Raw genomic sequence first — 282,597 nt, 5'->3', positions numbered from 1 at the left:
GAAGCAGCAATGACACACCAATGAAGACTTTTCAAATGGTCCATGTTAAAGAAAACTTCTAAAAGAGGCTAAGTAGTACCAGGGGCTTCAAGGGAGGGAGCCCCCACACCAGGACACGCAGAGGAGATTATGGATCCAGGCTGAGCCTTCCTTCACTAACACGTGTACCCTCGGTGACTGGTCTCTCAAAAGCTTGGGTATATTCTGACTGCTCAGAAGTTGCAGTTTGGGAGCCATTCCTTCCTTTATGCTCCCCTAGACCCTGTGGGAATGCCTTTATCAACATATATTATATGGTACTGCCTGCACTGTGATGACCCTGTGGGTTTCCTCTTTCAAATGCCTTGCCCTGTTTCTCACACAGCCTGGATGTATGAACTCCCTGAAGATAGGTAACAGGCCCGAGTCTTCTGTGTGTCCCTGGGGCCTGGCATCCATGTTCAGTGGGTGAGGGAACAAATGAATAGCTGAGTGAACGCACAGCATCTACATATTCACGTCCGGCCGTCTCTCCTTGTCCTCTCCTCCTCTCACACACACACTCCTGACGACAAGTCCCAGAGTTATGGCCTGCTTCTTTGTTTCATTCACCCATTGGTGATCTATCTCGGGAAGTCCCAGGGCTCTCCTGAGAGTCTGAAGGGGGAGGGGGCCCTTAGCTCCCTGCAGAAAGGGGCTTCCCTGGGAAGAACTTGGCTGGTGGAAGGGTAGGAGCATCCTGTGGTAACCTGAGGGCTGCTGCCCCCACCTGAGAGCACATTCTCCAGCACTGCCGTCCCTACAAGGCTGTCCCAACATGGTTGGTGGGGGGGAGCGGTGTAGTTGTGGCCTCTGTCTTGAGGCTGGCTGGCTGGCAGACAGAGCCAGATTTAGAAGTCATTTTCACAGCAGGGAGCCTCCAGCCTCCCACCCACAGGGCCCTGCAGGGCCAGTCTGAGATATGGCTCACCAAGGGCTGGCCCCCTGGGCCTGTACTAGCTCCTCCTCTTCTCCTCTCTTACCCTTTCTCCCAGATCTTTAGCAGCTGGTGCTGATTTCACCCTTAGGCAAAGATGGAGGAAGTCCTGGGGGAGGGGGTATGGCACTTGACATCCCAACCACCCAAGGGCTCTCAGTACACCATTCACCCATTCAAGGGGCTGTTTGTCTCCACCCCAGGAATCTCTCTCCTCTCAGCCTCTGCTGCCTCTTCCCATCTCCCAACCTAATACTCCCAACACTAAAGAAATAGCCCTAAAGAGAAATAATAGAGTTCAACACGTATATCACTTACTGTGTACCAGAAGATGTTCTAAGTGCTTTACATATTGAATCATTAATCCTCCCAACAAGCTTATGAAAAAAGCACTATTAATAACTTCATTTTATAACAGGCTGCTAAGGCACAGAGAGGTCAAGTAACTTGCCCAAAGTCACACAGCTAGTATGAGGTGGTGGTGGTTTAGTCTCAGTCACGTCTGACTCTTGCGGCCCCATGGATTATAGCCCATCAGGCTTCTCTGTCCATGCCCAGGCAAGTATACTGGAGGGGGTTGCCAATTCTTTCTCCAGGGGAATCTTCCTGACCCAGGAATTGAACCTGGGTCAATTCCTGGGCATTGCAGGTGGATTCTTTACCAACTGAACTACAAGGGAAGGTCCAATATGAGGCAGATGCAAGATTTAAACCCAGGCTGCCAGGTCCAAGAGTCCATGTTCTGGATACAGCACTACCATAGTTCTCGAACAGTGACAGCAGTCTGCGTAAGCTCTTAAAACTAGCCTCCTGTGTGTTCAGCCTCAAAGAAACCTAGGCAGCATTGTGGAACCCCCCTCCCCAGGGGGGGTTCCCCTTTCCCATGCACCTCACCTCTCCTGCCACTCCCAGAGCCTGGGAGCCCCTGAGCAAAATCCAGGCAGATGCTCTCACTACTGCCTTCCTCAGTCTTCCTCCTAGCCTGAAGTCCATCCTATTCTTAGGCCCAGAGGGCAAAGGCACACACCCCTGAGCTGGACCAGGCTCACCCTAGCTTGGCCTCTGTTTTCACTCCTGCCTTTATCTTTCACATCTCCTCTGAATGTATCCTCACATCTCCTCTGAATGTATCCTCAACTCCAGTCAAACCAGACCATTTGACAATTTCCTAAACAAACCATTTCCCTTACATTCACGCCTCTATTTTTGCTGTCCCCTCTGCTTGGAAACCCTTTCCCCAAATGCTATCTCAGATGCCTACCTCCTCCATGGAGCCTTTCATGATCTCATAGAATGTGTACAATCTGCCTTGTTTGATTCCTTATAATACTTAACACCCACTGCTCAATCTATCATTATTTACATGTTTTCTCTTCACTCCATCAGGCAGGTCTTACTCATCTCTTTCTTGGAGTTCAGCTCAGTGCGCAGTTCTTCTCAGATGCTCAGTAAATGTTTAGGAGTTAGAATCAGCAGAAGTTAGAACTGTAGGTGGAAGGAAGACAGAACTCAGAAACCTTTGATCTCTGCCCAAGGTGAACCCCCACTTACTTCACTTCCTCCAGCAAGAGCCAACTTGAAACCTGGCAGTATGGTTTCCAGGCAGGTTCTGAGATGGACCGACCGTCCTGGGTGACGCTGACCAATGTTATCCATTTAGGTTCAAAGCCCCCAAAGCACCCCCCCAAACCCTTTTCATTGAACCAAGGTCAGACGCCCAGTTTAGGGTCCAATCCAGCGGTCTCCCTACCCTGCCCCCTTCCCAGTTCTGCCCAGTCTCTCCGGGTGCGGGTGGGGAATGACACTGAGATAATTGGAGACCAAAACTCTAAGTGGTTTGAGAGCGGGGCTGGGGGTCGGAACGCTGAGCCGGAGCTGCTGTTGGCAGGACTCGGTGCGGGTGGGGGGCAGAGGCGGGGCCGAGGGCCGGGCCAGGACTCGGCGACTGAGTCTGAGCGAAGCCCCCGCGCCTGCCTAGTCGGCGGCTAAATTTACCCAGGCTGACTCAGCCCTTGCCCGGAATGGGGGGTGGGGGGAGTGCATCGAAGCAATGGGAAGAGCCAGCGGGGGTGGGGTGGGGGGCAAGGAAGGGAGAGTCCTCACTGGGGAAGACAGAGGTGGGCCGGAGTTTCCATCAGAGAAAGGGGTCTCCTCCACTACCCACCGAGCAGGAAGGAGTGCAGGAGCCCTGGGGGGAGGGATGCTGTGGGGAATGGCTCGGTGAGAGGAAAAAGATGCCAAGGCTGGACAAAGGGAAGCTTAGATTTATTGAGCGCCTGCTGTGTACCAGGTACTGTGCAAGGCGCTTTACATACATTATCGCATTAAGTCCTCACAACAACCCTGCGAGGTAGGTGTTTATAAACCCCCATTTGACGGATGAGGAGACTGAGGCTCAGGGAGGTGAAGTGATTTGTCCGAGTTCACATGGCTAGTAGAGACAGAGGAGGTGTCAGAGATCGAAGAGAAAAAAATACTTGTGTCTGAATCCCAAGCTGTTTGGTGTGGACGAGTACAGAGAGGGGCTCCGCGCGCTCCAGAGGTCTGCAAGGCCAGAGGCCTACTCTCGATCTCGCATGGCTGGAGACGGCAAGGCAGGGGACCCGCGCGCAGGAACTAGGGAGCAATTGATTAACTGGCAGTGCCGGGGGTTGGCAAGACTCGGGGACTAGCTACGAGGGAAATCCGCGACCTGCGCGCGCCCCGTAGTGGCTACAGCGAGTATCACACCCCACATCTACAGGCTTTTGGGGACTAGCCTCTTCCTTCCCTTGTTGGTTTCTGGAAGAGGCAGAAACATGTAAGACATTCTCAGGATTCTCTCAGATGGGTGATTCCACCTGGGTGGGAAATCGTGATAACTACTTAGAGCATCACCAAGGAACACTGGGGAAGAGGAATAGGGGAAGGCCTAAAGGTCCCAAGCAGCTTCATTGGGTGCCTTCCCTCCCCAGCTCAGACCACCATAAACTAGGGACACTGACAAGGCCACCATCCTGCCCTGCCTCGGGGATCCTACACCTAAACCTGAGAGACTGGAATAGGAGCTCTTGCCCACTTACTTGGCTCTTCTGCAAACCCTGCACAGTCTCTTGAATTGAGAGTGAATGCAGGTGTCACCCAGGGACCCTCAGACTCTGTTCACTTATTCCTGTCTTGGGGAGGGGAGGATTGAAATAAGCGCCTCTCCTAGGACTTCAAAACATCAGGAATGGACCTTAGAACTCCGTCATTTTACATATTATGAGAACTGGAGAGGGGAAATGACTTGCTTAAGGTCACCCAGCAAATCAGTGTCAGAGTTGGGGTTGGAAACCGAGATCTGTGAAACCAAAGTGACTCCTCTTCTACTTTGCTGGTGGCTTCTGCCAAGGGCCTCTCTGTCACCTGATCACCTCAGTCTGAGGCCTCTCCATCACCTTCTTCCTCCTGCCCAGATGCCCTGCCCTGCAGTTGCCCTGACTATCCCATCCCTGCCCTCCAGCCGAATCCCACCTAGGCCTCTCTGCTCAGCTCCATGCTAGTGCACTGGGCCCTGCTGAAGACCTTACCCACAGGCACTAGTGAAGCAGGCATTCAAGTCTACTGCACACCCTCACCTCTCCTGGAAGAAAAAAAAATCTTGAATTGACATGTGCTCCCTCTCATCTGTGTGCCCTCTATGTTGAGTACAGGAATGGGTGGGTATAGGTAAGGGGTACAAGGAAGTCTGTGAGGAAGAAAGGGGACACAAATACAATAAAGGGCCTCTCACTGTTGCTCCCTATTTCCCTATGGCGTCCCTTTAATGTCCCTTGCCCCGAAGAGGACCTCCTCGGTTTTGCTGATGGCACCTACATCTCGGGCATTGCCGCTCAGCTCGGCTGTCTTCCCGCCTTCCGGGGGCCCGGTCCGCTCTTTCCGCCAGGGGGCGCCCGAGGCTTCTGTGTCGCTCGCATCAGAAGAGCTGCTATGGACGCTGAGCTCCGCAGCTTCGTCTGAGTCGGAGTCCGGGGCGGTGTGGCGGCGGATGCGCGACACGGCTTCCCGCAGGGCTCCGGCATAGGGTCCAGGGGCTCGCGCCCAGCTCCGGCCTGCGCGCCGCGGGCCCGACACCACTTTCTCCAATCCCTCGGCACCGCGCGCTCCCCCCGAAGCCGCTGGGCCTAAGGCTGAGTGCTCTGGGCTACCCGGCTGCGTGGGGGGATCCTGTAGGTTTACTTCGCCAACCGGGAGCCCCAAGATGCGGGAGGCGCGCTCCTCCAGTGAGGAGTCCGCGGGCTTCCCGCCCTCAGCTTCGAGCCCACGTCCCTCACTGGGTTGGAGAGAAGGGCGACTGCTCAGTGGCAGCTCTCGGCAAGGGGAGGGAAGAACCGCGGCCCCCTCTCCCTCCTCTTTATTGGGTTTCGGTTGGCTGGCGGCATTCCCCACAAGGCGCGGCACCCCGGCGGGCAAAAGCTGCACATGCTGGGTCCGAGGGGTCGGGACGTACTGGGAGCGTATCACCACGCAAGTGGCGTCAATGACAAAGACGCCTTCCCCACGAGCGGGGCCACGGGAACTTCGGGGCAGGGTGTGGGGGCGTCGGGCCGCCTTCCAACCCTCCAAGGTCTCGGGTCCTGCCTCCCCTGTATGACCCAGGGACTCTCTCCATCCCGTGCCTCCTGGAGCCCAGGGTCTGGGGAGGGTCTGGCTATGCCGGGGCGGCTGCTTTTTAATGGAGGGAACCCAGCGTTTTGGGAGCCAGGTCTGGTCTCTACCTTCCCTCCCTTCCCCGGAGCCCTTGGGATGGGGTCTGGACCTGGGAGTGGGACGCGGGGAACTAGGGGTGGCAGTGCCAGACCCCGCAGGAACTGTGCCTGGGCTCTCAGCGGCTTTAGCTTGGGGATGGCCGTCGCTACCACTCTTCAGGCCAGCAGCAGCCAGCCTCAGGCTTTTCTCCGCGGCCCCCTTACCGGACTCCAGCCTTGGCCTGTCTGTTCCACAGCCTGGGGATCCCCCCAAGAGTCCCCGCCCCTGACGGAGACCCCAGGCCCCTAGGACGTCCCGGTAGATCCGAGGATCTAGCCTCTTCTTTGCGCATCCTCCCTCTGTCCTAGTCGGCGCAGAGGTTGAAGAGGCGCGCGCCTGCGAGGGCTCGGGGCCTCGCTTAGTCCCCAGGGTCCTGTGGGGGCCCTCGTAAGAAGGTGGAGCCACGTAGGGTGGCGGCCGGTCCCAGCGGCGTCGCGGGGCCATCCCGGCAGCGCCTCTCAGCAGCAGGTGAGCCTCGTAGCTGGGGGGCCCTGGCCGCCGGCCCCCCCAGGGCCCGGCCCACGCCGCCCCAGGGTTGCTCTGCGGCTGCGCGGATGGACGGGGCAGTCTCCCCACCGAACCCAGGCGCTCCGGCCTTGGGAGAGCTGGGAGCCCTGCAGAGTGGGCCACCCGAAGGGCGTTCCGAGGCTCCGGGCGGGGCCGACCAGGGGGACTCCTTCGGGCCCCACCAGCCTTGCGCCTTTTTCGCTCGGTCTCCTTGGCCTCCCGCTCCTGCGACGCCGCTTTCCTTTTCTCTTGCTCCCGGGCTCGGGCCTCGGCCGGGGGCCCCGCCCGCCAGTTGGTCGCCTCCTGCAGCACCCTGGAGGCCCAGGGCCGGCGGGGCGGCGGCTCAGGGGATCCCGGGCGCGGCCCACACCTGGGACAATGAGCAGGAACCCAGGTGAGCAGTTTGTGGGGGAAGGGAGCCGAGGTCCGGGGAGCTGGGAGCGCTGGAGGCCACTTGGGGCCACTGGGTGGAGGGGTGTGTGTGAGTGTGTGCGCGTGTGCACGTGCATATATGTTAGGGTTGAAGTCGAAGCGGGACTCCTCACCATCTCTCCATGCACACTTTAACAGTATCTGCCCCATCTCACCTGCCCTTTCTCACGCCCACTCCTGTGCCCCCAAACAAACGGGATGAGTTAGGCCCCAGCCTTCGGGATGGGGTTGGGGGAGGCGTGGGAAAGAGAAGGGGGAACAGCAGCGCTGGCTGGTGCCCACGGGAAGGTCCGGACCCCAGTCCCTGCCCCACCTCTCTCTTCCCCTTACCCCTCCTTCACTCACGTGCGGCTCTGGGGCCCGCGGACCCAGTGGCTGGCCTGGAAGTCCATGAGCTGTCGAGGAGGGGCGCGGCGACTATAATGACAGGAAATAGTCTTCACTTCGATCACCAGCAGCTTGGATTTCTGCACCCAGAGGCAGCTGCCAGACTCCTCATCCTGGAGCTCCCGGGGGCTATCGGGCCCCTCGGAGAAGAGCTGGCCATCCAGCATCCTGCCCCACCCCACCCCGGCCCCCCACCCTCCCACCCGCCCCGAAAGCCCCCTCCCAGCCCAGGGAACCGGCGCCCACTGCAGAGCGGCAGGCCCAGCGACTGGGGACTATATATACCCAGGCACACGTGTGTGCCTGTCTGTGTGTGTGTGCGCGCGCATGTGACACGGCGCGGACGACTCCGCGCTGCTACCTCCCCCACGTGCACGACCGCCCCCTGGGGCCCGGGATTGGGCGCCCCTTCCCACTGCTCTTGTCCCGCAAGCCTGATGGGACCCGCACGAGTGGGCAGGGGATTTCTTATTCTTGCCAAGCTGACAGTGCCCCCGCCCCCGCCCCGGTCTCTTCAACCTTCCCCGCCGTTTTAACCCTTCATTCTCCTGCTTCTTGGGGTGCCTGACCAGCAGCGTTCTGTCCCTGACATCCTGCCCCAGACTTTGATTTCTTCATCAGGGAGGTGATGGGAATGGAACTCAAGGTCTCCGCCTGCCACTCTCTGCTGGTTTCCAGGGGGTTGGGGTGCAGGAAGGGCTGGCCCACGGCTGGGGGGTTTATTTTTAGCGGCAGTGGCGTTCGGGTGCAGAGAGGAGATGAGTAACCAGCTTCCATGCGGTGGAGGGAGGAGGTGATGTCTTGCCCGCAGCCTTTGTGCAACTCTGGGGGAGAGCTGCCTCCAAGCTCAAAAAGGGTCACCCCCACACCCTTAACTCCTTACCCTCTCAGTGTTGTGCCCAGGGCTGCTGGCACAGCAGGACAGGAGTCTGTCCCATCGAAGCTGCCCACACTTTCATCCTTAGATGTTTGTCCTTGGGCACCCATGGAGCCCTCTCTCTGAAGCAGGCTCTCCTAACCCCCAATCCAGAAGCCAGGATTTGGGGGTCCCTACTGTTCTCATCCTGAACTCTGCTCAGACTTGTGGAGGAAAGAGTGCTTATGCACTTGCACCCTTTCAGAGGGAATAGAGGAGGAATGGTGTGCTTCCTCTGCTAAACCAATCCCCTAGCAATTGAAATGATACAACTGGCCCCATCTTCCAGTGCAGCACTCTGTCACCACTACCACAGTGCCTAGCTTGGTCAACCCACCTGGAGTGGGGCTCAAGGTGATCACCTTTTAGGCTCATTCTGTCCTGGGTGGGGGTGGCTGCTTGCATGATCCCTCCCCCCAAGCCTATACCAGGTGTCCCCTGATTCACCATGGTAATGTTAGTGGCAGTACAGCCCACGCCAACCCTTCCATGCAGAGACTTAGCAACCATGCCTGGCAACCATGGCAGCAGCTCCAGTGGAGAGGAGGGGTGCGGGGAGGTGGGAGAAAAGAGTGTGTATGGCAACAGTGCTGAAGAACGGATAATGCCCCTCTCCTGAGGAATAGGTAAGAAAAGAAGGCTATGAGGCTCCCAAACTTTATCCCTTGTCTTTCCTTCTGCTCCATCCTCATACCCTGAGACTGGGTTGGATTTTTTGGGGGGACAGGAGAAGCAGATCCCAATTTGTTTTCCACTAAAGTATACACAGCCCTTGGACACAGACCCTTCCTTTTAAGGTGAGGAGCCAGGAGGGTTGTTTTAGGATGGGCACTGACTTACTGGGAACCATGGAAACAAAACCCAGGCCTCCTGCTCCCTAACATGGACCTTTAGAGAGAACCCAAACATCCTCTATCCCATCCGCTCAGCCCGCTTTACACCTACCAGTTACACCGGTGGGGTGGCTCTTGCTTGAAGATGCTTCCTTCCACCCAGGTCCCACCAGAGCCCCAAGGCTTTAAAAGTCCTTGCCTCCTCCCTAGACACGATGGAATGTGACATAAGGCGACATCTGTCCTTTCCATCATGCACACACCCACACACATATAAACATACCCTAATTCTAATAACTTATAAGCCTCCCTCCCTCAAGAGTGGGAATGTACTGTGAAAGCTTTGAAGGGGTGAATGCAGAAGCAGGGGCTTCTCCAAAGCCCCACAACGCCACACTGAGAGCAGAGCTTGGACAAGTGCCCGGTGCTTTTCCCTGTTCCATGGAGAAGCCTGGTTTGGAGGAACCAGCACAGAATAGCCGGGGTCATGAGTTATCAGGCACGGTCTGGGTAGGGGCAAAGAAGTACTCTGAAACTCCTTCAAATCTGGGATAGGAAATGGAACCATATCTCTAAGGCAGTGGTGAGACAGACCCCAGAATGTAGTTCATACCCAACCATCTAGCAGCCCTTATGGTGCCTGTTGCTTGGACTACTGCTTTGGTCCACGTAGTTTCAGCACAGGGAGAGGGTCTGACAGGGTGACCACAATCCTACTGCTCCCCACCCCTCACTCTCCAGCTCTTATGTACCTTGGAAGAAAGGGATTTATGAGTTCAAAGAGTGTCGGCTCAACAAAATCCAGAGTCCAACCTTCCCTAAGAAAAGTGGATGATAGGGGCAGGTCTCTCTGCCTACCCACAGGAGACCCTCGGTCTTTCTACTCTCTGGAGACCGAGACCTAGCACTGTTATGGGATTTTCCCTGGGTGCCAGCAATGGTCCAGGCAGAGGAGAAAGTGAGGTGATAAGGAGACTGCAGGGAACAGGCTGAGAAAGAGTTATGAACGGAGAACGAGAAAGACAGTGAATCTAGTGTAGTGGTGAGGTGCCTAAGTTCTAAAGCAAGACTGTTTCAGCTCAGCTCCTAGCTCTGCTGTTTATTAACTGTGTGGCCCTAGGCTAGTTACCTGGCCTTTCTGTACCTCAGTTAAAAAAGTCTGTAAACCTGAAATAGTATCTACTATTGCTCTGAGGATTAACTATGTAACGCACTGAGAATGGTGGTTGACACAGTTTAATATGTGTGTGTGTGCTATTATTGCTGTTCTTAATGATGAGCTGAAGAAGCCATATGAAGTAGAAATGTTGCAGCAACTACAAAAATCAAACACCAAAATACCATGAAGAGGCTCCTGTCATTTTAATTAGGTTTGCTAGGAAAAGCAATAACCTCAGCTAACCACCCTGCCCTCCCCCTCCCTGCAACTCTCATCTCCTTTCAAATGCATACAGCACAGGAAGCCAAGGGCCCTCCTCCCCATGATCCTTCCCACTCCCATTAGAGGAACAAATGCCACTACATGGACTCAGCCTCCTCCATACAGCATGAAACATGATGAATAAAAACATCTTTATGCAGAGTTCTGTTGTGCCTATGATCTTAGGGTGGAGTCAGGGACAGAGGCAAAGGCTGGGTGAGGTCTGGGGATCTCTTAGAGATCAGGATTTGCTTGAGGAGCACAGAGTCTATAGGTCACCCAGAAAGGGGGCTATGTCTAAAAGGAAAGGGGCTAGGATGGGCAAGGCTGAAAAGTTTTCCTCAAGGGTGAGGATAAGAAGAGCTAAAAATCCAATTTTCCTTCCTCCCCCACACATTCCCTCCTCCCATGTAGAAGGGTAGGGGGCTCCTGGGCAGGGAACAGAGTCACAGTTCTCTAAAGGTCTCATCGGTGGCTCCCAGAGCTTTGGGCAGGCAGTGGGTGGGGCATATGCCCTGGTGCTGCACGACCCCTTCCCCCGGCTCAGGGCTTCTCTCCACCTGTGAGCACCAGCGCCTGCAGGATGTCAGACAGGGATACAATCCCCTTGACCACGTCATTCTCATCCACCACTACAAGGCGGTGAACCTGCACAGCCACGAGGGAGAAAGGGATGTTTAGTGCCAGCCTCAGTTAAGGTGAGCCCTTCAGTCCCCACCCCATGCCAAACCAGAGCTGCTCCCCCCAGCTCCTTTTGGGTTGCTGGTCCTCTTACCTCTGCTTCTACCAGCCTGTTGATGATTGTTTCCAGAGTCTCATGCAGGTAGCACTTGAGAACACCCTCAAAGTAATGTGATCGATGTTGCAGGGCTTTGGTCACCGACACATCTAGGTTGTTGTAGGTCTTTTCTGCTGCCAGGTTCTGGGAAGAGAGAGGAAGATTCATGCAGGGAAGCACAGGAGCCAGCCCCCAAACCCTGAGCCCACCCCACCTTACAGAGTGATTTAAAGTAGGTGTCAGCCATGCCCACAAACCACGCCCAGCTCATTCAATTCCTTTTCAAACAGAATTTGAAAGCTTGGAAGCTTCTAAAACCCTTTGGTCCCAGAGGAGACTCTTCTCCCTTTCCACATTCAACACCCCACCCCTTTCCCTACCTCCCAACCCCGCCCCCCACAATCACTCACGATAACATCAAACTTGGAGTAGATGTCCACCACACGCCCTAGGGGGACAGAGGCAGCTCAGCAAGGAGGATCTGGCATCGAAGGCTCCCCCTGCCTACAGAACCACCTTCCAGGCTGAGCTGAGGGGACAGCAGATTTTCCCAGCCTCCCTGGAGCCCTCCTCTCCCTGTGCCTGATCCCTTACCTTTCTCATCCACCACTGGCAGGGCTGAGACTCGGTGCTGTACAAAGATGCCCAGAGCCACGTACACAGGGGTGGTGGTGCGGACCATAGCAATGTTGGCATAGGTGCCAATCTGTAGCTCTTCCAGAGACTTAGACATGAACTCTGGCTTGGGGAACTCGGTGATCTGAGGAAATAACCATCACCTTGATTTTTTTTCAAGGCTCCTCAAATTACCCTTTTTCCTCCAACCAGTATACAAGAAGTAAAAACTGGGCTGAGGAGCACTTACAAATAACTTGAGGAACTTGAGGATGCGCTTGTGGGTGAGGATGTACAAGGTGTTGCCTGATTCCGGGTCAATAACTGGCAGCCTGTGGATCTTGTTTCGAATTAATGAAGAGACAGCATCAAACAAGCTGTGGGAAGGTAGGGATTAATGATAAGTTCCACAGTGGTGGGCCTGAGGGTGCTGAAGTAGCTCTTTAGAGTGTGTATACAAACAGGGAAAACAGGTGGTTGAGGGAGAGGAGCAGGGGGTTCAGACCAGACCTAAAGAATGTGCGTGCGTGTGTTTGTTTGGGAGGAGTGTTTTTTTCTCTGCTCTTTGGGTATCTAGGGCCTTAGCTATGCTGATGGCAAGGCTCTTTCCTCTTCCATACAAATGGGTAGGTGGAACTCACCTGGCATTAGGAGAAATGCAGACAAGTGGTTTAAAGGAGTCCTGTAGGTACACCTCTGAAGGGAAAAGGGAGGTTCACAAAATGTTACCATGAAAAACTTTCCCAGGAAACTCTCCATCCCTTTATCTTTTTCCAGCCCTCAGTTCTCCACATACCTCTCCAAGTTTCTATCTTGTGTTCTTCCAGCTCATAGATCTGCACCTGAAAGCAGAGGCAACAGAACTGGAGACTTGATCTCTCTGCTTTATTAACCCCTCGTAGTTTGCGTGGAAGAAAGGAAATGAGAATGAGGGACTCTGGGCAGGGAAAGTGGGTTTGGTCATGGGCTTAGGAGCCTTACCAAGGCTGATTTATAGTAGCGGTGCAGGATATTGATGAAATCAGTGATGGTCAGCATGCCTAGAGGTCAAGATAACAGCCCTCAGCACTGCTCAAAAGCTTCTCTCCATGCCCAGTACAAGATGCCAATAAAACAGTGTTCCAAAAACTTCTTACCCACAAAACTCTGCTTCTTACTATCCCACAAAGGGGCAGCCCGGACACCATTAGTCACCAAAGCAAAGAAAGCTTTCTTCACCTGTAGTGAAAGAGTAATAACCACAAAGGAAAATTCACAGGAGGCAGGGCTGGAAAAGAACAGGGGTTGGGTATGCTGGGGAAAATGGGAGCCTAACCACATAGAAGGACAAGCGTATCACCCTTGGGATGAGGTAGGATGAGAGGTATTGAACCAGAGGCTCCGAGGAAGGGGGAAGGGAAAAGAGGATTTCACCCACCTGAAGGGAAGTATCAAATACAACCAGTTTTGAGCTTGTGGGAATCAGGTCATAGCAGCGATGAGACTTCATGAAGGAAGTATACACACTATTGTTGGATTCCGGAGTCTCTGCATAGGGTGGGATAGTTAGTAGCTTCCTCCCATGCAACAACTCACAATCAAAAGAGGCAGAAAATAAAAGTGTTGTCATTGCTCAGACATTTACAGCATGATTTTATAAGGCCCCCTTATAAAGGACAACAGGAACAGATATTCCGTTTTGCTGCTATTGTTCCCACAAAAACTGGATAAACTCCTTAGAAACCATTTCATCCAACTTCACCCCCAGCTAGAACTGTATCTATTGGCTCCTTAGGCAAAAGATGGCTGACTGAAACAGAAAATCTACAAAACTTTCATTAACCTGTTCTAGTCTAAAAGTTTTTTTTTCTCACCTTTAACTCATTTTCCTTCTCACATATTTAGCACATTTTAACTTGTTCTCTTTCTCAATTAAAATGTAATTAAGCTTCTTAAAATCCAAGAAGTAAACTTCTTAAAATTCTTGTTAGACTCACAGATGAGGAAGTCATGGTCCAAGGTGGGCCATTTTAGAACAGCCCTAAGTTAGAGCCCAGTGCTCAACTGACCTGGCCCCAAACAACCTGAGAGTCCATCTTGGGATGACCCTGTGAACCAGAAATCATCCCACCTACTCCAGACAAATGGCTGTGTTTACCTTTCCATTCCTCTGATTTTAACTGCTTGCTCTACTGGAGCAGCAACCTCCAAAATAACAGCCCAAATGTGCTACATAGTATGCCTGTATATCTAAAAATATTATGTCATTTAATCTGTAAGGCAAATACTGTCATTTTTCAGCTGAGAAAACAGAAAGCCATAAAACAAAAACTGCTCAACGTCATATCATTATTAAGAAAGGCTCAAACACAGATCTACGTGATTCCAAAGTCCAAGCTCTTAAATCCTAATCAGTTGTTTTTTATTTTTAATTTTTTTACCAAAGTTATATAGGTACACAGTTTAGAGAGTCAAATAGTTCTATAATTTTGGTAAGAAAAACTGCAGTTCCTAGCACCCACCTCCCTCCACCCCACCCCAGAGATGAAACCTCTTTTAGCTGATTATTTTGGTAGTTACTTCTATGTCTATAAGTAATATGCTTATATTGCTACCATTTTTCTTTCACTTTTAGGCATTAACTATTGTCATGCAAGGAAGATGACAGGCACTCTCTATTATCATATGGGGAAGATGAAAATTTTCAATTCTATTTCCTACCAGGACCCCATTATAAACCTGTACCTCCCAACTCTCCATTCTCTCAGAAGTTAAATTGCATCAGTATTTAAATAATTTGACTGAATATTCATTATTCTGAGCTATGTCAAGTAGTAAAGTCTGATTTTTTTTCCCTTCACAACTTTGTTTTCCTTGGAGTTAATAACTGTCTTTTTGTTTGCTTAGTTCTCTATGTTTAGTAGTACTTATAAATAATTCAATCCCCAAACTCTTTACCAATTGTTTAAGTCTCCTTTCAAGAAGTTCAGAAGCATAGGATAGTCTATCAGTTTAACTACCTAAAGAAGTCTCTCTGGAGCCTTCTGACCTGCTCAAATCTGGGCTGGTTTACTTGCAGTGTACTTCTGTCATCTTGAGATCTTCCTTCATTGCCATCCTGGGACCCTTTTCACGTCTCTCCTGTATTAGCACTCTTGGGTCCTGTATTCCATGATTTCCTCTTTTTTTGATTATTCCCTTGTTTTGGTGAAGCACATTTTCCAGTAGCTTCCTGAGAAAGGGTGCACGGGAGGTAAATTTTTTGAGACTGTGCACCCTGCAGATATCTTTATGTTACCTTTATCTTTGATTTATAATTTGTCTGGCTACAGAATTCTAGGTTGAACTTTATTTTCCTGCAGAATATTGAGGGCACTGCTTCACTGCCTTCCAAGCTTCCGGTGTTATTGAGAGTTTGGGGTCCTAGGCCCTTCTGATTCTTTGTATATGTCTTGTTATTTTCTCTCTGGAAACTCAGGATCTTCTCTTTGTTTGGTGTTCTGAAATTTTATGATGATTATGCTTTGGGTGGGAGAATTTCACCCGTTGTGCTGAATATTCAACGAGTTCTTTCAGTGTGAAAACTAATGTTCTTCAGTTCTAGGAAATGTTCTTGAATTATTTCCTTGATTGTTTCCTTCCCTCTGTGTTGTCATTTTTCTCTTTCTGTAACTCCTATTATTTGGACTTCCAAAACTAATCCTTAATGTTTGTATTTGTTGTTTTTAAAACACAGTAGTTCCCCCCGCCCTGCTCACCTAATCCAGGGTTTCACTTTCCACTGTTTCAGTTACCCATAAACAAACCTTTTCTGAACATTAAATAGAAAATTCCAGAAACAAGCAATTCACAAGTTTTCAACTGTGTGGCATCCTGAGCAGCGTGTTGAAATCTCTTGCTATTCAGCTCAGTTCCAGCTCTGGGAGGCAATCATCCCTTTGTCCAGCATATCCCATCCACTACTCATTAGCAGCTCTCTCAGTGACCAGATTGTCATGGGTATTATTGCTGTGCTTGTGTGCAAGTAACCCTTATTTCGGAGGACGTCTCTGATGGCCCAGTGGTTAAGATTCCGAGTTTCTTGGAGAAGGAAATGGTAACCCATTCTAGTATTCTTGCCTGGGAAATCTCATGGACAGAGAAGCCTGGCAGGCTACAGTCCACGGGGTCGCAAAGTCTGGCACTACTTTAGTGACTAAACAACAATAACAAACCCTTATTTTATTTACTAATTGGCCATAAAGCATATGTAAAATTGAAGCCCTACTGCTGTGTGTGTGTGATGAGTCGCTCAGTGGTGTCCAATTCTGTGTGTGTCCAACCCAGGGGGGATCGAACCCATTTCCTGCACAGCAGGCGGATTCTTTACCACTGAGCCACTGGGGAAGTCCTAAAACCTAGAATGATTCCTATAAGTGAAAAGGTGAAAGTTCTCAATAAGGGAAAGAAAAACAATCATACGCTGAGGTTGCTAAGATCTATGATAAAAATGAATCTTCTGTGAAACTGAGAAGAAACAGGAAATCAAGCTAGTTTTGCTGCTGCAACTCAACTGCAAAAGTTATAGGGTCAGTGTGTGAAAAGTGCTTAGTCAAGATGTGAAAGATATTATGTTTGTACAGTAAGATATTTAGAGGTAGACAGACTGAGAGACGCAGGTTCGATCCCTGGGTTGGGAAGATCCCCGGGAGTAGGAAATGGCAACCCACTCCAGTATTCTTGCCTGGAAAATTCCCTGGACAGAGGAGCCTGGCAGGCTATAGTCCATGGGGTCACAAAGAGTCAGACACGAATGAGCACACATACATCTTATTCTTATTAGACAGCCCAACCACATTCACATAACTCTTAGTATACTGTTATCATTGTTCTATTTTATTATTGTTGTTGTTAATCTCTTACTGTGCCTAATTTGTAAATTAAACTTTATCATAGGTATGCACGGGGCTTCCCAGGTGGTGCTAGTGGTAAAGAACTCGCCTGTCAATGAAGGAGACACAAAAGATGTGGGCTCAATCCTGGGTAGGAAAGAGCCCCCAGAGGAGGGCATGGGAATCCACTTCAGTATTCTTGCCTGGAGAATCCCTTGGACAGAGAAGTATGGCAGGCTACATAGTCCATATGGTCACACAGAGTCAGACACGACTGAAGCAACTTAGCATGCATACGCTCATAGGTATGTATGTATATAAGTCAGGATATATAGCAAAAAACATTATATATACAGTTTAACACTATCTGTGGTTGCAGGCATTCACTGGGAGTCTTGTAATGTATCCCCCAAGGATAAGAAGGTACTAACCACTGTTTCTTTTTTCTATTTCCTCTTTTTTCCTTTTTCATTATACTTTATCACAAGATACCAAACAGTTCCTTGTGCTATACAGTAGGACCTTGTTGGTTCTCTTAAATATATAGTAGTTTGTATCTGCTAATCCTATACTCCTAATTTATCCCCCTTCTTTCTCCTTTGGTAACCATGAGTTTATTTTCTATGTCTGGGAGTTCAGTTTGATTTTTAATTCGTACTTTATGAGAGATTTCCAAACCTCCTACTTAGTTTAACATTTTTGCTGTTTTATTTTTAATTTCTAAGAGCTCCTTTTTTCTTTTCTAAACATTTCTTTTCTTTAAAAAATTGCCTCCTATACTTGCTTCATGGTGGAAATATGTTCTTTATTTGAGTAAGTATTAATGTTAGTTTTTAAAGTTTTCTTCTTTATGCATTGACTTTTCCCGCTGTTGCTTTTTTTCCTGTTTTTCTTTTTTCTTCTTCATTTGGGGGGACAGTTTGGATCACTCTTTTCACATTAGAGGCTTTCTTTAGATGTCTGGTAATCCTCGGTTTAAAGGAGGATTCAAACCATATTTTAAGAATGGAGTCTTTAAAGCTGATTAGAAGCTCTATGTGTGTAGATGAGCCTTGTTAACTGTGAACCATTTAGATGGGGAACAGTCAGTACTTATATTTTTAGGTTTTTCCTTCAGTGGGATTCTGAAGAAAAGGATTATTCATTTGACTCTATGCTTGAGGATGAAGTCTTCTATCAGCATTCTGAAAACTGAATGGGGGAAAAGGACCAGGGTCTCAGCATCTAGTATAGTTCACCTCACGCTCGTGTTTTCAGCACAGTACCTCAGCCCCTTTCTCTACCTCCGGTCTGTGCCAAAGTTAGGATGGGCAGTTTTCCAGCTGCATGTAGTGGGGTAGGAAGTCTTGGGATGTGACTCCTTCTTAGACCTTTAGCGCTTCTGGGCTTTCCCCTCTGCTATTTACAGTTGAGTTTCCTCAGGTATGCTAAGTCATTTACCACTCTTCTGTCTGCTTTCCAGCTTCCAAAAATTCATTGCTATTGTCTCCTTGCTTGTTCTCCCTATTTTGATGGTTTTTGTACCTTCAAGAATAATTCCTTCATGGTGGCTTTAGTGGCTTTTTGTGAAGGAACAAAAGTAGATACATGTATTAAACCCACCATCTCTAACTGGAAGGCCACCATCATTCTTCAAAGTTGAAAACTCACGGACTCCCAAGAACGTGTCTTTTGACACCAGTTCAAGACATGCTACAATGATAGTTAAATAATATTACAGGCTACAGGCCTGCAAACATATTTGGTTTGGTTCTCACAGTATTTAAATAATTAATTTAAATAATTTAAGTTAGCTGCCCAATTTAAAAATTCTGGAGATTTGTAAGAATCCAAATTCTCAGTTTCTTTTCATAATCAGAAGATCTGACAAAACTAGATCCTGAATTCCTGAACAGCAGCAATTAACCAGACTGGGCTAGTTGCTGCCTCCTTTTAGATGCAACGAGAACCAGAGGTTATTGTAATCATATGCAACCCACGTCACTACTTGATCCATGTAGACAATTTGAGTTTCTTACCCCTGCCTCAGTTGGTGCTAATGCAAATGCACTCAGAAACACAAAATAAGCACTGACATCATGGTACAGTCATCAATTATAAAGAATCAGCCAGGTGATTCAAAATATGACTATATTAACTTTTTTGGATACTAACGACATGAAAATAGAACATGTAAAAATTCTTGTGGAGAACTCACAGACCTTTAATAATATATCCCAGAATCTCATCCCGTATTTTAATTCTCTGAGAAAGTATGTATTCCTAATGCCATAAACATGTCCGAGAAAGACTAAGAGTGTTCCTGGGCAAAACCCTTTACCAGAAATGCCTATAATTTTGCTTCTTTCCAGATGACCAGGGTTAGACCACCCTGCTCTAACCAGGTATTTGGGCAGATGCTGGAATTCCCTTCTCCTGTGCCCTGAATTTTAGGGTTTAGTGCCTCTATTTCTGGATTAGTTCTAAAGGTTTTCAAGGCCTTTCTATAATTTCTTGTGTATACTCAGTGGCTTTAGTGAGATCGCTGGATGATAAAATCCTAGTGGCACTGTTTGGGTTACTCAGAACATACCAGGAACTTCTAAAACATGGTTAGCCAGCCCAGAGTTGCCTATGGAATTTCTCCCTGTACCTCAAAAGTTTCTCTCAAGTGGTTTGATGACTGAAGATATTAATCATCCTCACCCTGCCCAAGATTTATTCTTAGGTGATCTCGCAAAATCACTTGTTCCTGATTTATGTGGTTTGGCACATTATCTGGCCCAGCCTTGATTTTCCCAGGGAAGACTCTGGGAAAAATTCAAAAGCACTGTTGAATACGAATTAGGATCAGGCTATTGTTTTCATACCAGTTTCCTTTCCTCAGTGAACTTACCTTGAAGATGCTCATTTTCCACAGCTGGGTAGCTATCTGAAGAAGGGACCTGGAAAGACAAGAGAAACAAAGATTCAGCCTATCTTAGGCTCCATCCATTTGAGCCTGGCAACATTAGGGGAGGGGCTGGTGAACTAATGACTTCCTTTAAAGCACTACAAGGTCCTTCAGAAATATTATCTCATTTAATCTTTATAATAGCCCTGAGGTGAATACTGTTATCAGCCTTATTCTCACAGATTAGGAAACTGAGGTTCAAGAAATATGAAGCAAACTGCCCATGGCTGGCAAGGGGTGAAATGGGAATCTGAATACAGGACTGTGTGGTTCCAAAGCTCGTGGCCTTATATATACTACATTGCCTAATGAAACATTAGGACTTAAAAGCTGACATTAGAAAATATGATCTTAAAATTGGCCCCACAAGACTTTCACAGACCTATTTATAAAAATATGGAAGCTGGAGAGACAACACTGCTTTCCCTCAAATAAGCGTAGGTGTAGGCACCTGAGGTCCATGAGAGAGGGCCACATCTGGGGAGGATCCCAGCAGCTGACTGTCAGCAAGGATCAAAGTTTGAATGACTGAGCGATAGATGGGAAGGATAAATGTTCTGAAACTAGGGAACTGAGTCCTCTCAGCACCCTTGTGAGTCAAAGGCTGCTACAGCCCAGAGGGGGCTGGTTTTCCAAGTTTCCTTGTTCATGACAGTTTGAGATCAGAAAGTGCTCTGAATACAGAGAAACCTTCAGAGCATCTCGGTGCTCCCTCATGTGGAAACGTTTGGAAATTTCATTGTTATCTAGGAACCCAGGAGAGATCATGATCATTTTTGTCTGCTGGAATCAATAGTTTTGACTCTATTTGCTCTTTTTGGGTAATATTTTCAAAGTAACTTAAAGTCACACTTCAGCTCCACAGCTGCAGTAGTAGTAACATGAATTTAAAGGCCGTGGCTTGAACCTGGGAGGTTGGCTGGTAAACAGGGTCAAGTTGGTTGGATAGCTCTAAATTTCCCTCCTCTAATAGGCCAGGGTGGAGGCAGGGGGGTAATCTCCCTCTCTTCTCTCTAGGCTGCATAAGACTTTCATCATGGCCTGGCATTTTGGCATAGCTATCGGAACAACAGCCTCATCATTTATAAGTGGGAGAGAGGACTGTTTAGCAGTAAAGCAGTCTCACAAAGACCTATACAAAGAAACAGAAACAGTGATTTCTGTAGAAATGATTGTACCCACCATATGATACTTACTTCACTGTGCTACAGTTATTCTGTTCATTATCTATCTGAACAGATTGTAAATTCCTGGAAGCCTGAAACTATCTTACACTTCTTTGTATCTTTCTCTCATATCACCTAGGATGTGGGTTGCATATAATTCTCAAGTGTTTTGCTTTTTAACACTCAAACTGGTAATGATTCACACTGATATGGACAGAGAGATCTAAGACTACATTACAGGGAGAGAAAAGAGACATACAGCTAAACAGAGACATAGATACCTACATAAGAGTCAGACACAATTGAATATGACTTTCTGCCTGTTTCTCCACACAGGAGTGGGGTAGTTATATCTACTCTCTCTACATTTAATAACACAGGGGACTTGAGACTACTGTACTACATAAGTACAAAATATTATTCACAGAGATACACCCTGTATCTGCTACAAGACTCACAATTTCTTCCAAACTCCTGATCCACCTTTCCAGTTGTTTGCTGGACCACCACAGATGTCACAGAGACTCCTCAAATGCTTCAATACAAGACAGAACAGCATCTGTCCCTCCAATCCTATTATTCTTAACTGTGGTTCCCACCTCTGCTTTTGCATTGCTCTCTTCCCAGGTGCCTGAACTGTGGTCTTGATTTCTCCAAGAATGAGCTATCCCAACATGCCTGCTTAGAATGATAGAGCAGGGAGTGACTTAAACTTGTCCTTAATATCTGTCAACTAAGCTGCTATGTTAGAAATAAATGCCTCAAATCCATCTCGCTCCTTTCCACTTTCACAGCTTTAACATAGCCTCTTACATCACATTTCTGCAACATTCTCTAAACTGTTATCCCTGACAGTTTAAGAGAAGAGGAAATCTATTTCCTCTTCAATTCGTCTTTCATGCTGTCACTAAGTTCTCTCCCCAGGCATCTCAGATTTGGAAGGGACTTTCAACTCTAGGAACCAAGAACTCCACTACTTTCTGAAGTAGCTCCTGCATTTACAGAAAGTTATTAGGAATATTCTTAAAGTACATTCACTACCTTGCTCATAAATCTTCTATGTGTGTGTGTATGTGTGCGCATGCACTGTCATGTCTGACTCTTTGCAACCCCATGGACTGTAGCCCGCTAGGCTCCTCCAGGCAAGAATACTGGTATGGCTGTCATTACTATTCCAGGGGATCTTCCTGACCAAGGATTGAACTTGTGTCTCTTGTGTCTCCTGCATTGGCAGGCAAGTTCTTTACCAAGAGCACCACCTGGGAAGCCCCAAATCTTCCATGGGTCCCCTTATTACAAAACAAAGTTCAAACTTAATGTGGTATGCAATATCTTCAACCTGACCTCAACCTACTTTCCCAGTCTTTTCTCCAACTGTGACCAAAATCCAAAGCTCCAGCAACATCAGCCACTGGCTGACCCCCAATTAATCGCTACACACCCCAGTCTCTAGCCCTTGCTCACACTGTTCTCTCAACCTGCAATGCCCTCTCATGGGCTGACAGTAATTTCTCCCTCCCCTATGCTGCCACAGTCCTTTTTTTTTGCATCTTAATGATAGCATTCAGTCTACCTTAAATAACAGCTGTCACTGACTTGCCCTTGCCTCCACTGCAGTTAGGCTAAGCATTTTCAAAGCGGGGTGTTTCTTTTTTCTTCATTTTATTTATTGATCAGCTGCACCACGTGGCCTGTGGTATCTTAATTCCCCCATCAGCAATCGAACCCAGGCTCTAGAAGTGAAAAGGTCAAGTCCTAACCACTGGACTGCCAATGTATGCCCCCCGCCCTTTTTTCTTTTTAGAACAGTTTCTATTCCAAGAAACTTCTAATCCAGTACATAAAATATGATGGCTAAATTAGAAAATCCATATAAAAATGCTTTGTAAGCCACAATAATTTATATGTAAAAAAGAATGTCATTTTGAATTTAATGGAATAAGACCCTTTATTTTTGCTCAAAATTCTCCTAATCTATAAGAACTTACTCCCTTGCCTGGGTGACCAGTTGCAAATCATTTTACTTTGGTTTGATTTCTTCTTTATAACCTGAGAGACATGACCTCTCTGCAGGCAGAGAAAGAGTACAATAAGCGAATTACTCTGGGCATGTAACTGATCGAGAGAAAGGTGAACCTGCGGCAGTCATACAGCTACAGTAGGAGATGATAAAAACCAGGAGAGGAAGAGCTACTCTGTTTGACAAAGAATACATGGAAGGAAGGAAGAGAATGGGAAGGGTTCCAGAGTGCCAGACCAAGGCTCCTGAGAGTGAGGAGAGGTACAAACAGATAGTAGGGGACCTGCAGCAACTCTGGGAGGATGACAGGGACCTGCCACAATCTGTCAATGCCTGCTACCCAAGAAGGAGCTAGTAGGCCAACACACCTGCTTAGAATCGCAGAGCAGGGCATGACCTAAACCAGATCAGGGGCATAGTAGCCTCTAACACTGGAAGATTCCCTCCTTCAGAGAAACCCCACTTTTCAGTCTTATTAAGGCTAAGTTATCTCGCTGAACACCTCAAAGCAGTATTAAAGTCTTTCAGACGTCCCTCCTGCCAAAGATTCTATGGATCACACTCGGGACAACTGGGGATCAGGTGCTACCTGCAAGTGGGGGTCCCTCGGAACCCCCTGCTTCACCTAGGGAATCTGGCTCACGACCCTTCTCTCTCAGGCAAACCTCTGAAGGGCTTGAGGTACTAAATGAGGAGGAGGTCCGAGATCGCCAGGGAGTGCGTGGGTTTCAAGGAGGGAGGCAGGAGTCATTGCTCGGGCTTAAAGTACCGTGGACCGAAGGTAGGCACCGGCGGGGCCCAGTCGTTGAGATGCGCTCAGCGGAAGAGCGGAGGGACAGGGTCACGGTATAGGACAGACACCCTGCTTCTCGCTGACTGGGCACCAGCGCCGGTCCCGGTTCCCCAGTCCCCCGACTAGGGTCTCGGGCTCCACAGCGCACCCCCGCCGCCCGCCGCCTTCCCGCGCTCCTCACCGCCTCCATCGCGAGAGACGCCGGCTAGGTTCTTTCGCTTTAGGAAGCTGGCCCGGGGCAAGGGGGCGGAGAAAGCCCCGCCCCACGTCCGGTACCGCGACGCACTTCCGCCTACGTCAGAGCCTACGCAAGCCAAGGGTGGAAAGCGGGGAGCGCACCCTTCCGGTGTGTCCTGGCCTCAGAAACCGCCCTCCCCGGGTCCTCTCAGACCTCACTGATCCCACCGACGGCGAGGGTGACGGGACGGAGTCGCTTGTATTTAAAATGTTCTTTTTTTTTATTTGTCGTTTAAAAACAAACTTGGAAGAAGCAAAATCCAAAACTTGCCCTTTGCCTCTTGCAACATAAATTATGTACAGTTCAGAATGATCGCTGATACAAAACATGCCAAGGACAGGGGCGCTGGGGGTGGAGGGAGAGAGGGCGCTTTAAAAAAGGGAATCATTTCATCCGTTGTTACGAAGGACCAACCTTGCTGTACAGGATACACACAAACACAAAATAAAGTCTTCACGGGATTCACACTTGTCAGAGATTTATTTTTTAAAAAGGGGGAGGGTCCTGGAGGTGAGGGGAGAAGACCATAAATGGGAAAAAACTGAAAATTGAATATGTGCAAGTGTAAACCAACCCAAAGTACAAACATGGGGGGGCGAGGGGGAGGGAGGGAATTCTGATGCAATTATACAGGCGGGGTACTTAAAAAAAAACCAACAACCAAAATTCCAACCTTGTAGCTTGGGTCTGAGTTAGTTTATATAAAAATTAAAAACTGTATAAGGTTTCTTCACTAAATTCTACAGGACTATCAGATACCTAGCATATGCTTACAAAGTCTGCCCCATCCCCTTTTCCCAATCCCAGGGCCCAAGCCCCAATCAGAGCCTGACTGGCAGGAGCCAATCTCCCCTTCCCTGTAACCTAGGCCTTTTGCTCTTGGAAAAGGAACATCCAATGGCTTTGGGGGCAGAAGCCCAGTCTCCCCACTGTGATTTCATTACAGTGGTTTCTGTGGGGGTGGGGGATGTTATTCTCTTAAACATTTGCAGCTTGAACAGTTGAGGAAGCAGCTTAAAAAAAAAAATTTCCCTACCCCCATCAATCCGCAACCCCCCAAATTCAAAAACAAACAAAAACAAACCTAAAATCACAACAGCGACCGTGCTCCCCCTCCAGCAGGCCCACCCATACACCGCCACCAAGCCCACCCCGACACTCCAGACATTTGATTCTTGAAAATATTAATTACAAAATGCCCTTTGCCCACAGCCCCTAGGAGAGAACTGCATATAAGCTTCATCTTCATCCCCATGGCTCCCTACCAGAGAGGGGTCTGGGGCCTCAACCACCCCCTGACCTACCCCTACCCCCAGGAAGAGGTTCAACTGCAGCACAAGCTTGGGCAGAAAGGTGAAGGAAAGGGAGGCAGGGGAACCCATTACCCTCTGGCTCCCCCTGGGGCCAGCTCACTTTTGTGCGTTATAACATAGTCCAACTATACAAAAGGGGGTGGGAATCGCCCAGCCTCTATACCCCCACCTTACAGCAGTCACAGCCAGGGGGTGGGGAGGAAGGGGTGAGGAAAAGGGCGGTAGGTTGGGTAATGGAGGGGGCTCCCCCACAAGGGGAGCTCCATGTATCCGCCCCACACCCCCCTACCATTTATAAACTGGTTTTGTAAAAAGAAAATAGATATATTTATATAGAATATATAAAGCACAAAAATTAGTAGTTTTACATTTGCTCTCCCCGGGGGTGGGGGGAGAGGGGAGGGTTCTCACCTCCAGCCGGCTCCCCCATGCCCCACAAGACTATGTACAATCCCATGTATAAATAGATAAATACCCCCCACCCTCCCCGCGCTGACACTAAGCTCCCCCACCCCCACGTCACCACCCCTTCTCACCAGACCAGCAGCAGTTTGGTGACTGAGGGAAAGTGGGAGCTCCGGGCCACACCCTGCCTCACTGGGTATGGGCATGCCACTCAGGGATAGCCCTCACCCTACCACCCACCCACCCCATCCAGGGGCTGGAGGGCAAATGGGCTCATGATGGGGTTGGGAAAACAGGAGGGAGATACTCTGGTCCTAAGTTGAGCACACCCCTCCTGCCCCCATGTCCAGATGGAGAAGGAAGTCCTAGAGCAACTAGGGGCCAGTCATCCCCAATCTTCATCATCATTAGCCTCAACCACCATCCCATGCCCGTAATTAAAAACAAAGATGGATTTTTTGTTGTTGTTTTTTCTTCTTCCTCCTACCCCCCTTCCACCCACTCAGAAGAGGGCAGTGAGGTGGGGGAGAGGGTTGGGGCAGTAGGGGGCTTGGAGAGGGTCTCACATTTCAAAACAGCAAAAAATCCAACACTTAAATGAGGTAGGTGTGGGTGCGGGGTCTCCTTGCCCGGCTTGCCTGGCTTGCCCTCCTGGGCAGCTGGGCGCCTCTTTCCCATTCATGTTGCATTTGTCAGAGTGGAAAACAAGGAAACACAACCCATAGAGAGACAGAAACACAGAGGAGAAGAGGGAGACAGAGACAGATCGAGAGGAAAGGGGATGGGGGTGAGGGTGGGGGCAGGACCCGGCAGGCAGGGCCAGGTGTGGGACCCGGCCTTTGGGATTGTCAAGCTTAGTCAAGTCTCTTTGCAGCCTTGAGTTGGGCCAGAGAGGTCGGTGGGAGCAGCAGGGCTGTGAGGCCCGGCCACACATCCTCCTCCCCCCTCCCTGCTGCCTCCCAGATGCTTCTGGGTAGTTCCCGGCCCATATCCCCCTCAAACCTGAGATGCCCAATGGCTGCTTCTGTCTGGCCCCTCCTGGAGCTGGGGGCAGAGATGCCAGCCTGGGGGCCGGTGGCGGGGAAGAGGGTCATCCCTGGTGCCCAGGGTGGGCTTGGCCTAGGGCCCTCTGCCCCAGCCTCCTGCTCCAGGGGCTCCGGTCAGCCGGCAGCCCCAGCCCTGGCTCCTGGCTCTGGCTGCTACCTCTCTTCCCCCTCATCCCTTTCAGGGAAGAGGTTGGGGGTGGTGGGACTCCCCTGCCTGGTAGCCTCAAAGCTTCTTAGTTCATCCATTTCCGACAGTTCCAGGCTCCACAGTGGCAGGGGATCTTGTGCTGATCGTCCTCAAAATCAAACTGATAGTCATATGTCAGCTGGAAAAAGAAGAGGGCATAATCAAGGCCAGTCCACCAGAGGAAGCAGGGGAGGGCGGTGGCCTTGGGATTGGACTTTCAGCAGAGAGGAGGGAGCTGCTCTGTCACTCACTGAGAGACGCTTCCTCTTACCTCCTCTCCTTTGGGGATTCGCCGGCTGGAGATGATGATGATTTTGTCCTCCTTGTCAAATGTCACAACTTCCGCCACACAGTTAGGGGCACAAGAATGGTTAATGTACCTAGGCAGTGGGACAAAGGCAGAAATATCAAGCTGCTGGGTTGGAGGATGCTGGTTCCCTGCTGGCCCGCCCCCAGAGTGCCACCCTGAGGGACTCCTAAATCCCTTCTTGCTCATCCCTCTCTCACCTGGCGGGGCCTCCGGTCAACGTAGCATCAATGACATGTTCGTTGTTTATTCGAAACATGTAGATGCCTCGATTCTAGAAAGGCAGGGGTTGCAGAAGGGGCAAGAATATCAGAGAAGGGCAGCAGTGGCGGTGGTGGGGTCAAGAGGTGGGCTTGGGCAGCATCTTCATTTCTTCCTCTTCCATTCTTCTGCCTCTCCCCTCCTCTTCCCACAGCAGCTTTCCACTGCTCCTCTTGCCCCAGTCCTGCCCCTGCCCCTTGGCTAAGTGCACCGTGATGGCCCCTCTGCCAGCCCATACCTGCTCCTCATAGATTTTCTCCCGCCGGTTGGCCACCTCATTGCGAATGATGGTGCCAATGTACTCAATGACCATTGTGTGCTTTTCTAGGTCCTTGGCTGCATAGAGACCCAGGCCCTGGATACGGGAGCGAGCCAGATAGACATTGTTCTTCCACTCAGTGCGTAGCCGCCGGTACTGAGATGACTTGGAGTGCACAAACTGCTTGCTGTACGGGGTGTTGGTCTCGCCTGTGAAGGTGCTCTGATATGCCTTGGACATGCTGGTGCTGTTCAGAGTATGGGGCCTGGGAGGTGATATAGTCCACAGTCCATGACAAGACAGCTCTAGCCCAGACCAGGCACATACCACCCGCTTCCTCCCTGGGATGTGTAACACTCCAATGAGGGCACGTGCTGCCTTGGGAGTGGAGTAGAGGCATCTGAGTCTTGGCTGTGGTGAGGCAGCAACTAGGGGACCCTTCCAACACCCTGTGTGGTGGAGAGAGCCCAGGATGGTGGGGTGGGGTGTGAAGGGAGGGAAGGGGCACTGATTCCCCTACACTGAGCCTGCTCTCCCATCTCCCCGCCTTCTACCACCCTCCTGCCAAACCAGACTCAAGGCCATGCTCATGACCTCTGGGAGGTCTTTCCCAAGCAGCCCAGGCCTGGACTTTAAGCTCACAGATTTGTTCAAATCTCTGAGTCCTATCTCCTGCTCATGCTGAAAGCTCTGCAAGTGGGGGCCATGTCTACCATACTGGGCTAGATTTGAATTAAAACTGGCCCTGAATTCACAGCCAAATGGTGGTATCCTTTCCTTTCTTTAGACTGTTCCCTTTCTCTGCCGTAACATTGGGCTCTGTGCAAATGGCTCAGTGCAGGGGAATGACTGCTGCCTAGCAGAATGCCTTTTCACCACCCTAGGGCACCAGCCAAGTTCTTGCCCATCCCAGAGCAGTGGTTTTCAAACTGACTCTTTCTCATACAGCAGAAATCTTGTTTTTTTCTTTAACAAAACATTACAGAAATGCCAATACATAAACTAGATGGAAACGGAACTCTTCTGGTTGAATCTAATATGGGGAAGCGGGAGTTATGAGTGGAGAGGGCCAAGTTCTGCCCACTCAGTTTATGTGTTCCAGGGCTTTCTGAAACACAGTTTGAAAACCACTGGTGTAGAGCATCAAGGACCAGGGCTGGCGGGGGTAGAGTTTGACGCTCTACGACAGCCCAAAGAGCAACCGAAGAACTTCAAGAAAGCCCTCCTCTCATGGATTCTGCCTCCCTCTACCCAGGGACCAAGGTCAGGCTACTGTGGTACACGCAAGAACAGTGAACCACAAGTCAAGAGGTAAGGCTCTGGTCCCAGCTGTGACCTTTGTCTAGTCACTTAACCTTTCTGGGTCTCAGTTTTCTCAGCTGTAAATGGGGATAATACCACCTGCCCTACCTACCTCATAAGGTTGTTGTGAGGATCAAATGAGATAATGGATGTGAAAACGCTTTGAAAAAAAAAGTATAAAGTGCTATACAAATGTAAGGTTTTATTATTTTTTCTATTATATTCCTAATTATTTATTTTTGACACCAACTCAGCCTGGGGACGGGAAGTGAATCTAGCACTCATGGGGCATCTGTCTAAGGTTGGGAGAATCACAGGTCCCCTGGAAGCGACACAGGAAAGGAAGGTGGCATCTGGGTCCTTTAACATAAAATCTCACCACCTCTACCCAGAACCTCCCCAAGGGCCATTTTCCCAGGACACCCAAGAGAAGTGTCCCCAGACTGCAGGTCAACCCCAAGCACCTCAGAGGCTGGGGGAAGAAAAGGATACCCCAGTGAAACCTGTACACCCTCTAGTCAGGAGGCTAGAGTGAACCCCCAGTCTTTTCAAGGGAACTCTGATCTGTAACCCCAAACACTTGTAATTAGCCAGAGGGCCCTACCAACCGCATACGCACAACCCTTGGTCCAGCCCCACAAGCTCACCGTTTGTAGTGTGTGAGGATTTTAGGCTCTGACCGAGCACAGCCAGTGGGGTTGATCATGAGCGGTAGCTCCATCAGGGGGTGGCGTCCATAGCGGAATAAATAATTTTGACAGCTTTCTACTCCAGGCAGCTGTGGGCAAAGGTCACACTCACTTCAGCCTGAGCACTGCTGGGGCAAGACCATCATTCCCAGGGCCCGCCTGGCCCGCAGCCGCCAGCCCCTGGCCCTCTCCTTACTGATTCAGCTATGCGCAGCACGGCGTGCACCGTCAGCCCGAAGAGCTCCTCGCCTTTCAGGTATTCGGGGAAGAGCCGCAGCATGTCGGCCTCTTTCCTCATGGCCGCCACAGGCTCAATGATTCGATTCCAAACGGCTAAGAGACAAGGAAAGACAGCAGCCCTCAGAGGCAACTTCTGCTTCCTGACCTCAGCCCTAACCTCCATCCGATGCTAGGGTGGTTCTCTATAGCCTGTCCACCTTGACACCAAGACGGTGTGTGGTTCTTCAGGAACCTCTCTTGGCCTCCCAGTCTCAGTCTCCCGCAACAAGCCAGGAGGTTTCCCACCCTGGAGGGGCGTCAGAGAGCCTTGTGACACAGAAACATGAACCCAGGGCCCAGGACACCCAACACAGTCCATGGACCTTACATGAGAGCCAGAGCAACTCAAGCTCCAGGCATGTTCTGGAGTGAAAAGACTTGGGTTCAGGTTCTAATACTGGCCATGGGGCCCTTAAGGCAAATATTGGTTTGGTAAAAAAGTTTGTTTGGGTTTTTTCTAAAACCTACATGAATTTTTCTGGCTAATCTACTACTTAAATCTCTCCATTACTCAGTTTATGTATAAACTTGGCATAATAATAGTACTTACCTTGAAGGGTTGCATGAACAAAATAACCTACATAAACCATTCAGCTTAGTTTGTGGCACATATACATGCTCACTACAATGTTAATTCTGTTACTTTTACCATTAATACCTAAATCAAGACCAGGGGAAAGCAAACCGTAAGGAACTCAAGCCTAGGATGAGACTGGGTAAACTGGGCGACAGGGTCTCAGACCTGTACCCTTTAGATCCACTGAGATTAAGAAAAGGAACTGGAATATGTGTAGTCAGAGAAGCAAAGTATCTTCAATTTCATAGAGAATTCAAGGTGGCTGAGAAAGGCCAAAACACTTTCTCTGGAGAACTTCAAGAGACCTCTACCTGCCTGAAGTGGGTGAACAAGATCACACAATAAGGAGCCTGAAGGTCTCGTCTCAACATTGGAAAGGTGACTCTGGGAGCAACTTGCCCGCTGTACTATGGCTGCAAGGGTCCCGTGCTCACCCTGGGGAGAGGCGTCCGTGAAGACCATGTCCTCCAGGCCCTGCTCCATGACTTTGATCACGAACTCTGGCCGCCCATTGTTCTCGCCGATGGAGCAGCGGTAGCAGCAGCGGCGGTTGTTAGTGCGGAGGCTCCAGTAGATGCGCGTGGCCTCATAGCCCACAGGATAGAGGGCAGTGGCACTGTGGAAGTCGGCCATCTGGTGGGGCAGCAGCTGTCCGATGGCGTGGAACACAAGGCCCCCCACCCGGAACATGTGCAGCCGCTCTCCCCGCTGGATGATGCTGGCAATCTGCTTCACCTCATCCCGCTCAATGTAGACCCTCCGGAAGACAGCAAAAGAGCTCAGCTCCTGCTCACAGGGCCCCTTGATCTTATGCATCGGACACAGCATGGTCTTGTCCTTGAAGAACATGCACTTGGCGCGGATGGCACAGGCAAAATGGTAGACGTTGGGGCAACGCATTCGATTGCAGCTGCTGGTGGCACCGGTGCGCTGGCACAGGGAGCACTTGGTGAGCAGGCCTCGGTGCAGGGCAACCTCCACGTTCATCAGCGCCCCACCCTGGGTCTCATATACCTCTGTGGACCACAGGGCACAGTTGAGATGCACCCATAAGTCCAAGTCCAGGTTCAGCAGGCGGGCAGGCCCATCCGTGGCCCCATCCCCCTCCTCATGACAGAAGCAGCAGCGCCGCATGTCTCGAGGCACCTTGTCAGGTCGCAAGGCTGTACCGAGCTGTTCCATGAACTCAGCCACTTCCCGCTCATCCTCCTGCCGCACACCACCCTTCTGGATAGTCAGCAGCAGCCGGAGCCGCTTCCAGCGCACCCCTTTCCACTTCTTGAGGCGAGGGGGCCGGCAATCTTCACCTTCCTCAGGAGGCCGGGCTCGGGGCTTGGGCCGGGTAGATTCAGGGGATGAGGCCAGTGGCAGAGGCGAGGGGATCGGTGGCTCAGCTGAGGGTTCAGCTGGAAGTTCAACCAAGGGTTCAGCAGGGGGGCTGGCAGGAGAGGGTGCCAGAGGGGAAGGGGGTGGGGAGGGCTCTTCAGGAGGTGGGGCCGAGAGCTGTCGCACATCCAGGTTGGAGACGTTGTAGGTGTAGCTGTGCTGGGTGGGGGGCTCTGGGGCAGGGCTCTCCTATGGGAAGATAGGAGAGCCCTGTACCGTTAGTGCTGGCTCCTCAATTAACTTAGTCACCTCTCTCCTCCCACCCGGATTCCACTCACCCCAAAGCCCTCTGCCTCCTCGTCCTAGCCAGATACCCACCCTGTCTTCCTCCAACAGACCCACCTGTTTGAGGAGACTCAAGATGTCTAACTGACTCTTGAGTGTGTAGCCGGGCAACACAGCATCAAACTGCTTCAGCCAATCAGGGCCAGCCTCTGGGCTCTTGCCTCCCAGACTCTTTTCTTTCCCACCTGCAGGAAGGAAGGGGTCAGAGACTCCCACCACAATCACTCCCCACGGGCCCCAAGGAGTTTTTCTGCCATACTCACCAGGGCCCTCAGTGTCCCCCTTCTTAGACTCGATGCTGGCCCGGGCAGGGCTCTCTGGGAACAGCACCTCATAGGAATTGGGGATCTTCATGCTCAGCAGCTCTGCCACTGCCACCATCATGCCATTCAGGTTCTGCCAGGGCAGGAAAGGGGATATGACAGCCATGTCGGCAGAGTGAGAACTATCACCAGCTTGGCGGGGACCACGACACCCAGAACGCAGCTTCCTAAGCGGCCCATCAGTCATCTGGCCCCTGTGCCATCTGGCTTCTTCTCATGCACCTCCTTTAAAGGCAGCCTGTCTCAAATCACTGTGGGCATTAACAGGAGCTCACAGAAAGAGACCTGCGGCAACTGGGCTTAGGAAATGTCACACTGCATCCACCCCTTGGAAAGTGCCAGTATACATTAGCAAAGTAAAGGACCTGCAGAGTCTTGTAATAAAGAAACCTGTTTTGCCATTTTAACTGAGATTTCCAATTTCCTTTGATCACAAGACCCTGATAAAATTTTCAAAAAAACAGAATTCCATGCAATGTGACTGGGGGTCATGTTTGGTAGCACTTGTCACATTATACACACTCTATTTGTTGACTTGTGTCTTTACCCCTGAACTGTGAGCTCCTTGAGGGCAGTGCAGCCCCTTGTGCTACATTTTCTCTAATCCCACACTCTGGCTCAGGCTTTCATTCACAGGAGGTCCTCAACAAACAGGTTTAAATGATTGGATTTATCCAGAGAAGCTCCTGGGACTGCCCTCTGACCGGCATCCCCTTCTGGCCCCGAGGCATCCCCAGGACATACCTTGGCGGCAGCAGCAGAAACCGTCAGCATGACTGACACCTCACTTCCTTTGCCCTTTTCCCAAGTTGGGGCAGGCAGCTTCCTGGGGGCCTCCAGATCCAGGACCCCATAAGGTTTGCTCTCTGGGAAGACTGAATGACAAAGAAGGACCTGTATAAGCTCCAGCTGCCTCACTCCCTGACCTCTGACAATGCAGCCTGGCCAGGCCAGGCCAGGTCCAGGCCCAGAGTCACCTCTACCTGGAATGCTGGCCCGAGGAATGATGGGGATGACGGGGGAGAGAGCCCGGTCATCCTGCTCCCACCGGCCTGAGCCCAGCTGAGGGAAACGGGGGGCCTCCTCCCCCAGGATGCTCTCAGGGGATGAAGCTGGCACAATGCTGTCAGGAGAATCGCTGTCCTCATCACTCTCCATCCTGTGGGCCAAAAACAGACACTCACTGCTACAGCCCAGCAGGTGCCCCCTCCTAAATCTAGAAATCTGTGGATGTTATAGCCCTATCTGAAGTCTGCCACTGGTCAAAAGAAAAAAGAAGGAAAAACGAGGAACTGGTCCCCCACCCCAATTCCTCATCCCCTTCTCTGTCCCTTCCGTACCTGACATCCTCAGTCTGATTGTGAGGGGGTGTTGGCAAAGCGGCCAGCAGGTCTAGACTTTTTACTTCTGAAGCATCTGCAGGGTCGGCAGGAGAAGAAAAGTCAGGCTGAGGCCAGGCCAGAGCTGCTGGTGCTCTCTCCCACATGTGTCAGGCCTGACTGGCCCAAGATCTAGCTCAGTTCCACGACCACTATCTACTCATCCACCCAACTACCAGTTTGCGGTACCTGAGCTATACATTTATTGAGCCTTTCTAAAGAGTTTACTCTGCAGTGTACGCTCACTGGTTATACTCTTTCAACAACTCATTATTTTTTTTATTTTAGAGTGAGAAAATCGAGGCTCACACAAGTCAAGCAAGTTACTTGGCTGCAGTAGCACCGCTAAATGAATGAAGGACCCAGAGTTCAAATCCAGATCTGACTGGAGTTCATACCCTGTGGGTAAGGAAACTTGGTCATTCCTCAAAAACAAAAGCTTCATTAATGTTCTCTCTGCCCTGCTGCCTTTGCCCTGGACTCCAGAAGCCCCTCCTTGGCTCCAACAAACCAGTCCCAAAGAGGCCCTTCCTATCTCAAGTACCACCTGCTGTGTATGCACACAGAGCAACACGCAACCCACTCCTACCTCAAACCCTCCCACAGAACCCTAGCCACCAAGACGGGGCTGTAAGGCAGCCCACTCTGCTCTCGACTCACCCCTCAGCACCCCTTCAGTATCCCGGGCAGAGGTGGCATCCTTGGGGTGCTCCCCCAGCTCTTCAGATGGAGTAACGCCATTAACCATCTTCTGCTGCACCGATGGGGGTGGGGTGGGGGGCAGCGACGAGGGTGGTGTCGGCGGGTTACTCAGGTTATTCTGGGGGCGGGGTGGGGTGTTGTGTGCAAGATGGCATAGGGAGACTGACATAATCTCCTGGCCCCACACTCCATCAGCCCTTTGCTAAAGACTGCCACCCCCAACTCCACCTCCCCAAGAACCTCATCATCCCCAAAAGGTACTGCCATTTTTCTGACCTTGGTAAGCAGCTGGGAATAGTAGTCAGGGCCCGTGGGCAGCACCCCACTTCCGAAGGCCCCCCTCAGCTGGCACTGCCCACTGACTGGGCAGCTGCTGCCAAAGGGAGCAAAGAGGCTAAAATTGGCGGTGATGGTAGGCTCCGTGAGTGGCAGCAGGGACAGCTCCTAGAAGGGGCAAGATGACAAGGTTAGAATCCCGCAGCATATACCTTTCTGTTACTGCATGGCTGGGGACCAGGCTGCCCCCTATCCTGGGATGGGACCAGGGGACTGGCTCCTGGGGGTCACCTGTTTCAGCTGTTTCAGCAAGGCCTCGCTGGCCCTGACCCCGTCCTCCTTCCGCAGCTTCTTTCGGGAGCTCACCAACCTGTCGCTTGCCTTCTGCACCCGCTTGGGCTTCGGTGTCAAAGGCTTCCTTGCTGCTGTATCCTAAGCCGGACAAACCCACAGTGAAGACCACTGTGCCCCTTGGAGCCCTCACCTCTGGTTTCACCCAGACCTGCTCGCTCTGCCCCTGGGCTCTAGGCCCCACACTGTCTGCTCCACTCTAACTGGAGTACTCACCTCCTTGGTGCTGGGGGTACCCTGCAGTTTCTGCTCCAGCCCAGCAAGCTTGCTGTCAATGTGCCCGTTGATCTCAGTTCGCAGCCCCTCGGGTCCCCGCCCTGTGCTGAGTTGCACATTCTTTGCTCGTAGAAGCTTCTGCAAGAGCAGATGCCCGGCTTCTGAGCGGGGACCTGCCAGCAAGAGGTGGTTGCTGGTACCTGGTGCCCCTACGGGCTCCCCGTTGGCCTCCCTCTTCACCGCCTGGGATCCCAGGACACACGGCTCTTCCTGAGGCTCCTGCTTGATGCTGAGATGTGGTGGCTCAGGTACCACCTGCCCATTCACCTGGTCCAGATGCCCAGGTACCAGGCTGCTTTGCTCCAGCTTCTGGGCTTCCGCTAGGTGTTCTGGGGGGTCCCAAGGTCCCAATCCCTTGCCAAAGAAGGTATCCGCAAGCTGGGCAGCAGCAGGTGAGACCCTCCCAGGAGGAAGCTCCAAGGGTGGCCCCTGGGGCTTGGGGGTTCCTGGCTGGGTGGTAGGGAGCTGGGCCTCTGAGGGGAGCTGGGAGCTAGGGGAAGGTAATTGGGAGGAAGGTCTCTTTGGCTCTTGAGGGCTGGATGGTGGAGGTGTGGGATGGACAGGGCCAAGAACTGGTCCTGTGGATAAGGCTCCTTGTGGGGCGGGGAGTCGGGGTGGGCCCTGAGGTCGAAGCCCGGCCCCTAGCTCCTGAAGAGGGCCTGTCTGGGATCCAGGGAAGCCCCCAAGTTGGGGCTGGCGGCCCAGGAGGCCTTGGAGGGGAGAGGGCTGGGTTCCAGGCTCCTGGTAGGGTGGGGCCTGGCGTGCTGCCTGACTCTGCTGTAGCTGCCGCTGCATGAGAAGCGCCTGGAGCTGCTGCTGCTGCTGAGGACTCAAATGCCGCAGCTGTGGGTTTTTGGCCAGGACTCCTTGGAGCTGTGCCCGAAGCTGACCCACTGTAGGCATGACCCCAGCCCCTGGCAGGCTCTGCCCAGACTGCGGGACAGATCCTGGCTTGGCAGGCTGTGGCCCTACATTATTTTGCATGGGTCGCTCTAGTCCAAGGGGCTGTTGGGAGCTCAGAAGGTTCTGGGTCACGGATCCAGGCTGTTCCCCTAAGGAAACAGAGGATTGGGCCAGTAGGTGGGGCACAGACGAGGCCTCAGATGATCCACTGCCTGGTTGCCCATGGCTTCCCGTGCCTGCTGTGTGGAGCAAGTTAACCGGCGGCTGCTGTTGTCCTGCAAGCCTCAGAGGTGGCTGCAGCTGCAGAGAGTTGGGCTGAGGCTGGGCCTGGGGCTGGATAAGCAGGAGTTGTGAGTCCCCAGACAGTGAGGGCTTCACCTCTCCTGGTTCAGTGGCCACGGAGTCTGGTACAGTCCCCATTGGTAAGGGCCCTCCCTGATGTGTGGAGGGCCCCTCACTGGCCTCTGAAGGAAGAGCCGTCTCTATGACGCTTTGTTCCTTGCCCGTTAGGATGAGGGTTGGGCCCAGGGCTCCAGGGCTAGAAAAGTGTTGCAGAGGCTTGGCTGGCATGCCAGGGCCAAGTGTCATCTGTTGCTGCTGCTGTTGAGGAGACAGTAAAGTTCGACTCTGGCTCAAGAGGCCCATCTGCTGCTGTTGTTGTTGAAGCTGCTGTTGCTGCTGCTGCTGTTGAAGCTGCTGTTGCTGCTGCTGCTGTTGAAGCTGCTGTTGCTGCTGCTGCTGTTGAAGCTGCTGTTGCTGCTGCTGCTGTTGAAGCTGCTGTTGCTGCTGCTGCTGTTGAAGCTGCTGTTGCTGCTGCTGTTGTTGAAGCTGCTGTTGCTGCTGCTGTTGAAGCTGCTGTTGCTGCTGCTGTTGTTGAAGCTGCTGTTGCTGTTGTAACTGCTGCTGCTGCTGCTGTTGTAGCTGTTGCTGCTGTTGAAGCTGCTGTTGCTGTTGTAGCTGCTGTTGCTGTTGTTGAAGCTGTTGCTGTTGTTGAAGCTGTTGCTGCTGCTGTTGTTGAAGCTGTTGCTGTTGAAGTTGTTGCTGCTGCTGCTGTTGCAACTGCTGCTGCTGCAAGGCGGCCATGGGCTGAGCACCCAGTTTGGGCTGCCCACTGTGTGGCATCAGACCCTGCTGAAGATGGGAAAGCCCGGCCATGGATCCTTGCTGTTGGTGCTGTTGCTGCTGGGATGTGACCAGCCGGTGTCCCATAAGGCCCTGACCCTGCTGTGCCATCTGGGGGGAACTTAGCACCCGTGGCTGGGTCAGGAGCACCTGTCTGTGAGGGCCCTGGGGGCCCAAAGTTCCAGGGTGTGGTTGCTGCTGCTGCAACACTGCCACCTGGGCAGGGCCCAGCATGCCCTGGGGCCCCTGGGGTGGTTGAGGGGACAGCTGCTGGACCAAGAGGCCCTGATGGCTGCTGGGAGGCAGAAGGCCCTGGGGCTTGGGACCCAGAGCCTGGTTTGCCTGTACTCCTGGGCCCTGCTGCTGTTGCTGCTGGATTGCTACCTGTCCTAGGAGATGCTGCTGCTGCTGCTGTTGCAGTTTCTGGGCCAGTTGCATGCGCTGCTGTTGGAGCTGCAGCTGCCTTTCCTGTAAAAGCCTCGAGTCAGGTCCCAGGCCTCGAAGAGCAAGGTTGCCAGGGAAAAAGCCCCCTGAGGGGCCAGCCAGGGCCCCAGCTCCACCAGAATGTTGCTGTTGCTGCTGTTGGGCCAGGGTGGTGTTGAGGAAGGGGCCACCAGGCTGTCCAGGTAGGGCCATGCCCCCGGGGGTCAGGCGAAGACCTGCAGCTTGCCCCCCCGGGGGTCCTTGAGATGGCTGCAGCCCATGGCCTGGGAGCAACTGACCAGGAAGCTTGGTGAGTAGCCGGGGACTCTGGGAAGGGCTAAGGGCAAGTACGGCTGAGTGCTGCTGCTGTTGCTGCTGCTGCTGTTGCTGCTGCTGCTGCTTATTCCGATATTCTGCCATGAGGTTAGTGTGCTCCTTCTGTTGCTTCCGGACCTAACACGGGAGGGGTCAGGGAGGTCAGCCGGGAGGCTACCCACCTGTGCCACCCCTTTTCCCAGGTTCCTGGTTGCTAGGCTGAAGTCTGCCTTCCCTACCTGATCCAGCTGTTTCTGAATCTTGCTCTGTTGTTCCGTAACCAGCTTCAGCTTTTCAGCATCAGCCTCGGGGAACTCCCGGCCAGCCTTCTTGGCAGTGCGCTGCTTGGCACACAGGGCTTTCCGGGACTTGCGGTGCACCCCTATCTGTTCCTCAAGCACCTTCAGTTGCATTTGTAGGAGCTGCTGGGTATGGAACAGCCACTCTTCATACTGCCGCTGGTCAGCCTCATCTGGGAAAGGAAGTGGACGGGTGTCAGGGGATCCAAGCCCCTCTTTCCCCAAGCTACTTCCTTGCACATTCCTCCCCATCACCATACTCACTGATCACTCCCTGGGCAAAAGTGGGTGGATTGGGACGAGGCTGGGAGGGGTCACCGGCACCCCGCTCCTGGGATGAGAAAGACTGTTGAAGGGTCATTGTTCTATACCAGGCCCTAAGAAAGGTGGCCCGAAGGCACAGGACCCAAGTTCCTGCTCCCACCCGACCATTTACCTGGCCACTCCCAGCTGCCACGTGGTTCTGCAGATCACTGCCGGGCCCCCCTGAGAGCCTCTGAGCTAGCAGGGACACTTGCTGCCTGGAGTCCACCAAAGCAAAGAGGATGAGTTAGTGATGGGGAAAGTTGAAGGGCAAAGAGGTGGGACTAGTAGGAAGGAGGATCATGAAGAATAGGGGAAGGACTGGAAAAGGAAAAAGCCAATGCTCCCACCCCATACATCTTACCTGTTCATACCAGGTGCCACTCCAATGCTGCCCTGAGCCATCACCTTCTTGATGCCTTTCAAAGCCACCATTTTGGCCTTTGCAATAGGATCAATGATATCTTCTGCAGCGAATTTGTCCAGGTCTAGAGACGGAAGAGCCAAGTGAGCCTGGCGTTGAGGTCAGTGTCTGACATACCAACACCTTAACTTCCACCAAGCCAAGCAGAACAATGGCATGGCATGGTGGAAAGACCACTGGACTAGTATCCAGGTAGCATAGGTGACTCAATTCTATCATTCACAGGACACATAGCTGTATTTACTTGCATGGTATCAGGAAAAGGTACTTAGTAAATATTTACTGAACCAATGTCATTTCACCTCTATGAGCCTCAGTTTACTCTTCTATTTGACAGCATGATTCCTTATTTTGCTTATCTCACGGAGCTATTGAGAGATCAAATATGACCAGAATACAAGTTTACTTTATGACCTAGAAAGCATTCTTCAAAAGTCATGTTCTTAGGGCAACTAAGTGCAGCCTAAGAACCCAAGATGTGGGCAGAGTGCCAAAGCCCAATGCCAGAGTTGCTTTGGTCACAACACATACCACCTACGAACCACTCTTCTGCCTGTCCAGGACACTGGGTAGAAAAAGAGAAACAAGCAGACACCAAATCATCCTAAAATCTTATACAATGCATATTTCTCCACTACTCAGAAAGCTTGACTGACTCCCTGCTTTTAAGAAGATTAACCAAACACCCTCTCCTGGTTATTCTGAGATGGTAAAATAGTTAAAAGGATATGAGGGCCAGGCTTCCAATTCCAGCTGTTAGTTGTATGATATTGAGCAAGTTAATCTTTCTGCCTCAGTTTCCTTTTCTATAAGATAATAACAGTACCTGTTATGTGTACACTCTGCTATATTTAAAATGGATAACCAACAAGAACCTACTATACAGCACACAGAACTCTGCTCAATGTTACATGGTGGCCTAGATGGGAGGGGGCTTTGGGGGAGAACGGATGCATGTATATGTATGGCTGAGTTCCTTAGCTGTTCACCTGATGCTCTCACATTGTTAATCAACTATACCCCAATACAAAATTAAAAAAAAATAATAATGGTACCTATTTAATGTTTTTGTTGTGATGATTATATTACACAATAAATGCAAAGTGCTCAGCACAGTGTTGAGCAGTCTTTATTCAATAGATAACTATCATAATTTGAGGTCTTCCTCAATCTGGGCCCCCATCTTACCTCTCAAAGTTATGGCAGTGCCCACTCGCTTCCTTCCACAAAGCCTACCCCAGCCTAAGCAGTCCACTCATGGTCTCCAAATACACCTGACTTTCCTGCCACTAAATCTCCCTAAGTCTTTCACCAGCCCAACTACTTCTTGCACCACTTTGCTCTAAGTCCTAAGCTCTGGGTCTCATCACAGCTACAAGGACTCTGCTAATCAGACTTCAGGTGTCCATTCCATTCATTCACTCAAACATCTGAACACCTGCTAGATGCCAGGCACTATTCTCTCTTAAAAGCTAGTGTTTCTGCCTATACCACTCTCTGTGTCCCGTCTCCTTTAACTAGGGAGTAACTAGGTCTGCAGCCTCAGAGAGAATTCAGTTAGTGGTAATAGTGATCACTCCTGAGTTACTAAGCCAGTCCCTCCCCCCCAGCTGAGATTACCTGTATCCGGGAAAAAGCTGTTAGCCAACTGCTGCTGCATTGCCAGCTGCTGTGGTTTCATGCACATGGATGGTGGCATGGTACCCATGGGCTTCTGTGCCAGCACCGGCTGTGGGTTCTGCTGGGGCACCAAGCCTGCCTGTCCCCCATGCTGCCCACTTAGCATATGCCCTTGGTTGGATACCATGGCCATGGACGGGGCCAGGCGCTGCTGGAGGGCATGAGCTGGTGGCTGGGTGGGCATCAACGGTTGGGCCAAGCCTGGCTGTCGGGAGCCTCCAAGTCCCAGGGCAAGCTGCTGTTGAGGGCCGGCCAAACTGGGAGAAGAGCCCTCATGGGGCAAAGACGCAGCCTGGGCAGGGCCTGGGGTGGACAGCAGGGAATGCTGCTGGGGCTGCTGCTGCTGCACAGGCTGCAGCTGTGCTGAAAGCTGCTGCTTCTTTTGTAGCTCTTTCTTCTCATGTTCCAACAGGTCCTCAATGAGCAGGGGTAACTCACTGGCTACCAGTGAGCTCTCCATCTTGTCCAGCTCATCCCCAGACGCATGTCCACCAGGCAAAGTCAGGGCCCCACTCTCTAGCTCAAACTTTTCCAGTAGAGAGGACCCTCCTGGGCCACTCAGTGGGCTGGGCGTCAGCAGGTGAGCTGGTGGTCCTCCTGTGGTCCCAAAGGGGACCTTCTCAGCTGTGTGTCCACTGCTGGAAAAAGGTCCTGAGCCCATTCGAGTGTCCCGGCTGCCCGTCACACTCTGACCTGGCTTCACCCCCAGGCCTAAGGAAGTGCTGACAGGTGCTGGCTCTGCCTTGGGGGTGGTAATGGTAAACTGGCAAGGGGAAGGGTGGCGCCCACCCTCCTCCACCTTAGGCTTCACCTCAGGAAGCCCTGACGCCAGACGGGGTTCAGAGGCATCAGCGGCCAGAGGAGGGCGCTCCTCAGGGCCCAAGGGTCCTGGCTCCACCCCTCGCAACAGAGCCTCTCGTTCAGCCTTTTCATTGGCTGACTCCACCAGCCTCAGATGCTCATTGAAGATGTCCTTCTTGTCCCCCGTGTCCAGCTCAGGGTCAGTATAGGCCAGCAGGTCAAACTCATCCCCATTGAGCAGGTCATCGAGGTGGGGATCATTGGTCTCTAGGTTTTCCAGAGTGCCCAGCTCATCATCTCCCTTGGCCACATCCACACCCAGGCCCAGGTGAGCAAGCTCCTCATCGTCCTCCAAGGCCTTGTGGGCATCAAAGTCATCATCCAGCTCAGGATCCTCACAAGGTAGTTTCCCAGCTTCCAGGGCCAGAGGAGCGGGGCGGCCAAGCTCAGTGCTGGAGGGGGGCCGGCTGACTAGCTCCAAGCCAGTGGGCAGGCTGGGACCCTTGGTGTGGGCCGTTGGATGGAGGCTGTTGTTCAGTTCAGGGGCTGGTGGGGCTGAAGGTTTCTGTGGAGGAAGGCCTGAGACTGCTAGGCCACGAAGCCCTTCAGGGGCCAGTCGGTGGGAATCCTCAGTTACAGGGTAAAAACGGGGTCTCTGTGGAGGGCCCTGACCGGGAAATGGAGGACCCCCCGGTCCAAGTCCTTTTTGTACATTGTGCCGCAACTCAATGAACTGGGCAGGACCAGCTGGGCCAGGCACTGGTTCACCGGGGCCAGGCAGGCGGTTGGAAATTCCAGCCAAAGGGGAACCTAGGGTTTGGCGGCCAAGTTCCGGCCCAGGAGTTGATGGAAAGCGTGCAGACATGGGAAGTCGCATGGAAGTTGCTGCTGTTGCCTGCTGCTGCCACAGTTGCTGCTGCTGTTGCTGCTGTAAGGGCAGGGACCCAGGATACGGCGCTCGCTGATAGAAGGCTTGGGAGCCCCCCACCAATTGCCTGGAAGTACACGCAGTAATAATATAAAATCAGAATGAAAAGAGCTAGAACATGGGCTTCCCTAAAGAAGAAAAGAGTTAATGCAGTGAGGGGGAAGAAATGGGGAAGAAAAGAAAGTGATGCTGAGGATTAGAGACACAGGAAAATCAGGGGCAGCGCACATTGGATACAATACATTCCCTTGATTTTTTCCCCGAGGGAAGCCCAGGAGCCTCACCGGCTGTTAACATCCATTGAGGAAGGGGTGGCTGGTGGAGGCGGCCGGGAGAGTCGGTCATCACTGGGGAAAGCCCCTGGCCCCAGGATGGGGCCACCCAGCTTGCTTGGGGGCAGCCCCACAAGGCTGCTCTTGTCCTAGGAGAGATGAGGGTAGATGAATGTGGGGCCACCTTCAGCATCCTGGATCCACCACCCCTTGCCACTCTGCCTACCTGGGTCCCAGCAAAGGGGGTCTGGCCCCGACCCAGCTGCTCAAATGCGGGGCTACTAGACTCAGCACCCCAGCTGCCTGGGGGTCCCACCGCTCCGGCAGCTGCCGCAGTCTCCTTCTCCTGCCGAAGAGTGTTGCGCTGCATCTGCTGCCGAATCAATAGCTCCCGTAGTCGCTGGCGCTGTGCAGAGTACAGACAAGAAGGTAAGTCCATTGGACGTGCACTAAAGCCCAAAGGGCTGGCCCACAGACAGAGATGTCGACCCACCTGTCGCTGCTTCTCTAGTTCTGTCTGACTGAGGCCAGACATGCCTGGGTCCTGGGTACCTGAAAGCTCAGGTGCCGCCAAGGAGCTGCCCGCGCCAGCCCCTGGGTCTTCTCGCTTTTCAACCGGAGAGGTGATGCTTGCCCGCTGTGTGGCTCCATGGGACGGGTAGGGGAGGGATCCATCGGGTGCAGGTGGTGGTAGGACTGACGGGGGCCGTAGTGGGGACAGCCCATAGCCCTCTCCTGTGGACCCGCTGCTGGGTCCCAGAGGGCTGCCCGATGGATGGAAGTTCCCTGTGGCTACTGCGTAGTTTGTGCTTTGAGGCTTGCCCATGGTAGGGCCGGGCCCAAAATGGCTGTTGATCCCATGGGGTGGAGGGAGACCAGGCTGAGGGACAGGGGGCTTTAGGGGAGGCTCCCCAACCGCCTGAGGGAAAGTGAAACGCATGGGAGAAGGGGTGCCCACAAACGCACTGGTCCCAGGGGACCGGGCAAAATTGGGGGGTTGCACACTTGGGACCTTGGCATGGAGCTCACCTGCTGGCCCTGAGGGCAGGGCTGCTGGGAAACCCCCAGCCCCCAGCGGAGTGTGGGCTAGAGGCCCAGCCTTGAAGGCAACTTCAGAGGGCTGGGGGCGGGGGGGCTTATGCAATGGGGCAAATGGATCCCGGGACTGAGGGCGTGAGGGTGGACGAGAATAAGGGTCAGGGGATTGGAAGCGAGGGGTAACAGGGGATGGGCAGAAAGCCTCAGCAGACAGAGGACGGGGTGTCAATGGGGACTGGGAGCTGGACTGGGACTGGGGACTGGCAGGCACTCGGGAGAAAGGGTCAGAGGGCAGTGAGCGGGGAGGCAGGGCACAGCAGCTCTCAGGTGGTGGGGGTTGGGGCCGAGGGGTCAGAGGGGGTTGGGCGTAGGGGTCAGGGTAGGGGCCAGGGCGAAAGATATCCGAGTGGCTGGGAGGAGAAGGAGCCAAAGCCTGGGCAGGGGGTGGCTCCTGGGGCCTTAGGCCCAAGCCCGGGCTCTGGGGCTCTACCTGAGATGCCCGAGGGGTCAGGGGGGCTTTGAAGACATCAGGTGCCTTTAACTCCAGGCCACCCAGGTGGGGGCCTGAAGAGGGAGAGTCAACAAAGCCCAGGTTTGGGGGCCCATAGCTTGGAGAGGATCCCCCAAGCTCTTCCTTCTTTACCTCCAGGGCCTTCCGAGACTCCCCGAAAGGCAGGGGAGACAGCAGAGGCTCAGTAGCCTTGCCTCCCCCTACCCCTGGGCTCTCAGGCACAGCCAGGTTGTCCAGGGAGGGGCAGCGGGGTTTGAGGAAGGGGTCAGGCGTGGAGGGCTGGTGTCGGGGGGTGCCAGGTGGGGTAGTGTGGAACTCCCCTGGCTGGCCAGTCCCAGGACGAGATGAGGCACCCAGCGTCGGGGGCGGTGCAGGGGCCCCAGTCGGACTAGGATAGGGAGGATAGGTGGGTGGTGCTGTGGGGAAGCGGGGCTCCAGAGCATAGGCAGAGGCCAGTCCAAAGGGGTCCTGCGAAGGCACTTGGGCGGGCACCTGGGGCGGGAGCTTGAGGAAGAGCTCACCAGGCGAGTCGGGGCCGGGCACTGTGCCCGCCGGCGGCTTCAGGAACCCGTCCGCAGAGGTAGACAAGCCGGCGGGGGGAGTGGGGCTGCCAATGAAAATGGTGGGGGCAGCGGCGGGAGGCGGACTGCCCAGGGCCCCTGGCTGGGGGGGAATGCGGAGATGTAGGGCCGGTCGGTCAGTCTTGCGGGCCATGTCGCCCACCTTGGTCTGCTTGTTGATCTGGCTCTCAGCCTGCTACAGGAGGAGACCAGGTACACAACAGTCAGGCTGCTGTGGGCAGGCCCTCTGACCCCCACCCTCAGGGAGGCTGCCCCACGACTAGACTTGAATGCCGCCGCGCAGCCTGAGCCCGCTCACCTTCTGCACCTTGTTGATGCGGTGAGCTGCCCGGTTATCTTTGGCCTTTTGCTGAGGAACAGAGGACACAGCCTGAGGCTGGGACTCAGTCTCAAGCCCAGGCCCGCTCCCTCACCGTGTTCCTCACACTCCCCACCCAGAAGCCGACCCCTAATGGCCCAGCTGCTATGAAAGTGGGGAATAGAAGGAATGAAGGCGACTTTCCCAAAGACATGCCGCCCTGGACTCAGTTCCCACGCCACCCCAGGCTCCTCCTGTCTCACCAGGTAGGGGGCTTTATCAGCAGCTGGAACTTTTCTCCAGAGCTTCATGATTTGTTTGCAGCGGCTTGACCAGTCTGGAGGACAGAGACGATGAGTCAGAGGAGAGCTGGCAGGTGACCCCTGCACTGGTCATGTCGCAGGCTGTCTCCCTTGCTCTGTCCCACAGGTACCTGGGTAATCCTGCTTGAGACTGGGGAAGTTAATATTGGCATACAGCACAGGTGAGATGGTGGAGAGCTGGCCCAACTCCTCGTCCTTCTCCCAGCGCTGAAGACTCCGCTGATTATAGGAGAGCCCGTCGCCCTCACCCTCTGTGGTGGGGGTGGTGGGGGTGGAGGGCGTGGTGCCCCCCGAGCCTGTCCAGGGGCTGTCTGGCTCACCGGGTTCCGGGCTAAAGAAGCCCCCGCGCTCCCTGGGGCGCAGGGGCAGAGAGTCACAGAGGGCAGGGATGCCAAGCCCCACCCCAGACAAACTGCGCAGAGTCCCCAGGCCACTGCCCTGCCCCAGCAGAGGACATCACTAGCAAGGCAGCAGAGGGGGGAGGGGTGGCCACAGCAGCACCCGCGAGCCCAAGGCTCCCGCCCCCGGCGGGGCCCCACTGCAGGGAAGGGACTGCCCACAGAGGTTAAGCACAGACACCAACCTAGAATCCAGGAACGGGGACTGGCAGAGGCCCGGGTAAGAGTCCATTGGGCTGCTGGAGGGGAGATTGCCCAAAGGGAGTCCACCTACAAGAGGCATAGGATCAGAGAGAGGGAATAAGCGGCCCAGTCTGGAGGCAGGCTTGGCGGTACCTGCCCACCCTGTCTTCAAACCACCCCCATCGGCTCACCTTGAAGAAAGGGCCTCTGCAGCGGTGTCCGGCTGCCATCCAGGCCAGGGGTTCCACAACCCAGATGCTGCTCTCGTTCGGAACCCAGAACGTCCTTGAAAAGCTGCTGCAGGTCCTTGGATTCCATCTTAGGCAGTTCTGTGAGGGATCAAGAAACGATGCTGCTGAGGAAGACTAGGGGGCTCAGGGGATATCAGGGAAGGTGCCCATTACTCCCCACCAGAGGAGCTGTATAAATGAGTCCCTCAGGCAAAGGAGAGGACCCTTACACATGAAGAGTGTGGCTCCCAGCCTCACCTTCTGTGGGAATCCTGTCTAAGTCAGAACTAAGCATCCCTTCACCCGGAGTGCCTGGCTTCTCGGGGTCACTGGGCACCGGGGATGCCTTTATGCCGCCATCCTCAGGTCCTGCAGTTGCCAAGAAAAGCCCATCAGCTAAGGTCAGTGTGGAGGCACCACACTGGCCACTCTGGCAAGGACCACAGAAGGCCTGAAACACTTTCCAGCACCAACCTTGATGGTGCTCATGAGCAGAATAGGTTGACAGAAGCAAAACCAAGATGGCACCCAGTCCTCCCAGCAGCCCTCACCTGGTGTATCAGCCTTGCCCTCAGGGCCACGGGATTCTTCATCTGCAACATCCGGACCATCATCTCCTATGAGCAACAGCCCCACTTCAATCAGAGATGCCCAGAACAGGACCCCAGCGCCAAGGCCAGGGCCCTTGGCCAGCCCTCAACTCCTAGAGACCAACCCATTTCCCACCAAAATCTCTTACCAGCTTCCAAGCACAAAGTGAACTTGGACCCCTTCAGACCACCTTACCCCCACATGACTGACCTTTCTGTGAGGTCGGGAGCTCCTTCCTCTCTGAGCCTCCATCGCCCTTGGCTTTGGGGGTTCCCAATCCAAAGCTTGGCCGGCCCACACCAACTGCAAACAGGGCCTTCCGGCTCAGGTCCAGCAGCTCCTTCCCAAAGAAGGCTTCCTGTGGGAAGAGGCGGAAAGAAACAGGCTTCCTCAGGCCCTCCGGGCCAGCAGCCTGGCCCCTGGCCCTCAGAGCCTGAGACCAACCTGCAGGTAAGCAGGGAACATGTCCTCCAGTTTGTTCTTCTTGCGCCCGCGCCGCTGCTGCTTCTTCTTCTCATCCCCATCGGCTAAGCTCTGGTCCACAGAGCCCTCGGCAGGCAGGTCAGCAGGCAACACTGAGGACCCAACAGGAGGGTCAGCTTCTCTGGGGACTGTGGGCACGCTGCTCCCAGGTTGGCCTGGGGACACTTTCTGCCTATTCTCCCCTGACACCAACTACCTCCTTGGCCCTTTGAGAGCACCCCTGCCCTGGCCTCCCCGACAGTGCCCACGGGTCCTGCGAGCCCCACCTTCTCCCAGGCCCCACTGGAGCCCTCACCCGTCTCACCCTCGTCGGGCTGCCCATCCCCACTCAACACCTCCGCCTGTGCAGCAGGCCCTTTTTTCACACGTGTGTGGGATTTCCGCTGTCGCACCATGAAACCACCAATGCCTGTTAAGGAGGCAGAGCGGATGCTGAGAAGCCGCTGGGGACCTGGTACGCTGCCCCTCACCGCCCCACCCACACCCCAGGGCCTCACCAGGCCGATAGGGTTTGCGTTTGCGTTTCTTGCTTTCCTCGGTCTCCTCTTTGCCAGGCTCTCCATCGGGGCTGACAGGACCCTCCAGTTTAATTTCGCACTCCATGTGCTCCACACTACCTGTGTATGGAGACAGAAGAGATGGAGACAGGTCAGAGGCTTGGACCCTTTGAACCCTGTCATCCTGTCAGTTAAGAACAGAGAACTGGGGACTCCCCAGATGGTCTGGTGGTTAAGAATCTGCCTGCCAATGCAGGGGACATGGGTTTGATCCCCGGTCCAGGAAGATTCCACACACCAAGGGGCAACTAAGCCTGTGAGCCACAACTACTAAAACCCATGCTCCCCAGGGCCTATGCTCTGCAACAAGAGAAGCTACCACAATGAGAAGCCTGTCTACTGCAACTAGAGAGTAGCCCCCACTCACAGCAACTAGAGAAAGTTCATGTGCAGCAGCAATGACACAACACAGACAAGAAAAAAAGAATGGAGAGCTGAGTTCCCTGTCACAGAGCCATCGGACAAGACCCAAAGTGGCCCAAGGGTGACAGGGAGTGACAATGTTGCCCTGACCCAACACTCAACTCTCACAGGCATGTTCCCAGAACTCTGGTGCTCCCCGAGATCCCCCAGACTGACCTTCAGCCTTGAGCAGCTCGTCCGTGTCCAGGTCACCATCCTTCTTGTCATCAGGGCCCAGGACCTCTGAAGGCTCGGCCCCCTCCAGCCCCACCTCGCCTGGGAGGCCGGGCCGTCCGCGCCTCTGACGCCGCTTGTGCAGAGGTGACATGGTCAGGTTACGCAGCACTGCCATGCCCGTTTCTGTCAGCCACACGCCCTCGAAGCGAAAGTACTGGGGCTCTGCACAAAGGGGAAAAGCACATGACCCCACTGGAGACCCAGGGAAACTGGAACTCTGAGTTTCGGCCTAAGTCCCTAGCAGTGAGAGACATACAGGCTGAAGTCCAGACTGGGGTCTGAGAGCTATAGAGGTGAGACCACCGATGGGCACCAGCTGAGGCCTGAGTGCTCTCTCAGTGGCCCGAGCGAGTCTGAGAGACAGCTGCTGCTGAAGCTGGACTCTGCTCCTGATTAACCGTCAGGTCACCCAATATATTCTCTGGCTATGTGGACCAAGGAGTGCCCCTCCTTGCCGAATGCCAGCTCACAGTGCCCCAGATGCCAGGAGCAATGCCCACATCATGATGGATGGAGGTGGGAGAGCTCCTTCATCAAGGAAAAAGAGCAGGGTTCAGAAAGAGTTCTGTGCTCTCTGAAGATGAGAGTCTGGCTGTACAAAGGCCATGTTGGCTGGTGAATGGAATTCTGCCTGGAACCTGGAGGCCTTGAGTGTCACCACAACTTCACCACTGACCTCGGGGTGACCGTGGTCACCCTGTACACTCAACATCCCTGGGTCTTAGCCTTTTTTCTGTGAAAAATGAGATAAAATTGGGTAATTGGAGCTGGACTAAGTGTCTAAGGGTCTCCTCTGGCAGAGGCATTCAGGATTACTGTGACTCACCAGGCTCTTTCACCTTCATAGGTACCAACTCTGGAGGCGCGACAGGCGCTGTGGAGAGGACAAACAGCTGGAGGCCCTGGCCCGGAGCAAGGCACCCTGCGCTGAGCCCTCCTCCCCTCTCCTAGCACCCGGGACTCACCAGCAGGCTTGACCACGTAAGGCTGGCAGGAGACACAGTCAAAGCCCTCATCAGCTGCCTGCTCCACATCATCCTCTGTGAAGAGGCTCTCACAGCCGGCATGCATCCACCTAGGAGAAAGGAGATAGGAGGAGGTGAACAGAAACAATGCAAAGCTGAAAACCTAGGGGGGTGCCTATCTGGGGGAGATGGGCAGCCTCACCGTTCACAGTGGCGACACTGGATCAGCAGGTCCTCCTCCACATAGGGGGCATGACAGATAGGGCAGGTCACCAGGCTGGCACAGGGCCCGCAATGTGTGTAACTATTCTGCCATTCACAGTGGAAGCCAGGGGAGGCGGCCCCACACTGCATACAAGACACACACCTGGTGGGGGCAGAAAGACAGACCCTCAACACCTGACCTACCCAGAGCACCCAAACCACCCTGGCCTTCTAAACCCAGCCTCTGCCATGTATTCATCATACCCACTCTTAACATGTCAGGCCCATCTGAAGTTTCCAGTCTCCTTACCACTTGCACTTCCAGCCACCCTTGGGCACGGTGAGCAGTGGGGGGTCCAGGCAGTACGTGTGGTAGCTAATGTCACAGTCATCACAGAGCAGGAGGCGGGAGGGGTCTGAGGCCTGGCCACACACCTCGCACACGATGCACTCCACACAACGCCAGCCCTTCAGCAGCATCACCTTGGTGATCTGGTGCAGGAGACGGCAATTCCTCAGGGGGTGATGCAGAGGGCAGGGCAGACCTCTCCAGGGGTGCTGGGACTTACACAAGTGGGGCTGGAGGACCCCTGTACCCAGGCCAGACCTTCATTTGAGCACAGGGAAGACACATGGAGCACCTTCACCCCTAAAATAGTGGCTCTTAAACTTAAGCTTCCAGGGATCTCCACTGATCAAAGAACAGCCTCACCCAGCCACTGCTCTGTTAAGATCTTTCACTAGCCAGGGTGTGTTTCCCCCAGCTTTTCTTGAACATGTAGAACCTGCTACTGCTGCATGTCAATGAATGTTAGTAGTGGACAAGTTCTAAACGTTAATGAAAACCCCAAAATGACTGATCATGCTGGAGTCAAAAACACTGCTTTCTCTTTGTGGACATGTGTTTGGTTCTGAATTTACATTTTATACCCAGACCACTACTAGAAGAGTTCTCACAATTTATACAATGTATTCAATTATACCAGTAAGTCATGATCTGTAACAAAGAAACTCACAAGACCACAATGGTTTCCAAAAATTTTCCAAGATGAATTTGACAGCCACTGGAAACTGAGGAACAAGTTCCATGACCAATGACCACTTTAAGTAGGGTGGCCAGGAAAGAGACCAAGGATAAGCAATAACTGACCCCATTCCCCAGATCTCTGAGGCCCTGAACTCACCTTGCTGTTGACACAGTAGGGGTGATAGCACTGCGAGCACTGGGAACAGGCCAGGAGGTGGCCCTCTGCCCCCCGGCCAAAGCTGCCACACACCACACACATGTCCTGGGGAGACACACAGAAACCCAGGCGTCCCACCTCACATCCTCAGGCCCGCTCAGTCTCCGTAACTGACCACGATACTAATCTGACAGGAGGGAGTCAGAGAACCAAAAGCATGTCCCTGCATTAGGACTCAGCGAGCCAGCACAGGACCCTGCTCCTTCCTAGCCTGGCTTGCTCGTCTGATCAGGTAATCTGAAATGATACAGCCTACCGTGGACAGAGATAATGAGAAGCAAAGACAAGGTGGGTGAAGCCTGATCAGGATCACAGTAACACACATGACCAATTCCGTAGCTTCACAATTACTCATGTCCCCTAGACTGGGAGCTTCAATAGAGCAGAAATCCTTTCTGCCTTTTTCACTGCTACATTCCCAGCTCCCAGTTCAGTGTCAAGCTCATTTTCCAGTATTCTGAGAAGTAGGTCTCTGGTTTTCCTCATTTACCCTCCCACCAAACCACATATATCCAAATGCCATCCTGGCATTCAGTCTACCAGGTCTTACTGCTTAGATGGGACTACTTGAGTCAAGTACGGTACCTGCATTAGCACAAATTTGTCTGTGTTGGAGAAGAGAACCACAGTATTTTGCATGGTATCATCATCATCGTCTTCTTCCTCCTTGCTGGGAGAGCTATCGATATCAGCAACCTTATAGGCAGAGAGTTGTGCAAAGTGAGGCAGCTAAATCTGCCCCCACTAATCTGCTTTCCTCTTTGGTGTTGGGGGAAGGCAGCATAAACCCCCGGCTAAGATGAAGGCCAGGAGCCAGGACTAAGAAGCAGAAGAACACCCCAGCTCCCAAACTGGGCCTCAGCCCAACATCACATTTCAGAGAAGCCTGGGGGCCAAGAGGATAGAAGGAGCACAGACATAGCTGGACAGGCCCTAGGCTAGCAGGCAGGCAGAGCGTGCAGGGGACTGGCAGGATTTAAAGGGTGTTTAATCTTGAAGGGGCCAGCTGAAGCGTGTTTGGGGGATGGGAGGCCTCTCCTTACTACCAGAGTCTCAATGGAAGAAGTAGTTGATTTTAGCCGGGCCCGTCCTCTCCCACGTCCTCCATGTGCTCCTCCACGTGGACGGCGTCTCCCTGGGAAACTACTGCTGCGACCCTGAGTGAGGGAAACGGTTGATTACAGGAGAAGTACAGGGCTAACAGGTGGGGTCCACAGGCTTAGAGTTAAGAGAAGAGACAAAGCGACAAAGTATGGCAGGTAACAAAGTCCAAGCTTCCCAGTCAGGGCCAGGGAAAAAGCCCAAACTCTACAGTAGCAACAGGTAGGTAGCTCTGGTCCAAACCACTCCTGATCTTCCAAGAAAGAGTGGCCAACATGGTACTGTACAGTAAGAAAAAAGACTGGCTTGAGAGATCTGAGTTTCTAATACTGACTCTATTGACTCAGTAACCAAGAACCTGGGCAAGTTATTTTCCCCTCTGTTACTGGTGTTCTCTTTAATAAAATAACAAGATGAACTCAAGGATCTCTGAGAACCTGCTGCTGCTGCTGCTAAGTCGCTTCAGTCGTGTCCGAATCTGTGCGACCCCATAAACAGCAGCCCACCAGGCTCCGCCGTCCATGGGATTCTCTAGGCAAGAACACTGGAGTGGGTTGCCACTTCCTTTTCCAATGCATGAAAGTGAAAAGTGAAAGCGAAGTCGCTCGGTCGTGTCTGACTCTTAGCGACCCCATGTGGACTGCAGCCCACCAGGCTCCTCCCTCCATGGGATTTTCCAGGCAAGAGTACTGGAGTGGGTTGCCATTGCCTTCTCCCTCTGAGAACCTAGGGTTCAATAAGTCAGGTGGGAAGGTATCAGTGAGTGACAGAATCGTACCTCTGACAGTGATGGGACATCAAACACATCCAGCGGCTGGATAGCTCCTCACCTGTTTGATGCGGGAACGAGCCGGGGAGCTGCGCCGCCTCCCCTTGTCCCCCTCGGCTTTGCCTCCTCCAATAGCTGTCCCAGCATCACACAATAGCGAGTCATCAGTCTCTGGCAGCGAGTCGGTACAAAGCCGCAGGGAGCCCTCATCTCGGGCTGGACTAACGTCTGTAGATACCCCCAACTCCATGGACAGGGAGCCACCCCCCTCGGGGTCTGGAGAGCCCAGCAGGGGCTCTGAGCCAGGAAAACTGGCACTGGCATCGCCCTGGCTCAGATTGGAGATCTCATTAACGATGTCGGATTTGATGAGAGGAGGTGGGGTCGGGGCCACTGGTGCACGTGGCTCCTCTTGCTCTTCACAGGGTGAGCCCTGCCCTGCCTGCTTGCATTCTGGGCCATAGACCTCCATAGGGGTCACAGGGGCCAGCTCCTCAGAGTCCAGGAGCACAGGGGAACCCTTAAGTTCACTAGCCAAACTGCCAGGAGTCTGTCCAGCCTCTGGCTGTGAACCAGGAGTGTCAGTCCCATCCAGAGGGGCTGTATCTTCCCCCAGGCCAGAGAAGTCATCCAGGGCTGGGGCAGGGCTGGGTGCAGGGCAGGAAAGATTCCCCAGAGGAGACGGAAGAGGACTAGTAGGGCTGGGTTCCAAGGCTGGGCACTCAGGTTCTGGCGCTTTCTCAGTCTCCATCTTCTGTGGCTCAGCCTCTTCTGAGACCTCCACTGCCTTGTCCATGGGACTCAGCGGGGAAGGAACCGACAGTGGCAGGGCAGGAGAGCACTGGGAAGGAGGTGAGTCCGAGGGAGGGAGGGAATGCTGCAGGAGTGGGGAACAACGAGGGGGAAGGGGCTCCATCAGGATGGGAGAGGCCAGTCCCACGGGGGAGCCTGGGGATGGGGGGAGGATCATAGGGGGCACAGGCTCAGGGTCAGTGCAGTGAGCTTCTGGTGGAGGACTGATAGGTGTCTCCAGGATGGGGGCAGCCAGTGGCGACTCAGGGTCACTGTCCCCTTTGCCATCAAAGGGGTACTCCAACTGTCCCAACGGAGACAGGGCTGGTGGGGCCACAGCTGTGATGATGGGTGAAAGTGGAGGAGGAAGAGGATCTGGAGGAAAAGAGAGGCTCTTAGATCAGATGTGCCATAAAGGGTTAAGACCGTCCCAGAGTAACAGGGTACTAAGGGCCCCTTACCTGCTGGCATCAGCTGAGGTGACAAAGATGGCTCCCCAGATGGGGACAGCGGCAGCTCCTCAGGCAGAGGGGACAGAAGTGGTTCCCCAGGCTCAGACAGGGCCGGCTCTCCAAGCACGGGGGATAAGGGTGGCTCCCTGGGTGGGAGGAATAAGGGCAATTCCTCAGATGCAGGGCGCAGGCCTGGCTCCGCAGTGGGCTCTTCAGGTTGAGGGGACAGGTGCGGTTCCTCAGGCTGGGGGGACAGGCATGGCTCCTCAGGTCGAGGGGACAGGCGCGGTTCCTCAGGCCGGGGGGACAGGCGCGGTTCCTCAGGCCGGGGGGACAGGCTCGGTTCCTCAGGCCGGGGGGACAGGCGCGGTTCCTCAGGCCGGGGGGACAGGCGTGGTCCCTCAGGCTGGGGGGACAGGCGCGGTTCCTCAGGCTGGGGGGACAGGCGCGGTTCCTCGGATGCAAGGGACAGATGTGACTCCTCAGGCACAGGGCACGGGTGCAGCTCCTGAGGCGCGGGGGACAGGCGGGGCTCCTGGGGTGTAGGGGACAGGCGCAGCTCCTTGGGCGCAGGGGACAGGCGCGGCTCCTCGGGCGCAGGGGACAGGTGTGGCTGTTGGGGCACGGGGGACAGGTGCGGCTGCTGGGGTGCGGGGGACAGGCGTGGCTCCTCGGGCGCAGGGGACAGGCACGGCTGCTCGGGTGCGGGGGACAGGCGTGGCTCCTCAGGTGCGGGGGACAGGCACAGCTCCTGGGGTGCAGGGGACAGACGCGGCTCCTGGGGCGCAGGGGACAGGCGCGGTTTCTCAGGTTGAGGGGACAGGTGTGGTTCCTCGGGCAGGGGGCAGAGTCGCAGTTCCTCAGGCAGTGGCAAGAGCGGTGACTCCTCCAGCGGCAGGGACACGAGCAAGTCCTCCGGAGGCGGGGAAGCAGGCGGGTCTTCAGGTGGCGGGGATGTAGGGGAGTCCTCAGGTGGAGGGGACAGGCGTGAAGCCTCAGGTGGAGGGGATGTGGGAGACTCCTCAGGTGGCGGTGACAGGGGAGACTCCTCAGGCGGGGGGGACAGGCGTGACACCTCAGGTGGGGGGGACATAGGCAAGTCTTCAGGTGGTGGGGACATGGGCGAGTCCTCAGGTGGTGGGGATAGGCGTGACGCCTCAGGTGGCGGGGAGAGAGGAGATTCCTCGGGTGGAGGGGACAGGGGAGATTCCTCAAACGGTGGGAACAGACAAGAGGCCTCAGGCGGTGGAGACATGGGTGACTCTTCAGGTGGCGGAGACATGGGTGACTCTTCCGGTGGTGGAGACAGGCGAGATGCTTCCGGTGGTGGGGAAGTAGGCAATTCCTCAGGGGGAGGTGACAGAGGAGACTCCTCCAGTGGTGGGGACAGGGGTGACGCTTCAGGTGGTGGGGGTAAGGGTGTATCAAGTGGGGGATGTGCGGGGGAGTCCTCTGGGGAAGAGAAGGGTGGTGACTCAGGTGGGGGAGACAGAGGAGACTCCTCAGGCGGTGGAGAGAGGGGTGAGTCCTCAGGCGGTGGGGACAGGCGCGATGCCTCAGGCGGCGGGGACGTGGGTGAGTCCTCAGGTGGTGGGGACAGGGGCGACTCCTCAGGTGGGGGCAGCAGTGGCATCTCCTCATTTAGGGGGGCCTCCAACTGGGGCTCAAGTTGGGCCCCTTCTCTCCCTGCAGACATAACACACTCTGCTCCTACCTAGCTCAGCTGTACCCCCACAGCAAGTACAGGGTCAGGGCAAAGCAGAGATTGGCCCATGCCATAGGATAGAAGGGGACTGCTCTCAGGAACCCTCAAACCTTACTCACCTAGTGGTTTGGCTTCACATTGCAGGGGCCCCAGTTCCTTGGGTTGCATAGAGGTCATGTGTCCACCCTTTGGCTGCCCTTGGCACGCAACGTACAGAGTATTGGGCTCATCAGCGAGGGAAGCGCCAGGCTCTGGGGGTGAGAATCTGCAGAGGGCACGGGAAGCAGACTTGCATCACCTCCTGACCCCTACAGAGCACACAGGGGTGAGGCACGGATGCTCTGGAATGTACTGCTCACCCGAGGGCCCTCCTCTCAAAGGCTGTTTGAACACAACCCCTGCCCATCTCAGTACCTCCCAGGCCCCCTCCCAACCTCTGCCAATCCACACCACTCACCTGCTACAGACCGGGGGGTGCTGCTCAGCAAGAGAACTGACAGGCTGTCCTCCCGGGGCTTTGTGACAGCGGTGACAGAGCGAGTAGTTCTCAAACCACTCAGAGCTGGGAGTCAGCTCGGCTGAGGCTGCCCCACAGGCCCGGCACACCCGGCATGCCTAGTGGAAGGGAACGAGCAAAATGGCCACCAGTCAGCCAACAGAGACGCAGGGAAGGGAGGAGAGCACAGGGCACGTCCCAACAGAGAAACCTGTGGACTGCAGGAGGTGGAACTAGGGACAGTAAGGCAGCACTGGGGCACACTCACCTTGCACTTCCAAGAGTGAGCAGGCAGTTCCTCCATTGGTGGTTTCAGGCAGAAGGTATGGTATCCTTTGTCACACGTCTCACAGACCAACATCTTAGAGTCATTCCCAGGTTTCCTGCGGGGGCACATAACGGTTCTCCCTGCCCTCCTTTTCAACCCTGATCTGTGTTTCACCTAAGGTTCCCTTCTGCCCTCCCACTTTTACCTGCAAGCTTGGCACACTTTGCATTCAGGGCACTGCCAGCCAGCACGCTTGCGGGCAGTCAGAGCAGTGTCCAGACAGGCCCCATGATAGTGATGCCCACAGCTGGTACAGAAGAACAGGTCACACAATTCCCCTGGCCCCTCACACACCGCACAGCGAGCCTCCTCTGCAGTAGGAAGGGAAGGATGTCGCAGGTCAGCTATGGATTCCTTACAGGACTCATGTGCAGTGCTGTCATTCTGTGTCATTCCACAGACACATAACGAACAGCTTCTAAGAGTCTGCCTAACATATGCCAGGCACTGCCCTAGGCACTGCACTGCATTGTGCATGTATGCTCAATCGCTTCAGCCGTGTCCAACTCTTTGAGACCCCAAGTAGCCCACAAAGCTCCTCTGTCCATGGGATTCTCCAGGAAAGGATACTGGAGTGGGTTGCCATGCCCTCCTCCAGGGGATCTCCCCAACTAGGGATCAAATCCACGTCTCTAACTTCTCCTGCACTAGCAGGCGGGTTCTTTACCACTAGTGCCACCTGGAAAACCCAAGCACTGCAGAGACCACGGTAAATGAGACAGGCAAAGCCACTGCACTCATGAGTCCACACCTATTTTCATGGGGCAGACTGACAGCACGTAACTACAGATTTCGGAGCACTCTGCAGAGCATAAAAACCCCAGCAGCCGTGGACCCTCACGTGTCCCCTGTCCAAGGGGCAGGACTCCTCACCCAGATGTGCGGCCCCCTCACTGTGCTCTGGGCATAGCAGCTGCAGTGTTTTCATGGATAAGAAGGAACCGCTGGCAGTTGCACAGGGGAAGTGGTAAAGACGTGAACATCCAGGCGAGCGGCAAGGGATGGAGGCACCAAGTCTGGTGCAGTGGGAGCAGCGCTGCCAGAGTAGAAACAAAGCCTCAGCACTGGTCAGCTCTCTCCAGAGCCACAGGCCAGGCACCAGATCTACCTGGCCTATGGAAGTAGGTAGGCAGTATGCCCTCTGTCCACCCTGCCCTTTGCCTTTGCCATTCCCTGGCCCCCGCCCCACCTGTGAGATCCCTGAGAAGATGGCCTTGTCCACACCACATAGTTCTGGGCCCTCCTGCCCCCATACGCCTGCCGACCACGCAGCGCACCAATGGTGAGCCCAGCAGGACCCTTTAGAGGTGGAAAGAGGGAAAACAGTTAACAAGCACGTGAGCCCTGACTCAGGACCACCTAGCCCCTACCCCATCTCCTCCCCAAGTCAGCTACCTCACTTCCCTTCCCTTACCTCCAGGTTCTCCCAGGTGGGCAGGTGTCAGGCCCTCAGGGAAACCAATCTGTGATAGATCCTCACTGGGCAGTGCTCCCTCATTGGGTCCTGGGGTCCCCCCAGGGGACACCACGGGACACTGGGGCCAGTCAAATGGTAACTCAAAGCGCCGTAGCTCCCGCTGCCCATGTAGACTGGGCTCTCCGCAGTTACAGAGAGCACAACGCCGCACCGGACTCCTGCTGTGAACACACAAGCATCAGCACCACGCCGGTCCTGCCCTAGGGCACCCTCAACAACCCCACGACTTAGCACACCTATGCTTCCCAAACACTCATTTCCTAAATATTCCACTTTGAAAGCCCCAGATGCTCAAATCAAGTCTTCATACATCCTTATATCCTCATTTCCCCAAACTAGTTACCTGCAGTCCTGGGGAGGCTCCTGAAGTCGGGGACCCTCAGAACTGGGCACAGAGACCTCCCCAACATGTGGTTTGGGAAGGTCTGGCTCAGTGGCACCTGACTCCTCAGAGGCTGCAGGTCCATCAGCTGAATGAACAGAGAAGAAACATGTATCAGCCATTATTCTCTGTTTAATACCAGTCCACTCATCAGACCCATGAGATTACCCAAAACCCTTGGTGGATAACAGTGATGGCATTTCAACTTCTGTCCCAAATAAAGTCCTTCAATTATTACCTGTCTATCAGACAGACTTAGCTTCTGTCCCTGTGCTAAGACCAGAAATCTAAGATTTCCTGGGAAGAACAGAAACCCAGTGTTTGTCCTACCCACCTGCTGGTTCCGAATCTTTATCCTCACCAGGCGGCTTCAGGCTGTCCATCCCTCTCTCCGACTGGGCAGAGCCCTCTCGGGGAGACCTGTCAGAGCCAAGAGATATCTATTTGTCTAGGAAGTCTTCCCACTAAACACTTTCCTCCAAATCCTGAGGAGAAGGCAGCTAATGTTATCTAGATCCTATAGAAATCAGAGCAAAATCACACCTACAAACTCCTGTACTAATGACAAGGAAACTCCTTCTCCCCAACCCTTGTCCCACCGTCTACTTCCCCTCCAATAAACACATATTCTCTTCTTCCACTCTGAATTCCCGGGGGATCCACTCCCCATCTCCGGCCTAAGAGTTCCCAGGACAACCAGAAGCACCCACAATCTACATCCAGTACCACTCTGTGCCTCACATCTGAGTTCTTGGCTTCTGGCAGGCCTTATGCCTTGGACTTTTCCCTCAGTTTTCAAGTCAGCTACCATCCTAGAGGTCTTTCGGCACTAACCCAGGAGTAGTCATAAACCAAGAAGTCTGAGTTCAGCTGAAATCCCTCTACTGGAGACCAAATTTGGGGTCTTGCAAGATGTATAACGTGTTACTGGAACAAAAGACCAGCTATGGATGGATCTCCCCCACCTCCACTGGTTTCAACCAGAATATTTCAATCGTAACAGAAGAAACTCCCCATTTCCCATCCACTGCCCATCTAAATCTAGCTCAAGACCACCCCCTGGCCCCTGCCATAACTGAGCTCAAGTTCTCACCCAGCCTGAAGGCCTCAGGTTGTTGCCCTTAGCAACGCCAACTGCCCTCCCTCCTCAGATGTCCCTAGAAGTTAACAGTAAGTGGGCCTTAAGAGTTACTGAGCATGTGTAGCCAGGCCTGACGCTAGGCATGCTGGGAGTTGTAGTCTCAAGAAGCACACAGCCACTTGGAGCTGTTCTAAACGGGGGCAGGACACAGCAAAGCAGCTTCCTTCCTCTTCCGTCAGGGAGGGTTTCCACACACACTATGGGGGTGGGGGGTAACGGTCCCCTCTTCTAAGATATGCCTGCCTATCCCAGAGCCAAATGAAACACACTGAAGTTACACCTAAGAAGGTCAAGATCCACACCTTTGGGCATATTTTCCTAAATGTCAGAGGAAACTAATAAACACAGTATAAAAAAGAGAAAAGTAAAGAATTACAGAGCTGAGGAAGAGGAAAGGGGTCCTATAGAAGAAGGAAGAAAGGGACAGGTGCCAACAGCTCTTAGTGGGAAGGGTAGGGGCTTAAGCAGAGAAACTATAGAAAGTATAATTTTCCCATAGCAGGTGGAGCAGGTTACAGAACTCTAAAAGAAAGTTTGAGAAATTTCTGTCTCCCCTTTTCCACTCCTCTTATTTAACCAGAAGGACCACACCAACCTTTGTAAAGACAAGCCTCTCTCCCCACACCAAATACCCCAGTCAGTCACTTGGGGTTGAGTGCATGGGGCAGATGCGACTGGGGGAATCCTCAAATGTGCCCAGGATCCATAAATCAATTACCTAAGAACCACCCTGGTGGCTCAGATGGTAAAGCGTCTGCCTCCAATGCGGGAGACCCGGGTTCGATCCCTGGGTTGGGAAGATCTCCTGGAGAAGGAAATGGCAACCCACTCCAGTACTCTTGCCTAGAGAATCCCACGGATGGAGGAGCCTGGTAGGCTATAGTCCGTGGGGTTGCAAAGAGTCGGACACAACTGAGTGACTTCACTATTCACTAAGAACCACACTATCAGTGCTCTTTCCCTGAGTTAATACTCCACTTCCACAGACTGGCAATGGGCCTCATGGGACATGCCACAGGAAGGGAAATTTTTACTTTTTTTCCTTTACACTATTAGATTCTACTAGATTGGAAAAGTGAAATATCACCTGATACCTGTTACCTTTATTCCCAAATCATCTCTTTCCCAAACCTGTCATTCACATAATCACACCTAAAAGGAAAGCAGGGTGGTCATCTAGCCAGCCCAGAGAAAAGATGCTCTGGCACTTCACGGGCCCCCCAGAAGCCACCTATGTGAAGTAGGGATTGGAGGTCAGGGCACCAGCTAGGCTCCTCTTCCTTTTCAGCCATTCAAGGCCTGACCACACCCAGAAGGCTTCAAAGTTTCTTAAACATGTGCAACTTTTGTGGTACCTTACCACTAAATGCCCCCAAGAGCTTCCAACTGTTGTGCTCTCAAAGTTGAGGCTAAAGGAGTCACAAACAGCAAGAAATCAAAAGCAACAGTGATAGCGCAGTGGGTGGGAGGACTGCCTCACACAAGGCCAGAGGGACAAATTCCTCCGCCCTCCCCCAAGCGCAGCCCTCTCAAGCTGGTAACACTGGCACTGCTTGGGGAGGTGCAGAAACCACCTTCATCTAGCCTTGGGAAACAGTACCAACATCCTCCAAAGCTTCAGCCTTATTTATGGGATCATGGAAGATGATAAGCCAAGGGTTGAGTGTCCTCCAAGCTGAACCAAAGAGAATCCAGAGGCTCTTCTAAGGAGTCCCATTTCTCTACCCAGCAGTCCAGCACCTGCTCCCCCAATGCCGAGTGCTAGTTGTCAGGCCCCTGAACAGATCTAAACAAATAAAAACCACAGGTTCCCCTGTCTCAGCATTCACAGCCAGAAACACACATATACACCAAGGGTTTTTCCCCGGATCTAAACTGGGCTAAGGCCTGGCCAGGCTTCCTCAAGGGAACAACGGATCCTAGAGAAACACTGATCTAGGGAGTGAAACCATGGTGGGCCCATTTGATTCCAGGCTGAAGAAGCCAAGGACAGCAAGGAAGAAGGCAGGGATGCATCTCAACCCACTCTCCTCCCTGCCTCCATCCCAGACCAAAAGCTTTAGCTCCATTATACCAGCCAAAGGGGAAATGGAGGCTTGGAGAGGTGAAAGGCTGAAGCAGGCCCTTGAGTGAACAGCTCTTCAGTAGAACTCAGGACTTCCTGGTTCCCAGCCTGAGAATCAAACCACACCTCTCCCCACCCCCATTTTGGGCTGGCCCTCCAGGGAAGAACCCAAATGACAACAGGGGCTCCGGAGACCCTCTGAACTATCCCTGGGTCATCCTAAGGTCAGCTACAGCCAAAAAGGAGTGGTGTCTCTTAAGGAAGTTCTTTAGGGACAGACAGCCGGCAAGGCCCTCCACAGGAGGCAAGGGCAGACAGCATGGGTGACAGCTAGCCTCATTTCAGCACCCCTGCGCCACCTCTCACCTCAGGATTACCACCCAAAAACCTTTCAAGGGCAAACCCCTATTCTGTCCTTTCCAAGACCAGGCTCAAAGTGGTCGAGCCTCTGTATGTTGGAGGGGACAGAGTGAGGGAGCAAAATACAGCAGCCAAATCCTGGCTGGGCAGCATGACAGCTGTGAGAGGGGCTGTCCCAGCCCAGGGTCCAGAGGCATTAGGCTCACGCTGCACCCTTCATGCAGTCACACACACACCCCTTCTCCCCAGCACCTCCTGCCAGGGCTGAAAACACTGGCTTCAGAGACATGCTCCTATCAGGTCATTTCTCCTCCAAAGAGGTAAAGGCCAGACTATTCTGAAGGGTTGGGACAGGATCACAGGACTAGTTAACATTCCCTGACTGAAAAAGGTTGGCGAGGTCTGGGAGGGGCCCTGCAGGACTGGCCAGAGACTTATGGGCGACCAGGCCCGGAGAAAGCGGGAGACAAAAGCCATTTTTTGCAGCCCACATTTGCAGCGAGCAAATCTCAACGGCCTCCTCTATAATCCCCTAGAGATTATGTCCATCCCAAGAGGAGGGAAGGCAAAGCAGGCTAAGACAGCACTAGGCCGCGTTGGGGTCACTTTGCCAGGCAGGGGTAGTTTAAAGTTGACCAGCAAGGCCAGAGGTGCCCCCAGCCCCGCCTCCTTCTTGCCCCAGCCACCTCCTTCATCACAATAGTCAGTTTCCACACACTCTGCCCTGTGCACAGTAAAATAAAGCCTAGTGCAGGAATCAGGATTCCTTGAGTCTCCCAGAGACTGCTCTTGGTGCCCGGATGAGCAAGAACAACCTTAAAGTCCAACCTGGCACTAAGTCTGACCTGGCAGTGGCACGCTACCCCTGCTCCCAAGTTGTTCATATTCCCAAGGCCCACAAGGAACCCTGAAGGAGAAGCAGCTGACTAGGATTGGTGCTGGCATCAGGGCTTGGGTCCTAGTTTAGTAGAGCTCCCCCCAACACAAAAATAAACAGGCAGAGAGACTTTCTGGCCAGATTCCCAAACTCCCGTGGTTCCCTGAACCCCCCAGTCTTTAAAGAGGCACACCCCAGGACACCAGGCCTCGGTTCTCCTCTGGCGACTGGCTCAGGTTCCCTTGACAGAACCTGCCAAAGGAACCCTCCTCAGCTCTGGCACCCCTTTCTCCAACCTACAGGCCAGCTCGGGCCAAGATAGTCCATCTGGCTATGCCCCCAGTCCAACCCTTTCTGGGCCCAGGCCGGGCGGACTTCACTCACCTCTTCACAGGGCGATCCAGAAATCCTCATCCGAGAACATGGCCAGAGCCCGGGCCGCTCCCCGACCTCCAACCGCCAGAGCGATCACAGCCGCCCCCCACACGGGGGGGCTTAAGGGGGCCAAGAACGGTAAATCCAGGTCGTAGTGGCCACCCTCCCCCCCCCTCAAAAAAAGCAAGAAGCCGAAGAAGGGTTCTCTGCCTCGGGTTCCAGCAGTTTAGGTTTCCATGGACAGCCCCAGGGCGGCGAATCCCGAGCGGACACAAAGAGAGCACCGGTGGCTTTGATCTTGGGCGAGCAGGCTCCGCATCCGCGTCGCCGGGCGGCCTCTCAGTCCTAGGGCCGGGCCAGCGCCCTGGCCGCCCGCGCCGGGCTCGGGCGGAACGTCGAGGCTCTCCAGATGGAACGTCGAGGCGCCTCCCCAGCAGCCCGGAAGGAATGCCGCGCCGCCGCGCCGGGCCCGGATGGAACGTGAGACCCTCGCAGGAGCGCCGAGCCCCTCTCCGCCTCGGGCCGGCGCCCCGGGGCCGCGCGAGCTACGGCGACACGGAACCGGCGGGGCCGCGGGGCTGAACCTGACACACACCCAGTGCTGGGCTCCTCGACCCCGAGCACTCTCCCTCGGCGGCTTCGAGCCCCCCACCTTCTGCTCCCCCCGGGGAAGGGAGGAGGGTAGGTGGGCGAGGAAGAGGAAGGGGCGGGCGGTGCGAGCCCTCTGCCCGCTCCCCTCCGGCCGCTCCAGGCCCTGCGCTCGCCTCCCTTCCCCTCTGGCCTCGGGAGCTGCCCCGCCCCCGGCCTGGCCGGCTCAGATCGGCGGAACCCCCTCGACCCCCGGCTGGCTGTGATCGCGGGGGGCCTAGAGGTGCATGGCCCAACCCCGGCTCCCGGCGCCGGGGGGTCAGGAAACTGAGCGGAAAGTGGGGAACGAGGCAGCCATTTGCAACCGGAGAGGAAAGTAGTGCAGCGCGGCGCCGCTCCGCCTCCCCCCCCCCTCCGCCTCCTGTTCGGCCGGTAGGGTGGTTCCTGCGAAGGGGCTATTTCCTGGCCCAAGATCTCGTCAGCGGTCGTGGAGATTCAGGAAGCCTCCGGCGCGAGATTCGGGTGGCCCTTCTGCCCGGGGAACCCCACTCCAGAAGGGGAGAAAGGAGAAGACGCGGCCCTATTTTGTGTTGGAGCGGAGCGGCGGAGGGATCCGGTTCTCTCGGAGGAAAGGCTGTGACTCTGCAGTTCTACGCACACGCAGCGGGATCCCTCCGCCATAGGTTAACCCCGACTGCGCCGGGCCGGCCGCTGTGCAGACACGTGGGAATGAAGCCGCCCTCCTCTTTCGCCCCGGCCCTGGAACTGCCTCCCTTACCACCGGGCTAGTAAAACTAGGACTCTGGGCACTTTCTAATTCCGTTTCGCTGGAGTTCTCGGTCCCTGAAACTCTTAACTGCCCTTTGCCTTGGCCAGGAGCGATCTTTCCCGGGAGGGGGATGGAAGAAGAGCCTGGAGATTGGCCGCTGCTCTGCATCCTGGGAACTGGAGTCCGCAAATGGAGAAAGTGAGGCACGGCGCCTGGCGCTGCAAAGGGTGGGTTCCTGCCACGTTCGGGGGCCTAAAGGAAAGCGGAACGAGTCCCTAGTCGTTCCTTCTGGCTCTCAACCCCCCTCGAGAGGAAAGAGGACTGTTAGTGCCTCCACAGTCACCTCCCCTGTCAAAACAGAAATGCAGAGTTTCCCCTCCTTTCCCGGGTGCTCCCAGCCCCAGCCCTTCTTTCCGAATCTTCAGGGCCTGTGCTCCCCAGCCCCCCTTTTCAGTAAACAGAGGGCATGTAACTTGTAGCCTTGCTACCTGGCCAGAATACTGTTATTCTAAGCAAGATCCCAAAACGTCTTGCAGGGACATTCCACCGCCCCCCCCCGCCCCGCCACCAATTAGCCTGGATGAGAAAGGACTGGAATGACTTCTCTGCATTAACTCTACCCACGGGATAGACAGGAGACAAATTAACAAATGCACTGGATACTTAATATATTCTTAGTTATTCCTCACCCTCGTTACGAATTAATGTGGAATTATGTCCATATTACAGATGAAGAGATTGGCACTAAAATACATAAAATTGTTCCACAAACCACATCTAGTGAGTTAAGCCTTGCCGTAATGCAAGCCAATGGCCATGTTTGTCCTAGGATGTGTGTATGTGTATATAAATATATATTTTTTAAATTTTTTATTTTAATATTTGGAGAAAGACACAGGCAAAACAGGTGCAGGGCTGGTTTTGTGGGAAGGCGTTTATAATACTGTTCAATAGAACTTTCTGAGATGATAGAAATGCCCTATATACTCATGTGGCTTAGTCACATGTAGCTATTGGGTACTTTGAAAAGTAAGTGGTGCAACTGAGGAACTTTTAATTTTATAAAATTTTAAAACTAAATAGCAATATATGACTTGTAGCTTTTATATTGGACAGTGCAGGAGACCTAAATGCCTACTGGCCAGAGTCATAGGAGGGATCAGGACTGGGTGTGTCTTGGCTGGCCAGATACTGACATATGCTCTGCACTGACCATTCAGGTCTAATTCAGCAAAAAAAATCCAGCAGTAACTCCTCACCTGTAAATGGAAGGCTTCTCCCTACTTTCTGCACCCAGAGACTGGGAGGCAGACCCTCACCAGAAAAACCTCAAATAATACACAATAGCCATCTTTTAAGGGTTTATTATGTATGAGGACCTAGGCTAAGCATTTCATATATCACCTTAGTTTTATTCTTACCTCAATTCTATGAGGAAGGTTTAACTACACTTAATAAAGGAGAAACTAAGAGATGTTCAGAGGCTCAGAGAGTTTAAGTGTCTTCCCAGCGTCACACAGTTAAGTGGAAGAGTAACTCTTTTAACCCAGCCATTAACCACTGTTCTTTACTACTATCAGGCTTTGAGATTGTTTGATATGCTTCTCAAAAACCTGATATTTGTTATTCCATTTCAAACCTCATGGACATAATAATAGTATAGATACCTGTAATGAGAATTCCAGGTCTGATGTGCGAAAAGACCTAATATTAGTGTAAGGAGAGAAGGTGATGAACCCTAAAGAGACTCCTGAGCCCCTAAGAGTGCTGTTTGGAATATTTTTTCTGCAGCCCTTATTTCTTTTTAGATTCTATATCAGAGATGCAAAAGCTGCTTGCAAGACTTTTAAAAACAAGCATGACAGATCATCACTCCCAATTATAAGCCCAACTAGCCTGGAACCAGGCAATAACAAGGTCATAGCTAAAAATCACACCCGGATTTTGTCCATTTTTCCCAACTAAGTGCGTTGACAGAGTACCTCAGGCTCTCCCAGTTGGCAGAACTCCATGCCTTTCCTGTGAAGGATACCATTCAGGTCACCTTTATAAGTCGTTGTAGGAGCCTAGGGCTGCTGGGGAAGGGGTGGGGGTAAAGACAGTTAGGAACAAACTTTCCTAGCTGAACCCATCCTACTGAGGTGGTGGGTCAATGAGAATGGAAGCAATAGCCTTTGACACCTGGAAAAGGTAACACAACTTTAAAAGTGTGAAAGGTATGAAAAAAGCAAAGAACTTTCATTTTAATGAAAGGCACTTGGGGAGATGAGGGCAGGGAGTAGGGGTTGACCAGGGCATTATTTCTTACTTTATTCAACTCTCTTAAAAAGTTAAAATCTTCGCAACACTTTAGTCCCTGCCTTCACACTACTTCACAGTTCTTACATCATTAGGAACAAGGGTCTTTCTTCCAACCCAAACGTTTCTTCTCCCAGTTCCAACAAATCCCAAGGTTCCAGGAGGGAAGCTAGGGCAGCATGTGGCAGCTGGCCACTAGAGGGCGGTGTTTCTGTAGTTAAGGAGGTTGTGAGAGCCTACAAATTTGGATGGGAGTGGCAGTCAGTTGGTTACCTGTATGGGAGAACAGGGTAGAAAAGAAAGTTGGGAAAGATAAGTAGTAAGTCTTAGGGTGATGGTCCTGAATGAATGAGGGGTAAGGAATAGGAACAAGGTTGAAGGAGTAAAAACCTTGATTCTCTACCAAAGGCCACAGTCATCACTCCTTAGAAAAGAAGATACTGACCCTGAGTGCTCCCCAGACAAAGAGAAGTCAATTACAAAAAGATTTCTCAGTTTATTTGCATATTTACATTGTCACTCCTGGGAGCCAGCTCCGCTTCAGTGGTCCCCAGCTCCCACCACCCAGCCAGCACCCAAAACCTACAGAGGAGACCGGGTCCTGAATAAACAATGCCCAGGACTCATATCCCAACCCCATAGGTTATCACAGTTCATTTATTTAGCAAAAACAGAGCTAGAGGACAGTGCCCATGAGACATCCTTGCCTCTTTGTAAACATGGACAACCAGGCCACTGGAGCCTGGGTAAGTGTGCAAACATGAGGTTACCTCACTGTGTGCCTAGAGGGCCAGGGACACAGCTGGCAACCAGACAAACCCGTGAAGTCCTGAGGGCGCCCCCACAAGCCCCCACTGGAGCTTGGAAAGTACCAGGGGCAGGATCAAGGCAGCTGCCCCTTGCTCAAGGGCTCATCTCCAGGCTCACATGAGATGGCAGCGGCGCTCTTGCCCGTATGAATTCTCCACCCGGGCAATCTCCTGGATGACTTTGGTGAAGATGCCTTGAGTCAGCTGCAAGGGATAAGGATTCAGGGAAAAAAAAAAAAAATTGAGTTCACTGCCAATACCACCCAACTCTCAGGTGAATGCCCCACTCCACCACCATCCCCACCACCAAGCAGTGGCATAAAAAGAGAAACACTGCTACCCCCACCACCTTCCTACTCTTCAGGCCCAGTACCTGATTATTTCGAGCAGATGACTCCATAAATGTTGCACCCCAGGATGCTGCCAGCTTCTTCCCCTCAACAGCCTGGACCTCCCTAGAAGCAAATTCAGGACATGAAAATGAAGAATAGCAATGGGCCCCATGTTCTCTGAAAAATCTTTACAGAAACTAGACTTCCTCTGACTCATTCCAAGGTTTGGAAGAAGGTTTGGGGAAGAAGAAAATACAAGAAAACAAAGGAGCCTAGGGCTGAGGCTTGAAATATGAAATTATAGCTTTTGAGATAGAAGGATCATTTTGTCTTAATCTTCAAGTTAGAAACGAAGAGGTAAAATGACTAGTTCAAATCAGTGGCAGAGCCAGGACAAGAGCCTGACTCATTCCTAGACCAGCTCACTTTCCTTTGCCTTAAGCTACAGAGATTTCCGTACCTGTCTGGAGAGAGATCAGCCTTGTTTCCCACCAGCACCACCGGCAGCCTGGGAGGAAACAGCAGTTACAACAGAATCCCCTCTGTTCCCCATGGACCCCAACCTCCTTCACATCATAGCTGGACAACTTTCCATCAAACCAGATAGGCTCTATTTCCCGGCTTCCTTCTTAATTTGGATAAATACTCCCCTCTGCCCTCCCTCTTCCCTGGTGTCCACACTAGGTCTTTATCCCCTGTGCCACGTACCGTGTTTTCCCATGGCCTTCATGTAGCTTTTGGTACAGACTCTCAATGACTTGGAAGCTTTAAACACAAGAAAGGAATCTTACAATTTTATTCTGGGACAGCCCTCAAGTCCTCCCAAGTCCCCCCCTCTTCAACCTTGGTCACTTACCTATGCAGAGAGGTGACAGAATACACAAGCACATAACCATGGACCCCAATGATGAATGAATAGGGCAGAATGCTGTACTCATCCTGACAAGAAATAGAAACATCAATACCTTGATTCACAAGACTCAGATGGCCAAGTTTGGTGGGCTGCATCCTGGGGACCCTCCCTGTGGCACTCCCTACTCCAGTCACTTCTATCCAACAAGTATTTATAGAGTAGCTCCAAACAGCACTGCACACTGAAATACTGCTAAAATGCTTTTCTTTTAATACTACTTTACAGATGAGCCTCAGAGGCTACCAGACTTCATCTCCCAGGACTGAACTGCCACATTTAGACACCCTACCCCAAACTGGTACCTGCCCTGCTGTGTCCACCAGGTGTAGGTGAAACTCATCTTTGCCAACAGTCACTATCTTGCTGTAAGCTGAAAAGAAAAGAAAACTTGACTGTGAGGTGCCTTGTAGGGCAAGCAATCTGTGCCCCTATATATTAACACAGATGGGCCAGGTTCAAGGAGCTCTCCAGGAAACTTAAGATACAATGTTAGGCTTCTTATTGTCTACACATGCACTATCCTGGACTCAGTATCTTGGAAAATGCACACTCTAGCTCCACTCACAGAACAGGATTGATAGAGAAGAGATTATATTTAATATCTAATTAAATCATCCCTTTGGCACCCGGAAAATCCCAAAGTGTGGCCTTGGGTGGGGCACCCAAGCCCTCCCTACCCCACTCCAAGGGGAGAAATTCACTCACTATTCTCCACAGTAGGATCATAGTCTTCCAGGAACTCGCCCTCCACAAATTGATGTGCTAAAGATGTCTTCCCTGTGGGAAGCAGAGGTAATTGTAGCCAAATCACCAATCCACATTCAATTCCTCTGTCCTTTCGGGCTGTGGCCCTGGACTAAAGGAAACCCCGAATTAGCATCCTAGCGTATGAATGCCCCATGCAATGCTTTCCCTCAGACTCCTTCACCCTCTTTTCGCCCCCAGGTCTCTGCACCTTGGCCACCGGATGCATACAGTAGCGACGCAGGAAGCCTTTCCTGCTGTCTTTCCCCACCCCACTCCTGGGAAGATCCGGATTCCCCAGGATTCAGTCAGCCTTGCATCCGACACCTGAGACTTGCCCCACCCAGACCGCGCCCCCGCCATCACATCCTGCCCCCACCTCCACCCCCCAGAGTAACGAACGCTGAGGACCACTGTGGTGTTCAAGCAGTAAGCCCATGTTAACTCTTCCATGCTCCAGCTTCCTGCCGCCTTGAACACTAGCAGCACCCCAGCCTTTCCCACTCCAACCTTTCAGTCCTCGCTCTACAAGCTGGTTCTAAGGATGCCACCATTTCTCCCTGGGTCGCCTTCCCGCGGCAGTGCGCCTCCTCTGGCCACAAAGCCGCGGTGCATCAGTGCTCTGCCCTAGACGGAGACTCACCTACAGAACGGTATCCGAGGATGACCACCTTCCTGTAGCGAACTAACGGCATGGCAGGAGCCGGCCCCGAGGGGCTTGCCGAACTTGGAGCTGAGATAGCCCCAAGAAGAGAAAGTCGCAGTGCAGGCAGGTGTGGCAACCGGCACAGGAAAGTCGCTCACTCTGAAGCTGCCAGGGGCAAGCTAGAGGGAAACCAAAACAAGCGCCGCGCCCGGAGCTGGCCACGTGATCACAACACAGCAAGACTAAGGCGAGGGAGCCGGGCGACCGGGGAACTGCACTGCCGCGCCGCTCAGGGCTCCGCCCCTCAGGCCGCTCTCCATTGGTCCATTAGAAAGGATAGGGGCGGAGCCGTTAGCAGGAGGGAAGGGCGGGCCTCACGTGGAGCGGGAGAAAAAGGAGTTGCGCATGCGCACACTAGACCCGGTTCATTCATAAAGAAACAGAAAGGAACCCGGGGTCCTAGAGGTGTTTGCGCGTTTGCAATCTAGTAACAGTGGCTGCAAAGAATCGTGGATGGAAAAGCGTTGTGGCTGGGCTGGAATTTATGGTCAAAAGATTCTAGATCTCCCTTTTGCAAGATCTCCGGAATCCTTGGGTAGGGAAAAAAGGCCAAAGTTGTAATATATCCCCCTCCAAACTTTAGCCCCAGATATTTTATTGTCAGGGTTCCGTAGTCTTCCAGGATCTAACTTCGGAACTGCGATTCTTATTCCTTGAAAAATTGTTAGAATTTGTGGCCAAGTCTTCTGAGGTTTAGCTGCTATCGTTATCAGAATCAAAGCATTTATTTATTCAACAAATATTTATTAAACATATACTATATGTTTTAGTTATTGCTCTATCTTTGAAGATAGAACTATTGTGATAACCACAATAGATAAGGTCTCTGAGTTAACAAGCTTAAAATTCAGTTGGGAAGAAACAAACATAAACAAGTAAATGTTAGATAATATTAAGTGCAACAAAAAAGCGGTGTTTCAAGGGACTTCCGGTGGTCCAATGCAGAATACTCTTCGTTCCCAATGCAGTGGGCGGGGGTTCAATCCCTGGTCAGGATACTAAGATCCCACATGCTGCAATTAAGACCCTGCTCAGCCAAATAAATACAAATAAAGGGGGGGGGATTGTGATAAGATATGACTGGATTAGTCATTAGTGACACAAATTAGTGACTTTTCATTTCAAAAGAAGCCCCATTTAAGCTGAAGTTCAAATGACAGTAAGGAGCTAGCTAGGGAAAGATTCAGACAGAAGAATCCACCAGCACTAGGATGGAAAGAAGTTTGTTAAAATCCAGAAAAGAGAGAGAAAGTCAGTTAGCCTAAAGCAGATGAAATCTAAGAGGATCTCAGGTGCTAGCCCATGTAAAGTAGTTTTGGCTAATTCTAAATACCTAGAAAGCCGCTGGTTATGGCTGTTGATGGTGTTATTAAGTAAATTAGGGCATGACATGATCTGAATTGTGTTTCTAAAAGATCTTTCTGACTGTGGAGAATGGATTGGGGTTTGAGAGAAACAGGAGCAAGTGGAACAAACAGGGAGCTCAGCCAGGAGACTGTTATTTGTAGACTGGGTAAGGGGTGAGAGTGACTTGACTAGAGTGATAGTGATGAATGAATTTCATTCAGAGAATTCGGGGTATGTTTTGAGGCTGAGGTTACCAAAGGTGTGGATACAGAACCTGAGGGAGAAAAAAGAGGAAAGAAAATACCTAGATTTAGAGAGAGTTTTACTTTATGCCAGGAGCATTGCACTGTCATCTTATTTAATATTCACCGCAGCCTGAGGTTGTTAATTGGCATTGTTCACGCATTCATCAACAAATATTTATCAAACAACCAAGGTGTCCCAGTCACCCTTCCAGGTGCTTAGAATACAGCGGTAAACAATACAGACAAGGTCTTTGCTTACAAGGATCAAGTATTCTTTTGGGAGAAGACCAACAATCTACAAGTAGACAGTAAATAAGTTACAATTTAGAAAGTAATAACAGCAATGAGAAAAAATAAATAAGACATTAGTGGGCTAGAAAGTAACTTGGAGTGTTATTCCTCTCTTTTTAAAATAATTTTATGTATTTATTTGGCTGTGCTGGGTCATTGTTGCTGATTGGGCATTTCTCTCTTTGCAGAGAGCAGGGGCTACTCTCTAGTTGCATTGCTTGGGCTTCTCATCGCAATGGCTTCTCTTGTTTTGGAGCACAGGCTCTAGGCATGTGGGCTCAATAGTTGTGGTTCCCAGGCTCTAGAGCACAGGCTCAATAATTGTGATTTGCAGGTTTAGTTGCTCTGTGCCATGTGGGATCTACCCAGACCAGGGATAGAACCTGTGTCTCCTGTATTGGCAGGCAGATTCTTTACCACTGAGCCCCAAGGTAAGCCCCATACTCTCTTTTTATATATCCTAGAAAGCCTGAGGAGGTAACATTTGTGCCCATGACTTGAATTGTTGCTGTTGTTTAGTTACTAAGTCATGTCAAAGTCTTTTGAGACCCCATGGACTGCAGTCAGCAAGATTCCTCTGTCCACGAGATTTCCTAGATAAAAATACTGGAGCGGGTTGCCATTTCCTTTTCCAAGGGATCTTCCTGACCCAGGGATCAAACCTGCATCTCCTGCATTGGCAGGTGGATTCTTTACCACTGAGCCACCAGAGAGACTTGAGTAATGGGTAGCTGTTATTACTGTTCTCTTACAGATATAGAAACTGAGACTTAGTCATACAGGTAGCATACAAAAGTTATTTCTTCTGGAAGACCCTGATGAGGTCAGTGTGTAGGAGTTAGATTGTATTAGAGGACAGGCTTTATAAAACTAAAGAACCATCTCATGCTTAAAAATATCCAGATCTACAAAAGTTATTTCAAAGAGCCACTTTTTAATCTGGTCTCAGAAAAGGAACTTTACTGTTGGGTAAAGGAAGTTCCTTGTAGAGCAGCAATTTTATGTTGGATTATTGGGCCTGAATGAGGTTGGCAGTAGTCGCAGATTAGGTTTTAAGCACTGTAGGATAAAATAAAGAACTGGATTCAATTCAATAAAATTTTATTCATATCTTCCTTTGTATCAGGCACTCTTACCATGTCTTGCACCCTAGGTATATAAAGGTAAGTAAGAGATGCCTTTTTTATTGCTTGTCTTTCCAGGTTAACTCTCTACCCCTTTCCACCCAGATTTGTGCCTAAGAGGTAGACCTTGATCCTTGGATTCCAGCGGGGTTCAGCCAAAGAGGAGTACTTACAGAATGGAAGGAAGAGATGGTTTGTTCCCACCATGAAGGTCACAGCACCTCTCAAAGCACTCCCCTTATCCCAACACAGGGAGCTCTCATGTTCTATTTCCAGTAATTGCTTCTCTCATCCTTCAGGCCTACAGTAGTTAAGACCTTCTCTGATACTCACCTGGGGTGCTGCTCTATCCCCTTTGTTTTCCTACCCTGCCTGCACCTTTGTAAACAGTCTCTTTATTTAAACATCCTCAAACTCTCTTCTTTTCAATCAAGAAGAAGGCAAAAGTACTAAAACAAAGGGCTTTCTCTTGTGAGGTGTTTTGTTTTTTTTCTTTTTATGCAGAAAGAAGATCTCATGGAAAATTTTCTCCTACATCTTGAACAGGACTGTATCATATGGCCATCTCTACCTACAAGAGAGCCAGGACATTTTGTTTAGCATTTTGTTTTCCACTCTTTGCAAAGGAAAGCAAAAGAGAATAAGAACGAATGTTTAGTGAGCCATTCTAATAGACCTACGTATCTTGAGACCAAGATATTTGTTAAATATCAATCACCATAAAGGGAGGGCATAAATGGTTACTTCATAAAGATCACAGATATGCAAAGATCACCAATAAAGGATAAAATGAAGGAAGCAAACTACCCTAATGTTCGATAAATGAGCTTAGCATAAAATTTCTAGAGACAGCATCATACGTTACTCTATTTCAAACAGCTGAGATAAAATGAAGACGAATTGCTGCCAGAAAACTGTTTTAAGTATCTCTATGAAAAGTGAAGGGAATTCCCTGCAGTCTAGTGGTTAAGACTCTGCTTTTCATTTCAGGAGGTGCTGGTTTGATCCCTGGTTGGGGAGCTAAGATCCCACATGCCTTGAGGCCAGAAACCAAAACATAAAACAGAAACATTGTAACAAATTCAATAAAGATTTTTAAAAAATGGTCCACATCAAAAAAAGAAAATCTTGAAGAAAATGAAAATGTTTTTACTATTAATATGTTTGCATTGAAATGATGGGTTCCATTTCACAGATCTTCTTGTTTTCTCACAGTATTGGTGGAAGAATAGTTATGGCTTCACCTCTCTACTGATATATCAGTTATCCATTGTTGCATAACAAACTATATCAAAACTTGGTGGTTTAAAACAACACCAATGTATTATTTCTGATGATTTCATGGATTGAATTGGCAGTTCTTCTGTTGGCTCTCCTGGACTCATTCATGGGGCTAACAGAAGCCATAGACCCCGTTGGAAGGCCCTCTCCTTCAACTAGGTATGTTACATCTCTCTTGGGTTCTTGTAACCCTTTCTTCCCTTGCCCTTCAGTTCTAGGGGTTAGCACCTCTGGTGACTCCCCATTGAAGACAGACTCTGAATACTTCAAAACACTTGTAGATACTCCATTATCCTGTCCACACCTTTATGAACATTCCTTTCATTTTATGCTCCTCAGTTCCCCATTTGAGTATGTAATCTGTTTTCTGCAAGGATTCTGAATGATACACTTCCAACTGTCATAGTAGGAAAAATTATCAAACAAAATTATAGCAAGTTTCACATTACAGTAAAACTAGCTAGAACAAGAGAAGAAATTTTTCTTAAAAAAAAAAAAACGAAAAAGAGAAAGGAAAGAAGAAAGGGAGGAAGGAAGAATGAAAATGTGATTGATTCTGTCTGGAAAGATCAAAGAGATTTCACATGATAACTGATAAATGAGCTGAAACTTAAAGCTCAAGAATGCCCTAAGAAAAAAAGCAAAATGCTGGGATGGAGAAGGATAAATTAGGAGTTTGGGATTAACATATGTATACTATGTATCAGTTCAGTTCAGTTCAGTCGCTCAGTCGTGTCTGACTCTTTGCGACCCCGTGAATCGCAGCACGCCAGGCCTCCCTGTCCATCACCAACTCCCGGAGTTCACTCAAACCCATGTCCATCGAGTCGGTGATGCCATCCAGCCATCTCATTCTCTGTCGTCCCCGTCTCCTCCCGCCCCCAATCCCTCCCAGCATCAGAGTCTTTTCCAGTAAGTCAACTCTTCGCATGAGGTGGCCAAAGTATTGGAGTTTCAGCTTTAGCATCAGTCCTTCCAATGAACACCCAGGACTGATCTCCTTATGTATATAAAATGGAGGGGCTTCCCTGTTGGCTCAGTGGTAAAGATTCCACCTGCCAGTGCGGGAGACACCGGTTTGATCCCTTTTGCAGGAAGATTCCACATGCCATGGGGCATCTAAGCCCGTGAACGACAAGTACTGAGCCTGTGCTCTAGAGTCCGGGAACCGCAACTACTGAGCACCGCAACTCCTGAAGCTCCTCGCCCAGTCTGTGCTCTGCGACAAGAGGAGCGCCTGCGGCGAGAAGCCCCCACGCGGCGATGAAGATCCATCGCAGTCAAAAGTAAATCAAATCTTTATTTTTTAAAATGGAGGTACTTCCCTTGTGGTTCAGTGGTTATGACTCCATACTCCCAACTTAGGGGGTACAGATTTCATCCCTGGCTGGGGAACTAAGGTCCTGCATGCCACATAACTGGGCCTAAAAAAATAAATAAAATAGATAACCAACAAGGACCTACTGTATGGCACACGGAACTACTCTCAATATCTTGTAATAACCTAAAATGGAAAAGAGTCTGAAATATATATAATTGAATCACTTTGCCATGAATCACTAAGCTGAAACTAACACAACACTGTAAATCAAATATGTTGCTGTTGTTGTCCAGCCCCTCAGTTGTCTCCAACTCTTTGTGACCCCATGGACTGCAGCACACCAGGCTTCCCTGCCCTTCACCAACTCACGGAGTTTGCTCAAACTCATGTCCACTGAGAAGGTGATCCCCTTCTCCTGCCTTCTATCTTTTCTAGAATCAGGGTCTTTTCCAATAAGTCAGCTCTTCACATCAGGTGGCCAAAGAATTGGGGCTTCAGCTTCAGCATCAGTCCTTCCAATGAATATTCAGGGTTGATTTCCTTTAAGATCAACTGGTTTGATCTCCTTGATGTCCAAGGAACTCTCATTCCACTAAAAAAAAAAATTTAAGGCAAAATGCTAAGAGAAGAGCAAAAGCACAGTGTGTTTGGAAATACAGAGTGGATCCTGTACTTGGAGCATTCTATGTGTGTGGGCTATGTGTGGAAATTAAGGCTGGAAATTTGACTGGGATCAGATCAGGGAGGGTTCTGAATGCCAGATTTAAAAATCTGATCTTTATTCAGTATCCCAAGGGCTTTCAAAATATACCACTAGTGGTACATAAGATGACTTAGTTAATACACAAACTTAAAAATTACATAACAAATTTTTTTGTTATGTAATTTTTAATGTGTGGTAGGAAAAATAAGAGCCTTAATGCCAAAACTATGACTTCACAAATATCCTTGCTTAGACGAGGCTGAAACTGATAGAAAGAAAAGACAGTAAAATACTAAATAATTATATGGGTGGAATGGGACTATAGACATAGTCATTAAAATAGTAAGAGGTTTGGGAAGCTCTGCAACGAGCAGTGGGACCTTTGCTATTTCCCAGGTGGAAGTATCATGGGGAGGGCAGTACCAGGAAGACAGCTGTGCTTTATAAGGATCTCTCTGGTGACCCTGTGGAGAAAGATGTACCAAGAGAGACTGAGGCTGAAGGCAGCAGCACAATTAGGAAGCTGACATCCAGGAGGAAAAAGGTGAGGGCTTGGACCACAACAGCAGCAGAGAGGATGCTGAGGACTCATACAAAGGGCACTCCAGACAGAACTTTAAAAGTTGATGACCTGATTAAAAGAGGCAAAATTCCACTTATAGATGTGGAGGGCATGGGGAGAACAGGAATTGCTTAGTGGGAGAATGGGGAGAGTATTGAATCAATGCACTGATTTTTTACATAGTTGTTTTGTTTGTTTGTGGATTTTTTGTTTTTGCCACATCACACGGCATTTGGGATCTTTGTACTTCAACCAGGAATCAAACCCATGCCTCCTGCAGTGGAAGGGCAGAGTTTTAACCACTGGGCCACCAGGGAAGTCTCTAATGCACTTATTTTTGACCTGTGGATTTTGAGACAACTCTCAGCTGTTCACACATTAATGAACCAATTAAGAATATGTATCTCTAGGCACTCACCATAAAAAATAACCAGAATACATGTGCAGGTATCTTCCCTGCATGTTTCATATGTCTGGTACTTTCCTCATCCTTATACCTCTTCTTAAATTTTGCTATCATAGAGTTTGATAAACACCAACTCATTTCAGAAAAATTAGTAGTACTTAGTTCCTCTAAAGGGACCTTGCTTGATCCAAGGACCACAATCAGCAACTTCCAAAATAACTGAATTATAACATATGAGAGCTGGAGGACCTTGGCGATCATCTGGTACAGTTATTCTGAAGAGGGAGGACACATTAGACTCACTCAGAGTTTATTAATGCACAGATTGTTGGACCCTACACCAGAGTTTTTGATTCAATAGATCTGGGTAGGAACCAAAAATTTGCCTTTTTAGCAGGTTTCCAGGCAATTCTGAGGTTGCTGGTCTACAGACCACACTTTGAGAACCACAGATGGAGCACAGCTTCTCCAAACTACAGCCTGAGAAAATGCAGTCTGGAGAAGTAAATGCATTATACTGGTGAAATATCATGGAAAGAATATGGACTTTGCAGTCAACCAGACCTGGTTTCAGATCCTGGCTGACTCACTCTGTGATCTCTGAGCCTCAGTTTCTCTTCTATGAAATGGTTAGAATAACCAGGTAGTAAACATTTGTCATTCTTTCCAGCTGCCACAGAAAGACTGAGTTGTCAGGTAGTGGCTACGGTGTCAGCGGTGCCTTCCAGCACCTAGTCAGGGCATCAGCCCGCACACTGCACTGTCCAGTGTTTAATGGCAGTTGCCACAATGCCCTTGGCTTGGTTCTGTGATCTGAGGCATTGTTTTTGGCTGTACAACCTTGGAACCAGACCTTTATCCCTCCTTTGACCTGCAGAAATCTTTCTGGAATCAAATACTGGCTTTTGCACAACTCTTGTGAAAAGTAAATGAGATAATCCCTATCACTCAATTGAAAAATATTTGGTACCCATTAAATTGAAGCCATCAAAAGAATAATCATTATTAGTTTGAAAATGAATTAGCAGTTTGGCCAGAGAGGTATGCACAGAAGCAGATGGCCTGACTCCTTCCCTGGACACCACTGAGAAAGGCAATGCCAGGAGGAGCACTCGGTCTAGCCATCTTGGGAACTGGACTTGCTCAGGACATCTCCAAACGGTCATGCACTAGGGAAGCCTCAAATTAATTCATGAACACCAGATCTGGGTTCCCACCATGCTTTCCCTTTCCACTCCTGAGGAAGTCTGCACTCCTCTATCTAAGGCACTCCCTTTTCCAGTGAGGTACCAATTTTTTGCCTGATGAACGGAAAATTAGGATAAAGAAGAAGGCATTTCAGCCAGGTCATGTGGAGACCCAAAGAACCATCCCTGACCCACCAGTGACCACATTCAGCACCTCTCTCCTCAAGATAATTCTAGGCATGGACTTACCTGGTCCATTGGTTAAGAATCTGCCTGCCAACGCAGGGGACACAGGTTCAATTCTCGGTCAATCCCTGGTCTGGAAGGATTCCACATACCACAGGGCAACTGGGCCTGTGCACTGCAGCTACTGAAGCGCATATGCTCTGGAGCCCATGCTTCTCAATAAGAGAAGCCACCACAGTGAGAAGCCCATGCGCCACAACAAGAGAGTGGCCCCCACTTGCGCCATAACTAGAAATCCTGAGTGCAGCCCCCAAAACAATAAATTAATACATAAATAAAAGGTAATTCTAGGCACATGGTAACAAATTGACTGACTGAGTTGTCCATTAGCCACATCCCTTTTTGGATTAATATATTGATACTGGTTGATCAAGGGCTCTCTCTTTCATTTTGCTCTTGTTCAGTCCCTCATTTGTGTCCAACTTTTTACAACCCCATGGACTGCAGCACGCCAGGATTCCCTGTCCTTCACCATCTCCTGGAGCTTGCTCAAACTCAAGTCCAACCATCCCATCGTCTGTCGTCCCCTTCTCTTCCTGCCGTCTATCTTTCCTAGCATCAGGATCTTTTCCAATAAGTCGACTCTTTGAATCAGGTGACCAAAGTAGTGGAGCTTCAGCTTCAGCTTTCCAATTAATTCCAATGAATTCAGTCTTTCCAATGAATATTCAAGCTTGATTTCCTTTAGGATTTACTGGTTGGATCTCCTTGCAGTCCAAGGGACTCTCAAGAGTCTTCTCCAGCACCACAGTTCAAAAGCATAAATTCTTCGGTGCTCCGTCTTCTTTATGTTACAACTCTCACATCCATACATGACCACTGGAAAAACCATAGCTTTGACTAGATGGACCTTTGTTGGCAAAGTAATAGCTCTGCTTTTTAATGCACCATCAAGGATTGTCATAGCTTTTCTTTCAAGGAGCAAGTGTCTTTTAATTTCATGGCTGCAATCACCGTCTGCAGTGATTTTGGAGCCCAAGAAATAAAGTCTCTCACTGTTTCCATTGTTTCCCCATCTACTTACCATGAAGTGATAGGACTAGATGCCATGACCTTAGTTTTTTTGAATGTTTAGTTTTAATATTTACCCTATCTATATGTCGTGAAGTGATGGGACTGGATGTCAGCTTTTCACTCCCCTCTTTCACCTTCATCAAGAGGTTCTTTAGTTCCTTTTTGCTTTCTGCCATAAGGATGGCATCATCTGCATATCTGAGGTTATTGATATTTCTCCTGGCAATCTTGATTCCAGTTTGTGATGCATCCATCTGGCATTTTGCATGATGTACTCTGCATATAAGGTAAATAAACAGAGTGACAATATACAGCCTTGATACACTCCTTTCCTAATTTTGAACCACTCTGTTGTTCCATGTTCAGTTCTAACTGTTGCTTCTTGACCTGCATACAGGTTTCTCAGGAAAAAGGTAAGGTGGTCTGGTATTCCTATCTCCTAAAGAATTTTCCACAGTTTGTTGTGACCCACACAGTTGAAGGCTTTAGCAGAGTCAATGAAGCACAAGTAGATATTTTTCTGGAACTCTCCTGCTTTTTCAATGATCCAACAGATGTTGGCAATTTGATCTCTGGTTCCTCTGCCTTTTCTAAATCCAGCTTGAACATCTAGAAGTTCTCCATTCGTGTCCTATTGAAGCCTAGCTTGGAGGATTTTGAGCATGACCTTGATAGCATGTGAAATGAGTGCAACTGTGCAGTAATTTAAACATTCTTTGGCATTGCCCTTCTTTAGGATTGGAATGAAAACTGACCTTTTTCAGTCCTGTGGCCGCTATTGAGTTTTCCAAATTTGCTGGCATACTGATTGCACACTTTAAAAGTATCATCTTTTAGGATTTGAAATAGCTCAGCTGAAATTCCATCACCTCCCCTAGCTTTGTTCGTAGTGATGCTTCTTAAGGCCCATTTGACGTCACATTCCTGAATGTCTGGCTCTAGGTGAGTGATCACACCATCATGGTTATCCAAGTCATGAAGACCTTTTTTCATAGTTCTGTGTATTCTTGCCACCTCTTCTTAATATCTTCTGCTTCTGTTAGGTCCATACCATTTCTGTCCTTTATTGTGCATGAAATGTTTGCATGAAATATTCCCTTGGTATCTCTAATTTTCTTGAAGAGATCTCTAGTCTTTCCCATTTTATTGCTTTCCTCTATTTTTTTGCATTGTTCACTTAGGAAGGCTTTCTTATCTCTCCTTTCTGTTTTTTGGAACTCTGCATTCAGATGGGTATATCTTTCCAGTTTTACTTTTCTTTCTTTCATTTCAGATACGAAACTGTCCTTTCCAGCTCTACTGGCACCTCTTTAACTCAACTAACACCATCATTCATTATCTCATTATCGATTTTGCTTGCTCCCCTCCCTGGGGCCACTAACTCCTTTCTAATCCATTCTCCACTTAGGACCTAGAATGACCTTTTCAAAATGCAAATTAAATCAGGCCACTCCTTTCAGCTAAAACCTAATTAATTTAATCCACTGCTTATTTCCTAGAAAAATGTCAAAAATCCTTAGTATAGTATTACTACAATGCTTAATAGTATTTGCAGGTTCAGTTCAGTCGCTCAGTGATGTCCAACTCTTTGCAACCCCATGGACTGTAACACACCAGGCCTCCCTCTTCATCACCAACTCCCGAAGTTTACTCAAACTCATGTCCATTGAGTTGGTGATGCCATCCAAATATCTCAGCCTCTGTTGTCCCCTTCTCCTCCCACCTTCAATCTTTCCCAGCATTAGGGTCTTTTCAAATGAGTCAGCTCTTCACATCAGGTGTCCAAAGTATTGGAGTTTCAGCTTCAACATCAGTCCTTCCAATGAACATCCAGGACTGATCTCCTTTAGGATGGACTGCTTGGATTTCCTTGCAGTCCAAGGGACTCTCAAGAGTCTTCTCCAACACCACAGTTCAAAAGCATCAATTCTTCAGCGCTCAGCTTTCTTTATAGTCCAAATCTCATATCCAAACATGACTACTGGAAAAACCATAGCTTTGACTAGATGGACTTTTGTTGGCAAAGTAATGTCTCTGCTTTCTACTATGCTGTCTAGGTTGGTCATAACTTTCCTTCCAAGGAGTAAGCATCTTTTAATTTCATGGCTGCAGTCATCATCTGCAGTGATTTTGGAGCCCCCAAAAATAAAGTCTGACACTGTTTCCACTCTTTCCCCACCTATTTACCATGAAGTGATGGGACCAGATGCCATGATCTCAGTTTTCTAAAGGTTGAGTTTTAAGTCAACTTTTTCACTCTCCTCTTTCACTTTCATCAAGAGGCTCTTTAGTTCTTCTTCGCTTTCTGCCATAAGGGTGGTGTCATCTGCATATCTGAGGTTATTGATATTCCTCCTGGCAATCTTGATTCCAGCTTGTGCTTCATCCAGCCCAATATTTCTCATGATGTACTCTGCATACAAGTTAAATAAGCAGGGTGACAATCTACAGCCTTTCCTGATTTGGAACCAGTCTGTCCAGTTCTAACTGTTGCTTCTTGACCTGCATACAGATGTCTCAAGAGGCAGGTCAGGTGGTCTGGTATTCCCATCTCTTTCAGAATTTTCCACAGTTTGTTGTGATCCACATAGTCAAAGGCTTTGGCATAGTCAATAAAGCAGAAAAAGGTTTTTCTGAAACTTTCTTGCTTTTTCGATGATCCAGCAGATGTTGGCAATTTGATTTCTAGTTCCTCTGCCTTTTCTAAACCAAGCTTGAACATCTGGAAGTTTGAAATTTATGTACTGTTGAAGCCTGACTTGGAGAATTTTGAGCATTACTTTACTAGTGTGTGAGATGAGTGCAATTGTGCAGTAGTTTGAGCATTTTTTGGCATTGCCTTTCTTTGGGATTGGAATGAAAACTGATCTTTACCAGTCCTGTGGCCACTGCTGAGTTTTCCAAATTTGCTGGCATATTGAGTAGAGCACTTTCACAGCATCATCTTTTAGGATTTGAAATAGTATTTGCAGGAGCTTTAATAAATATTTGTTGAAGGGAGGGTGTTTCTGGACATGAGAGGAACTGCCTTGTCCCTTGTGTGTTAATCTGACTTGTTAATCTCAGAGCACCTCCTTATTTCCAACTCCTTGGAAGCACCTCATTGTAGTAGCCTCTGGCATTACACAGTGATTTTCCTCAAGGTCACAGCTGGTGACTAAGCACGAAATAGAATATACAGCCCTATTGTTCTTAACTGGGGAACCACTGTAAAGTGAGAAGCAATCACAGTTCAAAAGTGACAGCCACCAGTAGGATGCTTGACCCTCCTGCTACACTCCCACCAAGTTTCCAGACCTTCATATAGAGTCTTTCAAAGATAAAGGAAATCCACCTTTTTACCCTCTCAAAGAAGTCCTATTCATCTTTAGACAATTCCACCAGTTGTCGAAAATGAGACATTTCAAAGAATAATCTACCCTAGCCAGTTTATCAAGGGATAGAGAGAATGAGGGCAAGGAGGCCATATGAGAGAGAGAGAGAGACCAGTCCTCCCTCCTGTAGTGGCGCTAAGGTGTCTTGACCAGCTGCCTCTAAGAGAAGAGGAAGGTCGGTGACTTTGGCCCCAGCTTAGTTCAGGGAGAGATTCAGGCGCTCTAGCCTCAGAGATTCTACAAGCTCCTATAGACTAGCCAGGGACTAGAACAAGGAAAGGATGTGTGTGGAGGAAATGGGATTAATCCCAGCTCAAATGTTGGGTGGAATCCCAGCTGCTGCAGCTGCTGAGGGCTTAACCAGCTGTTCCCTGGGCAGCTGCAATGTTCAGCCCAGACCCTTCTCTCAGGGTGGCAGCTTTGTATCAGCTTAAGGCCATCAGCTCCAAGTAAAGTCAAGGCTCTGCAGAAAGAATCGCTGGAAAGAAAAAGAGAATAGCAGAAAGAGTCCCCAGTTCCAAGAACTTCTGTTTGGACATCATGTGGTTTGAAATCAGACAACTGTGTTCTTAGGTTATGCGGTCTCAAGGAGGGAAGTTGAGAGACAGTTTGGGTTTAGGTTTCAGAGAGAAGCAAAGCGAGTACTGGAGGTACTGCCTTCAATTCTCCTTTCCTCTCCTGTTCTGCTTCAATTTCCCTACACTTTCCCCACCACCATGGGTTTCCGTAACATGTGCCCCATGGGAATGGATGCATTTCCTACTTGTGATCAGAATTGGTGACACTCACATGCTCCGATGAGGACTAATGTACTTAGGGATTAAGATAACCCCAAAAGCCCATCTAATTGTCAATTTATTTTTTAGACAAATATCTATTTTTGGCTACAGTGGGTGATGGTTGTGGCACTCAGGTTCAGTAGTTGCAACGGACAGGCTTATTAGCCCCATGGCATGTGGGATCTTAGTTCCCCAAACAGCGATCAATCCCGTATCTCCTGCATTGGAAGGTGGATTCTTAGCCACTGGATCACCAGAGAAGTCCCAGCAGTTCTTTTTTTAAATGTAAGTTTGATTTTCCCCCTCACCTGCTTCAAATCCTGCAATTGTTTTCCAAATTTGAGGCAGAATTGAAAATCCTTCAAGTTACCCCATCTCCCTTGCACTGTACTGAACGTGTCAGTGCTCCTCAGATTCACTTACCATCACTCCCCAACTCCAATCCTTGGCACATGCTGTTCCTTTTGCTTGAACAACTCTTATCCATCTTTCAGGTCTCAGCTTAAATGTCATTTCTCATCTCCTCACCACACTCAACCACCTTCTAACCACTTAAGCCTATCTCCCCAGAGGACTGGTAACAACTGTGCTTGACTTTACAGTCCTGTCCCCATGGCACAACACTGTATTTGGCACATAGCAGCTACTCAACAAACCCTGATTAGAGATACCTCTTTCTCATGGGAGATGTTCATCATCAACCAGGTCACATATAGAGACAATAACACAGAGAAGCGGGCTTGAATGTGCTAATTGGCCACAAAATCCCCCATAGGGAAATACCCCAACCAGCCATAGACTGCTTCCCATAGACAGCTGCTTCAGGCTCCCAGACAGAGAAGAAAGCTTCCTCCAATAGAGCAGGAACCACAAAAGCAGTCAGGGATAAACATTGCAAGACTCTAGTCAGAAATGCTAATTTTTCAAACAGAGTGCATTATTTTTCCTAAGGACCCCATCTATTTTTTTTGGCTGTATAGCATCTTCATTGCTGAGTGTGGGCTTTCTCTAGTTGAAGTGATCAAGGGCTCCTCTCCAACTGCAATGCGCAGACTTCTCCTTGTGGTGGCTTCTCATTGCAGAGCACAAGTTCCAGGGTGTGCAGGCTCAGTAGATGTAGTGCACAGGCTTAGTTACCCTGAGGCAGGTGAGATCTTCCCAGACCAAGGATCGAACCCATGTTGCTTGCATTGCAAGGGAGATTCTTAACCACTGAACCACCAGAGAAGTCCTGGCCTCTTATTTCAAACATTTCTAGAAGCTTACTTTATTCTGCTAGAGCTCCCATAACAAAATATCAAAGACTGGGTAGCTTAGACATCAAACATTTATTTTCTCATAGTTTTGGAAGCTAGAAAAATCCAAGATCAAGGTTCCAGCCAAGGCAGTTTCTGGTGAGAGCTCTCTGTGGCCCGTAGATGGCTGCCTTCTCACTACGGCCTTGCATGGCCTTTCGTTGAGTATATGAAGAGAGAAAAAGCAAGCCCTCTCCTGTGTCTTCTTGAAACAACACTAATCCCATCAGATCAGGGCCCACTCTAATGACCTCATTCAACCTTAATTACTTCCTTAGAGGCCCCATTTCCAAATACAGCCACACAGACAGGAGAGCTTCAACAGATGAATTTGGGGATGACACATACCTTCAATCCATAACAAAGCTCAATATTCCCTCTCCTCTAATTCAAAAAGAGCTGAGAGTCTTCTCTTGCTTTCTGGGTTGATGTACCCACCTGCTATGGATTACTGCCAGAAATTTGCACCCACATCTATATTTCCTTAAGCAGTGGCTAGGTAAGGAAGCCAGTCCTCCAGACAGGAGGAAGAAGAGTCCATGAAAATGAGAGAGAACTGTCAGAAAGTGAGACGCACTAGTGACTCAGTGAAAGGAATGAGGAAGCGTTAACGCTGGCTTAAGACCCCATAGGCTGTGGCCCCATCCATGAAGGCAGTCTTAGTTATTCCTGCTCCAGTTTCCTCTTCTGTAACACAATCTCATTGGGTTATGTGAGGACTAAATGAGAACACATGTAAATGCTAAAACAGGGCCTAGCCTTTAGGAAGTTCTTAGGCAGCGTTAGCTATAGTTCCACTTCCCGGTCTCCTGGTGTAACCAGCCTGCACATACGCATTCCAGATTCCAAGCCCTTGCCCATGTCATTACTTCTATCTGGAAATGGCCTTTCCAGTCTCCTCCATCTACACATGCTACAACATCCTATTCAGGCCCTACTTTCTCCACAAGGCCTTCTGGGTACAAATGTGACATTTACCACCCATTCAACTCATCTTAAGTAACACTGTTGCTTAGGTAGTTAACCATCTTAAACTTTTGAGAAACTATTTCTTAATTTTTATGTTTTTTAGTGTCTAATATGATGCTACACTGTGTATGTTCAGCAAATCCTGATGAAGAAAGGAAGGGGAGAAAAATCTGAATTCTGGGCAAGAAAAAGGTCACCTAAACATTTACCATCTGAGCCACCTGGGAAGCCCCAAAGTTCAGCACAGTGCTTCTCAACTCGCTTCCCAAAATGCCAAGAGGTCTTGCCAGGATGATCAACAAAATGCTCTGTAAATTCTCAAAACAAGATTATTTTTAATTATACTTCAGTTCTTAAGCAAACCCACATCTGTCACATAGCACTTTCTGAAGAACGGAATGTTATGAAATCAAACAAGTAAAGGGGCAACACAATCCCCCCAAAGTCTGGGAACCACTGATGATGCTGATTCTGGTAGAGTGGTATGGAGGGAAGCAGACAGTCTACAGGCAGCAGAGCAGCAAAGGCAGTGAGAAATAGGTGCAGAGCATAGAGAACTTGGTAGCATCCATTCTACACTGGGCAAATACACTGCTGTTGTCACCGATCTTGTCACCGAGGGATCACTAACTCCAGGTCTGCCTGACTTCCAAGTCATGTCCTTTCCCTAATCCTCACTGCATATTTTGTTAATGAGAAGGGGTGTTGCACTTAGAGATGTCCTGTGGCCCAGTTGAATATGCTTCCTGGCCATCTTCATAGAGATGGTGTTCTTTGCTGCTTGAGGGAAGGTAATGGATTTTATTTTAGGAAGCTGGGAGAGCCTCAGGTGGAAAAGAATAATGAGGAATGAAAGTGGGGGTGTGAGTCGGGGAGGTCAGAGGTGAGCCTTTGACCTAGGAAGTAGTCTACAGAATGTAGTTTAAGGGAAAACAATTAATTCTCCTTGTCCCCAAATATCTCCTGCCCAACACGTGAAGGTGCTAGGAATCAGCACCATTATGGCTTTATGGTTCAAAGCCTTATTTTCAGCAGGCCTTTAAAATACATGCATTATGTGAAAAGAGTAGTAAAAACAATGAGTCCATCAACAACATAGAAATTTATAAGTTTAGTCATCACCTGAAGTGACATGACAGAAGGGCATCAGGATCTGATAGAATGAGAAAAGGACAGGTTTAGAAAGTAGGAAGGGTCCACAGCTTGGAGTGTGTTTCTGAAATCACTCTGAAAGCGGAAAGGTGGTGGTAATGGACACCTGGTGAGGATAGAGGAAAATGGCTGTGGAAGGATATAAAGGTAAACTTAGTTGTTGTTTAGTCGCTAACATGGGCTGTAGCCTGCCAGTCTCCACTGTCCATGGGGTTTCCCAGGCAAGAATACTAGAGTGGTTGCTATTTCCTTCTCCAGAGGATCTTTCCCACCCAGGGATTGATCTTGCATCTCCTGCTTGGCAAGTGGATTCTTTACCACTGAGCATAGGTACACTTCGCCTGTTTCCAAATGTTGGTTTTATCAAGCACTACCTGGAACCCTAAGTATGCTTTCAGCTCCAAACACTGAACTCAAAGGGGCCCAGAGTGAGGGAGATAAGTAGGCTACTTGGATGCACATGAAAGTCTGGATTACTACAGGTTACAATATACCTCCAGCTTCCAGGAGCCACAGAGCTAAATCAAGAACGAGGGATGCAAAAGTGCCACTTTCCAAATGAGAGGCGGGTAGGCTCCTCATCAGCCCCTGACACCTGTGGCTCAGCCCTGGCAGCTTAACAGGCCCATCCACCCTCTCTCACCTCGGGGGAGAAGGCTCTTTTGCACAAATCCATCCATCTGTACAGCGTAGTTCCTCTTTCCTCGGGCCTAGAAGGGAACCGATCCTGAAGGCCACTAGAGGGCAGTGTATGGCAGGGACCGTGCCCTGGAAGAGCACGGCTGCTACAGGGAAGGGTGGGCTCCTGGTGGTACCACCAACACTTAACCATCCTCCAGGCCCTGACACTCTCCTTCCAGTGCACTGCAACTCCCTCGGAGCTTCCATTCCTAACTCAGAGGCACCTGCCTGCCTAGATTCCAGGGAAAGCAAAGCTAGCAATAATGGGAGAAGGGAGAGGGGAAAGGGGGAGGAAGTCAGTAGAAACAACAACCAGGACAGCCGATCAGAAAGGGGGCTCAGTTTTTAATTCCTACATTCCCTTGCTTGGAGAGCCTATGTTCCCTCTGCTGCCATACCTTTGGGCTGAAGCTGTTCTCTGTGCTCAGCCCACCAGGAAGAACAGGTTCCAGCCCTCTGTGCAGGTTCTTTCTCTTGATCAAGAATGTATGGAGACTACCAGTTATAAATTAGCTATGGTTTTCCCAGGAGTCATGCATGGATGTGAGAGTTGGACTATAAAGAAAGCTGAGCACCGAAGAATTGATGCTTTTGAACTATGGAGTTGGAGAAGACACTTGAGAGTCCCTTGGACAGCAAGGAAATCCAACCAGTCCATCTTAAAGGAAATCAGTCCTGAATATTCATTGGAAGGACTCATGCTGAAGCTGAAACTCTAATACTTTGGCCACTTGATGCGAAGAACTGACTCATTTGAAAAGACCCTGGTGCTGGGAAAGACTGAAGGCAGGAGGAGAAGGGGACAACAGAGGCTGAGATGGTTGGATGGCATCACCGACTCAATGGACATGAGTTTGAGTAAACTCCGGGAGTTGGTGATGGAGAGGGAGGCCTGGCGTGCTGCAGTCCATGGGGTTGCAAAGAGTCGGACATGACTGAGCGACTGAACTGAACTGAGGGATTGCCATGAGTTGTCAGTTGGTCCAGTGACCTCCCAGGGAAAAAAAAAAATCAGTCCCATGTAGACACCACCACCCACCACCACCCTGAACCCCACTGAACACACACACCAGAGTAGAATGCAGGCTATTGTGGTTCTTGAGCAGAGGAGACTGCAGGCTAACAAATGGGAGCTAGAATTCTTTAAGTATCAGTACCTAAAATGGCTTGAACCTCCTTTGGAGCCCCTATGAACAGAGAGAGAATGCATTTGAGTTGTCTTGTTCTTTGGATAACCCTGGTCTCTTCAACGGTCGGGTATGCAGACACGTGGGCAGAATGCTAGTCGTCTCTGTTGGGAAAAAGAACTAGCAGCCTAGGAAAGGGCAGACTCTTCTGGTCTCTGTTGCTGGTCGACTGGGATGCCTCCAGAGAGGAGGAAGAAAGGCAGGACGACCTGCTGGGAAACAAGGGTGGATGGGAAGTAAGGTATGGTCCCCTTTCTCCATACCCCTCCCCCAATCTGGAGGCAAATCACCATCTGAATAGAGATATTTCCCAATAAGCTCCTGGAACCCTTCCTTTTATTAACCCACTTGTAAGAAAATGTTATGACCGTGCCTCAGCCCCTCATCTTGCCAGGCTGGGCAAGCAGATCATTATATTACAATTTATAAATAGAAAATAAAATAAAATAATCGAGTGGGGCTGAGGCACTGGGAATAAGAGGAAAAACAGTCCTCGTCAAGGAGTACCCATCATCAACCCCACCTACCTAGGACCCAACCTCTCAATTAGAGGTTGCCCCGAAACCATCTCATCAGTTTTCTCCCTAACCCTCCCCCCCATCAGCATCTTCTGCTGCGCATATCCCCGGATCTCAGCCCGCACGCTCGTGTTTAGGCGGGTGCCACGAGGTTTCTATGCCTGGAACGCTCAGTCCAGCAGCTCCTCAGCCAAGCGATAGAGGAACCGAGAGTACCAATGCATGCCAGTCGGCTGGACGGCCCCGCCCGGAAGCAGCGCCCCCAGCGCGTGCAGCAGGCGCAGAGGAGCAAAGGCGCGGTGCGCCCACTGGTGACTCTCCAGAACCGCGTAGCATGAGGCCAGGACATCGTTGACCAGCAGCGTCCCGTGAGCTGTGAGCGGTGCGAAAACGCCCACGGCTTCCTCCCGCGCCACGCGGGCCACGCGCGCCGGCCGAAGGGCGTCCCCGCCCGGCGCCAGCACCGAGTCCCCCGCGCGCAACCGGCGCGCGAACACCGGCGCAAAGTCGCCTGGCGCAGGCGCTGGCCCCCGAGCCGCGAACACCAAGTGCCAGGGCGTGAGCAACAGCTTGCGCGGGGGCCGCTCGGTCTCCACTGCTACGAAGGAGGCCCGGCGCTGCAAGTCCCGGTCCAGGAAGAGCAATACGGGCGTGGGCACCACCCGGCCGGCCGCGTCTGCCGCCAGCACCCAGTCCCCGCGATGCAGCTCCCGCAGCCCCTTCCGCTCGCCGCTCCGCAGGCGCACGGTGGCATTTCCCGGAAAGCAGCCGCCAGCCCTGACCGCCAGGGAGTTATCTGCGAGGAACAATCAGAGAGAGAGGACTGAAGACCAGCGGTTCCAGAATGTTAGTAAAGATTCTGAAGGACGTGGGTCAAGCTCAGGACAGACCACCAATCCCGGAACAACAAGCACGTTCCCCCGGATCGGGTCCCAACCGGGTAGAAATGGAAGGCTGGTTTAACAACGCTAACGCCTCTTTGGTCTCCCCTAGGGTCGCAAGCGGGTTGTGCACCCTCAGTTTCCCGAAGGGACCTCACCACCCACCCTCTACTGTACCGGCTTTGACCGACACGTGGACATGGTTGCGGGACTCGTAGTAGACCCAGTCGAAGCCGGCTTCCACAGCCAGGCGCGCCAGCAACCCATACTTGTTGCGGTCGCGGTCGGATGTGGTGATATCCAAGGCACGTCCTTCGTAATGAAGTGAGTCCTGCGCGTGGTGGCCGTCCTCGTCCCAACCCTCGGTCACCCGTAGGCGCACTCCGGGCCACATGTTCATCACGGCTATGGCCAGCGCGTTCACCCGCTCCTTACAACGCTGGCGGGGAATAAAGTCAGTCTGCTCAGTACCACGACCACCACCACGGGGGCAAAAGCGACCTGGACGGGAGAGTTGATTCTTGTTTTCCCGACGCCCCCCCACCCCCGCTTCCACTACCTCCTAGATTTTGAGTGCCCTGGGGAAGTGAGAATCTGAATGGGTGTAGTCGTTAATCGACGCCCTCCAGGGCGGCTTTGCGACCTACGGAGTCACCCTGAGTTTGAAAGGGAGCGTCCAAACCTAGTTCTTTCCCCTACTTTTGATTTCTGCCCTTCATCCCTAGTTGTTCTGGAACCTCAGCTCCACCTGGCAGAGGGCAAGAGAGCGGGTGGGAGCTTGGTGAAGGAAGGGCTGAGCAGCCTAGCTCCGCGAGAGGAGCCCCTGTTTTAGCCTGGCCCCCGCCCCAAGGCCCGGCTGCCCTCCCTCCTCCTGATTCATCTTTTGTTTCGTTGCCTTCCCTGGCACCGGGCACCGCTTCCTTCCTTCCTTCCTCCTCCTCCTTTCAGCCCCTAGCATTAACCCTTTCGTGGTGCGAGTACCCCCCACAGAGGTGCCCAAGCGGAGCCGTGCGGGATCTAGGCTACTGGAAAAAGGGCTGGGGTGGCGGGGGCTGCGCGAAGTACAATGGCCATTCTCCGGGATGACTTAACCGAACGAGAATCCCGGGCCGAGGCCGGGGACGCGCCGGGAGAAGCGGACTCAGCAGCTCCATCCACAAAGGCGCTTTTCAGCCGCCCCGGCTCAGGGAGAGGAAAGGGCAGAAAGCCGCGCCCCCCATCCCAGCTCCGGCCCGCCGGGTCCCCTCCCCCAGCGCAGCCAGCCCTCCCAGTTCCAGCTCAGGCTTTGCCAGCCCTTGAGAGCCCCCCATCGCTCGGTCTCTTGTTCCAGGGGCCGTGCAGAAAGGCGTGGGAGTAGCACCTGAGACTAACGCGAGCTGCCCTTGCGCGGATCTGGGGGGCCCCCTGCAGGGTGGGAGTGGAGAGGAGGAAAAGCAGCCGCGGCTGGGAGCCTGCACCGGGGGAGGGAGACCACGGTTATCTCGCCTGCTCCAGTCTGGGAGCCGAGAGACCTTGGCGCGCACCACAGCACGGACCTCACGGGAGGAGGCGCAGAGGACCGCTTCCTTTTCTTCTCCCCGCTCGGGTCTCTCCTCGGACTTGGATTTTTCCTAACTGGCCAGAGGGACATTTCTTTCCCCACTGCCCTTCTTTCCCGAGTCTTCTACACCTCCGCAGGGTTGGAGAGGAGGGGAGGGGGAAGACAGGAAAAGTGGTAACTCCTTCCAACTTTTTGTCGTCTTGTCCCCTACGGAGGCCCTGAGGCCTTGACCTGCGGGGGCAGCAGCCCAGTGCAGAGCCAACTCAATGAAGGCCTTTTGCAGCCAGGGTGTGGGAGATAAGCAGGACGAAGGGGGTTCCCGGGCCTGTCAGAAATTCTCCTGGTCCTGTCTCTTGTTCTGCCCCCTCTGCTGCAGGTGGAAGCGCGAGGAAAGGGCCAGGATACTCCATGACCAAGGAGGGAAGGCATTTCCCCTTCCCAATCTCTGGGTAGGTAAGGCTTCAGGGAATTCTTTCTCCCCTGGACAGGTTTTCCTAACAAAGTAACCTGGAAAACTATGGCAGTTAATCAGAGGAAATCCGTCCCCTTCCCGCTGCCCCCACCTTCCCACTCCATACACAATTAGGTGGTGTAATGGAAAGTGTATAGGACTTAGAATCAGGAGTCCTGAATTCTAGACTCAGCCACGCCACTAATTAGTTTTAAGACTTTGATTAAATCACTTTTCCTCCTGGGGCCCAGCTCGGAGATGTAAAAATGGGAGGTGGAGGATGGAAGAATGTGACCTCCAAGTTTCCTTCCAGCTCTGACAGTTGAGATCACAGGCCAGAGGTGGTCCCTCTCCTCACACCCTAGGTTGTTGGTTAGGTTCTGGTCTGCAGCAGATGCTCAATACATAGTCGTTGAATTCATTTTAACCCTTTAATTCCAAGGAAAGTCCTTTTGAGGGACACGGGAACCCTTTGGGTCTCAGGTGGGTCCATCTATTCTTCCCATTGGAGATTGCTTTTCCCTCCAGGACAGTCGTTTAGACTCTAGATAGATAGCTTTACCCCAGTTCTGGGATGCCTGCCCATACCAAAGACAACTCCTGCCCAGCCCCTCCTCAGGTAGATGGCCCTGATGATCTGTCCCTTGGTCACCACTTTGCCAGCCCCTTCAGTTTCTTTGGCCCTTGAGCTTTAACATTACCAGGTCAGGAGCCAGGCTAAGGGTAGAGCTCTGTCTGCTGCCTAGCCAGCTCCTGGCCCCCAGCTCACCCCAGCCCTTCCTGCCTGGCTCGGTTGCTGACCCCCGGTCCACGCCTCAGCCATTTCCCGTCTCGCCTGCCGCCATCCTCCTTTCCCCGCCCTCCCTGTCTCTCCCAGCTTCACTCTCACTAGTCCCTCCTCCCCCTCCCCAGCCCAGCCTCTCCTCTCTGGATCCCTCTGGATCACTAAAGCCAGCCAGCAGAGGTGTTCTTTTTTTTGGGGGGGGGGGGCGGGGTAAGAAGTGGAGGTAGGTCCTTGAGATCAAAGTCTCTATAGATGAAACTCAGCTCAACACCCCTCCCCCGCAGCTGCCAGAGGAGAGCAGAGAAATTGACATGCCCTCGAGCAGGTGGGGAGAGGCCCTCCTTACCTCGGTCATCAGGCGGTCTGCACCACTGTTCTCCTCATCCTTGAAGATGATGTCGGGGTTGTAGTTAGGCACCAGGTCCCGGAAGCGCTCAGAACCTCTTGTCACCCTCCCCTCAGCCGGCCCACTGGCGCCCAGGGTCCGCTCGGGCACGCTGGGCACAAACTGCTTGTAGAGCAGCGGCACGAGCTGTTTGCGCACGTAGCGGCGCCGGCCGACAGGTCCCCGGCCCGGCCCGCAGCTCTGAGCCGGCAGCGCCAGAAGTGCCAAGCAGCACAGGGGCACCAGACTGGCCGGCAGCGCCATAGATGCAGCGGACTCGGGCCAAAAGGGAACGTTCTTGTCTTCACCAGCTCGCCCGTCACTTGGGCATCTCCCCAGGCACCACAGAGCGCAGCAGGCAGAGCTGCCCCCAGAGTGCCCTAGAGCTCTGTGGCTCTACGCACCTGGCTGCTGCTAGCTCTGCCTACATACCCTTGGGGGGTCTGGAACCTGCTACTGACGGGCCATCATAGCAGGGAAGGGGGGGTCGTGGGTAAGTGCCAACCCTGCCGGGCTCTGCCGCCTGGCTCCGGAGCTGCCAGAACGCCCCGGCTCCGCCTTAAGTGGCCCCTGGCCCCGCCCCCCGCCCTTCTCCCAGGACTGTCCCGCCCCCTCCCACCGGGGCGGGGGCTCTAGCCCGCCACCGCTAGTCCACTTCATTTCCATCCTGGAACCCAGGCAGGCACCTGCCTCGGAAATTCTAGCAGCTTTAATCTTTGGCTGCCTGGATAAGCATCCTTCTACCTCTAAGCCTATGTGTGGCACCAAACCATCCTCCTCTGATACTTGAATTAGATCTTTGCTCTCCCCAAGCCTACCCTGACAGCGCGTCCCCTACTATCATCTAGGAGGTATGGGATCCAATTTCTGCCCAAGGCCAATAAAGCCCTTTGGGCACACAACTCCTTTCTCTGTGTCCTCCCCCAGCTTCCCCCACTTCCATCTCTCCTCCTTAGCAGAACCAGGACTGGAAGAGATGGGTACCAGAGAACCCTTTTCCCTGGTAGCTTTGTAGTCTTCTGCTAGGAGCTTCCTCAGAATCAGGAACAGACCTTCATAATGATAGTCTGGTTCAGGACTTCAAACTTTTGTCCCCTCTCTTATCCTTGCCAGATACCCAGTTTGTGGATTGGAAACTGCTGGAGGACAGCAGGTACTTAAAGTCATAGTCTCTAAACAGGCTGATGATCACTTCCCTTTACCTTCCATCAGGGCATCTTATTAGGGCTTCCCTGGTGGCTCAGATGGTAAAGAATCTGCCTGCAATGCAAGAGACCCAGGTTCAATTCCTGGGTTGGGAAGATCCCCTGAAGAAGGGAATGGCTACCCACTCTAGCATTCTTGCCTGGAGAATTCCACTGATAGAGGAGCTGGGCAGGCTACAGTCCACGGGGTTGCAAAGAGTCAGAAATGACTGAGCGACTAACATACACACACACAAAGCATCTCTTTATCTTTTTCCTTCTCCAAACCTTCTGGAGCTCTGCTTCTAGCCATTCAGGTCTCTCTCATGTCAAAGGCTTTGAAGTTGCAACACTTTACCCATTAATCTACTGTCATTTAGAAGTCTTTCTCTAAGAAGCCTTCCCTAATGTACTGACACTGGACCTGTTTCCTTGAGAACGAGAAATTAACCACCATTCATTGAAGTATGGTATTAAAATTATGTCACCCTTATCAGGGGGCTTCCCAGGTGGCACTAGTGGTAAAGAACCTGCCTGCCAATGCAGGAGACCTAAGAGACGCAGGTTCAATCCCTGGGTCAAGAAGATCCCCTGGAGAAGGGAATGGCACCCACTCCAGTATATTTGCCTGGAGAATCCCATGGACAGAGGAGCCAGGTAGGCTACAGTCCATACAGTCGCAAAGAGTGACTGAAGCAACTTAGCACGCACGTACATAAACACGCACCCTTACTAGACAAAGTAATTCTTAAATACAAACTTAGCTGAGTGCCTGGCCTATAGTAGGTGTTCAGCGAGTATGTGTGGCAACTACATTCTTTTCCTGTATGCCATACTCATTCAGCTCTATGGCTAGTATTCATAGTAACCTGTGTACCTTAGATAATAGCAGCCCTTCCTCAAGTAACTGGCTTGCCATTTGCAAAAAAAAATAGCTGCAGTAACCATGCACACAGTGACTAAGAGGTGAATGTGCCGCTGGAAGTTGTGCAATGTACAATCTGCATAACCATGAGCAGAAACATTGTCCCTACCCCCAACAGAGCAAGAGGGCTTGCAGAATATCCATGGCACTGATAGCCTCTGGAAATACAGAGTTAGGGTCTTCTCAGAGGTAGGAATCACAAACTTTTGTCAGGCATCTCCTTCTTTTACCTCTTCCTATGCTGATGCCCATTCACCCCCAATAACCAAAGCACCCAAGAAATAAGGCTTGGGTATAAGGAAAAGTCAGGTGACCAGCAAGGTTGTAGCAAGGCCAAGGGAGGAGGAGCTTCCCACTGCCTGACTGTATGGCCTAACACTAGACCCAAGTCCCCAGAGGTCACTGAGAATGCAGGTAGAGGAGAGGCAAAGGATTGTGGGAAGGGCCCCTCTATTTCCCTCTGTAGACTCAGGACTGGTGTGAGCAAAGCTGTTCAAACAGACACAGAGACAGGACCTTTACAAAAACCAAAGAAAACCCTGGTATCAACTTTATTGCTGATGGTTGTGGCCTCTTTCTCCCTATGCCCTCGTCTCTCCGGCGGTCCACAGCCCCTCCAGGATAGCACAGTGCTTAGGCTCTGCTGGGCCAGAGGCAAGGGAAGACAATCTGCCTCCCAAGTTGGCCACTGGCTCTGACCCTCCCCTGCCCCCACCCCACCCTATTGCACATCAAATCATGTAAACATGGCTACGGGCATGGCCCTGAACAGCAGTGAGGCAGATTGACATGTAAACAGATTTGAGACCAGGAGCCAGACCCAGTCCCCAGCCCCACCCCATGCTGGGGCCCACAGTTAAATCTGGAGAAGCAAGGGGGCCTGGTCCCAAACTCTGGCTCAGATTGTGCAGCAGTGCAGAAGGCTCAGCTCCCCTCTGCCACCCGCCCTCTCAGATTCCAGGTCCTGAGGGCCACCCACCCCTGGGCGCCTCTCCAGGCTGGGCAGCAGATGGCAGTGTCCAGTTTTCTCCCACCCACCCCCAGCTGGAGGTCACTGGTGCTGGGTCTTCTTAGACACCCGGGGGAAACCAGAGACAGGCAACGGTAGTCTGTCCAGCCCTGGGGAAGAGGCAGGGGGGTAGTCAGAAGCAGGGTTTAGGCCAGTCCTCAGAAGCCACAGAATGGGTGGTGAGTATGCCATCTCCCCTGCTTAGGATGACCATGGTTCCAGAGAGTTCCACCTTACAACCACCCCACCAGCCTCGCCCTGACTCCCTCTCACCAAAGGCCCGGATCAGCTCTGCCCGCACAGCTGCCGTGAAGGTCTTCACCAGACAGAGAGTGGTGAGGCCCGCAAAGGCTGCATTGTAGAGGAACACGATGTAGAAATTGCCCAGCCAGTTGAAGCGTCCAAAGTCACCCAGCAGGTCAAAGCGAGTGAGCCCTGAAGTACAAAGGCCAGGATGGGAGGTAGGCTCCCAACCCTTCCCTGGCTCAGAGCCGAGCTTTCTGCTGCCTCCTGGTGGCTACATCTCAACACTGCAACTGATAGGTTGGCTTCTACACATTAGTTGTTCCTACATCCCAACTTTTCTCAGGGACAGTTCCGGGCTGTTGAAGCAAGTGTCAGCTGCTAGGCTTGCTCCAACTTCCCTTCCAGAGTCTGGTATCCTCTCCTGCAGTGTGTATGTGTCTGTGTGTGTTGGGGTTGGGGGGATCCCCTCTGGTTCCAGGTGTCCCAAAGAGCTCCCCGTGCCTGCTACTTGTTCCTGGGCCAGAAACCTCAAGCTGGTTACCAAGTGTTCTTTTTTAGTAGACAGATCAGTGTGGCGGCTAAGAAACTGGGCTCTTATTATGGCTGCTTTGGTTCATATCTGAACTCCACCCCATCTAACTGTGATCTGAAGCAACTTCCTTAAACGTCTGTGCCTCAATTTCTTCAACTATAAAGTAGGGAATTAAAAAAAACAAGTAGACAAAATAATGGAACTGTGAGAATTAAATGAGACAACACACATGAGGAACCATATGTGCCAGGCACTATTCCAACACTTACCGAGTCCCTAATAATAATAATAATTATCATAAATTAAAATTCTTGAGCCCCTTTCCCACTTAAAAAAATATTCCTACCAGCTTCCAACCTAAAAGGAACTAACTGCTGGATCCACAGGCCAAGTATCCTAAATCCCAAGGCATAAGTAGAAATGGTAGAGTAGAGAGAATATAAACTTAAAAACCAAATAGAACTGATTTAAATACTAAATAAGGCTTCCCTGGTGGCTCAGACAGTAAGGAATCTGTCTGCAGTGTAGGAGACCTGCGTTTGATTACTGGGTCGGGAAGATCCCTTGGAGAAGGAAAAGGCTACACACTGCAATATTCTTGCCTGGAGAATCCTATGGACAGAGGAGCCTGGCAGAATACAGTCCATAGGGTTGCAGAGAGTCGGACACAACTGATAAACATATAATAGATGGATGATAATGGCGGGGGAGGTGGGGAGCCTATGCAACTCCCCTACTACCTTGGGGTGAACACTTTTACCAGGTAATGCTCAAAAGTGTAACTAGTTTACCCCGAAGTAGTAAGGGAGTGGCATAGGTTCCCCATCTCCCCCACCATCATCTAGATCCTAGCTCTAAAGATAAATCGAGCTTAACATTTGATGCCCAGAGGTTCTGGCCTGACTCGGTCTTGCCTCAAGCTAGCTGTGTAACTCTGGGTAAATCAAGTAGCTCTCCTGTTTCTCATCTCTAAAATGAGAATGTTGGGACTTCCCTGGTGGTCCAGTGGTTAAGACTCAATATTTCCACTGCAGGAGGCATTGACTCAATCCCTGGTTGGGGAACTAAGATCCCACATGCCCTACAGGTGCAGCCAAAAGAAAAAAAAATGTTTATCAGATAATCCCCCAAAGAAAAATTTGGGGGAAAGTGGTGCTTCTTCACTGAAAAAATGGAAGTAAACAGGAGAGGCCATGGGATGTAGCAAATGGAAAAAATATGAACTTTGAAGCAATACTACTCTGAAGTCCAGCACAGCACTTTATAGAGCCTCTGTTACTTCATCTGTATAATGGAGGTAATACCTCCTCATAGGTTTGTTGTGGGAATCAGAGAGAGCAAGAATATAAGGGGTCTGCTTAGTACCTCAAAAGAAGCCAGTTCCCTTACCTCCTTTTGCTACTTACCCAGGGTTCGAGAGAAGACAGGAAGTGCTGAGCTTAGAACCAGGAGACAGACACAGTTCCCAATTATCTGGGTGGCAGTGAGGAAAGGGGAGGTTAGGGTCACAGAGCTGCCAGCACTGAGTGCCCAGGTATGCCCCCAGGATGCTTCCTCCACTTCCGTCTGGCAGGTTCCCAGCTACCTGCATCATGGCCTACCTGCGTCATGGCCGTGTCATGCCATCTGGGCCGCAGTCCCCGGAAGAGTGGAGAGCTGTAGAAGCCCACGACCGAGGAGACCATCAGGTAACTGCCACTGGGTTAGGGAAGAACTGACCCACTCCCAAGGATCAACACCTTGTCTCAGAGGACGGCCCTCTCTTCCCCCAGCCCTCCTTTTGAATCAAGTGTTTTTCTTCTTTCTGAACCTCAGGCTGGCCAAGTCTTGCCCACTTCCCCCTCACTCCCACTGTGGCTCTGCCCAGAGCCCCAGAGGAGACGGGTTTGAAGAAGAGAGGCAATGGTGGATTTCCAGAAGGATACAAGATAAGGATGACCTGAATGACGGCACCAAAGGAGCCCAGCTTGGAGAAGGAGACCTGGCCCAGGGAGGCACCCTGAGGGACAAAGAGGTGTCACTGTGCAGCACTCCCCATCGTCATCACCACCACCAGCGCCTGGCCTCCCCTCTGGCCTCCCCTTCTGCCCCCTCACCCAGCCTTGCTTAGGCCCTCCCCAAAATGATGTGGTGGGTAGGTGGGAGGGCAGCCCGGTACCTGCATGCCCCGGGGCATGGCAGCCTCGTCGATGAGCAGCTCCAGGATGTGGATGGCCACAGTCAGCACAGACAGGCCCTGTGGGAGGTGAGGCCATGGGCTCCCACCCCGGTCCCAGCCCACAGATGTGTCCAGAGTTGAGAATGTTAAGAGCAGCCTGTCTGGTCCATCATTTTCGGTTTTCAGTTAGCTGTGTGGGACCTCCCAAAGGTCCATGCTAGCAACAGAGCACCTTTGAGAGTATCTTATAGCGGACTTACAGGTACAGATGCAAAAAGCCCAAATAGTTTTGTTTGTTTGTTTGGGGTGTTTTTGGACGTGCCACACAGCTCATGGGATATTAGTTCCCCCAACCAGGGATCGAACCCATGCCCTCTTCAGTGGAAGTGCAGAGTCTTAACCACTGGATTGCCAGGGAGGTCCCGTGCATGCGTGTGTGCTAAGTCACTTTAGTCGTGTCTGACTCTTTGTGACCTTATGGGCTGTAGCCCACCAAGCTCCTCTGTCCATGGGGATTCTCCAAGCAAAAATACTGGAGTGGATTGCCATGCCCTCCTCTGGAGATCCTACTAACTCAAGGATCGAACCTGCATCTCTTATGTCTCCTGGATTGGCAAGCAGGTTCTTTACTACTAGCACCCCCTGGGAAGCTCCAAGGGAAGTCCCCAAAAGGCAAAATAGAAAAATATACATCTTTCTCCAAACCAATAAGACTTATTTCTTTCCAAGTCCACAATGTAGCAAGTTGAGGGGATGGACTGGATTTTAACCTTTTTTTCATCCCAGAGCAAACCTGCATAATGGCTTGTGTGGCCTTGGGTAAATTCTTTAACTTCTGTCTCTTCATCTACAAAATGGGGACTGATGTGCTTCGCAAAAGTAGGTACTCGTTGAGAGGTAGCTACTATTATTGAAGGAGGTCCGTGCACCTCCTTCCTCTTTCCTGCGAAGGGCTAAAGTACTCAAGGTGTGCCACTGCCCACCCACCCCACCAAGTCTGGTGTACGTACTGTTAGCACCAGCAAGCACAGCATGGCCAGAGGGTAGCCCAGGTTCCGCTGCCAGGCTGAAGCCTTCTGCCGCTTCTCTGTGCGGGAATAGAAAAGCAGTTTGCAAGGGCCTGGAAGGAGGAGCTTCTCTCCTTGGGGAAAGCCAGACATCCCAATGCCTACCAACCCACATACCCAGCAGGACCCTCTGTGTCTGCAGAGCCAGAACCTGTCTGTGCAGCAGTTCCATGTCCAAGGGCAGCCAGCAGGAGGTGGGATCTGGGGGCAGAGAAGATGGTGCTGTCCCCCAGTCCCGCCACCCCGGCCCAAGCCACGCCCATCGTGCCAGCTGGGAAGGACTGTGTCTCACTACAAATCCTGCGGGTCAAAGCTGCTTCCTCAAAGGCTGAGCAGTGCAGCTGCTCCTCCAGGTCCTCCAGGAGCTGTGGGCGTAGGGAAAGGGAGGGATGGACTATCAGAGGCTCCTTGATCACAAGAGCCCAGGAGAACCCTGCTCACCTTAAGGATCCATTGTCCTTTTCCTGGCCCTTCCCCCTCATTCACCACCCTGTGACCAGTGACCTTATCCAGTCCCTCCCAACTGTCTTGTGTTCAGCTTTGTGTGTTTGGGGACCAGCTCCAGATGTTGGGGGTCAAGGATACAGGAGCCAGCAAAGGTTGTGGCCCTCTGCAAGGTGTGCACAGAACAGCTGGACAGTGGCTTCACAGACGGGCTCCAGCTCTTCAGAAAGCTCCCCAGGCGGGGTCCAAGGACGAGGAGCACTACATACCCGGGGCTTGACCAGCAGCTTCCCAGTGACCGAGAACATGCGGGCGAGACCCAGTGGAGTGCACACTGTGGGGACAGGAGGCAGTCACCACCAGAGCCTGCTCTCTACCGCCTGCCCCACCCGGACCTTCATTCCATCCTCTACCTGGGGTGCTCTGGCCCCAGGACATTCCCCATTCCCTCCCAGGCTCTGGACACTCACCCAGGAGCAGCAGGACCCCAAGGAAGGAGATGCAGGAGTAGAGGTAGGGGAGGTAGTACTCCCAGAATTCTAAAGATTTAAAAAAAAAAAAAGGACTGTCAGCCCATCTCTCTCCTCCTGCTTACTGGGGGCTGACAGGCCCCAGAGACCAGGCAGAGGCACAACACCAAAGTCTATAGGGCCGAGGTAAGTCATGAAGATAAGGAAAACTGGCTGGCAGGAGAGGGAGTGGCAGAGACTACAGCAAACGGCAGATCCTCAGCCCTCTCTAAAGGGCACAGCCACTCTTTGGCCCGAGTCACTGGGGCCTAGTGTGGCCAGATCCTCAACCTGCTTAAGCACAACCAGAAACTTGGATATCAGTGTGAAATCTCCCAATTTCAACGGACTCATGTTTTTATTTTAACTCATTGCATGGGCCCAGTGGAACACTTCCACACGTTAGATGTGGCCTGAAACCCATCAGTTTTGAAACTTCAGTCTAAGGGAGAAGGTCCCAACTTTCGCCACCTTAGAGGGATACATTCGTTCTAGACAGAGGAACATGAGCTGGCTGAGGGATGGGGAGGAAGCTGGTCTTCTCACCATAGAGGGACTCCCTGCTGGCCTTGTTGTTGTCCACAATGGCAGAGGCTACCCACACCATGCCCAGGACCAGCAGCGTGAGGAGCATCAGCATCACCACCGTCTCATAGACCCGGGCCAGGACACCCTATGGGAGGAGGCAGTAGGTTTCGGGGGTGGGGAGGGCAGTGTGGGGAAGGAAGGAGACAGGGCAGATGGCAGCCTGGCTTGGGAACCAGAGAGGACTGGATTCAGGAGGCAGCAGACGGTGTTTCCTTCTTATTCTGCTTAGTTACTCTGTCCTCCTACCTTACAATCTGGGGCCATTCCCTCTACTGGATATTCTTCATTTGCAATCCCCCTACCCAGACCCCTTCTCCATCCTTGTCTTGCCCTGGGAAGCTGACCCCTGAGGTCTGCATCACACAAGCTCTTTGCCCTCTTGGGACTTTCCTGGCAGTCCAGTGGTTATGAGTCTGTACTTCCACTGCAAGGGGCATGGGTTCAATTCCTGGACTGGGAACTAAGATTCCACAAGACACTTGAAAAAAAAAATCAAGCTCTGGTTTTTTGTTCATCTTGCCCAATGGGGAGGGCTGGCAGGAGAGTGTAAGGTAGGAAGACAGAGAGGCCAGGGTGTTTTTTCTGTGTTTCCTCCCACCTTTGGCACCTCTGACACTAACTCCTCTCTTGGGTGGTCACACCTCTTCAGCTTCAACTATCAGTGGGTTCCAGAAATTATTTCTTCCTTCGGCTCCCTCAGGCCTAGGGATAGTAACAACTTCCTGTTGTCACAAGTGCCTCAAGCTCCTCAGTGCTGACTAAACCTCTGCAAATAGTCTCTTCATTAAAACCTCTTCAGTTGAACCATCTCAGTGGAATTCTGTTTCCGGTCTGCATTGATTGATTGATACATTCCCCGACTCACCTTTCTGGAGCCAGCAAAGCCCTCCGACTCAGTGAAGAAATATGCAAAGGGCATGAGGAAGATGAGGGACAAGTTGGAGAAGAGAAAAACAAGGTTCCAGAGGCCTAGTGCAAAAAAAGAAAAGCAGAGATGGTCATTAAGGGGGACGCCCCAACCCACTGAGGACTGACCATGTGACAAGGCAAAGTGGAAGGGATGGGGTGATCTATGACTGACTAGCCCCAGGCTGTCTGTGTCTGCCTGACCTGATCTGCTCCCCGTCCCCACCCTCAGCTGCAACCAGCATCAACGCACCATGGATGAGGGAGCCGTTGAGCCACTGGATGTAGTAGTTCCGAGGCAGGGAGAGCAGCACCTCATTGCTGATGATAGAGAAGGGCAGGAGCAGGACAGCACCCAGGGCGACTGCCAGGGTGAAGGTGCACAGCTCGAGCCTGGACAAAGAAGAGGCAGTGCCCCTGCTTAGCTCAGACATTCACTTCCCTGGACCCAAGAAGCCCCATTCATCCCATGGGCTCCTGTGACTCCTCCTAGAACCAGCTGGAGCAATGACAGACCCAGGGAAAGAGTTGGCACTCAACCTGCTGCCTTGTACCCCAGCCTTCACCTTCAGGAAAGTCTCGGCACGTGGGATGGGCACATGGGAACCTGGACACCAGCCATGTCACTTGCCCAGACTGTCCCCAGGAATGCGGTCTTCCTGCAATGTCTGTAGGGTGTGCCAGGCATGATGCCAAGATAATGGGCCTGACTTCTCTGCTCACCTCAGGGATGTGATTTCTAAGCCTGGAGAGAGTAGGGTCACCCCCTATGCATAAGGGCACTAAGGCAAAGGGAGACAAGGGGAGTTGAAACCCAGCTTCACAGCCAAGACCTGTGTCCTAGATTGCATCAGCTCAAAAGAAGGGACACTTATCTAGTTGGTCCATGAGGGATGAGAGTGGGAGTTGCCTTTTAATTTGTTGTCTGTTGAACCAGAGGAGTCATTTCTATATTTTTCTCTATAGGTGCTAGTGGATAATAATAGCCTACAGTTAGGGCCATCCTCTCAGAACCAAGCAAGCCCCACCCTTGGGGGTTCCACCTTCCCTATCCCCTGGCGTTTCCCTCAGTCTGCATCCCTACCCCACCCCTTCTCCAATGGCTGCTAGGAGGTGGAGCCAAGTTGGAGCTGCTTCCGGTGACTCAGGCCCCCAGCAGACAATTCCTGGCCAAGAGACTCCTTGAAGTTCCCAGCCAAACCAGGCAGACAGGAAGAGCAGCTTCTCCAAGCGTCCCCAGGATGGTGTAAAGCCGGAAAAAGGGAGAAATAGGGCGGAAGCAGAAATTGTTTCTGACGTTTCACTCTCTCCCTGCTCCCAGGGCCTCACTAGATCCCAGCTTCAAAGGCTACCAGTGCCAGGTGTTGGGGCAGCAGCAGTACTTACGCAATCTTGTTGACTGTGGCATCTTCTTCATCTACTACAAAAGACAGGGGCATGGGGAAAAGGCAGGTCATCAGTGGGCAGCTCTGGGAACCATCTGTGTTGCACAGTGCCCTCCTGCTCCCTCCCTGTCCCCTGAAGAGGGGCCTGGGCCCAGCGAGGCAGAGCTGGACAGGAGGCTCAAGAGAGCTCACACTATGAACCCCACGATCCACTCTGCCGGGGTGGCAGCTTAAAGATCAGTGGTCCCAGGAGGTGAGAGCATGAAATTCCCCCACTTCCCTCCTTCCCCAGATCTTCACCATCGGTTCCTCTTTGTAAGCTGAAAATACAATAAATGACCAGTCTGTGAGCTTGGTTACATCAGTGGCAAGGCACAGTGAAGGGAAATGGGGAGGGGGGTTGGAAATCACAGAGAAAGTCCCCAGGGGAATCACACTGAGGAGTAGCTGCCTTCTTGGCTGAGAGTGCATGAAGCCATCTGGAGGGGAGGAAAGAGTCAGGCCAGGACCAGAAGATCTGGAGTTAGGAACTGGGACAAGTGCGTCCCCCTCAGTCACAGAATGCCTACTGAAAGCCTTAATATGAATTCTCTGCAAAGAGAAAGGTCGCCGTCACCACTGGGGGGAGGTCTCTGGTCCTGGGTGTAGGAGCACTAGGAGAGGACATGACAGAGCTTGTGCCCATGACAACATTCACCCTGCAGTTGCCCTGCTGAGGTTCACAGAGAGTTTTCATGTTAGCCATCATATTTGGTCCACACAATAACAATGGACTGGGTAGAAACTGTTAGGCTCATTTCATTCTGTAGAGAATGAAACTGAGGTCATAAAAGTTACATGACTGGCCCTCCTTCTAGACTCTCCACTATACCACCTTGTCCCTGCCTATGGAAGAAGGGAGGCAGAAGCTCAAGAACAGACACCTCTACTTTCCCAGCAAGCAACACAGCCCTCTTCCCCTGAGGCTGGTGCCATAGCAACAGGAACACTGGCAGAGGGCAGGCAGGAGGGAGGGAAGTCACAGGTACCTGTGGTAAACTCAGCAGGCTTCTTGAAGCGGGTCAGGGCGATGTGGCAGAGGATGTAGAGAGTTGCAAACAGCAGTGTTGAGATCTAAGGCAGAAAGTGAGCAAGATGAAAAGCTCTAATCCCCAAACGTTTCACAACTCCAGTGGCCTCTCTGTTAACTCCATGAGGACACTTTCCCCAAACTAGACTCCATACATCCAGGGGTTCCATCTTTCTCCCCAGTACTTCCTTCTAATCAAGGCCTCAGGGGCTGACCCATGCACTTGGGGACAGAGCACCATGTCCAGCTATATGAGGGTTCTTTCCCTGGGAGAAAATATTTTCAGCTGAACCCTGGTTGGTGCATGAGAAGAGAAGACTCCTAGAGATGCACATATCCACACATCTGAAAAAGGCCACAGAACCAGAGGGGATTTCTTCCTAGCACATAATTGGAAAAGCAAATTTGAAGGGAAGAAGGGGATGTCTTCATTGTCCTGGCACTCCACTCCCTCCACTTCCACCTTGATCCAAGCTCCAGGAGAGAATAAGTAGGAATCATATTCCTAGGCAAACTCAGAGCTTCTACTCTGTTTATTCAGGGGCCCTAAAAGATCAGGTCTGCTCTGGGCCAAACCAGAGTCTCTTTCATGCCCTGCCCATAATAGTAGGCTTTAATTGGGGTTCCACATCTATAAAGCTTCTAGAGCTGGGATCAAAACCTTTAAAAGCTATCAATCCATGGTCCCTACCTAAAGTGATTTCCAGCTCCCAGGGTAGGTCTCTCAGGGTCTGTCCCATGCCCTTGATGACTAGTCCTCCAATGGACAGTTATGACAGGACTCGGCCAGGTAATCCTACACACACATACATTCCCACCCTACCTCAAGTAAGCTGCTATTGCCCAGTGGAGGAGCCACTGGTCACCTTGGCTCCACAATCAGGGTCAGAGTATCTTGAGATGTTATTGTGTTTGAAGTGGGCCAAGAAGGCAGGATCAGTCTCAAAGGTGCTCCAGTCCCCAAGAGAAGCTGACCCTATGGGGAATCTGCATACAACTATCTATGCAAAGAGAGAAGACACAGACCCCAGGAGAAATATGGGTCTAGAACAAAACTGTGGCTTTTAACAGTAGGGAAGTAGAGCAGAATGAGCCACTTAGATTTCAACTCCAAGGTTTTTACTGCCTAGTGCTCTGCCCTGGGCGTGCGTAATAATCAGGAAGGCGGGAGGGTTCAAAAGGTCAGGCTGGAGTTCCGTGCAGGTCCAGCAGAGGCTAGGTGATTCTCTAAAGCAGGGGATTGGAGCCAGGTGGGAGAGGTACTAGAAGCCCTCAGGATGCCCTTGAACAGCGCTGACATCCTCAGCTAATGGGACTAAAGGAGGGAACGACATCCAGGAGGCTGCTTCTCTCTCCCCTCCCTGTTCTCTAGGAAAGTGGGCCTCTGGCTCTCCATTGTCTCAAGGCCTGGATATGACTCCAGGAAATGCCCAACCCTGCCGTGTGCAACTCTCCACTAAGAAAAGCACAAGGAAAGCTTTCTGAAAGCAGATCTGGAGTTCCCACACACGGACTGATAAACTCGCTACTTTTCAGTCCTCACAGATAAAGGCAGACCTAGTTATGCCTGGGCTCACTTTAGCCCTCCTCCAATCTGAGGCTGCCCAGGGCAGACTGGAGCCGAGTCTGAGAAAAATGAAGGACGACCCCTGCAGTGGGTCCTCCACTCACTAACTTCTATTCTTCTAAACCTTTCCCTTTAGTATTTGGGGGTGAGGGCTACCCTGGGGAGCTCTCGGGAAGGAGAGGAGAAAGGAAAGATATGAGAGTTTAGAGCAGACACAAGAAAGATGCGATGCCCTAAGCTCCCCTGGGTGCCCCTGGCCCAGAAGTGAGGAGTCCCTCGCTGTGTGACAGTTTCAGCTGTTACTGTAGGTGGCAGTGAGCGAGTAAGGAAAGCAGCCAGGAGCCCTCCTCGGTCGCACCGGGGGCAACCCTTCAGAGGAAATCCCTGAATGGCCGCGAACCTAGGAAACTGGGCTTGCAGGGTCTCTAACAAAACACCAATAAAGGAGAGGAAAAGAAGGGGACACTTTAGTTGTTCTCCATTTCTACACGGTAGAATCTACCCCAGGAAGAGTCCTTTCCTCCAAAGTGAGAAACCCACCAAAGTTCCCTGTTCATCTCCCCTTCATCAAACATCATTTGGGTTTGAGAAGTAGTTGTAAACAAGCCTTCCCCAAGTTAAACCCATCCCTCTGCGACCATCTGACTGAGATCGGAAGACTCACCAGATTCCCAGACACGTGAAGACCCGTACTCGGAACACGGGCGCGGGGGGAGGCGGGGGCAGGAGGGAGGGGCGTGTAGAGGGGAGGAACGGAAACCGATCGGCTTTGTTTATCGCGCAGCAACTCAGCTGGAGCCGATCTAGGGATTCGCCAGCCCGAGCATTAGCCGGACCAGGGCTCTTGGTCGCTCGCCTCTGGACCAAGCAGGGTCTGCCGGCGCTGTGCCCAGGGGGGTCTCACTCCGATCCGGACGTCTCCCTCTCCCGCGACACCCTTGCTTCTCCCCAACTTGGTCCTACCCTTCCAGCCCGGGTCCCGGACTCACAATGCACTCGCGGACCCGCTCGTGGAATAGCTGCTCTCGCACGGATAGCACTTCGTAGTCAGCTCCTTCCATACTCTGCTCAGCATGACTGGGGCTGGGGTGTGTCCGGGCCCGGGGAGGACCAGCGGCGATGAAACCGCCGCCGCCAAGCACCCGGACCCAGCGAAGGAGCCTTACCTTGCAGCCTGTGACGGAAACTCGGGGTAATCTGGGGCTCAGATTCTGTCGTATGAGCGCCCCGCCCTTAAAGGGGCAGGCACCAGCTGGCCTCGTTTTAAAGGGCCCCGGTTCCCCTCTGCTCCCTCCCCTTTAAGGTCAGGCTTTCAGTATAGTTCCAACGCAAACACTCGCCAACTGGCAAGCTAAGGGGAAGCGTAGTCTTAGTTCTATTTTACAAGAGGCCGAGTGACGACACAACGGATGGGCGGGATAATTCTAGGGAGCGGAACTCATTGGCTTCTAGGGAGCTGCCACTCTTCGCTAGAGGAACGCTGATAGGCTGGCCCCGTGGAAAGAGGCGGGATCTTTGGGGCCTACCGATGCTCCTTATAAAACTAAGTAACTGCCTTTTTCACCTCCCTTAGTTGATAAGCGACCAGTGTGACCTTGGCAAAATGAGCCATTTGAATCACGCCAGCCAGGTGGGATGTGAGAGCACCATAGGGGTTCTGAAAGGTACCGCTGCTCAGTAACCCAAGATCCATAGTAGCATTTTCTGAAAGTGTTTTTGTTGGGGCGAGGAACCCTCTGCCGCCAAGAAATGTTCACTCAGTCACTTTTGTGGGAGCCCCTGTGTGTGCTGGAACAAATACCAAAGAAAATGGAATAGAAAGCTACAGAAGTATCCACCTGAAGCTTTGTGAGGAAATGCCCACAGGGGATCAGGGGCTGAGTCAAACATTAACTGACCACCTGCTATGTGCCACTCACTTTCTAGATTTTATCTCATTTTACCTTTACCTAAACAACCCTTAAGGGAAAGGTGTGATGAGCATTTTAGATTTTAGAAAATGGTGAGAGGTTGTCACAAAATTAAGGAATGCAAGTTCCCTTCCTGTGACCTTGATAATGGGTAGTCCCACCTTCATGGACTCAAACCATTCCTCTCAAATAGAGGGAGCATTACAGAGAAACTTCAAAGAAGGCCTGAGTTTTGCAAAGCCCCCAGTTGAAGAATAAGAACACAATTCTAGTGGCCTAGATAGAGTTCCGTTACTATCTGAGCAAGAGTTGGGGCCAGAATGTACAACTGAGTTCTCTACTCTTGAAATTTCTGCAGGGCAAGTTACTTTTATCTCTCTTCTGTTTCCCCAGTGATTTGCAGTAGAACCTTGGAAACATATACTTGTATATTCATACATAGGGCTTCCCAGGCGGTGCAGTGGTAAAGAATCTGCCAGGCAATGCAGGAGAGACAAGAGACGCAGGTTCGATCCCTGTGTTGGGAAGGTCCCCTGGAGTAGGAAATGGCAACCTACTCTCCAGTCTTCTTGCCTGGAGAATCCCATGGACAGAGGAACCTGGTGGGCTACAATCCATGGTGTTGCAAAGAGTCAGGCACAACTGAGCACATACACACAATACACAGATATTAGTGTTTGTGTGTATATATAATATCTATACATATGTGTGTGTGTATATGTAGTAGCAAGATAATGAATGGACCTGAAGAGCTGATTTCCCTTTTAGCAACCAAACTTGGAGTGAACAGAATCCAGTGGGGAGAGTGGGCAAATACAGCTGGCTGGGTCCTTGGCTTTGTTGCATTGAAGGAGAGGAGAGCACAGAGAAGTGGGTTGGGCCTACTGAGTGACCCTGGCACTTAACTCATCTCAAGCAAAATACTTTAACGATCTTGTTAAAACACAAATCTGCCCCTACTTAAAATCCCTCAAAATTAATCTACTTGCACTTAGAAATTCACCTGCCTTCAAGTAAGAATACAAAGCCAGTTGTTAGGACACGGCACTTTCACTACCAAGGGCCTGGGTTAAATCCCTAGTCCAGGAACTAAGATTCCACAAGATGCAGTTCAGTTCAGTTCAGTCGCTCAGTTGTGTCTGACTGCCAAAAAAAAAAGGAACAAACAAAAAAGCCCTCAGGGGTTACAAAATGATGACCTCTGGGCTGCAGTAGACATGCTGTATTTTGTTTGGCTTACAGAATCTTTAACAAATTTGAACAAATGCGCCTTGTCAGCCCAGTTGCGCCTTTGAATTTATGACCTGTGAGGAAGCACTTCTCTACTGCTTCAGCTTGGCCTCATGCTCACCCTGACCTTTCCTCAGTTCCTGGTGGACCCTGCCAATCTCTTTCCCGCTATTTCTTCTCTCTGGAAGAGCTCCCTTCCCCTTCTTCTTCCCAGTTCATTTTTGGTTGGCTCTGGTCTCCTTCAGATTTGAACTTAAATGTTATCCCAGTACCTTATCTAAAGCAATCTAATTTTGTCATTTTATTTATCACATGCATGCTAAGTCACTTCAGTTGTGTCTGTTTCCTACCCTTTGGATTGTAGACAGCCAGGCTTCTCTGTCCATGGGATTCTCCAGGCAAGAATACTGGAGTGGGTTGCCATGTCCTCCTCCAAGGGATCTTCTCAACCCAGGGATCAAACCTGAGTCTCTTAGGTCTCCTGCATTGGGAGGTGGGTTCTTTACCCACTAGCGCCACTGAGAAGCCCTTTATCACAAGCTGCCATAATTTAATTTGTTTGCATTTGTTTGTTTCCCCCATATAGGTTCCTAAAGGGAAATAATCATATATGTCTTGAATACAGTTAGTCTTAAACTCTTATCCCCATGTGTAATTCACATAGGCACTCAAATATTGGCAGAAGTAGTGAGAAAGATGGTAAACATTGCTGAATATCAGAAGAACTGGGTTCTGGTTCTAGCATTGTCATCCTGGGTTACACTTGATCTCACTTGCCAAACTAGAAGACCCTTAAGATTGCTTCCAAATTTATGAATCTAATGTTCACTGCCCTTTACAGTTTACACAGTGCAGTGACATCACCCAAGTCACAAACTGTTACGTATGATTCTTTTAGCAACTGGCTAACATAGGGGTTGCAAAGAGTTGGACAAGACTGAGCGACTGAACTGAACTGAACATAGATTCTGCTTAGAGATTTATCATCATCCAGAATGTACAACTGAAGTAAATTTTTAAGAGGCAAAATATCAATAAACAAACTGGGAAATGCATAGTTTAAGTTTCCGTTCCGTTCCGTTCCGTCGCTCAGTCGTGTCCGACTCTATGCGACCCCGTGGACTGTAGCCTACCAGGCTTCTCCATCCATGGGATTCTCTAGAACTGAGAAAAATAGAAATGAGCTTAGAACTGAGAAAAATAATCTAGAAGACTTCCTTTGAGAAAGTAGTAATCGAATTTATTTGCTTTCAGGTCCTTGAGCCCTTGTTTACAAATTTGTTTGGAAGCACAATAACTTTCTTTCCATTGCCTATGTTTGCTGCTACTGCTGCTGCTGCTAAGTCGCTTCAGTCGTGTCCGACTCTGTGCGACCCGATAGATGGCAGCCCACCAGGCTCCCCCATCCCTGGGATTCTCCAGGCAAGAACACTGGAGTGGGTTGCCATTTCCTTCTCCAATGTGAAAGTGAAAAGTGAAAGTGAAGTCGCTCAGTCATCTGACTTGTAGCCGCCCCATGGACTGCAGCCTACCAGGCTCCTCCGTCCATGGGATTTTCTAGGCAAGAGTACTGGAGTGGCTTGCCATTGCCTTCTCCAATTGCCTATGTTTAGAATTAGCAAAAGTGTCTCTGTTTACTGACTTATCACTCAGAACACTATGCAAAAAGACACTACACATTCTCTTCTTAAACTTACCAAATCTCCCTTTGTCCATATCCTATCTTCTTCCAAGGCTCAACCGAACTATCTTTTCTTCCATCTTTTCTTGAAGGGATTTCCACCTTCTCTAGGCTCCCAAAGTAGCATCCAGTTGTATAGTTCAGTGACCAATTAGACATATATGCCCTGTCTTGGACCATTCATTACCTTGAGCTGTTATTTAAATCTTTTGTATTGTTTAACTTTACCTCCATTTGTGTCTTTTCTCCTTTCCTCTCTCCTTAGAGGGTTGGAAACCTGTATTTGGCTTCTAATTCACCCCTTTCATTTCAACCCCTGTTCTTAACCCAGTGTAGTTCTCACAGTAAACACGCTAGACAATGTTTGTGGATCTGATCTGCCTAGGAGATTATCTACCTATTCTTAGTAGGGGAGGGGCCCTCTGGACTGTGGAGAGTAAATTTCAGTGTCCTCAAGCAACACAGGGAAGGGAACTAATCCAGACTGCTGCTGCTGCTGCTGCTGCTAAGTCACTTCAGTCGTGTCCGACTCTGTGTGACCCCATAGACGGAAGCCCACCAGGCTCCCCCGTCCCTGGGATTCTCCAGGCAAGAACACTGGAGTGGGTTGCCATTTCCTTCTCCAATGTGTGAAAGTGAAAAGTGAAAGTAAAGTCGCTCAGGACTGAGCTTCCACTAAATGCTAGAGATTAACAGATACTTTACAAAGATTAGTTAATTGGGTGTCACAAGGACGTTACAAAATAGACTTTATTTATTTATTTATAGATGAGAAATCAATTCAAAGAGATTAAGTAACTTGTACAAGGACTTAAAATAGTAAGTGGTGTAACTTGGCCTCTCTGACTCCAAAGCCTCCTTTCCCCCCAATATTCTGCAGTTGTCTTTTAGTAGATACATTCTCTTCTGTATCCCCTTCATTACTATATTGCTTAGATACTTAGGGTAATAGACTGCTAAAATTTGAACTTCAATATCCTCAAGAATCTTGGTACCTTCCAGTTTATTTAAAGGGCTCACTGGGAACTTCCCTGGTGATCCAGTGATTAGGAATCCACCTTCCAATGCAGGGGATATGGGTTCAGTCTCTGATCAGGGAACTAACACTCCACATGGCACAGTGCAACTAAGCCCTTGAGTCACAACCAGAACCTGTCTGCTCTAGAGCCCAAACGCAACAACTAAGACCCAACACAACCAAATAACTAACTAAATATAGAAATAAGCATTTAGATGGATAAATAAAGGGCTCACTGTTCCGTTCCTTCTTGTGGGGCTATCTTTGAGCTTCCAAATGATAAAGATGTATTGCTGAATAGCACTTTGAGAGGAGCAGACAGCAGACCCAGGGCCACCAGTCACAGAGGTGACTGGGGTGGGAGAGGGCAGAGAGGGGCTTGAGAAAAAGTTGCTCTTTTCTTTAAATGAAAGTTTCCAAAGCTTTTCATTCAGATTATAGATTATTTTCATTTTCTCATTGCTTATCTACATGTCCTAATTTTCCCACAGAAAACACATATTTAAAAAAAAAAAGAAAACACATATTTACAGAACAATTCCTGTTCACTCTGACTACCATGGGCTGAATATGTACCCCTAAAATGCATGTTAAAACTCTAACCCTCAGCATGATGTGTTAGGAGGTGGGAACTTTGGGAGGTAATTAGGTTCAGATGAGGTCAAGAAGGACAACCCTCCTGATGGGATTTTTTTTTTTTCTTTTGGTAGCTCCATGCCCTATGCAGGATCCCCCACCAGGGTTGAAACCCATGTCCCCTGCATTGGGAGTGTGGAGTCTTAACTACTGCACCACCAGGGAAGTCCCAGGATTATTATCTTTCTAAGAAGAGGAAGGGAATAGTTGTTTTTCTCTTCCCTGCAAGAGGACTCAACAAGAAGATGGCTGCTGCTGCTGCTGCTGCTGTCACTTCAGTCGTGTCCGACTCTGTGTGACCCCATAGACGGAAGCCCACCAGGCTCCCCCGTCCCTGGGATTCTCCAGGCAAGAACACTGGAGTGGGTTGCCATTTCCTTCTCCTGTGTGTGAAAGTGAAAAGTGAAAGTGAAGTCGCTCAGTCATGTCCAACCCTTAGCGACCCCACGGCCTGCAGCCCACCAGGCTCCTCCATCCATGGGATTTTCTGGGCAAGAGTACTGGAGTGGCTTGCCATTGCCTTCTCCGAAGAAGATGGCTAGCCATCTGCAAACCAGTTAAGAAGGCTCTCTTTTGACCCTGAATCTGCTAGGACCTTGCTCTTGGATTTATCAGTCTCCAAATCTTTGAGAAATAAATATTTATTGTTTACACTATCACACTATCTGATCTGTGGTATTTTGTTAGACCAATCCAAATTAAGACAGGCTATAAAACTCCTTCCTTATCTCTGGTGGAATTTGGACCAGTTCCTAGAAATAGACCAGCAACTTTGGAATTGCCCTTTTGTATTGGGCTTCCCTGGTGGCTCAGAGGTTAAAGTGTCTGCCTCCAATGCGTGAGACCTGGGTTCGATCCCTGGGTCGGGAAGACCCCCTGGAGAAGGAAATGGTAACCCACTCCAGTATTCTTGCCTGGAGAATCCCATGGATGGAGAAGCCTGGTAGGCTACAGTCCACGGGGTCGCAAAGAGTCGGACACGACTGAGCGACGGAACGGAACAGATAGGGTGCTAGGGAGGCTATTAAACCAGGGGTTCCCATTAGGCACGGCCTTTCTGGGTCTGAAAACTTTTATTGTTGTTGTTGGCAAGGGTGAGGGAAAAGGTTTAAAAAGCATGTTTTGATAGATTCTGTTCCTTTGTCCCTACCTATCTCTGCCCTCTCCAAAAATATTTGAGAGAATAGTCATAATTAAAGATTGACTTGAGACACCAGGAAAATTTATGAAATCCTAGTCTCTGGGAATGGAGAAGAATATCGGAAGTCTTCAGTTCTACCTGTTTGTCCTTCATGACATGGATGACGCTATGGTCCATTGTTGGTCCTAGCTAATTGTTACAAAGTGAGCTGTGATGTTTTTATTTTGCGGTTGTTTTTGTCTGCTTTTTAAAATATTTATTTGCCTGTGCCAGGACTTAGTTGCAGCATGTGCGATCTTTAGTTGTGGCATGTGGAATCTAGTTCCCTGACCAAGGATCGAACCTGGGACTCCTGCATTGGGACCATGGAGTCTTAGCCACTGAACACTGCCAGAAACCCCTGCAGTGTTTTTCTTCATTCTTTACTGTCCTCTCTGGGTTCCTGCCATTTCTGGACAGCAGCTCTTCATGGGTTTCTCTTGTAATTTAAACACGCTTAGTTCTCCAAGTTGCTTTACCCAGTACCGCATCCCATTCTACTTGCCCCTTGGAGGAAGCTCTCTGTTCTGTCCATATCCTTCTTGAGGTGCCCAGAACTGGGTAGCAATTTGCACAGTAGGGTGCTCAGTGAAGAGGCTGGTGGGAATGCTCCCCTGCCTAGCTTTCCACACTGTTGTATAGAAGGAATGCCTAAGGTGACATCAGCCTGTTATGGTAGCTGGGTCACAGCTTGACTCATGGCACATGTGACTGCATTTGATCAACATGAGCCAGTAGAAGTTCCTACATGCCTGTATCATGAGACATTAGAGCTGGGCCAAAGAGAGCCTGAAAGATCTTATTTATGAAGAATCTTTAGAACAGAACAGCAGCTTTCCCTTCTACCTCCATTTGATGCCACTGTCCACCCTAGAGTGTCTTCCTGAGGCATTTTAGATCTTTGGGTCTGGGGAAAAGAGGAAAGCAGTAGAGGGACAGTTACCTCTAGTTTTCAGAGTTAAAAGTCTGAATCTCCAAGATTAATTCTCAGACTATGAAAATATCTAATGGAGAATCTGACTGGGTCTGACCTAGCCTTCAAGGCCTTGAATAGATGACACTTGGATCTTTATCATCAAAGGAAGACAGAATGAGTTAACAGGGCAAAGGTGGTAGGATCAATTATGGTTGTAAAAGGTCTTTTGGGCTGAGAGAAGAGTGTTTGAAGGCCAAAAGTAGGAATGCAGTGATGAACTTGATCCATCACTGTTGGACACAGTGACATACAGCAGGTTGTCAGTTGGGAGGTGAGCTGGTCAGCTGAGGGATGGATGGATGGGGTAGGGTATTCATTTTGGCAGAGAGGAAGAAGATGGCCCCTTGCAACACAATGATATCTGTATCTACATGATGATGCCCACATCATGTTATTAACTTTGTATCAGTATTGAGTTCAGATTGATCGGGCAGCATGCCTCCTCCATTACTACATGTTGACCGCAAAGCCATATATTTAAACTCATTCCACACTGGGAAGTACCCTAGAGGCTGGAGATGAAGTCAAGAACTCGGAGTGTGGGGTTTTCTGTGGCTAACTGATTCACAGTGGCCTAGAAGGAGGCTCAGCTGTCTCCAGGAATGGACAGAACAAGAAATGACAAGCCCATGAATGCCAGGTATGCCAGGTCAGTCACTTCCTCTTTGTGTTGTATCTTTTAGGCTCAGCTTCAAGGTGACAGGGAGGGCAGAGTTCACAAATCTGAGCTTGACTCTTCTGGGCAGAGAACTCCTTGTCAGTGGTGCCATCTGCAGGGCATTAAGGAATTTGCCAGGAATTTGATGGGATTGGGAGAGGGAAAGGGCAACTCTCTCTTCCCTCCCTCAAACCTCTTAATCTGAGCATGTCCCTAAATCATAGCTCTGGTTCTCCGTAAGGCTAAAAGATTCCTATTTCTCGTGGCTTTTTGGCAGGCAATATTTAAGACATCTGATCCTGCAAGGCAGGACACAGGGCTGTGGTATGACTTCCCTTCTTTCCTGCCATTTAAATCTGTCCTCTGTAAAAAACAAAGAAGTGGGCTCCTCCCATTTTAAGGTCAACTCAGTGAGGTTAATAATACTAAGTTGTGAAGGCACTTCACCTTTAACACTCTTTTAAAGGTGGATATGTATAGGACTTCTTGGTGGTCCAGTGGTTACCTGCCAATGTGGGGAACAGGGGGGTTCGATCCCTGGGCTTGGAAGATTTCGCACACCATGGGGCAACTGCTTCTGTGTGCCTCAACTACTGAACCTTTGCTCTAGAGCCCGCGAGCCACAACTACTGAAGCCCACGTGCCCTGGAGTCGGTGCTCCACAACAAGAGAAACCACTGCAATGAGAAGCCCACATGCCACAACAAAGAGTAGCCCTGCTTGCCACAACTAAGACCCAGCACAGCCAAAAGTAAAGAATTTTTAAAAATAAAATGATGTGTAAAAAAAATTTTTTTTTTAAAGGTGAGTGGGTGTAAATTGAAGGTGTTGTGGTTAATTTTAATAATCATGGTTATCTGTATTATCATCCTCACCATCTCTAAGTAAGCCCTTCTTGTGCTTTATTTATTTCTATTTCTTTTCTAAATGGCTCAGTCTTCCTGGACAGTAGCTCTGGTGTCCTGCTGAGGAGGGCTGTCAAGTCCTGAGGAGAGCTGCTTCACCTGTTCCTCACTTCCCAAGTTCAGACACACAGCTATAAACTTACAAGTCCTTTCAGATTCAAGTGCGTTGTTTGCCACCCTCAGCTCCCCACAGACACCTGGAGAAATAGGATGGAACTCTGTGGTGCAAAAAGGAAATAGGCTGAGAAGATGCAGAGCCCCAGAGTAGTAATAGAACAAGAAGTATCTCCATCAGTCAGTTTCCAAGCCCTCTCTACCCTGAGGTACAGTTTCTTAGGAGGTGCTAAAAGGAGAGTGAATGCATTTTACAAAACCTTAGAGTTTACTGTTTATATGAAAGAGAACCAATAAAGAATCTGGCCTAAGAGGGAAGTAAATAATTATTATTTATTTTTACTTCCATTAAAGCACTGTGTGGGCCATAAACATTACTGTGATTGCTGCTGGGACAGAGATGTAGATAATAAGACCCACAGCGCGCGCGCACCCCCCCCACCCCGCCAAACACACAAAGGAATGCTTGATGGCATTTCCTGGTTGCCTCAGCATTTCATTATAGCCATTTCCCACCTCCCACCCCTATGTCCCACACTTAGTATCTCACATTACCAAAGGCTTTGACTACTAGTACCTACTAGTCATCATCTTGATTTATATGATGATTGGGAACAGGACAGAAGGAAATACTGGATTTGAGCAGCAACCACATAACTAGGGTATAAGGGAGATTGGATAGTTTAGGAGGAATGTAAATAGAAAGTGGGTTATAAAGGCAACCAAGTGTGTTAATTGCTCAGTTGTGTCCAACTCTGCGACCCCATGCGCCTGCCAGGCTCCTTTGTCCATGGGGATTCTCCAGGCAAGAATACTGGAGTGGGTTGCCATGTCCCTCTTCAGGGGATATTCCTAACCCAGGGCTCAAACCCAGGTCTCCTGCATTGCAGAAGGATTCTCTACCATCTGAGCCACCAAAGGATTGCTTAAAAGGCAACCAAAGGCACTGAAATTCGAGTTGGAACTATAGAAAATGGAAAACTCCTTCTCTCTAAACTACAAGTTTACTCCCTTTTAAAAGATGAAATATTCTAAGTATACAGTAGGAAAAGGTAATAAAATTGGTATCCTTCTGGGTTTTGTATATAACTCCCAACAACCCATGTCTCCTACTATTGTGTAGTTTCCTCCCACACTGAATAGGACTGACATGTGTAACCAGTAGGATATTGTAGAAATGAGAGTGCTAGTTTCAAGATGTTGTGGTTTTCAACTTGCCTTGTCCTGGATGTTTTGAGGACACTGAAGCAGTCCTATGGAGAAGTCCCTGTGTTGAAGAACAAAGGCTACCTGCCAACAACCAGCACTAACTTGCCAGGCATGTGAGTGAACCCCCTTGGAAGTGAATCCTCCAGCTAAAATCAAGTATTCTGGGGAGGGAGGTGGAAGGGAAGGTCAGGATGGGGAACACATGTACACCCATAGCTGATTCATGTGAATGTATGGCAAAACCCACCACAATATTGTAATTAGCCTCCAATTAAAATTTTTAAAAAATTTTTTAAAAATTAAAACAAAATCAAGCATTCAGATAACTGCATCCTCAGTCAACATCTTTACTGAAACCTTGAGAAATCCTGATTCAGCTAAGGCGCTCCTGAATTCCTGACCCTCAGAAACTGCATGAGGTCATACATATATATTTTTAAATATACATATATTAAGTTTTCTACATACATATTATTTTTCGGGCAATAGATAATGGCATTGCAAATACTTATGTACCCACCACCCAAACTGCCATAACTCTTTATGACATATCTTTTCTTAAAAATACAAACATCCACCTCCCCCCCAAAACAAACAAAGCATCCTGTCCCTGCTTTGTGCCTCAGGACTCAAAAAGCAACATGGCACACCACAGTGTGTGCTTTCCCCGCCAAAACCTCCCCTGTATTGGTTTGGTTTCCCAGGCTCCAGCATAGTTACCTCTCTCCTTTCAAAGGTTCTTCAGTCAGCTCTAAAGACAGCCTCTCTGAAAATTCAATACTAATGCAAAGTCCTATCTTCATTTGGGGACTAATTGATTAGGGTTCCTGTCAGTGCTATAACGGCCTACATCCACCTTCCCCTGGGACCTGTAGTTTCTGGCTAAATTATGGGTTGCTGCGCTTGGCCTGTAGTGCCTCCCAACAGAGCTCTTTAAAATGTCTGTGGATTTTATCAGGAGTTGAGAACTATTAATATTCTCTAAATTTATAGGATTTATTGACTAGGGAAAAAACTGGCTAAATTTTACTCACCCTCTATTCTCAACTTGTCAGACCTTCATAATCCACGTGCTTCCTGAACTTTTAAATAAATGTATTTTCTCTAGGCAGAGGATTTAACCTCTTCTATAGATGCTAAAGCTGAAACTGCAATACTTTGGCCACCTCATGCAATGAGTTGACTCACTGGAAAAGACTGATGCTGGGAAAGGTTGGGGGCGGGAGGAGAAGTGGACAATGAGACGGCTGGATGGCATCACCAACTCTGTGGACATGAGTTTGAGTGAACTCCGGGAGTTGGTGATGGACAGGGAGGCCTGGTGTGCTGTGATTCATGGGGTCGGAGTCGGACACGACTGAGCGACTGAACTGAACTGATAGTGGGCTTTAGATGTAGCCACACTATATATTGCAAAGAATGTGAACTATGCCCAGTGCTACAAATTTGTCTTAACCTTTGCAAGTGTTGCCATTTCATCACTTGTAAAGCAGCTGCTCTTCCACAGGTGTACCTCTTTCTATTCAATTATTTCATATTAAGAGTTTTGTTGGTAAGCAGGAATTCTGATCTTGCAACTTTCCATCATTACAGAGTGGAAAAGTTTTTACATCTTTCTGCTCAAATATTCCCCCAACCAAATGTTTACCTGTTCTAAAGTCATTAATTCTGATAGGTTACCAGGCTTCTTTACACAGCAGTCGTAGTTGTAGGATATTAAAAACCTTCCCAAACCTAACTTATAACCTCAAGAACTAGTACCACCATCACTCATCTGAAATTTGCCATCTTTCCAAGGCCTGAGTTGGATTTCAACAAATACTGGTTGAAATGATGTTAACAGACCAGTTTTAGAGTACAGCTCTTCTGCTTTGAGTATACCTTCTCCTCAGAGATATCTGGAGCAAAATTCTTGATATTACTTCCAGTAGCAGGTTTTCAGGTGTAGGAGCGAAAAGTACTTCTTGGAAAAACCAATTTAGAAGAAGCACAGAGGTCTATACATTCTTTCTTAAAATCTTTACTTTTGAGACAGGACATAAGTGTTACAGACACACATGAAAAGGCAATACATGATCATAGTTGAAAGCAAAGACAATCTAGTCAGAAAGTTTTTATGCCTGTCAGCTAATGCTGAAGCTGAGTATGACATGCTGCAGGGCTCAAAGGAATGGTAATTAGTATTCCTCTCCTTCTTCCTCTCCCTCTCCTTCCACAGAATCCACACCAACCTCCTCATAATCCTTCTCAAGGGCAGCCATGTCCTCACGGGCCTCAGAAAACTCTCCTTCCTCCATGCCCTCACCCACGTACCAGTGAACAAAGGCACGCTTGGCATACATCAGGTCAAACTTGTGGTCCAGGCGAGCCCAGGCCTCAGCGATGGCTGTGGTGTTGCTCAGCATGCACACAGCTCGCTGTACTTTGGCCAGGTCTCCACCAGGTACCACAGTGGGAGGCTGATAGTTAATGCCAACCTTGAAGCCAGTGGGGCACCAGTCCACAAACTGGATGCTGCGCTTGGTCTTGATGGTGGCAATGGCAGCATTGACATCTTTGGGAACCACGTCACCACGGTACAACAGGCAGCAGGCCATGTATTTACCATGGCGAGGGTCACATTTCACCATCTGGTTGGCTGGCTCAAAGCAAGCATTGGTGATCTCTGCTACAGAAAGCTGTTCATGGTAGGCTTTCTCAGCAGAGATGACAGGGGCGTATGTGGCCAGAGGGAAGTGGATGCGGGGATAGGGCACCAGGTTGGTCTGGAACTCTGTCAGATCCACATTCAGGGCTCCATCAAACCTCAGGGAAGCAGTGATGGAGGACACTATCTGGCTAATAAGGCGGTTAAGATTTGTGTAGGTTGGGCGCTCAATGTCGAGGTTTCTACGACAGATGTCATAGATGGCCTCATTGTCTACCATGAAGGCACAATCAGAGTGCTCCAGGGTGGTGTGGGTGGTGAGGATGGAGTTGTAGGGCTCAACGACCGCTGTGGAAACCTGGGGGGCTGGGTAAATGGAGAACTCCAGCTTGGACTTCTTGCCATAATCGACAGAGAGACGTTCCATCAGCAGGGAGGTGAACCCAGAACCAGTTCCCCCACCAAAGCTGTGGAAAACCAAGAAGCCCTGAAGACCTGTGCACTGGTCAGCCTGTTAAAAAAGATGAATAGAAAAACCATAGTTATTGCTCTTTCTGATGTCATCATAGTAAAGACTTCCACTTTTCATATCAATCCCAAAAATTTAAGATTGTATTTTGACAAGAAACGCTTTTAAAAAAGAGTAGACCTTCCCTAAATTACTCAGTATTTTATTAAAAATACCTTCATTAAATTTTATAAAATGACATCAAATAGTCCATATTTTAATTGAACTTAACAATTAACCTCACTCTATTACATTTTAATTGTGTTTGGGAAAAAAAGGAGTATATTTCAAATATCTCCCCGAGGCTCATCAATTTACTTTATTCTTGAGAATAAACATACCAGTTTCCGAATTCGGTCCAAGACGAGGTCAATGATCTCCTTGCCAATGGTGTAGTGACCTCGGGCATAGTTATTGGCAGCATCTTCTTTACCTGTGATGAGCTGCTCAGGGTGGAAGAGCTGGCGGTAGGTGCCAGTGCGAACCTCATCTGGAAAAGGAAAACGAAGCAGCCACCCATCATTAACAACCCACATAGGTCTGCTCCATCCCAAGGTATCAGTGGAGCCAACAGGACACACCTCCTGTCCCAGACCCCCAGGATTCTCACTGAAGCTACTGAGGTCAACTCACCAATGACTGTGGGTTCCAGGTCTACAAACACTGCCCTGGGCACGTGCTTGCCAGCGCCTGTCTCACTGAAGAAGGTGTTGAAGGAGTCGTCTCCTCCCCCAATAGTCTTGTCACTTGGCATCTGGCCATCGGGCTGAATGCCGTGTTCCAGGCAGTAGAGCTCCCAGCAGGCATTGCCGATCTGGACACCAGCCTGGCCAACGTGGATGGAGATGCACTCACGCTGTGAGAGAGAGAAAAAAAAAAAAACGCATTAAAACACACACACACAAAACCCACAAGACATTTAACAAAAATGCTAAATGTTTACAGAAACCTAATCTTAAATTTCAAAATGGAATGCTTTTAAAAAAAAAAATCTAGGGTTGATGGACTATACTTCTGATGTACATTGCTTTTAGTTAATTTCCTTTCCCTGTCTAAATCGGGAAGGAATCTTTCTAGACCAAGAACAGAGCTTAGTCATTGCTTCCTCCTTTGAGAATCAAGATAAATAGGAGGTCATCCATCTAGCGCCCAGAGCCCAGAATGCCATTTTAGAGTAGGTGGCCAGATTTCCGGGCAGCTCCCAGCACAGGAAGCACGTGGCCAAAGCAGTGCAGAGGAAATGCCTGGCCGCAGGGACGAGGGGTGGGGCTCTGCGGCAAAGGATGAATGAGCAATTCAGGGCGCGCGCGCCCGCGCCCCTCTGCGGTTCGCGGAGTCGCGCAGCTGCAGAAGCTCTTAAAAGCCACGTCTGCAGAGGCGCCGCCATGGCCAACCATCTTCTCTTCGTGCAGGCGTGAAGCTCAATTCAGCAAGTCCACACCTGTCACGACGCAGCAGGGGATTATCGGAGGACCAGATCCGATTTCTATTCCCTCAAAACCCCCCACCGCCACCACCTGCTCCCACACGCATTCCTAACACAGCGGAGGGCAGGGAGAGACAGATGGCCTCTACAGGCTGCTGAGAGCTAGTTGTCTTAAGATATTGGTGCAGTGCAGCACATCGATAAGGAGTCCTTTTCCACATTCACCTTACTCCTTATTTTTAAAAAGAGAACCCGGGGTAACAGGAAACAGGCCCTTCAGTCGTAGACCGGCAGCGCTCCAGCGCGCACGCGCTTACTGCAGTGGCGGGCTCCCGGCCACTCCCAGGCGGGAAGGTAACGGTCGCGCGTGCGCAGTTCCTTCCCGCCTCCGGTTTTCGCGCTGAGGAGGAAGTGAGGGCGGGGAGAGCCCGCGCGCGCGCTCGCTAAAGGCTGGGGAGACTCTAAGGGGGGGATGGGAATGCGCGGGAAAAGACTGCAGGGTCTTGGGGGCGCCGAGCCCAGAAGCTAGGGCTAAATGAGAGCGCTAACCATGGTGAAGGGGAACCAGTGCCCCGCCATCCCGTTCTGCAGTCTCAGAAGAAAAGGCGGTGGCCCCTTCCTCCTGGGCCCCAGCCTTTCTCCATAAATCGAGGTCTATCTACTCTCACCCTCGGCTCCCGCCTCGCTCTTCGCCCTCCAAATAGACAGCGGTGGGGCAGCCCTCTCCAGCTAGAAGCCCTTGGTGATCCCCCGGCTCGTTTTCCCCCGTTTTCCCTAGCGAAGTCGACGGTCCACTCACCATGGTGGCTACGGGTCAGCAGGCGCAGGCAACAGGAGTAGACACGGGTCCCGGTTACTGTCCCCGACAAGCTAAGAGTCGAGGTAAGTAACGCACTGGAGCGGGGGCGGTGCGGGAGCCACTTAAGTAGCGGTCCCGGGTGGGGCGGGCGGGCGAAGGCGGGGCCATGGCCGCAGGCCCCTCCTTCGCCCGAGCGCACCCACTGGGCGCCCGGCTAGGCCGCCGCAGAGGCGGGCTCCTGGCCCCGAGCCGCCTTGCGCGCCGGCGGTGCGGGGCGGGGTCCGCCGCGCCTGCGGACCGCGAGCTCCGGTGCTGCAGTCTCTGGCGCATGGCTGCCGGGGCCTGGGCGGGGGTGAGGATGGGGGTGGGGCGCAGGTTTGGAAGAAACCAACATGGGAATGAGGGCTCGATTGCCGTTATTTTGGGCGAATCCTAAGATTTAAGAAGTCTACACAGTTTTAAAGATGAAGCACCATGAAATGCAGAAACTTCTGGTTTAGATAGCTCAGCTGATTATTTCCACGTTGTCATCATTTGTCAATGAGTTTTGTTTTCTCTTCCTAATTTCTTTAAAATGGCAGTACAGAATGCATTTACCTGATAATGTGGAGGAGCACGGTTTAGAAAAAATTGAATAGTTTTACTTGGTTTATTGTTCTTTAAACTAAAGGCCCCAAATAGTATTTCAGTCATTTAAAGAGTAAACACCTAAGCACTGAACAGCTGAGCTGTTAAAAGGGTAGGGTAGGCCCCATTTTTCGGAGAGGGCAATGGCAAGCCACTCCAGTACTCTTGCCTAGAAAATCGCATGGACAGAGAAGCCTGGTGGGCTGCAGCCCATGGCGTCGCTACTAGTCGGACACGACTGAGCGACTTCACTTTCACTTTTCACTTTCACACATTGGAGAAGGAAATGGCAACCCACTCCAGTGTTCTTGCCTGGAGAATCCCAGGGACGGGGGAGCCTGGTGGGCTTCCGTCTATGGGGTCGCACAGAGTCGGACACGACTGAAGCGACTTAGCAGCAGCAGCAGCAGCAGGCCCCATTTTTAGACGGAAACCAACCATCTTTATGAAATAGCTCTAGGGCCTTTTAGAACGAAAGATTTAAAGACGCATTTGAAATTTGGTAGCCGAATTGAAGAAGTGAGGACAGAAACTTGGGGAAGAGGGAATTGTTTGACTATCAAAGATGTTAGGAGGTAGAGATTCCTTGGGCTAGAGTTTTTTGGGATTTTTTTTGTTTTTTTGCGGGGAGGGTGGGCGAGACGGGTTCCTGCGGTGGGTCATCCTTGCTGTATACGGGTTTTCTCTTGTTGCGGTGATGGGAGGCTACTCTCTAGTTGCGGGCCACAGGCTTCTCATTGCGGTGGCTTCTCTTGGGAACTGCGGGCTCTAAGGCCTGAGGGCTTTAGTAGTTGTGGCTTTCGGGCTCTGGGGAGTTGGGGGACTCAGTAATTACTGGCAATTGGGCTCAGCCACTCTGAGGAATGTGCTATCTTCCCAGACCAGGGATCAAACTCCTGTCCCCTGCATTGGTGGGCAGTTCTTAACCACTGAATCGCCAGGGAAACCCTAGTTTTGTAAAATTCTTTTTTTTTTGTAAATTGACATACAATGTTACATTACTTTGGAGTGTACATTGTTACATTACTTTTAAGTGTACCACATTGTGATTTTACATTTATATACATTGTCACTCTTAAAGCAACCAATTATTTAACTAGAAGAGAATGACAATTTGGGACAGGCAAGTTATGGGGAGTCAGGCAAATCCAGAGAACAAAGGAGAATGTTTTTATTTGATTTTAGGAGGAAACTGTAGAGGGGACTGTTTGAAAAAAACTTCATGGAGAAGAATGAGAGTTCAAGATTGCTGCCATTTCTCACTGGCTGTAAGTGGTGATTAAAGTATAGTTGCTGGGGCAGGAAGGGATCTGCCTTCCTTTTTTTAAAAGCAGGAGATGAAATACCTGTGTTAAAATGTCCTCTGTCATACCTTAAGAAAAGTAAGATTCTTATCTTCCTTCTCCCTGCTGGTTATGCAGACTGCAACTGGTGCTATATGTACTGAGAGTCCCTCCTTCAGGGCTTCCTGACTCCATTTAAAATGAGGTTTCCTTTATTTATGTTCGCATTTACCCCTTTTGATCAAAATCTTTCCTCAAAAGCATTGCTGATCAATGCAGATGTAATGTAAAGAAAGCTTAGTATTATTTCTTATTTGAAAGTGCTTCCCATGTAATTTAACATATCAAATAAACCTAACTACTCTAATATCTTTCTTTTTAATAAGGAGAGAGAACAGATCCTTTGAGATGCTCTAGGGCCTAGCATGGACAGGGGAGCCTGGTGGGCTGCAGTCCATGGGGTCGCTACTAGTCGGACACAACTGAGCGACTTAGCCGCAGCAGCAGCAGCAGCAGCAGGGCACCTCTGGGAAAATGCCAGTTAGTCAAAAAGGTCAAAAAGTCTTCATCTAGAATTTGATTTTGGTAATGTTTGTCAAAAATATCAGAAGGTTCAGACACTTAACTAAATAGGATCACAGGTAATTATGAAATAATATTTAAATATTCATTTTACCCAAGTAATAAAAAGATTTCAAAAGCAATTATAGAAGGTTACATAGCTGCAAGAAGCTTTAGCTCATTTACAAATTAATTTGGCAAGGGATCTTTTACAGCAATCTGTATTTTTAAGAATGTCTTTTTTCCCTCATAAATCCAGTTTTGTTAGTTCAAATATTGTTTTCTCAAAAACTTACAAAGCTTATCTAGAGAAAAAATGATGCAAGGCAGTTGTTACAGAGTAACGTCGGGTTTATTCTTGGAGGAGAACATATTTACCTATATTTGTTTGTGAAGTCGCTTCAGTCATGTCTGACTCTTTGTGACTGTATGGACTTTAGCACCAAGCTCCTCTGTCCAGAGTATTCTCCAAGCCAGAATACTGGAGTGGGTTGCCATACCCTTCTTCCTGACCCAGGGATCTTCCTGACCCAGGGATGGAACACTTGTCTCTTACATCTGCATTGGCAGCCACCTGGGAAGCCCCTAGGTAAATATGCATTATATTAAATGATTATAAACTCTTACATAATATAGTTAAAATAAGTCATATGCTTTTTGGAAATTACAGTGTAGTTTCATTCTGAAATGGCTCTGCTATACTGGGAATGATAGAATGGGGGGGCAACAGGATCCCCATGTTATTGCTGGAAAGGGTTGCTCTAATATGAGTAGACAGAATAAAAGTTTGAAAGGTGGGATAACAACTTCTAAACTGATGGCAGATTTACAAATATCTGGGAGGCTACCAGCAGAGTTCATCAGCCTTGCAAATAGTTGTAAGAAATGGAAGATGTTCTTTTAAAGAAGGACTGCTGCTTGGCTGTAAGTCTGAAAAGACAAGCCAATAAAGTATGAGCCTACCAGAGAGTGACTACAGCCTTGAGTTATCATCTGCCTATGCATAAGGCAGCAAGAGTGGTGGTTCTTGTTTTGGCCTTTTCAGCTGACTACATAGACCCTTTTGTTGCTTAATTTACTGTGGCATAAGAACAGCAACCTTCAAATGAGTTGGATGATTTCACAGTAAGAAATGAAGTGTATTTGTGGCCCAGCACATACTTACATATATAAAGCCATGTAAGTAACTGAAATGAAAGTTTAATAAGCTGATATGTATTTCCTATTTTTAGTATATGCCATGCATGTATTCTAGTTTGTATTTTATGAAATTATTCTCTTCTATTTATAAATAATAAATCTATCTATAAATTATAGATAAATTGAAGACACATAGTGTCCATTTGTCTATACAGATAAATGTAGATAATATATATATTTTATATTTAAATACATGCTAATCTTAATTCCACATTCCCTGGTGGCTCAGAGGTTAAAGCGTCTGCCTCCAGTGTGGGAGACCCGGGTTCGATCCCTGGGTCGGGAAGATCCCCTGGAGAAGGAAACGGTAACCCACTCCAGTATTCTTGCCTGGAGAATCCCATGGACAGAGAAGCCTGGTAGGCTACAGTCCACGGGGTCGCAAAGAGTCGGATACGACTGAGCGACGGAACGGAACGGAATCTTAATTCCGGTGGTCATGTATGGATGTGAGACTTGGACTGTGAAGAAAGCTGATCACCAAAGAATTGATGCTTTTGAACTGTGGTGTTGGAGAAGACTCTTGAGAGTCCCTTGGACTGCAAGGAGATCCAACCAGTCCATTCTAAAGGAGATCAGTCCTGGCTGTTCATTAGAAGGATTGATACTAAAGCTGAAACTCCAATACTTTGGCCACCTCATGCAAAGAGTTGACTCACTGGGAAAGACTCTGATTCTGGGAGGGATTGGGAGTAGGAGGAGAAGGGGACGACAAAGAATGAGATGGCTGGATGGCTTCACCAATTCGATGGACATGAGTTTGAGTGAACTCTGGGAGTTGGTGATGGACAGGGAGGCCTGGTGTGCTGTGATTCATGGGGTTGCAAAGAGTCGGACACGACTGAGTGCCTGAACTGAACTGAAGTGAATCTTAATTCACCAATGTTCCATAATCACAGTTTGAAAAAATAAGGAAATTGCAGTCAATCCTGCCACAGTGGTAGGAGAAAACTTTCATGGGCATTCCACTGTTTCTTAGCTTCCAAAGGGGTGCTTGTTGCTTTGCCTTCATTTTCTCAGTATCGGTCCACATAGTTTGTGCAGTTAATGTATGCTTATTACTTTAAATGTTTGACACTTTCTCTTTGATTAATTTTGTATTCTCAGTTCTTTTTCTGACCTTTTAAACTGTTTGTAATCTTTGCTTCCCAGTGAAAACTAGAAAGCAGACAATTGTGAATCTGTTTATCATATATGAGTATCCTGCAGTAGATTAGCAAACTTACAAACACATTTATAATTTTTATTTATTTATTTGTGGCTGTGCTAGGTCTTCTTTGCTGTGAGAAGGCTTTCTCTCCAGTTGCAGTGCAAGAGCTTCTTACTGTGTTAGCTTCTCTTGTGGAGCACAGGCTCTAGGGAGCATGGACTTCAGTAGTTGCAGCTTGCAGGCTCTAAAATGCAAGCTCAGTGGTTAGTTGCCTTGTGGCAGGTATCCTCAACTGGGGATCATGCCCTCATCCCCTGCATTGGCGGACAGATTCTTAACCACTTGACACCTGAGATGTCCATATATACATTTATAAATGCTTCCTCATAATAGAATTTTTCAGTGTGGCATAAAACAATTGTTAATGGACCTAAATATTTTTTGTCTCTGTAAAAATTAAAAAACCAAAAGTAGATACATTTATGTTTGCCATTTAATATTATTTTAGTTGGAAATGATTTAGATGATTTAGATATTCAGTGGAAATCCATTATTTTGTTTAGCTCAGTATAAACTTTTATTTTCATGTAAAATAAGTTGTTTTTAACAGTGATGCTTGGATTAGATGTTAAACAGCTAAACATCATCTTAGGTTTTTGTTTTGTCTTTTGCTGTTGACAAATTCTGTAACAGAAATAGCATAAGGAGAAGGGGATGACAGAGGATGAGATGGTTGGATCGCCTCACCAACTCGATGGACATGAGTCTGACAAGCTCTGGGAGTTGGTGATGTACAGGGAAGTCTGGCGTTCTACAGTCCATGGGGTTGTGAAGAGTCGAACACAACTGATTGACTGAACTGAACTGAACAAAAATGGTAAACATAGACTGTAAAAATTCATAGTTTATATTGAACGATTTTCTTATTCAGATTTGGTGAAAGCTTTATCAAATCAGAATAAGAAAAAAATATATATATATATTTTGCCACTCCATGAGGCATTTGGGGTCCTAGTTCCCCAACGAGGGATTGAACCTGTGCCCCCTGCAGTGGAAGCACAGAGTCCCAACCACTGGACCACCAGGGAAGTCCCTCTAATAATTATTCTTGTAGTCATAAACCTTTAAAATGGTTTTCAAGTCAAAATCCAAATTTGTACACATGTCCCAAACAGGGTCATAGGAGACAGGAATATATTTGAATATTATCTCACTTTTCTTAAAAGAAGATGGAAAATAATTAGCTTGACTGGAAAGATGAGTGTTAGCGAACCACACTGCTGAACTGCATTTTGCTGTCTGCTCTGGATGAAAGCCATTTGAAAGCAGACACCTCCCTCCTCCTAGCTTTGCAGAACCTTAGAGCATTCTCTGCAGAAAATTTCTCCTGCAGGCCCATATGTTTCCCCAGATACCTTTCTAAAATCATTAGCTTTGCTAACCTTTTAATCTGTGAATTCCCCTGCTGTGAATGAGGAAATATTTGAGTCTTTTTTTTTTTTTTAAGATCCCTGATAATATCTTAGATTTCAGAGAGTAGCAGAGCCATAAGAGACCTTTAATATAATCTAGTCTGGTATCTTTATGCCAGAAAAAATGTTGAATAATGCTAAGGTGGTTTATATGGCTACCCTTTAGTATCTGAGAGGAAAGGCTGACTATTTTTTCTTCTTTTTTACTCATACTAAATTTCAGTTCACTTCCATCGCACTATCGTGTCCACCTCTTTGTGACCTCATGGATTACAGCACGCCAGGCCTTTCTGTCCATCACCAACTCCTGCAGCTTGCTCAAACTCATGTCCATTGAGTCGGAGATGCCATCCAACCATGTCAACCTCTGTCATCCCCTTCTCTTCCTGCCTTCAATCTTTCCCAGCATCAGGGTCTTTTCCAGTGAGTCAGTTATTCACATCAGGACAGAGGAGCCTGGTAGGCTGCAGTCCATGGGGTTGCTAAGAGTCGGACGACTGAGCAACTTTACTTTCACTTTTTACTCTCGCATTGGAGAAGGAAATGGCAACCACTCCAGTGTTCTTGCTTGGAGAATCCCAGGGACGGGGGAGCCTGGTGGGCTGCCATCTCTGGGGTCACACAGAGTCGGACATGACTGAAGTGACTTAGCAGCAGCAGCAGCAGCTTCACCATCAGTCCTTCCAATGAATATTCTGGACTGATTTCCTTTAGGATGGATTGGTTTGATCTCCTTGCAATCCAAGGGACTCTCAAGAGTCTTCTCCAACACCATAGTTCAAAAGCATCAATTCTTCAGCACTCAGCTTTCTTTATGCTCCAACTCTCACATCCATACATGACTACTGGAAAAACCATAGCTTTGACTAGACGAACCTTTGTTGGCAGAGTAATATGCTTTTTAATACGCTGTCTAGGTTGGTCATAGCTTTTCTTCCATGGAGCAAGTGTCTTTTAATTTCATGGCTGCAGTCAGCATCTGCAGAGATTTTAGAGTCCAAGAAAATAAAGTCTGACACTGTTTCCACTGTTTCCCCATCTATTTGCCATGAAGTGATGGGACCGGATGCCATGATCTTAGTTTTGTGAATGCTGAGTTTTTGTTTTTTTTGTTTTTCTTAATTTCTGGCTGTGCTGGATCTTAGCTGCAGTGTGTGGGTTTCTCATTACTGTGGCTTCTCTTGTTATGAAGCATGGTAGAGCCCAGGCCAAAGCTGGGCTCAGTAGTTGTGGCGTATGGGCTTAGTTGCTGTGTGGAACATGGGATCTTCCTGGGCCAGGGATTGAACCTGTGTCCCCTGCATTGGCAGGCAGATTCTCATCTGCTTTACCACCAGGGAAGTCCCTGAATGTTGAGTTTTAAGCCAGCTTTTTCACTGTCCTCTTTCACTTTCATCAAGAGGCTCTTTAGTTCTTCACTTTCTGCTATAAGGGTGGTGTCATCTGCATATTTGAGGTTATTGGTACTTCTCCCAGCAGTCTTGATTCCAGCTTGTGCTTCATCCAGCCTGGCATTTCACATGATATATTCTGCATTGAAGTTAAATATGCGAGGTGACAATATACAGACTTGATGTACTCCTTTCCCAATTTGGAACCAGTCCATTGTTCTATGTCCGGTTCTAACTGTTGCTTCCTGACCTGCATGCAGATTTCTCAGGAGGCAGGTAAGGTGGTCTGGTATTCCCATCTCCTGAAGAATTTTCCACAGTCTGTTGTGATCCACACAAAGACTTTGGTGTAATGGCTCTATTTGTTTATATTATATATAGGTATGTATACTTTGTTTATATTTAAACAACTGAATAGTAGTTATCTATCACTTGAATATAAACACGGTATTATACACTGTCTTAACTTTTTAACTGATTTTGTAGGTCTTTTTGTCAGAGTGTTTCAGGACCTGTAGCTATTTGGTCTGAGTTTGATATAGTGTGAAAACCCTGTGTTGCTATTTGAGTCTCCTATCTTTGCTACTTAATATCATGGCCATTTGCTACTGTTCTAACAGTCAATAATGAGTGTTGTTTTTTTTAAGTCAGTAACATTTTGATAGTTCCATATTTGGTTTAGACACAGAACTTTACAAAGTATTTTGTTCATTTTACCAATCCTATAATGAAAGACAAAAATAATAAATAGAAACAAGTTTCTAAGCATCAACTATTTTCAAACACTTGACTTTTAATTTTTTTTGTTACAATGTTATAAATTTATATATGGCATTTTGTGTAGCTTTCCCCCCACAGATAGGGGAGAGAAAATTGATTTTAGATAGTACTAATTTCAATTCTGACTATCAGTTAATAGTGGTATGACTTTAGACTCATTATTATCTTTCTCAAGCTTCATTTATGAATGGAAATGAGTATTACCTTTGGAGTCATTTTTTCTTTTTGGAGTTGTCTGTTTATTTTGGAAATGTTTAAATCAGTGCAGTGAAACTGAATTTTAGAGACACTCAGTTCCGTTCCGTTGCTCAGTCGTGTCCGACTCTTTGCGACCCTGTGGACTGTAGCCTACCAGACTTCTCTGTCCATGGGATTCTCCAGGCAAGAATATTGGAGTGGGTTTCCGTTTCCTTCTCCAGGGGATCTTCCCGACCCAGGGATTGAACCCGGGTCTCCCGCATTGGAGGCAGATGCTTTAACCTCTGAGCCACCAGGGAAGCCCTTTAGAGACACTAGATGTCATTAATTTGGATATCATTAGTTTATTATAAAAGGAAAACATGGAAATTGTTTACATGAAAGATTTCAAAACATCCCTGGAATTGGCAGCTTCATGTGATGCCATTTCAATAGTAATTTATTTCAGTCTACTTATTTTCCAAGAATGTCATCATCTCTAATAGGAAATGATTCTTACTATCTAGAACTACTTTAATGCCTCCATATTCTGGGGGAAGAATTATCTCTAACTTTATCTCCAACTTTCACAGGGGCTGGTTTTCTTTAGAGCACCCCAACAGCTGCTACTGTTGCTTGCAATACTTTTCCTTGAGATTTTTCTGGAAGCACAATGCCTCCTTTGGTTACAGTTTCAGTTGTGCTCATTTCAACTGAAACTGGCCAAGGAGAGGAAGAAACTTTCTAAATCCCTGTGATGCCTTGACCAGCCCCCACTGTGATTAGTACTCTGTGCCTCTGCTACGAGGAGAGACTCACAGTTGAAATCACCTTTCTATCATGCTGTCATGTTCAGTTCCACTAGTAAATTCTATCAGCTTTACCATCAAAATATGCCCATTACTTTTTATCACATCGCCTGATTTCATAGCATTTATAGAATATGAAATTACCTTGTTTGTATATTTAAATTTAAAATTTCTCCTTAATTAGAATGCAAGCTCCATGTCTGTTTTCATGGAAATCAATTTTGATTGCTGTCTCTGAAACCACTTTTTTTCTCTTATTTGTTGCCAAGATAACTCTTCTCTTTTTTTTTTGAGGGTATGCATGTGCTCAATGCCAGGAATTGAGGGAACCCTGTTTCGGTTTTCCAGATGCTTGCTTTCTTAGTCTCCTTCATAATTGGACCCAGTTCTGGCCAAAGCAACATAAAGGGAAGTCTGCTAGGGTGTTTCTGGGAATGACTTTTCTCCCTGATCAAAAAAGATTTGCAACTTGAGGAAAGCCCTCTTATTTCACTCCTATTCCTTGCTTTCTGCTTTTGGAAATGTTCTGTGAAGGTATGATGCCTGGAGCCAATTTAAGACCTTGAGGGTCTTAATGTAAACAGAATCAGAGATGCCAACTGGTGCTCTAACACTGTGAAGCTGCTTGGCCAATCGTAAAGTCACTTTTCTTCAGATTTATTACTACATATTAGGTGCTTAGTATGAAATTTGTTTTTGAAATGTTGAACTTGGTGATTGGTTGGACGGACACAGGGTGTGAAGAAAACTGAGAAATGAAGGTTAATTTTCAGGTTCTTGGTTTAAGTAACTGGTTGAATGGTGGTATTTTTCAATGAAATCAGAATCCTGAAGGAAGAAGTGGGTGGGAACTGAAGAAGGGACAGAGGAGAAGCTAACAGTTCAGTGTTTGACACATTTTGAGGCTTAAGTATCTGTGGTACATGTATCTGGAGATATTCATCAGTCAGTCATATATGCAGGTATGAAGAGAGAAGAGAGAGATACAGATTTGAAAAGTTTTCAACATAAAGATGATAAATAAGCCATGAAGATGATTGAGACCAGTCGGGAATATATAGAGCTAGGAGAGTCATGGTCTTTTTTTCTTTTCTTTAATATTTATTTACTTGACTATACCAGGCCAAAGAATATTCTAACTACTGCACAATTGCACTCATCTCACATGCTAGCAAAATAATGCTCAAAATTCTCCAAGTGAGGCTTCAACAGTATGTGAACCGAGAACTTCCAGATATTCAAGCTGGATTTAGAAAAGGCAGAGGAACCAGAGATCAAATTCCCAGCATCCATTGGATCATAGAAAAAGTAAGGGAATTCCAGAAAAACATCTGCTTCGTTGACTACACTAAAGCCTTTGACTGTGTGGATCACAACAAACTGTGGAAAATTCTTCAGGAGATGGGAATACCAGACCACCTTACCTGCCTCCTGAGAAATCTGTTTGCAAGTCAAGAAGCAACAGTTAGAACAAGACATGGAACAACACACTGGTTCCAGATTGGGAAAGGAGTATGTCAAGGCTGTATATTGTCACCTTGCTGATTTAACTTATATGCAGAGTACATCATGTGAAATGCCAGGCTGGATGAAGCACAAGCTGGAATCAAGATTGCTGGGAGAAATATCAATAGCCTCAGATATGCAGATGACACCACCCTTACGGCAGAAAGTGAAGAAGAACTAAAGAGCCTCTTGATGAAAATGAAAGAGGAGAGTGGAAAAGGTGGCTTAAAACTCCACATTCAAAAAACAAAAATCATGGCATCTGGTCCCATCACATCATGGCAAACAGATGAGGAAACAATGGAAACAGTGACAGACTTTATTTTTGGGGGGTCTAAAATCACTGCAGATGGTGACTGCAGCCATGAAATTAAAAGACACTTACTCCTTGGAAGAAAAGCTATGACTACCCTAGATAGCAGATTAAAATGTAGAGACATTACTTTGCTGACAAAGGTCCATCTAGTCAAAGCTATGGTTTTTCCAGTGGTCATGTATGGATGTGAGAGTTGGAGCATAAAGAAAGCTGAGTGCTGAATAATTGATGCTTTTGAACTATGGTGTTGGAGAAAACTCTTGAGAGTCCCTTGGACTGCAAGGAGATCCAACCAATCCATCCCAAAGGAAATCAGTCCAGAATATTCATTGGAAGGATTGATGGTGAAGCTGAAGTTCCGATATTTTGGCTACCTGATGTGAAGAACTGACTCATTGGAAAAGACCCTGATGCTGGGAAAGATTGACGGCAAGAAGAGAAGGGGATGACAGAAGATGAGATGGTTGGATGGCATCACCGACTCGATGGACATGAGTTTGAGCAAGCTGCAGGAGTTGGTGATGGACAGGGAGGCCTGGCGTGCTGCAGTCAATGGGGTCGCAAAGAGTTGGACACGACTGAGTGACTGAACTGACTTGGGTCTTAGTTGTGGCACATGAGATCTTTGACCATGCAGGATGCAGTTGTGGCATGCAGGATCTTTAGTAGTGGCTTTCAAACTTTTAGTTGTGATATGTGGGATCTAGTTCCCTGACCAGGGATTGAACCCAGGCCCCCTGCATTTGGAATATAAAGTCTTAGCCACTGGACCAGCAGGGAAGTCCTGAGAGTTGTGGTCTTAATTGAGAACCTAGTTTTAGTAGGGAATCTGAAGAATGATCATATTTGAAGTAGAGAAAAGGTCCTATAAAAGGAGGCTGGGAAGCAATGATGAGAGAGGGGTAACTAGGGGAGTTTCACAATCCAAGGACAGAGTTTCAAGACAGAGAAGTGGCAAAATGTCAAATGCTGCAGAGAAGTTAATTAAAGACTGGAAAGTGTACATTGTGTGATTGTAGAAAACTGTGGTTTCTGTTTTTATTTACTTATGGGACAAATATATATTGAGAGCATATGATGGCGGGTACTCCTTTTAAGCGTTAGGTGGCCACCTCATGTGACGAGTTGACTCACTGGAAAAGACTCTGATGCTGGGAAAGGTTGGGGGCGGGAGGAGAAGGGGACGACGGAGAATGAGATGGCTGGATGGCATCACCGACTCTGTGGACATGAGTTTGAGTGAACTCCGGGAGTTGGTGATGGACAGGGAGGCCTGGCGTGCTGTGATTCATGGGGTCGCGGAGAGTCGGACACGACTGAGCGACTGAACTGAACTGAACTGAACTGAGTTATAACCTGGACTTTCCAGGTGGTTCAGTGGGTAAAAAATCCACCTGCCAATGCAAGAGACACAAGAGACAAAGGTTAGATCCCTGGGTCAGGAAGATCCCCTGGAAAAGGAAATGGCAACCCACTCCAGGGTTCTTGCCTAGAAAATCCCATGGATAGAGGAGCCTATCATGCTACAGTCCAGGGATAGCCCAGGGGGTCACAAAGAGTCAGACACACTAAGGTGACTGAGCACAAAGCACGCAGATAAAACAATGAATAAAATGTCCTCTCTTCATGGAATTTATATTCTAAGAAGGAGAAAGGAAATGAACATATAGCAAAGAGATGAAATATGTTAGGTACTAGTAGGTGCTGTGAAGAAAAGTCTGGAAAAGAGATTGAAGGTACAGAAGGGTGCTATTTTATTTTAGTTTTTCAAGGAGCTCTATTTTAGATAGAGTGATTTGAGAAGGCCTCTCTGAGGAGGTAGTTATTTCAACAAAGACCTGGATGAAATAACAGAGTGGGCATTTCAAGCTAAGGGATCATCAGGTACCTAAGCTCTGATGTTAAGCGTATACCTCTTTTTTAAGCATCTATAAAGTCAATGAGATCAGAGCAGAGTAAATAAGGAGGAGAGTGTTATGAAATGAGGTCAGAGAAGTAGTCCTGTAAATAGCCTAGATCATGTTAGAGTCTTTCATACTAGTCGCAGAAAGACTGTGTTTTATTCTAAAAATCATGGGAAGCCATTACATAGCTTTGAGCAAAGATATGACATATTCTGCCTTATCTTAAAAGGCTTATTCTGGCTGTTGTGAGAATAAACTATAGGGGGTTAAGAGTGGAGTAAGGAATAGGAGCTGGAAAGGGATTGCAATAATGCAGATAAAAGATTGCTTGGACCAGTGGACCAGTCAGTGGGGGAGGTGGTAGAAAGTGGTGGGTTTCTGGATGTATTTTCAAGGTGATGGTGACTGGACTTATTAATGTACTGGATGAGGGTGAGAAGGAAAGAGAGACACCAATCATGACTCCAAAGGTTTGGGCCGGAGCAACACTGGGAAATACTGAAGGAATAGGTATAGGGAAATGGAAGGAATCAAAAGATCAGTTTTGGATGTTAAGTTTGAGATTCAGTATAGAGACAATGATTAAGCAAAAGGCTAAGTGCAGAGAAGTCACATTGGAGATAAATTTAGGAATCATCAGAATAGAAACTGGATGAGGTCACCGAGGAAGAAAGTATAGATTAAAAGAGGTCCCAGGACTAAATCCTGGAGCACTCCAGCTTTTAAAGATTAGAAAGAGGATCCAGTAGTTGAAAGTGAGAAGGACCAGTGTAGAAAGAAAATCATGAAGAATGTGGTGTTCTGGAAATCAAATGAACTAAGTGTTTCAAGCAGGAAAGTGATAACCATGTCAATTTTTTCTGGGAATCTGGGTTAGATGAAGTCTCAGAACCAGCTAGAAGATGTGGCATTGTGGAGGTCACTGGTGACTTGGGCAAGAGTGGCTTCAGTGGAAGGAATGGTAGGGATGAATGTAGGCCTAATTGGGATGGGTTCAAGAGAGAATGCAAGGCGAGGAAGTGGAGAAAATGGAATAAAAATCTTTTTTTTGTTGTTGTTGTTGAGGAATTTGCTTTATGAAACCACAGGGTTATATAGCTGGGATAGCTGGATAGGGATGTCCAATAAGGAGAGATTCCAAAAAAATATTTTAGCATGTTTGTTTGCTAACGAGAATAAACAAAAGAGAGGGAAAACTGATAGTGTGGAGAAAAGAGGGGATAGTTTAAGGAGCAAAGTTTTAAGTAGTGAAATGGGCGCATGACTGAAGGGGTTAGCCCTGGAGAGAAAGGACTTTGATAGTTCATCCACTGACTTGGGGGGAAACCAGAGTATATGAGTTTGGATTCAGGTTGGCAGTTAGATTTGGTGGTGGGAATAAGTGCAATTTCTCTTCTAATTGCTTCTTTTCTCTCCCCCACCCAGTGAAATAAGAGAAGAGGTAATTTGTCCTCATTCTCCCCTCATTTCTTTATAAGAACAGAACCCTGATTTTGTTGAGAGCAGGGTGCTGAGCTTCTGTTCCAACTACTTCATGGACATCCATGTGACTAAATTCTGGTAAGTTATTAGTGGTTAGATGAGGTTTCTGAGAAACAGGATTGACTGAGCTGTTGTATGTCTTGCCCTTTCTCTTTGTCTTCCCTAGAATGTGAACATGATGACTGGAGTTCTAGCGACCATCTATGATAAAATAATCTTAAGCCATTGCTAAGGACAGAGGAAGATAGACTCTAGGTCTCTGATTACGTTGTGGAGCTGCCTCACAAACCCTGGATTGCCTACCTCGGGACTTCTCATTATGCTAGAAAATAAAACAATTTGTTTACACTTCACTGATTTTTTTCCTCCCTCCCCCCTTTTTGGGTTTGTGTGTGTCTGTTATTTGCAGCTGCTTGTAATTCATAACTGATGTGGTGGTTGGACCATGTGGAATTTTCCTTCTTAATTTATTTTCCTTTTCTTTTTTAAAAAATAAAATAAGGGGAGAGGTCATTGGCTAAGTGTGAGGATTGGGAGGGACTGTTGGAAGTTTGAGGGGAGGAAATGTATAAATTAATCATCTGTGAGAGTGGAAGAGTAAATTAACTGGGGAAATAGAATAGAATTTTCAGGTATTGTTGAAGGTGTAGTAGGTTTTTTAGGCTTTTGTAGTTGTAGGTATAAAATGAAGTTAGTCATCCTGCTTATATTTTTCTCTAGTCAGATTCAGCTAGGTAAAGACTTGGATTTATCTAGGAACAGTGCTTTGCTAAAACTACTAGGTCACCACTGTGAAAGAGAAGACAAGGTAGAGTTGAATCACTGGAAAGGTAGCTGAATATCTTAATGGATTTTTAAGTACATGTAATGAAAACATAGACTTGAAAACAAAACTTAAATGCATTTTTAATACATAAAAATTTCCATGATTCAAAAATTGAAGAAATGAAAAGATATATTGAGAAGTTTTGATCCAACCTTGTGATAGTTAATTTTACATGTCAACTTGACTGGGCCACAGGATGCTAAGATAACTGATTAAACATTATTTCTGGGAGTGTCTGTGAGGGTGTTTCTGAAAGAGATAAACATTTGAATTGGTGAACTGAGTAAAAGCAGATCACTCTCCCTGGGTCAGGAAGATCTCCTGGAGACGGAAATGGCAACCCACTCCAGTATTCTTGCCTAGAAAATCCCATAGATGGTGGAACCTGGTAGGCTACAGTCCATGGGGTCGCAGAGTTGGACACGACTGAGCGACTTCACTTTCACTTTTCTCCGTAATATGGGTGGGCACCATACAATCTGTTGAAGGCCTAAATAGAACCAAAAGGCAGAGAATGGTTGAATTCACTCTCTGCCTGACTTCTGACAGAGCTGGGATCTCCTTCTGACCTCTGTGCTCCTGGTTCTCAGGTTTCAGATCTAAACAGGAATCTGTATCTTTGGCTCTCCAACCTTTGAACTACATCCCTGGCTTTTCTGTGTCTTCAGTTTGTAGATGGACAGCAGAGTGAGACTTCTCAGTTTCTGTAACCAATACCTTATAAAATCTCTCTGTTCTCTCCTCAACCTCATTCCCACTTCACCACCAGTTCTGTTTCTCTAGAGAATCCTCACTAAAATACATACTCATGTGCTCAATCATCTTATTCCTCCCCTCTGTCCACTATTGATAAGCTTTTGTATTACTTTGTTGTGAATTCTTTTGGTGTTTCTTTATGAAAGTGCATATTACCAAATGATTCATCTGTTTATTCTTATTTCATTCTGCTCTTGCATACAAAAGGGTAGTAGCAAACTGTTGTGCATGCTGTTCTGTACCTTGCTTTATTTTAGAAAAAATTATTTTATTTGACTGCACCAGGTCTTAGTTGCAGCATGCAGGAGCTTTAGTTGCCGCCTGTGAGATCTAGTTCCTTGACCAAGGATCAAACCCAGGCCACCTGCATTGGGAGCTCAGGGTGTTAGCCACTGGACCACCAGGCAAGTCCCCTCTACCTTGTTTTTTTTCACTTGTCGGTATATGCTAGATATCTTTTCCTATCAACACCTGGTGAATATTCTCATTATTTTTATTTTTCATCTACAGAGTACTCTGTTGTCATAGGTGTATCATGATTTAGTAATATTTTGAAAGCAAGGCCTTTATTGGCAGGAACTAGGTATTGTTAAGGCTTTGTGGATTTGAAGGAACTAGTGTAGCAGGACTTCATATTTAAAGTTCCTGCCAGGATCCACAAAAATGTGAAGAATGCATGATGATCAAAAAATCTCTCCCAAAAGAAGAAAGAATTCAACCAACAGATAGGAAGTGGTGAATCTAAGATAGAATGATTAATGTTTATCTGCTTATGGATTCCTGTGACAAGATCCAGCATTCTTATATCTTACTCCACTGGGCCTTGACCCTGGCCGTTGAGGTGAGAGTAGATTAGCTGGTTGAGGAGATGTTCTAAGTAGATAAAATTTGTGTTTCACTTTCTCGGATATAGCATGGAGAACTGCAAGTCTCTTAAAGAAGTATAACATGGTGCCTGAGCAGGGAAGTAGCCACAGTTGAGGAAGTGCCTGAAAGACTAAAAGCAACCTTACAAATTCCTTCCCCATACCCTACCATGATGGGCAAAGCAGCTGAGAGATCCCAAGTACCCAACGGGATGTGGAAGTTCTGAGATGGTTGGCAATCTGAAAGAGACTTCAAACTTGAGTAAAAAGGACTTAGACTAGAGGCCAAGGCAGGAACCGAAGATATCAGCACAGGAAGTCTAAAGACAGGTGTGGTGAACTACAATTCAGCAAAGGCCAGCAAGGACAGAAGACAGTACAGTGGTCAGATTCCCTCCAATTTAAGAATAATACCCAAGGCCCTCTAGGAACTTAAATCACTTTAGAGAAAATAAGAGAAAGAGAGGATGCTGCTGCTGCTGCTAAGTCACTTCAGTCGTGTCCGACTCTGTGTGACCCCATAGACGGAAGCCCACCAGGCTCCCCCGTCCCTGGGATTCTCCAGGCAAGAACACTGGAGTGGGTTGCCATTTCCTTCTCCAATGTGTGAAAGTGAAGTCTGACCCTTAGCGACCCCACAGACTGCAGCCTACCAGGCTCCTCTATTCATGGGATTTTCTAGGCAATAGTACTGGAGTGGCTTGCCATTGCCTTCTCCGGAAAGAGAGTATAGAAGAGTTTAAGTCTTGATTTTGACCAAAGAGTCACTCAACTGAGACTATTCTAAATAGGAAGTAACTGATTTATCTTAAAAGTAGTATTTAAGTTTTTTTCAGTTGCTGGGGTTTTGTGAGATGATGAATTTCAGTTATAGAGAAGGGAAATCCAGATGAACTAAAAAAAGAAGACTAATGGGCATTTGGCAGAGATGTGGGAGCATTTTGAAAATTTTATATGGAAAATCAACCAAAAAAGGAGGCAGTTATGAAATTCTGCAAAATAAAAATTTGTGTGAGGAAGGAAGCATGATTATAATGCACTATTTGCTTCAGCAATGAGTAATACTTAAATAATCATAGTAACATAAACACCAGCTTGTTTAAATCGAAACTTTGTCAGGAAGTGAAATGTGACAAGTATAAAAGAACTAAGTTCTCAACCAATATGGTGAAAGATAAAAAATGTCTAAAACTGATAAATCAAGACATTCCAGCATAGGCATATTATTTAGAAATCAGTAGGTTAATTCCAAAGGAAATAGTTAGCTGAATTGGGAGTAATTGCCTCTGGTGAAAAGGTAGGTCTAGGATAGAGGAGGAATGAGGAAGGAAAACTTGTTTTAAAATAATAGTACTTGATTTGTGGTTTTCATAAAATTTTTTATTGAAATATACATATAACAACCTAAATACAGAAAATGGTGCAGTTTGTAAAAGTATAACTTGAAAAGTTAATCTAAAGTGAACAAACCTGTGTAAATTAGAGTTGAGATGAAGAATATTTCATTTTTAAACTATGTACATGTATTCTTTGATAAATCTTTAAAGTTAATAATAGTAAAGAACTAAGATATCATAGTAAATATAATAGTAAATAATAAAGAGCTAAGATACCAGCAAAGTAATGCTCAAAATTCTCCAAGGTAGGCTTCAACAGTACATGAACCGAGAACTTTCAGATGTTCAAGCTGGATTTAGAAAAGGCAGAGGAACCAGAGATCAAATTCCCAGCATCCACTGGATCATAGAAAAAGTAAGGGAATTCCAGAAAAAATTCTACTTCTGCTTCATTGACTACACTAAAGCCTTTGACTGTGTGGATCACAACAAACTGTGGAAAATTCTTCAGGAAATGGGAATACCAGACCACCTTACCTGCCTCCTGAGAAATCTATATGCAGGTCAAGAAGCAACAGTTAGAATAAGACATGGAACAATGGACTGGTTTCAAATTGAGAAAGGAGTACATCAAGGCTTTATATTGTTACCTTGCTGATTTAACTTATATGCAGAGTACATCATGTGAAATGCTAGGCTGGATGAAGCACAAGCTGGAATCAAGATTGCTGGGAGAAATATCAGTAACCTCAGATATGCAGATGATACCACCCTTATGGCAGAAAGAGAAGAAGAACTAAAGAGCCTCTTGATGAAAGTGAAAGAGGAGAATGAAAAAGCTAGCTTAAAACTCAAGATTCAGAAAACAAAGATCATGGCATCTGGTCCCAGCACTTCATGGCAAACAGATGAGGAAACAATGGAAACAGTGACAGACTTTATTTTCATGGTCTCCAAAATCACTGCAGATGGTGACTGCTGCCATGAAATTAAAAGGCCTTTGCTTCTTGGAAGAAACCTAGACAGCAGATTAAAAAGCAGAGACATTACTTTCCAACAAATATAAGGTCTGTCTAATCAAAGCTATGGTTTTTCCAGTAGTCATGTATGGATGTGAGAGTTGGACCATAAAGAAAGATAAGCACTGGAGAATTGAGCCTTTGGACTGTGATGTTGAAGAAGACTCTTGAGAGTTCCTTGTATAGCAAGGAGATCAAACCAATCAATCCTAAAGGAAATCAGTCCTGGGTGTTCATTGGAAGGATTGATGCTGAAGCTGAAGCTCCAATACTTTGGCCACCTGATGTGAAGAACTGACTCATTGGAAAAGACCCTGATGCTGGGAAAGACTGAGGGCAGGAGGAGAAGGGGACGACAGAGGTTGAGATGCTTGAATGGCATCACTGACTTGATGGACATGAGTTTGAGCAAGCTCCAGGTGTTGGTGATGGACGGAGAAGCCTGGTATCCTGCAGTCTTTGTGAACTGATCTGAGTATAAAGCTAGTAAGATCATCTTAATAGCTTATTTGATTAATGCAGGTACAACTTATAAACTAACGAAAATCAGTTAATGGACATATTTGTGACTCTCTTTTTTAATTCTCTATATCGTATTATAAAAGTTTTGCTATTATCCCAAGTCTTGAATGGTAAAGATAGACTAGTAGCATAATAGTTTTCAAATACACACATACAAAATCTTTGTCACTTTATGTGATATGTCAAGAAAATTGTTATATCAGAGAAAGTCTGAACACAGAGAACAGAACATAGTCAAATTTAATCTTAACTAAGTCCTTCACCTTATCTGGAGTAACCAGATAAAAAAAATCTGTATCTAGTTTTCTGAGTAGTAAATATTCTTATCCTTCGGCTTTATAACAGAGAAAGGCAATTTATAGCATAGTGTCTAAATAAATATAGTGCCTGCATAAGTCATATTTACTCAAGCCTTGGAAGGATGAAGAGGTTTGCTTTAAAAGAGAACATTCCCTGGAAGTACTTTGTCTCATGACGCCACTGTTCCCTGTGTTGTATAAAATAGTTCACCAAGACTTTTATTCATTCTGTATTAGAAAAAATCTGGTAGGATGCCATCTCTGATATATGCTCTTTTTCTTGTGCATGCTTAGATGACATGCACGTACATACACGGAATTTTTGTGATTTTGATTGGAATTGCATTGAATCTGTAGATTGATTGGACAAGTCTTCTCTGGTGGCTCAGACGGTAAAGAATCCACCTGCAATGCAGGAGACCTGAGTTTGACCCTGAGTCAGGAAGATCCCCTGGAGAAGGGAGTGGCTACCCACTTCAGTATTCTTGCCTGGAGAATTCCATGGACTGTGGCAGGCTGCAGTCCATGGGGTCTTGAAGAGTCAGACAGACGACTGAGTGACTAACACTTTCACTTTTCATATTTTATGATGTGACCCTTCTACTCACAAAGTATATAATGCCATGTATTTAAGTGTGTTTTCAGTTCTGTTCAGTTCAGTCGCTCAGTCGTGTCTGACTCTTTGCGACCCCATGAATCACAGCACACCAGGCCTTCCTGTCCATCACCAACTCCCGGAATTCACTCAAACTCATGTCCATCGAGTTGGTGATGCCATCCAGCCATCTCATCCTCTGTCGTCCCCTTCTCCTCCTGCCCCCAATCCCTCCCAGCATCAGGGTCTTTTCCAATGAGTCAACTCTTGGCATGAGGTGGCCAAAGCATTGGAGTTTCAGCTTTAGTATCAGTCCTTCCAATGAACACCCAGGACTGATCTCCTTTTGGACGGACTAGTTGGATCTCCTTACTGTCCAAGGGACTCTCAAGAGTCTTCTTCAGCACCACAGTTCAAAAGCATCAATTCTTCAGTGCTCAGCTTTCTTCACAGTCCGACTCTCACATCCATACGTGACCATGGGAAAAACCATAGCCTTGACTAGACGGACCTTTGTTGGCAAAGTAATGTCTCTGCTTTTTAATATGCTATCTAGGTTGGTTACTCCTACCAAAGAGTAAGCATCTTTTAATTTCATGGCTGCAATCAGCATCCGCAGTGATTCTGGAGCCCAAAAAAATAAAGTCTGCCACTGTTTCCACTGTTTCCCCATCTATTTGCCATGAAGTGGTGGGACCAGATGCCATGATCTTAGTTTTTTGAGTGTTGAGCTTCAAGCCAACTTTTTCACTCTCCTCTTTCACTTTCATCAAGAGGCTTTTGAGTTCCTCTTCACTTTCTGCAGTAAGGGTGGATCATCTGCATATCTGAGGTTATTGATATTTCTCCCAGCAATCTTGATTCCAGCTTGTGCTTCTTCCAGACCAGCGTTTCTCATGATGTACTCTGCATATAAGTTAAATAAGCAGGGTGACAATATACAGCCTTGACGTACTCCTTTTCCTATTTGGAACCAGTCTGTTGTTCCATGTACAGTTCTAACTGTTGCTTCCTGACCAGCATATAGGTTTCTCAAGAGGCAGGTCAGGTGGTCTGGTATTCCCATCTCTTTCAGAATTTTCCACAGTTTATTGTGTTCCACACAGTCAAAGGCTTTAGCATAGTCAATAAAGCAGAAATAGATATTTTTCTGGAACTCTCTTGCTTTCTCCATGATCCAGCAGATGTTGGCAATTTGCTCTCTGGTTCCTCTGCCTTTTCTAAAACCAGCTTGAACATCTGGAAGTTCACGGTTCACATATTGCTGAAGCCTGGCTTGGAGAATTTTGAGCATGACTTTACTAGCGTGTGAGATGAGTGCAATTGTGCGGTAGTTTGAGCATTCTTTGGCATTGCCTTTCTTTGGGATTGGAATGAAAACTGACCTTTTCCAGTCCTGTGGCCACTGCTGAGTTTTCCAAATTTGCTGGCATATTGAGTGCAGCACTTTCACAGCATCATCTTTCAGGATTTGAAATAGCTCAACTGGAATTCCATCACCTCCACTAACTTTGTTCGTAGTGATGCTTTCTAAGGCCCACTTGACTTTACATTCCAGAATGTCTGGCTTTAGGTGAGTGATCACACCATCGTGATTATCTGGCTTGTGAAGCTCTATTTTGTACAGTTCTTCTGTGTATTCTTGCCACCTCTTCTTAATATCTTCTGCTTCTGTTAGGTCCATACCATTTCTGTCCTAGGCACTTTTATATGTTTTTTGATACTGTTATGAACAATATCCTTTGTAAAATTAAAATCTCTAACTTTTTTTGATATAGAAAAATGTAATTGACTTTTATATCCAGCAAGTTATAGTATTTTTTAAAGTATTGCCATCTGTTCTCTTTTGTCTTCTGGAACTCCATTATTTGCTTATTAGGTTTTCTGGATCTATCCTCTAAATCTTGTATTTTCTATCATGATTTCTGTCTATATTTCAGTTCTTTGCTTTGTGATAGTTCTTCTACTTAATTTTCTAGCCACAATTCAGATCTCAACAGTAAACATTCTATCCTTTAATTCATCTTCAAGTTGTTTTCTTGAACAACCATAGCTTTTCTTTCTATAAATTCTTTACTTTTACCTGTTCTCATATATCCTTAAATGTCAGCTCATTACTCATTAGGATTTACATTCTTATTTACCCTTTTTATTGCTAAATTTCTTCTTGCATATCCGTGCTTTCATTTAGGATTATTTTTCTTTTGCTTGAAGAATTCCCTTTAGTATTCCTTTAATACAAGTCTGCCAAGTGGTGAGTTCTCTTCAGTTTTTGTTTGTCTGAAGAAGTATTTAAATTTAATTTTTCTTTTTACTTTATTTTTAAAAGTTTTTTTTTATTGAGTTTAGAGTTCTAGCTTGGCAGTTATTATCTTGCAACACAGTGTGTCATTTCATTATCTTTGACTTTCATCACTATTGAGAAGCCAACTGTTGTTCCTTTGAAGAATATATCTCACTCGTAACTGTGCCTCTCCACTTTTCAAAGATTTTTTCTTTATCTTTGGTTTCAGCAACTACATTATGATATACCTAAATGTGCTTTTCTTTGTATTTATCCTGTTTGATTTCACAGGATTTCTTATTTGTGGCTTTCATTAGTTTTGAGCATTTTTGGCCCTTCTTTTTCTTCAAATAATATTCCTAGCCCATTGTTTCTCTCTTGTCTTCTGGATCTCTAGTTGTATCTGTGTTAGTTTTGTTTGTTTTCTGTTGTTAGTGTCTCAATGTATTTTATGCTTTTTTCGCTGTATTTTCTTTTCTTTTTTTTTCAGGCCCTGTAGTGTGGCTTGCAGGGTCTTAGTTCCCCAACCAGGGATCGAACTTGGGCCTCCTGCAGTGGAAGCAAGGATTCTTAACCATTGGGCCACCAGGGAATTCTCATTCTTTTTCTTTTATTAATCTCCTAAGCTTCAGTCTGATTTTTCTCACCTGCTTCTAGTTCATTAATTACCTTTCATTTGTGTGCCACTCCAGTATTCTTGGGCTTCCCTGGTGGCTCAGCTGGTAAAGAATCTGCCTGCAGTATGGGAGAACTGGGTTTGATTCCTGGGTTGGGAAGATCCCTTGGAGAAGGGAAAGGCTACCTACTCCAGTATTCTGGCTTGGAGAATTCCATGATCTGTATAGTCCATGGGGGTGCAAAGAGTGGGACAAGACTGAGTGACTTTCACTTTCACTTTTGTGTGCAGCGTGCTGTTATAAGCCCTGTTGAATTCTTAAATGTGATTATTTTTCAGTTCTAGAATTTCCATTTTATATTTCATATAGTTTTCTCTACTGAATTTGTCTGTCTTGTCATTTAATTTATCAAACCTATTTATTGTAGTTGGCACAGTGGTAAAGAATCTGCCTACCAATGCAGGAGATTCACGAGAGATTCAGGTTCGATCCCTGGGTCAAGAAGATCTCCTGGAGTATAAAAAAGCAACCCACTCCAGTATTCTTGCCTGGAGAATCCCATGGACAGAGGAGCCTGGCAGCTATAGTCCATGGGATCGCAAAGAGTTGAACATGACTGAAGTGACTTAGCATCCTCACAAAGAGATAATTTGAGGCTGTGGATGGTGTAGTCTTCTTCTTGCAAGGGTCTGACTATTTTAATGTAATCAGGGATTTCGTGATGCGACGTTGAACTTTAGTATTTATAGGAGCTGGTCTCTCCTTTGGTTTAGGCCTTTGAGGGTTTCAACTAAAAGTAAGGAGTGGTTGCCAGGGTGCCTCTGTCTTATTAGGTCCTGGACTTGCAGGTTTTCCCCCACAAGCTCTGTAAGACAATAGGAAGAACAATTTTGTTTCTCAACCACTTAGCTACTGCTTTCTGTTCACCTTCTCAACCTCTTGTTACTACTTTTGAATCAGTAATTCCTTGAAAGGAAAAGAAGCACTGAATGTTAGGCTTATCTCTTCAAACTCCTTTTCTGTGTGAGATTTTAGCCCCTCAAGTCCTTGCTGCCTTGGTCCCTCTTTGATATCTACAAATAGATTGTTTTAATTTTAAATTTTGTTCATGTTTTCCAGTTGTTTTTTGCTGTAAAATTGGTTTGCAAGAAACTACACCCTTACTGAGAGCAGAACTCCCTACAGAATAACTTTAAAAATAAGACAACTGATGCAGGACAGTGATACTCAGAGCCTTAAGTTATTTGCCTTTATGTAAACACGGCATCAATGTCAGCAAAGTTTATGTTCTGTTTCCCTTTGAGATGCCTTGACTTTTAAGGGCTACAAGTGAATTTTTCCTTAAGAATTTCTTCTCTTGTTGGTCTTATTTCTACCATGTTTACTGTTTTCTTTGTTCTTTCCCCTACTACTTCCCTCATAATTCTGAGTCTCCAGTTTGACTCAGGCAAGATGTGTCTAAATTGTTCCATTAAATTGTATCTGCAGGTGATAAAATGATGGCTCACTGTCTCCCTTTAGCTCTAGAGAATAAGCCGATCATCAATGGGACTGAGTGAAAACATTCCTTAGCTTGATTTCCCAAGACTAAATCTCAAGTAATCTTTTTAGTTTTTATATAGTTGTAATAATAACTTGATAGTGTATCTTTGTAAAAAGCTTTCATTTAACTAACAAGCCTTTAACAATTTCCTATTCTCTAGAAATGTCTAGCAATAATAAAATTTATTACATGATCTTGCCCCATCTAGCCAAGGCTAACTGACCCACAGGAGAAATCCTAACCCAAACTGGTCCAGTCAAATCCTCCCTATCAGAAATTTGACATCTGTGACAATTAAACACAGAGATAGAGTTTTTAGAGCTGCATAATATAATACACAGCTTCTAAGGTGGGTTCCCCATTGTACCCCTCCTTCTAGGAGTCATGTCGTTATGTAATGTTTTCCCCTCTACTGTAGGCTGGATCTATTGATTTACTCCTAACAGACTACAGCAAAAGTAATAAGGTGTTTCTGAGATTAGATTGGGAAAAGACTTTGCTCATTCTCTTTTTTGCTCATTCTCTCTTTTTTTTTTTTTTCTCTTTTGCTCTCTTGCTCACTTACTCTGAGGGAAGTCAGTTGCCATGTTACACTGCCCTTTGAAGAGGTCCATGTGTCAAGAAACTGCATGCAGGAGGTCTCTAACCAAGAGGCAGCAAGGAACTGATACCTTCGATTGAACAGCTGTCCAGATACTAAATTCTGCCAACAACCATGGGAATGAGCTTGGAAAAGAATCCTCCCTCAGGTGAGTCTTCAGATTAGACTGAAGCGCTGGCCAACAGCGTGACTGAAACCTCATGAGAAATCTTTTCTAGTAGAACCCATCTTGGCTGCACTCATATTTCTGACACTCACTTCATCTCCTCATCTGCTTGCTGCTCTAGTCTTTCTAGTATGGCATTACACTTGATCAGCTTCTTTGGTTCTTGTTTTCTGTTGTTTGCTTCATCAGAGTTTTCCCCATGAGTTCCAGTATTAACTCATTTGGTATGTTTTCTTGTATATTGTCACTGGACTGTGTCATTCCTTCTGTGATATGCTGCGGCAAGGATTTCTATGAACGCCACCCAGAATCCTGGGTTTGTCTTTCATCTGTAGGTCAGACCTTGGGTGTCTTGGCCTTCTCAATATCCTGGACACTTGATGAAACATTTAGCTGTTGTTTTCCTAAATAATGCCTACCACGGGAGCCAGATAGTCTGCCTAGCAAGCCTTGCCTGGGTCCCTGATGTATTCTCTTTGAACTCTCTGGGTACCTTGCCTGATCTTTTCAAGTTTCTTTTTCTAGGGTTAGCTTCTCTCCTGGTGGCTCAATGGTAAAGAATCTGCTGGCAATGTGGGAGACCCGGGTTTGATCCCTGGGTTGGGAAGATCCCCTGGAAAAGGAAATAGTAACCCACTCCAGTATTCTTGCCTGGAGAATCCCATGGACAGAGGAGCCTGGTAGGCTAAGGTCCATGGGGTCACGAAGAGTTGGACATGACTGAGCGACTAAGCAGAAACAGCAGCAGCTTCTCTTTGCCATATTATCTTGGACCCTTCTGATGCATTATGCCTGTTATTTGATAGGAACTAGTTGTCTACAATATTACCATTCTCCTTCTAACCCTCTTCTCTATCCCATCTCAGTTATCAGATGGAAACCATGCTCTATGTCTCAGTCAGTTTTTACCCAGATTCTACCCAGGTAGGTTGTGACTCAGTTTCACACTCACTTCCCACCACGGGTACACTAGTTATGACTCCAGTTGAATACATTCAGCTGTTTTATGTATGTAAATATATTTTTACTATACTTTATGATATAGAGTCGGACACGACTGAGCGACTGAACTGAACTGACTGAACTGATGATATAGAACTTTGGTTCATTTGGTTTGCTTTTGTTCATTCCTCTGCATATAATTTTTGTGTGTATTATTCCACACGTTCATATGTATGTTTTTTGGTAAGGAGTTTTGAAGAACTTTAAAGTAGTCCTTGAACTTATTTCAGAATAGAGGAGAGATGGTCCCATAAGTTTTCTCACTTTTCACCTTAGGTTGTCAGTTGCATTAGATTGTAAAGCATATGACCTTTCATTTAATTGCCAAATTCAGTAGTTATCATCTACTAATACAGGGCAAAAGATTATAATCTTAAGCACATTGCTGCTAATATCTATCAAAAACACTGAAAAAAAAAAAAGAAAATTTACCAGGTGTTTCCTAAAGAATATTCACTCTTTCATTCCTCTAGTGGTTTTAACTGTTTTGGAGGATCTGATTAAAAACTATGTTTTCTCTCCAGATGTATGGGTAAGCAGTTTCATATATCTATTGCTGTGTAACAAACTACCCCAAAACTTATCTACTTAAAATAAAAATCACTTATTATTTCTTATGATTAACTGAGTTATGGACAGTTCTGTTCCACATGGTGTATGTCATTTGACTAACTCATGTAATAGTTGCATCCATCTGGGATTTTAGCAGGGGCTGGACTGCCTAGGATGTTCACATTCCCATGTTTGGGGTCTTTGTGTTTGCTCTTGGATGGGGTGTCCTGTTTTTTTTCCACATGACCTCTCTGAACAAAAACAAGCTGCCAGACTTCTTAAGGGCTTGACCTAGATCTGTCATAGCTTCTTTTCTGTCACATTCTATTAGTCAAAGCAGTCATAAGTCCGACTGAGTTATAAGCGGAGAGGAATAGACTCCACCTTTTTTTTTTTTAATTTATAAGTGTATTCATCAGCTCACTGGGCACTTTGTGACTAATCCTTGATATTTTTATTTATTTATTTATTTTTGACTGCAGTGGGTCTTCATTACTTTGCACAGGCTTTCTCTAGTTGCTGCAAGCGAGGGCTACTCTGTTGCAGTGAACGGGCTCTAGAGTGCACGGGCTTCAGTAGTTGCAGCACACAGGCTCAGTAGTTGTGGCTTGTGGGCTTTAAAGTGAGCGAGCTTAGACTCCATCTCTTGATGGGAGCCATAGCATGTACCAACAGGAATGGGATAAATGGTTAGTGACTATCTTTGGTGACAATCTACCATTAGCATATTCACACAGAATTTTGCATATAACATCAGGGAGTTCATCAACCCACGAGAACCACCTATGAAGTATCTATGTCAGAGTCCTAGGTTAAGAATCTCAGCTTTAAAATATAAACCAAGTATAGTGTATCCCAGAAATGCAAGTTTGGTTTCATATTTAAAAGGCAATGAACCCAGCTCACTGTATTATTAATAGTAGGATAAAAGAAAAAAACTCACTCGATCATTTCAGTAGATGCATGCAGAAAAAGATTTGACAAAATCCAATATCCATTTATAAAAAAAAATCATCAGCCAACTAGGAATAGAAAGAAACTTTAATCTGATAAAGGGCATATATGAAAATTATGCCTACTATTGTGAGGTACAGTCTACATTGAAAAGTATGTAATATGACTCAAATGTTTTTTTTTTCTTTCTTTTTAGATTCTACTTTATTTGGCAAAATTCAGAAACTAATAACCAATTCATATCCTCCTATATCTTCTTTGAAGAAGGCAGTTCTCCAGAGACAAAAAGTCTGTGACTTGGGGATCATCTACCACCTTTAGGCTTTACACTCAGGCAGCCGATGGCCTAGTGGTCAGGCCTCCAGATCCAAAGCTCTCAGAGACAATAGAAGAAAGTAAAAGGAAACTCTTATTTCAAAGACAGTGAAGCCTTCCCATCCCTCCTTCTCCCACCCACCACCTTCCACACTCCCAACTTAAATAAAAAGATAATAGAGGACAATGTATGAATGTGAAAGATGCTCATACACAGACCTTCTTTTCAGTTAAGGAGCTGCAAAATCCTCCCCACCACCCGCCCCCTCTGGAAGGAGGACAATGTGAAACACCCCTCAAGGCTTAGTGGCACAGGTGAGACTGGTAAAAACCCAGGAAGAAAATATTTTACCTTCAGCCCATTCTCAGGACTCTAGTGAACTTATACTAAAAATAATATAATGCTGGTAGGAGTGAAAACTCACATCATCAAATAGAATCTGGTATCACATTAGAAAAATGAATAATCACCATGATCAAGTGTTTTGTACTGGAAATGCCGTGATGACTCAGCATTAGAAAAGCTTTTAGAATAATTCATTACAATGTGCTGAAGGAGAAAAATCATGTCAGTCTCCAAATACTACTGGAAACACATTTAATAAAAGTTAATATCCATTCTGACAAAAATTCTTAACATTATGTAAATAATATAGAAATTCTCGCATTGAGATATATCCTTTCCATACATTTGATTTAAAAATTTATAAGACGTGTTGTCTCAAGGCCAAGAGTAACATCCAATTAAAGATAGAGAAAAGGATGAGTATCATAACCACTATTATTATTATTTTACTTTTTAATATGAAGAAATTGTTGCATACAGGGTAATTGTAAAATTTATATGATGTCTCAAATATTCTTTTTGTCATCAATTTTTTAATTTTGATTTTCTCAAGATTGTTGTAACTGCATAGATTAAATAACTAGATAAATGTGTTTTAATATTAACAACCCAATTTAAAAGTGAGCAAAGGACTTTGAATAGACATTTCTCCAAAGAAGATATCCAAATAATCAATAAGTACATTAAAAGATACTGAGCATCAGTAATGTTTTGGGAAATGCAAATCAAAGCCAGAATGAAGTACCACCTAACACCCACTAGAATGACTACTATAAAAAAAGAAAAACAAGGGGAGTTCTCTGGTGATCTAGTAGTTAGGATTCCACACTTTCACTGCTGTGGCCTGGGTTCAATTCCTAGGGGGGAAAAAAAACAAACCAGAAAATAAGTGTTGGCAAGGATATATAGAAATTGGAAATTTTATACACTGTTGGTGGGAAAGTAAAATGGTTTGGTCTCTTTGGAAAATAGTTGGGGACTACTCAAAAAAAAAAGTCATACATAGAATTATCATATATTATGATCCAACAACTCCACTTGTGTATAAAACTAAAAAAATTGAAAGCAGCATCTGAAAGAGATGTTTATATACCCAAGTTCATGACAACATTATTCACAATAGCCAAAAGATATTGAAAACCCTAATGTTCATCAAGGGATGAATGGATAAACAAAATAACATTTGCCTTGTCAGAGGTTTATAGGAAAACTGTGACCAGACCTACGTGGACAGTTGCAAGAACAAAGGATTCTGCCACCAAGAAGTTTGCAGTGACCAAACCACACCCCCTTGCCTTTTAAAAGAAGCTTGAAATATAACTTGGAGAAAGTGGGTCTTTGGGACAGTAGCCCACTATCTTTCAGTCTGCTGGCTTTCTGAATAAAGTCACTATTCCTTGCCCCAACTTGTCTCTTGATTTATTGACCTGGAGTGTGGCAAGCAGCACAAGCTTAGACTCAGTAATACCATTCATGCTACTTTCTGTCTCTGTGTTTTATCAGTAGTTGCGGCTTGTTGGCTCTAGAACTCAGGCTCAGTAGTTGTGGCAATAGACTTAGTTGCCACATGGCATGTGGAATCTTCCCAGACCAGGGACTGAACCCATGGTTCCCTTCATTGGCGGGCAGATTCATTACCACTGGACTATCAGGGAAGTCTCTATTTTTTTATTTTTAATATTTGGCCACACCATGTGGGATCTTAGTTCCCTGACCAGAGATTGAATCTGGGCCCTTGGCATTGAAAGTGCTGAGTCCTAACCACTAGATCACCTGGGAATTCCCTTGTTTTTCTTTCTCTGACTTACGTCACTTAGTATGATAATCTCTAGGTTCATTCATGTTGCTGCTAATGGCACTATATCATTTTGAGGGGATGCTGAGTAGTAGTCCATATATACACTACATTGTCTTTATCCATTCATCTGTTGATGGGCATTTAGCTTGCTTCCATGTCTCGGGCTTCAGAAGCTTGGACCTCCCCGGTGGCTCAGATGGTAAAGAATCCACCTGCAATGCAGGAGACCCAGGTTCAATCCCTGGGTCAGGAAGATCCCTTTGAGAGGGGAATGGGAACCCACTCCAGTATTCTTGCCTAGAGAATTCCATGGACAGAGGAGCCTGGTGGGCTATAGTCCATGGGTCAACACACCATGTCTTGGCTAGCGCAAACAGTGCAGCTTTGAACATTGGGGTGCATGTGTCTTTTCAAATTAGAGTTTTCTCTGGATAGATATATGCTCAGGAGTGGGATTGCTGGATTGTATGCCAACTCTACTTTTAATTTTTTAAGGAATCTCCAGTGCTGTCGTTGTTCAGTAACTATGTCGTGTCTTTGCGACCCCATCAGCTGCAGCATGCTAGGCTTCCTGTCCTTAACTGTCTCCCAGATTTTGCTTAAACTCATGTCCATCCTGCTTTCCATAGTGGCTGCACTATGAAGGTTTCCCTGTCCTTCACTATCTTCTGGATTTTGCTCAAACTCACCTCCATACCTCTTTCCATCATAGCTGAACCAATTTTCATTCCCACCAACAGTGTAGGAGGGTTCCCTTTCTGCCATACTCTCTCCAACATTTGTTATTTGTAGCCTTTTTAATGATGGCCATTCTGACTGGTGTGATGTACCACTTTGTAGGTTGGTTTTTTTTATTTTTTAAAATGTATTTTTGGCTGCAGTGGGTCTTCGTTGCTGTGTGTGGCCTTTCTCTAGTAGCAGCAAGCGGGGACTACTCTCTAACTGTGGTGTTCGGGTTTCTCATTTTGGTGGCTTGTCTTGTTGCAGAGCATGGGCTCTAGAGCACACAGGCTTCAGTAGTTGTGGCACTCAGGCTCAGTTGCCCTGTGTATGTGAAATCATCCTAGACCAGGAATCGAACCCAACCCATGTCCCCTGCATTGTCAGGCAGACTCTTAACCACTGAACCACCGGGGAAGTCCTTTCATTGTAGTTTTGATTTGCATTACTCTAATAGTGATGTTGAGCATCTTTTCAAATGCCTATTGACCATCTATATGTCTTCTTTGGAGAAATGTCTATTTAGGTCCTCTGCTCAGACAGAGGAGCCTGGGCAGGCTACAGTCCATGGGGTTGCAAAGAGTCGGAGACAACTGAGCAACTAACACTTTGGTTTTTTTTAATTAAGAGAAAAGCTTTCATGGGGCCGGGGGGAGGACACTTATTTTATTTAATTCTTAGTAATGGCATCACTAGGGAAAGAGAAGTGGGTCCAGGGAAATCAGCCCCTTTGGGGGATGTGCAAGCTGCCCAGAATCCCTTTTTCCTCCCCATTTTGGGCACTTGGGATGGGTGTGGGTGAGTGAAGGGAAGAAGCAGGGCATGATTGATAAAGCTTGCTAGGAAGCAAAAGGCACTGATGGGTTACATCTTAGGCCTGTGGAGGGAGGGTGTGGGTCGGGGCTCCCAGTAAATCCAGGGGCTCTTTTGCATCCAGGCCTGGCCGCTAACCCTTTTCCTTCACTTTCTTGGCTTTGTCCTTGGCTTTGGTCTTGGGAGTGGAGGACTTGGTCACATGGAAGGTCTAATGCCAATCAGCATTGTACTGTGCCTCCTTCAGGGTGGCGGACTTTAGTGCCCGGGCCCCCATCACATGCCCCGCAAGGTCTCAGACTTGTACTTGCAGTCGACTCCAAACTCCTCCTTCCTTCTTCCAGTGCATCCGGGCACCTGGCACCAGATGCACAGAGTCTGGGCCCTATAGGTGCCCTGGCAGCAACTGACACCACAGTCTTTGCCGCGGAGGGTGCAGGGCCTCCATGCATTCGCTCCCTGGGCCTTCCATCTTCACTTTGTCTTTCTTTTTGGCCACCTCTGAGGTGAGCACCAGCAGAGTCAGGAGGGCAAGGAGGAGGAAGCCTGGGCACTGCATTCTGAGTGGGGAGCATGGGTCAGAGTCCCCACTGGGCGCCACAGGTGTGGACCTCCCACCCTTTGCCCCAGTTTCCAGACCCAAAGGGTTGGACTGCTACTGCAGTAGCAGTGGATTGGGGCGGGGGCTGCCAGCCTTGGGCAGCCTGGGCTGCCTTGCTGCCAACCTGGACACACAGAGGGAAGAATCTCCCCAGGGGCCACCTGGAGTCCAAGAGGCAGCTCCGACTCCCACTTCACTTCCAGACCCCAGGTTGTCAGCAGGAGAGGTGTTCAATCCCTGCAGGCTCATTTGGGCCCTGTAGGCTCAGTTGGGTTAGTTTTTTTTTTGTCATTGAACTGTATGAGCTATTTGTATATTTTGTTCTGAAACTTTTTATCGCTATATGAATAGAAAAGATTTATATCTTTAAAAGTCAGAGCCTCCCATGAGCTATTGTGTCTATTTCAGGATGTAGGCAACATTGTTTATTTGCCACATGGCACAGTTTATGAGATCTTAGTTCCCTGATCAGGTATTGAACCTGTGCCCTCAGCAATGAAAGCAGAGTCCTAATCACTGGACAGCCAGGGAATTCCCATTACATTTTTAACTTATAGCGAAAGAAGTAGAATACAAAGGTTAAAGTAAAAGAAACAGGTCCAATATGGTCCAGATTTGTTCTTTCCTATTACAGTGGTTGCCAGAGGCTGGGGGAGGGTGGAGTGGGAATTGTTTAATGGGTATGGAATTTTAGTTTTGCAAGATGAAAAGAATTCAAGAGATTGGTTGCATAACTTTGAATGCACTTTACACTACTGAACTGTATACTTAAAAAATGGTTCAGATAGTAAATTTTATTCTACGTGTGTTTTACCACAATTAAAAATAAAGTAAAACTGAGAGTTCTCTGGGGGTTCAATGCCTGGTTGAGTCCACAATCCTCATGGCAAAAAAAAAGAAAATTAATTAAATAGTATATAAAAATAAACAAAACAAAATGTTTTAAAGTTATTTAAATTCTAATATTAAAAGCATTTCCTGATAAATTTATAAAATTTATTGTAAATGTATTTATAGCATTGTCGTTTATGTTAAAAGTAGTTTGTAATTGAGAAAATATAAAGGCAAAAGGTTTAAAATCTCATTCTTGACGGTTTACAAGCTGTTTAAAAATGCTGAGTTATCTTCAGTGTACTCTGGGTAATTAACATCCATGTATTTGTTCATTTTTTCCCTGTTTTTGTTGTTCTGTTTCACTTTGGATACTTTTTATTGTTATGTCTTCAATTCACTGACCTTTTCTTCTGTGGTGTCTAACCTACTGTTCAGTTGGTTTTTTTTTGGTCACACTGTGTAGTATGTGGGATCTTCATTCCCCCACCCCTGCCTCCTACAGTGAAGCTCAGAATCTTAACCACTGGACCATGAGGTAAGTTTATCCCATTTACTTTTTTTTTTTTAAATCTCAGATATATTTTTCATCTCGAAGTTTTTTCTGTATCTCTACTTTCTTGAACATGTGTCATATAATTATAATAACTTTTAAGATTTTTGTTTACTAATAACATTAATGAATTATTTATTCTGGTATATAATACTTTCTAAATAACAATATCAATATTATTAATAGAAATATGATTACTGAAAGCAGGGTTTTTTTGGAGTTCCTTTTCTTCCTTAGACTATATACTTACTATGGATATACAATCAAATTATTTCTTTTTTTCTGGCCACTCCCTACAGTGTGTGGGATTTTAGGTCCCCCAAACCAGTGATTGAACCCTGGGCCCTTAGCAGTGAGAACATGGAGTTCTAACCACTGAAACACCAGGGAATTCCCAAAATACTATGATTTAAAGTCACTTGAAATAATCCTCCAGTTTGTAAGTAAGCCACCAACTTCATACTTGGTTAGATTGATTTGTTTCATTTTGCTTTTGATTGGTAGATATTTTTTCCACCTTGATTTAATTAATTTGTATGATACATAATACAGTTACGTGTTTCTACAGTCAAATGATACAACAAATTCATTCAAAGAAGACTGGCTAGACCTTTCCCTTACAGGTAATTTAAAGAATTTGTTTTGGTTTATGCTTCCATTGTTTGTTTGTTTAATCGTGGTAAGATATTACAAACATAAAAGGTACTATTTTAACCTTTAAAAAAAACTGAAATATAGGTTATTTACAATATTATAGAAGTTTTAGGTGTACAATATAGAGATTCAATATTTTTATAGATTATACTTCATTTAAAGTTGTTACAAACTATTATGTCAGCTATGCTGTTTTTGTCGTTCAGTTGCCCAGTCACGTCTGACTGTTTGTGACCCCATTGACTGCAGCACGCCAGGCCTCCCTGTCCCTCATCATCTCTCAGAGTTTGCCCAAATTCATGTTCATAGCATCCGGTGATGCAGTCCAGCCAATCTTTTTCTCTGATGCCCTCTTCTCCTTCTGCTTCTATCTTTCCCAGCATCAGGGACTTTTCTAATGAATCATCTATTCACATCAGATGACCAAAATACTGGAGCTTCAGCTTCAGCATCAGTCCTTCTAGTGAATATTCAGGGTTGATCTCCCTTAGGATAGACCGGTTTGATATCCTTGCTGTCCAGGGGACTTTGAGGAGTCCTCTTCAGCACCACAGTTTGAAGTCATTAATTCTTTGGCATTCAACTACACTTCAATAAAAATAAAAATTATTATGAAATAATGGCCATATTTCTCTGTGCTATACAATATATCCCTGTTGCTTACATTTTAACCTATTTTAAATGTTCAGTTGAAGTTGTAGCATTAAGTACATTCACATTGTTGTGCAACCATCACCACTATTCATCATTCCAAACAGATGAAACAGTGTATCCTTTAAACAATAACTTCCCATTATATGCTCCCCCCATGCCCTGGGAACTCCTATTCTATTTTATGTCTCTATGAATTTGACCATTCTAGTTACCTCATAAGTGGAATGAGACAATACTTGCTTTAAAAAATAATTATTTATTTTTGGCTGTGCTGGGTTTTCATTGCTGCATGTGGACTTTTTCTAGTTGTAGTGAGTGGGAGCTACTCTTTGTGTGGCTTCTCATTGCAGTGGCTTCTCTTGTTGCAGATCACCATCTCTAGGCAAGCATGCTTCAGTAGTTGTGGCTCTCTGGCTCTAGAGCTTGGGCTCAGCAGTTGTGGCACACGGGCTTAGTTGCTCTGTGGCATGTGTGATCCTCCGGGGCTCAAACCTGTGTTCCCTTCATTAACAGGTGGATTCTTATTCACTGCACCACCAGGAAAGTACCAACATTTCTTTTTTTGTGTGTCTGGTTTATGCATAATGTCCTCAAAATTCATTCATGTTATGCTGCTGCTGCTGCTAAGTCACTTCAGTCGTGTCCGACTCTGTGTGACCCCATAGACGGAAGCCCACCAGGCTCCCCCGTCCCTGGGATTTTCTAGGCAAGAACACTGGAGTGGCTTGCCATTGCCTTCTCCGCATTCATGTTATAGCATGTGTCAAAATTTCCTTCTATAAGACTGAATAATATTCCATTGCCTGTATATTATATTTTGTTCATTCATCAATTCATGAATATTAGGGCTGCTTCCACCCTTTGGCTATTGTGAATAATGCTGCTGTGAGCATGGATGTACAAATATCTGAGTCCCTGCTTTCAATTCTTTTGGGTATTTATCCAGAAATGGAATTTCTGGATCACATGGTAATTCTATTCAATGTTTTTAGTAATTTTTTACATTAATTTTTTTAAGCTAAACAAAAACTGTAATGAGCTCATGGATTTTAACAAATTTTGTACAGTATTACAGTCCCTATAGTTTTCAATACTCACATATCATCAGTGAGAGCCTCTTCAATTGACTCCTGTGTCTTTTTGGTTTGACTTTGGTCTTTTATATTTTCCCTGCTTTCTGGAATGAGGAAAAAAAATTGAGCCTGAGCTTGTGTATTTCGTGCTCCAGACTTGGAATCAGTCATTTCTCTAAAATGTCCTGGTTCTGATATTTACGATTAAGATCATAGGGCTTTTAACTCTATGATTTTTATGTTTGTTCCTATTTTATCTTACACTTTACTCTTCCAGCCAATAACCATTGTACATCTACCATGTATCATATTTTGCTATATGCTGGGAATGTAAATTAAACGCTGACATTTGATCTCCTTTCCACACTAGTTTTTTATCTGAATGAGCAAAACCTTTTACTTTTGTGCATCAGATCTGTTTCCATTAGCCTTAGTTAAAACTGCTGAGCAGAACTCCCCTCTTGGTCCAGTAGCTAAGACTGCACTTGCAATATAGGGGACCCAGGGTTCGATCCCTGATGAGGGAACTAGATCCCACATGCTTCAACCATGATTTCACTAAAAGATCCCCCATGCAATTAAAGATCCCGCATCCACAATGAAGATCGGAGATCTCGAGTGTCACAACTAAAACCCAGCACAGCCAAATAGATAAATATTAAAAAAACAAAAAACAAAAAAAAACACCTGCTAAGGAATACTGAATTGACTTTCAAATTAGTTGATCTTATTTATTTTTATTTCCTTACACTTAACTGATTATAGTACAATTCTATTACACCCTTTAGTTTGCAGTGCCAAAGAAAAAAATAGATTAAGTAGGTAGTTAATACCAGAAAATCATTTTATCATCACTGGGTATTATCCCAGAACAAGGTAACATGATGGCACAAGACAGCTTGCTATTCCTGGGTTCTTAGCCTTTTCGTCAGTTGGACTGGTAGCTGACCTCCATTGCTTTAGTCCTTAGTCCAAAACTTTCTTTCACCATGTTGGTTGTTGCCTACAATTACACTATTAGAGTTCTGTCTTTTGAAGTTATTGGCTCATATTAAAGTAAGAAAATCCTTTGAGAGTTAAAGTTCAGATATATAATTAATACATTAGAGTGAATAAGGTATCAGTGAATAAAGTGTATCAGGCTCTTCTGGTGTGATATTCAGCTGAAAATAAGTTTGGAGAGAAGAAAGGAAAGAACTAGGTCTAGTATAGTAGGAAACTGCTTGGAGAGAACAGATATCTTTTAAGAACCCAGGGCAAAGGAAGCATGATGGCACTAGACACTTGCCAAGGAGATGAAGCACATGAAAATAGGCTTATAAGGCCTCAGGATGCATTTGGAATATTCACCATTTTATCTGTTTAGTTGCATGAGACTCAGCAGTCAACCAGATTTTAGTTGTGCGTTAAATTCTCAAAGAACCAGGAATTTAACTATTATAATGGTGTCAAAACTTAAGAGTAGCATGGATGTTATCTAATGGTATTCTTTACCTTTTTTAAAGTTGAAATACAGTTGATTTACATCTAATGATAATTTTTAGATATGTATTTTGTTTTATATTAGGAATTTAAAATTAAAAACCAAGTTACTGTGTAGAACATGTGTAAACCAGAGTCAATAGTTATTCTTTCTTCTCAGTGTATTGAATAGATGAAAATTTTCAGACACCTGAATAGAAAACACAAGACAGAGTTCATTTAAGACAGGGAATACTTTATTCAAACCCATCAGAGAAATGGATAGCTTGGGTCTGTAACAAAGCATCATGTTTTAAAGCATAGGTCAGTAATTGTATATGAGCGTATACACTGCTACATACAAATTAACTGATCAGACCATAACTTTTCAATGTTTGAAACAGAATAAGCTTCCCTGTAAAAGCAGCACCTTTGTGACATTTTAACATTAGTATTCCTCTCCTTCTTCCTCTCCTTCTCCTTCTACAGAATCCACACCAACCTCCTCATAATCCTTCTCAAGGGCAGCCATGTCCTCACGGGCCTCAGAAAATTCTCCTTCCTCCATGCCCTCACCCACGTACCAGTGAACAAAGGCACGCTTGGCATACATCAGGTCAAACTTGTGGTCCAGGCGAGCCCAGGCCTCAGCGATGGCTGTGGTGTTGCTCAGCATGCACACAGCTCGCTGTACTTTGGCCAGGTCTCCACCGGGTACCACAGTGGGAGGCTGGTAGTTAATGCCAACCTTGAAGCCAGTGGGGCACCAGTCCACAAACTGGATGGTACGCTTGGTCTTGATGGTGGCAATGGCAGCATTGACATCTTTGGGAACCACGTCACCACGGTACAACAGGCAGCAGGCCATGTATTTACCATGGCGAGGGTCACATTTCACCATCTGGTTGGCTGGCTCAAAGCAAGCATTGGTGATCTCTGCTACAGAAAGCTGTTCATGGTAGGCTTTCTCAGCAGAGATGACAGGGGCGTATGTGGCCAGAGGGAAGTGGATGCGGGGATAGGGCACCAGGTTGGTCTGGAACTCTGTCAGATCCACATTCAGGGCTCCATCAAACCTCAGGGAAGCAGTGATGGAGGACACAATTTGACCTATCAACCTATTCAGGTTAGTATATGTCGGGCGCTCAATGTCGAGGTTTCTACGACAGATGTCATAGATGGCCTCATTGTCCACCATGAAGGCACAATCAGAGTGCTCCAGGGTGGTGTGGGTGGTGAGGATGGAGTTGTAGGGCTCAACGACCGCTGTGGAAACCTGGGGGGCTGGGTAAATGGAGAACTCCAGCTTGGACTTCTTGCCATAATCGACAGAGAGACGTTCCATCAGCAGGGAGGTGAACCCAGAACCAGTTCCCCCACCAAAGCTGTGGAAAACCAAGAAGCCCTGAAGACCTGTGCACTGGTCAGCCTGTTACAAAAAAGATGAATAGAGAAAAATAGTTATTGCTATTTGTGATGTCATCATAGTAAAGATTTTCACTTTTCATATTAATTCCAAAGAATTAGATTGCATTTTGATAGAAACTTAAAATGTAGACCTTCCTTAAATTACTCAGCATTTCTGTATTAAAAATGTCTTCATTAATCTTTATAAAATGACATCAAATAGTCTATATTTTAATTGAACTTTTAAAAAACTATAGAGGAATAATTAATATCACTATTGCATTTCAGCTGTGTTTGAAAAATAAGAGCATATTTCAAATATCTCTCTTAGGTTTATTCATTTACTTTATTCTTGAGAATAAACATACCAGTTTCCGAATTCGGTCCAAGACGAGGTCAATGATTTCCTTGCCAATGGTGTAGTGACCTCGGGCATAGTTATTAGCGGCATCTTCTTTGCCTGTGATGAGCTGCTCAGGGTGGAAGAGCTGGCGGTAGGTGCCAGTGCGAACCTCATCTGGAAAAGGAAAACGAAGCAGCCACCCATCATTAACACCCCACACAGGTCTTCTCCACACCAGGGTTTCAGTGGAGCCAACAGGACACACCTCCTGTCCCAGACCCCAGGATTCTCACTGAAGCTACTGAGGTCAACTCACCAATGACTGTGGGTTCCAGGTCTACAAACACTGCCCTGGGCACGTGCTTGCCAGCGCCTGTCTCACTGAAGAAGGTGTTGAAGGAGTCGTCTCCTCCCCCAATAGTCTTGTCACTTGGCATCTGGCCATCGGGCTGAATGCCGTGTTCCAGGCAGTAGAGCTCCCAGCAGGCATTGCCGATCTGGACACCAGCCTGGCCAACGTGGATGGAGATGCACTCACGCTGTGGGAAGGAAAAGAGAAAAATTGTAAAATTAGTTATATTAGCATTTTCAATTTTCAGTGAATTTCCAAAACTATTTCTAGTAATATACAAGTATTCTTCAAATTTATTTGAGGTCATATCAATAACATAACAGAAGCAGTTAAAGAAAGGCACTTGCTACAAATGCTGCAGATGGGTGTGGTCCGAATAATAGGGCTGCACTGTTAAGCACATGGTGCAAGCCGATTGTTCTAACAGCCATACTTCGAATAGAAGATTTTTCATATTTAAAAAATAGTCAATCACAAAATTTTTGTAAAATGAAGTAAATTCAATCACTAGTTAACTGGAATCATTATTATTGCCTCCTTCACCTTTAAAGATGAACATTTATTCTGATAGGACTTGGTATTTCCATATGGACATCTGTACTGCAGCTGAGGCTAGAAGCCACACCCTTCTGCAGTCTCTCTGCAGGATCCATCAGTATTAGGGGGTTAGAAGCTAAACAAGGACTGTCTCCTGCATTGCTGCATTTGCTGTGCCTGGTGCCAGCCTGTACTATCTGCTACATTATTTAACAGAGCAAGCTCTATTTCCAGCATCTGCCTACATGATCTCATTGTGCTATCTGCCAGTTTTCCTCTTCTGACCCAGCCTGGGACCATATGCCTAAATTGAAATGAATTAATGAAGATGCACTAGAACAAAAGACAGCTGCACAAGAGTAAAAGTCTTCTTTGTCTGCAGCAGTTTCATTATCTAAAAAAGTTTTCCCAGAATCTTCTCCTCTGCAAAAAACTGAAAAATTGTTAGTATCTTTAAAACAACAGTTCCTAAACTAGAAATAAATAGAACATGAAAAGCTACCAAGCTTAAAGCCCAGTGAAAGAATAATGAAATATTTAATTTATATAAAACAACAAAATAATGTTTTCATTCTGAAATTTCGTACCCACCACAGAATAATCATACTCATTACATTCAGTAGAGCGTGTCCCCTCCGTAGCCTTCACGGTTAAAACTTCCTTTGTCTGTCCATTGTCTAGTCACTGACAAATGGGGGCGGGGGGGGCGCGGCGGGGAAGGGCGTTTCCCTGGGTCCTCCGCATCAGAGCACCCTGGCTCACAAAATCGGCTTTTTCTCTCGCTGAACGTGCGACCAAGAGACACACAGGAGTCAACCAGGGCGGGGCGGCCCCAGACCAGACATTAAAGGGCTTGTCATGTGAACTGTGACTTTGCTCCTCAAGAAAAATAAAAAATTTAAGTTTTGACAGTGAATGAAAAACCTTTTACCCCCTACGGTTCTGCAAAGATGAAAGGCTTGTTAAAAGTCTTTCTGACAGAGGAGGCTTAGTGAGGACGAACCCCGCCCAGCGGCTCCAAGGCCAGAGAAGCAGAAACAAACAACTCCGCCCCTGCGCCGCCTCGACGCCGGCCGCCACAGAAACTAACCATTTTCCCTGTTAATTACATGGGTGTCTTTCTAAAACACCAACGGACTGGCGAGGGATCCTTCTTCTTAATACTAACCTCAGGCTCCGCTTTGTCCCTTTCCTTCTCTGCCCGAGTCTTCCCTGCTACACCCACCGACCCCCGTCCTTTCGGTCGACGACGCCTCTCCCTGTCCCCGGGGAACAGCGCAAGGGCCTCTCGGAGTCACACGACTACCGTGCGCACGCCAAGACCGCCCTGCCTGCCCCAGCCCCTTTCAGGACCGACAGATGGGCTGCTGCGACCGGCTGCCAGGAGCTCGGAGAGCAAAACCTCCCTAGCGCCGCCTTTGTTCCCCCTCACGGCTCAGCCGCGCCCTGGCCTCAGCCGTGGCGGGGCTCCTGCACCCCGCACTGCGGCGGGGAGCCCGGCCGCAGACAAAGCTAAACCTCGCAAATAAAGCGTAAAGCTACTCTTACCCAAACGAGTTGTAAAGGACAAAGGTTTTAAGATTTTCCAAGGAGACCCTGGGGAGGCTGACCCCACCCAGCGTCACAAAGAGCCGGAGGAGACACTCTTACCATAGTTGCTGTTTTGCGGCTGCCGAGCAGATGGCGGAGAGGAGAAGAGGTTGTTACTTCTTACAGCGCGACTCTTAGGCGGTCGATGTAAGAGAACCTGCGGCACATGGGCGTCTGTGGCTCCCTATATACAACTCGGTCACCATGGGGATGGGCTGGGGCCTTTTCCTGTTGGTCCAGACCCCTCAATCTGCCCAGAGGAGCCACGACAGAAGAGTGGTGATTGGTGCATGCGACATGGGATGAGGTAATCTCTCCCCCACCCCTTTTCCCCTAGCATCCATAGACCGCTTGCATCCTTCAGACAAAGAGACCGAGCAGAAACAGTCAGCCGAGCATCCATTACGGGGTGGGGTTGGGAAGGGGTTGGGGGAGGGAGGGAAAGAGAACTGGAGTTGGGTGATTTTATATTGTTTAAACCTCAAACTGCAGTTAAAATCATCAATGTAAGGTTTTTTTCCCCCAACATTTAATCGCAGAATTTGAGATGAAATATTTTAATGGAAAATTACGTCAGCTTCTCCCTCAAAGTGTACTAAACCCACATTCAGTGAAGATTCAGCATCAGCATCTCTAATGCTTTAAAAATAAAGTAGAAGAGAAGATGGGAAAGATGCTTAAAATGTCTTGGGTAAATGTGTTTTTTTTTAATTAAAAATTATTCAATAACCATCCAAAATGGTTTCTCAGGTTCAAGTAATTTTTTTTCAGACCTTTTGCCACCCTCTCCCTAATAGCTAAACAAAAACAGTAGATGAACAGTCATACTATGGAAGCACACAATAATTCAGCTAATGAACATACCATACTTACTCTACTAGAACTATTCCAGAAGTCTGTGTTAATATATTTTATGTAGTGTATTGTTCCTTAAAATGAATCATCTTTTCTAATATAGGATTGAGAAAATACAAGGAGAGAGAACTGAGTTTAGACACTAGTACTACCTGCGCATGCACTTATATTCTACATTGTTCTCTCTTCTGGAAAGAGAAAAATTACTGGGACACCACGTTAGAAAGGAAGGGAGTTGTATAGTGTGAAAAAGAAGACCCTTTTGTAATATTGTCTCCTCCCGCAGACAGCTGTGTAGATGTCAGCTCAATAACTGCAATTTTTTTTAATGTAAATCTTATGTGAATTCAGTAAATTCTCCTCCTCTAAGATTGGGCTTCTAACTGTGGGAATTGTAGCCAACCTCATACAGCTGCTATTCAATCAGAGACTCTGGTGGTTGCTCAATTGCCTCTTGGGACAAAAGGCTTTGCTTAAGGAAGTGGACTGCGGTAACATTCTTTTGCTACTCAGAAAGCTTCCATTATCAACAAGGATGTACAATGCAGAATATGACTCTGGACTGGGTACCATTTAATGTTGCTAATGAAATTTCAGAGGTAAAGAGGTTTGCTATGGCCACTGAAGTTGAAAATATGTATTTTGGCAGATAATTTTTCCTTTTGGCTTTTAGTAAGAGATTTTCAGGGTCTGCAGCACCATTTATAGTGCTCTGCAGAATCCATTCATTCCTGCTGGGCTGGCAGGCAGTGCTTGGGCGTGGGAGGGAGGGACTTGAGACAGCTGCTGCAGGTTGTGGTGTGACAGTGGCAGCCATGGATTTTTCTAGCCTGTCAGCCCCAGCTCTGCTTTACTTGTTCAAATTTGCTGCAGTAGTGTTCTCTAGAAAAAAACAAGACCTGACACAAATAATTTTACCTATTTCTTGCATATTTTATAGGAAAAATAGTCTTTATTATGGAGAAGGCAATGGCAAGCCACTCCAGTACTCTTGCCTAGAAAATCCCATGGATGGAGGAGCCTGGTAGGTTGCAGTCCGTCGCTAAGGGTCGGACACGACTGAGCGACTTCACTTTCACTTTTCACTTTCACACATTGGAGAAGGAAATGGCAACCCACTCCAGTGTTCTTGCCTGGAGAATCCCAGGGACTGGGGACCCTGGTGGGCTTCTGTCTATGGGGTCACACAGAGTTGGACACGACTGAAGTGACGCAGCAGTAGCAGTCTTTATTATATTATCTTTATATATCCCTTTTGCAAATAGAAGTATATTTCAGTAAAGAGACAGAGGATTAAGGATGACTTGAAGCTTTTTTCTGAACCCAGAGATACACTTAACAAAAATAGGAATTAAATGTCATAGGGAAGTATAAGGATTAATAAGTAGTTCATTGAAAATACTTCTTTCAAAAATTTAATAATGAGATAAATCACACACTTTTGGACCATGATGCAGTATAAAAATCTCCTTTTTTGGAATGAGAGACACCGTTTTGAATTTAATTTTCTTTATAATATGAAAGAAATATGTCATTTCCCCAACGGCCTCCGTTCTTTCTGCAATTTACAGAGGATTCAATAAAAGAGGGGCGGGTTCATGCAATTAATTCTTTGTAATTCTATCTCAGAACCATTCATGAAATGTGGCTTTTTTTTTTCCCCTCCCCTTGGCCATAAGTAACAGTAAGATCTAGGTCAGAAATCAAATATGTGAACACCGTTAATCTTAAATATATAAATGGAAAAGGAGGGGAAATAATAATCTATTATTTTTGTTCCTCATTATCTGGCTTAATATCGTGCAAACTATGGGAAACAAAAAACATTTTTTTACTAGACCATTTTTTATATTTACTGTCAACTTCTTTAACTTACATCAGCATGCATGTATAAATATTCTACTAATGTATTATTTCTCGTCGACAGTAAAATTAGCATAAAACATTTTTCTTTCATAGTACTTGTGGAATTTAAATTATTTATTTGACAGTCTGTATCTCTCTTCCATTACAATGTGAATCCGAGTCCTTGACAAATTGCCTAGCATATGGTAGACATTATATACATGTTTGTTGAATTAAATGAATGATTTCTTTCTGTGCATATTTTCATTAACTTTTCATGGTTAGTAGTTTAGAGGTATTTAATAAAGCATTTTCCTTTTTTATTCAATAAGCATTTACTCGCTGTCTACAGTAAGCCTTGGACCATCCTATATAGCGTAGAGAATTCAGAGGTAGTAGAAAGGTTTCTTTTCTCCACATTCTTCCAATTAAAGAAATAAAACAAGTACGTGTGTATAAGTTTGAGAATGGCATGTGTTTCTGTGTGTGTATGGGGAGGAGCCTTTAGAATCCATTGAATGGCCCCAAATTTCATAACTTCTGTAGGAAACAAAGGAGTTATTTATCACTTCTTTTTCCTACATTTTTTCCTACTTCTTCACCTCCTATTTAACCCTAAATACATTTCAGTCTGGATTCTGCTCCCACCACTCCTTGAAACCAAATGCCCTCTCTGTTGCTAAATCCATTGGGCACTTGTTGACCTGTGATAAGTTTTCTCACAGTTGACTGTTATCTGTTTTTTGAGACACTTTGTGTGCCTTTGGCTTCAAAATTCTCTATTTTCTGGGTTTTCCTCCTACATTTTTTTGTTTCTTCTCAGTTTCTGATTCTTCTTCTTCTTTTAATCTTTAAATATTGGAACTCCTCAAGGTTTGGTCCTAGACTTTTTCCTCATTTTATTCTGTGGATCGTACTCTGGTGGATGGTAAGTGCATTCATTCCCAAGACTGCAGATCCTTTCTGTGTGCCGATGACTTCTTGACATCTCCTTTTAGATCCAGATCTTACAGTAAACTTCCAGTCTCTGAGTAGGTTTCTCACATATATACTAAATTGAACTAGTTATCGTCTCACAAATATGTACCTCCTACAAATTTCTCTTGCTCAGTAAATAAAGAAGCATCTGGTTTCTCAAATCAGAAACAGTAATTACTCTTGACATCTTCCCCTCCTTTTCTGAACACCATCAGTTCAGTTCAGTTCAGTCGCTCAGTTGTGTCCGACTCTTTGCGACCCCATGAACCGCAGCACGCCAGACCTCCCTGTCCATCACCAACTCCCAAAGTTTACCCAAACTCATGTCCATCAAGTTGGTGATGCCATCCAGCCATCTCATCCTCTGTCGTCCCCTTCTCCTCCTGCCCCCAATCCCTCCCATAGAATAAGTTAAATCCTGGTAAGTCTATCTCTTAGTTATCTCTCAAATCTTATTCTTTTCTCTGCATCTCTGTTGCCTCCACTCTAATAAGTATATCATCTCTTGCCCAGACAACCTCAGTGCCCTTCTAGATTTCCTCCACATTCACTCCTACTACTGTCTAGTTCAATCTCCACACAACAACTGAAGTGCTCTTATTGGGATAATGTCACGTGTACAGTTGTAGTATGACATACTACAACTATGTAGTATTTTAACAGTACAAACTCATGAGTTCATAAAGACATCCCTACAGGGCAAAAGAAAAATTAAAAAAAGATAAAAGTGAACTAAAAATAATCTGTTATCTTTGCACCATTGGAGATAACGAGGGCTCCAACTCCATTCTCTATACATTGGCATATAGACAAAGAATTGAGCTTTTGTCTTGCATTGCCTGTATTTCAAGGTAACCAGATGGTCCTCATTAACTAGAAAAAAATCATTCTTTATAGAGTAATGCCAGCTTGTAAATATAGTAGTAATAATAGAATAATCACCTTTTACATCCTCTAGTGAAATAATTTATTCAGGAAAAGAGTATCAGTGGATGAAAAATAAAATATTGGTGGGGAGTGTTTTAATAGAAGCATAGGCTGTTGCCTTCTGAACCCCTTAGTCAATCACAGCATTACTCACAGTGAGACGGTCACACCTCGTGAACCTAAGATGTGGTCCCATAGAAACCACACAGCATCACTGGTGAAGTGATCTATCAGAAGCAATTGTGCTGAATCTAATTAAGCCTTTAGAGCCCACTTCCGTTTACAGGAGATATAGGAGCTAGAGGAACAAGTCAGATGATAAGCCAAGAAGGAAAACATAGACAACTGCAGAGTGTAGGACATTCTACAGGACAGACTATCTTGTTTTTGCAACAAACCAATGGTGGAATGGGTGGAAAAGGTGGGAAAGGGGGGCAGCTCTGAATCAGAAGAGTTTTTGGAGACTAACTACTAAATATAACAGCAGATGTTGTTTGGATCCTGATTCAAATAAACCAAATGTGAAACATGATGGAGATAACCAGGGAAATTTGAATATGGACTAGTTATTATATAATAGCAACAAATTATTATTAATTTTATTAAGTGTGATAATGGTAGTATGATTCTGCAAGAAAATTTCTATAACTTTTAGAGATGCATGCAGAAGAGTAGTAGGTTAAATGAATAAGGTCTAAGAGTTGCTTTAAAATACTTCAGCAAAGAAAAAGGGAAAACCTGATAGATAAGAGATTGTAGCAAAAATCTTGATAGTTACTGAATTTTAGTAATGGGTATAAGGAGTTCATTATATTTTTCTGTACTTTTGCATATGTTTGAAAATTTCTTAAAAGATTTCTAAAGGATATATCCAAAGAGGAAATTACGGATGCTGAAAACAAATTTTATGTATGGAATTTATTCTATACTGCCTTGAATGGAAAATTACAGAAATTTCAGAGAGGAAAAAGTCTTTATATTATGATTTATGGTTTATCATGGAAACCTTTTTTTGAAATAGTGGCTTTTAACTGAATGGGATAGGAGTAGAGTGAGTACTTAAATAATATTTAAGGAAAATAATATTAGCAAAGACATAATATGATGATGATATGGTACCTGTATAAGGGAGGACAAAGAAATTTACTTGATTAGGGCATGCAAGAGAATTGTGGGTGATGTGTTATATAGTGAGAGTGGAGCTAGTTAATGAAGCATTTTGAACCGCAGTCTGAAGGAGTTTGGGCTGAGTTCACACACATAGACAATGTGAAGCTTTTGTATTCTCATAGAAAGGAATGAAGGGAAGGGAACAGCATTCCTGTAAAATTAATCTGACAGATTAGTGGAGTAGGGAAAGAGACTGCAGATAAGTGGACCAATAAGAAGGTTGTTGTAATAATCTAAGCAGAACGTGTCAAACCATTGTAATCATCATGGGAATGGGTAGAAAGAAATAATAGAAGAGACCACCCAAAGGATGAATCCCAGTGGTGACTGACTGAACATGAGGTAGAAAGGAAAGAGTCAACATTAACCCTTGAAGTTTTCAACTTGGAGAAGTAGGAGAATGAAATGCTAGTTGTGCTCTTTACAGAAATAGGGAAGTTGAAAAGCAATGCATGTTTAAGCAGGAAATGCATCTGTGTGTGTTTTAAAAATATTTATCTATTTTATTTTGGTTGAGCCAAGTCTTAGTTGTGTAATGCAGGATCTTGTAGTTGCAGCATGTGGGCTCTAGTTCCCTGAGCAGGGATCAACCTGGGTCCTCTGCTTTGGGAGCACAGAGTCTTAGCCTCTGGACCACCAGGGACATCCCTGTGTATGTGTTTTGAGGAGGGTGTTGAGGGTGTATGCGTGTATGTCACCTCAGTTGTATCTGACTCTTTGTGACCCCATGGACTGTAGACTGCCAGACTCCTCTGTCCGTGGGATTTTCCTGGCAAGAATACTGGAATGGGTTGCCACGCCCTCCTCCAGGGGATCTTCCCGACCCAGGGATTGAACCCACCTCTGCTGAGTCTTCTGTACTGCAAGTGGATTGCTTACTGCTGAGTCACTGCTGCTGCTGCTGCTGCTAAGTTGCTTCAGTCGTGTCCGACTCTGTGCGACCCCATAGACAGCCACCCACCAGGCTCCGCCGTCCCCGGGACTCTCCAGGCAAGAACACTGGAGTGGGTTGCCATTTCCTTCTAGGGAAGCCCATTGAGGGCAGGACCCATCAGTCAATGTGATCTTACAAGTTGAATGTTACACTGTTTGAGATGGTAGGTGGATCAAGTGGAGAAGTCATAGAGGCCACAGGGAATCTGCAGTTGGCACTGCTCAGAGAAAGGTCAGCATTAGAGAGGTGACAATGTATATTTGGAACCTAATGACAACAGTATTATGTGCCAGTAGTATGGTATAAGGGTAGAATTCTCCTAGTGTAACCCAGAATTTCAAGTTATGCTGCTAAACAGGCAACACAATTCAGGTACAGTTATATTCACCAGGTGAAAAGACTTCCTTTTTTATTCTTTGATTTGAGAACTTTTTATTGAAGAATAACATACATACATAAATTTTCATCAACCAATGTATAGTTTGATGAATCTTTGCAAACTTATTATTTACTTAGTGTAACCAGTATGTAGATCAAGTAACAGAACTACCTAGGAGGCCTCCTTATTCCCCTACCCTGAAACTATCTACTGTTAGTAATTCCCACTGATTTAGCACAATAGATTTCTTTTGCTTATTTTCAAAGTTTGTATATGTGGAATATACTCTTTTATATGTGGGTTCTTTTATTCAATATTATGTTTGTGAAATTTACTTACACCATTGAAAGTGAAAGTGTTAGTCGCTCAGTCATGTCCAAGTCTTTGGAACCCCATGGTCTGTCCATGGAATTCTCCAGGCAAGAATACTGCAGTGGGTTGCCATTCCCTTCACCAGGGGATCTTCCCAACTTGAGGGTCGAACATGGGTCTCCTGCATTGCAGGTAGATTCTTTACATTGTTCTCATTTCTATGTAATACCCCATTGTATGATTATACCATAATTTACTTCTATTATACCATAATTTACATCTGTTTCCCAATATTAATGGATATCTGCTTAGTTTCCAATTTTTTGGCTAATACAAATGGCATTGCTATTAGCATTCTTGTACACGTGTTTGGGTGAATATATTTACAAATTTCTGCTGCTGTATACCTAGGAATGTAATTGTAGGGTGATAATATATGTTCACTTTAGTAGAAAAACGCTAATTTTTCCAGAGTGGTTGTGATTAGGTACATTCCCACCAGCAGTATGGGAGAGTTATTCCTCATCCTCTTTCACTGTAGCCATTCAGTGAGAGTTTATCATGTATCTATCACATAATGGATTGGAAGTATTTGAGATGAAAGACAAGGAGACTAATTTGTAACTTACCGTAAAGAATCTGCCTACAATGCAGGAGATCCTGGTTTGATCCCGTGGTTGGGAAGTTCCCCTGGAGAAGGGTGTGGCAACCCACTCCTGTATTCTTGCCTGGAGAATCAATCCCATGGACAGAGGAGCCTGGCGGACTGCAGCCCATGGGGTCACAAAGAGTCGGACATGACTGAGTGGCTAACACTTTCACTTGGAATCATCCAGACTTTAGGTTGAAAGCCATGGGGACAGAAGGAACGATCTGCATTGCAAGAAAAGTGATACATGTGGGGGATATTTTGGAGGTTGACTTACCAGATTTGGGAATAGACTTAATAAATTAAAAACAGTAAAGGACTTTGAGAGAAAAGTGTCAGAAAAGGAAACACTGATGCAGTGGCCAAGAAGGAGGAGAAAAAGCTGAAGACATTAATGTTACAGAGACAAAGGAAGGACCACATCAGGATAGAGTGCTGAGTAGCATCAAATACTGTAGAGGGGTTGTTAATAAGGATAGTAAAGTGTTCGGTGGATTTGGCTACCAGGAAATGCGTATATAGCAAGGGCTTGATACAAAAGACAAAATGTGTTTTCTGGCCAGAGTTCAAGGTCCTGAGGATGGAAACTATGTTGAATGCTGTGAGAGAGGTCAGTGCAGGAGCTTTCAGACACAGAGAAGTATGTCACATTTCCCCACTTCATCCTGCTGTGGTGTACCCTGTCTCACACCAGGTCATCACTGCCTCTGCATCCCTTGTGAAATGAAAATACCTGTCACCTCATGCTGCCTCCCTCATGCAGGTTAAAAAAATTTTTTTTCCCTATTTCTTTATTATTTTTGGCTGTGCTAAATCTTCAGCACGCATTATGTGTGTGTGGAGTTCTCATTGCGGTGGTTTCCTTGCTGCAGAGCACAGGCTCTAGATGCTCAGGCTTCAGTAGCTGTGATGCGTTTGCTCAGTAGTTGTGGCACATGGGCTTAGTTGCCCCATGACATGTGGGATCTTCCCAGACCAAGGACAGAACCCATGTCCCTTGAATTGGCAGGCAGATTCTTAAACTACTGAACCACCAGGGAAGTCCACCCCGGTCAAATTTGATTGTGAATAGATAAATTCAAACAAGTAAATTTGCCTTAAATTCTACAACAAAAACACACCTCAAATTTTAATTTAAGCAAGGAGTTGAACATGATTATGCTGACATGTTGAATTTGCATTTATCTTTATTTTCAGGTTCAGCACTGATCAGTATATTGAGTGACTCTTACTAAGTATGGCCTTTAAGGAATATCTACTGCATCCTCCTTTAGCCAGATCATAATGGTAAAAGTTTAGGTAAGACTATGACCCCACATCTGAACTCAGAATTTTATTAAAAGGTTAGCATTTACCTTTTCAACCTCTTGTCAACAGATGCACTATTACTAACTAATAGTTTTTTTCTGGATAACAATGGTAAGAATTATCTGTGGTGATTCTGGTAACTGAGTTTCATCTATTTTGGGGAGGACCTCAGATATGCGGATGACACCACCCTTATGGCAGAAAGTGAAGAGGAACTCAAAGGCCTCTTGATGAAAGTGAAAGAGGAGAGTGAAAAGGTTGACTTGAAGCTCAACATTCAGAAAACAAAGATCATGGCATCTGGTCCCATCACTTCATGGGAAATAGATGGGGAAACAGTGGAAACAGTGTCAGACTTTATTTTTTTGGGCTCTAAAATCACTGCAGATGCTGATTGCAGCCATGAAATTAAAAGACGCTTACTCCTTGGAAGGAAAGTTATGACCAACCTAAATAGCATATTAAAAAGCAGAGACATTACTTTGCCAACAAAGGTCCGTCTAGTCAAGGCTATGGTTTTTCCTGTGGTCATGTATGGATGTGAGAGTTGGACTGTGAAGAAAGCTGAGCGCAGAAGAATTGATGCTTTTTGAACTGTGGTGTTGGAGAAGACTCTTGAGAGTCCCTTGGACTGCAAGGAGATCCAACCAGTCCATTCTAAAGGAGATCAATCCTGGGTGTTCATTGGAAGGACTGATGCTAAAGCTGAAACTCCAATACTTTGGCCACCTCATGCGACGAGTTGACTCACTGGAAAAGAGTGATGCTGGGAGGGATTGGGGGTGGGAGGAGACGGGGATGACAGAATGAGATGGCTGGATGGCATCACCGACTCGATGGACATGAGTTTGAGTGAACCAGGAGTTGGTGATGGACAGGGAGGCCTGGCATGCTGTGATTCATGGGGTCGCAAAGAGTCGGACACGACTGAGTGACTGAACTGAACAGAACTGAACTGATTTATGTACTGAGATACAAATTTTAATTTGTAATTTTGCTGTGATACATTGAAGAGGTGGTTTTCCCACAACTAGTGATGAAATCTGACATTTGGGAAAAGGGGCAAAACTTGGAAGAGGCTCAAAGGCATCTTGAGAAGAGAAGGAGAAGGAAGTATAAAAGACAGTGGATAATCTCAGTTTCCATGAAACACAATTTATAATGTAGTTGCATTTCATTAACCCCAATTACATACGCTCACAAGAATGCACATTGAACTGCCTCAGTCCTGCCCCTCCTTTCACTCAAAGCAGATGGAAATTAGGTGGCAGACTGGGAACGTTGCCATGGTGTACTGGCTTCAGGGATTTAATAGCAATCAAAAGAAGCTCCAGGGTCCCTTCCCCCAGTCATCCAAGTGTGTGTTTCTCTTTTCCTCTCAAGTCCTTGTCTTAATTAACTCCATGTAATGGATAAATCAGGATGAGATTGATTTACTAGTGAGAAAAAATTTTTACTGCCTCCATAAGTGTTTATAGATGCATTGATATTGTTAGATGTAAAATACTGATGAATTGTAACTGGTTCATTTTTATGTAGAGCTAGCCACACACAAAGTAATAATTCATTTTTTAAGTATTAAAAATAAGTATTATTTTTTAAGTTTTATACAATATTCTCCCAACTTTGATATTTCTTTTTCTTATTTGTTTTTACCCCCCTGGATAACATGCAGGCATCTCAAATTCAATATATCAAAATGAAATTAATTACTTTTCTCCATTATCCTCCTCAGTATTCTATACTCTCAATTGTTCCATATTTTCAGTATCAGTTTGTTGTCACCATCCTTCTAGTTGATCAAATTAGTTTAAAATAATAATAACCTCATATAATATCTACTATGTGTCAGGCCCTGTCCTTAGCACTTTATGTATGTTATTAACTGATTTAAGTTAATCCCAACTAATCACTAAATTCTGTATATTTAAAAATTGTCAATATTTGCAGAATGAAGAAATGACTAATTAAAAACTTGACCAATTTTATTAGCCAAGGGGCCTAGTTCAAAGGGAGAATGTGGCAGAATATTTAGGACTTGGTCTTTGAATTTTCCTCTTTAAGGCATTACATGTATAAATCCAAGAGTTAGAATAGCAGAAGCTCACCCTTTGTAGCATATGGAAATCATCCACTGCATCAGTTTCCTGATGTTCTAAAGTAACTAGGGGTGCCAGTTCCTGAACTGAAGAATCTGATTCAGTAGGTCTAATTCACTAAATAATAACCTCTTATAATTAATAATTTACCATTTGAAACTAAAGAGTTTTAATGCTTTGTGGTAGTTTGATTCAGTTATTTCTAAATTTTGATAGCTCCTGGATATATTGATAGAGAATTACTCTTCAGACAGTTGTAATCCGGAAAAACACAATCCTCAATGATGTCCAGCTGAAAAAGGTTTTGGGAAACATTTCCCCATCTTCCTTTAGATTTAAAAATCAATTATACATGTGCAGAAGGGAGGCAAGGCTCCGTTTTTCTTCATCTGCTCAGCCTAAAAGATCATTTCTCCATTCCCCTTAAACACTGATTATGCATGTGTAAGAGAAAGGATTAGAAAATGCTGCAGGTTTGGGGTTTTTTTTCATCTGCTTATAAGAACAGCAATCTTTTGCTCTTGTTTATAGATTATAAGATGTAGAGATATACTCAAGATATCATGGCCTTAAATAAGACCCTCCTCATGGTAAGAGTATCTGAATTTTGTATATTTTAGTAAATGAGCCCAGGATTAATATTTTTAAATGGTTTCAATATTTTTAGGTATGTAAGAGAGACTTCACTCTCACCCTTCATGTTACTAAGCAACGTATTATACAGTTGCTAGGAGACCGACTGGCAAGCTTCGGGGTAGTTCAGTTTTCCCTTATCACCTTGCAAACCACATGATTATACCCTAGAGAGTTTTATAGCCTTAGAGAAAAGAAAGAAAAGTTAATGGCCCATGGAAATGATGGAAAAAGAGATCAGGATGAACGAACAGAATGAAGAAAACAGCAAGGTATTTGAGAAGAGTATGTGAACTTGGCTGAGGAAGGCTATTATGCAATTTCCTTGGATGAGTCATGAAAAAACCTTAAATTTCTCATATTCTTTGTCTATCTTTTCTAAAAACAAATGAGACAGTAAAGTTGGAGAAGATCTTTCAAATATTATTCCTGAATATTTTCAGAAGGGTGGATATCAATTGTAACTCTTACAGAAGCCTGATAGTTACAAACACATTAAACAAGTCATACATTATTTAAAATTCCAAAGTCAGATATACAACACTATTTCCTTCCATTTCTCCCTCAAAATAGTAAAAAAAAAAAAAAAAAGGATATTACTGAGAGGGAGATTATAATATAAATGTTCTTAGACAAACTTAGAAACAAGATGGTCATTTAGGCTCCTTGGCAGTATGTATTTCTGTACAGAATTAAACAGATCTAATATAAAGAGGGGAAAGAAGAAGCTATTGTGCTCTACTTTGAGGACTCTGTTGTATCTGAAATAAGAAACCAGGCTCTAGGTTTCATTGTGCGCGTGTGAAAGGTTGAGTCTTTGTGTCTCTGTGGTATTTACTGTTGCTGGCAACCAGGAAGCTCCCTAGCGATTGTTGCTAGGTCCTCAGTGCCTCTGTTTGCCTGAAACCTCAATCAATGCCAAAAAGACCAGAGATAGAAATCACTGCACAGATTCCAGTGCCTGTTGTCCCCAATGATCCTGCTGCAAACAGTCCATCTTGTGTTCAGTGAAAGTCAGTATAAAATGGAGACCTCACACAGAGTTCATCCTCAGCTTCCTCTTCATGACTGCTCGTGCTCTTGGTTCAGAGCACTAAGGCACACTGGGGGATGGCTTCATTAAAATAAGTTCACATTCTTGTGTCACCAGCTTTGACTCCATATGTGATGAAGAGACTGAGACAGGGAATGCAGACAAGAATGATTTCGGTAGATTTAGATGACTTCCTGCTCTGAGGTAGGATGGTCCCTTTAATGTTTGCTGACAGCGTGACACCGTAGTGCCCACAGAAGCCGAGATACAAATGATGGCACCATTCTAAATCGAAATCTGGAAGAGTCCGATAAAGATCCATGCCAGCTGTATTCAGTCTCTTGTAAGAATATGTTTGTGTGAGTGTGTGTATCTGAATCACTTTGTTGTACACCTGAAACATTGTAAATCAGCTATACTTTAATTAAAACAAAAAAAGATCCATGTCAGCATCATCCCCAGAATAACTGACATCTTCTTTTGAAATTAACCATCAGCTCTTAGATGAACCTCACAGTCAATACATCTGACTTACTCAAGGCATCCTGTACAGATGCAGGCTTTAAAATTTCTTTCCTGTGCAACTCCTGCCCAGTCATAGACAGTTTTAGCTCTGAATTTACCTGGAAACAATTATAAATCTGGGGTGAGATTTCCTGGCATGCTGTGATTCATGGGGTCGCGGAGAGTCGGACACGACTGAGCGACTGAACTGAAGACATAGTATCTACTTAAATAGTATAGTATTTACTACATCAGGCATCTAGCTTCCAAAAGTAGGAATGAGATTTATTTATTATTGTTATTAGTACTAATTTTGAGCACCTAATCAAAGCTAAGTACTTTATATGTATTATCTAACTTAATCCTTAAAGTAATTCTAGGAGGTAGGTACAGTTATATTCCCTTTTTTCTCAGATGAGGAAACTGAAGTTCAGAAAAGTTAAATAATATGTTCAAGGTCTCTCACAGCTAATAAATGGCAAAATGATAATTCACACCGGGACCTATTCTGCTCCAGTGTTTGGCTCTGAACTACTGTTCTGTGTTTTCATTTAATAGCAAATGTTTTTTTTATGGGAATAAATTGTGGTGGTTCAGTTGATAAAGAATTCGCCTGCAATGCGGTCAACCTGGGTTTGATCCCTGGGTTGGGAAGATCCCCTGGAGAAGGGCATGGCAACCCACTCCAGTATTCTGGCCTGGAGAATCCTATGGACAGAGGAGCCTGGTGGGCTGCGGTCCATAGGGTTGCAAAGAGTTGGACATGACTGAGCAACTAAGCACAGCACAGCACGTCATTGTGTCAGGGTGAAGGATGTAGGCTCTGGAATTCTTCGGTCCCCTCGTAGGGTAGTTGAAACTCGAATGTCTGCTCCCTCTGTGGTTAGCTTTGTCATAATGGCTCTTCCAGGACCGTCCTCCAGAACCATGAACTTCTCCATCCTTGCATTCCCCCAAATCTAGGTTATTCAATATGTAATAACACCTAGTGGGATCTTTAGATGGATGGTTCAGATTGAGCTCTGCAGTCCTAGTCCAGTCAAACTGGCAGTTCTTTTCAGTGTGAGGCAGACTTGCCCCTACAACCTTCCTGCATTCCTCCGATCGCCTATTCTCATTTCCTTATCTAATAAGAACAGGAGATCATTTTTAGGGGCTGTTTGGTCTGAATTCTAATTTAGAAAAGAAAACTTTTCAAAAGAACAATCTGGAGAACTGTAACATTTTATATTATTCAAAGAGTGGTTCAGTGTCTTGGAGTCACATTGTCTCAAAATCTTCATTCCAGAATAAATCTTTCCTTTCTCTTTGCAAGACCAAGGAGTCCATTGATTTGATACTTCAAAACAAAGAAACATTTGATGATTAAAAAATATTGTATCTAAAAATCCTTTCATTCTTCCATAGGCAAAAAAGCCTGAAACAGTTACATGCAGATGGTGGTGTTTGCTTGTAAAGGCTCATGAGCACTGACTGTATACACCTGTTCTCCCAGTTCTGCATTCAATGGTTCACATTGGTAGCTTGAAATTGGTCATAAGGGAAGCATGGAAATTGGTCAGCACTACAAATCAAGGCTTTTTTCCCTCTCTGAGAGCTAGTTGTTAAACATTTACTAGAAAACCGCTAAGAGAGAAGTTCTCAAAGAGCCGTGCATCAGCTGTTTAACTTCAGTGAAACCTAGCAATCCTTGTGTTACTGGCATTATGTTGCTGCACTTCCCCTATATTGTATAAATGAGGAAAGTCCTCAGCTCAGTGATGTGCACAGCACAAGTTTTAAATGAGGACATACAACCTGTGCCCTTCAATCACAATACTTGGTAGAGGAAATTCCATGGCTTTCCCGTGGTTAGGACTCCCGCTTTCACCACCATGGCTGAGTTCAGTCCCTGATTGGGGAGCTAAGATCCCACAAGCTGTGCAGTGTGGCCAAAAAAAGAAAAGAAAAGGGCTTCACTGGTGGTCCTGTGGTTAGAAATCCACCTGCCAATGCAAGGGACACAGATTCAGTCTCTGCTCTGGGAAGATTCTGAGATGATTGCCCAAAGAGTCTTTATTGAAATCTATAAATGACAGGCCTTGTCTTTAGATGATTGACCTATGTGAGAAGCCTACGATCTGACTTAAAATGGTACGTGTTAGAAATATGGAATTTTAAAATCCTGATTTCCATTACTAAATGATATGAGAATATTTATAATAATGGCTAACATTTCTTAATTTATTACTCTGTGTCAGATTCTGTTCTGGATGCTTTTTGTGATTTTTGTATTAACTCATTTATTCCTCTTTATAACTCTCACAGAGAGGTAGTATAAGTATGCCTGCCCATTTTACAGATGACCGAACTGAGACACAAAATATTTATAAGTTGCTGAAAGTCCCCAAGTAAATATTAGAGCCAGAGTTCAAACCCAAGAAGTCTGAGTTCTTATCCTTTATAGGCCTTCTGGTATGTTTTTAATGTTAGGTACAGATCAAGATTAACATTGAGGTTTAAAAGAATGTATGGAATACATTAGTTCAGTGTTTTCAACCTTTGACCATCAATCCATTGTAAAAAATACATTTTGCATTCATATTATATATACAAACAGAATAATATGCTTGCTATGCATAATATCATCTAGTATTTTCTACCTAAAATTCTATTCTACTTCACTTTGTGAATGCTGGTCACAATTCACTAAATTGATTTCTTGACTTACTAATGAATAGTAAACCTACTCTTTGAAATTCACTGTACCAGAGTTTTGTATATTTGGCTCCATGCCACGGCTCAGTTTACTACTGGTATCTTATTTTAAAATGGAATCTACAGTATTCTCGTTCCCTTTCCAGTTACCCTATGGTCTAGTAATAATAGCAGAGTCACTTGAAGATGAACACATGATTTTAAAAGATCCAAGAGGTAATAAAAGCTAAATGAGGCTGATGGCAGTGAAAGTGGAGAGGAAGAATCTGACATGAGAGATTTAGAGGTAGATTTTCAGGATTTGATAACTGACAGGACTTGAGTGTCTAGTGTCCCTCCCCAGATAATACAATGTCCTAAGTGTATCATAATGTCCTCAGTGTTCTGGCTGGGCAGAGAGATGAGGCAATAGCCTGAGTCAGTGGCCCATCAAGTCTCCAGGCAAGTAGAGCTTAGGAAGTCATATTCTAAAGCTGACTTGCTAAATCCAAATAGGCAAAACAAGAGGGGAGGCAAGATGTGAGGGAAACAAGATGGGGACCCAGAAGAACCCCTGTCAGCAGAGATTCTAATTACCTGAGATGACAACAAAAAAGGGAATCTTGAGGAAAAAGCAAGCAGATGATTCCTATCTGTGGTCTGAGTGTTCCCTGAGAGTTTAGGTAAAGGAGAGGGTGGTAGCAGGCACAATATGGGCTGGACACTATCTGGGACTTCAAGAGTAATACTTGGTTTTATTTCTTCAGGAGTTCAAAGTCTAGTGCAGCATCTTATAAAGGAGCATCATTAAGGAAAAGCTTTTACTTTTTCACCATCCTACAATGCCAGGAATGATGATTTTTGTGTAGTGCCTTGTAGTTTACAGAGAGCTTTAATGTGTTACCTCATTTAATCCTCAACAGCCTTGTGAGATAGATATTCTTATTATACACATATATTCATTTTATACACATAAGAAGGCAGAAACTTAGGTCTTGAGCTTAAGTATATCTAAATTTAAGTTTCATTCTCTTTCCACTAATTCAGAACTATTTATCAATAATAAACTATAATCATTAAATGAAACTTACCTGATAAACTTTCTTACCATAGAATATGTGTTGGGAAGAGAGCATGGTTGCTAGAAGATTCTATGATTAAAAGGAAATGTCTGGGATTTCTCTGGTGGTCCAGTGGCTGAGACTCTGCCCTCCCAATGCAGGGGGGCTGGGTTTGATCCGTGGTAGGGGAACTTGATCCCACATGCTTCAACTAAAGACCCAACATTCTGCAGTTAAGACCCAGTACAGCCAAATAAATAAATATATATATATATATATTTTAATATCTGATACTACATCACACACATTAGGATGGCTATAATAAAAAACACAGATAATAATAAGTGTTATTGAGGATGTGGAGAAATTGGAACCTCATGCATTGCCTGTGGGATTATAAAATGATGCAGCCACGTAGGAAAACAATTTTTCAGTTTCTCAAGATACTAAACAGAGTTAGTATATGACTCAGCAATTCTAATCCTAGCTATATATCCAAGAGAAGAGAAGACATATGGCTACACAAAAGCTAGTTTATGAATGTTCATAGCAATTTTATTTGTAATAGTCAAAAAGTGGGACCAATCCAAATGTTAATCCACTGATGAATGAATAAATTGTGGTATATCCTCACAATGGAATATTAGTCAACAGTAAAAAGGAATGAAGTACTTATACATACTACAACATAGATGAACTTTGAAAACATTATGCTAAGTGAAAGAAACAAGACATAAAGAGCCACATTTTGTGTGATTTCATTTATATAAAATGTCCAGTATGGACAAATCCATCCATACCTAAAGCAGGGTGATAGTTGCCTGGGGCTGGTAGGGAGAAGGGGGTATAGGAAAGGGTTGGGGGAATGGAGAGTGACTTTTAATGAATACAGAATTTCTTTGTGGGGTGATAAAAAATAATCTAAAGTTGATTTGGCAATGGTTGCACAACTCTGTGAATATACTTAAAATTGTTAAATTGTGCACTTTAAGTGGGTGAATTGTATGGGTTAGATATAATTGAATGGGTTAATTATGTCTAAAGTTTTTTAAAAATTATAACCACGAAAAAAATTATTTCCTGGTTCTGTTTACTGAATAGGTCTAAAAATAATTACATACCAGTAGCAAAGAGCTCCCTTAGCACCAAGATTGTAAGTTTGACAAACTATTCCCAAAATGTTTAGGAGGTCAGAGAATCCTAGAATAGAATGTGATGAAAGAATCTAGCTGTATGACAAACATATGAACCAACCTCTCTGAAAAGGATGGGGAGAAAAGGTGCTGACCTTAGTAACTTTGGAAATGGGTGGAGTCTATATGACTAAAAGTGAAAGGAATTGTACCTAATAAGTACTGTACTCTAGTCAATAAAGATGCTTCCCTCAAGGGTACAGATTAACAATTCTGAAACCAGTATACATCCATACTGGAACTGAACAATCAAGTAAATGGATGGAGGATGGTGAGAATCAGATTTCTTTCTTAGTGTTGGAGCTGGAAATTACAGAAAAGCAAGAAGAAGCTAAATGATCCATGTGATAATGGATTAGAGTTGGGGACATCAGTGTGAACCTATTTTTAGCTTGATATAGATATAATGGTTATATATAGAAATATTAATAAATATGTCCACATGTACATATAAAGATTAGTATACATACATGTATTTTCCTCCTGTGTTAGCTGAGAGTGCCTAGAAGCAATGACATACCCCAATAGCAGCAAACACCCCTATCTTGTATTTCTAATAACATTCTCCAGTAAAAGGAACCAGAGATCTTTGGAGAAATGGCTGATTCTAGCACTAGGGCAAGAAATATCCAAGATGATCCTAGAGCATCTTATAGTGCCAGAAAGTAGTGAAGTATCCAGGAAACCTGCAATGGTAGAATTATAAAAGAGGGACACAGGTGCCAACCGAAAGAGCTCAATGCCCCAAACTGGAGCAACTTGAGCACAAATAAAGTTATATTATATTGGATTAAAACTCAAGATATAAAATCAATATCTATGAGGACATAGTGTTATAAATAAATAAATAATTGAATGAATGGATGGAGGAGTATAAACAAAGTTGTCCTGCAGAAGAATTCCAAATAATTTATATAGATACTCCCCCTTTAAGGAGAAGGAACATACCTTACTCCATAAGTGTGGGCTGTGTATAATAACTTCCAAAGAGTACAGTATGAAGAGGGAGGAGAGGAGTAACTTTACAGTGGGAAAAACCTGACAAGTATTACCTCAGCCTGGTGATCAAGGTTAACGTCATTGGTGATAAATCATGTTGATAGCATGAACCTCTGATAGGATATGGCGAGAACTGTATTTTACCTCTGTGATCTTCCTGGCCAAGCCGCACAGTCCCAGGGCAATTATGAGAAAAACATCAGACAAATCCCAGTTGTTGGGCAGTCTATAAAATATCTGACCAAAATTCCTCAGAACTGTTAAGGTCATCACAAAGAAAGTCTGAGAAGCTGACTGAGTCAAAAAAACCAGCCAAGAAAAGCCTGAGGAGACTTGTTGACTAAATGTAATGTGGTATTATCGATGGGATCCTGGAACAAAAAATAGATTACATAAAAGCTAAGGAAATCTAAGTAAAGTATGGACTTAAGTTAATAATAATGCAGCAGGGCTTCCCTGGTGGCTCAGTGGTAAATGGGTTCAATCCCTGATATGGGAAGATCCCACGTGCCTTAAAGTGTGTAGGACTGTGCACCGCATCTGTTGAGCCTGTGCTCTAGAACCCAGGAGCTGCAGCTACTGAAGTGCACGTCTGTGACCTGTGCTCCGTAACAAGAGAAGCCTCCAGAATGAGGAGCCTGTGCACTGGAACTGGAGAGTAGGCCCCACCCACAGCAACTAGAGAAAAGCCACAAGGCGATGAAGACCCAGCACAGCTATAAATAAATAAATAATAAGTAAAATTATATTTTAAAAATGCAGCAGTATTGGTTCATTAGTTGTGACAAATATACCACTCTAATAATGCTAATAATGAGGGAAATTGTATGGTGTATATGAGATTTTTCTTTGTATTATCCCCACAATTTTTCTTTAATCTAAAACTATTCCACGACAAAAAGTTTGTTTAAAAAAACCAATTTCCCACTAAAAAGAAGCAGAGCTTTTTGGAGAAATGGCTAATTCCTGGTCTGAGGAATAAAATGTATAGTAAAAGCCTGAAACATCTTGTTATTCTAGAAAGCAAGTAAGTTCTCAAAATCAGTTGGATTATGTCAAAAGGACATAGGAAGCTGGCACAAAGAGACTCTTCTTGGTACAAGAACTGGACACCATAAGCATTCACAAGAACGTTTACAGCAATTGATGGAAATACACTCATCGTATTTTGTAAATCATGATCTCATAAGAGATTTTACAGAGAGAAAGTGAAAAACATTCTTATGTATTCTGAAAATTGGCAATATAAAGGGAAAGAATTAAGCTTTATCTTATCTTTTCCATATGGACTGTTTCAGGCAACCAAATGCCACTTCTTCACTCTTTGCTATGATCCTTGAACCTGGATCTAAGCAAGCTTTAGAGCTAACTTAAATTACAGGAAATATGGAGGATAGAGGAACAAGTTAAGTGAACCATTAAGAAGCAAATAAATAAGAATGGCTCACACTCTTTTAATTATTCGACAAGACAATTGCATGGAGATAAAAGGGAAAGGAAGGACTTTAGATTCAAAGAAATGTGACGTAACTAAAATAATGTGTTCCCCTTATATAGATTCTAATTAAAACAAGCTTATTATAAAAATGAATTTTTAAAGATAATTAGGAAAATCTAAATATGGACCAAGGAATTATTATGTTTATTTGGTATGAAAACAGCATTGAGGTTATGTGAGAAAATGTTCATATTTGTTAGAGATGGATATTGAAGTTGCAAGGATGAAAGGATATGAAGTCTACTTCAAAGTAACGAATCAAAAAAGAGAAAGGGATAGATGAAGCAAGTGTTGCAAAATCTTGATAATCGAAGTATCTAAATAATGGGTTGTTTTGTTGTTTAGTTCTTAAGCTGTCTCCGACTCTTTGTGATCCCATGGACTTAGCCACCCAGGCTCCTGTGTCTATGAGATTTTCTGGGCAAGAATACTGAAGTGGGTTGGTATTTCCTTCTCTAGGGAATCTTCCCAACCCAGGGATCAAACCTGCCTTTTGAACTGGCAGGCAGGTTCTTTTATCACTGAGCCACCAGGGGAGCCCAATGGATATATAGCTGTTAATTATACTCTTCCCTCTATTTAGAGTATGTTTGAAAATAATCATTAACCCTTTTGAAGAGCAAGTTGCAGAAGACATACATCATATTCCATTTTTGTAGCCAGTGTGGTGGGCTCTATGATACACTGCCCAGATCTCCCTTTACTGAGGACTTATTGCCCTGGCTGATGCCCTCAGCTGTCAGCCCCTTCAGAGACTGCCTCAGCTGTAGAGAGCCACCTTGGTCAGGGTCATACCACTTTTTGAGGTGGCAAGTTCCAATGACTGACTGATGGGGCAGTATAAAGCCCTGGCCCTCTCAACCCAACTTAGTACAACTCTGAAAGATCATTCTTGCTCCAGAGAACCCGTGGGATTGGCTAAGGAAGCTGTGGAGTCTGCATGATGAAATGACATCCCTCTACCGACCCTGTCTGCTTCCTTTCTCCAGATGTTGAGCCCAAGGACAAGTCTAAATAAACACTGTGCATGAACTATTTACAAAACTCAAGACATGGAAGCAACCTCCATGTCCATAGACAGAGGAATAGATACAAAAGATGTAGTACATGTATATATGGTGGAATACTACACAGCCATAAAAAAGAACACAGTGATGCCATTTGCAGCCACAAGGATGGACCTAGAGATTATCATACCAACTGAAGTCAGAAAGAGAAAGACAAATACCATATGACATCACTTATGTGATATCAAGGGGAACCGAAAATATGGCACAAATGAACATATTTATGAAACAGAAACATATTCCGACATAGAAAAGAGACTTATGGTTGCCAAAGGGAGAGAAGGAGTGGGAGAGGGGGGATTGGGAGTTTGGGATTAGCAGGTGCAAACGATTATATTAATATATAGAATAGATAAACAACAGGTCCTACTATACATAATACAGGGAAATGTATTCAATATCCCGTAATAAAGCATAATGGAAAAGAATATGAAAAAGAACATGTTTGATAACTGAATCACTTTGCTGGACAGTAAGAACTGACACAACATTGTAAATCAACTATACATCAAGAGAATAAATTTTAAAACAAAACACAGGGCTTCCCAGGTGGCTCAGTGGTAAAGAATCCTCCTGCCAATGCAGGAGACTCCAGTTCGAGCCCTGGTCTGGGACAATCCCACATCCTGTGGAGTAACTAAGCCCATGTGCCACAACTACTGAACTTTGCCTTAGGGCCTGTGTTCCACAACACGAGAGTAACCCCTGCTCACCACAACTAGAGAAAAGCCCTCACAGCAACGAAGACCCAGCACAGATCAAATAAATTAAAAAAATATATTTTAAATAAAAATAAGAAAAAGCATTGTGCATGCTAAATTCCATCTCAGAGTCTGCTTCCCTGGGAATCCTATTTGTGGCAGTCTGATGGACTGGATTGTATCCTACTCTAAAATTCATATGTTGAGGTCCTAACCTCCAGTAGCTCAGAAGGTGATCTTTCTTATCTTAGAGACAGGGTCTCTAAGGAGGGTTAAAGCGAGGTCATTAGGGTGGGCCCTCATCCCCTGGGATTCTTATAAAAAGGGGAAACTTGGACATATCTGAATTGTGGGAACATGTGCAAAGTTCTCTTGCAGAGTTTGGCATTACAAGAGAACAAAGTGTGGTGACTTCCCTGGAGGTCCAGCAGTTAAGATTCCGTGCTTTCACTGTTGGGGGCGCAGATTCAATCCCTGGCTGGGAAGCTGAGGAACTAAGTTCCCGCATGTCTCACAGCACAGCAAAAAAAAGCAGACAATGACAACAAGAGAAGGAAGTGTGGGCAAACACAGAAATCTGTCTCCTTTTATTAGGACCGAAGTACACACAGGTAACATTCACTTCTGGTCCTTCTGGGTGTCTTTAATGGCCAGTGGAACACGACATGGTGGGGAAGCCCTGCTTCCATTCACAATGCTTCCGGAAACAGGTTGCTCATATGAACTCAATGATGAATCACCTGAAATGACTCATTTATGTAATTTTGAGAAGAGATTCAGAAGATTTATTTAATTCCAAAATGTTGACTTGCAGTGGAAAACAATGTGATTGGCCTCATTCTCCATCTTGCCAGAAAATAGGATTAATGTTTACTTCAGAACCGTAATATAAGGCTTAATGTTTCAGAAGAGGTTTTTGATGAGTGGTATTTAAGAAATTCAACCTGTTTGAGCTGCAACTGGGGTCAACTGCTTTCTTGTTTAGCTAAACAGGAATTCTATTTTGTTCTTCCTTTAGTACTGGCCCGGGTGCCTGGTACTCCCTCAGAGGCCAATAGTCCTGGCCCTCTCACCTTCTGAGGGTGATAATGAGGCCTCCTGAAGTCACAGCCACGCAGGTCACTGCCCCTCTGCCCCTTGCATTGTTGCCACTGGAGGGTATGCCTTTCCTGCTCTGTGGTCCTGAGCCCTTTTTCCACAAGGAACACTTTCCATACCCAGGAGGGTCACTTAGGGCTGAGCAGCTTCAAAAAGACAATTAACATTAAGTGGGAAAGCAGTCCAGTCTCAAAAACTTGGCAGCCAGCGGACTGCAGCTCAAATCACACATCTAAACATTGGGAGTAGGGAACAATGAAAAGGAACAATTGCTTAGCGGACACTGAAAACCTATTTTCCTAAAGCTACAATCATGTCTCTCTCTTTTAACCCCAAGATAAAGGACACGGTTTAAGCTCTTCTCAGAAAGCAGGTGGGATTGAGGAGATTTATTTGTGACTTACTGGAAGCACAAACAGAAGCTTTTATTGATAGCTAGGCTGGGTGGCTGCCAGGAGACACATCCCAGAGGAGCTGGGCTGCCAAGTCCTGACACACAAAGAGAGCTGACCTAGTCCTTTTTTATGCTGACTGCCTACTCAGAAATTATATCAGAGAACGGTATTGAAAGACCCAGTGATTTAAGACAATTATGGAGACTTTAGAGCAATCCTAATTCTAAGGGACCATTTAAAGGGAAGTGGTGAAGCAGTATAATCATTAGCTTTACGTGGAACCACTGTTCAGTTTCTGTAGGGAAACTGCCCTGAGACAGCTCTACGTGGCCAGGCATTCAGTACCATCACCTTCCTCCTTCTTGGAAACTACAGATTTAAGTTCAAGCTTTGAGCAAATGCCTCCTAGAAACCTCCAGGGGAAAACATTGTTAATAACCAGTAATTACAGGCTAGGGAATATTTTTCAGATTCTGAAATGTAAGTCAGAGGAAGAAAGAGACAGTGTGTGCATGGCTGGGAGGCTTGGGGAAGAAGAAAGAGAGCAGAGGAGGGGAGAAAGAAAGATTGAGTTTTTGGGTGAAGAGTAAAAGCAGAGACATTACTTTGTCAACAAAAGTCCGTCTAGTCAAGGCTATGGTTTTTCCAGTAGTCATGTATGGATGTGAGAGTTGGACTATAAAGAAAGCTGAGCGCTGAAGAATTGACGCTTTTGAACTGTGGTGTTGGAGAAGGCTCTCGAGAGTCCCTTGGACTGCAAGGAGATCCAACCAGTCCATTCTAAAGGAAGTCAGTCCTGGGTGTTCATTGGAAGGACTGATGTTGAAGCTGAAACTCTGGTATTTTGGCCACCTGATGAGAAGAGCTGACTCATTTGAAAAGACCCTGATGTTGGGAAAGATTGAAGGCAGGAGGAGAAGGGGACGACAGAAGATGAGATGGTTGGATGACATCACCGACTCAATGGACATGAGTTTGGGTAAACTCCAAGAGTTGGTGATGGACAGGGAGACCTGGCGTGCTGCTCTTCATGGGGTTGCAAAGAGTCGGACATGACTGAGTGACCGAACTGAACTGAACTGAATCTACAATATGGGCTTCCCTGGTGGCTCAGAAGTAAAGAATCTGCCTGCCAATGCAGGAGACGTGGGTTTGATCCCTGGGTCAGGAAGATCCCCTGGAGGGGAAATCTTGTTTGGGAAATCCCATGGACAGAGGAGCCTGGCGGGCTACAGTCCATGGGGTCGCAAAAGAGTTGGACAGGACTTAGTGACTAAACAACAGAAAATCTACAATGTGGAGTAAGACATAGGTCTTTTTAGACACAGCAGAATCCTAAGACGGCGGGGCTAGAAAGAGCTCTAGAGATGATTTTCCTGTCCCTCACTGGTCATTTTACTAATGAGGAAAAGTGGAGCAACCTGTCCAAAGAGGAAGTGCCAAGTGGTGGCACAACAGGGGTGGCAGCCAGGTGCTCACTCTTGTCCGGAAACCCTAACTTCCCATCCATCTGTGTTTGATTCCCACCTTGCCTGACAGCTCTGGCCCTTCATCCATCAGAGGTTTTGGACAAAGGGAACAGTTCGCAGGTGGGATTCTGACTCAGTACAGTTACCTTCCAGCCTCTGTCTTATATCATCTCATCCTAAAGTAAATCAATTCTGTTTTCCACCAGCTCTTATTTTCTTAATATTTCATTTGGAAAATATGACACTTAAATATAAAAGAAGAGGCATAGCCCTAAAGGATATTTTTACAAAGCAATTCACATTCTATGATCTTTTATTATGGTATGGATCCACACATAACCCATGTTTGTAGTATCTGCTGCAGTCTCATGTCCCGTCCCCCACCTACAATAAGTTTGTTCTTTGTAGTAACCTGAGTCTGAAGGATTTTACCAGGATGCAGTCCAGGGACCACAAAGGACTTAAGGTATTGGCTCTTCCAGATAAACTGATTGGAACCATTTAATTTGTAGAATACTGGGGGAGGGGCATGCATGGCAATGGGTATATATAAAACATAATAATAGTGTTTGTCTAGAGCTCAGCCTTGGGTCTTTAATTACCTTCTTCTCACCTTTATTATCATCTCATACTCTACTAGACATGCTGTCGCCTCAACTGCCAACAGGCCAGTACAGTAATATATGTTTATTTCTTTGAGGTACACACAGTCAAAAACAAGAATGACACAAATGGGGACTATTTAGTTTGGATTCTTAGCAGATGGCTGGTACCTAGCACCCAGAATCCTCCAGGCATCTGAGTTTTATCTTGTCATCCAGTGCTTATTCCCTATTTCCTTACAAAGGAGGCAAGGTAATCCTCTTGCTTTCCTCACCTGGTCTCCAGGACCTAGGTGAGGGCATATATGGGGAAATGATGAGATACTCTTCAAAACCGGGGATGTAAAATTGTCCACATAAATGTTTTAAAATGATTAATGTCTATATAAATACACACTTTTGCCTCAACACAAGAGTTTCTGATTCTTTTAGGTATCTAGAAGAAATGTATAAGACTTCACTGGCAGTCCAGTGGTTAAGACACCATGCTTCCACTGCAGGAGGTCCAAGTTTGATCCCTGACCAGGGAACTGAGATTTCACATGTCACATGGCCAAAAAATAAAAGAAAATAAAAAGAAATTTACATGTGACCAACTAAGTCAGCAAAAATTAATGCTTAGGCATCTACTCAGTGGCTTCCCAGGTGGCTCAGTGGTAAAGAATCTGCCTGCCAATGAAGATCCCCTGGAGAAGGAAATGCAGCCCACTCCAGTATTCTTGCCTGGGAAACCCCTTGGACAGAGGGGCCTGGCGCGCTGCCATCCATGGGGTTGCAAAGAGTTGGACATGACTGAGCACGCATGCAGTGACGCAGTGACTCAGTGTTCAGTGATACACCTAGTAGTATGGAGGTTAATAGTAATAGCTGATGTTTACTGAGTTCTTACAGCATGCCAAGCATCAGCTGAGCATTAGCACGTGAGCTGCCTCATTTACCCTTATAGCTACTCCTACGAGATAGGTCCTGTTACCATGTCCATCTTAAACATTAGGAACTAAGGCACAGAGAAGGTAGTCATTTGCCCAATGTCATACAGCTGGCAAGTGGGACAGCCAGGATTTAAGCATAGTTTGATTTCAGAATTTATGATCTTAAGGAACTATACATCATGATTCCCACCTTCAGTAAATTTATAGTCTAGTTGGGTGAAACATGTCTAACAATTAAAATGACTGTAAATTATGTTAGATGAACATATATAATCAAGTACTAAATTAGATACTAGCAACTGTGAATGCTTCAGAAGTTCAGGAGGCACAGGGAGCCATGGATCAGGCAGGCAGGCTCTCTTGAAGATGAGCCTTGAATTGTCTCTGAAATGTGCACAGAGACAAGACCACCTCAGGCAAGAAGGAGGCAAAAGAACTGGAAGCAAGAGTGAGCAAGACCTGTGCAGGAGGAGGAAGCACTCGGTCTGACCACAGCTGTGTGGGGCTGAAGGGGAGGGGCTGGACTGGCTATGAAGTCCTTTAAAGCAGAGCAGAGTTTAGGCTTGTGCAGCAGCAGGGAGGGAGTCATTAAAGGCCCTGGATTAATAAAGCAACATTGGGATATCCTATTAGAAAAAGAATGTTTAAGGAAGATGTGCTTGGCAGGATATAGAAGATCCCTCTTGTTAAAATCTACCAATTAAAGATTGATATAAAATTTAGAAAAACATGTACGAAATTACTCTAAATTGTTACCAATTCTTATTCTCAAATTCACTGTTTATTCTGTATAGTCTTTATGATTTATTTTTATCCTTATTTCACTTGAGCAAGTTCTACCAATTTGATCTCTACAATACTTTTCAAAGTTGTCTGTTTCTCTATACTTCCTTGCCATTACTTTAGTTTGGCTACCATCTTAAGGGAGAAGGGAGGCGTCAGAGAAGCCTTCCTGGAAGAGATGACATTTTTCCAGAGTTCTGAATATTTAGTAAGAATTAGCCAGGTATGAAGGGAGGAGGTAGGAATGGGGATGGGATTGAGAAGGTGGGAACAAGATTGTGGGGGGAGGGGGGGCATAGCATAATGGGCAGAGAAAGCAAAAAACAAAGTAACAGACACAGAATTTAGTGCGAGACCTCAGGTGATGCAATAAGAAAAATTAAAGGTGGTGTTAACTTAGTGACAGGGATCACTCGTGGGTGGTGAGGACCCAAATATTTCAGGCTGGAAGGCTGATGACCTTGTTATGTGGCATCTAAACATTTGATCAAGATGTCACTTCTTAAGACTTCCGTGGTGGTCCAATGGTTAAGAGTCCACCTGCCAACGCAGGGGACACAGGTTCATTCTCTGGTCTGGGAAGACCCCACAGGCCGTGAGGCAACTAAGCCCCTATGCCACAACTACCAAAGCCCGTGTGACCCGGAGCGCATGCTCCTCAACAGGGGACGCCACTGCAATGAGAAGCCCCTGCCCCGAAACTGGAGAGAAAGTCTGCACACAGCACAAAGACCCAGTACAGCCAAAAAGAAGTAAATTTTTAAAAGTCACCTCTTACACCCTGGAAGACAGACAGCCTCCAGTGTCGGGGACACAAAGGGCCCTTGAAGAGATGATGTATGAGCCAGGCCTTAAACACACAATTTGGCCTTCTCAGTGGAGGGAACAATCTTGGCAAAGGCACCATGTCTGGTGGCAAGAAGAACAAGGATCCTAAATGCCAGACTAAGTTCTGGGAAGATTAATCTCTTTGAGGGTATGGGGTGCTGGGAAATATACCTAAGTAGGGATAAACTAAATTAAAGGATAAGATCCATTCGGAAACTATGTATTATTTTAGAGATAGGTTGAAAAATAAATTAAGTAAAAAATTTAAACTATCTTTCAGAATCCAGTGAGAAGTTAGTGCTAGATTTTTAAAAAACAATCTTATTGGGATATAATTCATTTACCATACAATTCATACTTTGAAAGTGTACAATTCAGTGGCTTTTTAATATATTCACAGAGTTACACAAACATTGCCACAATTAATTTTAGAACACTTTTCATCACCTCCCCAAAGAAGCCCATTTCTACCCTTTCTGCCAGCTCCTGGTAATTTACTAGTTTACTCCTATCAGTGTGGGGTTGTTTACTTTGGACATTTCATATAAAAGGATTCATAGAATATGTGATCTTTTATGACTGACTTCTTTTATAAATGCTAGATTTTGCAACTTCATGATTTGTCATTAAATAACCAATGGTTATACATTTTCAATTGTATTAGGAAGTAATAATAGTAAATATTCAGAAAACAGTCAGTGGGGCAGGACAGTAGCGTAAGGATAAAGACTTCAGGCCAGGAATCAGGAGGTTTGAGTTCTTGTCTTTTTTCTGCTCTTAACCAGGTGTGTGATCACAAGCAAGGCAGCACCTCTCTGGGCCCCATCTGTAAGATAAGAGGAATGGGATTAGAACAGCCATTCTTAACCTTTAACATACAGAAGAATTGCATGTGAAGCTTTTTGAAAAATAAGCAAAATAAGCAATCTCACCCCAAGATATTTCAAATGCTTCTAAGGTGAGTTTGTTGCTTGACAGCCGTTAGGAATTTCACGGCTTACATGTTCTTTAGGTTTCCTTCTAGATCTGACAACCAATGAGGTAAATTTATTTACCGGTGCTTTTTGCCTAGACCCATACCTGTGGCTTTTGGTCAAGTCCGTCTGTCTGTGGTCAGTAATTACATCAAATGTGAGGTCCTTGTGATGATGCTCTGGATACAGCAGTTGCTGGTGGCAGTGGTCCTGGGTGCCTGACTTGAACTCATCGTGGGTCATAGTAATAGCCAAGAGCAATTTGCCTTCCCAAATACTTCCCTCTCTACCGAGGACAGAAATAACTGAAAATAAGGAGCAAGCTCTGTGAGTAAGTAGCACACGTATGGCGTACTGCTAAGCCCTGAAATCTGTGGATGTGTGTGTGAGAGACAGGGAGAGGCAGATGGAGGGAGAATGCTCAGTGTTCTAAAAGCCCATTTCCCCCTAGACAGCTGTCAGATTCCTAACTTGTGAGGCTACTTGAAACAAGATGGGAAGAGATACTGAACACTTTTAGGGAAGTCTTGAGTTCCGTACTTTCTGTTTACAAGAAAAATGTAGACATTTGACCTTCTCCTTGAGTATGAGCAGTTCGTCACTCCCATTCCTTTTTATCTCTCTTCAGCTGCCAAACTCCTTAAAGCGGGAAAAGGCAAAACTAAAATTATAAGCCTGGCCTCCACTTAAGAAAAAATAAAGAAAGAAACCTCACAAGTGTGAATGAATTGACACTACTATTACCTAATATGCAGTGTTCAAAACAGCAGGGAGAGTTGCTTGCTTCCCAATTTAGTTTAGTTACAAAATCAGTCTTCAGCGCCTGGTTTTGTGGCCGTCTTATTGCGCGTGTGCCAAGTCACTTCAATCATGGCTGATTCTTTGTGACCCATGGACCATAGCCCGCAAGGCTCCTCTGTCCATAGAATTCTCCAGGCCAGAATCCTGGAGTGGTTGCCATGCCCTCTCCTCCTCAGAGCTTCCTTTTACTAGGCGTGAAATAATTTTATTCCATAAATCTTCTAACATTTTGGCTTTTGAGTTGACTTTGTCCGATGATTCTCATGTCCTGTTTCCCTTTATCCGACTTATCTTTATGCACAGTTTTCTGCTGTATAGTTTTTCACATTTTAATATCTCTGAAATCAGGAAGCACCTCACAACCAGTGGTATCTGAAGTTCAGTGAAATATGGTAAGTTCTTTTTTGTGTGTGGTAAGTTCTTTTTGAGTGAGCTTTTTTACCTCCTACCATCCACTGAGTGAGGTTCTTCCTTCCAACCATTTGGTTCTAATTCATAAATTTCATAACAGTGAAAGTGAAAGTTGCTCAGTCCATAGAATTCTCCAGGCCAGAATACTGGAGTGGGTAGCCTTTCCCTTCTCCAGGGAATATTCCCAACCCAGGGATCGAATCCAGGTCTCCCTCATTGCAGGTGGATTCTTTACCAGCTGAGCCACAAGGGAAGCCCAAGAATACTGGAGCTGGTAGCTTATCCCTTCTCCAGCGGATCTTCTGACCCAGGAATTGAACCAGAGTCTCCTGCATTGCAGGCGGATTCTTTACCAACTGAGCTATCGGGGAAGCCCTTAAATCTCATAAAAGTCTTACATTATTTTTGTGAAACTATTTGACATTAATATAACTCCAATAGCCCTCTGGTATTCATAAGAAATGACACATAAGTCCACCTTATTTTAATGACTAAATAATATTCTATTCTCTGAATATAATTTTATTAGCTAGTCCCTGTTGATATTGCAAATAATGTTCAGATAGACATGCTTTGTATACTTACCTAGTTATTTCCCTAGGATGCATCTCTAAAAGCAGAGAATGATTACCTGTGTTACTGGTACAGTGCAGCAAGCTTTTCTCTCCCTGTGTTTTCATGTGATAACTGGGCTGTAAACCTTTATTTCCAGTCCAGTGATGATCTTTTCCTTTCTCTTATTCATTTTTGTTAGTGGAGTAAAACATACAGCATGAAGTTAACTATGTTAACCATCTTTCTGTGCACAGTTCGGTAGCAATAAGCATATTCACGTGGCTGTGAGTACATCACAGTTATCCATCTCCAGAATGATGATCAAATCGCACTGTAGAAGGAAGTAATTGCTGCTCCTCACAACTTATTTATCTATGAAACACACATTTGTTGAATAGGCTCATGTGTCAAGTGGCGTACTTGTTACCCATAAATATCATATTAGTGAAGGTGGTTTTGTTGCAAATGACAAAAAACCCAACACAAACTGACAAGCAATAGTTTTCTTTCCAAACATAGCTGAATTCAACTTTGTTTCCATCACCAAGACTTTGTTTCTCTCTCTCTTTCTTCTTGGTTGTCTTCTCTCCAACTAGTGCCTTTATTTTCAAACGAATTTATCTCTTGTGGTATGAAAATGCCTGTAGCCCTGCGCCCTACTGACCACGTGTGGAAGAAAGAGGGAGAGAAAGAAAAGAATTCTGCTTCTAGTAACTGAAGAAAGTCCTGAGATTTACTATGATTGGAAAGGCTCAGAGCACATGACTCCCCTAAACCACTTAGGCCACCGGAAACAGGACAATAACTGGCTGATTTAGGGCTGTGTCTTTTCCTCCACCCTGGGACAGGGTGTTGGGGAGGCCCCATCCAGATCACAAACCTCGAGAGCAGAGAATTCAGGAAGAAAATCAAGCCTGTTGCCAAAGAACAGGAAGGGACACTGTGGTGACAAAAATAATGTCCACTTCCATTCAGGAGTAGAGCGAAGATATCATAGAAGAAACCATATCACACATCACATAAATGTACTTAAAGAAGAGAGGAAGTGAAGTTTTGTTCAATATGGTGGTAGTTTAGTCGCTCAGTCGTGTCCAACTCTTGTGGCCCTATGGACTGCAGCCTGCCAGGTTCCTCTGTCCATGGGATTCTCCAAGCAAGAATACTGAAGTGGATTGCCATTTCCTTCTTCAGGGATCTTCCCAACCCAGGCATCAAACCCGGGTCTCCTACACTGCAGACAGATTCTTTACTGACTGAGTTACAAGGAAAGCCCTTTGTTTAGTACATCAGTTTTTTAAAAGCATATATAATGCCTTGCACTGTACTGAGTACTGATGCTATAATATGTTAAAAAAAATTCAGCCTTGGCCATCAGGAAATTTATATTCTAATGAGGAAACAGACATAGAAACAGGTCTAATAGGCTGAGTGTCAGGAGAGGTGGGGCTTGCTGCAGAAACCCAGACAAGGGCACCCACAGCCTGAGAACCCAGGAAAGTCTTCCTAGAATAAATGACACCTGAGCTGACTCTTGCTATATGACATGAAGAAGGTGGAAAGTGATTTTAGGGTAAAAAAAACTGAATGAAATGGTTAGGGGGAAATTATAAATAGTTCAGTATCCCAAAACTAACATCTGTGGAATGCTACTATATGCTAGACACTTCTCAGCCGTTTTCCTATAATATTTCATATAATTAATATATTCAGAGAATATCAAATAACCTAGCACCCTAGAATGAAGGTGCATGAGAATGAAACTAAACAAAAACAAGCAAACAAACACCAAAAGATCAGGCTGATAAAAACAGGTTGGAATCAGATTATGGAAGGGCTTTCAATATCTGTATTATGCCTAATTCAGTAGGTATTAGGAGCTAATGAAAATTTTAGGGCAAGGGTTTGACCTGACCAAAGCTATACTTTATAAATATTTTCCAGATTCAATACCTCCAAGATGGCAGAGAGTAGAAAGAATTATATATGGATGACTGCTGAAGAGGTTGCTAAAGTATGCCAACCAGAGGTCAAGAGTCCCCTTCTGCCCCCGTGACTCTCAGACACTGCTGACCTTCTTGTAAACGCTCTTCCTAATGCCATCTTAAATCTTTGCTTTATTGGAGCAACCCTACATTCTTAATCTCTGCAGAATATACCCTTCTCTTCCTTGCCTTAACTAAAATTTGGTTTTTTGTTTTGTTTTGTTTTCTTCTCGCGAGAATTCACTTCTACTGACCTGCTTGAGCAGAGGTAATCGATCATCCCACTGGACTAGAACTAATCCATTTAAAAACCATTTCTAGCCACCTCTCTCTTCCCATGAGGACCATCCAACCCTCCCCTTCATCACTTATTCTCCCTCTTTGAATTATACTCTACTGAATGTTTTTTTGCAATTATCATTTAGATGCTAAATCAAATGGGCTTCATGTTTTAACTTGGGACATTAGATTCTATTGACCCATTGTTTCTTCACAGATTCTCCAGAAATTATTTTTCCCTGTTTCTCCTCATAAACCTCTGGCCATTCTTCTCAATCTCTTTTGTAAATTCTTCCTGTCCCCACTTCTTAAATGTAAGTATGCCTTGAGCTTCTTTCTCTGCCATCTTCCCTTCTCACCTGCCATGCTCCTTCAATGCTTTCAATCATAACCCAAGTGCTGGTGAGCTGACAGCTCACAAATCCACACCACCAGCCCCAGGGGCTCTCCTGAGCTTTATAAATCTGTGTGTCCAGTTGCCTACTGCGAAGCACTAAGTTGATGTTTCACTGAAAGTCCAATTCTGCATCCCTGAAAGAGTAAACTCTTTCCTATCTCCCCACCCACCCAAGCAAAACACTGGAAGTCACTTCAGTTCTTCAGTTTCACTAACCACTTATAATCAGTCACTGAGTACTGTTCATTCTGCCTGTTACTATCTCTTTTAGCTCTCTTCTTTCCATTCTCAATATAATTTCTTTAATTTAGCATCTCATTGTTTATTTACCAGATTGTGTCCAACTCTTTTGTGACCCCATGGACAGTAGCCTGCCAACCTCATTTGTCCAAGGGATTTTCCAGGCAAGATTACTGGAGTGGGTGGCCATTTCCTTCTCCAGGGGATCTTCCCAACCCAGAGATCGAACCCACATCTCCTGCATTGGCTGGTGGGTTCTTTACCACTGGGCCACCTGGGAAGCCTTAGCATCTCATAATCCTTTACCAAAATGTTAGTTTTTCATTTTGAAGATTTTCAGATATACATCAGTTCAGTTCAGTTCAGTTCAGTCGCTCAGTCATGTCCGACCCTCCGCGACCCCATGAATCACAGCACGCCAGGCCTCCCTGTCCATCACCAACTCCCGGAGTTCACTCAAACCCATGTCCACAGAGTCGGTGATGCCATCCAGCCATCTCATTCTCGGTTGTCCCCTTCTCCTCCTGCCCCCAACCTTTCCCAGCATCAGAGTCTTTTCCAGTGAGTCAACTCGTCACATGAGGTGGTCAAATTATTGCAGTTTCAGCTTTAGCATCAGTCCTTCCAATGAACACCCAGGATCAATCTCCCTTAGAATGGACTGGTTGGATCTCCTTACGGTACAAGGGACTCTCAAGAGTCTTCTCCAACACCACAGTTCAAAAGCATCAATTCTTCGGCGATCAGCTTTCTTCACAGTCCAACTCTCACATCCATACATGACCACTGGAAAAACCATAGCCTTGACTAGACGGACCTTGGTTGGCAAAGTAATGTCTCTGCTTTTTAATATACTATCAAGGTTGGTCATAACTTCCTTTCCAAGGAGTAAGCGTCTTTTAATTTCATGGCTGCAATCAGCATCTGCAGTGATTTTGGAGCCCAAAAAAATAAAGTCTGACACTCTTGAGAAACCTGTATGCAGGTCAGGAAGCAACAGTTAGAACTCTACATGGATCAACAGACTGGTTCCAAATAGGAAAAGGAGTACGTCAAGGCTGTATATTGTCACCTTGCTTATTTAACTTATATGCAGAGTACATCATGAGGAACGCTGGGCTGGAAGAAGCACAAGCTGGAGTCAAGATTGCTGGGAGAAATATCAATAATCTCAGATATGCAGATGACACTACCCTTATGGCAGAAAGTGAAGAGGAACTCAAAAGCCTCTTGATGAAAGTGAAAGAGGAGAGTGAAAAGGTTGGCTTGAAGCTCAACATTCAGAAAACAAAGATCATGGCATCTGGTCCCATCACTTCATGGGAAATAGATGGAAAAACAGTGGAAACAGTGTCGGATATACATGGAGAGTAATAAAACCCTACATAACCATCTTCTGAGCTGAATAATTAATAACTTTCTCCCATAGCTACTTCATCTATTATTTCTACCATGTTTTAGAGCAAATCCAGATGTCATGACATGTCATTTATAAGCATTTCAGTATGCTGTTGTGTTATATTACCACAGTAGCATTTTCACACCTAACACAGTTAACAAGGATGCCTTAATATTATCTAATACTATGTTTTTCTTCCAGATTTTCTGTTTGCAGCTGGCCTGTTTGAATCAAGATCCAGACAAGGTCCACACACTGCATGTAGTTGAAGCCTCTTGGAAAGTAAAACAGTTGCCCTTCTTTGATCCTTCACATTGAAATATTTTTTAAATTAAATAATTTTTTGACCACACCTTGTAGTTTGCAGGATCTTAGTCTCCCCACCAGGAATTGAACCTGGGCCCCATGCAGTGGAAGTGTGGAGTCTTAACCATTGGCCCACCAGGGAATTCCCCCTCCCGGCTCTTTAAAGAGATTGAATTAGCTGTCTTGTCTCACCTAAATTTTTGCATTGTCTTGGATCTTGCTTCTTCCTACTTCTTCCCATTCTATCTTCTACCCTGCCGTCAGAGCCATCTTTCAAGACTGCATGTTACTCCCCTGTTTGAAACTCTTCAAAGGTTCCCATGAGCTGCCACAATATAAACTTCTTCATTTGTCATATACTGTTTTCACTGATCTCTACCTAAATTTCCAGTTTAGTGCGATGCTTCTTCATACTAAGCAGACCAAAAAAACCCCCGCCCCCTCCCCCCCCACCACCAAGCTCCAGACTCACCGTCTATCTGAATGTCATGTACTTGCCGCACTTCCACCTGGAAAATAACCTTCATTTCCCAAAGCTCAGCTCAAGTATCACCTCTTCTATGACATTTTTCTGATTCCTTAAACCCCAACAGGGCAAATTGACCATCTCCCCCTTCCATCCTGGTTCCCACCATGCTCCACTGCACCTAAGCAATTTACACTTCTGGTTCTTTCTAAAGCTCCTGGAGGCTGGGTCCTGCTCATTGTAGTAGTCTTATCAGCTTTCAGGGGATTAGCAAAACATGGGCTTTTATTAAAAGGTTGTAAGTGAATGAATGATAAATGAAGGGATTTACATTCCAACCTACAAACACTAGATTTGTTCCAAGAAGAAATTCCTGACAGTCTCTACTGCGCACAGTTCTTGAGGCTGCAGGCACAGCCAGGCTTAGGTCAAAGACAGGCCCACTCTTATTTGAGAGCAGGGCCCCAGACCTCAGCCTATTGAGTGTCATCCTGGGCCACTGTGAGAGGTATGTGGCATCGGGTGACTCAGGTTCTATTACAGGACCATTGGATTGCTTCTTAGTAAAGGGAAGCATTTCTGAAAACAGTTCTTGGGTGAGGGGAATTCCTTCCTTGGAGAAAAAAAGTTGCTTTCCTGGCCAATAGAGCTTATTATCCAGCATGGTCTAAACTAGGAAAAGGCATGTTAGTGACAAAGCTGATTAGCAAGCTACTGTTCAGCACCATGTGTTTAAAGCTGTGAACTGTCATAACACTACGCCCGTAGCCTCCTCCTTTCAGGCTGTTTTTCAGTCTTCCAAACAAAGATACTAGACTAGACAATCTCTTAGATTCTTTCCAGTCCTAAAATTTTACTATTTAATTCTTATATAACACCAGTGTGACATGGTATAATAAAGGTTCAAGAATCATCGATGGCATTTTACAGATAGAGAAACTGAAGGCAGGGGGCGAGGGATTTGCTTCAGAAGCATGGACGCAGTACCAGGGCCTGAATCCTTCTAGAGCTCTGTTTTATGAAGCAATGAGTATTTGCTGCTCCTGGGTAGAACTGCAGTGTCTTTCCCTTTAGTAAGCTGGTCTGTTTTCCCCCCAGGCCTGCAGGAGAAAGAAAAAGAAAAGAGTATTAATATAAAAGATATAAATTAAATATTAGGGTACACTTATTCCACTCACACAGCCTATGAGGGTTTGAATCTCACAGTATTGAAAGTAAGAAAAGTCAGTGGTGCTGAGACTGCCAGGGGCCAAGTAAGAAGGAGGCTGGAGGAGAAGGAGAACAGATTTGAGTGGCTGGGGATGCCTTTCTGTGTCTGTGGACTGGAAATGGGGGTGGGGAGCTGATTCCAAGGGCATAAAGACAAGGTTGGCCTCATCTCTTCCTCTCTGTTCTTGGCAATAGCCAGTCTAGCTAGAAAGAGCAATCTGTCAAGTCTAATTAGAGTAGAAGAAAGTGAACAATGAGCGCCCACCTCTAAAATGACAGCCCAGTTTAATGGTGTGGAGGAGCTTGGGAGGGAGGCGTGCTTTGTCTGCTTGGAACCGGTTCCTTTAAATATGAATCCCTTCTGAACTCAAACTGCAAAACAACTTAAACTGGATTCTTACTTACTTCACTAGAAATCTTCAGGTCCCTGCGCCTTTTAACACAGGCACATCCAACAAAAGCAGATGAGAACCTGGCTCTGTTTCAAAGGTGAGGCTGTAATTGAAAATAGATCATGCGGCGTGGACATGGTGCTGTTGTGTGCAGGCAACTGGTATTTGTTAATGTGTTCATGTTTCTCTTTTATGTTTAATTATACTGGTGATAGTATTTCTCTTATTATTTTTTCAATCCTTGTTATTATAAGGTTTATAATTGGCTACTCAAATTTCAGAACAGCCTGAAATTTTAGTAGGACCACAAATAAGCACATTTTAAGATGCAAAAAAAAAAAGTAATGCATTTTTGGCTTATACTTTAAATGACCTCTCTGGATATTGTAGTTTTTCTATCAAAAGTAGGTTTTATAAGAAAAGATTATATTTTATAGATGGAATCAAACAGATATATTCCTTAAAATAAATACATGAATACAGGTTATTTAAGCTTAAAATCTACACATGTGCATAACAGTAGCTTCAAGTAATGGAGGCCTATTATTAGCAAATGTTATCTGAAGATTAATGGTTTGTTAATTTAACTCTGCTTCATTGTGGGGCATTCAGACATCTAAAGGTACATAAAATAATCATTGTCTGAAGTGGAGGAGAGAGAATGGGAAGAAAAGAAGCACAAACACATTTATAAACGTCAGTCTGCATGATTTTGCTGTTCTTTCCTGAGCATTATTTCATTTACTCCTCAAAGCACCCTCTGAAGTATGTTACTATTATCTTGATAGATAAGGAAACTAGGGCCCTGAGAAATTAGCCCAAGGTTACAGAGAAATGCAGAGTCAGGCCTTGTACCCAGTTGTCTGGCTCCAAGCCTAGTGTACTTCACAGCCCTGTAGTTTTGGTAGAGTCAGGAAACAATACATTTAAAACACCATACAATCGATAATGATAATGCCAGCACAAGGAATCTCTTCTAATCTGTTGGTCTCTTATGGACGTGAATGAGGCAGTGGATTTTAGTTTGTGTATTTGTATCATTTACTTTTTGTTGCTAACTTTTCATTTTCTAACAGCATCACTTGTTTCTTTTCTTTTTTCTTTTCTCTTACATACACATTATTTGAATAAATTATTTAATAAAAAGATAACAAAGAAGTCTGCCAATACTATGCACCTCAGCCTGGACCCAGTCCTCTCTCCGGATAAACCTATTATCAATTTGAGGTGTAACCAATTGTTTTCTGTGTGTGTTTGCATAGATGTGTGTATATGCATATTATACTGTTTCGCATCTAAAACATAAATGGTACCATTGTTGTACTTTTTATTCTGGAGCTTGCTCTCCTCTCTTTTTAAATTTACTGTGTCTTGTGGAGATCTTTTCTTAGCCACATATTTAAATCTAATTCATTCTTTTTGTTACATCACATAGCATTTCCTTTTACTGTTTCCTCTCTACCTTGCCTCAGCTTTTGAAATGGCTTATTCCTTAGTGAGTCAACATTTAATTGTATCTGCATTTATGGGACAAGTAGAGACAAGCATAGGCTTTATGGCTCACTGGAGTGTTAGGAAGAGAGGAAGGAACTCGTACCAACACTCTCAGCTGAGGTGAGAGGCTTAGGGCAAGGACGGTGTTTTCAGATTTGTTGCCTCTCAGCTAAGACGTTTAGCATTTACTTTTTAAAAAATCAGCCCGTTCTCCAGAGATGTATTCCTTACATAAGAGACAGCAGTAACAAACTTGACAGCGCTGTGGGGATTGGATGGGATAATACACAGGACAGACCATCAGGCCACACAGACTGAGCTGCGCACGGTATGAACTGTATTCACTTACTTTCTTCCCTCGCTCCCTCCCACTTTAGATATTATGTTGTGAGGCAACCCCTCAAAGAAGGTAGTCAATGGAACTAGAAGTGTCGTTATTAGATACTCTGGAGCAGGAATGCACCTTGGAGACGGATCTCTCTCTGGATTCAAGTCCCTGAGGTGACTCTCTATTAGTTGTGTGACTTGAATAATATCTTATCATATGTAAAATAACGATAGTAATAATAATCAGCTGAGCCTGTAGGGGTCGGGGTGAGGTTTAAATGAGATAATTTGTGTGAAGTGTTTACACAGTTTCTGGTCTAGCAAAGTCAGCTGCTACGGTCATTATCAGAGAAGCTGCGATAGCCCCACTTTCACTTTCTGTCCACAAAGCATCACTATACACTTTCTTCAGATGTGACAAAAAGGCAGGCCTAACCTCAGGCTTAAAGCACAGCCTATCTATCTATCTATATATATATATATATTTTAAAAGATAGAATTCCCTGAGCACCCACTGCCTAATACCTGCTGGACACACTGTGCAAAACATAAAGGAAGTGCAAGCAAGACATGGCTCTTGCCCCCAAAGTGCTTATTAGTTGTTAAATTGAAATGCCTTAATGTGTGAGGTTAACACTGGAAAGAACTTTGAACCTGTCAGATGAAAGGCATTCTGTACTATACTCTCTGGGTGACAGGTAATAACCTAAACACAGGGTAGTATTATGACTATACATGCCCAGTGCTATTTTATTTTTCTGTTAATTACAAAGGTATACATAATTCTTTAACACCTGCTCATTCGTTTCTTGTCTAGCTTCAGAATCATTTTAGAAGCCTGCCTGTAGAACTTGAGCCATCAAATCACGTACTTACACTGGGCTGGTTCCCTGGCTGGAGGTTGTTCTCACTTCCTTTTTAACTTGCTGGGAAGAACGAGGTTCCCCAGGAGCTGGCAGAGAGCTGCTCTCCACAGGGCCCAAGGATTGAATACAAAGGTGCAGATATTCTGTTACTCTGGACAAAATACCTGATATTTAGTGAGCACATAAAATCCCCCAAAGTTGGAATTGTCTTAAAGAGCCTGAGGATGCCACTTGAAGAGAACAAAGTTACTTTATTTTGGGGAGGAAATGAACCTACAGCGTTTCCAAAATATTAGCCTAGTCCTCAGCCCATTAAGCTTCCTCTGACCAACAGAGCCCATTTTCTGTTGTGTGGGCAAACCCATTCAAGCAGGCCCAAACAGAAATTCCAACTGGATATAAAAGGCCACCTCAGCTGTCAAGCACAGAAACCATGTGTAGCTTTGGTTTAAGAATCAGTCCAGGGAGCAGATGCTCTGAGTGCCTGGGGTGTGGCAGGCCTATTCCTGATACAAGAACAAGCATCCTTTCTCTTAATTCCACACGTAAGTCAGGGACAGACAATACCTTATGTTTTTATCTTTAAAGGAGCTATATTAAATCATTCTTATGAGAAAAAAATCACTTGTAGTATAAAAAAGTGTGACTTCTCTGAGAGCCCTTATTTCCTAGCAGACAAAGGAATATGCTCATTAAATCATACCTCTGTGAGCAAGAGATTCTTAAGAATAGAGTGCATGACATCTATTATTAGGTTAAGAAGGATTCAAAGCACTGTCTGTATTACCCCTTTCTGAACATGACCTTTTTATTATATTTTTATTTGATAAGCAGAGACATCTTTTTAAAATTTTTGCCTAGAAACCCAGAATAAAACTTACAGTGTGTTAGAATTGTAATGAGTTTGCCCCTGCACTTCACAGTCAGAGTTCAGGGCTCTGAAAAATATGCTGTCCAAATTTTTATTGGGAATTAACTTTTTTTGCCTTCCTTTGAGAGATGAAAGCAGCTGGTTATGAGACTTAAGAGAGAGCCTATTTTCCAAGGAAGAACAAAGAGAAAGCAGGCACCCCTCCCCCTCGGAAAAGCCACTTGGCTTTGTCTGAGCCGACTCCCTCTGAGGACTGTGGCAGGAGAGGCTCAGAGCTGTGTCCCTGCCGATTAGTTTAATAACACATGGTTCAGCAGTCCTGGGGATGTGGGGAGGTGTGTGCTTGCCTGCACAGTATTAATGTTATCAGCTGCCCTGTTCCTGTGTCCTCTCCCCGAAGGACACTTTTGTAACAGTAACACTGAGGGAGACATCTCCTTTACTCCTGCTTCTCTGCCGATAAACAAATGTCAGGCATGTCTTGGATCCTGTCCCTGACTCAGTCAAGTTACCATACATCCATTTCTCTTCTTTGTGCTCCAGACACTGTGCTCTCAGTGTTCATTTGGTTGGGTCCAGATTGTGAAGGCTACAGTAGTCATAAACAAGACTTGGGGGCCCAACTTTCCTTCTGGACCCTCATGAAGCTTCTCTTCCAGTCAGGTTTCTAATTTCTGGCGCTACTGCTCAAAAGAGAGGGCCTGCTTTCAAGCAGAGCCTATAATGAATGGCTACACCTATGCCCTGATGGGAGATGGAAATTTTCATGTCAAGAGAACAGCGACCTGATAAACAGCGTGACTAATCTAAATGAAATTGTCCACCTATGGGTCTTCACTCCCTTAAAGGAAGACAAAGCAGGATTCACAACTCTGAGGCTTAATGCACTGAATCTCTGCAAGTAGAAGGGAGGAGAAGGTTATTAGCACATCATTTGGGCAACGTGAAGGACAGGGCTCTGTAGGGGAAAGCATCAGCTTACTGAAGGGCAACCTAAAACTCTATACAGCTTAAAGGAGAGAGGCTGCGCTTTGGCATCATCTTGCAGGTTAACAGTTCCCAGCAATCGCGCTGGGTCAGGAGCAGAAACGCAACAGTCATCTTCTTTCCGCGGGCTTCAGCCATAGGGGGAGAAAGGTGGTACCACACTTCTCTCCCAGTGGATGACGATGACGTATTCTAGGCCGATGACTGCGGAGGCTCCTGTCAAATGAGTGAGAAGAAAAAGGAAGTGGGGAGAGGAGGAGGGACTCTAGAAATGAAACTGCAACAACCCTGGAATAAAAATGAGGGGCCATAATGAGAAATGATAAGCCAATCACCTTGAAATTCAACCTTCTGCCTGTTTTTTTCCAACTTGCTTCTGATCAACCTCTTTTATTATTTTGCAAATTAAGCAGGATGGGATAAACGAAAGAGAGCCCCTATAGGGTTCTATTTTTCACTCTCCTTATGGGTTGCTTTAAGTAACAATTATACCATAATAATCAAATCCACCATTTTTAACTTTAGGAAGCGTTAACAACAGTGAAGGTCTTTGAAACACTGTATTCCCAAACCACAAGAGAAGATTTCTCTTCTGTACAGAAAGACTTATCTGGTTGTGCCCATTACTTTCCGTTTTATTGGGGAAGGGGCATAACGTGCAGCATCTTGACTGTAAATGTCAGTGGGGAGTAACTGTCCAGGGAGCCACGCCGCAGCCTCTGGCAAGATCCGAGCCTTTCCTCTTTCGACCAGCAGGCGGAGCTGTTTCCCACGGCCAGCGCCCCGCCCGCCTCTAAGGTCACTTCCGCTGCGGCCCAGCGAGGCTCTGCCCTGCCACGCCTTGTTGGTCCTTTTGAGGCTGCCTTTCTTCACCGAGCACACCCTGCTAGCGTTGCTGAACCCCTGTGCTCTTGTGACAGTTTATGCTACTTGACAACTTCCTTCCTGAATCATTTGTGAGAGTGGAAATTTTGAGAAAACAAAACAACCCTCCCCAACCCCGTATTTGGGATTGCGTCATCGCTGATTTTTTTTTAAACATCTCAGATGCATTTCAGTTTAAGTCAAATAAAAAAATCTTCTGACTCAACAAAGAAGGCAATATATGTTGAAACTTAGAATGCTTTAAAAACCAAATTCCCCTTCCTGTTTATTCCAGACGCTTCTCCCGGTTTAGAGAGCGGGTCGCGAAAATTCAGCTGCGGCGCCATCTGCTGGAGCTGCAAGGAGCTTGCCGGGGAAGGAGGAGCCGGGTTGCAGGTGAACGTCCGGCCCTTTGCCCGGAGAAGGCTCTGACACCAAGGTAACATTCAAATGCAGTCCGCTTGTCTAAAAAGAGACCAAATTGACCCTGCAAGAAAATGGCCTCAGTTTTGAGGAGCCCTCCGGCCTAAATGAACTGACATATGGTATATGGGTGTTAGGAAAACCTGGGGCTTCAGGAGGAGAGAAGGCTTAATTCATTTCATTACCCAGCCCCGAGCCCTGCAGTGCTCTCAGGGGCAACGCTGAAAACTAAAACCGTATTTTCCATCAGTGCACATGAGGAGGTATAAGACGCAGAAGTCACAGTGTATTTGTTCTGTTGAATGGAACTGATTTTGCTGAATGGGAGGAATTTTAAAGGATGAAGAGGGTGACAGAAATTAAATTAATCTGGGAGTGGGGATGTGTTGGAATGTGGCCTTGGCCATGGTTTGATACAAGGTCACTAAGACCCACTACCAATTTCCAAACTCTTAAGTCAGTTCTGATTTACTTGATGATTTTTCTATTTAGGAGACTGCAGGCTCTTTCCACACCAGGATCTAAACCTATTTGCAAACACATTTATATACATACTCCAAAACAAACCTCAATTTACCATTGCTGGGAACTTTGTTAAAGGCCACAATCAGAAAACTGGGGAACTGGAAGAAAGCAAGATATAGAGCAGAAAAACAGTTGGGCCCACCCATCTGGAAAAATATGGTGTCACTGATAGTAAACATTTGTAATAGGAAAATGTTATCAAACATAGTCCTCACCCTTCAGAGCTTGATAATAACATTCTAACAAAAATGAGTTTTTGTTTTCTGGGATGAGCTCATAATGGGTTTCCTCAAAAAGATGAACCTGTTGGAACCTGACTAGTGATGCAGTTCTTGGGGTCCATGTCATGTGACTTTTGTATACAGTCAGTGTTTTATAGAGACATCCTTTGATGCTTGTATATCTAAGCCCTCATGTATGAGACCTACCTGATTCTACTGCCATAGTGAATAGTGTCACAGAGAAAATGTTAACCCTCCAAATGGATGCTGGAAGAAAATAAACTAGGAAATCAGGATGAGAAATAAAATGACAATCCACTGTGATGATGTAAGAAAGGACTGTGTCAGAGAAGATTCAGTATATTTTCTGTTTTGAATGAGCAAAGAGTTATTGGGTGTCAAATTGTCACCAGTAGAGGAATTATTTAATGGCTGATGCTGCATCTGTTAGACCTCGCTTCTACTGTGGTATTTGTTGAGGAGAGCCTTTCATAGAAACAAACAACTTATAGCACATCAGTAGAGTGAGTGGTGACAGGCCGTGGAATTGAGCATCTCTTGGTGAAGGTACTTTCGTGGTCTCTGGCTTGAAACAGTGCAGGAGGGGAGCAGAGGTGCAGCGCTGAGACCCAGACAGTTTAAGCCCTCACCGTCTCTTCCTTTTGCATGGCACAAAGCAGCCCCTAGAAACTGAATTTTTCTCTTCTTTGGTCTTTCTTCTTTCATTAACTTGTTTGTTTAGAGGGTGCCTGCACCCTCAGATGGAGAAGGAAATGGCAACCCACTCCAGTGTTCTTGCCTGGAGAATCCCAAGGACGGGGGAGCCTGGTGGGCTGCCGTCTCTGGGGTCGCACAGAGTCGGACACGACTGAAGCGACTTAGCAGCAGCAGCAGTAGCAGCACCCTCAGAACAGAGCCATATATACAAACTACTCTGGCCTTCCTCACAGATGTCTCAAGAGTATTCATTGGGCACTATTTCTGGTGAACCCAATATAAAAAGTCTACCCATTCCCCCAGCAGTTGAGCTTGGGATTCAAATATTTTGTGTTTGGCAAAAAATAAAAAAACACACAAGGGAAATTTTTTCCAGAGATGACCTCGCCCTTGACTTTCAGCCTGTTCTAAATTGGGCTTTTGAGAGAAATGCGATCCTTCTGTCAGAGGAGATTGGGTGTGTTCAGGGTGGTATGGCCATAGACTGATCCTTCTTTCAAAAAGACATGAAACAGATTGAGCTTAGTAGAAGTTTCTGTCTGGACCTTAGGGTTAGGTAAGTGTGTCTCTCATGATGAAAATCCTGACTTCACAGAGGACTTGCCTTAACAATGTCAATTCAACTCTGCTCTTCTCTCAGCACCAGTCAGTCTTTTTCTCCTCCCTCCCTGCAAAATGTCAGGCTAACTCCTGCTCATCAGTGAGTCTTGTCCTTCTGGCTACTTCCTCCAAGATTTCCTTGACTTCCCCGGGTGAAGGGAGGGTGACCCTGCTGAGTTCCCTTCACCTTGTGGTTCCCCATCATAGCTCTGTCATAGCATATCGTCATTGCTTATCTGTCTCCCGTAACAGACTCTTAAATCCTGTGAAGACAGGGTTAAGGCTATTATTATGTTTACTTTGCATCCTCAATGCCTAATTAGTGCTTCAGATCAAGCAGATAATTAGATAGGAATTCAGCATACAGAGATGACAAGGAAGGGTATTTCTGATGGAGGGACTAACGTGAAAACACCCAGGTATAGACTTGGAAGAATGGCCTGCAGCCTGAGTGTGGTTTGGCCAAAGCCTGAAGCCCTTGGCTCCATTTTTAAATTAAAGGCAGAGGCTAAGAGATTAGGTGGGAAAGAGTCTGAGGTGGTTACGAATATTTTAAGGCAGTGTTCATCAGAAGTTGAAATAGTTGCGAATGATGACTTTTCTGGTGTATTGTCTATCAGATAAGTACTGTACGGGTATTTTCATCAGCAAGGTGGAGTCACAGAGCTAGCCCATGTCCCTTATGAAAAATAGCACTACGTTGGCAAAACCGGTGATCAAACAAGGCAGTTAAGTAGGCTTATTTTCTATTAGGAAAAGTTAGCCTCCATTTAAAAAAATTTTTTTGGTAATTGTTTATTTTTGGCTGTGCTGGGTCTTTGCTGCTGTGAGGGCTTTCTCTAGCTGTAGCGAGCGGAGGCTACTCTCTAGTTGTGGAGCACTGGCTTCTCATTTCAGTGGCTTCTCTTGTTGCTGAGCACAGGCTCTAGGGTGTGTGGGCTTCAATATTTGCAGCACGTGGGCTCAGTAGTTGGGCTCCTGGGCTCTGGAGCACAGGCTCAGGAGTTGTGGTCACAGGCTTAGTTGCTCTTTGGCATATGGAATCTGCCTGGATCAGGGATCGAACCAGTGTCTCTTGCACTGGCGAATAGATTCTTACCACTGAGCCAGTTGGGAAGCCCCTAGCTCTGTTTTTAAATTAAGAACACTATATTACTTTAAGGTCTTCTAGCACCTCACGTGTGACTTCTAATTCTAAGACAGTCACTGTCCAGGGCACAGAGGGTTGCTGGGAATCTGTTCAGGGGATGAAATAAGGCGCTGCCCTTTTTGGCATTTCTTACCGGGATCTCAAGAGACTCTGCCTCGGGCATAGTACATTCTCAAATCATCCCTTCCTTTGGTAACAAATCAGAGTTCAGGGTGGCTGAGTGGTGCCTTTCTCTTCTGAAGGGTCAGAACAGTTGGAAAGAAGAGGCTGGAAAAGAGAAGTCAGCTCCATGTCAGCCGTGCCCCAACAGATCACTTCCAGGAGAGGACACATTTGGTAGCTCAGAATCTGGAAATGGAGCCTCTTATACCATCTATGCTGTGTACCCTAAGGGTACCTAGATCCCAGCTTGAAGGCTGTGTTTCTGTTTTCATTGTTGTTGTTTTAATTATTTTTTTGGCTATGCTGGGTGCTAGGTCTTAGTCGCAGCATGTGGGATCTTCCTTGAAGCATGCCCCATCTTTAATTGCAGCGGGTGGGTGGGCTCTCAATTCCCTTACCGGGAATAGATGGAAGCTGGGTCCCCTGCATTGACAGCATAGGCTGTTAACCACTGGACCACCAGGGAAGTCCCTGAAGACTATGGTTTTAAAAAAAACCCTGGATTTTATCCTACAGAACAGTGGTCTTCAGAGTGGAGTGTATGAAAGGTACAGAAAGGAAATATTACAAATTCTCCTTGTTAAATGTCATCCTCTTAAACTCTCTATATTGGTAGATGTTTATGATTTATATAAAATAGAAGTATAATAGTGTATAACTAATATAAAAATAAATTACGCGTGTGTGTGTGTATCAGGATGTGCAGACATTAGTCCAGTGATAGGCACATGCAGTTTAAAGAAGCCTGTGGACTGCTTTCCGGGACAGTGAAGAGTCACCGAAGGTTTCCAGGTGAGGGAGTGAAAATGAGCGCCATTGCTGCCTACGTCTGAGAACGAGGAGCAGTGCCCGGCGTCCAGGGAGACACGTGGAGGTACTCCTCTGTCAGAGCTAGCAGCCTGGCTGACAGGTGCAAAAGCAAGTAACAATAGTGAGTGCTCAGCTAAGCAAGGGGAGGACAAAAAGGAATCAGTTTAAAAGAACGTGGAGGGTCTTTGCTGGCTCTGTGGTAGAGTCCACCTGCTAATGTGGGAGACACGGGTTCGACCCCTGACTCGGGAAGATGCCACTGCCTCGGAGCAGCTAAGCCTGTGTGTTGCAACTACTGAGCCCAGCACCCGAGAGCCCATGCTCTGCAGCTCGAGCGGCCACCACATAAGGAAACCTGAGCACCGCCACTAGAGTAGCCCCTGCTCTCCCCAACTAGAGAAAAGCCCTCACAGCAACAAAGACCCAGCATGGCCCAAAGTGATCAATACATAATTTTTAAAAAACAAAAGAATGAGGAAAGAGTGATTGTTTTTTATTGTTTTTAAACATGTATTTCCTACAGAAAGAGCTCAATTTTCAGTAAAGCCCTAAGATGGTGATAGTCTTGCCTTGCTATTTTCATTTCAAATTCCAAGCGTTCTGTTTAGTCGTTCCTTTTTCTGTCTTTAACCACCAAATTGATGTTTTATTTCTGATTGGGGGGACCATGCTCTTCTGTTCTTAGAAAGTGAAAAAAAGTGAAAGTTAGTTGCACAGTCATGTCCAACTCTTTGTGATCCCATGGAGTGTAACCTGCCACGCTCCTCTGTCCATGGGATTCTTCAGGCAAGAATACTGGAGTGGGTTGCCATTTCCTTCTCTAGGGGATGTTCCCGATCAGGGATCAAACCCTGATCTCCTGCATTGCAGGCAGATTCTTTGCCAACTGAGCCACTAGGGAAGCCTTGCCACGCTATTGTCATTTCAAATTCTAAGCATTCTATTTAGTCTTTCCTGTTTCTCCATCTTGAACCACCAAATTTATGTTTTATTTCTGATTGGGGCAGGGATCATGCTCTTCTGTTCTTAGAAGAAATACCTAAAAGCTGAATGTTTGTGATTAAGAAGGGTTTATCTATTTTTGTGTTGGTCTTTCAGAAGATATCAACATAAAGGTTAAAATGTCCAGGGAAAAAGGAAGTTAGGGGAGTAATTTCAGTAGCTTCTCCATATTTAGAAATTCTACTGTGATCAGAAGTTCCCAGAGAGAGAGGTATTTTTAAAAGTGTCCAAAGAACATCATAATAAGGCATAATGATACCTTACCAGTTGTGTATAATAGATGTACTCCCAAAGGATTTTCATGGTATTATCCGTGCATTCTCACCAGTTATGTCTCTGTTGGGTGTGAGGGTGATAAAAGAGGTCCAAAAGAGTCCCAGGCTCCATCTGAATGGAAGCATAGCCTTCCTGAAAAGCAGAAACACTGTTGGAAGAGAATCCTGAAACGTTCATCAAGATGCTGCCTCCCATCCCTCCCTACTCACAGTAACACCATAGGTATTTTTTTTTAATGATATTGATTTTATTGCATCATTTTACTGATTAGAATGCCAGATATAGTGGATATAAGTATGAAAAGAATCAAATTCTTACAAATAATACTTTGCTGCTACAGTATTGAATAATTAGTGGAGGTTGCAATTATAGGAAAGCTTTAAATAACATTCTCATAATGGATTTAACACAATGAACCAACCAGGGCCTAAGGTTTAAAGTTCTGCAAAGAGGAGTCTGGGACAGTGTGAAAACTCAGAAAGTTCATCCTTCAACCACGTGCTTCATTTAACCGTAAATCCAGCAACAGAAACGTTCACAAAACTTGCAGCGACCCCTGATGTGAGATCTTTTAAGAAACAGGCAAAATAATAATATAGAAACCTGGGTTAGTTTCCCAGGTAGATTCATTCCATCCCACCCCTGGCTAGTCCTGTCCTTCCTACCCGAGAGCTCTGTACCTGAAGTGCATTATTATCTATCCATAGGTGTTGTTTTAGCCATTTAACAGAAGAAAAAAGCAAGACTTGGGCAAGATAAGTACACTTCCCAAGTACACAATTGCCGAGTGGCAGACTCAGAATTCAGCTGATGTCTGTTTTACTCAAAGCCTGTTTGACTGCCCGGGAGGCACCTGATAATTTTTGATGGAGAGTCTCAGTAGTGTGGTGGAGTGGAAGACAGATAACACAGGGTTTAGTCACTCATTATTCAAATATTTATTGAGGGGGTGGGACTTCTAGGTGTGGTAGAGTGAGGAGGTGGGCAAATCAACTCTCCCAAAAAGCAACTACAAAGCTGGAAAAAAACTGATGAGGACAGCCATTTTAGCACCTTGAAAATCGACCAAAGGTGTAGAATAATCTGAGAAGTGTTTGTGTTTGAACAATTGCTGAAATGTAGTAATAACGGTGGGAATCTGTGACACGCTTGCTTGAAGATGCTCCCATTTTCCAGCCCTGCTGCCAGCCTAGTCACCATGGAGATTTTGCCAGGGGCAGGGATACTGTGAGGACTGGCAGCTTTGCTGCCAGAGTCAGAGGGCTCACTTAGGGAGCAGGAGAGGACCAATGGTTCTACTAACCCAAGATTGTGGTTGTGGTTGGGGGAAGAGTATTGAGAATAGAGGGTCTAAGATAGCCACATACTCCTGGCTGACCGTGAGGATTTGTACATGGAGGAGCTATGAAAGGGCCCAATGGAAAGTAAAAGGAAAAACTAAAAGTAAAAGTAAAAACTCAAATAGGATTGAAAACAGCCTGAACTTTAAATGTGCTCCCCTGCCCACACACCCATTACCAGAGGACAGAAGCCAATTTCTGTCCGAACACTAGCTAACCATTAGGCTACTTAGACACAGGGATGACCCCTAGGAAGCCAGACTTAAAAAGTAAAAACGAGAAAATAAACTGAGCAGAGGCTATATCAGTAGCCATACCCTTCAAAGGAGACAGATTTAATCGATTTAACTAAAGCAACTTACTAAACACACAAACACAGAAGATAGCCTGGAGGGAGAAAAATTGGAATACAGAGTTGCTACAGCACAGTATTTAAAAATCTAGCTTTCAAATAAAATACACAAAGATAGGAAAGTACGACCCATTCTGAGGAAAAGCAAAAAACTCTCTCTGAATGTCCCCAGAATTTGGATTTAGCAGGCAAAGATATCAAAGCAATTATGTTCAAATAACTAGAAGAAATTGTGTTTAAAGAATCTTAAGAAAGTAGGACAGTAATATTAATAAATGAAGATACTCAATAAGAAAACACATTATTTAAAAAATTTTTAATGATTAAAAATGTAGAAATAAGCAATACTTGAAAAATTCACTAGAAGGGCTGAAAAGCAGATTCAAGATAGCAGAGAAAAAAGAAGCGGTGAATTTGAAGAGAGAGCAACAGAAATTATTTACTGAAGAACAGGAAGAATGAGAATGGAACAAAAGTGAACGGAGTCTCAGAGACTTGTGGGACAACAGACCAACATACGTGTAATGGAAGAGGAAAGAAAAATTTGAGAAAATAATGTCTGAAAACTTGGCAAATTTGATTGAAAACATTAATCTACACATGCATGTAGCTCAACCAACCCAACTAAGATAACTGCAGAGATCCACACCTAAACACAGCATGCAAACTGTTAAACAACAAAAAATCTTTAAGGCATCAAAAGAAACCCACCATCATGTACAATGGAACATCAGTGTAATTACTAATTTCTCATCTGAAAAAATGAAGGCTGGAAGGCAGTAGAATGGAATATTCAAAGTGTGAAAGACAAAACTGTCTACCAAGAATTTTAAATCCGGCAAAGCTTCCTTCAAAAATGAAAGAAATTAAGAAATACCCAGATAAACAATTTTGAGGAACCTGCCCTCAAGAAATGCTGAAAGGAGTTCTTCAGGCTGACAGGAAAGAATATTAGATGGTATTAACTCAAATCCAAAGGAAGAAATGAATAAATAAAAATTTTTAAAAAGAAGAAGAGAACTGGAAATGGGTTCATATAAAGGATTATATAGTGCTATAGCTCTGCACTCAATACTTTATAATATACTATAAGGGAAAAGAATCTGAAAAAGAATATGTATGTATATTTCTGAATCAGTTTTGCTGTCCACCTGAAACTAACTCAACATTGCAAAAGACAATGTAAATATATATTTCTTGTTTCTTCACAAAACTTCTTTTAGAAATATGAAATTGTATGAAGCAATAATTATAACACTATATTGATGAATTATAATGTGAAATAATATAATACCTAATAATATATTGGGTAGTATAGATATAACTACCCATATTCTATAGTATATGATAAATCATATTGTGTTAATATGAAGATATATTTGAGATATTAATATTTATTATAGCACAATAGAAAGTGTGGGTAGAGTTATACTGGACCAAAGTTTCTATATTTTCCTGAAATTAAGTTAGGATTAATTTGCAATAGATAGTAGTGAGTTAAGATGTACTTTATAATCTGTATAGTAACCATTAAGAAAATAATTTTAAAATATATAGTAAACCTACATAAGACTTAAATGGCACACTAAAAATATTTGTTTAATACAAAAAGTGGCACTGGTTCAGAGTGGCTATAGTGGAGATAATGAAAAGTGGAAATGCAGTAGATGTATTTCAAGGTAGAGCTGATGGGATTTGCTGACATACCGCTGGGAGTGATAGTAAAAGACGAGTCAGTGATGACTCCGAAGTTTTGGGCCCAGGTGACAGGAAGAATGACACTGCAATTAATTGAGATGGGAAAAGGAGGAGCATGTTTAGGCAGAAAGATTAAGAATTTAGATTTAAGAATCTATTAGATATCTAAGCAGAGAATTCCAACAGGCAGTTGGATATATGGGTGTGCAATTCTGGAAAGCATTCTAAGCTGGCGATTCACGTATCTATTGGTATACCTTTCAGTTCAGTCACTCAGTCGTGTCCAACTCTTTGCAACCCCATGAACTGCAGCATGCCCGGCTTCCCTGTCCATCACCAACTCCTAGAGCTTGCTCAGACTCATATCCATCAAGTCGGTGATGCCATCTAACCATCTCAGCCTCTGTCGTCCCCTTCATCTCCTGCTTTCAATCTTTCCCAGCATCAGGGTCTTTTCCAATGAGTCAGTTCTTTGCATCAGTTGGCAGAAGTATTGGAGTTTCAGCTTCAGCATCAGTCTTTCCAGTGAATATTCAGGACTGATTTCCTTCAGGATTGACTGGCTTGATCTCTTTGCAGTCCAGCGGACTCTCAAGAGTCTTCTCCAACAGCACAATTCAAAAGCACCAATTCTTCAGCACTCAGCTTTCTTTATAGTCCAACTCTCATATCCATAAATGACTACTGGAAAAACCATAGCTTTGACTAGATGGGCCTTTGTTGGCAAAATAATGTCTCTGCTTTTCAACATGCTGTCTAGGTTGGTCATAGCTTTTCTTCCAAGGAGCAAGCATCTTTAATTTCATGGCTGCAATCACCATCTGCAGTGATTTTATCACAGACAAAAAATAAAGTCTGTCACTGTTTCCATTGTTTCCCCATCTATTTGCCATGAAGCAATGGGACCAGATGCCATGAGCTTAGTTTCTTGAATGCTGAGTTTTAAGCCAGCTTTTTCAGTCTCATTCTCATCAAGAGCTCTTCAGTTCCTTTTTACTTTCTGCCATAAGAGTGGCGTCACCTGTGTATCTTAGGTTATTGATCAGTTCAGTTCAGTCGCTCAGTTGTGTCCGACTCTTTGCGACCCCATGAATCACAGCACGCCAGGCCTCCCTGTCCATCACCAACTCCCGGAGTTCACTCAAACCCATATCCATCGAGTCGGTGATGCCATCCAGCCATCTCATTCTCTGTCATCCCCATCTCCTCCTGCCCCCAATCCTTCCCAGCATGAGAGTCTTTTCCAGTGAGTCAACTCGTCGCATGAGGTGGCCAAAGTATTGGAGTTTCAGCTTCAGCATCAGTCCTTCCAATGAACACCCAGGATTGATCTCTTTAGAATGGACTGGTTGGATCTCCTTGCAGTCCAAAGGACTCTCAAGAGTCTTCTCCAGCACCACAGTTCAAAAGCATCAGTTCTTCGGCGATCAGCTTTCTTCACAGTCCAACTCTCACATCCATACATGACCACAGGAAAAACCATAGCCTTGGTTGGCAAAGTAATGTCTCTGCTCTTTAATATGCTATCTAGGTTGATCATAACTTTCCTTCCAAGGAGCAAGCGTCTTTTAATTTCATGGCTGCAGTCAGCATCCGCAGTGATTTTGGAGCCCCAAAAAATAAAGTCTGACACTGTTTCCACTGTTTCCCCATCTATTTCCCATGAAGTGATGGGACCAGATGCCATGATCTTTGTTTTCTGAATGTTGAGCTTCAAGCCAACCTTTTCACTCTCCTCTTTCACTTTCATCAAGAGGCCTTTGAGTTCCTCTTCACTTTCTGCCATAAGGGTGGTGTCATCTGCATATCTGAGGTTATTGATATTTCTCCCGGCAATCTTGATTCCAGCTTGTGCTTCTTCCAGCCCAGCGTTCCTCATGATGTACTCTGCATATAAGTTAAATAAGCAAGGTGACAATATACAGCCTTGACGTACTCCTTTTCCTATTTGGAACCAGTCTGTTGTTCCATGTACAGTTCTGACTGTTGCTTCCTGACCTGCATACAGGTTTCTCAAGAGGCAGGTCAGGTGGTTTGGTATTCCCATCTCTTTCAGAATGTTCCACAGTTTATTGTGATCCGCACAGTCAAAGGCTTTGGCATGGTCAATGAAACAGAAATATATGTTTTTCTGGAACTCTCTTGCTTTCTCCATGATCCAGTGGATGTTGGCAATTTGATCTCTGGTTCCTCTGCCTTTTCTAAAACCTGCTTGAACATCTGGAAGTTCATGGTTCACATATTGCTGAAGCCTGGCTTGGAGAATTTTGAGCATGACTTTACTAGCGTGTGAGATGAGTGCAATTGTGCGGTAGTTTGAGCATTCTTTGGCATTCCTTTTCTTTGGGGTTGGAATGAAGACTGATCTTTTCCAGTCCTGTCATTGATATTTCTCTCAGCAATCTTGATTCCAGCTTGTGCTTCATCCAACCTGGCATTTCGCATGATGTACTCTGCATATAAGTTAAATAAACAGGGTAACAACATACAGCCTTGACGTACTCCTTTCCCAATTTGGAACCAGTCTGTTGTTCCTTGTCCAGTTATAACTATTGCTTCTTGACCTGCATACAGATTTATCAAGAGGCAGGTAAGGTGGTCTGGTATTCCAATCTCTTGAAGAATTTTCCACAATTTGTTGATCCACACAGTCAAAGGCTTTGGCATAGTCAATAAAACAGAAGTAGATGTTTTTCTGGAACTCTTGCTTTTTTGGTGATCCAACGGATGTTGGCAATTTGATCTTTGGTTCCTCTACCTTTTCTAAATCCAGCTTGAACATCTGGAAGTTTTCAGTTCACATACTGTTGAAGCCTGGCTTGGAAAATTTTGAGCATTACTTTGTTAGTGTGTGAGATAAGTCCAATTGTGCAGTAGTTTGAACATTCTTTGGCATTGCCCTTCTTTGGGATTGGAATGAAAACTGACCTTTCCCTGTCCTGTGGCCACTGCTGAATTTTCCAAATTTGCTGGCATATTGAGTGCAGCACTTTCACAGCATCATCTTTTAAGATTTGAAGTACCTCCACTGGAATTCCATCACCTGCACTAGCTTTGCTTGTAGTGATGCTTCCTAAGGCCTACTTGACTTTGTATTCCAGGATGTCTGGGTCTAAGGTGAGTGATCACACCATCATGGTTATCTGGGTCAGATCTTGTTTGTATAATTTTTCTGTGTATTCTTGCCACCTCTTAATATCTTCTCTTCTGTTAGGTCCATACCATTTCTGTCCTTTATTGTGCCCATCTTTGCATGAAATGTTCCCTTGGTATCTCTAATTTTCTTGAGGAGATCTCTAGTCTTTCCCATTCTGTTGTTTTCTTCTAATTCTTTGCATTGATCACTGAGTAAGGCTTTCTTATATCTCCTTGCTATTCTTTGGAACTCTGCATTCAGGTGGGTATAGCTTCCTTTTCTCCTTTGCCTTTCACTTCTCTTCTTTTTTGTAAGCTCTTTGTAAGGCCTCCTCAGACAACCATTTTGCCTTTTTGGGTTTCCTTTTCTTGGGGATGGTCTTGATCGCTGCCTCCTGTACAATGTTATGAACTTCCCTCAAATCAACAGACTGGATGAGTAAGGAGTCACTGTACATAGAAATGAAAGGAGACCTTGAACCCTTGACATTAGGAGTTTAGGAGGGACTTTCTTGATGATCCAGTGGTTAAGACTCCACACTTCCACTGCAGGGGGCACAGGTTTGCTACCTTGTCACGGTACTAAGGTTCCACATGCCACATGGTACAGCTAATAATAATAATAAATCGTTGGAAGAGTTTAGGAGACCAAGAAGGAAACAACAATGGCAACTGAGAAATTACAGCCAGGAAGAAAGCCAGAAAAAAAACCTAATGAAGAAAGTGTTAAGTGAAGTGCTTCACAGTGTCAGATGATGCTGATATTTTAAGTAAAATAACTGGGAACTGACCATTAGATTTGGTAAACTGGGGTCATGGGTGACCTTTGGAGAAGTGGTGAGGGTTAAAGGCTGATTCCTGGGTTCAAGGAATAAGGGGCAGCAACTGGAGGTATTGGTGGTACATAATTCTTTGCTATGATGATAAGGAGAGAAATGGGATAATAGCTACAGGCAGAAGCGAACTCGAAAGAGGTTTGCTTTGGAGATGGAGGAGCAGGTCTTAATGCTAAAAGAAAACATAGACTAGAGGTGGGAAATTGATGCAGAAGACAGAAAAGAGAAGCACTAGAGTAAAATCCTTGAGTGGGCAAAAGCGGATGGGATATAATGTTGTTGTTCAGTTGCTAAGTTGTGTCTGACTCTTTGTGACCCTGTGGACTGCAGCACACCAGGCTCCCCTGTCCTTCACTGTCTCCCAGAATTTGCTCAAATTTATATCCATTGAGTTGCTGATGTTATCTAACCATTTCATTCTCTGCCACCCTCTTATCCTTTTGTCTTCTGTCTTTCCCAGCATCAGGGTCTTTTCTACTGAGTTGGCTCGTCACATCAGGTAGCCAAAGTACTAGAGCTTCAGCTTCAGCATCAGTCCTTCCAATAAATATTCAGCGTAAATTTCCTTTAGGATTGACTGACTTGATTTCCTTCCTGTCCAAGGGATTCAAGAGTCTTCTCCAGCGCCATAATTCAAAAGCATCAGTTCTTCAGCGCTCATCTTTCTTTATAGTCCAACTCTCACATCCATACACGACTACTGGAAAAACCATAGCTTTGACGATACGGACTTTTGTCGGCAAATTGATATCTTTGCTTTTTAATATGCTGTCTAGGTTGGTCATAACTTTTCTTCTAAGGAGCAAGCATCTTTTAATTTCATGGCTGCATTCACCGTCTGTAGTGATTTTGGAGCCCAAGAAAATAAAATCTGTCACTGCTTCCACTTTTTCCCCATCTGTTTGCATTTAGTAATGGGACTGGATGCCATGATCTTAGTTTTTTGAATGCTGAGTTTCAAGCCAGTTTTTTCACTCTCCTCTTTCACTTTCATCAAGAGAGCTCTTAGTTTCTCTTTGCTTTCTGCCATTAGAGTGGTGGTATCTGCATATCTGAGGTTGTTGATATTTCTCCTGGCAATCTTGGTTCTAGCTGTGATTCATCCAGCCCAGCATTTAGCACGATGTATTCTGCATATAAGTTAAATAAGCAGGGTGACAGTATACAGCCTTGACGTTACTCCTTTCCCAATTTGGAACCAGTCAGTTGTTCCATGTTCAGTTCTAACTGTTGCTTCTTGACCTGCATACAGGTTTCTCAGGAGACAAGTAAGGTGCTCTGTTATTCCCATCTCTTTAAGAATTTTCCATAGTTAGTTGTGATCCACACAGTCAAAAGCTTTAGTGTAATCAATGAGGCAGAAATAAGTGTTTTTCTGGAATTCCCTTGCTTTCTTTATGATTCAACGAATGTTGGCAATTTGATCTCTGTTTTGTCTACCTTTTCTAAACCCAGCTTGTTCATCTGGAAGTTCTTGGTTCACCTGCCGCTGAAGTCCAGCTTGAAGAATTTTGAACATTACCAGTCCATTCTAGAGGAGATCAATCCAGGGTGTTCATTGGAAGGACTGATGCTAAAACTGAAACTCCAATACTTTGGCCACCTCATGCGACGAGTTGACTCACTGGAAAAGACTCTGATGCTGGGAAAGGTTGGGGGCGGGAGGAGAAGGGGATGACAGAGAATGAGATGGCTGGATGGCATCACCAACTCGATGGACATGAGTTTGAGTGAACTCCGGGAGTTGGTGATGGACAGGGAGGCCTGGCGTGCTGTGATTCATGGGGTCGCAGAGAGTCGGACACGACTGAGCGACTGAACTGAACTGAACTTGCTAGCGTGTGAGATGAGCACAATTGTGCAGTGCAGTTTGAGCATTCTTTGGCATTGCTTTTCCTTGGGATTGGAATGAGGACTGACCTTTTCCCGTCCTGTGGCCTCTGCTGAGTTTTCCAAATTTGCTGGCATATTGAGTGCAGCACTTGAATAGCATCGTCTTTTAGGATTTGAAATAGCTCGCTTTATTTGTAGCAGTGCTTCCCAAGGCCTACTTGATTTCACACTCTAGGATGTCTGGGTCTAGGCACAGACCCAGATCACACCATCGTGGTTATCCGGTTCATTAGGACCTTTATTGTTTAGTTCTTCTCTGAATTCTTGCCACCACTTCTTAGTCTGTTCTGCTTCTTTTAGGTCTTTACCATTTCTTCCTTTATCGTGCCCATTCTTTCATTAAATGTTCCCTTGATCTCTCCAGTTTTCCTGAAGTGATCTCTAGTCTTTCCCATTCTATTGTTTTCCTCTACATCTTTTCATTGTTCAAGTAAAAAGGCCTTCTTATCTCTCCTTGCTATTCTCTGGTACTCTGAATTCAGTTGGGTATATCTTTGCCTTTCATATACAAGTGGAAATATTGACCATGAATAAGAGCATGGACAGTGTATTGTCAGAAGCTAGAAGACAAACAGGAGTGCGTGGGATAATCACAAATAGGTAAATGGTTAAGAAGAATTATCCCAAATTTTGACATCGTGCTAATAGGATTCAGTTCAGTTGAGTTCAGTTCAGTTCAGTCGCTCAGTCGTGTCCGACTCTTTGCGACCCCATGAATCACAGCACGCCAGGCCTCCCTGTCCATCACCAACTCCCGGAGTTCACTCAAACTCATGTCCATCGAGTCGGTGATGCCATCCAGTCATCTCATTCTCTGTCGTCCCCGTCTCCTCCTGCCCCTCACCCCTCCCAGCATCAGAGTCTTTTCCAGTGAGTCAGCTCGTCGCATGAGGTGACCAAAGTATTGGAGTTTCAGCTTTAGCATCAATCTTTGCAATGAACACCCAGGATTGATCTCCTTTAGAATGGACTGGTTGGATCTCCTTGCAGTCCAAAGGACTCTCAAGAGTCTTCTCCAGCACCACAGTTCAAAAGCATCAATTCTTCGGCGATCAGCTTTCTTCACAGTCCAACTCTCACATCCATACATGACCACTGGAAAAACCATAGCCTAGACTAGATGGACCTTGGTTGGCATTACCAGGTATCTTTTTAGTGAAGAGCTGGGCTCTGTCCAGCAGGCCCTCTGGGGATTGTCTCATTTTCTAAGGGCAGCCACCTCTGCTTGACTTTCTAGTTATTACTGATTAGGATTGTTTTTTTTTAGATTTTTTTAAAGGTATATTCATTTATTTTTGGCTGAGCTAGGTCTTTGTTGCAGTGCACGGGCTTTCTCTAGTTGCAGTGAGCGGGGGCTACTCTTTGTTCTGTGCAGACTTCTCACTGGGATGGCTTCACTTGTTTCGGAGCACAGACTCTAAGCGGGTTGGCTTCAGTAGTTGTGGCGCATGGGCTTGGTTGCCCTGCAGCATGTGGGATCTTCTTGTATCAGGAATCAAACTCGTGTCCCCTGTATTGGCAGGAGGATTCTTATCCACTGGACTACCAGGGAAGTCCTGATTAGGATATTTAACAATCCTGTTTCTTATAGAAAACTTATAGTGTTCATCCGAGAGAAATACAAATGGTTTTTGCCCTATGGAAAAGATAGCCTCACAGGTTATGGTTTTTTTGTTTTCTCTTGAAGGGCATTAGTCTGTTTTGTTTCTTCCTAGCCGTCTTATTCTAATATTTTTAAGGTACCTTTCCTGATGAAATATAACAACTCCTGTTTCTTAAATGCTCTTTGCACCAACTTTATCATTTTACTGGTTCCTTAGTCAGTAAATCTTGAGTACATGTTTAATTCTATATTTATATGTTATGATTTTAACTTTTTAATATATATATTTTTTATTTGGCTGTGCCAGGTCTTAGTTGCAGCATGCAGGATCTAGTTTCCCCACTAGGGACTGAACCCAAGCCCCATGCACTGGGAGCTTGGAGTCTTAGCCACTGGACTACTAGGAAGTCCCATGATTTTAACTTTTTGAAAATTACGTTTTAGAAAGGAAAGCATAATATTGGGAGCTTGTGGACAGCCTCTTCTGATAGCTTCTCTTTTCCCAGTGAATAAAGATGCAAAGTTATGAACTGAGAGTGAGAATGGGAAAAACTTTGGAGGGTTTGAGGATCCTGAAGAAGACGTTTAAAAAAAATGTTTAGGAGAATGGGAAAGTGAAGGGACTTAGGGAAATGCAATATTACTGCTAAGCAACTGAAGGCCCCCTGGAGGATAGTGATCGTGAATTTTAAGTGGATCTGTCAGGCTGCTTTAGCCATGCCTGTAGGCATGGGGTAGGTAGAGATTTAATTAGGTTTGAAGTTTTGCTAAGTGAGCACAACAGAGAAAATGGAAGTAGGAAGTTGCAGGTGTAAGCAGGAGTGTAAGATTGTAGTGATGGACTGTGCAAGGAGAGGTGTGAGGACGCAGAGGGTGAAGGACAGTGAGATGGTGGCGAGATTGGCGCCTCTCAGTCTCCTTAAGGGAAAGGATTGTTGGCTTTCTCTTACTGGAAAGGTGGAGATGGTAATTGCATGGTGGGATGCTTAAAATGGAAAAATTGACCCCACTGGGGCCAGTGGGGTGGGGATACTTATTAAAGCTAAGACATAAATGGGCAGATGGAAAAACCCACAAATTTGAATAAAAGAGAAGAGATATAGTAACTCAAACAGGAAATGACACTATGGTGGTTTAGGAGTAATTTGTGTAAACAAAGAGAATTAAGGGTCAGGCAAAGGGGTTAATTAATAAAGCAAGTTCCCAGAGGCTGTCAGCAGGAATATAAAGCAGGGCCCAAGTGGGTGGGATTATTATTAATAAAATTGGAGGGGACCCTAGTGAGAAAAGAGGGAGGATAATATAAGGAACAAGAAAGACAAAAACAGTTTGTGGAGGATGGGATGAAAGCTATTGGAGCTCAGATTGAATCCTTTAGTCCTGTAGTGACATTAGGAATCTAGGTTATCTGCTGGAACTGAGCAGGTAAATGAAGACTAGGAGCTTGAAGGATACAGAAGCAATTGGGAGCACCTCTTTCCCTGGGAAAGGAGTAAAAGATGGATGAGTCATACAGCAGTGAGGGGCGAAGACTGAGAGAAGTTCAAGTCTTTGAGGAGGTGAAGATTAGCTTAACTTCCTGTGTCTCTCTGTAAACCTGGAAAGCACAATGGGCTACTTCTATGGGTTAATTTATATGATGTAACAGGTTACAAAATTGATCACATAGAAACAATGGTACTTTAAATCATTCTTGAGCTCCAAATACAGACCCCCTTAGTTACTAAACCTACTTGTTTGTTCTGATGATGTCCAGAACACTCTACTGGAAGGCCAAAAGCAATCTAGCTTCAGCCTCTTATAAAAATAAATAAATAAACAAGTAACCCCAACCCCCACCTCCTCTGGTATTTCCTATTATGATTGCCAACCTAGGCTCCAGAGATAGGAAATTCAGAGCCTTTTCCTATCCCTCACTCTCCAATCCAATTAGACACTAATTTCTACAAAATCTACATTGTAAACACCTCTCAAGAAGGAAATGGCAACCCACTCCAGTGTTCTTGCCTGGAGAATCCCGGGGACGGGGGAGCCTGGTGGGCTTCCATCTATGGGGTCGCAGAGAGTCGGACACTACTGAAGTGACTTAGCCACTTAGCAGCAAACACCTCTCAAAGTTTGGTGCGCCTATTGGGATTACTTATAAACTGTTGTGAAATAACATTCATATTTTATGTCAAGACAAGAAAAATCTAAACATAAAAAAGTCTTTCTGTTTGTTGTCCTCCCCTTCCACAGGGCCTGTGTATCTACATCATGATTGGCTAAACCTCCCCCCTCAGCAGGAATACCTGCTCAACCATAAAGAGAAACCTTCTCCTACCATCAACAAGACAACTCCTTAAAAGACAGCAATTCTTCTTGAGCTCGTAAGGGGTCACATGACCCACCACAATGACACCGAGATCTAGAGCATGTAAACTGTCAGTAATACTTCAGTTAGTGTACAGCCCTCTGTCTCAAAAAACTTACATGACTGTGCCTTGACTTCTAATGGACAGAAGAGTTCTCAGAGCTTTCTGAGTTGTGCTTTCTGGGTTATGATCCTCAAATTTGGCTCAAATAAAATTTTCCATTCCTTTCTTAGATTGATTTTTCATTGACACGGTCCAGAATCTTAGGTTTGCATATGCCAAATTGGGACATAAGGGAATGAGGCAGATTAGTTGTGTTCTAACTCGGGCATAAAGGAAACTAGCGTTCTCAGATCAAATCCCTTGGATGGCTCAACTGTGATGGGCTTACAGTCTCCAGTTCCAGTTTGTACAGGAGCACAATATGTGGTCTCACATCAATACACGGGGCCTTGGCACTTCCCTGGTGGTCTAGTGGCTAACACACTAAGTTCCCCATGCAGGGAGCCCAGGTTCGATCCCTGGTCAGGAACTAGATCCCACACGCCACAACTAAAAATTCTGCATGCTACCACTCAGACCTAGTGCAGGCAACATAAATAAATATCAAAGAAAGAAAGAAACAGCAACATACACTTAAAAAATACTTGAAATGTCTTAAAATGCATCTCTAGGCTAGACTTCTTTCCTCAAGACTGTTTTGAGTCTCAGTATCCTTTTCTGCCACTGGGCTGTTGTCAAGCACTCCTAGTTCTACCGAGGCTAGATTCCCTAATGTAGAAACTTGAGGATTCGTGCTGGAAGTCCTGGTCCCTTTCCACCCTGGGATTCTTATGCATATTGATTCATTGCCTCCTTAAGTTCTCCACTTGATGTCTGATTGGCATCTCATCCTCACTGTGTTCAAAGCAAACCATGAACTTCCTGTTCCTTACCACCCTTAGACCTGCTCCTTGCAAACTGTTCCTCATCTTAGTTAGTATCAACTCCACTTTTCCAGCTGTTCGGACCCAAACCCTTGGGGTCTCTCTTAAAGTTTTACGGCTTTATTTTATATATTTATTTTTGGTTGCACTGGGTCTTTGTTGCTGCATGGGTTTTCTCTGGTTGCAGCGAGCAGGGGCTAATCTCTAGTTGCAGTGTATGGGCTTCTCATTGCGGTGGCTTCTCTTGATGCAGAGCATGGGCCCTAGGGCCTGTAGGCTCCCCAGCTGTGGCTTGAGGGCACTAGAGCACGGGCTCAGTAGTAGTGGCACATGGACTTAGCTGCTTGTGGCATGTGGGGTCTTCCCAGATCAGGGATCAAACCCGTGTCCCATGCACTGCAAGTTGGATTCTTAACCATTGGACCACCGGGGAAGCCCCAGTTAGGGGGGTCATTCTTGAATGTTTTCTCACAACCCGCATCTAATCCATCAGAAACTCCTAACCAGAATCAGGCCACATCTCATCATCTCCTCTGTTGCTGCCCTGGGTTCCTGCTCAGATTATTACAGTAGCCACTTAATTGGTCACCTGCTTCCATTCTTACCTCCCTAGAGTCTATTCTAAGCATAGAGGCCTGAGTGACCCTGTTAAAACAAAAGTCTCCTTTTATCATGACGTTGGGCCAATGACTTCCAACCTCATGCAGAGAGAAAGCCAAATTCCTTATGGTAGCCTCCAAGGACCTAAACAGTCTGGACTCCACTCTCTCTCTAACCTTTTCCACTGCTTTTCCCCTCATTCTCACTCTCCAGCCATTTCCTCTGCCTGGAACGCTCTTCCCCCAGACAGTCACATGGCTCAGCTCTTCCTTCAAGTCAGAGAGGGCTTCATGCCACATTAGTTAAAACAGCACTCATTACTCTCTAGCATCCTCACTAGATTTCATGTTTCTTTCTATGTCACTTCTCTTCCCCAAATGCAGTATGATCTCCTCAGAGGCTTTATCTTTTCCTTAATTCCTAATACAGTGCTTAGTACACACTAGGGGCCAGATAAATATATGTTGTGTAAAACAAAGAATAATGTAATTTTGCATTTCTATAAAATATGTTTTCAGGGCACTATGTAAAGTAACTAAATTGTATAAGGAAACTTAGAAGCTATGTTTTATTTTACAAATGATGAAACTAAGATCCATTCAGTAAGTTGTGCTAGAACTAGAATGTAGATCTCCCAACCCCTAGATCTACTTATTCAGAGATCTGTTTTAGATCAGTTATTATCCTCACACTGCCAATGGGGTAACTCAGATGCAATATAGGAAGGGACCTTACCAAAGGTCATGTTATATATTCACACTAGAAACCAGAATTCCCAGTTCCTAGTAGTTACAATGGCTTTGAGAGTTTACATTCTTGTCAGTGAGGAGTCAATAAAGTTGTTACTTGAATAGGTGGCTATTCTGATCTTTGCCTCCCCACACACCAGCATCTTTCACTTTGCGTTTTACTCTTTATCTCTAGAGGTCGGAATGGTTCTGTTGCTGTCTCAGTCAGTTCAGTCGCTCAGTCGTGTCTGACTCTTTGTTCCCCACAGACCGCAGCACGCCAGGCCTCCCTGTCCATCACCAGCTCCTGGAGCTCACTCAAACTCATGTGCATCCAGTCGGTGATGCCATCCAACCATCTCATCATCTGTCGTCCCTTTCTCCTGTCTTCTATCTTTCCCAATATCAGGGTCTTTTCAGATGAATCAGTTCTTCATATCAGGTGGCCAGAGTATTGGAGTTTCAGCTTCAGCATTAGTCCTTCCAATGAACACTCAGGACTGATCTCCTTTAGGATGGATTGGTTTGATTTCCTTGCAGTCCAACAGAGTCTCAGGAGTCTTCTTCATCACCACAGTTCAAAAGCATCAATTCTTTGGCACTCAGCTTTCTTTATAGTCCAACTCTCACATCCATACATGACTCCTGAAAAAACCATAGCTTTGACTAGACAGACCTTTGTTGGCAAAGTAATATCTCTGCTTTTTAATATGCTATCTAGATTGATCATAGCTTTTCTTCCACAGAGCAAGCCATGATCTTAGTTTCCTGAATGTTGAGTTTTAAGCCAGCTTTTTCACTCTCCTCTTCCACTTTCATCAAAAGGCTTTTTAGTTCTTCTTCACTTTCTGCCATAGGGTGGTGTTATTTGCATATCTGAGGTTATTGATATTTCTCCCGGCAATCCTGATTCTATCTTGTGCTTCATCCAGCCCAGCGTTTCTCATGATGTACTCTGCATAGAAGTTAAATAAGCAGGGTGACGATATGCAGCCTTGATATTCTCCTTTCCCTATTTGGAACCAGTCAGTTGTTCCTTTTCCAGTTCTAACTGTTGCTTCCTGACCTGCATACAGATTTCTCAGGAGGCAGGTAAGGTGGTCTGGTATTCCCATCTCTTTAAGAATTTTCCACAGTTTGTTGTGATCCACACAGTAAAAGGCTTTGGCATAGTCAATAAAGCAGAAGTAGATGTTTTTCTGGAAGAAAAACTTTCTGGAACTACTTTTCAGAAGTAGATGTTTTGCTTTTTCAGTGACCCAGTGGATGTTGGCAATTTGATCTCTGGTTCCTCTGCCTTTTCTAAGTCCAGCTTGAACATCTGGAAGTTCTCAGTTCACGTACTGTTGAAGCCTGGCTTGGAGAATTTTGAGCATTACTTTGCTAGTGTGTGAGATGAGTACAATAGTGTGGTAGTTTGAACAGTCTTTGGCATTGCCTTTCTTTGGGATTAGAATGAAAACTGACCATTTCCAGTTCTTTGGCCACTGCTGAGTTTTTCAAATTTGCTGGCATTCTGAGTGCAGCACTTTCACAGCATCATCTTTTAGGATTTGAAATACCTCAACTGGAATTCCATCACCTGCACTAGCTTTGTTCACAGTGATGCTTCCTAAAGTCCACTTGACTTTGCATTCCAAGATGTCTGGGTCTCGGTGAGTGATCACACCATCATGGTTACCTGGGTCATGAAGATCTTTTTTGTATAGTTCTTCTGTGTATTTTTGTCACCTCTTCTTAATATCTTCTCTTCCGTTAGGTCCATACCATTTCTGTCCTTTATTGTGCCCGTCTTTGCATGAAATGTTCTTTTGGTGTCTCTAATTTTCTTGAAGAGATCTCTAGTATTTCCCATTCTGTTGTTTTCCTGTTATTGTGCTGTCTAAGCATTAATAAATAACCACTACTCTCAACCTAGACAGCATATTAAAAAGCTTTAGAGACATTACTTTGCCAACAAAGGTCTGTCTAGTCAAAACTATGGTTTTTCCAGTAGTCATGTATGGATGTGAGAGTTGGACTATAAAGAAAGCTGAGTGCCAAAGAATTGACGCTTTTAAACTGTGGTGCTGGAGAAGACTCTTGAGAGTCCCTTGGACAACAAGGATATCCAACCAATCCATCCTAAAGGAGATCAGTCCTGAGTGTTCATTGGAAGGACTGATGCTGAAACTGAAACTCCAATACTTCAGCCACCTGATGTGAAGAACTGACTCATTTGAAAAGACCCTGATGCTGGGAGAGATTGAAGATGGGAGGAGAAGGGGACGACTGGGAATGAAATGGTTGGATGGCATCACTGACTCAATGGACATGAGTTTGAGTAAGCTCCGGGAGTTGGTGATGGACCAGGAGGCCTGGTGTGCTGCAGTCCGTGGGGTTGCAAAGGGTCGGACAAGCCTGAGCGACTGAACTGAACATTTTCTTGTACTTGGACTTCATCTTCTTTGACTTCCATAACAATGTGCTTGGGCTTCCCAGGTAGCACTAGTGGTAGAGAACCCTCCTGCCAGTGCAGAAGACAGAGGAGACATGGGTTCAATCCCTGGGTCAGGAAGAACGCTTGGAGGAGGATATGGCAACCCATTCTAGTATTCTTGACTGGAGAATCCCATGGACAGAGGAGTCTGTGGCCTACAGCCCTTGGGTCACAAAGAACTGGACATAACTGAAGCGACTTAGCACGCACACAACAATGTGCTTGGGGTTCGGCTGTGGCTTTGTTCAGTCTGCTGTAACAAAATCCCATAAACAGTGTGGCTTATTAACAACAGAAATTTATTTCTCACAGTTCTGGAGGCTGGAAGTCCAAGTTCAGGGTGCCAGCATGGTCAAATTCCAGTGCAGACCCTCTTCCCAGTTGTAGACTGCCGTTTTATCCTTGTATCCTCTCAAATGGCGAGAGAGCTCTCTGGGTCCCTTTTATAAGGGCACTAATTCCATTTATGAGAGCTCCACCTCATGACCTAATTATTCCTCCTTAGCCCCACTTCCAAATACCGGTTACAGTGAAGGTCAGGATTTCAACATATGAATTAGGTCGGGGTCGGTTGGGGGAGAGGGGCAGGGGACGGAATACATTCAGTCCATTGCAGGCTCCCTGGGCCCTGATCAGAGGCTGTGAAACCCCTCAATTCAGTTAAGCAAACCAGCATCAAGGAAGCAGGTTTCATAGCTTGTTAGGTGATTTTTTTTCCTCTTTGAAACAGCTGTGGTTTACTGTCAGTTGTTTCAGGCACAATAAAGGGAAAGAGCAGCCTGAATGTAAAATTTGTTTCTTTGTTTTGAACACAAAGAATTTCCTCCTCTTTTTCTTTTTTCCACAGTGTGTGAACCTGGCTCTGTCCCTTGGGTTCAGTACAAACAAGCGGAGCTGCTGAGGGAACAGGGTAAGCAAGCTGATTTTTATAGTTACAGGCTGTTCCACATAACCTATTTACAAGGTCAGTAGAGACCACAGCTTACCAAAACAAAGATGTATGTAATTTTAAATGAGAAACTCTTGATCGATCAGAAACAAGCAAAGACCTTCCAGGGTTTCTAAATGGTTTATATTCCTGACTGTATTGCAACAAAAAATTGCTGGAGGGTAAGGAGAAAAGAACACAGACTAGAGGATCAAAGTATTAAAGTGCTGTAAAAATAAAGTTCTGAGTACGGCCTGTGTCTGTTAGAACTCTGTACCAGCCTCTTTCCTTCATTGTGTTCTTATAACTGAATGGGATCCTTACAGGTTTGGATGACTGGGGAAATAAACATGTAATTAAAGTTGTAGATATAAAAGTGGTTTCATATGGATGTTTTTAGAGAGAAGAACAGTGGTTAAGAAATGAGAGCCTTAAAACCAACCTCCTGAGGAAAGGGCTGAGGATCCCAGAGAGGAAGGCTGGACTGCAGGCAGCATGGGCCGGCATGTGCCTTTAGATAAGTTATTTCAACCCATGAACCTCAATTTTCTCTTCTGTAAAGTGGAGGTAACAGTAGTTTCTACCTCGTAACCTCATAGAATTATTGTGACAGGTAAACAAGTGAAACTCTTCATCCTGAGGGTGGAAGCTGAGTGGTGACACTGGTCCTGGAGGTGGGATGCTGGGGTGGAGTGTAGTTGAACAGGAGCTGGGGACTTTTATAATCCAAGAAATAAAAGGATTGAAAAAGATGTTGATTGGGATTGGAGGGGCTAAGAGGTAGTAACCCTTTTGTAATTCCAAAAGCTGAAATTGGGAGGAGAAGCCAAGATGGGCTTCTGGGCTTTGGCTGGCTGTGAGGAGAGCAATGAATCAAGCTCTGAGACCAAAAAAAATGTTTTTATATCAGAGCTCTAAAGAACTAAGAGAAATGTCTCAATTTGGACTAGAGTGGAAGTAGGGGCAATGGACGGAGAAGGCAATGGCAAGCCACTCCAGTACTCTTGCCTAGAAAATCCCATGGATCAAGGAGCCTGGTAGGCTGCAGTCCGTGGGATCGCTAAGGGTTGGACACGACTGAGCGACTTCCCTTTCACTTTTTGCTTTCATACATTGGAGAAGGAAATGGCAACCCACTCCTGTGTTCTTGCCTGGAGAATCCCAGGGACGGGGGAGCCTGTTGGGCTTCCGTCTAGGGGGTCACACAGAGTCGGACACGACTGAAGTGACTCAGCAGCAGCAGCAGCAGGGGCAATGGAAAATGTTTTAACAACCAGCTGAGAGTGGAGCTGAGAGCCTAATTTGTAGTAGTCACCAATTTCCATGATGTAAATACATCCATCATTGCTGATTTCAAGCTGCCAATGCGATGTCTAACTGGCTCACCAAATTCCTAAAAATCTAAATTGTTGGCTCTAGCAGGCTCTCTCACACACCAATGAGTAGGAGGATTGGTATTACAAAAGAATCATATGGGGTTCAGATTAGGAAGCAGCCCACTGACTTGAAGTGGGAAAAACAGACACTGGAAAAGGCCAAATGCTTTCAGCCAAATTAAACTGATTACGGGCTTCCCTGGTGGCTCAGACGGTAAACAATCTGCCTGCAATGAAGGAGACCTGGGTTTGATCCCTGGGTTAGGAAGATTTCCCTGGAGAAAGGAATGACAACCCAGTCCAATATTCTTGCCTGGAGAATTCCATGGATGGGGGGCCTGGTGTACTGCAGTCCATGGGGTCTCACACTTTCACTTCACTTTTTCACCTGAGAAGGCAATGGCAAGCCACTGCAGTACTCTTGCCTGGAAAATCCCATGAATGGAGGAGCCTGGTAGGCTGCAGTCCGTGGGGTCACTAGGGGTCGGACTCAACTGAGCGACTTCACTTTCACTTTTCACACATTGGAGAAGGAAATGGCAACCCACTCCAGTGTTCTTGCCTGGAGAATCCCAGGGACGGGGGAGCCTGGTGGGCTTCCGTCTGTGGGGTCACACAGAGTCGGACACAACTGAAGTGACTTAGCAGCAGCAACACAAGACTGTTTTACCTCTAAATTTCCCAACTTTGTACAATTTATGCATTGATATTCCCTCAAATCGAGGTACTGCTAGACTAATTAGGTAGGAAAAAACAAGTACTTGGTGTACTTGAAAACGGTCAGCTCTGTGTCTTGGGAGAAGGTAAAAAGATGCCAGGAAAGTGAAAGATTATCCTAAGATTCAGTCTCTGAGTAAACCCCCCACCATCTCAGCTGCTGGCAAGAAGGTACAGTCACAAGGAAAGAAGTTTCTCAGGGGCTTTTCCACTTTGGGCTGCCAGGGGCTTTTTAGGTACATGAATAAATAAAATTATTAAATAAACATTGCTATAAATAGAAAGGAGTTCCAGACTCCAGGATATGGTCTACTTACTGGAATAATATTGTAGATGATTGGAGAATGTGAGTAGTTCTTTTTAATTTTCTGCAAGAATATATTACCTGTCTATCCTGAAGGGACAGGGGCGGAGAATCATGGAAATGGTTATTAATTACAGGAAAGATCAGAAAAAGCTTAAAGTAAGAAGGATTGACTCTGGGATGTAAAGTGGGAATACAGGGGAAACACAACCTACTCAGTTCCTTCATTTGGTCACTGTGAGGAAGCGATCCCCAAATACAGTATTTTTAGGGATTATAAGGCAGGTTCAAAAAAGCCATGTGATGTCTCAGTGGCAATAAAATGTGAAATTTCACAGAAGAAAGCCAGTCTTCTGTGGTAGTCTCACAGAATGGAGCTTGCATTTCACATAAAGTCCTAATGGAAGAGAAGGCCAAAACCCTGCTCCAGTCATGAGGGAGGAGAAATTCAAAAGAAAATATTTGCAGAGAACAGTAAGTGAAAGTTAAAGGATCTGAGGATTATTTTTCCCGTATTACCTAGAAGATAATGTCCTGCTCTTCTCTATTTACAAGGGGTAAAGAGAAGAAGGGAAAAAAATGCTTCAAAATACATACATTTTATTTTATTATTATTCTGTGCAGAGGGATTCCATGCCCCCTGCATTGGGAGCACAGAGTCTGAAGCATTGGAGGGTCAGGGAAGTTTCAAGATTTTAAAAATGCTTATCATAAAGAAGGTGGTTGGACATAACTGCAAGGAGTCTTAGCTGTCCTTTGGAGGTCTTGAAAGTAGGACAAATTCTTTTTCTTATTATATTAGCCTTGCCTTAAGAAAAATTCAACAAATGACTTCTAGGACATCCTTTCCTTGTGAACTAATGCCAGTAACAGGCTAATATAGGGCCAAGAAGTAAAAGAGGCAACTGCCATTTTAGGCATTTGTTCTGGGTTCCACCTCTTATGGTTCAGAGTAAATTATTTCAAGTCTCAAGACCTTATTTCCCACAGTTCCAAATAAATATCCTTGTTAAAAACTTATTTTTGAAAACTTTTCCAAGGCACTTTTCAGTTCAGTTCAGTTCAGTCGCTCGGTCGTGTCCGACTCTTTGTGACCCCATGGACTGCAGCACGCCAGGCCTCTCTGTCCATCACCAACTCCCATCTCATCCTCTGTCATCCCCTTCTCCTCCCGCCTTCAATCTTTCCCAGCATCAGGATCATTTCAAATGAGTCAGTTCTTCACATCAGGTGGACAAAGTATTAGAGTTTCAGCTTCAGCATCAGTCCTTCCAATGAAGATTCAGGACTGATCTTCTTTAGGATGGACTGGTTGGATCTCCTTGCAGTCCAAGGGATTTTCAAGAGTCTTGTCCAACACCACATTTCAAAAGCATCAGTTCTTCGGTGCTCTGGACATGGAACTGGACATAGAACAATAGACTGGTTCCAAATAGGAAAAGGAGTACGTCAAGACTGTATATTGTTACCCTGCTTATTTAGCTTATATGCAGAGTATATAATGAGAAACGCTGGGCTGGATGAAGCACAAGCTGGAATCAAGATTGCCAGGAGAAATATCAATAACCTCAGATATGCAGATGACACTACCCTTATGGCAGAAAGCAAAGAAGAACTAAAGAGCCTCTTGATGAAAGTGAAAGAGGAGAGTGAAAAAGTTGGCTTAAAACTCAACATTCCGAAAACTAAGATCATGGCATCCCATCACTTCAAGGCAAATAGATGCGGAGATAGTGGCTGACTTTATTTTTCTGGACTCCAAAATCACTGCAGATGGTGACTGCAGCCATGAAATTAAAAGACGGTTGCTCCTTGGATAAAAGTTAAGACTAGACAGCCTATTAAAAAGCAGAGACATTACTTTGCCAACAAAGGTCTGTCTAGTCAAAGCTATGGTTTTTCCAGTAGTTATGTTTGGATGTGAGAGTTGGACTATAAAGAAAGCTGAGTGCTGAAGGCACAATTGGAATAGGACATATTTTGTTCTAAATTGCTATATGAGCACAAAATATCCCTATATATTACTTGTAACATGTAATTTGTAATTAGACAGAAATAAGTTCTTCAGTATTACTGGTAGCCTAGCAGAGAAAACACTAAAAAACCCAAGGTTTGGTTTTATCTGAATTCACTTTTCTTTACTATATGTGGGTCCTATATATGGTGACATAAAGCCCAAGCTTCCCTGAGCTGGAGTAGGTATTCAACACTTCTTTTCCTAAAGCATTGTAAGATTCCAACAAAAGTCCTATATATAAGAATGTATCTAAGGTACTGGTGATTCTAAGACCCTGACTGAAGCATGTTTTCAACTTTGCTCATTTTTGTACAACTCACATGTACAGCAGAAATCTCAAATCAGAGTATTTCAGAATATTAGGGCTGGAAGAGGCCTTAGGGATGACCCTGTCCATGCCCCTCATACTGCACACACAAAGCCTGGGGTCCAAGGAGGAGTGCCTGTCCAAAGTTATAGCGCCAAAAATGGCAGAGCACTGGCTCTCTGTTAATAACGCAATATGTTTGTGATCAGTTCTGAAAACTGTCAGCTAGAAAGTAAGCCTTTCCTCACTCAGTAATTTTTAGACCCATAAAGACCTGTTTACATAAAGGTTAAAATTTTAACTGTCCATGCAGGAAAAAGATTCCCCACCCCTTCAAAAATAAAGTCCAACAGGGGGGCAGAAAACTTAAATATCGATCCCAACTTAAATATGGATGCTTAAAATGATTTTCAAATGCAAGAAGATGCATCTTCATCTCTGAATTTGTCTACCACCACCACCTTAGTACCACTTGGTGCTTTGCTAGGGGTATGTACTCTGTATTATGTATCTCATTTAGTCCCTACAACAGTGTATCGACCGATGAGTTATACATTATCCCCATTTTATAAGGGAGGTAATTCAGAGATATTAAGAAATTTGCTGAAGCAAAATTTGCTAGAAAGCAAAAAAATTCCAGAATACAAAACAAGGTAATCAGGACTATAAAGCCCTTAAAGATAATGCCCCCCTCAGGGGCAATCTGCTTGAATGTGAGGAGATAGGGAGTTAGAGGAAGAAAAATAAAAGTATTTTGTTAATGAATCATATGAAAACAGAATATAAAAATAAAATGCCTATTAATATTTTAAAAAACTTTTTATTTTTTATTGGGTATAGCCAGTTAACAAACAATGTTCTGATAGTTTCAGGTGAACTGGGAAGGGATTCAGCCATACATATACATGTATCCATTCTCTCCCAAACTAAATGTCTATTATTTTTCAATCAACACACTGAACTATTCCCATCCAGGTTACTAGTGACTTCTGTGTGGCTAAATCCTTGGTCATTTTTGAGTTCTCATCTTGTTTGGCCTGCTGGCAGCATATGACGCTGCTGATCATTCCTTCCTTGGTTTCCAGGGCTTCACACTCTCAGGTTTCCTCCTGACTCATTGACTGTTCCTTCTCAGTGTCCTTCATGGGATCTGCCTCCTTTCCCAGAGCTCAGTCCTTGGTCTTCTTCTCTCCTGTCCTATACTCATTTCCTTAGTGATCTCACCCCATGTCATGCCTTTAGGATGGCACTTAGATGTATATCTCTACCCAGATCTCTCTCCCTTGAGATCCAGACTCTCTATCTAGCTATGTCCTGAGCATCTCCACCTCAACATGGGCATCTCAACGTCTAGATTTAACATCACCAAAGACAAACCCCTGATAACATCCTCTTCCAAGTCTGCCCCATTCCCAACAGTTTGCATCTGTTGATGGCAAAATCATCTCTTACTCATTCAGGCTAAAAATCCTGGAAAAATGCTTGACTTTTCTTCCCCCTCATATATGAGCCTTCAGGAAATCATTTTGGCCCTATCTTCAGAACGGAACCAACTGTAACCACTTTCTGCCACTTCCTGTACTACCACTCTGGTCTGAGTTTCCATTATCTCTCAAAGGGTACTGTAGTAAAGTATCATCCTGTTTCTCCCTGTGCCCTCCTATAATCTGTTCTCAACACAACACCAGAGGGATCTTAAAAAAAAGGTAGTCAGGTCAGGTCACCACTGTTTTGCACCCTACCTTGGCTCCCTGTGTCAGGGTTAAAACCTCGGGACCTTTTTTTCTCGGTTTGTTCCTTTACATAATGAATAGCGAAATCAATCAGCAATGCATATGCATATATCCCTCCCTTTTGTACTTCCTTCTCATTAGGGTCACCACAGTGCATTAAAGAGTTTCCTGTGCTATACAGTATGTTCTCCTTGGTTACATGTTTTATTCATAGTATCAATAGAGTATATGTGTCAGTCCCAATCTCCCAGTTCCTCTCATCTCGCCCCCTTTTCCCTCTGGTATGCATATATTTGTTCTCTATGTCTCTCTCTCTCTCTCTCTCTCTCTGCTTTGCAAGTAAGATCATCTATCGGAGAAGGCAATGGCAAGCCACTCCAGTACTCTTGCCTAGAAAATCCCATGGACAGAGGAGCCTAGTGGGCTGCAGTCCATGGGGTCGCTACTAGTCGGACACAACTGAGCAACTTCACTTTCACTTTTCACTTTCACACATTGGAAAAGGAAATGGCAACCCACTCCAGTGTTCTTGCCTGGAGAATCCCAGGGACGGCGGGGCCTGGTCGGCTGCCGTCTATGGGGTCGCACAGAGTCGGACATGACTGAAGCAACTTAGCAGCAGCAGCAGCAGCAAGATCATCTATACCATTTTTTCTAGATTCCGCATTCTCTTCTGTTCAGTCGCTCAGTTGTGTCAGACTCTTTGTGACCCCATGGACTGCAGCAAGCCAGGCTTCTCTGTTCATCACCATCTCCCGGAGCTTGCTCAAACTCATGTCCATTGAGTGGATGATACAATCCAACCATCTCATCCTCTGTTGTCCCCTTCTCATCTTGCCTTCAATCTTTCCCAGCATCGGGTCTTTTCCGGTGAGTCAGTTCTTCACATCAGGTGGCCGAAATATTGGAGCTTCAGCTTCAGCATCAGTCCTTCCAATGAATATTCAGGACTGATTTCCTTCAGGATTGACTGGTTGGATCTCCTTGCAGTCCAAGAGTCTCTCAAGAGTCTTCTCCAACACCACAGTTCAAAAGCATCAGTTCTTTGGCGCTCAGCTTTCTCTATGGTCCAACTCTCACATCCTTACACGACTCCTGGAAAAACCATAGCTTTGGCTAGATGGACCTTTGTTGACAAAGTAATGTCTCTGCTTTTTAATACACTATCTAGGTTGGTCATAGCTTTTCTTTCAAGGAGCAAGTGTCTTTTGATTTAATGGCTGCAGTTACCATCTGCAGTGATTTTGGAGCCCAACAAAATTAAGACTGTCACTGTTTCCATTCTTTCCCCATCTATTTGCCATGAAGTGGTGGGACTGGATGCCATGATCCTTGTTTTTTAAATGTTGAGTTTTAAGCCAGCTTTTTCACTCTCCTCATACATGTGTTACTATACAATCCCTGGTGGCTCAGATGGCAAAGTGTCTGCCTACAAGGTGGGAGACCTAGGTTCAATCCCTGGTTCGGGAGGATCCCTGGGAAAGGAAATGGCAACCCACTCCAGTACTCTTGCCTGGAAAATCCCATGGACAGAGGATCCTGGTTAGCTACAGTCCATGGGGTTGCAAAGAGTCAGACATGACTGAATGACTTCACTTGCACTTTCACTTTATACAATGTTTATATTTCTCTTTCACTTACTTCACTCTCTATGGCACTCTCTGTAGAACCCCCACACTTTGTAGTAGCTTATATGAAGCCACAAGATCTAGCTTCTGTTGCCTCTCCAACCCTCACCTCCTACTGTTCATCTCTTCCAGTCAAGCTGGCCTCCTGCTCTCCTCCCAGGAACATGAAACTCTCACCTTTGCTTGGGGGGCCTTGGCTGCAACTTCTCAGTATTCTGGGACTGCTCTTCTCCTAAGGTCCTGACTAGCCCCTCAGGACCGTCAACTCTGTTCACATCTCACTTAACATTAAGGCTAACCTTGACCATCTTGCTTACACTGCAACCTCCTCCCACACTCTCCCCTCCCAGGACCCTCATTCCACTTTACTTTGCTGTTCTTCTATGTTTACTTCTGTGCGTTGTTTATCTTTCTTCCCTATCCTGCTCTAGAACATTCACTGCATGACACAGAGACCTGTTTTGTTCACATACTTATTTCCAAGCACCTAGAAACTCTGCTAAATATATATTTGTGGAATGAATTTAAAAATGGGAAAGTACTACTAATTAAGACTAAACTATCTAACAACAGACTAAAGTGCTAGTTATTCCAAATTTCAGAATACCTTGCCACACAATAGGTGCTCAATAAGCTTTTCATGAATGAAGGAATTATGTACTGTAATTTGGAAAGGAATCTCTGCACACATTTCCACAGCAACCATTTTGTGTGTGTAAGTTGGAGTGTATCTTGAGTTCTGCCTATTCAGTATCTGAAACTCATTTTGCTGTTTTCTACTTCAGGAAAAAGTCCTTTAACATATTCTTCTACTATTCAGTAGAATATTTCTTTTTTAAATTGAAGGACAGTTGATTTACAATGTTGTGTTAGTTTCAGGTTTAAAGTGATTCAGTTTTATATATATATATATATATATATAATTTCAGATTGTTTTCTCTTACAGGCTATTGCAACATATTGAGTATAATTCCCTGTACTGTACAGTAGGTCCTTGTTGATTATCCATTTTGTATGTAGTGAAAGTGTTAGGCGCTCAGTCCTGTCCGACTCTTTGCCACCCCATGGACGGTAGCCCACCAGGCTCCTCTGTCCATGGAATTCTCCAGGCAAGAATACTAGAGTGGGTAGCCATTCCCTTCTCCAGGGGATCTTCCCAACCCAGGGAAGATCAAATCCAGGTCTCCTGCATTGCAGGCAGATTCTTTACCGTAGTGTGTACATATTAATCCCAAACTTCTAATTTGTCCATCCTGTTTGTTTTCTATGTCTGTGTCTGAGTATTTCCATATATTCTATCACTCAGAGGTGGCTGAGGAATTTAATAACTAGGATAACATGATGAACCCCTTCCAGCAGTCTAACACTGAGAAATGAATCATCCAAGGAGACACACGTACTTATTACTGAAAAGTAGGGTCTGGCTGCGGAGAAGGCAATGGCAAGCCACTCCAGTACTCTTGCCTAGAAAATCCCATGGATGGAGGAGCCTGGTGGGCTGAAGTCCATGGGGTCCCTAAGGGTCGGATGCAACTGAGCGACTTCACTTTCACTTTTCACTTTCACACATTGGAGAACGAAATGGCAACCCACTCCAGTGTTCTTGCCTGGAGAATCCCAGGGACGGGGGAGCCTGGTGGGCTTCCGTCTATGGGGTCACAGAGTCGGACACGACTGAAGTAACACAGCAGCAGCAGCAGGGTCTGGCTGCTTGCTGCCCAAAAGTCAATAAACGGGCCCGGTTGGTGGAAAGTTTGCTTTATTTCAGATGCCGGCAACTGGGGGGAGGGCGGACATCTGTCCAAAGACTGATTCCCCACCCCCCCACCCCCAACAAGCATGGGGAGAAGCTTTTATACACAGAGTAGGGAGGGGGGTTGGCTACATACAGAAACAGCATAGTCAGCTCTGACAGTCATCTTCAGATTGGTCATTGGTAGTCTGACTAGCATCACCTTGATTGTTTTAGGTACAGTTAATATTCAGTTCCAGAGTCTGTTTGTTCCCATTTCTTTGAGAACAGTTCTTGGAATTGTGGCAGCTCATGTCCTGGGTACAGTCTGGTTATCATGTAGTTAACTTTTCCACCTGGGGTTTCAGTATCTGTAAGACAGCTCACAGGATATGTCTCAGAATACTATCTGTAGTCCTTGAGAAGGAACTAAAGGTCCTTGACTCTGCTTAGTGACATTATTATTATTTGATCTCCTTTGACTGTTTTCCTTTGTTTCTGCATTTCTCACTTCTCTGATGAAACTTACTCTTTGCTAAAGTTTTCCACAGACAACAGGCAGGCAGAGGACATGGCTGGAGGGATGGACCATAGGGTCATGCTCTGTTTCATGCTGATAGAGCAAGAGATTTTATTGAGAAGGAGTGCCTGGGCAGAGAGAAGGAGGGTAAGGGAACCCAGGAGGTCTGCTCTGCCACATGGCTCACAGTCCTGGATTTTGTAGTTATGGGATTAGTTTTTGACTCAGGGTCCTTCCTGGTGATGCGCACAATCACTCAGTCAGGATGGATTCCAGCAAGGAGGATCCTGGGAGGTTGGTAGGACACCTGGCATCTCCTTTTGAACTTTCCTGAATTCTCCGGGTTGGGGGTGGCTTGTTAGTTCCCTGTTCCTTACCAGGACCTCCTGTAACTCACATGAATGGTTACTATGGTTCCTGGCCAGGGTGGGCGGTTCCAGTCAGTATTTCCCGTAAGACCTCCCCACTCAGAGACTGCATACACAAGATGCTTCTTGGTAATCAAGGCAGAGTCTCTTTCTTCTGTAATTACTCCCTGCTGAGATTCTTAGCCAACTGAGCTGGGGCTTTCCTGGTGGCTCAATTGGTTAAGAATCAGCCTGCAATGTGGGAGACCCAGGTTCTATTTCTGGGTGGGAAAAATTCCCTGGAGAATGAAACGGCAACCCATTCCAGTAATTTTGCCTGGAAAATCCCATGGACGAAGAAGCCCAGGGGCTACAGTCCATTGGGTCCCAAATGCACTTTATTTCTACTTTATTTGTAGAAAACAGAAAAAAGTTTCCCAGGCCTTCCTTGAATGCCAAAGAGCAAGCCCAAGCAGTTACTAATCAGGACAACAGAGTCACAGGACACCTAGTTCTTCCTGAAGCCATAAACATAACAACCTGATGCATTATCTTTGAGTTGTTCTACAAAAACTAAGACCACCCACCCAGGAGGATGTAACTACAAGCCCACCACAAGCACAAAGACTCCAGACTGGTTGGAGCCAGAAGGTTGAGATTCTGGAAACACCACCCTGTTACCTCATCACCAACCAATCAGGAGAAGGTCCAGGAGCTGGTCAAGCAATCTATGACCCATTTCATTAACAGTCTTGCCTGAAAGTGATTGGAGGGTTCAGGTCTTTTGGGCACCCGACATCTATTCTTGCTTTTAGCCTTTGCAATAAATCTTTCTCTGCTCCAAACTCCCAGATTCTGGATTGTTTGGCTTCAGTGCGCCAGGGACACAGGAACCTGGGTTCCATAACAAAGAGTGGTATACTTCAGTTCAGTTCAGTTCAGTCACTCAGTCGTGTCCGACTCTCCGCGACCCCATGAATCACAGCACGCCAGGCCTCCCTGTCCATCACCAACTTCCGGAGTTCACCCAAACTCATGTCCATCGAGTTGGTGATGCCATCCAGCCATCTCATTCTCTGTCGTTCCCTTCTCCTCCTGCCCCCAATCCCTCCCAGCATCAGAGTCTTTTCCAGTGAGTCAACTCGTCACATGCCCTTCAGTTCAGTTCAGTTCAGTCGCTCAGTCGTGTCCGACTCTCCGCGACCCCATGAATTACAGCACGCCAGGCCTCCCTGTCCATCACCAACTCCCGGAGTACACTCAAACTCATGTCCACAGAGTCGGTGATGCCATCCAGCCATCTCATTCTCTGTCGTCCCCTTCCCCTCCCGCCCTCAACCTTTCCCAGCATCAGAGTCTTTTCCAGTGAGTCAACTCGTCGCATGAGGTGGCCAAAGTATTGGAGTTTCAGCTTTAGCATCAGTCCCTCCAATGAACATCCAGGATTGATCTCTTTTAGAATGGACTGGTTGGATCTCCTTGCAGTATAAGGGACTCTCAAGAGTCTTCTCCAACACCACAGTTCAAAAGCATCGATTCTTCGGCGATCAGCTGTCTTCACAGTCCAACTCTCACATCCATACATGACCACGGGAAAAACCATTGCCTTGACTAGACGGACCTTGGTTGGCAAAGTAATGTCTCTGCTATTTAATATACTATCAAGGTTGGTCATAACTTTCCTTCCAAGGAGCAAGCATCTTTTAATTTCATGGCTGCAATCAGCATCCGCAGTGATCTTAGAGTGAGGCAAATGCAAGGCAGTGAGGGCCTAGCCTCGCTCCAGCTCTGTGACCAGCAACTAGTTTAACACTCTAAACCCTAGTTTCTTCATCTGTAAAAAGGGGCTAAGGCACAACATTTGTCTAATGGATGACATGTGATTAACATTGTCTGAAAACCAAACTCTGCATAGTAAGCAACTTAAAAGTGAAAGCTATTATACGCACGTGTGCTCAGTCCTGTCAGACTCTTGGAGACCCCAAGGACTGTGGCCCACCAGGCTCCTCCGTCCATGGGATTCTCCAGGCAAGAATACCGGAGCGGGTTGGCATTACTCCTGCGGCTCATCCCCACCCAGGGATCAATCCTGCTTATCTTGCGTCACCTGCATTGGCAGGCGGATCCTTTACCACCAGCGCCACCTGGGAAGTTGGGGTTAGTATAATTAATTCGGGGCGGGGAAAAACTGCTTTTGCACCAGTTGGAAGGAGTTTGTTGTTAGGAATCAAAAAAAGGTTCATTTAAAAGGAGGCAGGAAAACAAGGAAAGAAAAGCAACAAAAAAGGTGAGATTCAAGATTTCAAGTTGGTTTGTGGTGATTAGGACCTGGAATGGGGAACCTTAGGCCACCCTCTTGGAAGTCCCTCAACTGCGAGAGCCGCGGGCGCAGGGGTTTCCCGCGATGGAAGCAGCCGGATCGTGTGGAGGTCCTGGGTGGGGGCTGTGCGGCTGGAACTGGCTGAAGGCCACCTAGGCCGCCCTCCAGTCCAGGGTCGGGGGTCTGGAGCCCGGGGACCGGGCGGGCCGCGAGAGGAGCCGCGCCCCCATTGCTCCGCGGCCGCGCCTCCCTTTACCTGGCGCCCCTCCTCGCTTGCGCGGCGCCCAGCGCGTCCCCACCCTTCGCCTCACTTCTCCTTCCAGTCGCCGAGGGCATCCTCTGCCCCAGCCCTCCGGCCCCAGGACGCCTCCTCCCCTTCCCGAGTCTTCTGGCCGGTTCCGTAGTTTGTTTTGAACTTTTGAAGCCACCAATGAGCGCCGCGCGCCCCTCCGCTCTCCGCCCGAGGGTGAACCCGGCGGGGGCTGGAGGCGGGGCCGCGGGGCCGGGGCGGGGCCGGTGCCCGCCCTCCCGACACGTGGCCCGGGTAGGGGTTTATAGGATCCCTCCCGGCCCCGGGCCTCTCACTACTTCTCCCCCGGACTCCTTAGTAGTCTGTCAGTGGGAGATCTTCGCGGCCGTCCCCTCACCTGCTCCAGCCCCGCAGAACCGTCCGAGTCTCCGTCATGGTGAGCCGGGGTCCCCGGGCGGTGGTGTGCGGGCAGAGTGCGGAGTCCGAAGGGGCGTTGGGACCCCAGTGGAGTGCAGCCACGTCCACGCGCCCGGGCAAACTGGCTTCTGGTGGCCAGGTTGGGAGAGTCGAGTTCACCTGGCTGAGTCCTCGTCGGGCTCGAAGACGCGGCCTGGGTACTGCCTTGAGTGGAAGTGGAAAAGACACTCGATCCTAGAGAGGGGCCATTCACTGATTCCTTCGGGGCCGCTACTGTCCCAGGAAGGTCGGAAACCTTCGCACTGGCTCCCAAGGACTTGTGAAAGTCCCTCCCATTTCCTGAAATGATCTCACGTTCCCACAGCCTTACGCAAAGGACCCCTGGAGCATCTCGTGTGCTCCAGCATATTGGTGCAGACGTTTCCTGGCGACCCCTCTCCTGTGCCCTGTGATTTGCTGCTGAGTCCACCTGTGGCCAGACTCTGGGAAGAGTTTCCAACTGCACCACCCTCACCTGTGGCCGGGATGGCGGGGTTGGGTGGGCGGGGGGAGCTCCTGCAATTGCGGCAATCCACTGGAAGGATGGAGGCAGGCTCCTCCTTTGAAGGAAATTACTGTCACGTTGTTTAATCCTGCATTTCTAGTGTTTCTAGTGTTAATTTCGGAGAAGGCAATGGCAAGCCACTCCAGTACTCTTGCCTAGAAAATCCCATGGAGGGAGGAGCCTGGTAGGCTGCAGTCCGTGGGGTCGCTAAGGGTCGGACACGACTGAGCGACTTCACTTTCACTTTTCACTTTCACACATTGGAGAAGGAAATAGCAACCCACTCCAGTGTTCTTGCCTGGAGAATCCCAGGGACGGGGGAGCCTGGTGGGCTTCCGTCTATGGGGTCACACAGAGTCGGACACGACTGAAGTGACTTAGCAGCAGCAGTGTTAACTTAGTGGGGTGTTTAATACTGAAACTTTCCTCTTACAGGTTTTTAAACGTCCATAAAAGAGATATTTACTTATAAAGTTACAGAGTAAACTAGTACTGACATAGTATTCTTGGTTTTAAAGAAACATGAAATTACACACAATTTGAGTATTGTCTATTTAGCTTCCAGAGGTTTTGAAAACACGTATCTTAGGAAACATCCTTTCCAGGTCTACCCAAAGCAGGCCATGAGTATCAAATGTTTCAAAATATTTTTTTAAAAAAAGGAATGCTGCCAAGTCACCTCAGTCGTGTCCGACTCTGTGTGACCCCATAGACGGAAGCCCACCAGGCTCCCCCGTCCCTGGGATTCTCCAGGCAAGAACACCGGAGTGGGTTGCCGTTTCCTTCTCCAAAAAAGGAATCTAGTGAAGAAACAGTCGCCCTCTTCAGGCACTACCACAGTTATCAAAGGGTGTCTGACTGGTGCACTTGCTTGAGTGCTTTTTACTGAGCCAGACCAAAGGACACGGGTAAATGTGTTATTGTGAAAATAGTGGGAGTGTTTAAAGGGCAGGAGATCAGCAGTAGCAGCAAACCTTTAAGACACACACTGGTTAGACTGGTATTTTACAAGGGACAGGTGCTGATTATCCCGTGAAGACTAGACTAAGTGACACCATCACCGGTATCGCACTTCATCTCCCAAGTGGCCAGGGGAGAGTGGAGGGCAAGCAGTGGCCACAGTCTAAGCCATTTGTTGCACAAATGACACATTTTTTAATTAAAAAACTTCATTAGAAGTGCTTCATTAGGATGGCAGGGTCTTCTCAGATACTTTATCTCCTTGCACCTGGCACTGTCATGGGCAAATATCTGGTTCTTTCCTGGTCTCTAGGGCTGTGTGTGGAATGTCTAAAGTCCAGTTAAAGGTAAACACAATGCAGTGGTAAAAAGTCATGGGTTCATCAGAAGAAACTCCCCTTTCTCCCACAGCCTTAGAGCTGCACAAGTAGATGCAGATAAGAGTGAGCTTGCTGATGAGGTCAGCAGAGCATAATTGCTTTACGGGGAGTATGGGGAGAAGGAGGGAACCATAAGTCAAAGGTTATGAGTAATTGGAGGTTTTGTCTTGGGGTTATGAGACTAGGCCCTTTGACATCTTAGGTGAGGTTACAGTAATTAGAGGTTTTGTCTTGGATTATGAGACTAGGCCCTTTGACATCTTAGGTGATGTTGAATTTATTTAGATTCCTATTGTTGTTCGGTTGCTAAGTCATGTCCGACTCATTGGGACCATATGGACTGCAGAATGCCAGGCTTTCTGGCCCTTCACTGTCTCCTGGAGTTTGTTCAAACTCATGTCCATTGAGTTGGTGATGCTATCTAAACATCTCACCCTCTGCTGACCCCTTCTCCTTTTACCTTCAATCCTTCCCAGCATCAGGGTCTTTTCAAATGAGTGGGCTCTTTGGCTCAAGTGGCCAAAGTATTAGAGCTTCAGCATCAGTCCTTCCAATGAACAGTCAGGGTTAATTTCATTTAGGATTGACTGGTTTGATCTCCTTGCAGTCCAAGGGACTCTCAACAGTCTTCTCCAGCACCACAATTCAGAAGCATCAATTCTTCTGTGCTCAGCCTTCTTTACAGTCCAACTCTCACATCCATACATGACTATTGGAAAAATACAGCTTTGACTATATGGACCTTTGTTGGCAAATTGATGTCTGCTTTTTAATATGCTGTCTAGGTTTGTCGTAGCTTTCCTTCTAAGAAGCAAGCGTCTTTTAATTTCATGGCTGCGGTCCCTGTCTGCAGTGATTTTGGAGTCCAAGAAAATAAAATCTGTCACTGTTTCCACGTTTTCCCCATCTATTTGCCATGAACTGAAGGGACCAGATGCCAGCTTTTTCACTCCTCTTTTACCCTCATCCAGAGGTTCTTCTTTAGTTCCCATTCACTTGCTGCCTTTAGAGTGGTATTATCTGAGGTTACTGATAGTTCTCCTGGGAAGCTTGATTCCAGCTTGTGATTCATCCAGCGTAGCATTTCGCATGATGTACTCTGCATAGACGTTAAATAAGCAGGGAGATAATATACAGCCTTGACGTACTCCTGTCCCAATTTTGAACCAGTCCACTGTTTCATGTCTGTTTCTAACTGTTGCTTCTTGACCTGCATACACGTTTCTCAAGAGACACGTAAGGTGGTCTAGTATTCCAATCTCCCCAAGAATTTCCCACAGTTTGTTGTGATCCACACAGTCAAAGGCTTTAAATTCCTATTAGCAGCTTTCAGAACCCTGAAACTCTCTTATTTGGAGAAAATGTAATAGGAGATATTTGATGTGGATGCTTGAAAGAACTCTGTCTCAAGCAGCTAATTTGATTTATGATGGAAGTACAATAAAAATCCTGTTTATTTTCCTCTTAAGTTTGTGGGTTTAGATTCTATGTTCACTGCCTTATTTTACCAAGCAAGGATGAGTTTCATAAGTTATAAATGACCTTGTTCAACAAGTAAAGGAAAACAAACGCTTGCCTAACATCATTAAATTTATGAAATTATAGACTCTTCTTCCACAGTGCCAGAGAGAGATGTACATTTTACTAGAAAAGAGCTGATTTCTTAAACTGTTAGTGAAGTCTTGGTGACACTTCTAGCTTTTGTTACCCTATCTCCATCTGCCTACCCTCCCCCACTCTCCCCTCAAGGTGTGTGGACAGTGAAGGAAAATGTTCTTCCCTAAGATTAAATACTTCCACAGGGATAAAAGAATGCCTTTGACCACAGTTAAGTCCAGGTAACTGCTGCTTATCTGCTGTTTTCTCCATGAGTCATACAGCTGTAGTTTGCTGGATTAAGCTGGTTTTAAAGGGAGAGGCAAAGCTGTTTAAAGAATAGAATTAAAGAGGGATGGGAATGAGCTGTAGTTACACAGTCACACAGGGAATGAATCAGAGCTGGAAGGAGGAATTTGGCATGCCTCTAAGGAATCAGCAGGCATATTTCCCAGGAGTTGGGGAAAATCTATTGCTAGAGTAGCTTGTGTCATTCTTTTTTTTTTTTTTTTTAAAGTATCTACCTTGTTTTATTTACAAAGAAATCCATTCATGGGGAACCAAAAATTTGAAAATGTCCTGTAGGAATCTACCAAGAGTCATTGCTCCCACAACAAAGCCTTGGGCTGCCACACGCATGTGGATCAGGTGAACAGACATTTTAGTATTTCCTCTGCTCTTCAATCTATATAACCCATAGGCAACAATTGCTGCAAAACCTGCCATTCCAATGTGGACAAATGGTGCCTCTCTAGCTTTTCGGATAAGTTTAGATCCCTGATCTTCATCATATGAAGAAAGAGAAATATCTGTGTCGCTTGACATAGTGATTGAAGAATCTTCAACTTCAAGACGTTTCAGGTTCCTACCAGATTCTGACCCCACTCTGGCACCCGCCCGCTTGTGTCATTCTGAAGGTAGAAACCTGACCATGAATATCTAATTTATGTGGCTGTAAAGCAAAAGTCTGGTCTCTGGCCTTGTCTAGTAGTTCATTAACATCTGTGGTTTTCCAAAGCCTTTTCTCTGAATTGGCCTGTTGTTTGTGAAACAGTGCCTGGGCAGGCATGGCGTCCACAAAGGTGCTGATTTGTTTTGAAGGTTAATAGTCATTTCCGTGTGAATCATTCCTATAAGTCCCATCCGATGTGTCACATTCTGACACTTCCTTTCTTCTTTCCCACAGCGTGAGTGCATCTCCATCCACGTTGGCCAGGCTGGTGTCCAGATCGGCAATGCCTGCTGGGAGCTCTACTGCCTGGAACATGGCATTCAGCCCGATGGCCAGATGCCAAGTGACAAGACTATTGGGGGAGGAGACGACTCCTTCAACACCTTCTTCAGTGAGACAGGCGCTGGCAAGCACGTGCCCAGGGCAGTGTTTGTAGACCTGGAACCCACAGTCATTGGTGAGTTGACCTCAGTAACCCCAGTGAGAATCCTGGGGTCTGGGACAGGAGTTGTGTCCTGTGGGCTCCACTGATGCCCTGGGATGGAACAGACTTGTGTGGGTTGTTAATGATGGGTGGCTGCTTCGTTTTCCTTTTCCAGATGAGGTTCGCACTGGCACCTACCGCCAGCTCTTCCACCCTGAGCAACTTATCTCAGGCCAAGAAGATGCCGCCAATAACTATGCCCGAGGTCACTACACCATTGGCAAGGAGATCATTGACCTCGTCTTGGACCGAGTTCGGAAACTGGTAAACAAAGAACTTTATTTAAAATAGAATGAGCGTTTTCTTAAGCCTTTTGAGAGACCAGACTATGAGAATCATTCTTTGCACACTAGAATGAGCTTTATACTGCCCTCTGTAACTTGACTTCTAAACCTGTGCTATGTGTCCTGTGCTGTGGGACAACTTTTTGAGGCTGAGGTAAGTGCTGCTTGGCCTCCTCCTATGTCTTCTAAGGCAGATTTGGGCAAATGCTCACTCAGTGAGGGCAGTTTACCTGAAGTCAAGTGAGTACCAGGAAGCCTGAACAGTTTTACTGACGCTTAAGCCCATTAAACATTGTTCATCTTCATCAGGCTGGTTCCTGGCTCCAAGCTGAGGCATCCCTTTTTAGGTCATCTTAGTCACAGTGGTGGGTGGCTGGCTCTGAATGTAACTAATTGATCAAACTCATAAAAATTGGACAGCTGCCCTCTGTTGCTACAGAAAGTTACAGCAAAAGAAGCCGATGTAATACCGACTAGAAATAGCTGCCATTGGAAACTTCCAGCAACACTGAAAGTGGAGTCAGGGAGCTCCCTTCTTAGGGAAGCAAGTATAAGTCCCTGGAACGTTGAAAGTATTAAGATATAACCACAAAAAGCGGTACCCTTGTTTTTCTACTAGAGCTCAGGGCAGTGTAGACTAACCTTGAGGAGAAAAATTTAAGGTAACTTTGTTCACATCGGTAAGGTTGATAAGGGTTCTGTTCAGATCATTTTAATTAAGAGTCTGGCAATCAGATGACTCTGTTCCTTAGGCATATATAGGCAACTTGTAAGTAATTAACTAAAATCAAGAATGAAGGCCTTGGTGGAATAGCTTGTCAGGAAAATCATATAATGCTAAGCCTGGTAACAGCAGGTCTATTTTCAGAAGAATGGCCTTAAACATCGTTCTTGGCTTCATGCTTTTTCCGATGTTTATCGTAGTCTTTGCAGCAAAATTGGGCTAATGGTTCCTGTGTCTGCAAGTGAAGCTTCAGCGACAAGTACTGACTTGGAAATCAGGACCTGCCTTAGGGACAAATAAACTAGTGAAAGTCATTGAGGGTTCTGGAGTGAAGTTCATTAACCACCAGAACAATTGCATTTGTCCCTGGTGTTATTACTGTGTCCACAAGAGTCTTAATGGGGAATAACTGGTAACTAGAATCTGCCCCTTGCATTGATCTCATTCAGAGGGTGGACCCATAGAAGTAACCTAAGGGCTCAGTAGAGAATGTCCACAAATCTTGGAGCACCTTAAAGTGAAGATTGTCCAGAGAATACTCTGCCAGGTTAAGATCATCCTTTCACAGAAGAGCAGTTTGTTAGCCAGAAGAGCTCAACTAAGGGGTGGACAGCCCCCGTGACACAACGACATGGATTTGTGACAGTAAGCCACCTTTCCCGGAATGAACAGACTTGTTGCTAACAAGTGCTGACTGTGCCAGGCACTATGCCAGTGCTCATTTAATTCCCAACAACCTAAAGCAGATTACTATTCTCCTCATTTAATAAATGAGAACACTGAGATTGAGAAATGAATTTGGTCAAAGGCACATGGCAAGGAACTGGTAGAGCCAGACCCAGCCTTATTCTAGCAGCAGGGCACTGACTCTTCACTCTTCTGCTGTATTCCAGCTCAGAAAGCAGCTGCCAGAATTTTTGTAAGACATCCATTGTATGGGGCTGGTGTGGTCTCAGGCCTGCTGTTGGTAGCTCTCCAACTGATAAGAGGTTGCCTTTGGTCTGTGGTCATGGCAAGGGCAGGAGAGGTGAGCCTCCCGGTCAGCGAAACTTGGGCCCTGCATCCATTCCAGACTTCATGGTTCCTCTGCCTGCAGAAATAAAAATAATTCATTTAAAATAGCCTTTTCACAGATCCCCTCCCTCCAGGCCCCATGAGTTGATTGTGAAAAGTTTCTCTGAATCACTTAGCACTTAAAAGCTCTTTAGGTCTGCTTTCTTAGCAAATATTGTTCAGAAATTTTTTTTTTTTTTAAGATCTTGATCAGTGTGATTATGAATTCAAAGAAGTCACTGCAGCTGTCACAAAGGGTAACATTAAAACTTTTTTCCTTTTTTCAGGCTGACCAGTGCACAGGTCTTCAGGGCTTCTTGGTTTTCCACAGCTTTGGTGGGGGAACTGGTTCTGGGTTCACCTCCCTGCTGATGGAACGTCTCTCTGTCGATTATGGCAAGAAGTCCAAGCTGGAGTTCTCCATTTACCCAGCCCCCCAGGTTTCCACAGCGGTCGTTGAGCCCTACAACTCCATCCTCACCACCCACACCACCCTGGAGCACTCTGATTGTGCCTTCATGGTAGACAATGAGGCCATCTATGACATCTGTCGTAGAAACCTCGACATTGAGCGCCCAACCTACACAAATCTTAACCGCCTCATGAGCCAGATCGTGTCCTCCATCACTGCTTCCCTGAGGTTTGATGGAGCCCTGAATGTGGATCTGACAGAGTTCCAGACCAACCTGGTGCCCTATCCCCGCATCCACTTCCCTCTGGCCACATACGCCCCTGTCATCTCTGCTGAGAAAGCCTACCATGAACAGCTTTCTGTAGCAGAGATCACCAATGCTTGCTTTGAGCCAGCCAACCAGATGGTGAAATGTGACCCTCGCCATGGTAAATACATGGCCTGCTGCCTGTTGTACCGTGGTGACGTGGTTCCCAAAGATGTCAATGCTGCCATTGCCACCATCAAGACCAAGCGCAGCATCCAGTTTGTGGACTGGTGCCCCACTGGCTTCAAGGTTGGCATTAACTACCAGCCTCCCACTGTGGTACCTGGTGGAGACCTGGCCAAAGTAGAGCGAGCTGTGTGCATGCTGAGCAACACCACAGCCATCGCTGAGGCCTGGGCTCGCCTGGACCACAAGTTTGACCTGATGTACGCCAAGCGTGCCTTTGTTCACTGGTACGTGGGTGAGGGCATGGAGGAAGGAGAGTTTTCTGAGGCCCGTGAGGACATGGCTGCCCTTGAGAAGGATTATGAGGAGGTTGGAGCCGACAGTGCTGAGGGAGATGATGAGGGTGACGAGTATTAGTGTGTACTGCAGTTTCATCTTGGGACTGTATTATTTGTGTTCAGTGGAGCTGCCCACTGTGGCCCTATTTTGTCAATAAAGGGGATATTTCCACTTCCAGGGTCACGCTGTATCATAGTAAATATTTACTTATTGAGGCCAGTTTGGGATGGAGGAGGCCAGCAGTTCCGATCTGATCATTTGCTCAACGTTTCCAGTGGTTTCTGTGTGCTGTGCTAAGGGGTTTGTCTATTTCACTTAGACATTAAACGATGACTGGTGATAAAATCATAAGTGAGGCAACAGGCTCATTGGGCCAGTACTTTTCAAACTTTAATATGGATTTGAAACTCCTGCAGATTTTAAAAAGCAACCGGAATCTGTAGGTCTGAAGTGGAGTTCATAAACATACTGTATTTTTTTTTGCCTTTTTTTTTAAAGCTTTCAGGTTTTCTTTTGTTTTTATTTTTAATTGGAGGATAATAGCTTTACAGTATTGTGTTGGTTTCTGCCATACATCAACATGAATTAGCCATCAGTGTACATATGTCCCCTCCCTCTTGAACCTCCCTCCCACCTCCCACCCCATCCTACCCCTCTAGGTTGTCACAGAGCATGGGGTTTGAGCTGCCTGCATCATACAGCAAATTCCCACTGGCTCTTTTCCATACGGTAATGTATATGTTTCCATGCTGCTCTCAACTCATCCCGCCCAAAGCTCCCAGGTATTCTTGGCCTGCTGTGACCACATGTGGAGCAGCAAGGGGTTAGGTAGCATAGCTAATAAATGGTGGAGCCACAGCTCAAGTCGCCAGGCTGACTGGCAGAACTACTGCAGTCTTTATTTCATAAAGTGTTGGAATCACATGGGGAGGGCTTGGAATTGTGCTGATTTTTCGTCCTTGGCCAGAATCTACAACGGCAAACTAGGACTGTGTTTAAGAAGTCGCTGCTGGAGAAAGGAGAGCAGGTGAGACACAGAAGTCCAGAAGTCTCAGCGCGTTATGGTAGTGGTCCATGACCCCGTGTATGTCACGGGGAATATTCGAAGTAGGGGAATAGTAAGGAGAATTGAAGGAGTATGTAAGGAAGCTTGAAGACCAGAGCTCCCTCATTTGGATGCTTTTCTGAGCGCCTACTGGAAGCTGTGTGGTTCCTGATGGGGCAGGAGGCAACTATGAAAAGATGAGGGTGGGGGAAGAATGCGCGGGTGGCTGGAGAGCTTGGTGCTCAGGGGCCAGTGGTGTGGCCTCTGAGGATGAACTGAGCAATGAAAGAGGACAGCCATCATGAGAGGGCCCGGTCATGCAGAAGGGAGGAGCCATTTTTGATGCTTAGGTCCTGGCCTGAGTGGGAAGGCCAAGCAAGCGGCAGGAGGTGAGGGTGAGTGCGGGTCTGTTCACCTTTGCTCCAGGACTGAGCTTATTCAATGGCGCTCAGCCGCCCTCTTTCTTTCCCACTGGTGTTTTCACCTCTTACTCATTGCCAGCCTCTGCCCCCTTACTCTTTAAGGAGAGCATTTTAAACATGCACATTCTGGGAACTCCCTGCTGGCCCAGAGGAACTGGCGTTTTCAGTGCTGAGGACCCGGGTTCAATCCCTGATTGGGGAACTAAGATTCCACAAAGCACATGGCACAGCCACCCCTTCCCTGAAATGCACATTCTGTCTTGGGGAACAGCTTCCAGCCGAGCTGTCTGTGCTCAGAAGGGCTGTCATGAGAGCAACCGCTGTCTCACGCTTTCAGGGCGATGCCCAACCCACCCCATCCTTGAGTGCAGCCAGACACTGCTACTCAAAGTGATGGGCTAGATCCCTTCTGCAGCCTGAGCATGGGCGTCCTGGGCTGAAACAATGAACCTCGGAGAGGCTGGCCACTCCAACTGCACTCACCTTCCCAACCTGGGGTATCTGCTGATGGCCACAGTGAGAGCTCTGGAGGGAACAGGGCATCCAGGTGTGAGAAGGAAGAGACAGATCATCAGCTTCAGCTGAGCACAGCACCCCACGACACCTGAAAGAAAGGTCCAGCCTGCGTGTCCCAAGCTGGAACCCCGAGAATGGGGTTCAGGGCTTGCCTATTATCCTCCTCCTCCGTAAGCCTTACAGGTGAATAATCTGCCAAGATGGGGAAGGGGCTGGAAACCTTTAAGCAGCCACAATGGTGTGGGGCTGAAAGAACAGTTTAGCTGAGAAAAAATATTCCAGTAGAACAGAGCCTGGGGAATTGGAAAGGGCAAAGTGCCAGAGCAGCTTGGAGAGGGATCAGTCCTTGTAGTGATGATCCTCCCCTACCCCTGCGCTGGCTGGCGAGAGAGTGAATAGAAGTTAGCCTGCAGCAAGAACAAATATACCCCAAGGTCTGTCACTGCTTTGTGGCTGACAATCATCCGATCTGCCCTTGAGCACAGAGGGAAAGTCTGCACTCAGAACTGCCATCAGGGCTGAGGCCACGGGGCTTGATGGGGATCAATGGAAAAAGCCTAAAAGGGTGCAGCCCCCAAATTGGCTGTGGGGGTCCCTGACAGCTCAATCAGTAAAGAATCTGCCTGCAATGCAGGAGACCGGACTTCTGTCCCTGGGTCGGGAAGATCCCCTGGAGAAGGAAATGGCAACCTACTCCAGTATTTTTGCCTGGAAAATCCCATGGACGAAGGAGCCTAGCGGGCTACAGTCCACTGGGTCGCAAAGTTTGGACACAACTGAAGCAACTTAGCACGAGTGGGCATAGGCATGCACAGGAGGACTAACATGGCCCAAAAAAGGCAGGCAAAATTTGGGGTGAATTTTGATGTGGTGGATGCAGAACATGTCACTTTCTTCATGTTGGTTGGTGGAAAGGTAATAGGGCAGTGCTCCAGGATCTTGTGCTCAACCTTAAGTTACCATCCTCCACCTGGGTAGGGGCCCTGGTTCTGCAAAACTCAGAGACACTGTTATGCATATTCCTTGAGTAGGAACCAGGCTCCAAGGCTGTACCACCAGTTGACTTCTCCTATTTCTGCATCCCCTCCCTTCCCTGATAAGCAACTGTTTGAAGCTGCCCTTTGAGTTCAGGGAAGGTCAAGGAGGCTGAACGAAGCCTATATCGTACAAACAAGAAAAGAAATGAAATAAAGGATGCTTCTGAGGAATAAATCCTTGCATGGAAGGTCAGAGTGAATCTGAGCCGGACCTTGCAGGTCCTGCCCAATATCAAAAGGCCCTACACGTCCCCTGTGTCTTATTTGTAGAAAACAGAAAAATGTCTCCCAAAGAGCAAGCCCAAGCAGTTACTGATTAGGACAATAGAGTCACAGGACACCTAGTTCTTCCTGAAGCCATAAACATAACCAGATGCATTATCTTTGAGTTGTTCTACAAAAACAAAGACCCCCCCCCCCACCCAGGAGGATGTAATGACAAGTCCACCACAAGCACACAGACTCCAGACTGGTTGGACCCAGAAGGTGACATTTCTGGAAACACCACCCTGTTACCTCACCACCAACCAATGAGAAGGTGCAGGAGCTGGTCAAGCAATCTATGACCCATTTCGCTGTCTTGCCTGAAACTGATTGGAGGGTTCAGGTCTTTTGGGCACCCGACATCTATTCTTGCTTTTAGCCTTTGCAATAAATCTTTCTCTGCTCCAAACTCCCAGGTTCTGGATTGTTTGGCTTCACTGTGCCAGGGACACAGGAACCTGGGTTCCATAACAAACAGTGGTAAACTTAGAGTGAGGCAAATGCAAGGCAGTGAGGGCCTAGCCTCGCTCCAGCTCTGTGACCTGCAACTAGTTTAACACTCTAAACCCTAGTTTCTTCATCTGTAAAAACGGGGCTAAGACACTGCGTTTGTCTAATGGATGACATGTGATTAACACTGTCTGAAACCCAAACTGTGCATGGTAAGCAACTTAAAAGTGAAAGCTATTATAGGCACGTGTGCTCAGTCGTGTCACTCTTTGGACCCCAAGGACTGTAGCCCACCAGGCTCCTCTGTCCATGGGATTCTCCAGGCAAGAATACCGGAGCGGGTTGGCATTACTCCTGCGGCTCATCCCCACCCAGGGATCAATCCTGCTTATCTTGCGTCACCTGCATTGGCAGGCGGATCCTTTACCACCAGCGCCACCTGGGAAGTTGGGGTTAGCGTAATGAATTCGGGGCGGAGAAAAACTGCTTTTGCACCAGTTGGAAGGAGTTTGTTGTTAGGAATCAAAAGGTTCATTTAAAAGAAGGCAGGAAAACAAGGAAAGAAAAGCAACAAAAAAGGTGAGATTCAAGATTTCAAGTTGGTTTGTGGTGATTAGGACCTGGAATGGGGAACCTTAGGCCACCCTCTTGGAAGTCCCTCAACTGCGAGAGCCGCGGGCGCAGGGGTTTCCTGCGGTGGAAGCAGCCGGATCGTGTGGAGGTCCTGGGTGGGTGCTGTGCGGCTGGAACTGGCTGAAGGCCACCTAGGCCACCCTCCAGTCCAGGGTCGGGGGTCTGGAGCCCGGGGACCGGGCGGGCCGCGAGAGGAGCCGCGCCCCCAGCGCTCCGCGGCCGCGCCTCCCTTTACCTGGCTCCCCTCCTCGCTTGCGCGGCGCCCAGCGCGTCCCCACCCTTCGCCTCGCTTCTCCCTCCAGTCGCCGAGGGCATCCTCTGCCCCAGCCCTCCGGCCCCAGGACGCCTCCTCCCTTTCCCGAGTCTTCTGGCCGGTTCCGTAGTTTGCTTTGAACTTTTGAAGCCACCAATGAGCGCCGCGCGCCCCTCCGCTCTCCGCCCGAGGGTGAACCCGGCGGGGGCTGGAGGCGGGGCCGCGGGGCCGGGGCGGGGCCGGTGCCCGCCCTCCCGACACGTGGCCCGGGTTAGGGGTTTATAGGATCCCTCCCGGCCCCGGGCCTCTCACTACTTCTCCCCCGGACTCCTTAGTAGTCTGTCAGTGGGAGATCTTCGCGGCCGTCCCCTCACCTGCTCCAGCCCCGCAGGACCGTCGGAGTCTCCGTCATGGTGAGCGGGGGTCCCCGAGCGGTGGTGTGCGGGCAGAGTGCGGAGTCCGAAGGGGCGTTGGGACCCCAGTGGAGTGCAGCCACGTCCACGCGCCCGGGCAAACTGGCTTCTGGTGGCCAGGTTGGGAGAGTCGAGTTCACCTGGCTGAGTCCTCGTCGGGCTCGAAGACGCGGCCTGGGTACTGCCTTGAGTGGAAGTGGAAAAGACACTCGATCCTAGAGAGGGGCCATTCACTGATTCCTTCGGGGCCGCTACTGTCCCAGGAAGGTCGGAAACCTTCGCACTGGCTCCCAAGGACTTGTGAAAGTCCCTCCCATTTCCTGAAATGATCTCACGTTCCCACAGCCTTACGCAAAGGACCCCTGGAGCATCTCGTGTGCTCCAGCATATTGGTGCAGACGTTTCCTGGCGACCCCTCTCCTGTGCCCTGTGATTTGCTGCTGAGTCCACCTGTGGCCAGACTCTGGGAAGAGTTTCCAATTGCACCACCCTCACCTGTGGCCGGGATGGCGGGGGTTGGGTGGGCGGGGGGAGCTCCTGCAATTGCGGCAATCCACTGGAAGGATGGAGGCAGGCTCCTCCTTTGAAGGAAATTACTGTCACGTTGTTTAATCCTGCATTTCTAGTGTTTCTAGTGTTAATTTAGTGGGGTGTTTAATACTGAAACTTTCCTCTTACAGGTTTTTAAACGTCCATAAAAGAGATATTTACTTATAAAGTTACAGAGTAAACTAGTACTGACATAGTATTCTTGGTTTTAAAGAAACATGAAATTACACACAATTTGAGTATTGTCTATTTAGCTTCCAGAGGTTTTGGAAACAAGTATCTTAGGAAGCATCCATTGGAGGTCTACCCAAAGCAGGCCATGAGTATCAAATGTTTCAAAATACCTTTTTCACAAAAGGAATCTAGTGAATAAACAGTCGCCCTCTTCAGGCACTACCACAGTTATCAAAGGGTGTCTGACTGGTGCACTTGCTTGAGTGCTTTTTTCTGAGCCAGACCAAAGGACAGGGGTAAATGTGTTATTGCGAAAATAGTGGGAGTGTTTAAAGGGCAGGAGATCAGCAGTAGCAGCAAACCTTTAAGACACACACTGGTTAGACTGGTATTTTACAAGGGACAGGTGCTGATTATCCCGTGAAGACTAGACTAAGTGACACCATCACCGGTATCGCACTTCATCTCCCAAGTGGCCAGGGGAGAGTGGAGGGCAAGCAGTGGCCACAGTCTAAGCCATTTGTTGCACAAATGACACATTTTTTAATTAAAAAACTTCATTAGAAGTGCTTCATTAGGATGGCAGGGTCTTCTCAGATACTTTATCTCCTTGCACCTGGCACTGTCATGGGCAAATATCTGGTTCTTTCCTGGTCTCTAGGGCTGTGTGTGGAATGCCTAAAGTCCAGTTAAAGGTAAACACGATGCAGTGGTAAAAAGTCATGGGTTCATCAGAAGAAACTCCCCTTTCTCCCACAGCCTTAGAGCTGCACAAGTAGATGCAGATAAGAGTGAGCTTGCTGATGAGGTCAGCAGAGCATAATTGCTTTACGGGGAGTATGGGGAGAAGGAGGGAACCATAAGTCAAAGGTTATGAGTAATTGGAGGTTTTGTCTTGGGGTTATGAGACTAGGCCCTTTGACATCTTAGGTGAGGTTACAGTAATTAAAGGTTTTGTCTTGGATAATGAGACTAGGCCCTTTGACATCTTAGGTGATGTTGAATTTATTTAGATTCCTATTGTTGTTCGGTTGCTAAGTCATGTCCGACTCATTGGGACCATATGGACTGCAGAATGCCAGGCTTTCTGGTCCTTCACTGTCTCCTGGAGTTTGTTCAAACTCATGTCCATTGAGTTGGTGATGCTATCTAAACATCTCACCCTCTGCTGACCCCTTCTCCTTTTACCTTCAATCCTTCCCAGCATCAGGGTCTTTTCAAATGAGTGGGCTCTTTGGCTCAAGTGGCCAAAGTATTAGAGCTTCAGCATCAGTCCTTCCAATGAACAGTCAGGGTTAATTTCATTTAGGATTGACTGGTTTGATCTCCTTACAGTCCAAGGGACTCTCAACAGTCTTCTCCAGCACCACAATTCAGAAGCATCAATTCTTCTGCGCTCAGCCTTCTTTACAGTCCAACTCTCACATCCATACATGACTATTGGAAAAATACAGCTTTGAATATATGGACCTTTATTGGCAAATTGATGTCTGCTTTTTAATATGCTGTCTAGGTTTGTCATAGCTTTCCTTCCAAGAAGCAAGCATCTTTTAATTTCATGGCTGCAGTCACTGTCTGCAGTGATTTTGGAGTCCAAGAAAATAAATTTGTCACTGTTTGCACATTTTCCCCATCTATTTGCCATGAACTGAAGGGACCAGATGCCAGCTTTTTCACTCCTCTTTTACCTCATCAAGAGGTTCTTTTCTTTAGTTCCTATTCACTTGCTGCCTTTAGAGTGGTATTATCTGAGGTTACTGATAGTTCTCCTGGGAGGCTTGATTCCAGCTTGTGATTCATCCAGCCTAGCATTTTGCATGATGTACTCTGCATAGAAGTTAAATAAGCAGGGAGATAATATACAGCCTTGACGTACTCCTGTCCCAATTTTGAACCAGTCCACTGTTTCATGTCTGTTTCTAACTGTTGCTTCTTGACCTGCATACACGTTTCTCAAGAGACACGTAAGGTGGTCTGGTATTCCATCTCTTTAAGAATTTCCCACAGTTTGTTGTGATCCACACAGTCAAAGGCTTTAAATTCCTATCAGCACCTTTTGGAACCCTGAAACTCTCTTATTTGGAGAAAATGTAATAGGAGATATTTGATGTGGATGCTTGAAAGAACTCTGTCTCAAGCAGCTAATTTGATTTATGATGGAAGTACAATAAAAATCCTGTTTGTTTTCCTCTTAAGTGTGTGGGTTTAGATTCTATGTTCACTGCCTTATTTTAACAAGCAAGGATGAGTTTCATAAGTTATAAATGACCTTGTTCAACAAGTAAAGGAAAACAAATGCTTGCCTAACATCATTAAATTTATGAAATTATAGACTCTTCTTCCACAGTGCCAGAGAGAGATGTACATTTTACTAGAAAAGAGCTGATTTCTTAAACTGTTAGTGAAGTCTTGGTGACACTTCTAGCTTTTGTTACCCTATCTCCATCTGCCTACCCTCCCCCACTCTCCCCTCAAGGTGTGTGGACAGTGAAGGAAAATGTTCTTCCCTAAGATTAAATACTTCCACAGGGATAAAAGAATGCCTTTGACCACAGTTTTTAAAGTCCAGGTAACTGCTGCTTATCTGCTGTTTTCTCCATGAGTCATACAGCTGTAGTTTGCTGGATTAAGCTGGTTTTAAAGGGAGAGGCAAAGCTGTTTAAAGAATAGAATTAAAGAGGGATGGGAATGAACTGTAGTTACACAGTCACACAGGGAATGAATCAGAGCTGGAAGGAGGAATTTGGCAAACCTCTAAGGAATCAACAGGCATATTTCCCAGGAGTTGGGGAAAATCTATTGCTAGAGTAGCTTGTGTCATTCTGAAGGTAGAAACCTGACCATGAATATCTAATTTATGTGGCTGTAAAGCAAAAGTCTGGTCTCTGGCCTTGTCTAGTAGTTCATTAACATCTGTGGTTTTCCAAAGCCTTTTTTCTGAATTGGCCTGTTGTTTGTGAAACAGTGCCTGGGCAGGCCTGGTGTCCAGAAAGGTGCTGATTTGTTTTGAAGGTTATCAGTCATTTCTGTGTGAATCATTCCTAAATGTCCCATCCAATGTGTCACATTCTGACACTTCCTTTCTTCCTTCCCACAGCGTGAGTGCATCTCCATCCACGTTGGCCAGGCTGGTGTCCAGATCGGCAATGCCTGCTGGGAGCTCTACTGCCTGGAACATGGCATTCAGCCCGATGGCCAGATGCCAAGTGACAAGACTATTGGGGGAGGAGACGACTCCTTCAACACCTTCTTCAGTGAGACAGGCGCTGGCAAGCACGTGCCCAGGGCAGTGTTTGTAGACCTGGAACCCACAGTCATTGGTGAGTTGACCTCAGTAACCCCAGTGAGAATCCTGGGGTCTGGGACAGGAGTTGTGTCCTGTGGGCTCCACTGATGCCCTGGGATGGAACAGACTTGTGTGGGTTGTTAATGATGGGTGGCTGCTTCGTTTTCCTTTTCCAGATGAGGTTCGCACTGGCACCTACCGCCAGCTCTTCCACCCTGAGCAACTTATCTCAGGCCAAGAAGATGCCGCCAATAACTATGCCCGAGGTCACTACACCATTGGCAAGGAGATCATTGACCTCGTCTTGGACCGAGTTCGGAAACTGGTAAACAAAGAACTTTATTTAAAATAGAATGAGCGTTTTCTTAAGCCTTTTGAGAGACCAGACTATGAGAATCATTCTTTGCACACTAGAATGAGCTTTATACTGCCCTCTGTAACTTGACTTCTAAACCTGTGCTATGTGTCCTGTGCTGTGGGACAACTTTTTGAGGCTGAGGTAAGTGCTGCTTGGCCTCCTCCTATGTCTTCTAAGGCAGATTTGGGCAAATGCTCACTCAGTGAGGGCAGTTTACCTGAAGTCAAGTGAGTACCAGGAAGCCTGAACAGTTTTACTGACGCTTAAGCCCATTAAACATTGTTCATCTTCATCAGGCTGGTTCCTGGCTCCAAGCTGAGGCATCCCTTTTTAGGTCATCTTAGTCACAGTGGTGGGTGGCTGGCTCTGAATGTAACTAATTGATCAAACTCATAAAAATTGGACAGCTGCCCTCTGTTGCTACAGAAAGTTACAGCAAAAGAAGCCGATGTAATACCGACTTGAAATAGCTGCCATTGGAAACTTCTAGCAACACTGAAAGTGGAGTCAGGGAGCTCCCTCCTTAGGGAAGCAAGTATAAGTCCCTGGAACGTTGAAAGTATTAAGATATAACCACAAAAAGCGGTACCCTTGTTTTTCTACTAGAGCTCAGGGCAGTGTAGACTAGCCTTGAGGTAGAAAAATCTAAGGTAACTTTGTTCACATCGGTAAGGTTGATAAGGATTCTGTTCAGATCATTTTAATTAAGAGTCTGGCAATCAGATGACTCTGTTCCTTAGGCATATAGGCAACTTGTAAGTAATTAACTAAAATCAAGAATGAAGGCCTTGGTGGAATAGCTTGTCAGGAAAATCATATAAGGCTAAACCTGGCAACAGCAGGTCTATTTTCAGAAGAATGGCCTTAGATCGTTCTTGGCTTCATGCTTTTTCCAATGTTTATCATAGTCTTCGCAGCAAAATTGGGCTAATGGTTCCTGTGTCTGCAAGTGAAGCTTCAGCGACAAGTACTGACTTGGAAATCAGGACCTGCCTTAGGGACAAATAAACTAGTGAAAGTCATTGAGGGTTCTGGAGTGAAGTTCATTAACCACCAGAACAATTGCATTTGTCCCTGGTGTTATTACTGTGTCCACAAGAGTCTTAATGGGGAATAACTAGTAACTAGAATCTGCCCCTTGCATTGATCTCATTCAGAGGGTGGACCCATAGAAATGACCTAAGGGCTCAGTAGAGAATGTCCACAAATCTTGGAGCACCTTAAAGTGAAGATTGTCCAGAGAATACTCTGCCAGGTTAAGATCATCCTTTCACAGAATAGCTGTTTGTTAGCCAGAAGAGCTCAACTAAGGGGTGGACAGCCCCCGTGACACAACGACATGGATTTGTGACAGTAAGCCACCTTTCCCGGAATGAACAGACTTGTTGCTAACAAGTGCTGACTGTGCCAGGCACTATGCCAGTGCTCATTTAATTCCCAACAACCTAAAGCAGATTACTATTCTCCTCATTTAATAAATGAGAACACTGAGATTGAGAAATGAATTTGGTCAAAGGCACATGGCAAGGAACTGGTAGAGCCAGACCCAGCCTTATTCTAGCAGCAGGGCACTGACTCTTCACTCTTCTGCTGTATTCCAGCTCAGAAAGCAGCTGCCAGAATTTTTGTAAGACATCCATTGTATGGGGCTGGTGTGGTCTCAGGCCTGCTGTTGGTAGCTCTCCAACTGATAAGAGGTTGCCTTTGGTCTGTGGTCATGGCAAGGGCAGGAGAGGTGAGCCTCCCGGTCAGCGAAACTTGGGCCCTGCATCCATTCCAGACTTCATGGTTCCTCTGCCTGCAGAAATGAAAATAATTCATTTAAAATAGCCTTTTCACAGATCCCCTCTCTCCAGGCCGAAAGAGTTGATTGTGAAAAGTTTCTCTGAATCACTTAGCACTTAAAAGCTCTTTAGGTTTTCTTTCTTAACAAATATTATTCAGAAGTTTTCTGTTTTTATTTTATTTAATATCTCAATCAAAGAAGTCACTGCAGCTGTCACAAAGGGTAACATTAAAACTTTTTTCCTTTTTTCAGGCTGACCAGTGCACAGGTCTTCAGGGCTTCTTGGTTTTCCACAGCTTTGGTGGGGGAACTGGTTCTGGGTTCACCTCCCTGCTGATGGAACGTCTCTCTGTCGATTATGGCAAGAAGTCCAAGCTGGAGTTCTCCATTTACCCAGCCCCCCAGGTTTCCACAGCGGTCGTTGAGCCCTACAACTCCATCCTCACCACCCACACCACCCTGGAGCACTCTGATTGTGCCTTCATGGTGGACAATGAGGCCATCTATGACATCTGTCGTAGAAACCTCGACATTGAGCGCCCAACCTACACAAATCTTAACCGCCTCATGAGCCAGATCGTGTCCTCCATCACTGCTTCCCTGAGGTTTGATGGAGCCCTGAATGTGGATCTGACAGAGTTCCAGACCAACCTGGTGCCCTATCCCCGCATCCACTTCCCTCTGGCCACATACGCCCCTGTCATCTCTGCTGAGAAAGCCTACCATGAACAGCTTTCTGTAGCAGAGATCACCAATGCTTGCTTTGAGCCAGCCAACCAGATGGTGAAATGTGACCCTCGCCATGGTAAATACATGGCCTGCTGCCTGTTGTACCGAGGTGACGTGGTTCCCAAAGATGTCAATGCTGCCATTGCCACCATCAAGACCAAGCGTACCATCCAGTTTGTGGACTGGTGCCCCACTGGCTTCAAGGTTGGCATTAACTACCAGCCTCCCACTGTGGTACCTGGTGGAGACCTGGCCAAAGTAGAGCGAGCTGTGTGCATGCTGAGCAACACCACAGCCATCGCTGAGGCCTGGGCTCGCCTGGACCACAAGTTTGACCTGATGTATGCCAAGCGTGCCTTTGTTCACTGGTACGTGGGTGAGGGCATGGAGGAAGGAGAGTTTTCTGAAGCCCGTGAGGACATGGCTGCCCTTGAGAAGGATTATGAGGAGGTTGGAGCCGACAGTGCGGAGGGAGATGATGAGGGTGATGAGTATTAGCATGTCTGCTGCAGTTTCATCTTGGGACTGTCTTATTTATTTGTGTCGGTGGAGCTGCCCATTGTGTCCCTATTTTGTCAATAAAGGTGATATTTGCACAGCAGAGCTGAATCTGTAGGTCTGAAGTGGAGTTTCAACAAACATACAGCCTTTTTAAAAATTTCTGGGGTTTTTTTACCTTTGTTTTTTAAAGCTCTCAGGTTTTCTTTTGTTTTTATTTTTGATTTGAGGATAATTGCTTTACAGTATTGTGTTGGTTTCTGCCATACATCAACATGAATTAGCCCTCAGTGTACATAGGTCCCCTCCTCTTGAACCTCCCTCCCACCTCCCACCCCATCCTACCCCTCTAGGTTGTCACAGAGCATGGGGTTTGAGCTGCCTGCATCATACAGCAAATTCCCACTGGCTCTTTTCCATACGGTAATGTATGTTTCCATGCTGCTCTCAACTCATCCCGCCCAAAGCTCCCAGGTATTCTTGGCCTGCTGTGACCACATGTGGAGCAGCAAGGGGTTAGGTAACATAGCTAATAAATGGTGGAGCCACAACTCAAGTCGCCAGGCTGACTGGCAGAACTACTGCAGTCTTTATTTCATAAAGTGTTGGAATCACATGGGGAGGGCTTGGAATTGTGCTGATTTTTCGTCCTTGGCCAGAATCTACAACGGCAAACTAGGACTGTGTTTAAGAAGTCGCTGCTGGAGAAAGGAGAGCAGGTGAGACACAGAAGTCCAGAAGTCTCAGCGCGTTATGGTAGTGGTCCGTGACCCCGTGTATGTCACGGGGAATATTCGAAGTAGGGGAATAGTAAGGAGAATTGAAGGAGTATGTAAGGAAGCTTGAAGACCAGAGCTCCCTCATTTGGATGCTTTTCTGAGCGCCTACTGGAAGCTGTGTGGTTCCTGATGGGGCAGGAGGCAACTATGAAAAGATGAGGGTGGGGGAAGAATGCGCGGGTGGCTGGAGAGCTTGGTGCTCAGGGGCCAGTGGTGTGGCCTCTGAGGATGAACTGAGCAATGAAAGAGGACAGCCATCATGAGAGGGCCCGGTCATGCAGAAGGGAGGAGCCATTTTTGATGCTTAGGTCCTGGCCTGAGTGGGAAGGCCAAGCAAGCGGCAGGAGGTGAGGGTGAGTGCGGGTCTGTTCACCTTTGCTCCAGGACTGAGCTTATTCAGTGGCGCTCAGCCGCCCTCTTTCTTTCCCACTGGTGTTTTCACCTCTTACTCATTGCCAGCCTCTGCCCCCTTACTCTTTAAGGAGAGCATTTTAAACATGCACATTCTGGGAACTCCCTGCTGGCCCAGTGGAACTGGCGTTTTCAGTGCTGAGCACCCGGGTTCAATCCCTGATTGGGGAACTAAGATTCCACAAAGCACATGGCACAGCCACCCCTTCCCTGAAATGCACATTCTGTCTTGGGGAACAGCTTCCAGCCGAGCTGTCTGTGCTCAGAAGGGCTGTCATGAGAGCAACCGCTGTCTCACGCTTTCAGGGCGATGCCCAACCCACCCCATCCTTGAGTGCAGCCAGACACTGCTACTCAAAGTGATGGGCTAGATCCCTTCTGCAGCCTGAGCATGGGCGTCCTGGGCTGAAACAATGAACCTCGGAGAGGCTGGCCACTCCAACTGCACTCACCTTCCCAACCTGGGGTATCTGCTGATGGCCACAGTGAGAGCTCTGGAGGGAACAGGACATCCAGGTGTGAGAAGGAAGAGAGGGATCATCAGCTTCAGCTGAGCACAGCACCCCACGACACCTGAAAGAAAGGTCCAGCCTGCGTGTCCCAAGCTGGAGACCCTGAGAATGGGGTTCAGGCCTTGCCTATTATCCTCCTCCTCCCTCAGCCTTCAGGAGAGCCTGGCAGCACCTGCAGAGCCTGATGCCCCGGTGCCAGTGGGCCCCCCAGCCCAGCCTCCTGGGCAGGAGCGAGCCCCTCCAATTACCTCCATAAGCCTGACAGGTGAATAATCTGCCAAGATGGGGAAGGGGCTGGAAACCTTCAAGCAGCCGCAATGGTGTGGGGCTGAAAGAAGAGTTTAACTGAGAAAAAATATTCCAGTAGAACAGAGCCTGGGGAATTGGAAAGGGCAAAGTGCCGGAGCAGCTTGGAGAGGGATCTGTCCTTGTAGTGGTGATCTCCCCCCCACCCCTGAGCTGGTGAGAGAGTGAATAGAAGTTAGCCTGCAGCAAGAACAAATATACCCCAAGGTCTGTCACTGCTTTGTGGATGACAATCATCCGATCTGCCCTTGAGCACAGACGGAAAGTCTGCACTCAGAACTGCTGCCAGGGCTGAGGCCACAGGGCTTGATGGGGATCAATGGAGAAAGCCTAAGAGTGTGCAGCCCCCAAATTGGCTGGGACCTAGACTCTGTGGGCATCCCTGACAGCTCAATCGGCAAAGAATCTGCCTGCAATGCAGGAGACCGGAGTTCTGTCCCTGGGTCGGGAAGATCCCCTGGAGAAGGAAATGGCAACCTACTCCAATATTCTTATGTCAACTCCAAATTGGCACTAGAGCATTACCAAGGACTGAACAACAAAGGCATTTGCCACTTGCCCCTATAGAATTTGAATCCCATGCTGCTATCGCTGTTGACCTTCGACAACCCCTGAGGGAGGTCAGGGTGGAGTAAGGCAGTCTGTGCTCCAGGGAGTCTGGTGGACAGGTCTTTAGATAGTTCAATATTTTTAGGAACAGATTCTACTGTCTCAATCCTTGCATCTCCTCATATCTAGAGAAGCATTAAATCCCTTCATGGTGACATCAGGTCCTCATGACTAACAAAAAGCCTTTTGTCAAAGGAGTGCTTCATGGTATTGAACTCCACCTTCACCAAAACCTTATATTTTGTCTTTCCCCCACTGCCGGTTTGGAGTCTCTCAGAGTTATCTGGGATGCTGCCTCCCGAGGGGCAGTCCTTATTTTGCCCCAAATAAAACTTCACTCACAACTCTCAAGTTGTACATCTTTTTTAAGTCGACACTTGCCTGGAAAGTCCCATGGATAGAAGAGCCTGGCGGGCTACAGTCCATGGGGTCACAAGAGTCAGACCTGACTCTCTGCGACCCCATGGACTGTGGCCTGCGAGGCTCCTCTATCCATGGGACTTTCCAGGCAAGAATACTAGAATGGGTTGCCATGCCCGCCTCCAGGGCATCTTCCCAACCCAGGGATCAAACCCGCCGTGCAGTTAATATGCTGCTCTCACCTGACCTGACCTGACCGATGGAACAGTCTGCTTCCACCCCATGGAGGCTGCCCACCCCAGGGGGCGTCCCATGGACACCCCGGCAGAGCTGCAATTTGAGTTTGGGTTAGGAGGAGAGAGTAACTGGGAGGACCAGTGATGCTGGCCGGTCTGCCGGTTGTCCTGTTTGGGAAGCAGCTGGCAGGTATCTCTGCTCCAGTGGAAATCTGTCAAGCAGGCCCCTTTCAGGCCTCTAGGTGTGTGGCGGCCCTCGCTGGGGTTGTGGGTGGAGAGGGAAGCTCTGTCCGAGTCGGGGGAACGCCTTTCCCTTCTTGGGTGTTTCATGATCGTCACAACACCTATGAGGAGGGGACGTGCTCACACCCATTTCCACAGCTGAGGAAACCTAACCTCGGAGAGATTAAGCTTGTAACTTAAGGTTACAGATCAAGGAGCCAAACTGAAATCCGATCCCAGAACTCTGACTCCAAAGCAGTACTCCACTCTGCCCAGGACCCCTGGGAGGTCATTGTTGTGTCTGGCAGTCTTTCCAGTTCCCTGGGAGGAGGGACACGGAGGCCAGCCCTCTTGTGGAGCACTGGGTGGAGCCATGGTTGGAGAACAATCTCTTTCTGCTGTTGTCAGGAGCCTCATTCCTGGGACCGGGTGACCCAGGGGAGCAAAGTCAGTTGCCCCCCACTATCCAGGCTGTAGCTTCCTGAGTGAGGGGGCCTTTTTTCAGGTCTTCTTCTGAACTCAGTGGATCAGCTCTCAGATCATACAGGCAGAGTCTGTCCTTGGAGGGTAGCTGCTGTCACCTGGCTGGACTTATGCTGACAGGACACCAGCCACCACACAGACACGACAGCTCTCACCCGGAGCACTGCCCCCCTAAGCACCGGGGCCAGGGTCATCAGCTCCTGTCAGCCAAGGCCACACAGTGAAGTTGGCAGAGCTGACCCAGGCAGATGGCTCCTGGAGCCCACTGCCAGAGTTCCTGTCTGGGAGGCCCAGGGCAGAAGAAGGTGAAGGGAAAATACACCCAGTGTGTCAATGTGGGGAAGGTTCCCATTTTCAGCCCCGTAGAGAAAGTCCCCTTGGCTGGCATCTCATTATCCTGTCACAGCCCCATTCATTCCTCTGAGTTTGTCAGCCCTGAGCAGGTTCTGGAAAATGGTTATTTCCTCCTCTAACGCTCCCTCTGACTGCAGCAGAAGAGAACGGTTCAGCAGCGAGGAGTCGTACAGAACTAGAGATGTGCCTTCAGTAATCATAATACGGAAAATACTTTTGAACACTTGTCTCTCCACCAGATGACTTCTTTTTCTCTCTTATTAAAATGAGAACAGAATATAAAGCATTCCTAATTGCATGAGAATTTTATCTACATTCACAAATTAGTTTAATTCATTGGGAAGGTGAGTATAAATACACAATCTCTTTGCTGTCACCTTTCCCCTCCTCCCACACCGGCCAGCTCCACTCTGTTCTTATCAAATATCTCATTTGGCTCAAGGGAGATATCTAGCTCAACAGTAAGCTGATACTGAAATGCCTTTGACAAAGGTAATCATGTCCAATTGCACTATTATAAAAATTATTACAGTTTTAAGTTTAATTCATTTTTTTTCAAACTTTAAATTTTTTATTTTGTATTTGGGTATAGCCCATTAGCAAGGTTGTGTTAGTTTCAGGTGAACAGGGAAGGAACTCCGCCATACAGATACATGCATCCATTTTCTTCTCATTCATTTTTTAATTAATTTTCATTGGCGTATAGCCACTTCACAGTGTCGTGTTAGTTTCTACTGTACAGCAAAATGAATCAGCCATACATACACATATATCCCCTCCCTTTTGGATTTCCTTCCTGTTAAGTCACCATAGAGCATTAAGTAGAGCTCCTGTGCTCCACAATATGCTCTCATTAGTTAGCTATTTTATGTATGCATACTAAGTCGCTTCAGTCATGCCCAACTCTTTGCAACACTATGGACTGTAGCCCACTCACCAGGCTCCTCTGTCCATGGGATTCTCCAGGCCAGAATACTGGAGTGGTTACCATGCCCTTCTCCAAGGGATCTTCCCGACCCAGGGATCGAATCCATGTCTCTTACGTCTCCTGCATTGGCAGGCGGGTTCTTTATCACAGCACCACTTGGAAAGCCATCTATTTTATACATAGCATCAACAGTGTATACATGTCAATCTCAATTTCCCAATTCCTCCCACCACCACCACCACTACTCCCATTCATTATTTTTAAAGAGCCTATTTGGCTCAAGTCATTATTCTAGGTTCTACAGGGAATATACTTAGCTTTACTGTCTCCCTCAGTTTTTAGAGATAGATCACATAGGCACAATCCTAATTTGAGGCAGAACAGACCACATGTCAGAAGAGGCAGACACATGTGGCAGCCGCCATCGCGTGTCTACCCCCAAGCCATTCCTGACTGGTAGTTTTTATCTGCCAACATAACCTCTGGGTCTCTCCAGCACCAGGGTGAACCCTAGTCTAAGCTGATCAAGGTCATTGAGTTCCCTTGCCAGGTTAAGGAAGCAGCAGATGATGCAATTATGCAGATGAGAGGTGAGGTAAAGTCGGCTGGATGGGGGTTGGTAGGAAGATGTTCTTGAAAGGATTTCCTTGCTCTTAAAAAAAGGAACACTGGGAAACGATTTTCTGTTTTGAAACGTTGACATTATTTTGCGAGCACGTAACACTTGATGGCGTGCTGTGATTCATGGGGTCACAAACAGTCGGACACGACTGAGTAACTGAACTGAACACTTGAAGTTACTGCAGTTATCTTGTGACCACGAGGGAACCGACATGAGGACAAAAGCGAACATTGCAAGCCTAACAGAACAGAAAGATGCAAAGACCCTGGGTCCTTGACAGGAGGTTGAGCGCCTCAGTTGAGTCCTGAAACTTCTCTCCATAGTGTGTTTTTCATTATGTGAGATTCTAAACCTTTTATTGTTTGGGGGCATTTTGAGTTGGGTCTTCATTGCTTCCTGTCAAAAGTATCAATATTCTAATAGAAAAGCCTTATGCAATAGTTCATGGAAACTTTTAGCAAGATAATAATAAAAATATTAAGACCTTTTTAAAAATTGTATAATCCCCTTGGGACTTCCCTGGTGGTCCAGTGGCTAAGACTGTGTTCCCAATGCAGGAGGCCTGGGTTTGATCCCTGGTCAGGGAGCTAGATGCCACATGCTGCAACTAAGAGTGTGCATGCCACGACTGGAAAGATCCCGCGTGCCGTAACCAAGACCTGGGGCAGCCAAAAAATAAGTATTAATAAAATAAAACGGTATACTCCCCTTTGCAGTGCAAGCACTGGCCCTGGAGAGTAAAGATTCCACGCCTCCCTTCCTTACTTTGGTTTTTGCCTGTAGTGCCTGGTCAACCAAACTGATCTGCTGCTTCTTTTCAGTCTTCCCAGGAGTTCTGGGTGAACTTAAGCTATAAATTGAAAGCTCACAGAGAATATCTGCAGGCCTGAGAAAACCTCCTTCCCTTTTACATGCAGCAGGGAATGGAGACACAGCCTGGCCTGCGGAGATCAGGGCATCTTCTGATACGGAAGAGCAAGGAGGCCCCTCTGGAAGGAGCATCTCCCTCCCGGAAGCCCAGCCAGAAGGAGCCAGGGCAGTCCTAAATCTTTCAGGGCCTGAGGCGCTTTGAGCTGCCCTTTGAGACAAGGGGGTGGTAGCAGGAGACTCAGCACAAGAACCAGGCCGGACTCTAGGGGCTCCATGGTGTGAATAGGGGTCACCTGTTCCCTTGTGTGGGGGCCCTTGGGTCCTCGAGGGGAGGAAGCCTGAGAGGCTGTTTCGCATTCGCTGGCCCACTTGGTTTCTTCGGCCCTCCCCTCCTGCTCTGCTCTCTACCCCACCCTCATGGTCTCTCTCCACTTCCATTTCGCCCTCCCCTCCCCCTTCCCCATCTCGTTTCCTCCATCGCCTCCCTTCCCTCTACTCAGGCTCAGCACTGTAGTGTGCAGCAGAAAGAATTGGCCTGGAGACTGAGACAGCGTCTAACAGCGGCTGACAGTCAGCTCTCAACGGCTGGGAGCCCCACAGGCTCCGAAAGCTCGGGCCCAGCCAGACTCAGCCGTCAGATGAGTGCCTGCACGGCCTGCAGGCAGAGGGCAGGCAGAGCAGTTTGTAGGCCATCAAAGTCTTTAAACTTGTCTGTTCAGCTGCCACCTGGCCTCTCCCTGCAGGAGGTGGGGGACGTGGATGGCAGAGTGTCATGATTGCAGAAAAGAGTCTCCTGGTGGCTGGCCTGAGGGGCAGGAGTCCCGTGCTGGCCCATCTCACACACATGCATGTGCTCAAGAAATTCTCATCAGACACAGTCTCTTATAAGAGAGCTGCAGAATCAAGTGGAGACCAGGATGAGAAGCCCAGGTTCCATTCTGATAAGCGGTGTAACTAACTCTGCAGCTGCTCCTTCTCGGTCACACTTACTCAGGAGCCAGAGCCACTGCTTTGTACTGAAACGACATCAAGGACAACAGAACTGACTCTCTAGAAAGAAGGTTATGGACATCATGGCACTTCACCCCTGAACAATCCTTCAGGCACGTCCTAAGAACTAGAACATTCCCTTACACAACCAATTCCTGTCTTTACATCTAAAAACAGGAGTAGTCATTCTGTAGCATATAATCTACACAAACTTCTCCAGTAGCCTTTTTCTTCTTCAAATCCAGGATCCAATTTAAGTTTGAACAGTGAGTTTAGTTGTTCTATCTCTTAGTTTATTGTCTAGAACAATATCCTACTATAGTGGGCTGAATGGTGGCCTTCCCCCTCCAAATAAAATATGTCCACATCCCAGAACCAGCGAATATGACCTTGGGAAAAGGGTCTTTACCAGATCAGCTGGGCTTCCCAGGCAGCTCAGTGGTAAGGAATCCATCTGCCTGCCAATGCAGGAGACACAAGAGACGCAAGTTTGATCCCTGGGTCGGGAAGATCCCCTGGAGGAGAAAATGGCAACCCACTCCAGTATATTTGCCTGGAAAATTCCCATGGACAGAGGAGCCTGGTGGGTTACAGTCCGTGGGGTCACAGAGTCAGACACGACTGAGTACACACACATGAAGAATGAAACGAGATTAGTTAAGGACTGTGAGATCATTCTGGGTTACCGAGGTCCCCAAATTCAGTGACACATGTCTTTACAGGAAGGAGAGGAAGACACAGAGGAAGAGAAGGCCATGTGAAGGCAGAGGCAGAGATCAGATCTCTCAGCTGCCGTCAGGAAAGCCTGGAGCCCCTGAAAGTCCAGGTTCCATTCTGATAAGTGGTGTGACTAACTCTGCAGCCCCCCCCCCCCCCCGCCGCCCAGTCCCTTCTGGAAGTCTTGGGGCCTCAGTGCCTGCAACAGCTGGCCTTGAGCAAATAAAAGACTAAGTTGTTTACTGTAAAATAATAATAATAAAGTAAGCTAGAGAGAGAGGGAAGTGGCAACCCACTCCAGTATTCTTACCTGGAAAATTCCACGGTCAGAGGAGCCTGGCTGGCTACAGCCCATGGGGTCGCAAAAGAGTCGGACATGACTGAGCGACTAAACAACAAAAACAGCAAATATTGGTCTCCATACACATATGTAAAAGGAAAGAAATTTGCACCCTTAACATGAACAAACTACTAAATGTAAAATATTAGATAACCAAAAAGGACCACTCTAAAGCACAAGGAACTCTGTATTCTATAAAAATCTAAATGGGAAAATAATTTGAAAAGGAATGGATATATGCATATGTATAACTGAATCACTGCTGTACACCTTAAACAGTGTCATCAACTACACTCCAATACAAAATGAAAATCAAGTTAAAAAAAGAAGCAAAACAAAAAGGGTAAGCTGGAGGGACCTCCCTGGTTAAGAATCTGCCTTCCAATGCACGGGACATAGGTTTCGATCCCTGGTCATGGAATTGAGGTCCCACATGCTGAGGGGCAGCTAATCTCTCACTCCACAACTGCTGAGCCCACGTGCTCTAAAACCCGAGCACCAGACTAGAGAAGTCCTGGCTGCAATAAAGACATGGTGCAGCCAAAACAAACAAATAAAATAAGCTATAAACTTCCCCCCTGACTTCAAAAGCCCAAAGTGGCCTGGCTCCTCCTCACCCCTCCTAACCCACCTTTCTTTTTCCCCTCCTCACCCATCTCACTCCAGCCTCACCTTTCTGCAGTTCCTCAAACATGCCAAGTTCATCCCAGACTTATCCTTGCCCAAGTGGCAACCCAACACAATTTTTCGTCTTTGAATTCTGGGTCAGGGGAAAACAATTATGGAGGACATTACTGGGATCTTTGTGGGGAGGGCAACTATGAATAGGGACCATATATTAGATGATATTGGATCAATGTGAAATTTCTTGGGTGGGTTAATAGTATTCTGGGTGTGTAGGAAAATGTTCTTATGAACATACTGCATGCTGAAGTATTTAGGGGTGAAATATAATGTCTGGAACTTACTTTCAAAGGAATTATGGGGAAATATTAACAATTGGTAATTGTTATAACCTGGGAAAAGGGTATTGCATGCATGCTCATTCATGTCTGACTCTTTGCGATTCCCAATGGACTGTAGCCTGCCAGGCTCCTCTGTCCTTAGGATTTTCCAGGCAAGAATACCAGAGTGGGTTGCCATTTCCTACTCCAGGGGATCTTCCTGACCCAGAGATCGAACCTGAGTCTCTTGCATTGGCAGGTGGATTCTTTACTACTGTGTCACCTTGGAAACTCTTAGCATCCTGTGGCCATAAGCTGCTCTTCTGTTCTCCAGTTGACAGGTAGCTGGTTGGAAGGTTCAGGCAGGTGGATGGAGAAGCAATTTTACCATGCAGGCAGGCTTGGGGATAATGAACAGAGTGGAGGATGGTGGCAGGTGGGGAATTGAGGACTGACTGCCTCCTTCCCTGGCTTTTGGCTTCTGGGGGTGCAGAAGAGGTTTCTAGAGCCCAGGGGAGGAATGAAATCAGGGCTCGGGACCCCTAATCCCAGTGCTGCTATTTTAATTTACACACTCTTCGATAACTCTCATCTTTAAAAAGGAGGTGATAAATAGTTTTGGAGCATCCTCCAAATTTCAATGTTCCTGAGCTTTGAGAGTTAAACTCAATAAACCTGGATGGTTCAGAATGCAGACATGCCATTCTAGCATCAGGCCAGAAGGTGGCAGCAATACACCTCTTTATTTTCCAGACTCCACAACCATGGGAAAAATTTTTTCCAGGCGCCTCTGGGTTCCCTTCAGTTGAACCAACAGTTGTTAGACTTAGATCCTGTACTAGACACTAGGGACACGAAAGTGAATGAGATTTGATTGCTGCCCTCAAATAATGTATTGTCAGGGAGCAGGAGAGTCAGACATATAAACGGAGTACTAGTTTACTATTCGTAGCTGTGTGACCTTGGGCACGATGCTTAACCTCTCCATGCTTCAATTTCCTCAACTGTAAAATGGGAATAGTGTCAATACTTATGTCATAGCATTATCATGAGGATTAAGTTATAATGTGTAAAATGCTTAGCATAGTGCTTGGCACATAGGAAATGAATTGTGGGCTTGAGAAGACTTGAGAGTCCCTTGGACAGCAAGATCAAACCAGTCAATCCCCAAAGAAATCAACCCTGAATATTCACTGGAAGGACTGATGCTGAAGCTGAAGCTCCAATACTTTGGCCACCTGATGCAAAGAGCCGACTCACTGGAAATTATTCTGGTGCTGGGAAAGATTGAGAGCAGGAGAAGAAGGGATTGGCAGAGGATGAGATGGTTGGATGGGGTCACTGACTCAATGAACATGAGTTTGAGCAGATTCTGGGAGATAGTGAAGGACAGGGAAGCTTGGCATGCTGCAGTCCATGGGGTCGCCAAGAGTCAGACACGACTTAGCGACTGAACCGCAATAGCGAGAGAAGTGATGAGACGGAAAAGATACCCAGGGTGCTCCCTAACTGGGAGGAGTGGAGCTCCAAAATGGAGATCATGGGGAAAGGATTCCACTTTGGTGGAGCCACTCTGTCAATGGTGATCCTGAAGCTTGGGAGAGCCCACCTGGAATGGAGCTGGACTCCTTCTGGCTGGGGCTCATCTCACTCCTGCATGCCCAGAACACAGAACATCAGCAGGCCCTGAACAACCAGGATGTGTCTTCCTGGAGAGGGAGCCATGATCAGCTCACTGTACAACCTCAGACTGGCAATTCTGTCCCTCTGGGCCTCAGTTCCTACCTAAGTGATGGGGTGGGGATCACAGGAACCAAAGGACGGTGCCGAGTTCCACATGTGGGACACTGCGGAGAGTCGGCTGTATAGTCGGCCAATTCAGGGACACCAGGGCTTTGCATCCAGGGATGTAAAGATGAAGAAAGCAGGAAGGCAAGGAGATCTGGGGGAGGACACAAATTTCCCAGGATGCGGAATGGAGGTTGAGCCAATCCTAGAGCTTGAGGGGCAGGGAGACCCCAGTTGACACTTAGATACAACCAATGAGGGTTGCATCATTGCTTCTGTATGTCTGTTTCCTCTCTGTCACATAGGAGGGGAAAAGGCATTCAGCAATGTTGAGCACCTACTATGAGCCTCACAACATGTTAATTGCTTCATGTACAGTACCTCAGTTAGATCTCATGACACCTCTGCGAGAAAGGTATCAGCATTCCTGTTTTACAGATGAAAAACTGGAAGCTCAGAGAGGATATGTAACTCGCCCAGGGTCACACAGCTAGTAAACGCCAGGTCTGGTGATCTGCTCTTTTCTTCCATGACCTTTCCCTCCATTCCACCCTAGTCTTAGCTGCCCACTCTCTTAGAAACACTCTGAGAATCTTATCCATAAATGTCCCAGCTCCAGAATCTTGAATTCACGCATTCTGCTCTCTGAAAACAGCATCCTACCCTCTCAGTGCCTCTTTGGACCCCTTTATACTGTGACTATTCTTTGGTCTCACCTGAAAGTCCAGCTGTGGACCTCTTTACTCTCCCAATACCCCGCCTTCTCTTGCCTACACACCCTTCTTCATCCAGCTTTGAGACCATGGCCTGTCATTTAGCAGCTATCTTGCCAGTAACCTAAACTTCATTGCATACCTGCCTTGCAAACCTCTGAATACATCCAATTGTCTGTTCTGAGTCTTCACCAGAGCAGCCAAGGACAGCAGGAGGAGGGGAATTAATAACACTGGCTAATTCTTATACAGCATGTATTACGTGCCAAGCACTAAGTGCTTCACATACTGGAATCCATTTACTTTTCCAACACTAGGGGGTTAAGGTACCATTATTATCATCCCCACTGATGGATAAAGAAAATGGGGTGAACAGAGGTTAAATCACTCAAGCAAACTCAA

The 282,597-nt window shown here is 46.3% G+C and overlaps 10 protein-coding genes, 3 long non-coding RNA genes and 3 pseudogenes across 37 annotated transcripts; 3 read left to right on the top strand and 13 right to left on the bottom strand.

Annotated features, from left to right (window-relative positions):
* Positions 1-4,705: 4,705 nt before the first annotated feature.
* Positions 4,706-7,218, bottom strand: DDN (dendrin). The gene is given in 2 exon segments (XM_055396410.2): positions 4,706-6,602; positions 7,010-7,218. Coding segments are annotated over 2 exon segments (2,106 nt in total).
* A 2,924-nt stretch (positions 7,219-10,142) lies between these two features.
* Positions 10,143-23,664, bottom strand: PRKAG1 (protein kinase AMP-activated non-catalytic subunit gamma 1). Of its 2 annotated transcripts, none has more exons than XM_055395824.2 (12): positions 23,556-23,664; positions 19,339-19,387; positions 13,031-13,140; positions 12,750-12,831; positions 12,595-12,653; positions 12,410-12,455; positions 12,255-12,309; positions 11,864-11,990; positions 11,593-11,758; positions 11,409-11,446; positions 10,996-11,142; positions 10,143-10,868 (listed from the first exon to the last, which is right to left on the bottom strand). In XM_055395824.2, the coding sequence occupies exons 1-12, from the start codon at positions 23,562-23,564 to the stop codon at positions 10,764-10,766; spliced, it is 993 nt and encodes a 330-aa protein (XP_055251799.1). In that variant the 5' UTR covers positions 23,565-23,664; the 3' UTR covers positions 10,143-10,763. The 2 variants fall into 2 exon arrangements, with proteins under 2 accessions (XP_055251799.1, XP_055251800.1); XM_055395825.2 differs by lacking the exon at positions 23,556-23,664 and adding an exon at positions 23,351-23,370.
* An 893-nt stretch (positions 23,665-24,557) lies between these two features.
* Positions 24,558-64,467, bottom strand: KMT2D (lysine methyltransferase 2D). Of its 11 annotated transcripts, none has more exons than XM_055395806.2 (56): positions 63,260-64,467; positions 58,767-58,852; positions 58,394-58,520; positions 57,988-58,211; positions 57,763-57,872; positions 57,447-57,609; positions 56,719-56,884; positions 56,514-56,628; positions 56,207-56,364; positions 55,869-56,014; positions 54,054-55,730; positions 52,862-53,967; positions 51,974-52,087; positions 51,516-51,626; positions 50,871-50,975; positions 49,997-50,178; positions 49,685-49,849; positions 49,483-49,592; positions 49,344-49,391; positions 48,458-48,679; positions 47,819-47,938; positions 47,617-47,730; positions 47,283-47,413; positions 47,049-47,196; positions 46,799-46,864; positions 46,506-46,616; positions 46,209-46,346; positions 46,020-46,104; positions 45,547-45,788; positions 45,377-45,450; positions 45,114-45,164; positions 43,179-44,990; positions 42,912-43,091; positions 42,698-42,834; positions 40,625-42,480; positions 38,945-39,068; positions 38,714-38,798; positions 38,542-38,608; positions 38,218-38,450; positions 35,156-38,116; positions 34,880-35,020; positions 34,589-34,756; positions 34,271-34,430; positions 33,572-33,647; positions 33,215-33,390; positions 32,976-33,106; positions 32,172-32,304; positions 31,966-32,093; positions 30,672-31,812; positions 29,578-29,714; positions 29,340-29,470; positions 28,805-28,852; positions 27,370-27,655; positions 27,071-27,144; positions 26,835-26,943; positions 24,558-26,702 (listed from the first exon to the last, which is right to left on the bottom strand). In XM_055395806.2, exons 2-56 carry the CDS (start codon positions 58,813-58,815, stop codon positions 26,610-26,612), a joined length of 16,965 nt encoding a protein of 5,654 aa, XP_055251781.2. In that variant the 5' UTR covers positions 58,816-58,852; positions 63,260-64,467; the 3' UTR covers positions 24,558-26,609. The 11 variants fall into 11 exon arrangements, with proteins under 11 accessions (XP_055251781.2, XP_055251790.2, XP_055251791.2 ...); XM_055395815.2 differs by having other exon boundaries at positions 34,271-34,364; XM_055395816.2 differs by having other exon boundaries at positions 34,271-34,361.
* A 2,932-nt stretch (positions 64,468-67,399) lies between these two features.
* RHEBL1 (RHEB like 1) lies at positions 67,400-70,616 on the bottom strand. Its single transcript, XM_055395827.1, has 8 exons — positions 70,347-70,616; positions 69,665-69,736; positions 69,262-69,329; positions 68,903-68,985; positions 68,755-68,811; positions 68,507-68,554; positions 68,088-68,169; positions 67,400-67,918 (listed from the first exon to the last, which is right to left on the bottom strand). The coding sequence occupies exons 1-8, from the start codon at positions 70,396-70,398 to the stop codon at positions 67,829-67,831; spliced, it is 552 nt and encodes a 183-aa protein (XP_055251802.1). The 5' UTR covers positions 70,399-70,616; the 3' UTR covers positions 67,400-67,828.
* Positions 70,617-90,179: 19,563 nt separating this feature from the next.
* On the bottom strand, positions 90,180-96,645 carry DHH (desert hedgehog signaling molecule). The gene is made up of 3 exons (XM_055395823.2): positions 94,094-96,645; positions 91,150-91,411; positions 90,180-90,887 (listed from the first exon to the last, which is right to left on the bottom strand). The coding sequence occupies exons 1-3, from the start codon at positions 94,394-94,396 to the stop codon at positions 90,262-90,264; spliced, it is 1,191 nt and encodes a 396-aa protein (XP_055251798.1). The 5' UTR covers positions 94,397-96,645; the 3' UTR covers positions 90,180-90,261.
* Positions 96,646-96,758: 113 nt separating this feature from the next.
* LMBR1L (limb development membrane protein 1 like) lies at positions 96,759-109,077 on the bottom strand. Of its 4 annotated transcripts, XM_088836942.1 has the most exons (18): positions 108,711-109,075; positions 107,021-107,155; positions 106,114-106,198; positions 105,087-105,120; positions 103,954-104,093; positions 103,660-103,763; positions 102,753-102,879; positions 102,168-102,236; positions 101,967-102,031; positions 101,546-101,618; positions 101,371-101,454; positions 101,197-101,273; positions 100,187-100,264; positions 99,954-100,027; positions 99,630-99,720; positions 99,435-99,501; positions 97,524-97,685; positions 96,759-97,360 (listed from the first exon to the last, which is right to left on the bottom strand). In XM_088836942.1, exons 1-18 carry the CDS (start codon positions 108,780-108,782, stop codon positions 97,293-97,295), a joined length of 1,605 nt encoding a protein of 534 aa, XP_088693068.1. In that variant the 5' UTR covers positions 108,783-109,075; the 3' UTR covers positions 96,759-97,292. The 4 variants fall into 4 exon arrangements, with proteins under 4 accessions (XP_088693068.1, XP_055251796.2, XP_088693067.1 ...); XM_055395821.2 differs by lacking the exon at positions 107,021-107,155 and having other exon boundaries at positions 97,524-97,601; positions 108,711-109,077; XM_088836941.1 differs by lacking the exon at positions 107,021-107,155 and having other exon boundaries at positions 105,087-105,117; positions 108,711-109,074.
* A 12,165-nt stretch (positions 109,078-121,242) lies between these two features.
* Positions 121,243-124,777, bottom strand: LOC129536741 (tubulin alpha-1B chain). Its single transcript, XM_055395822.2, has 4 exons — positions 124,619-124,777; positions 123,027-123,249; positions 122,735-122,883; positions 121,243-122,396 (listed from the first exon to the last, which is right to left on the bottom strand). The coding sequence occupies exons 1-4, from the start codon at positions 124,619-124,621 to the stop codon at positions 121,416-121,418; spliced, it is 1,356 nt and encodes a 451-aa protein (XP_055251797.2). The 5' UTR covers positions 124,622-124,777; the 3' UTR covers positions 121,243-121,415.
* Positions 124,778-126,432: 1,655 nt separating this feature from the next.
* On the top strand, positions 126,433-155,298 carry LOC129537018 (uncharacterized). 4 transcript variants are annotated; one of them, XR_016037586.1, is made up of 4 exons: positions 126,433-126,513; positions 139,220-139,354; positions 150,521-150,689; positions 153,412-155,298. It is a non-coding gene; the product is annotated as an uncharacterized LOC129537018 (long non-coding RNA). The 4 variants fall into 4 exon arrangements; XR_008681912.2 differs by having other exon boundaries at positions 150,517-150,689; XR_016037585.1 differs by lacking the exons at positions 126,433-126,513; positions 139,220-139,354 and adding an exon at positions 139,375-141,262 and having other exon boundaries at positions 150,517-150,689; positions 153,412-153,845; positions 155,072-155,298.
* On the bottom strand, positions 133,725-134,442 carry LOC148777589 (10 kDa heat shock protein, mitochondrial-like; annotated as a pseudogene).
* A 1,788-nt stretch (positions 155,299-157,086) lies between the features above and the next one.
* LOC129535986 (midkine pseudogene) lies at positions 157,087-157,766 on the bottom strand (annotated as a pseudogene).
* A 5,503-nt stretch (positions 157,767-163,269) lies between these two features.
* On the bottom strand, positions 163,270-167,473 carry LOC129536760 (tubulin alpha-1A chain). Of its 2 annotated transcripts, none has more exons than XM_055395847.2 (4): positions 167,324-167,473; positions 165,101-165,323; positions 164,810-164,958; positions 163,270-164,463 (listed from the first exon to the last, which is right to left on the bottom strand). In XM_055395847.2, exons 1-4 carry the CDS (start codon positions 167,324-167,326, stop codon positions 163,483-163,485), a joined length of 1,356 nt encoding a protein of 451 aa, XP_055251822.1. In that variant the 5' UTR covers positions 167,327-167,473; the 3' UTR covers positions 163,270-163,482. The 2 variants fall into 2 exon arrangements, with proteins under 2 accessions (XP_055251822.1, XP_055251823.1); XM_055395848.2 differs by lacking the exon at positions 167,324-167,473 and adding an exon at positions 166,842-167,240.
* On the top strand, positions 167,431-258,243 carry LOC129536762 (tubulin alpha-1C chain-like). 5 transcript variants are annotated; one of them, XM_055395854.2, is made up of 6 exons: positions 167,431-167,570; positions 211,307-211,450; positions 235,689-235,751; positions 254,104-254,326; positions 254,469-254,617; positions 256,702-258,243. In XM_055395854.2, the coding sequence occupies exons 4-6, from the start codon at positions 254,206-254,208 to the stop codon at positions 257,674-257,676; spliced, it is 1,245 nt and encodes a 414-aa protein (XP_055251829.2). In that variant the 5' UTR covers positions 167,431-167,570; positions 211,307-211,450; positions 235,689-235,751; positions 254,104-254,205; the 3' UTR covers positions 257,677-258,243. The 5 variants fall into 5 exon arrangements, with proteins under 5 accessions (XP_055251829.2, XP_088693065.1, XP_055251830.2 ...); XM_088836939.1 differs by lacking the exon at positions 235,689-235,751; XM_055395855.2 differs by lacking the exon at positions 167,431-167,570 and having other exon boundaries at positions 211,080-211,450.
* Positions 204,963-249,726, bottom strand: LOC129536763 (uncharacterized). The gene is made up of 3 exons (XR_008681867.2): positions 249,418-249,726; positions 216,886-217,029; positions 204,963-205,101 (listed from the first exon to the last, which is right to left on the bottom strand). It is a non-coding gene; the product is annotated as an uncharacterized LOC129536763 (long non-coding RNA).
* Positions 251,039-253,903, bottom strand: LOC148777588 (HIG1 domain family member 1A, mitochondrial pseudogene; annotated as a pseudogene).
* Positions 256,248-262,901, bottom strand: LOC148777587 (uncharacterized). 2 transcript variants are annotated; one of them, XR_016037582.1, is made up of 3 exons: positions 262,593-262,901; positions 259,549-259,669; positions 256,248-256,451 (listed from the first exon to the last, which is right to left on the bottom strand). It is a non-coding gene; the product is annotated as an uncharacterized LOC148777587 (long non-coding RNA). The 2 variants fall into 2 exon arrangements; XR_016037583.1 differs by lacking the exon at positions 262,593-262,901 and adding an exon at positions 262,201-262,335.
* LOC129536761 (tubulin alpha-1C chain) lies at positions 261,761-270,114 on the top strand. 2 transcript variants are annotated; one of them, XM_055395852.2, is made up of 4 exons: positions 261,761-261,911; positions 266,452-266,674; positions 266,817-266,965; positions 269,037-270,114. In XM_055395852.2, exons 2-4 carry the CDS (start codon positions 266,554-266,556, stop codon positions 270,009-270,011), a joined length of 1,245 nt encoding a protein of 414 aa, XP_055251827.2. In that variant the 5' UTR covers positions 261,761-261,911; positions 266,452-266,553; the 3' UTR covers positions 270,012-270,114. The 2 variants fall into 2 exon arrangements, with proteins under 2 accessions (XP_055251827.2, XP_055251826.2); XM_055395851.2 differs by lacking the exon at positions 261,761-261,911 and adding an exon at positions 262,475-262,631.
* Positions 270,115-282,597: the final 12,483 nt, after the last annotated feature.

The sequence above is a fragment of the Moschus berezovskii genome, chromosome 6, assembly GCF_049115385.1.
Source record: "Moschus berezovskii isolate FMDL1 chromosome 6, NW_MosBer_1.0, whole genome shotgun sequence".
NCBI classification, from domain to species: Eukaryota; Metazoa; Chordata; class Mammalia; order Artiodactyla; family Moschidae; genus Moschus; species Moschus berezovskii.
Note: the sequence above shows the minus strand (reverse complement) of the source record. Positions and strands in the feature narration are given on the sequence as shown.

Bases quoted from the DNA above. Each gene is read 5' to 3' on its own strand.
- DHH (XM_055395823.2), bottom strand. From the start codon at position 94,396: ATGGCGCTGCCGGCCAGTCTGGTGCCCCTGTGCTGCTTGGCACTTCTG. The intron at 91,412-94,093 runs GTAAGGAGGGCC...ATTCCCCGCCAG, and splicing joins CAGACCGCCTGATGACCGAG to CGTTGTAAGGAGCGGGTGAA. The intron at 90,888-91,149 runs GTACAGTAGAGG...TGTTCCTCGCAG, and splicing joins CCACGTGTCGGTCAAAGCCG to ATAACTCCCTGGCGGTCAGG.
- LOC129536761 (XM_055395851.2), top strand. The intron at 266,675-266,816 runs GTGAGTTGACCT...TTCCTTTTCCAG, and splicing joins CCTGGAACCCACAGTCATTG to ATGAGGTTCGCACTGGCACC. The intron at 266,966-269,036 runs GTAAACAAAGAA...TCCTTTTTTCAG, and splicing joins TGGACCGAGTTCGGAAACTG to GCTGACCAGTGCACAGGTCT.
- PRKAG1 (XM_055395824.2), bottom strand. The intron at 12,310-12,409 runs GTATGTGGAGAA...TTTTCCCTTCAG, and splicing joins CAAGATAGAAACTTGGAGAG to AGGTGTACCTACAGGACTCC. The intron at 11,991-12,254 runs GTGAGTTCCACC...ACCTTCCCACAG, and splicing joins TGCATTTCTCCTAATGCCAG to CTTGTTTGATGCTGTCTCTT.
- RHEBL1 (XM_055395827.1), bottom strand. From the start codon at position 70,398: ATGCCGTTAGTTCGCTACAGGAAGGTGGTCATCCTCGGATACCGTTCT. The intron at 69,737-70,346 runs GTGAGTCTCCGT...TGCTTCCCACAG, and splicing joins CCTCGGATACCGTTCTGTAG to GGAAGACATCTTTAGCACAT. The intron at 68,170-68,506 runs GTACGGAAATCT...ATTTGCTTCTAG, and splicing joins GCTGATCTCTCTCCAGACAG to GGAGGTCCAGGCTGTTGAGG.
- LOC129536762 (XM_055395853.2), top strand. The intron at 254,327-254,468 runs GTGAGTTGACCT...TTCCTTTTCCAG, and splicing joins CCTGGAACCCACAGTCATTG to ATGAGGTTCGCACTGGCACC. The intron at 254,618-256,701 runs GTAAACAAAGAA...TCCTTTTTTCAG, and splicing joins TGGACCGAGTTCGGAAACTG to GCTGACCAGTGCACAGGTCT.
- LMBR1L (XM_088836942.1), bottom strand. From the start codon at position 108,782: ATGGAAGGAGCTGACTACGAAGTGCTATCCGTGCGAGAGCAGCTATTC. The intron at 99,502-99,629 runs GTAGGCCATGAT...ACTGCCACCCAG, and splicing joins ATGACACGGCCATGACGCAG to ATAATTGGGAACTGTGTCTG. The intron at 97,686-99,434 runs GTAAGTAGCAAA...TTTGTACTTCAG, and splicing joins TGTCTTCTCTCGAACCCTGG to GGCTCACTCGCTTTGACCTG.
- LOC129536760 (XM_055395847.2), bottom strand. The intron at 164,959-165,100 runs GTGAGTTGACCT...TTCCTTTTCCAG, and splicing joins CCTGGAACCCACAGTCATTG to ATGAGGTTCGCACTGGCACC. The intron at 164,464-164,809 runs GTATGTTTATTC...TTTTTGTAACAG, and splicing joins TGGACCGAATTCGGAAACTG to GCTGACCAGTGCACAGGTCT.
- KMT2D (XM_055395806.2), bottom strand. From the start codon at position 58,815: ATGGACAGCCTGAAGCCGCCTGGTGAGGATAAAGATTCGGAACCAGCA. The intron at 38,609-38,713 runs GTAAATGGTCGG...TTCTCATCCCAG, and splicing joins TGGCAGCTGGGAGTGGCCAG to GAGCGGGGTGCCGGTGACCC. The intron at 26,703-26,834 runs GTAAGAGGAAGC...TTCTTTTTCCAG, and splicing joins GAATCCCCAAAGGAGAGGAG to CTGACATATGACTATCAGTT.
- LOC129536741 (XM_055395822.2), bottom strand. The intron at 122,884-123,026 runs GTGAGTTGACCT...TTCCTTTTCCAG, and splicing joins CCTGGAACCCACAGTCATTG to ATGAGGTTCGCACTGGCACC. The intron at 122,397-122,734 runs GTATGTTTATTC...CTTTTTTAACAG, and splicing joins TGGACCGAATTCGGAAACTG to GCTGACCAGTGCACAGGTCT.